At 47.2% G+C, this 288358-nt stretch overlaps 2 protein-coding genes across 6 annotated transcripts in view; one reads left to right on the top strand and one right to left on the bottom strand.

Annotated features, from left to right (window-relative positions):
• Nucleotides 1-48010, bottom strand: part of ZBTB7C (zinc finger and BTB domain containing 7C) — a 248341-nt gene extending 200331 nt beyond the window's left edge. The window contains exon 1 of the mRNA XM_028748782.2: nt 47708-48010. The gene's annotated coding sequence lies outside the window, so the exon portion shown is untranslated. The remainder of the gene's footprint in view (nt 1-47707) is intronic.
• A 32129-nt stretch (nt 48011-80139) lies between these two features.
• CTIF (cap binding complex dependent translation initiation factor) lies at nt 80140-278267 on the top strand. 5 transcript variants are annotated; one of them, XM_028748038.2, is made up of 13 exons: nt 80140-80390; nt 138676-138888; nt 143654-143737; nt 149691-149813; nt 152158-152231; nt 153297-153401; nt 159189-159264; nt 191888-191964; nt 218588-219026; nt 222266-222565; nt 257836-257991; nt 266725-266778; nt 268992-278267. In XM_028748038.2, exons 2-13 carry the CDS (start codon nt 138709-138711, stop codon nt 269205-269207), a joined length of 1884 nt encoding a protein of 627 aa, XP_028603871.2. In that variant the 5' UTR covers nt 80140-80390; nt 138676-138708; the 3' UTR covers nt 269208-278267. The 5 variants fall into 5 exon arrangements, with proteins under 5 accessions (XP_028603871.2, XP_028603873.2, XP_028603872.2 ...); XM_028748040.2 differs by having other exon boundaries at nt 80141-80390; nt 222236-222565; XM_077936501.1 differs by lacking the exon at nt 80140-80390 and adding an exon at nt 80417-80831 and having other exon boundaries at nt 222236-222565.
• Nucleotides 278268-288358: the final 10091 nt, after the last annotated feature.

Below are 288358 nucleotides of genomic sequence, written 5' to 3'. Positions count from 1 at the left end.
CTTCTTAAAAGTGTGGGCTACGCAAATGGCATTGGGAACATTGGGGGGGGGGGGAGTTGAGTGAAACTGAAAGCAAGCCAGTCAAGTGCACCAAGAAGGTGCAAATTGGTTTTTCAGGAAACTGTGCAGCAAAATCTCCACAGACGTTCCTTGCAACCGCTAGGGCTGCTAAAATGAAGTCTGCTTGTTTGGTTCCTAAATATACCGTATTTTTTGCTCTATAAGACTCACTTTTCCCCTCCTAAAAAGTAAGGGGAAATGTGTGTGCGTCTTATGGAGCGAATGCAGGCTGTGCAGCTATCCCAGAAGTCAGAACAGCAAGAGGGATTGCTGCTTTCACTGCGCAGTGATCCCTCTTGCGGTTCTGGCTTCTGAGATTCAGAATATTCTTTTTCTTGTTTTCCTCCTCCAAAAACTAGGTGCGTCTTGTGGTCTGGTGCGTCTTATAGAGCGAAAAATACAGTAATTATTTCACTCTGGGGGTGGGGATCTGTGTTTCCTGATATCATCCACAGAAAGGTAAAGTAAAAAGGTAAAGGACCCCTGGACGGTTAAGTCCAGTGAAAGGCGATTATGGGGTTGCGGCGCTCATCTCGCTTTCAGGCTGAGGGAGCCGGCGTTTATCCACAGACAGCTTTCCAGGTCATGTGGCCAGCAGGACTAAACTGCTTCTGGTGCAACGGGACATTCTGACAGAAGCCAGAGCGCACAGAAACACCGTTTATCTCCCCGCCGGAGTGGTACCTATTTATCTACCTGCACTGGCATGCTTTCGAATGGCTAGGTTGGCAGGAGCTGGAACCGAGCAATGGGAGCTCACCCCGTCGCGGGGATTCAAACCGCCGACGTTCTGAATGGCAAGCCCAAGGGGCTCAGTGGTTTAGACCACAGCGCCATCTGCTCCCTCCAGCAGGGATACTACCTCTCCCCTAACACCCCAATACACACAGAGAGAGAGAAGCATTATGGAGGAGCACTAAGCTTCAGCCCCATCTCGGTTATGGGATGGCAACACTGACTAACCTTTATTTTGTTATTTAAATAAGGAGACACGTATGGGAAGCCCTTTTGAGTACATATGTACGATTTGCTTTCTGTTTTCCCTGTGACCAATAAAGAAAAGCCAAATTGCAGCCAATTTCTCCCTTCTTTCTTATTTCACCCTCACGTCATTAATTGGTTTGACCAAATACCGCCTAATCCAACAACTTTTCCTCTGGTCTATTTTACTGACAGGTTTCTCATTTTTTGACAGTGTTGTGCTTTGAGAACCCTTGCACCAGTGATCATCTAGGAAACTGATTCACAGCCTTACTTTTTCAAACTTTGCCTATACACAAACAAAAATAATAAATGTATAGCTTCTTATACCACAAAGGAACAATTCTATTTAATAATAATAAAAATAAAAATAAAGCATCTCCAAATTATGCCCAGTATATTTTTGCTTTGGGTTCTATCTACCACCCAAGGAATTTATTTATTTATTTATTTATTTATTTATTTATTTATTATATAATGATTTTATTGCATTAGCCATGCGGCCATAGCATAATATACATAGAAATAACAACATAAAATGGGGGTGGGGAGATAAAAGTGTATGCCGTTCTGGGCGAATACTTTGAGAAAATGGGGATAACAAAGGTAACGGGAGATTACCCGTTGATTCCATTCCTAGACAGAGATTATGGTCCAAACTTGCCCATTTGGGAATTGATCCACACCTCCTTTCCCTAATTATTTCCCTTTATTCAAACACCACAGCTCGCGTTCGAATTGGTCCCAACGGCTACCTTACCACCCCATTCCCAACGGCCAGGGGCGTCCGACAAGGTTGTCTCTTGGCCCCTTTACTGTTTAATCTTTATCTTCATGACGCCCTTTCCCCTTTGAAGCTAGCAACTAAGTACCCTCCTCACTTAGCAGGCCACCCCGTTGCTTCCCTTTTCTATGCGGATGATGCCGTCATCTTATCCAGAACAGCTGCGGACCTAGCAAATGCAGTTAATGCATTTATTGCCTATTGTAAGGCGGAAGCTCTTAATATTAATTATAAAAAATCGAAAGTTCTCCACTTCACTCGTTCCCGCAAACTCAAGCTGGAGCCGCTTAAGATCACAGGTGGCTACTTAGAAAAGGTAAAAGCCTTTAAATATCTAGGCTTAATATTTATTTATTTATTTATTTTATTGCATTTATATACTGTCCTATACCCGGAGGTATATGGAGCTAACCTACAATTCTACGTTTCCAACACCAGAATTTATGTATTACTTATTTTATGAAACTTAGTAGGAGTTCTGCAGCAGCTGGTTATCACTTGGATGCAGATTACCCTCAAATTGTTATGCAGAGAGAAATTATTAATCATTCAAATATGATAAAAGCTGAAAGAAGTCTATCTACAGTGAGTTCTGATTTCCTAGGATTGCACTGATAGCAGGCCATCCTACCTTGCATAGGGGACGCGGATGGCGCTGTGGGTTAAACCACAGAGCCTAGGGCTTGCTGATCAGAAGGTCGGCGGTTCGAATCCCCACGACGGGGTGAGCTCCCGTTGCTCGGTCCCAGCTCCTGCCAACCTAGCAGTTTGAAAGCCCAACTCTTAAGTCTCCTTAGCAGCTACACACAATGTAGTCAATAAATTTAAGCAACAGGTAATGTTGTTCGTCATGTTCTCACCTTGCATTTGCCTCCAATTCTCAACAGTTCAGCTACCAAATAATTATTTGACACCAGCTCACAAAAACAGATTGTTTGCTATTTCCACACAGTGAATCTCCTACTTCTATATAATGGCCTGGTTCACTCATGACAGTATGCCAAACTATGGCTTACTAGGACTGAGCTAATGTGCTGGTTTGCAAGAGAGAAACTTCAGTGCGTCATCTGAATCTGGGGCTGCGGTTAAGCTCTCACCTCCTTGACCATGAGCTGTGAGCCAAGGTCAAACCTCCTGCTGTAGAAAGCCAAATAAAAATAAATGCTGGACTTTCTAAATTTGTTTTGCATCAAATTTGCATTTGTTTTGTATTGCATATCTAGATTGTGTTACACTCCCCATGCAACTTGATGCAACTCCTACCACAAATTTGGTACCCTCTGTTATATGCTGATTAGAATTACCTGGAACAGAAAATTTAATTGAGGCCAATAATGGGATTTTAGCTGCTGGCATCTGCCTTGCAAATGACAAATTCCCTTGGAACTGTCTTTCCATCTTAACTTCCTGTAAAAAGTCCCAGTGTTCTCTTTTTCCTCTTGTCCCGTTGTTATTTATACATTTCCATTTCGTGCTGGGAAAAGGGCCAGGCACAGTGCAGGATGAGGGGTGCAGAGAGGAAAATGGTGGGTGGGTGGGAGGCTTAATTAGCACGTCCCTCCTTCCTGTCATCTCTCCTCTGAAATTGTCCCATTCCCTTCCTTTGCAAGTTACTGGCAAACAGAATGGGGACTACCAAACACCCAGTCTTGGCCTCCATGTGCTGGGCCCGGGGGTAACCCAGGAAACGCGGTCCAGGACCGGACCAGAATCCGAAGGTTCCACTGGCAGTCAGTCCGACAGGGCCAAGACAAGGCAGGGAACCAGGCAAGGACAGGTACAGGATCTCAGGCAGGATCTAGCATACAGCAATGTTGCTCCCGCAACCTGGGGCAGGGTCTGACAGCTTTTTATCTTTGCCGGGGTAGCGGCGGGTCCTGATCCCCCGGCCACTCACCTCCCTGTTTCGCCCTCCTCCTGTGTGCTGCTCTGGTTCGCCAGAAGCAGCCCCAAATGACACGCCACCTTATTTCATCAAAGCAATCTCACAACCAGTTTGGTACTGTATGTGACAGGGAGGCGAGGCAGTATCCTTTGGGAACTGGGTAACAGGCTGGGGGGTCTTCTCAGTTCCTCCCCCCCTCGCCCTCCCCAGGATCTCACAGAGCAGGGGACCTCTTGCGCAGACCCAGGCATCAGCCTTGCTTGACTGGAATGTCACAAAAATAAAAATATATTGGGGTAGGTGGGCAGCATGTATACCTTAAAGTGCTTTGCTGTATTTGATAGGTTTTGCCTTCACGGCAACCCTGTGATGCTGGTAACTATTATCAGTGGTGCAGCCAGGTAATTTCATTCCCTGTAGTAGTAGTAGTAGTAGTAATAATGATAATAATTAATAATTTTTATTATTTATACCCCTCCCATCTGGCTGGGTTTCCCCTGCCACTCTGGGCGGCTCCCAACAGAATATTATAAACACAATAAAACATCAAACATAAAAAATGTCCCTAAAGGCATGTATAAAGGGAAGGGAAGGAAGAGAGGCTTCGTCTCATCTTCTTTCTCCTCCTCCTCCTCCTGGTGGGCCGTATCTAATTTAGTTGCCTATATTTATTTCAAGGGTTTTGCTGAACTTAAGGTAAAGGGGATCACCCCGACCATTAGGTCCAGTCGCGGACGACTCTGTGGTTGCGGCACTCATCTCGCTTTATTGGCCAAGGGAGCCAGCGTACAGCTTCCGGGTCATGTGGCCAGCATGACTAAGCCGCTTCTGGCGAACCAGAGCAGCACACGGAAACGCCGTTTACCTTCCCGCCAGAGCGATACCTATTTATCTACTTGCACTTTGATGTGCTTTTGAACTGCTAGGTTGGCAGGAGCAGGGACCGAACAATGGGAGCTTACCTGATTGTGGGGATTCGAACCGCCAACCTTCTGATTGGTTAAACCACAAAGCCACCCGCGTCCCTGATTAGTATTCTATAGCCTATTAAATGTGGGGAGGGGGGTCCCCCTAAAAAAAGCTCACCAACTTTGGGTGCAGTTCCCCCTAAACAAAGGTCAACAAGTTCTGGCACCTCTTTTTCTAGAAAAAAGCCCTGCCGACACTTCTTTTTATGCTGTTAAAAACTCTGGTACTTACTGTAATCATTTCATGGTGAGTTCTCTCCTTTGAGACTTGAGACTTTTAAATGTGTGGTATTGCTTTGCTGTTTCATTTCAATTATTTACTCGTTTTTATCCTGTATTTTATTCTGCAAGCCGCCCCAAGATCTTACCATAAATAATAATAATAATAATAACCTCAAAATGATGGTTTGCACCCGAGGTCCCATACTAAGCAGTGTAGGATTTTGCCGGTCTCTCCAGATGAGGAATGCAAATCTGCTTCAGGATCTAGTTGCAGGTGGGTACTTCTGGGTACATGTTAGAATGGTTCCCCCATACAAAAATAAAAATAATTCTAAAAATCCCTGCACGCAGAATGCTAGCCTGTCAAGAAGAATGGTGTTCCCTGCCATGCTAGCTTTTTGCATGCAGGAATTTATTTATTTTGCAGTGAAGCACATTCAAACATACACAGTCTGAGAAACAGGTTTACTGCTCATAAGCTGTTTGCAAAACCCGCCCATATTTCCATTATTAGACGATTTTGCTGAGTGAAAACACAGAAGACAATTTAGAAGAAGAAAACAACAACTCCCTTCCTGCCCAGTGAGTAGTTTGACACAACGTGAAACATAATGTGGCACTTTGAGCAGAACAACTTGATTTTTTAATAAAGATTTTTTGGGGGGATAGGGGACGACGACAATATCGCCTTCTCAGTTCTCCACCCTTCCATCTAAAGGACACGATCTAGTCCTCCAGTGATTTAAAAACAAACACACACACACACCAAGAAAAGAAAGACTGTGAAGCTAAAGATGATTAGATGCCATGAGAATTCAGGCAGCAACTCCCCAAACTCTGCTGCAGACCGAGACAGCTGCAGAGGCAAGCTGTGAAGAAGATTCTTCCAAGGGTTCCTGACCCCGTCTCACATGCCAGGATACCGAAAGAGAGGAAGTTGCCGGCGGCCATGGGAGATCTCTGGTGGTTGCACTGCGGCAAAGGGGAAAGGCCAGGCAAGTCAGAAACAGCCGCGTCCTGCTGTTCTTGGTATTGACAATTAGAACGAAGAACGGAAGCAGGGAAACAACGGTAATAGGATTTGTGCGGTGCTCTCCCCGAGAACTCAGAGGGCTTCCTATATTCATATCCTCATTTAAATAATAAAATACAGTGGTACCTCAGGTTAAGAACTTAATTCGTTCTGGAGGTCTGTTCTTAATCTGAAACTGTTCTTAACCTGAAGCAACACTTTAGTTAATGGGGCCTCCCGCTGCCACTGCGCCGCTGCTGCACAATCTCTGTTCTCATCCTGAAGCAAATTTCTTAACCTGAGGTACTATTTCTGGGTTAGCGGAGTCTGTAACCTGAAGCGTCTGTAACCTGAAGCGTCTGTAACCTGAAGCGTATGTAACCTGAAGCGTATGTAATTTGAGGTGCCACTGTAAAGGTTTGTCAGTGTTGCCATCCCCATAACTGAGATGGGGCTAATAACAAGAAGAAGAAGAAGAAGAAGAAGAAGAAGAAGAAGAAGAAGAAGAAGAAGAAGAAGAAGAAGAAGAAGAAAGAAAACAACAACAACAACAACAACAACAACAACAACAACAACAACAACAACAACAATTTAATTTATACCCCGCCCTCCCCAGCCAAGACCGGGCTCAGGGCAGCTAACACCAGGTATAAGAACAAGATTAAAATACAACATTAAAATGCAGCCTGATTTCAGTAGAAACTCAAAATCAAAAACTTTTTGGGGGGATGAAAACGTCAAATCTTCACCAAGGCCAACTATCCAGACTGGTCCTACGTGGGCCAGAAAAAAGCCAGGGAAGTCCCCAAATAGGAGTTCCATCACAGGAGGAGAAAGGAAAAAGGAAAGAGGGCTGAGGCTTAGTGCCCTTCCAAAATGGTTCTGTGAGTGTGTGTGTGTGTGTGTGTGTGTGTGTGTATTTCTGCAGGTGTATTCAAGATATGGGTGTTAGGAGGGAGGTAGCACCTCTGATGGAGGAAGCAGGTGGCGCTGTGGTCAAAGTCACAGAATGTTCGAGTCCGCATGATGGGGTGAGGTCCCATTGCTCTGTCCCAGTTTCTGCCTACCTAGCAGTTCGAAAGCGCACCAGTGCAAGTAGATGAATAGGTACCACTACGGCAGGAAGATAAACGGCGTTTCCGTGCGCTCTGACTTCTGTCACGGTGTCCCGTTGTGCCAGAAACAGTTTAGTCCTTGCTAGCCACATGACCCGGCAAGCTCTCTGTGGACAAATGCTGGGTCCCTCGGGCTGAAAGCGAGATGAGCGCCGCGAGCCCATAGTCGCCTTTCACTGGACTTAACCGTCCAGAGGTCCTTTACCTTTTTACTTTACCTTTCTGTGGATGATATCAGGAAAGACAGGAGGGAAACAGAATCAAGGAATCAGATGGGACTCATTGTGCAAATAATGTATATAAAGCCTGAGGTTTGGGGGGAGGGAATTCATTCACTGTTTTAGAGCTGCAATAAGGAGCATGAAATCATTACGCGACTCCGAGTATCTTTCACAAATCCTTCTCCCATCAGTCTTGCGGGATAATGCAACAGATGAACCTATTACGGTGGCAGATGCAAAGCTCTCTGCGCTGAGCGGGAAATTGGCTGCAAAGACCCTTTTCCTCCCTCCCAGTCCCCAGCCCACTGCTGACCTGCGCTCATTTGCTCCCAAACCAGCAGGTTAGATGGATATGTGGACCAAAGGGGGCTTGAGGGGGTCTTTTAAAGTGCGGAGCTTGGCAGGCGAACGAGGTGCGGAGCGCTGAGATCACCTGCCTGACCTCCCTCCGACTCCTCAGCAGGAGTAAGCTGGCAGCAGCTGATCTCATTAATAAAACAGGCCTTGTCTCCCTTGGGTTCACCGCGGTGCTCATCAAGATTTCACCTTATACTCAAGCAGCCAGTGCCGCTCCATACCCTGCGCTGAAGAGAATCGGGCCTGTCAGTTCATCTCCGCCTGACATACCGGAAAGCGCGGAAAGGCAGGGGGTGGGAAAAAATACCCACACAAAATGTGAAATGGAGACAGGTTCCTCCTGTGACCTAAAGGATAAGAAGGCAGTGCCTATATTTAAAAGTGGCTCGAGGGGATAGCTAATGAGAACTGGCCCATTTAAGCTTTACACCCAGGCCCGGTTTCTCGAATCATCGTCGTAAACACAGGCCCAGGAGAAAACTAAAACTTTCACGGCCGGTATTTAGGTTGCTACACTTTGCCATTTCAGGTTGGGCAGAATTCCACACTCCAGCGCTGTGGTCTAAACCACTGAGCCTCTTGGTCTTGCTGTTCAGAAGGTCGCGGTTCGAATCCCTGTGACGGGGTGAGCTCCTGTTACTCTGTCCCAGCTCCTGCCAACCTAGCAGTTTGAAAGCACACCAGTGCAAGTAGATAAATAGGTACCGCTGCGGTGGGAAGGTAAATGGCATTTCCATGCGCTCTGGTTTCCATCACGGTGTTCTGTTGCACTAGAAGCGGTTTAGTCATGCTGGCACCAGTGCAAGTAGATGAATAGGTACCACTACAGCGGGAAGATAAACGGTGTTTCCGTATGCTCTGACTTCTGTCACAGTGTCCCGTTGTGCCAGAAGCAGTTTAGTCCTTGCAAGCCACATGACCCGGAAAGCTGTCTGTGGACAAATGCAGGCTCCCTCAGCCTGAAAGCGAGATGAGCGCTGCAACCCCATAGTCGCCTTTGACTGGACTTAACCTTCCAGGGGTCCTTTACCTTTACCTTTTAGTAAGAGAAATGGAAAAGTACTCACAGGGGTACAGATTTGTGTTTTTATCTGTGCTCTCTGGTGAATGGAATTACTAAACCCAAAAAATACCCTTCAGAGGCATATAAAAGCTTTCTATTTTTAAAGACGCTTATTGTCAGAAGATTCAGCCAGATGGGCGGGGTATAAATAACAACAACAACAACTATTATTATTATTATTATTATTATTATTATTATTATTATTATTATTATTATGGCTGTTTTGCTGCTTCAGACAGCAGGACCCAAACCAATGGATTCAAAGGACAAAAAGAAAGATTCCAGCAAAAACCAGGAAGAACTTTCTGGAAGCAAGAGCTGTTTGACAGTGGGACGGGCTTCCTCAGAAGGTGATGGGCTCTCCTTCATGGGAGAGGTTAGATGGCCATCTGTCAGGGGTTCTTCAGCTGCGATTCCAACTCTGCAGAGGGTTGGACTAGATGACCCTTAGGATCCCTTCCAACTCCAGGCTGCAATCTTGGCATGAGGCACTACTGAAAAAAGAGCTTCCCTTTCTCCAAGTGGCCAAAAAAAATACACCAAAAATCAACGCCACTGCATATTTCTAAAGCACCCAAGTTACGTAGCACTGATTCATAATCCAATTTGGTGGTGGGAACAAGGGAAAAATTGAGCAGCTTCAGGCATGCATCAGGTGGTAACTTTTCCAAACACTCAGCACTGGGCATCTGTTGTGTCTTGCTGCAGTCACTGCCAGTCCTCCCTCTGACCTCAACAGGAAGAAATCAGGGCAGACTCAAGAGCCTTGGAAAAAACCATTCAAATGGATGGGTGATATATTTTTCCCCTGCTGTTTGCAAGCAAATATAACTCATTAAGGAGAGTGGGGCGTTTCAGAAGAAAGCTAAAAAATAATAATAATGGAGAAATGAAACATCTAGCATTTCATGCAAGGCTCCAAATTTCCTGCACCCAAAAACCATAAAAACCTAATTTGGCGTCAAAGAACCCAACCTTTTCTTCTTAAGCATTTATTTCATTATTATTTTTTAAACCACCATCCCATTGCCTTTACCAAGCGCTCATGGTGGTTCACCACAACCACCATAAAAACACTAAAGCAAATAAGGGAGCAGAGGACGTTTCCATACTTCTTTTGGCAAAGCTGACTCCTGTCTTTCAAGGAGTCAGGCTTCCCAAGGAATTGGAAACTTGCTGGGGAGGGATATGAAAAAACATGCAGAAAGGAGAAGCATTAATGTTCCACGGCCACCTCAGGATCAGCGATCGCCTCTTTGGTCACTGCTCTACAAGGAGGGAAAGACCCTTTGGAACATTGGAGTCATTTATTTTATGTACCTGTTTAAATAGTTTTACCCCATTCACTCGCTGAGATTCGAAGATTCGCATAGCTGCCTTTTGTCCTAGCTTGGCGACATCACTTCTCTTCTGATGGGCTCCTCCTGATCTTGCTCACCACCCTCAAAAGGTAAAGGGACCCCTGACCGTTAGGTCCAGTCGCGAACGACTCTGGGGTTGCGGCGCTCATCTCGCTTTACTGGCCAAGGGAGCCAACGTTTGTCCGCAGACAGCTTCCGGGTCATGTGGCCAATGTGACGAAGCCACTTCTGGCGAAACCAGAGCAGCACACGGAAATGCCGTTTACCTTCCCGCCAGAGTGGTACCTATTTATCTACTTGCACTTTGACGTGCTTTCGAACTGCTAGGTTGGCAGGAGCTGGGACCAAACAACGGGAGCTCACCCTGTCGCAGGGATTCGAACCACCGACCTTCTGATCGGCAAGCCCTAGGCTCTGTGGTCCCTTACTGTTTATTAAATTTATATAGTATACATTTATACTAAATACTTTCAGGCCAGCTGCTAACCTGAGCAACAAGCTAAATTGTAGCTGCTGTCATTCAAGGTGTCAGCACAAGTGTACAAAGCCCTAAATGGCTTGTGACCCCATTACCTAAAACAGCTCCTTCTGCAATCTCCACCGTTTTGGCCCTGACAATCAGCAAGAGGGGCTACAGGTGTCTGCCCATTTGACAACACTGACCCACGACAGGACCTTGTCATTTGAAGTTACCCATTTGTGGAATCCCCTCCCTGGTGATTTCTCTCTTTATTCAATTTAAGGAGGGGTTTCAAAACATTCCTGTCCACCCAGGCATTTGGTGGCTCAGATTCCGTTCCTGGCAACTTTGACATTATGACCTGTGAGAGTACATGGTCCTCTTGAGACATTTTTACATGGCTTTTAGATGTTTTAAAGTGTTTTTGTTTTATTTTTAATTGCATTGTTTTATCACTGAGGTATTTGCTGCCCTGGGCTCCTTTACAAAGAAGGGTAGGGTATAAATTTAATAAATATCACCATGTTGCTCCTCTACCTGGATGGCTGTTTTATTCTGTCCTGTTATTCTCCTGGGATATCTTCAGGATAATAATAATAATAATAATAATAATAATAATAATAATAATAATAATAAATTTTATTTATATCCCGCCCTCCCCAGCCGAAGCCGGGCTCAGGGCGGCTAACAACAATAAAACAGTACAAAAGTACAGCATAAACAACATTCTAAAATCATTCATTATAAAAATTAATTAATTCAAGCCACTGGCAACCATTGGGCCAGAGCTCCGCGAAGGTTGCCGAGGGAGGGAGTCAGGCTGTGCCCTGGCCAAAGGCCTGGTGGAACAGCTCTGTCTTGCAGGCCCTGCGGAAAGATGTCAAGTCCCGCAGGGCCCTGGTCTCTTGTGACAGAGTGTTCCACCAGATCGGAGCCACAGCCGAAAAAGCCCTGGCTCTAGTTGAGGCCAGCCTAACTTCTCTGTGGCCTGGGACCTTCAAGATGTTTTTATTTGAAGACCGTAAGTTTCTCTGTGGGGCATACCAGGAGAGGCGGTCCCGTAGGTACGAGGGTCCTAGGCCGTATAGGGCTTTAAAGGTTAAAACCAGCACCTTAAACCTGATCCTGTACTCCACCGGGAGCCAGTGCAGCTGGTATAGCACCGGGTGAATGTGATATCGCAGCGAAGACCTCGTAAGGAGTCTCGCTGCAGCATTCTGCACCCGCTGGAGTTTCTGGGTCAGTCTCAAGGGCAGCCCCACGTAGAGCGAGTTACAATAATCCAGTCTGGAGGTGACCGTCGCGTGGATCACAGTGGCTAGGTCAGGGCGAGAGAGGTAAGGAGCCAACTGCTTAGCTTGGCGCAGATGGAAAAATGCCGCCTTTGTTATAGCTGCAATCTGCGCCTCCATGGAAAGGGAGGTGTCGAAGATTACACCCAAACTCTTAACGGACGGTGCTGGCACTAATTGCGCCCCTGCAAGAGATGAAGAAAAGAGAAGGAGAAGAAAAGGCTAAAGAAAATTCAGAGTGGAGTGTGGAGTCCCTAAGACGGTTGGATAGCGCCTTGTTGGCCTCCTTCCGGCAACTTCTGCAGCCAAGCTGGTGCCAAATGTTTTGCTCTGCTTTCCCTTTCAGCACATCAGCAAGGCTGTCATCTTGTCATCTGGGCAGCCCAGGACCTCCAGACACACTGCCCAGGCTTGAACCCCGGGGATAAGGTCACATTGCTGCTGCTAACACAATGGTTTGGCTTCATCCAGACTTGATTATTGTAACTCGCTCTACGTGGGGCTGCCCTTGAGACTGACCCAGAAACTCCAGTGGGTGCAGAATGCCGCAGCGAGACTCCTTACGGGGTCCTCGCCACTGGATCGCATTCACCCGGTGCTATACCAGCTGCACTGGCTCCCGGTGGAGTACAGGATCAGGTTTAATGTCTGGTTTTAACCTTTAAAGCCCTATATGGCCTAGGACCCTATGGGACCACCTCTCCTGGTATGTCCCACAGGGGACCTTACAGTCTTCAATCAAAAACATATTGGAGATCCCAGGCCACAGGGAGGTTAGGCTGGCCTCAAGCAGAGCCAGGGCTTTTTCGGCCGTGGCCCCGATCTGGTGGAACGCTCTGTCACAAGAGACTAGGGCCCTGCGGGACTTGACATCCTTCTGCAGGGCCTGCAAGACAGAGCTGTTCCACCAGGCCTTTGGCCAAGGCGCAGTCTGACCCCCTCCTTTGGTAAACCTCATAGAACTCTAGCCCAGTGGTTGCCATTAATTTGATTCTGAATTGATTTTAGAATGAATTGATTTTAGAATGTTGTGTTACTTTTATTGTTGTTAGCCACTCTGAGCCTGGCTTTGGCTGGGGAGGGCGGAATATAAATAAATTATTATTATTATTATTATTATTATTATTATTATTATTATTATTATCATGAATAATAATACTATCCCTGGAGGCGCACTCCGTTGTCTCTTGAGGCAGATAGATGTCAACATTCTGTCTGCCAGGCTATAAACTCATGCCCACCCCACAGTTTACTGAGATGGAGATGGGGCAAGGCAGGTCAGTGGTGGTGAGTTCCAGGGCACAGGAACCAACCAATCTGGCACTACCACCAAGTGTGCTGGTCCTGGGGGGAGGTTACCGTGGGGCGAGGTCCAGGACATGAGTCGAGCGTCGGCAGACAGTCCTCCACAGGCGAAGCGGAGTCCAAAGCGAGGAGCCGGGCAAGGACAGGAACTCTGGAAGAACAGGACTGGGTGCTGGCCGAAACAGCTCTTCAACGACGTTACTCCCGCAACCTGGGACCGGGCTGACTGGCCTTTATCTTCTCTGAGGCCAGGGGCGGTCCCGTCCCCCAGGAGACCCGCCTCTCCTGGCCTTAAGGCGAGCACTCCTCCTGGGAGAAACCAGCTCCCTCCGCCTCTCTGCCCTGAGCCTCTGCATCTCAGGAGAGGCTGGAGGGTTACTGGACCCAGGGGGAGACTCACCTTCCCCTGACAGGGCTGGGAGAGGCGCACCTGTAGGCAATGGGTCCTCAATCACCCCCGGAGGCAGAGTGGATTCATCTGGTGTCTGCTCCTGAGGATCCGGCACAGGTGCAGGCGCTTCAGAATCAAGGCCCTGCCCCAGTTCAGCCGGCCCTGGAGGCGAGGACTCCTGTGCAGGCTGGGATTCCTCCGGTTCAGCCTCTGAATCGGATTCCCAGGCCATCACACCAAGGCACCCGTGCAGCCCCAACCACACTGCTAGCCTGCCCAAGCCCAGTTCCAGCAATGCCAGTGTTGACGCGTCACTACTGCGGCAGACTTGGAAGACTCCAGCGCCCAGCTAGAATCTGACCCTAAGCAAATCAGTCTCTTAAGCTTAAGCCAAGAAAGCGTATTCTCTATAAGATTAAATATCAATATACATATCAAGACTTTGAGATTAGACCACTGAAGAAGCCCGGAAAACTGTCTTGGAAGTGTGCTACCTGCAAGACCCAGTTAAAGGGCCCCATCAAGGGCAAACAGCGGCCTTTTGATTACTTGGACTGCCGGGGCGAGGCGGGTGCGGAACGCCAGCACCCTGTCGTCGGCAGATTGTCTGAAATTTGTTAACATCTATCTGCAGCTCTGCTGGCATCTCTCAGTATTGCGAGTGTCACCGACCTTGCCTTTTGTTGGTATCTTCATGACTTTATCTAGTAGACTGAGTTGAGCATTAGAAGACTCTATTGAAGCTGGACATAGAATCATAGAATCATAGAGTTGGAAGAGACCACAAGGGCCATCGAGTCCAACCCCCTGCCAAGCAGGAAACACTATCAGAGCACTCCTGACATATGGTTGTCAAGCCTCTGCTTAAAGACCTCCAAAGACGGAGACTCCACCACACTCCTTGGCAGCAAATTCCACTGTTGAACAGCTCTTACTAATGTTTAGGTGGAATCTTCTTTCTTGGAGTTTGGATCCATTGCTCCGTGTCCGCTTCTCTGGAGCAGCAGAAAACAACCTTTCTCCCTCCTCTATGTGACATCCTTTTATATATTTGAACATGGCTATCATATCACCCCTTAACCTCCTCTTCTCCAGGCTAAACATGCCCAGCTCCCTTGCTAATGAACATTATAGGTTCATTTTCGGCTGGGTAGTTCGCAAGTCTTTGTGACTTTGTTTAATGTTTTGTAGAGACGTCACCTTGCCAACAAAGGTCCGTATAGTTAAAGCCATGGTTTTCCCAGTAGTGATGTATGGAAGTGAGAGCTGGACCATAAAGACGGCTGATCGCCGAAGAATTGATGCTTTTGAATTGTGGTGCCGGAGAAGACTCTTGAGAGTCCCATGGACTGCAAGAAGATCAAATGCATCCATTCTTAAGGAAATCAGCCCTGAGTGCTCACTGGAAGGACAGATCGTGAAGCTGAGGCTCCAGTACTTTGGCCACCTCATGAGAAGAGAAGACTCCCTGGAGAAGACACTGATGCTGGGAAAGATGGAAGGCACAAGGAGAAGGGGGCGACAGAGGACGAGATGGTTGGATAGTGTTTTTGAGGTTACCAGCATGAGTTTGACCAAGCTGCGGGAGGTAGTGGAGGACAGAGGTGCCTGGCGTGCTCTGGTCCATGGGGTCACGAAGAGTCGGACATGACTAAACGACTAAACAACAACAATTTTTTCTCAGAAGGTTGATAAAGTATGTATAATTATTGTTCTGTGTACAGTGGTACCTCCAGTTACATACGCTTCAGGTTACTGACTCCGCTAACCCAGAAATAGTACCTCGAGTTAAGTACTTTGTTTCAGGATGAGAACAGAAATCGTGCTCCGGCAGCACGGCAGCAACAGGAGGCCCCGTTAGCTAAAGTGGTGCTTCAGGTTAAGAACAGACTTCCAGAACGAATTAAGTACTTAACCCGAGGTACCACTGTATATTCATCGCCAATGTGTTGCATGAGTCGCACAGAATCTGACCCTCAGCAGTGAGCAACTTGGCTACAGACCTTCAGGTGTGGACCCTGAGCCTCGATGGTCCAATCTAGTCCAACCCCCTGCTATGCAGGAATCTCCACTAAAGCAGCCATGACAGATGGCCATCCAATTCCTGTTCCTAAACCCGGGGGCTCCCTCTTCCTCCCTCTTCAAAAATTCCTGGAAATCTTCATTTGGTAAAGATTCTAAGATTTATTCTTACTTATTTATTACAGAGAGAAAGAGAGAGCTCTAGCCTCCTCATAGAACCATAATTCGCAGGGTTCCCTGTGGAGAGGGATTGAAGATTAACCCAGGGTTTCTAAATCTGGGTCTCCACCAGTTTTTGAACTACAATTCCCATCATCCCTGGCTAGCAAAACCAGTGGTCAGGAAAGATGGAAACTGGTGCAAAAACAGCTGGAGACCCAAGTTTGGGGAATTATTGATTACTTAAACTACGTTAAGAGTGCACATTTACCCAGTAGTAAGCCTCCATGTGCATCACAGGATTTACTTCTGAGTAAACATATCAAGGGTCATGCTGCACACCTTTAACAGCTCTCCCTTACTGGATCAGGGCAATTGCTTTTTTAATTCAAAATTTCTATTCACACTTTAAAAAAAACAACTTGCATAACTTAACTGGGTTTGGAAGCTGGTTGTGCCATGTAATTCTGTTACTCACTCCCAGTTCATGCTTCCCACCCAAAAGTATAATCATGTTTCCTAGCTAGAAAAGTGAAGCGGGAGGGAAACTATAAAAACACTTACGCAAAGGTCATAATAACAATCTGCAGAGATTTTTACAGCTGCCTCTCTCTTATTTGAGGGATCCGCTTCTAACCATCTCCTACGCGTTTGTTATTTTTGACCTTTGCACATGCTTTTTTTTTTAAGGGGTGGGGAAGGCGGAGGAGGGGAGAACCCACGCAGATTTGGAAGTGGTTTTAAAATCCTGGGCCCAAATATTGAGACTAAAATTTATAAATATGGGAGAGTGCCTGGCCATGCTGATTAAGCGGAATCATGGGTGTAGCGAAGCGAGACACATGTTTTGTTTTGTTTTATTTCTTGCTCAGTGCCCTTTTATTTGGGGGGGGGGAGAGAGAGGGAGAGAGACAGAGAGAGAGAGAGAATATTTCTGGACTATAACACCTCCAATCCTAGGCGCATTTCTGGGAGTATAGGTACCACCAAAGTCAAATTTCCAAGACGAAAACCTAAATATGCTAAGGGCTAGAGGAGCAGAGGATTTCCCCCACCCACACATTCCAAATAAAAGCACATACCTTCCAACATTTCTCCGATAAAAATAGGGGTGTCCTATTCTATTATTAGGGACGCAGGTGGCGCTGTGGGTTAAACCACGGAGCCTAGGACTTGCCGATCAGAAGGTCGGCAGTTCAAATCCCCGCGACGGGTTGAGCTCCCGTTGCTCGGTCTCTGCTCCTGCCAACCTAGCAGTTCGAAAGCATGTCAAAGTGCAAGTAGATAAATAGGTACTGCTCTGGCGGGAAGGTAAACGGCATTTCCGTGCGCTGCTCTGGTTCACCAGAAGTGGCTTAGTCATGCTTGCCACATGACCCGGAAGCTGTACGCCAGCTCCCTCGGCCAATAATGCGAGATGAGCACCGCAACCCCAGAGTCGGCCACGACTGGACCTAATGGTCAGGGGTCCCTTTACCTTTATTCTATTATGGGAAGTGAGAGCTGGACCATAAAGAAGGCTGATCGCCGAAGAATTGATGCTTTTGAATTCTGGTGCTGGAGGAGACTTGAGAGTCCCATGGACTGCAAGATCATCAAACCTATCCATTCTGAAGGAAATCAGCCCTGAGTGCTCACTGGAAGGACAGATCCTGAAGCTGAGGCTCCAATACTTTGGCCACCTCATGAGAAGAGAAGACTCCCTGGAAAAGACCCTGATGTTGGGAAAGATTGAGGGCACAAAGAGAAGGGGACAACGGAGGATAGTGTTCTTGAAGCTACCAGCATGAGTTTGACCAAACTATGGGAGGCAGTGGAAGACAGGAGGGCCTGGCGTGCTCTGGTCCATGGGGTCACGAAGAGTCGGACATGACTAAACAACAACAACAAATGCTGTTGTTGTTGTTGTTATACACCATCCATCTGACTAGGTTGCCCCAGCCACTCTGGGTGGCTTCGAACATATATAAAAACATAACAAAACATCAAATATTAAAAAGCTTCCCTATACAGGGCTGCCTTCTGATGTCTTGTAAATCTTATAGAGTTACTTATCTCCTTTGCTCAGGGGAATCACATAACTCAGTACCCTCCAACATTTCTCCAATGAAATTAGGGACGTCCTACCATAACCTCCAGGGACGCGGGTGGCGCTGTGGGTTAAAGCCTCAGCGCCTAGGACTTGCCGATCGAAAGGTCGGCGGTTCGAATCCCCGTGGTGGGGTGCGCTCCCGTTGCTCGGTCCGAGCGCCTGCCAACCTAGCAGTTCGAAAGCACCCCTGGGTGCAAGTAGATAAATAGGGACCGCTTACTAGCGGGAAGGTAAACGGCGTTTCCGTGTGCGGCTCTGGCTCGCCAGATGCAGCTTCGTCACGCTGGCCACGTGACCCGGAAGTGTCTGCGGACAGCGCTGGCTCCCGGCCTATAGAGTGAGATGAGTGCACAACCCTAGAATCTGTCAAGACTGGCCCGTACAGGCAGGGGTACCTTTACCTTTACCTTTACCATAACCTCCAACATTTCTCTGGTGAGATGAGGGGCGTCTTAACAAAAAGTGGGACATTCCAGGATCACATCAGAACCAGAATGGCTTCTGTAAATCCAGGACTGCCATTGGAAAATAGGGATACTTGGAAGGGGTTGGACCAGATGACATTGAGGTCCCTTCCAACTCTACAATTCCTATGAAGTGTTACGGAAATTAGGGGGGGGGGCACATCTTTAAAGTTAAATGTTACAAATATTACGCCTGAATGTATCCTTTCAACTTGACAGCTCAGGGAAGTTACCTAGCTTTAAAAAATACCGTATTTTTCGCCCTATAAGACGCACTTTTTCCCCTCCAAAAATGAAGGGGAAATGTGTGTGCGTCCTATGGGGCGAATGCAGGCTTTCGCTGAAGCCTGGAGAGCGAGGGGGGTCGGTGCGCACCGACCCCTCTCGCTCTCCAGGCTTCAGGAAGCTATTCGCTAGCCGTGGGAGACCCAGCTCTCCCAGGGCTAGCGGAGAGCTTGCCTGCACCCAGAAGCTTGGGGCGCGCTGAGCTCCGCACGCCCCAAGCTTCAGGATTAGCGCAGCGGTCCGCTAGCTGTGGGAGAGCCGCGCGAAGTCGCGCAGCTCTCCCATGGCTAGCGGAGACCTTGCCAGCACCCAGAAGCTGGGGCGCGCTGAGCTCCGCATGCCCCAAGCTTCGGGATTAGCGCAGTGGTCCGCTAGCCGTGGGAGAGCCGTGGGAAGTCGCGCGGCTCTCCCAGGGCTAGCGGAGACTTTGCCAGTACCCAGAAGCTTGGGGCGCGCTGAGCTCCGCAAGCCCCAAGTTTCAGGATTAGCGCAGCGCTCCGCTAGCCGTGGGAGAGCAGCACAAAGTCGCGCTACTCTCCCACGGCTAGCGGAGACCTTGCCAGCCCCCAGAAGCTTGGGGCGCGCTGAGCTCCACATGCCCCAAGCTTTGGGCTTAGCACAGCGCACCTGGGGGGGGGAATAAAAAAAATTTTCCTTTATTTCCCCCCAAAAAAACTAGGTGCGTCCTATGAGCCGGTGTGTCCTATGGGGCGAAAAATACGGTAATATAAAATCAACTCCTTTGCCAGTTTCCTTCATTCCAAAGCTATTTTCTCGTTGAAAAAGGACTCCAGGAAGTTCCCAGAGGTGACAATTGTTGAGCTGATTGTTGGCCAAGGAAAGCCTAATCCCATCACCAAACTTGCCAAGGGGCCAGACATGCAAAGGAAGTTCTATTGTACTTTGGGTTGTGGGACTTCAGAGGTGTTTGCCTATGCTAATCTTATACCTGAGTCTTGCCCTGCCATGTCTGCTTATGCTAATCTTGTACCAAGGACTTGTCTGGACATGTTTGCCAAGGTTAAACTAGTGTAACCCCTGTCTACCCCTCCCCTTTTGTGACATGTCAGTGATGTAGCAATGATGCTGTACGAACTGTATTCTGGGATATGGTGGGAAAGTTTTAAAAGTCTTTGTCGCCCCATCCTCGGGGTTCAAAATTCCTCTTTGAACCTGTTGCACAATAAACTTTGATCTACAGCTATTTGCTCCAGTTGGTGGCTGAACTCCTTCCTTTATTCCACAGGGACCCACGGGCTCTGCCCAATGAGCTGGGTGACTGAGCAGCCTCACACCTAGATTTTTCCGTAACAGAAGGCATGCAAAATTTTGCATCCACATTCAAAAGACGTGCTTGTAAAGGGAGAATCACAGAACGTGCCACAGCTCTGATTGTTGACACTGCTGGAAGCTACGTTATAAGCATACAGACAAGCGATTGTGCCCCCTATTTGTAGGGAATATTTCAATGAGGTTTATCTTTCTTTCTTTCTGGAGTCCAGTGGCTATAAAGCCCCAGCCTGCTTCCTCAAACGTTCCATGTTCTTCCGATGGCAGAAAAGTTTGTTGTGACAGCTGCGGTGCAAAGGCAGCAATGGAAGCCATCTGTATTCATGGGGCAAAAGAGAAGGTCGCTGGGAAAAAAACCTCTGTAGAACGGAGAATATTGCATGTGATTTCCGCCCCCCTCCTGTCAACCCCACCACCGCAATAAACTCCTCTGGGTCCCTGCTTAATCAGTTCTTTAAAAGACATAATCACCGGCTTCGGAATGGGAGAAGGGCAATCACAGAAATATCAACCCTAATTGAAGTTCAGGGGCATGAGATTTGCCTGGAAAACTTAACCTTTAAGGGATCGTTGTTACACTTGTGGTTACGGTTTAAAAGACACGATGCACCTTCCTCTACCCCCCCCCCGCCCCCACACTTGCTGAATGTGATTAAATTATGGCAACACCAGTGACATACAGTTTTCGTTCATTTTTATCATTTTTAAAAAACAAAACAAAACCAGAACTTTAGAGAATCATATGCAACATAATCAAATGTTTCTGGGAAACCTGTTTTAATAAAGGAAATGGCAAAATTAAGTCATTGACAAATGTAGACATATCTATATATCTATAGATGATGATAGATGATAGGCAGATAGATACAGTGGTACCTCGGGTTAAGTAGGTATTGTTCTTGAAACTGTTCTTAACCTGAAGCACCACTTTAGCTAACGGGGCCTCCTGCTGCTGCCACACTGCCAGAGCCCAATTTCTGTTCTCATCCTGAAGCAAAATTCTTAACCCGAGGTACGATTTCTGGGTTAGCGGAGTCTGTAACCTGAAGCGTATGTAACCTGAGGTACCACTGTAGATAGATATAGATGATAGATAGATAGAGAGATAGATGATAGATAGATGATAGATAGATAGATAGATAGATAGATGATAGATAGATAGATAGATAGATAGATAGATAGATAGATAGATGATAGATGATGATATAGATAGATAGATAGATAGATAGATGATAGATAGATAGATAGATAGATGATAGATAGATGATAGATAGATGATAGATAGATGATAGATAGATATATAGATAGATAGATGATGATGATGATAGATAGATGATAGATAGATAGATAGATAGATAGATAGATAGATAGATAGATAGATGATAGATAGATAGATATGACAGAGACAGAGAGAGAGATAGGCCATTTTAAATTCATCAATTAGTTGTCTTCTCACGCTTTAATTAGAATGAGTCTCTACACCCTGAAGTCTCTACCCATGTCTGGCTGAACATTGTTCTGAAACAGGCATGTAAAGGTTTGTACTGTTACACAATTCAAGCTAGTAATCCAGCACACGAAATCTGTTTTAAAAGAAAACGCATAATTAATGGTTTCGAATCTTTTTGATCCAACAGTTTATAAGTGTTCTAAATATGGGAAAGAAATAAGTTGAGTGGCCCATTTTTAAGCTGAGGGGAAGAGAGCTGAAGGGCACACTTTAATTCCGGCTCTGATATGTCAGTGTACTGGAGAATGGGAAAGAATAATAACAACATTTCATTTTCATCGTCTGACAATGAGCACTAATGTCTGTGCCAGCTGTGCACGCCTGCCCCCAGCCCAAGCCAACAAGACTCTTGCCCCTTACAGTTCTCCTTAAGAGTTAAAACAAAGGCAGCTGATTATTAGGTTTTTAATTAAAAGGCATTAGCAATAACCTCATGCTGATTTACAAGGCAATAACCTTGTCTCCAAACTGAAGTGCTTCCATTGGCAAAGTGCCATCAATAAGCAAACATCCACACACACACTCTATAAAAAGGCAAGATAGCATGGCAATTTTTGAGACGTAAAGCAGAATTAATATAATGTTCTGCTGAGAAAGACAAGATTCTTTCCTAACACTACCCAGTTGCAATGCGGGTCCTGTGAGATGGAGGTCTCAAGAGAGCCACCTGGAAATTACTACTATTGTTAGAGGGTTGGACTAAAGCTGGGAAGTCCTGGGTTCGAATCCCTACTTGGCCACGAAGCTTTTGGGAATTATAGGGACAGAACTACCTAAATTGTATAGAAATTTATTTATGTAGCAGCAAGAATGCTACTTGCCCAGAAATGGAAAGAAGCAGAAGTCCCAGCAAAGGAAGAATGGATACAGGAACTTGGGGAATATGCAGAAATGGCGGAACTCACCGGAAGAATAAGAAATCAAGATAACAAACTTTTTATAAAAGAATGGAAACGGTTTATTGAATATTTACAGATAAATTGCAAACAGATAAAAACACTGGCAGGATTATTGTAATAACATGCAGTTTCTTAACAGTATATATTTAAAGTAGTATATATTTAAACAGTATATATTTAAAGTAGATAATTAAATGAGCAAATTAAATGACTTTGGATATGCAGTAGATATTTAAAAATAAATGTAAGGAACCACAGAAAGAGGGGGAAGGAAGTCAAACTTTGCAGACAATTCCATGTCAAAAGGGCTTTAGGTATAGGAAATTTCGGGGAGTGGGGTGGATGGAGGAACTTTAAAAAAATAAAAATAAACTAGGCAGGCTTTAGAAGGGACGCGGGTGGCGCTGTGGTCTAAACCACAGAGCCTAGGGCTCACCGATCAGAAGGTCAGCGGTTCGAATCCCTGCAACAGGGTGAGCTCCCATTGTTCGGTCCCAGCTCCTGCCAACCTAGCAGTTTAAAAGCACCTCAAAGTGCAAGTAGATAAATAGGTGCCGCTCCATCAGGAAGGTAAACTGCGTTTCCGTGCGCTGCTCTGGTTCGCCAGAAGCGGCTTAGTCATGCTGGCCACATGACCCAGAAGCTGTATGCTGGCTCCCTCAGCCAGTAAAGCGAGATGAGTGCCGCAACCCCAGAGTCGGTCATGACTGGACCTAATGGTCAGGGGTCCCTTTACCTTTTATGCTTAATAAAGAAGAAGAAGAGTAGTTTGGATTTGATATTCCGCCTTTCACTCCCCTTCAGGAGTCTCAAAGCGGCTAACATTCTCCTTTCCCTTCCTCCCCCACAACAAACACTCTGTGAGGTGAGTGGGGCTGAGAGACTTCAAAGAAGTGTGACTGGCCCAAGGTCACCCAGCAGCTGCAAGTGGAGGAGCGGGGAAGTGAACCCGGTTCCCCAGATTACAAGACTACGGCTCTTAACCACTACACCACACTGGCTCTCTAGTGCTTGTACATACGCTCACACAACCTCTCCTTGCCACTTCTGTTTGCACGTTATCTCTGCTGAGTCGTGTGCCCCAGCTTCTGAAGCTGTGGGTTGCAGATGCTGCAACAAGGGGTGGAGATCGCCCGGCACACCGTCCATGGGCTGGAGGCAGTTGGGGGCCTGCCAGTTGCCCCCGTTTCCTTGGTTGTATCCCAAAAACAGGGACATAAGAGGTGTCTGCTGGATTAGGCCAATGGTCCGTCTACTCCAGCATCTTGTTCTCACAGTGGCCGACAAGATGCCTGTGGGAAACCAGAGCACTGAATTCAGAGCACCAGAGCACTGAATTCTAGCAACTGGTATTCAGATGCATTGCAGCCTCCAACACACCTTATAACTAGAGGAGCGTTCTTCAGATTTTTCCATAAGCAACAAGGGGTACATACTATTTCCCCACGTGTATAAATGGGGAAAGCTAAAGGTAAAGGGACCCCTGACCATTAGGTCCAGTCCATTAGGTCCAGCTGGGGTTAGGTCTATCAAGGGGTAGTAACCATAATAGGTAAAAATGGAACTTCCATATATGGTGGCAGTCTATCTCTCAATACCAGATAGGTAAAGGTAAAGGGACCCCTGTAGGTCCAGTCGCAGATGACTCTGGGGTTGCGGCACTCATCTCGCTTTATTGGCCGAGGGAGCCGGCGTACAGCTTCTGGGTCATGTGACCAGCATGACTAAGCTGCTTCTGGCGAGCCAGAGCAGCGCACAGAAACGCCATTTACCTTCCCGCCGGAGCAATATCTATTTATCTACTTGCACTTAGACGTACTTTGGCAGGAGCAGGGACCGAGCAACAGGACCTCACCCTGTCGCAGGGATTCGAACCGCTAACCTTCTGATCGGCAAGTCCTAGGCTCTGTGGTTTAACCCACAGCGCCACCCACATCCCTGTATAAATGGATAGTGTAACACGATCAGGAAGCAAACGGCACCCGATTTCTGTCTCCTTTGAGATGAACAACAACTGGTGTGTGTGACCTTCCCCTTTCTCCTCTTCCTGTATCAGCACAGAAGCCACTTACCTTCTTCGGTTTTTAATTGACAGAGAACACGGTCAGCGGCACACCGCTGAGAACTGATGCGGAAAGATGCGCAGCGAGTTCCCAAATGTCACACTCAACTGCCCGGAAGGCATGGGGAAATCGGCAGCTGCAGGAGGAAATAATCTGCAAAAACAGCCTCAAACACACAGCTTCCAAGGGAGGAGGCCTTTTCCGAGTTGCACGCTGTGATGGGAGGGACGCGGGCTGCCAGCTCGCCTTCTGGAGGGACACAGAGCACAGGGAGCTGCCTTGTGCTGAGCTGGACCACTGCTCCATGTAGCTCAGTGTTGCCTACACTGACTAGAAGCAATATTTGAGGCCAGGATCTTTCCCTGTCCTACCTGGAGACGCCGGGGATTGAACCTGTGATCTCCTGCATGCAAAGCAGAGGCTGCACCACTGAGCTACCTCCCTTCCTAGTGGACAGTTCTTAGACAGATGGACTATGTCAGGAGTGCGTGCAGGAGCCAGGCCCTGTGACCAACAGGACTTTGCAGGGCTGGGACCTTCCTAAGTTTGTTCTGAAGAGGCAAGGCGCGGCCACACAGGTGAGGCTAATTGGTAACTCGCAGCACCTGGTGGCAAGAGCCGATATAAGGGATATAAGGTCAGCATTTTCCTTTCGCTCTTTGCCACAGCAACATGTTCTCTGCCTTTCTGCGTTTAGCTCCTTGACTCCTTGCTTCTTGATCCTCAGACCCCTGACTTTGTGACTCCTTGCTTCTTGAACCTTGGACCCTTGACTTTGTAACTCCTTGCTTCCTGATCCTCAGACCCTTGACCTCCTGACTCCTTGCTTCTTGATCCTCGGACCCCTGACTTCATGGCTCCTTGCTTCCTGATCCTCGGACCCCTGACTTCGCGACTCCTTGCTTCTTGATCCTCAGACCCCTGACTTCGTCACTCCTCGCTTCTTGATCCTCGGACCCTTGACTTCGTGACTCCTTGCTTCCTGACCCTGGGACCCTTGGCTTCCTGACTCCTGGCTTCTGGACTCCTGTTCCTGCTCCCACCCCGCCATCTTGCCGCCAGTCCCGACTTCCCCAGCCGGGACTTTGATCGCCCATGAACCGGACCGTGACAGACTAAAAGTCTGACCTATGAGGAACGGTTGAAGGAGCTGTGTATGTTTAGCCTGGAAAAGAGGAGATATGATAGCCATCTTCAAATATCTCAAGGGCTGTCCCATGGAAGATGGAGCAAGCCTGTTTTCTCCTGCTCTGGAGGGTAGGACCAGAACCAATGGAGTCAAGTTGCAAGAAAGGAGATTCCGACCAGTGGCGTAGTGTGGGTTGTCAGCACCCGGGGCAAGGCAAGTAATTTGCGCCCCCTAACCCGTGGATTTGCGCCCCCTAACCCGTGGATTTGCGCCCCCTAACCGGTGGATTTGCCCTAACCCCAGATGTTGCGCCTGGTGCGGCCGGCCCCCCCTGCACCCCCCATGCTACACCACTGATTCCGACTCAACATTCAGAGAAACTTTCTGACAGCAAGAGCTGTTTGACAGTAGAATCGTCTCCCACGAGTAGCGGTGGACTCTCCTTCCTTGGAGTTTTTTAACCAAAGGTTGGATGGCCATCTGTCATGGACGCTTTAGCTGAGATTCCTGCAATGCGGGGGGTTGGACTTGATGACCTTTGGAGTCCCTTCCAACTCTATGATTCTGTGACCTGATATAAGCATCTTACATCCTATGCTCGCATCTCCGGCAAATGATGTACACATGTGCATAGAGAAGCCATGTTATATGAGTAAACTAGGACAGGCAGGCTGGAGGAGCATCAAACATCTCTTCCTCCTGGAGGAAAGGCTTTGTTTTCTCAAGATTGGGGGGGGGAGAGAAAAGGAAAAGGACCCCTGGACAGTTAAGTCCAGTCAAAGGCAACTATGGGGCTGCGGTCCTCATCTCGCTTTCAGGCCGAGGGAGCCAGCGTTTGTCCACAGAGAGCTTTCTGGGTCATGTGGCCAGCAGGACTATACCACTTCTGGTGCAATGGAACACCGTGATGGAAACCAGAGCACACAGAAACCCTTTTTACCTTCCCGCCACAGTGGTATCTATTTATCTACTTGCACTGGTGTGCTTTCGAACTGCTAGGTCGGCAGGAGCTGGGACAGAGCAATGAGAATTCACCCCGTCGTGAGGATTCAAACCACTGACCTTCTGATCAGCAAGCCCAAGAGGCTCAGTGGTTTAGACCACTGTGCCAGCCCAGTCTAGCAGCCTCCAACTCCTCTCAATTCTTAGTAGGAAGGTGCCTCAGACCATCGGCTCAGTGTTGTCTGCACAGTTTCTCCCTAGGAATTCACCCAGTGCTACCTGCAGATGCTGGGGATGGAACCTGGGACCTTCTGCATGCAAAGCAGGTGTCCTACTACTAAGCTGTGGCCTTTCCTCTGGCAGATATAGAGGGCGACACCACAGCAGCAACCTCTGCCCTCATCATACCCACATCCACTGTAAGGAATGGCACCTACTGGCCATCCTTTTACACCTATGAATACCCAAATATCAGGTCAGATATTGCCCCATAAACATGTGTGTGCAATGGGCATGCTGTCCATGTCCGGAAATTCCACTTTTTTAGGAATTCCACTTGCCCAGATACTGTTTTAAAGAATAGCCATGTGTGCTTGTTTAGAAAGAGCTTTCGTTTCCCCTATTCCCCTCACAATACTCAAAGTTCCCTGGGAAGAGAATTGCAAGAGGATTAGGGTGTCTACAAACAACTCTCGGAGCCCTTAAACTACATTTCCCAGGATTCTTTGGGGGAACCATGACTGCTTAAGGTGACATGATACTTAAATGCATAGTGCAGATGGGACCATAGTGAGATACGCTGGGTTAGTAGAAGAGCAAAGGGCCTTTGCAGTAGTGCCTCCCCCTCCCCAGTTATGGAAAACCATCCCCAGGGAGACCCATAAGATACCTACTCCAATATCTTTTCAGCCCCTGAGAAAGTCATTTTTATTTCCCCAGGCCTTTCGAACTACGTTGCTGTTCTAATATTGTTCAGCTCTATGGATTCTTATCCCTCTGCTCTCCATTTTTAAATCCGTACGTCTGTATGTTTATATTTTGATGCCCTTCCTTTTGAATTAACCATTTCAGTTTTATTACTGATGTGTTCTTCCACTTGTTGCTTTTAACAGAATGATTATTGCTCAAAGAGATTGTCTATATGTCGCACAAGCCATTCACTGGACCAGTGTTTTAAGGTGACATGAAAAATAATGTAAATAAATTAATAGTTCTAATTTGTGGGATAAGGACAGAATCCCCTTGATGCCCAGAGAAAGGAGCTGCTATCGAAGCAAGCTGGCAATTACTATTAAAGAGAACATGACACACAAACACCGCAATAAGAGCTCCAGTTATAAACAGCTGGCTCATAAGCGCACACATCGATTCTTGATTTCATCACAGAGGCAGTTTAAAAGGGCTGCAGTTTTCTTTTCTTTTTTAAGGAGATGAACTGCACAGATCTAAACATAAACTGCTCAGGTCCAGCCTTGTCTCTCATAAAACTTCATCAAGGCTGCAGACTTAAGCATTTTTACAAGGAAATTGTCCTCATTTGATTCCATGGGACTTACTTCTGAGGAAACTCCACCAGATTGGGCTTATGCCCAATTATTTTTACATTTGGCACTTTACAAGCCAAAGAGACAGGAAGTTTCCAGAAGATGAGGAAGTGAGAGGTATAAATAACACTCCCTTAGTTAGAGGGCAACACCCCAAAGTCAGCAAAAAAGAAAGAAAGAAAGAATTATAATGGTGTATGTCCATTTTTAAAGAAATTAAACCTGCATACATTTCAGATACATTTCTAACACATGGGGAAAGACGATTTTTCAAAAATAATCTAACCTCTTGAACAACATAGGTAACCCACCCATTGTACTATTTCAAACCCTACTCCAACTTGAAGTGTTTCAACCCAGTTATCAATATATTTCTAGTAAACCAGCAGTTTGCAAACTGAGTTTCTGGGGATTACAACCAGAAGATGCAAAGAACCTTGAAAGACGTACTAAATGCTTAGACCAGAGGTGGGGAAACTTTGGTCTTCCAGATGTTGCCAAACTACAACTCCATTCAGCAAACAAAGTCAACGGCCAGGGGTTGTGGAAGTTTTCGTTCCGCCAGAGGCGTAGGAAGGGGGGAAGGAGGGGCGGTCTGCCACGGGTGCCACTCTAGGAGGGGTGACAAGATGGCCCCTGCCTCCCCCCAGCTGTAGAGCGGCCAAGGGCGTGCACAGTCCGTATAGGTGCCGCTCGCGCACCGTCCATACGGCCGTCCGTACAGGATGGCACTCGCACAGCAGCCTGTACGGTCGCAGTGCAAGAGGCAACTCATACAGCTGCACGTGAGCAGCAGCCCGTACGGAGTGCACATGTGCAGCATTCCATACGGAGTGCGCATGATGCCTCACATGCAGTCCGTACGGGCTGCGCCACCCCGGGTGCCGGAAACGGTTCCTCTGCCACTGAGTTCCACAACATCTGGAGGGCCAAAGGTTCCCCCACACCTTTTTTGGACATTTTTTGGGGGCATCATCAACAGTCAACAATGTCATTTCCAGGGCGTATATCATTCACTGCTCTCTGGCAAAAGAGAAAGCAAATGCTGTCTTTCCTGAGAGCATAGTTCTTAGATCTGGACAGCCTTCCGCAAGCTTATGTTTTGTTTTTGATTTCCCAAAAATTTTATTGGTTTTCACAATATTATAAAAAACAAACAAACAAACAAGCTCATGTTTTGGAGTACAACTTCCAACAGCCTCGGCCAGCACAGTAGGGCATCTGGTTAGGGAAGGAAAGCCAACGGCTGTAGAGAAACAGCAAAGCCAATGGTCAGGGAGGATGGAAGTTGGAAGGTATCGCTTTTGCTACCTCTGCATTCAAAGAATCAGTTGCCTTGCTTGGGAACTGCAGTCATCAGGCCCTTCTTGGAGACAGAAGGCTTGATGGAGCTGTGGAGCTTGTTGGGTCAACATCAGCCTTCCCTGGGAGCTCTCCCTGGTCCTGAAGGCCCTTTCCATAGGTTTGCTACTCACCACAGGATGATTTCCTCCAAAGGTCTGTCCCTCCAAGTTTCGCTTGGCATCCCATGAGCAAAACAGGAGCTAGCCATGGTTTATTGGTGAAGCTTGGTCAAACACAGAACCCAGGCTCAACGAGGCCCAGGCATGACCCACAGCAACCCTTTAACATGGAAGGGTTACTTGCACTCAGACAAACCACTGACCCATCTAGCTACAGCAATTGACAGTGAGTCTCCAGGGCTTGATAAGATGTGTCTCCCAGCACTAGCTGGATATAGCAGGGGTGGAACACAAAGCAAATTCTCTAACACTGAGATACCACCCCTAACCCTTCATTGAAACTACTACACAATCTCCAAGGATAAGAAGGAGCAGATACATTTTGTCTTCCTAAGGCAGACATCTTCCTTACAGATGTTGCTGGTCTACAGTCCCACCATCTCTGATCACTGGGCACACCAGCTGCCGCTGATGGGAGTTTGTATCCAACAGTGTCCATGAGCAAGCAGAACAGACCTCTGCTAGCCAACCATTGAAAAGAGCATTGCAGCTATTGGGGAGGGTGGAGATTTTAACAGAGTGGAAAGCAGTGAACAAGACAGGGTGCGAAACTTGCAATTTGCCTGTGTCTGCAGCCAAGAGGAAAGGGTGTGGATTGGTGGCAATGACTTTTAGTCGTTGGAGAGGGAGACTTGGGTGACCAGGATGTTTAAGCTGGCAGCAATGGGGATGGGTGGAGAGTTGTTCTGGCCTGCTAGAGTTTTTTTTGAAAAACCAGCAGCATCAGGGAGGAAGGAGGGTTCAATTCTGGGGAGACGGTGATCAGGGCTGGCTGATTTGAGCTCTGTGACTTTACTTAGACTACTAAGAAAGACCAACGCTAGTCAAAAACACAAATTGCTGTAGGACATACAATAATGATTGTTTTCTTGCTCAAGAGTTACAATGAAGCCGTTTGCTTTTCCTTTTTGTGGTTACAAAGTAGGCTGCATGGATTTGTGTAAGAGCTCATAACCCACCTACTCTCAGCAGCCGGAAGCATAATAATGATAAGAGTAAATTTTATTTATAGCCCGCCCTCCCCAGCCAAGACTGGGCTCAGGGCGGCTAACACCAGATATAAAAACAATTGATTAAAATACAACTTAAAAACAAGATTAAAATACAACATTAAAATGCAGCCTCGGTTCAGTAGAAACTAAAAAACTTTTTGGGGATGAAAACGTCAAATCTTCATCAAGGCCAACTATCCAGACTGGTCCTACGTGGGCCAGAAAAAAGCCAGGGAAGTCCCCAAATAGGAGTTCCATCACAGAAGGAGAAAGGGAAAGGGAAAGAGGGGGAGGGGATCAAGTTGATTCCAAGCCAAAGGCCAGGCAGAACAACTCTGTCTTACAGGCCCTGCAGAAAGAAATCAGATCCTGCAGGGCCCTGGTCTCATGAGACAGAGCGTTCCACCAGGCTGGAGCCAATGTTGAAAAGGCCCTGGCTCTGGTTGAGGCTAATCTGACTTCCTTAGGGCCCGGGACTTCTAGGGTATTGCTATTTATGGACCTTAAGGTCCTCCACGGGGCATACCAGGAGAGGCGGTCCCATAGCCAGACACTGGAGAGACCTGTCAGGAGTAAGCATAGGCCAATGGTATCAAATAGTATGGGAAACAGCCTTATTAGAAAAACCAACCAACAAACTGAAACTGACATGGGACAAACAGAAGAAGGCGCCTTCACCCTGGTATGGTTACCCTTTATCACATACACAGCCCAACAAGACAACAACAACAAAACCCAACAGCATTCGAATCAATCTGGTTAACCTGATCCAAACACACACTCCACTCACACACAAAAACAATTTTCACTACAGCCAAAGACAACCAACCACACCCTAGGCCAGCCCCAACCTCTCTCACCACCAAAGAAATACAAGCAAATAGTAAAGAGAACATACACAAGTGACGATGACACAAAACCCCACAAATACACTAAGTAGAACAGAAGCGTTGCCACCAGACTCAGACTCCTCTTTCCACCTTTTCTTCCTAACCTAGCATTGTATGTCTCACAACAAATGAAACTGATCTGTAATAATAATAATAATAATAATTTATTATTTATACCCCGCCCATCTGGCTGGGTTTCCCCAGCCACTCTGGGCAGCTTCCAACTGAATATTAAAAACAATACAGCGTCAGACATTAAAAACTTCCCTAAACAGGGCCTCCTTCAGTTGTCTTTTAAAAGTAAAATAGTTTGTTTATTGCCTTGACATCTGCTGGGAGGGCGTTTCCCAGTGCAGGCGCCACTACCGAGAAGGCCCTCTGCCTGGTTCCCTGTTACTTGGCTTCTCGCAGTGAGGGAACCGCCAGAAGGCCCTCGGCGCTGGACCTCAGTGTCCAGGCAGAATGATGGGGGTGGAGACGCTCCTTCAGGTATACAGGTCAGAGGCCATTTAGGGCTTTCAAGGTCTGCACCAACACTTTGAATTGTGCTTGGAAACGTACTGGGAGCCAATGTAGGTCTTTCGGTACTGGTGTTATATGGTCTCAGCAGCCACTTCCAGTCTCCAGTCTAGCTGCTGCATTCTGGGTTAATTGCAATTTCCGAGTCACCTCCAAAGGTAGCCCCATGTAGAACGCATTGCAGTAGTCCAAGCGAGAGATAACTAGAACATGCACCACTCTGGCGAGACAGTCCGCTGGTAAGTAGGGTCTCAGCCTGTGTACCAGATGGAGCTGGTAAACAGCTGCCCTGGACACAGAATTAACCTGCGCCAAAATGACTCCCAGGCTGCGCACCTGGTCCTTCAGGGGCACAGTTACCCCATTCAGGACCAGGGAGTCCTCCACACCAGCCCACCCCCAGTAAAAAACACAACTTCAAAAAAGAGACAATGCACGTATTTTTTGTAAATTAAGAAATCTTTAATAAAAATATATTTTTAAAAAACCAACAAAGTAGGCGGCATGGATTTGTGTTTGTGAATATAATCACTTTTTTATAACTAAGTGGCGCAGAGTGCCTTCCATCACCTTTGGTAGGTGACATAGTTGCAACCCTATCTGGATGGGGAGAGCCTAGCTTCTGTTGCATATACCCTGGTGACTTCTCTGTTAGATTACCAAAATGCATTATACATGGGGCTGCCTTTAAAGATGGTTCAGAAACTCCAGGATTAAGCAGGCAGATTGTTGACTGGGACCAGGTGGTCTGAGCATGGGCTGAGTGCATTAGCTACCCCTGGCTTCTGGGCTCAATTTGAAGGAATGGTTTGGACCTGTATTGGGGCTCGGGACGCCCCAATATCTCAAGAACCACCTCTTTCTATACGAACCTACCCAGATTCTACAGTTCTCATCAGAGGGCCCTTGCCATGTGTCTCTTTCAAGGGAGATGCCATAGGTACCAACGAGAGAGTGGGCCTTTTCAGTGGTGGCTCCCTGGCTATGGAATGCTCTCCCTAGGGAAATTAGCCTGGTGCCAACCTTGTCAGTGTTTTCTCAGCCAGGCAAAAACACTCCTGTTCACCCTGGCTTTGGGGTCTTAAGATTGTGGCCTGTAGGATTGGTTCTTTTTGTGCTTGTTTGTGGGTGAACATTTACAGTCATACCTTGGATCTCAAACGCCTTGGCTCCCAAACAATCGAAACCTGGAAGTTAGTGCTCCGGTTTTTGAACGATTTTCGGAAGCCGAACGTCCGGTGCGGCTTCCGATTGGCTGTAGGAGCTTCCTGCAGCTAATCAGAAGCCGCGCTTTGGTTTCCAAATGTTTTGGAAGTTGAACTGACTTCCGCAACGGATTCTGTTAAACTTCTGAAGTACGGCTGTCCTCCGTTTGTTTTTTTATTTGTGGGGTTTCAAATAACATTTGTTCTGTATTTTAATATTTTGTAAGTTGCTTTCAGATGATTTGTAGAAAGCAATGAAGATAAATAAAGAAACGCACACAGGCAGACTTGATACTTGATTCTCTTGCTACCTCCTCCATAAATATATATATATGGTTTTGCAATGACAACTTTGAGGTTCCTGTGCAGCTTTGCAGGGGTGGGGGACTGGATCTTCAGACCCACGTGAGCAGGATGCCCTGTTGCAAAGAGACTCACAGACATTCCTGCAGCCAGTCGAGGTGCCAACTTGAATAAAATATTGGGGGGGGGGGCAGGTAAGCCCTGCCCCACATAATCGATCACAAGACACAGCATGCACACACTGTCTGAATGGCAATGCCCATCAACTTTGTGGGGGCCCAGCCCCTCAAATATTTTATGGGGTGGGCCAAAGGTCCCTCATCCCCTAGGAGTTGGATCCTAGGGTTTAGGATCCAAGGGTTTAGGATTCAAGGATTAAGGACATACGGTCACTGGGCGTGACTTCTTCAAGGACACAAGGCATGGATAGTTCATTTGACTAGTGGTTAAGGTGACTATGGAACTGGAAGACAGTATTACCTATTTATCAATTCAAAAGCATTTCTAAACCACTTTCTATTTCCAATTCTCTAAGCGGCATGCAAAAATAACAGCATAAAAGCAATAAGACATTTAAAAAAACAAGGCAGTATCATAAACATAGGAAGAAACAGGAATTCAGTAATAACAGGATCTAATTTTACAGGTCAAGGGAAGTCTGTGCAAAATGATACGTCTGAATCGACCGATGGATGACGTGTCACGTTATCTAATAATCTAAAGACAAACAGTGTTGCGTCTTTGTTTTTAAATGTGACCTGCCAGAGCTCCAGGGACAAAGAAATCAAAAAACCCCAAATATCTATTTCTGTAGCAAAGCATTAGTGCAGAAACAGTTTCTTCCCCTCATTTGGACAAAAACTTTAAAAAACAAAAATACAGGGACCAAATGCCCTTTGACCTCACCAAGGGCAGCACAAGCCTCTCTGTTAATGAGCACATTTTTAACTTTTTCTCCTTCTTCTTTTTTTACAACAATAAAAAGAGAGGGAGCGTGCGATATAAAAGTAGTGTGTAAGAACGAAGTCCTGTCAACAGTGATGGGTGTTGCCAGGCAACCAGGAGGCAGAGATGAGAGATAATAAGGAAGAGGGCCAAAGTCACAGAGGTGTCAGTGACAGCTGGAGAAGGGTGAGAAGAGGTTCCTGCGGCTGGACAGAATTAACCCCGTGTGCTCCTAAAGCACAGGGAAACAGAAGGAGAAAGCAAAACAGGCAAAAGCAACAGTCCAAGAGGCTCTCTATTCTCTCTGCCCAGAGACGATGTTCTGGTACTGCCAGAACCCAAACAGACTGGGAAATTTGATCAGGGCAATGAATTTCCTCCTGGCAGTTTCAAAGAAAAGACACTTAGGGTGTGTGTTGTTGTTGCTGTTTTGCAAGAGGTCGTTGACTGATTAATAGCGCATTCATGCTGAACCATCCACACACAACATTGGGCTTTATGCGTTTCTCTGCAATGCTTCCCCAATGTTAGAGCACCAATGGTGTCTGGAAGGGCACTCTTGCATTATACGACAACAAAAGCAGGACACACACCCCAGAACCTTCGTGGTAAAGAAACGTACAGGATTTCGTGAGGGTGTTATGTGAAATGCACTATTGGAAATGAAGCTATTTCAATACTACAGTGGTACCTCGGGTTACAGACGCTTCAGGTTACAGACTCTACTAACCCAGAAATAGTACCTCGGGTCAGTGGCGTAGCGTGGGGGGTGCAGGGGGGCCCGGCCGCACCGGGCGCAACATCTGGGGTTAGGGCAAATCCATGGGTTAGGGGGCGCAAATCCACAGGTTAGGGGGCGCAAATCCACGGGTTAGGGGGCGCAAATTACTTGCCTTGCCCCGGGTGCTGACAACCCACGCTACGCCACTGCCTCGGGTTAAAAACTTTGCTTCAGGATGAGAACAGAAATCGTGCAGCGGCAGCAGGAGGCGCCATTAGCTAAAGTGGTACCTCAGGTTAAGAACAGTTTCAGGTTAAGAACAGACCTCCAGAACGAATTAAGTTCTTAACCCGAGGTACCACTGTATTGGTATTGAAAGTGGAATCATGTACGACTGCCCTGATACCATCATGAGCACAAAACGTCACAAACCATGCACAATAAAAAAGGGCGTCGGGAATTATACGCCTTGTGCGGAAGATGAGGAATCAAACTGTAGCAAATATGTGAAGCAGGCAAGTGGGGAAAATAGGAGTCCCCAACCCCCATTAGTCTGCTTCACACCTTTGGTACAAATGCAGGCAAACAGCGTCCAACCTGCCAGGGAAAAACAACCTGAACTAGCTGAGAGGAGGTCACAGTATTCCCCTCCCCATCCGCAAAGATTACAGAAGGCTCCCAGGCTATTGCAGCTTGGGCTGGGAGCCAGAGTGTAAGGAACAACTGATCGGATAAAGAGGCAGGGAGAAAAGGTTTTATCACTCTCCGCCAAGCCTCCAAAGATGGCTGCATAAGGGCACCCACTCAAAAATCACTTTGCGGGCCCATGTACTAACCCTGTCCTTGGGGCCCCTCCCCCCCCTTACAAAGGAAGAGACCAGATAACAAGGTATGGGTTCGAATTAGCCACAACTTTATTGAATTCAGATTTCAGATGTAGGCAACCTGGCCTTGGCCTTGGAAGGTATCCTTCTCAACCCCACAGTGGGCTGAAGAAGTAGAAGAAGAGTTTGGATTTGATATCCAGCTTTATCACTACCCGAAGGAGTCTCAAAGCGGCTAACATTCTCTTTTCCCTTCCTCCCCCACAACAAACACTCTGTGAGGTGAGTGGGGCTGAGAGACTTCAGAGAAGTATGACTAGCCCAAGGTCACCCAGCAGCTGCATGTGGAGGAGCGGGGAAGCGAACCCAGTTCACCAGATTACGAGTCTACCACTCTTACACTGGGGATGTGCAGGGAGACAGCTGCAGTGTGAGGGGACTGCAAAGCGTGAACTTACACAGCGTGCCCACGCACAGCACCAAATTGGGAGTTTGACCTTCATGCCGCCGCTCTAGGGTCAGGGACTCCACAAACACCCTCTAACGAGCCCTGCAAAAAGGCCGCCACACGGGGGTACATGAGATGCCACCCCCTTTCACTCAAAGACAGACTAAAGGATACCTAACAAGGCCCAAAACCGCCACCCGAGGCCCAGGGGCCTCGCCGCCAAGGAGCCTACAACTTATTTATTAAATCAGTATACCGCTCTTCATCCAAAGATCACAGGGTGTGTCACGATGCAAAATTTCATGCAAATTTGCCTGGCAGGGAAGCAGGAGCTATGCCTGTTGAACATCTGCCTGCCCTTCAGCTCAAGCCACTGCAGCTGCACAAGAAACAAAAGCACGGTAACCCTTAGGGAGGCAGTACCACAGAGCCTAGGACTTGCTGATCAGAATGTCGGCAGTTCAAATCCATGTGACAGGGTGAGCTCCCGTTGCTCGGTCCCTGCTCCTGCCAACCTAGCAGCTTGAAAGCACGTCAGAGTGCAAGTAGATAAGTAGGTACCGCTCCGGTGGGAAGGTAAACAGTGTTTCCGTGCGCTGCTCTGGTTCGTCAGAAGCGGCTTAGTCATGCTGGCCACATGACCCGGAAGCTGTATGCTGGCTCCCTTGGCCGATAAAGCGAGATGAGAGCCGCAACCCCAAAGTCGGTCATGACTAGACCTAATGGTCAGGGGGCCCTTTACCTTTACCTAATGGTCAGGCAGCATTGCAGCATGGCATGAGAGATCTGGCACAGACTGGGCAGGATTGCAGCGTGCCCACAGATTGACCAATCTTGGGCAGTCTTAGGTGCAGGAGTTTGCCAGGGGGCAGCCCCAACTGGCCAATAGGCATCTCTTTGGTCCATTCCCAGGTGGGATAAATTGAAACCTGACCATGCTTCTTCCCCAGTTCCTATTCGGGTGGAGGGCTTCACTGTCTATGCGAGTGTCGTCACCTCTGCAGACCCCCCCAAAGGCTGGCACCTGTTCAATTACCTTAAGAATATCGTGTGTGCTAGATCCCTGGCTGGTGAGGCCACAGTCCTGGCTCTCTGAGATTGCAAAGCAAAGCAAAGCAAAAGCTCCACTGTGTCTTGTACACAAAGATGAGCAGGGAAAGTCCTTTGGAGATGAGCTTTCCCTCTTTAGAAAGTGTTATGCCATCCTAAGGTATGGTTGCCACATTTTTTTCAATGAAACCGGGGGCACTTTGTTTTTTTGTTTTTTGGGTTTTTTTGAAGCTGAGTAGCAACAGAGAGCCAGTAGTGGTGTGATGGCCTGGGAATCCGATTCAGAGGATGAACCGGAGGAATCCCAGCCTGCACAGGAGTCCCCGCCTCCAGGGCCGGCTGAACTGGGGCAGGGCCTTGATTCTGAGGCGCCTGCACCTGTGCCGGATCCTCAGGAGCAGGCACCAGGTGAATCCATTCTGGCTCCAGAGGTAGTTGAGGACTCAGTGCCTACAGGTGAGTCTCCCCCTGGGCCCAGTAACCCTTCAGCCTCTCCTGAACTGCAGAGGTTCAGGGCAGAGAGGCGAAGGGAACTGGTTTCTCCCAGGAGGAGTGCTCGCCTTAAGGCCAGGAGAGGCGGGGCTCCTGGGGGCCGGGACCGCCCCTGGCCTCAGAGAAGATAAAGGCCCGTCAGCCCGGTCCCAGGTTGCGGGAGCAACGTCGTCGTTGAGTACCTGCTCCTGTCCGGACCCAGACCTGACCCTCCAGTGTTCCTGTCCCCGCTCGGCTTCCTGCTTCGGGCCCCGCCCCGCTCCTTGCGAACTGTTTCCAGGCTAGTGACCCAGGACCGGACTTCGACTACGTCAACGGTAACCTTCCCCCCAGGACCAGCACAAGTGGGGATGGTGAGGCAAAAGACCCTGGGCTCAAGTACACATGCATATTGTATAAAGGTGCAAAGCCCTTCTTTCGCACCCTGTGAAACATAAATGCACAATGTTTTTTTAAAAACTGGGCAATGGCATAACTCCCGAGCCTCCCCCGATCTCCTGCCCCCTTCCTCCTTTGTTCTGACTGATCGGGGAGGCTTGGGAGCAACAGGCGGGCGGCTGTTGCCCAGTTTTTTAAAAAAAACTCTGCACATTTATGTTTCATAGGGTGCAGAAGAAGGGCTTTGCACCTTGCCTGGCAGAGAAACCACACGCCTTGCGCCCCTCCTGGGCAGCGCCCGCCTGCCCATGACTCCTGAGCCTCCCCCGATCTGTCAAAGCAAGGAGGGAAGGGGGCAGGAGTTATGCACCGCCAGACATCCCTGGTTCTCCTTCAGCAGTGGTGGTGGCAGCGAGCAGCTCCTGAAGCCAGCCAGAGCCAACTGCGCTACCATGCTGGCTCTGAGCTGCTGAGGCTGCCGCTGCCACATTTCCCGGGGACAGATTTGCAAATCTGGGGACATTCCGGAGACGGAATTTGTCCAGGGACAGATTTGCAAATCCGGGGACTGTCCCCAGGAACCGGGGAAGTCTGGTAACCCTATTCTAAGGATCACCTGACCCTGTCTTCACGGATAAGACCAGTTAGAGAATCAGGTGCATCTGCAGTACAACCTCAGGGCTGTATATATTTCAGTGTAATAAAAATAATATTTGAAATAATTTGTGCGCCGAGAATAGCTCCGTCCCTGAAAGCAGGACTGATTTCTCTTCCACCAAACATTGGCAGCTGGTGTATGTTTCAAATTCTCTTTACCACTTGGCAGGGCGAGGTGGATAACCTCGCTGTTTTGGTCAGTCTGTCTTGTGTGATGCATATTGATAATTTGGGGAAACCAAAGGAACCCAAAGGTGCTCAACTTTGGCCACACTGAGTCCGGGACTATTGGGTACCCTGGATAATTATGTCCCAGAAATGCCACAAGCTCCTGAAAAACTGGTTTGTTTGCACAGCTTAAGCCCCCCTTCGCAGAAAATCTGGTTCAGCTCTTATTATTCATTTCACATATTTATATACTGAAAAATAGTCTTGATAATAATAATAATAATTTTATTATTATTACCCCGCCCATCTGAATGGGTCTCTGAGCCGTTTACAAAACAGGAAATGCAAGATGCAACACGACGCACTGCAGTGTCGAACAAAACTTCCGATGCCGTGCAAGGAAACGACAAAAGCCCCCCAAAAAACAAAACAACACAGCAGCACATTTTTGAAACTTCTTTCGAATCACGGATCCCTTCGCCAGTTGTTGTGGTTGTGATTTTTTTGAAGTGCAGACCAGGTAGCTGCTTTCTTAACATCACATTACTCAAAGAGGGAGTATCGCATCCCTGTTTGCACCAGTGGGCTGTAAAATTAGCAGCACTCACAAGTGCTGAGTTTAAAATACAAAATGGGGCACACCCTGCTCCCTGGGAACACCTGCCTCCCCTTCCCTTTCCCCCCACCCCTGCTTTCCGCATCCTCCTTCTCTCAGCTTGCCAAGCGCCATTTGTTACAGCTGAAGTGTTTCCTTTTCTCTCTCAATATTTCCTGTCTGTCCGGCATCTCTTTCGTAGCTCATAAGGGATAGAGATTTAAAGTTACATCATTCCCACCCTCATACACACATCCTAACAGAAGGGGGTCACGTAAAGAAGGGGGCAGGTTGCGTTTCTGGGTGCTCGTGTGTTTCCCCACTAAGATTTCATCAGGTATTACTATCATTAGGGACGCGGGTGGCGCTGTGGGTTAAACCACAGAGCCTAGGACTTGCCGATCAGAAGGTTGGCGGTTCGAATCCCCGCAACGGGGTGAGCTCCCGTTGCTCAGTCCCTGCTCCTGCTAACCTAGCAGTTCGAAAGCACGCCAGTGCAAGTAGATAAATAGGTACCGCTCCGGCGGGAAGGTAAACGGCCGTGCACTGCTCTGGTTCGCCAGAAGTGGCTTAGTCATGCTGGCCACATGACCCGGAAGTTGTACGCAGGCTCCCTTGGCCAATAAAGTGAGATGAGCGCCGCAACCCCAGAGTCGGCCACGACTGGACCTAATGGTCAGGGGTCCCTTTACCTTTATTACTATCATCATTATTATTTCCATCTGTTTGTCATTTTATACAAAAGAGGTCTCAAGCTGCACACACCATACATTTAAAGCACATTCGTTCCCCCTGAGAATCCTGGGAACTGTAGTTTGTCCCTTGCAGAGCTACAATTCCCAACACCACCACAAACTACAGTTCCCAGGATTCTCGGGAGGGAATAATGTGCCTTAAATATATGGTGTATGCAGCCTCAAAGCAACTTTACAAGATAAAATACAAACACATAAATTAAAAGCTATAATTCTTTTTTTTAATGTACAATACAGTACTGTACAGATTTCCTAAAATGCTCATCCAACACCACAATGAGGACAAGTCCTACCCCACACTAATAAAAGAGGGGCGTTACATTACAGGTTAGCTTAACTAACAAAGACCTGAGTAAACAGAAACGTCTTAGCTTGTCGAATAAAAACTGACCATGGTGGAGCTAGGTGAGTTTCCCTGGAGAGAGACTCCCCAAACCATTTTTGGAGACCCCCACCTACAAAGCCTTTTGTGGTGACATCCCAGCAGCATAGGATCCATGGGGCACCAATTGCATCCAAAACCAACCTACTCTTGGTTTGGGAGCGAGAAAATATAAAATAGCAGGCGAATAAACCACTGAAGGCACACTGGCAAAACTATCCATTTTGGAAATACCAATAGCCTGTGAACTCTCCAGGTTGAACAGCAACCAAAAACAGCAACAACCCTGCGTTAGAACACCTCCCACAAAATAGTGTAATGTGAAGTTTGGGGTTCTAGCCAGCCAGCCATACCCTTTTCCAGGCAACTCCAATCTGCACACACCCAGGTTTTCCATTCCCACCTCCCTCCAAAAACACCCAACGTTCTGGGGACATTGAGCATGTGCAGACCTCACTGGGCTGTTTTGCGGGGGGATAAATACTTCTGCAAACTTTGGGTCTCCCCAAGCCTGCTGATATCTCATTTTTGTGCATGGATGGTGTTGTCTTGGCAATTGAGGGATCCACAGTGGGGAAATATTTGTCTCTCTGATTAATATCTCCAGGTTCTCCGAGCCGGGCTACTCCTTTTCCATTCCAAGAGCGGCCGGGAAATGTATAGGCAGGGGAATAAAGGTGATGCAATTCAACTCCAGCATCTGGTATTGAGGGACGGGGGTGGTGCTGTGGACTTGCCGATTAGAAGGTCGGCGGTTTGAATCCCCACAACGGGGTGAGCTCCTGTTGCTTAGTCCCTGCTCCTGCCAACCTAGTAGTTCGAAAGCACACCAGTGCAAGTAGATAAATAGGTACTGCTCCGGCGGAAAGGTAAACAGCGTTTCTGTGTGTTGCTCTAGTACACCAGAAGCGGCTTAGTCATGCTGGCCACATGACCCGGAAGCTGTACACCGGCTCCCTCAGCCTATAAAGCGAGATGAGTGCCACAACCCTAGAGTCAGCCACAACTGGACCTGATGGTCAGGGGTCCCTTTACCTATCTGGTATTGAGAGATAGACTGCCACTGTATATGGAAGTTCCATTTTTACCTATTATGATGACTACCCCTTGATAGACCTAACCACAACGAATTGATCCAATCTTTTTCCTCCACATTGGCAAATGCGATGAGAGCTCCCCCTCCTGTTCTTGATGGGTCGTAATCATGGCTAATTGGGAAATTTGCAAGAAAACTCTTCAGCTTAGGAAATGGATTGTGCCAAACTCTCCCCTCTCTCCCCTCCTTCCTCTAACTTTTCCACAGTTCCAGCCACAGCTCCGAGTCTAACATGGCTCAGAGGAATTGGTCTACAGAGGTGTTGCAATTATGTCCGTAATAAGCTAAAAAAGTCTGCCTCTCGTTCACACAGCAGTGCCCTGAACCTTTCCCCCTATTAACGTCTACGGAAGCTTTGCAATCAATTTCAAGCAGTCCTGCGTCTTAAAGAGAGACACTGTGAAATTTAGCATGGAGGAGCGAGGGGAAGAGCAGTGATCAGTCCTAACAGCAGTTCTCTGGAAAGCGACACCTGTTCTTAATGCACAATGTTGAGCAAACGGGGTTGTTGCTTTTTTAAAAAATTACGTTGCAATTTCCACAATGCACCCTAGGAGGCTATCTTAACTGAGAAAGGAGTTCTCATTCAACTATTGTTTCTCGCTCTGTGCAAAAGCTATTAAGCAGAGATGGTGTTGCTATCTTCCAGGAGAATAAGAGAGCAAGCTGGCCAAAACCCTCCAGGAAAGAAGATCTGAAGTCTTTGACTGGCAGGAGAAAGCACTCAAGAGCACCGCAGGGGAGAATCTCCTCTCTGGCTAGGAGGGAAGACAGGCTGGCTGACCTAATAGGGCCATTCCCGTCTTTATTTTCTATAATTTAGGGACCTGCAGCGCACAGGAAGGAAGGGGAGAGAGAGAGGCTGTAAATGTGATAAGGAACATCGAGGGAAGGATATTGCTACGGAACAGCATCATGGCTTATTGCTCATTTCGAAAAGAAAAAGAAAGAAGCACCAACTTTTCCAAACCCAAGACTGAACATGAAGTCTGAATGGCCTACCCTGGCTATTTGGCCCACAACTAGGATAGAGGTATATTTTTTTGCAATGGAGAGCAAGTTAAGAAGCACTGTAAATAAACTCCAATGACAGGTTTGCAACCTGAAGTCGTGCTAGGCTTCTGCTGTCCTCTAGGGGGCATCTGTAGACTGGAAAGTTCAAAAGGCAGAGAGCCATCAGTATGTCTCTGTGCAGAAGGAGGCAGGGCCTTCAGCATCCCTGCCAGATGCAATACTGCTGCTGCAACATCCCTTACTGTAGCAGCAGCAGCAGCAACATCTTGGTAGCTCAATCGGTAGAGCATGAGACTCTTAATCTCAAGGTCATGGATTCAAATCCCACGTTGGGCAAAAGATTCCCACATTGCCGGTGGTCACAGAAGATGACCCTTCAAACTCTACCATGCTATGATCCTAGGATCTGACGGAGGAGGCCATTGCCTCCACCTCCTCAGCTATCCATCCCTGCCAATGCCCACGGAGGAACGAGCTGAGCGATAGGGAGCCCCCACCCCACGCCGAGTGCAACCCATTAAACTGGGGGGGGGGGGGTTAGATGCATTCAGGTCAATCCCAATGGCCAGGGACGCGGACTTATAAAAAATATTGGGGGGGGCCGGGAAAGCTCATGAATAATAAATAAGCTCATGAATATGCAAATAAAGTGGCGCCGCCTCCTCGTGAGCGAATAGGGGAGAGCGTGCTGCGCCTATTAATCAGCTCCAAAGGAAATTGGGTGGAGCTTTTGCTCGGGAGGGAGGGCAGGAGGCATGCAGCCCGCCCCTCCCTGTGCATTTTGGGCTGGGGGAGGGGCAGCGATGGCGCTCTGCTGGAGGGGCGCCGGAGATTATTGGGGGGGCGGAGCCCCCCCAAACGAATTTTTTAGGGGGCTCGGGCCCCCTCAAGCCCCATGGAGTCGGCGCCTATGCCAATGGCAAAGGAGGCTTCGTAAGGCTAGGCTTTGGGGCTAGACAGCAAGGCGATCCAGGTTGAGACAAGTTGATGTTAAGCACCTGAGGTCTTGCAAGGGCATCTCCCACAATATGCTACCAAGTTAAGAGAAATATGGCTGGCAAAGGCTGTGGCAGAAGATCAAGGGAGTACCAGCACATCATCTTAGCTAGGGATAAGCAACCTTGGTATTCAGTTAAATTTGGGGGCTACTCCCATTCACACACACTGCTTTCATTCATCCCATGCACAGTGGTACCTTGGGTTACAGACACTTCAGGTTACAGACTCCGCTAAGCCAGAAATAGTACCTCAGGTTAAGAACTTTGCTTCAGGATGAGAACAGAAATCGCACAGCAGCAGCAGGAGGTCACATTAGCTAAAGTGGTGCCTCGGGTCAAGAACAGTTTCAGGTTAAGAACGGACCTTCAGAACGAATTAAGTTCTTAACCCGAGGTACCACTGTACTGCTTACTCACGTTACCTTCCAGCCTCAACCACTGTATTTCTTGTTGGTGCTGTTTATGAGCCTTCCCTTAAGGATCCTTATAGCAAGTCAGAGCTCAGTACTGTCTAAACTAACTGGCAGTAGCTCTAGCCAGTGTGGTGTAGTGGTTCAGAGCGGTGGACTCGTAATCTGGTGAACTGGGTTTGCTTCCCTGCTCCTCCACATGCAGCTGCTGGGTGACCTTGGGCTAGTCACACTTCTCTGAAGTCTCTCTGCCTCACTCACCTCACAGAGTGTTTGTTGTGGGGGAGGAAGGGAAAAGGAGATTGTTAGCCGCTTTGGGACTCCTTAGGTTAGTGATAAAGCAGGATATCAAATCCAAACTCCTCCTCCTCCTCCTCTTCTTCTTCTTCTTCTTCTTCTTCTTCTTCTCCTCCAGGTCATTCCTACCAGGAAGCTTTCTCTGCCACTGAGCTACGGCTATTCCCTTTGGCCAAAGGAGTCAAGAGGGCTGTGAGGCCAGCAGCCATTAAATGAGAAGCAGCAAGGGGCTGGGGAAATGCTGGGACTTACCTGGACCCCGCCCCGCCCCAGTGCCAGCACTCAAACCAGCTTCTGTTCCAGAATCTACACCGTGCTCTTGGTAGGCAAGGGGTTAAGGATGTAAGAGCAGCCGTGATGGATCAGATCAAAAGCCCACTTGGTCCAGCACCCTGTTCCCTCAATGGCCAATCATAATCTCATGCCAGTCACCCCTAGGCTATCAGTATTATGTGGGAATTCAAAAGCAGGCCAGGAATGTAGGTTTGTGCTATTAAAGTGCTCTGGCACTCAGGTGAAACAAATCCAAAGGTTAAAAAAAAAACACCCCAAAAACCCGCTCCATCTTTTGCAGTTAGGAAAGTGGTGAGAAAATGCACATTGAGTGTGGGATAAATGATCCATGGACCAGAAGATATATAAGCTCCACACAAGCAAATCCAGGTGGATGCTCAACAAACAGGTCATGCAGAGAAGCCAGCTGTGTCACCCTAAAAACTAGATTTCAGCCTTTGAGCAACAGGATTCTGTGCAACCATGATGACCAGTAGTCACTGAATATGTCCTTGTGGGTTACTGCCAGATAAATGAATAATGTTCTTAAATGGCATGACATGTAGCGAAATCCTGTGTCCCATTAAATGTAAGGGAGCTCACTACTGAATAAGCATGCACAGGATTGCAGCCTAAATATGTTAAAAGCCAGTTTGAGCCCAATCCAACATAAAAGGTAAAGGTAAAGGGACCTCTGACCATAAGGTCCAGTTATGACCGACTCTGGGGTTGCGGCGCTCATCTCGCTTTATTGGCCGAGGGAGCCTGCGTACAGCTTCCGGGTCATGTGGCCAGCATGACTAAGCCGCTTCTGGCGAACCAGAGCAGCACGCGGAAACGCCGTTTACCTTCCCGCCGGAGTGGTACCTATTTATCTACTTGCACTTTGACGTGCTTTCGAATGGCTAGGTTGGCAGGAGCAGGGACCAAACAACAGGAGCTCACCCTGTCACGGGGATTCGAACCGCCGACCTTCTGATCAGCAAGTCCTAGGCTCTGTGGTTTAACCCACAATGCCACCCGTGTCCTTCCAATCCAACCTTCTTCCTAGCAATTGTCCTTTTCAGATTGCAGCCCTGCACCCCCCCCAAAAAAAAATCAAACGTTCTCAGTAATAATTCACTTGTAATAACATTTGACCTTATTTGCAAAGGGACTTTTTCATAGATGAGAGTGACTGAAAATAAGCAATTGTTCCAATTGTTTCTCTTCGTTCCTCTGGGGGTGAAATTAAGGGAAGGCACGCTGAGGTTGCAATCCTTTGCTCACAGACCTGAACTCAGTGGGTCTTACTTCTGAATAGACATGCACAGGATGGCATTGTTAGGAGCAATGAGAGACTTCCAGAATTACCTGTTATCCGGTTCTCCCTACACTACAATTAGATTCCATAAAATATCCCTAAGGGGCATTGATACAAAGCCTCCAGATAGCAAGGTCACAGGACTTCCTAGACAACCTGTTTCATAGGCAAAATCCACTTAGACTTCAGTGCAATCCTACACCATGTTTACTCAGAAGTAAGCCCATTGGAGATAAATGGGACTTTTGTCTGAAGGAAGAATGTGTGGGATTGCAGCCTTGGCCATAAAGTTGCCACCTATTAAACAACAAACAAAAAGCTTGTTTGCAGCTAAAAATAATAATAATCCTGTTATTCTGGCAATCTGACAATTTACAACGTTCAAGAACGGAAAATAAGAGGGTCCCAGTATAATTACAACTTGATGCACCCCATGTTTACACGGAAGTAAGCCCACCTGCGTCTCATACGGCTTACTCCAAAGTGTGCACAGAACTCCCACCTTTACAGTGATACCCTGTAGCAGCTTACCAGAAATAAAGTCTCATTGGGATCAGTAGCACTTACTCCTAAGTAAGTGTGCACGGAACTGCATCCCTGAAGTGATGTTATGACCACAGAAGTCCCACGTTCAACTCCCTTCTCAGCCCTCGAACACATGACGCAACCTCTCTCTTGTTCCAGCCAGCCTACCTTACAGGGCTGTCGTCCCTTTCAAGGAAACAGGCACCGATGTCAGAAAAACCCCTCCTGGTCAGCCATCGCTCTCCAAATGAAGGGAGGAAAAAATCTAGTCGGAAAGCCAACTCGTTTTTTCAATATCCGGTACCGGCTGAGATGTTTTGCTACTGCGGGTACCGAGAACAATCAGCCACCTGCCTCCCCTCACTCATTTTGGAGGGTCGTTTTTCCTGAAAGGCCATAAATTCCCTTGGTTTTCCCTGCTGCATATGGCGATACATCTACCGACCTCTCATTACTGGGCAGTATGTTTTAAGTAATGACCCTGGGTTTTATTTTATTTGGGAAATGTCAATTTGGTGGGGGTGTTTTTATTAAAAGGGTAAGCTGGAAAAGTCTGATCGAAACGAGAAGCGCCGCACATCGAAAAGCGCTGCAAACGAAACGGCTTTCCCATTTGCCAGCTCCCCACACCACGAGACAGCTTCCTTGCAAATTCAAACAAAAACGGAGAATGAAGGTTTGTGGGAAAACGCTCCACGCGGGCGCATTTCAAATCCACTCGGATTCTCTCGGAAAAACTACTGCACCCAAAAACTTCCTTCTTAGGAAGGAAAGAAAAGGAGAATAGGAGAGGGGGAAACCCACCAACCACCTGTGCGCTCACGCCACCGTTGCGCGCAACAGCTCCGTGCGCAAACCCTGATCCGGCTGGCACAGAGCCAGTGGCCGCTGTCCGCTCGCCCGGCGCCCGGCTCGCCTTGCCTCCCTCCCTCCCGGACCTGCGACGAAACCCTCCCTCGCCAGCGGGGGAAAACCGGCGGCAGTTGCTACCACCGCCGACCAAAGGAGGGCGGAGAGAGAGAGGAGACTCGATGGATGGATGGAAAAGAAGGAAGGAGCGGCACCAACCTGGCGGCGAGGCTGCCTGCAGGTGGGAGAATCCTCTCGGCCCGGCTCCTCCTGGGCAGCCGCGGCGGAGGCGCGCCTTCTCCTCGTCGCCGCGGCCGCTGTCCGCTTCCCCGGGCTGTGACAGCGACCGCTGGGCACCCAGGGCGGCTCGGCGCGCCTTGGCGCAGGCGGACGCGGCAGCACCTGCCGCCGAACTTGGGCAGCCTCGAAGGACTGGCTGGCTAGCGGCTGGCTGGCTGGCTGGCGTCCTCCACCTTCCCTCTCTCTTTCTCTCTCTCCAGGCTGTGGAGGTGGCGGCTGCAGGAAAGGAGGGGTGGTGGGAGAGATCAGGAATGTGCAAAGGGCCCGGATGTCTGGTGTCTCCAGCCTGCTCCCTCCTTCCTCCGCCGCCCCCTTTACGCGCAGCCACTTGGCGTGGCGGGGAATCTCCAGCGCTCCTTGGGGAGTCAAACTGTTGCTGGAGGCGAAGGAGGAGGAGGAGGAGGAGCTTTAGTCGTCTCTGTCCTTTCCTACGGGGAGGGAGCTTTTCCTTTTTTAATTAAAAAGAAATAAGCACACACACAAAGATTGAAGCGCTCCCCGCGCCTTTCCAAAGCGCCTCTTTGCAAACCATTGTCCTTTTTGCTCAGACTCCCCTGGCACCTGTTTCTAGCGTGCGAAGCTTGCTAAAAAGCCTGGCACAGGTCGCTAGGAGCAAAGGCAAGGCGGGTATATTGTCAGAATATTCGGACGGTGGCAGCGGGTGAGGTATCAGAGCAGAAGGGAAGAAGGGAGCGCTTCTTCTAGGGACGCGCGCCGGCAGTAGCGCAGCAGCTTGCGGCTTCCACAGCCAGGCAAGATCACGGGAGACAAGATAGCCCGGTCAATGGCTGTAAGACATGGTAAGCTAGATGGAACCTCCATGGCCAAAGGCAGTGTACCTCGGAGTTCCAGCAGGTGGAGAGAAAGGGCAGAAGTGGCGTGAGCTTCTGTGAGCTCCCCTTGGAGCATTTGACTGGTGAGTGTTAAGAAGGCAGAAGCCGGATAGGTTAGTGAACGCTCCGTCTGGTCCAGCAAAGTCTCTGATTTATGTAAAAGGTAAAGGTACCCCTGACCGTTAGGTCCAGTCGCGGACATGCTGTGCAAAACACACACAGAAAGACAGACAGACAGACAGACAGACAACCCTGCCGCATAACCCTCAATTAACTCCAAATAATTTTTAAACCCCTGCGAGATTTCGCACCCTTGAGCGAACACCAGAACTATGCAGAACTGTTAAAAAAAAAACATTTTAACAGTCGTTTAGGTCGGGCGGGGCCTGATTTCTCGTCTATAGGGAGCTATATGTACAGGGACGGCATTAAACATATACCTGTTTACACACACATAAAATCCCATCTATTCTTAATTCAGCAAGCGCACCTCCCTAAATTTATCCTCACAACAACAACCCTGTGAGGTAGGCTAGACTGAGAGATTGGCCGCATCCCTTGGGAAAGAAAGAAAGCTCTCAGCGCACGGGCATTGGCGTCGCTAGGGAGGCGTTTCGTTAAGACGCAGCGCGCTGGGTTTCCTTAATGAAATGCGTTCCGGAGAGAGAGAGAGAGATCCCGTAATTCATTGCCAAAAAAGAAAAAGAAAAGAGCGGAGAGAACCGCCTGCCAGGGATGGGCTCTTTATGATTATTTGCACTGGGGGAGTTCCTGCTTGCATTGCTGGCGTGTTCGCGCTTAGCTGAAAGGAGGCGTGACGCCTTCGTCTGGACTTTCCGGGCTTTTCTTGCACGCACAAAAGAGACGCCTTTTCGCCTCCTGCCGAAGGAAACCGGGGAGAGCCCTGCGCAAGCGGGCGCGGTAATGAACGCGCGGAGGAAGGTGGCGCAGGACGGCGTGTGCGCAGTAGCCTTCCGTCACAGCCCCGGGCCTGAACTCCAAGGCAAGGGACAGTAAAGTAAAATGGAACCTTTGTGAGCGTAAGGGACACATTCCCATTTGGACAGCTTTCCAGAGGGTACATGCCAGGGGTGGCCGAGGCCAGGGGCAGAAGTGGGGAAGAGCAGCGAATGTAAACTTTCCCACTGCACAGTAGGCTTGGGGTGTTAGGAGAGGGGTGGCACATTGGGTGAGGGAATTGTTATGCCCCTTTTCGGGTAGTTTGGCCACCTCTGGTTCCCAACTTGCACTCAGCTCTTACCTGTGGCTTCCTAAATAAGCTGTCAGCATGCAACAGCAGCCACAATCCCAGGAATGGCTTTGATTCGCCAGCTAAACCAGGTGGAGGTAGTCGATGGGTCTCAAACCCTTAGTGAGTTAGGGACTTCCCCTAAAAACAACTCCGGTGAATTGATCAGATGAGACCAATAGTGGGTACAGCGGTCAAGAAGGCATTTTCTTCACATGCTGCAGAGGGAAGTGAGAGGCAGACGGAGCTCACATACTCTCCAACATTTCTCCCATGAAAATAAGGATGGCCTATTCCATAATAATAATTTTAATATTTATACCCTGCCCATCTGACTGGGTTGCCCCAGCCACTCTGGGCGGTTTCCAACGTATATAAAAGGATAATAAAACATTAAGCATTTTAAAACTTCCCTAGACAGTGGTATCTCTGGTTGCGAACAGGATCCATTCCAGAGGCTCGTTCACAACATGAAAAGCCCGCAACCTGAAGCGCCATATCTGCGCAGGTGCGCGGCGTGATTCGGTGATTGTGCGCATGTACGAAGCGCGATTGAGCACTATTGCGCATGTGCGAGCAGCAAAACCCGGAAGTAACCCTTTCCAGTACTTCTGGGTCGCCACGGGACGCAACCTGAAAAAACATAGCATGAAGCAAACTTAACATGAGGTATGACTGTACAGGGCTGCCGTCAGATGGCTCAGGGGCTGGATAACGCCATACCCTTGAACATATCTCCGATGAAAATAGGGACATCCTAAAGAAAAGCGGAAGGGACGCGGGTGGTGCTGTGAGTAAAAGCCTCAGCGCCTAGGGCTTGCCGATCGAAAGGTCGGCGGTTCGAATCCCTGCGGCGGGGTGCGCTCCCGCTGCTCGGTCCCAGCGCCTGCCAACCTAGCAGTTCGAAAGTACCCCTGGGTGCAAGTAGATAAATAGGGACCGCTTACCAGCGGGAAGGTAAACGGCGTTCCGTGTGCTGCGCTGGCTCGCCAGATGCAGCTTTGTCACGCTGGCCATGAGACCCGGAAGTGTCTCCGGACAGCGCTGGCCCCCGGCCTCTTGAGTGAGATGGGCGCACAACCCCAGAGTCTGTCAAGACTGGCCCGTACGGGCAGGGGTACCTTTACCTTTACCTTTACCTTTAAAGAAAAGCGGGAGATTCAGGGGTCAAAGCAGAAACCAGGACGGCTTCTGTAAATCTGGGACAGTCCCTGGAAAATAGGGACACTGAGAGGATCTGGGCTCACCCACCTGGGAAAATAGCTTATCTAGGAGAAGGAATACTCTGATCCTAAACCTCCGCTGCCTTGTGGGATATCTTTAGTAGGAGGAAAGGCTAAGGAATAAACCCTTCACAAATCCAGAGTCCCTAAGACAGTTGGATGGAGCCTTGTACGCCTCCTTCTGGCAACTCCTGCAGCCAAGCTGGTCTGTTGGAACACATCAGTGAGCCCAAGACGGGGGTCTTCTCAACAGAGCAGCTCCTGGGAGGTCACTTTGGTGCTGCTAACACAGCAGTTTGACTTTGCCGGAGGAGATGCACTCCATTGTCTTTAGAGACAGACGGATGCCAACGACAACAGTAGGCTCGGTTCTACTTACACCAACACTTCCTCTGTCCTCTATTCAGGCAATTAAGTGGCAACATCAGAGTTCAAGGACACGTTCCCACCAGACAAAGATGTGGGAGCCAGCGAGTGGTGTGGCCTGGGAGAGAGTTCCAGGGGGCGAATATAAACACCTTGAGGGCCATCAGGGGGTGCTCCCTACAGTTTAGTCTCAATCTGTTTTGGTCTCTTTCAGTTTAGTCTAAACCAGTGTTTCCCAGCCTTGGATCTTCAGCTGTTTGCGGACTAGAATTCCCATCATCTGAAGTATAGCAAGCTGTAGTGCGGTCTGAGTTTCTGTGCATTGTTAGAACCAAGCTAAGGTACTGTTTTCTCCAACGCTGGTGTGCTCCCACTGCTGGTGTTGATGGAAAGATTCCATCAATGGTGTCTCCGAAAAAAATTACACATTGGAAGGCAGGGGAACAAATGCTAGCGTACTGGAAGAAGCAAAGATCACCAGTGTCAAAGCGATGAGTCTTCAACATCAACTTCTTTGGGACTGGACATGCTGTGCAAATGCCTGGTTATCGTCTTCCAAAGCAACTGCTCTATTCCAAATTTAAGAATGGAAAGCTTAATGCTGGCAGTCAACTAAAGAGGTTCCAAGACTCTCTCAAGGCAAATCTTAAAAAATGTAGTGTTGTTGTTTAGTCGTTTAGTCATGTCCGACTCTTTGTGACCCCATGGATCAGAGCACACCAGGCACTCCTGTCTTCCACTGCCTCCTGCAGTTTGGTCAAACTCATGCTGGGAGCTTTGAGAACACTGTCCAACCATCTCATCCTCTGTTGTCCCCTTCTCCTTGTGCCCTCCATCTTTCCCAACATCAGGGTATTTTCCAGGGAGTCTTCTCTTCTCATGAGTAGTATAAATGTAGTGACAAATGTAGTATAAACACCGACAATTGAGAAACACTGGCCTGTGCGCGCTCCAATTGAAGAACAGCCTTTACCAAAGGCGTCATGGGCTTTGAAGATGCTTGAACTCAGGACAAAAGGGAGAAGTGCGCTAAGAGGGAGGCACGCTTGGCAAATCCACACCGTGATCAACTCCCGCCCAGAAACCTAGGCCCCCACTGTGGAAGGATGTGTGGGTCCAGAATTGGCCTCCACAGTCACCTACAGACTCACTGTTAAAACTGTGTTTATGGAAGACAATCTTACTTGGCTGTGAGTTATCTCCAAAGAAGAAGGTGGTGTTTGAAGCGGGTGGTGCTGTGGGTTAAACCACAGAGCCTAGGACTTGCCAATCAGAAGGTCGGCGGTTTGAATCCCTGTGATGGGGTGAGCTCCCGTTGCTCGGTCCCTGCTCCTGCCAACCTAGCAGTTCAAAAGCACGTCAAAATGCAAGTAGATAAATAGGTACCACTCCGGCGGGAAACGCCGTTTCTGTGCACTGCTCTGGTTCGCCAGAAGTGGCTTAGTCATGCTGGCCACATGATCCGGAAGCTGTACGCTGGCTCCCTCGGCCAGTAAAGCGAGATGAGCGCCACAACCCCAGAGTCGGTCACGACTGGACCTAATGGTCAGGGGTCCCTTTACCTTTACCTTACACGGACAATAGCCATATAGGTTTCCCGTAGCTGCTTGAGAAATACTCCAGTCTGATGCCCTTTCCCTCCATCCAGCTTCCATCTGAAGCTGCTGTCAAGCTGAGATGGCTGCATTTCAGGCAGCTGTTGCACATGTGCAACAACAGAAGAGACTTACCGGTCGTCTGGTCACACCCACTATAAAAGATTCCAGTAGATCCACACCATACCTTTAAAGCCCATCCGACGAGATTCATTCGAATGAAAGGCGGCACAGAAATATAATAAATCAAATAAAATTGATGCACATTTAAGGCGCATGGCTTTCCCATCCTAGAATCCTGGGAACTGTAGTTTCCCCCTCGCAGAGCAACAATTCACAGCACCCTTAACAAACTACAGTTCCCAGGATGCGGTGGGGGAGCAGCGCCGGATTTAGGGCTATGCAGGCGGTTCCTCTGTACAGGGCAGCAAGCCAAGGGAGCGCAAAATAAGAAGAAGAAGAAGAAGAAGAAGAAGAAGAAGAAGAAGAAGAAGAAGAAGAAGAAGAAGAAATTATTGTGGAAAATAGGATGTTTAGGTGGGTTCCAAATTGCTCAGGGTGACATAATACCAAAGTCCACCCCTGGTGGCTGGGGGAGTCATAAAATCATAGAATTGTAGAATTGGGAGGGACCCTGAGGGAATATGCAGCTGTTCCTTATGGGGTGTGCTGGTCCCGGGGGCTAACCAAGAGGCAAGGTACGAGCCCAGTCCGAGGTCAATGGTGCGGTATGGAGGCTGTCCGTCAAAGCTGTAGCTGGGTCCAAGGCGGGGAGTCAGGTGAGGTCAGGAACTCTGGCAGAAGAGCAGGACAGGGTGAAGACAGGAACAGGCGAGCAACAACATTGCTCCTGCAACCTGGGACTGGGGCTAGCTGGCTTTTATCTGCCCCAAGGCATAGGGCAGCCCCGATCCTCTGGTGACTCGCCTCTCCTGGCCTGGAGGCGAACACCACTCCTGCAGGAACTTAGTTCCCTCCGCCTCTCTGCCCTGAGCTTATGCAGCTCAGGAGAGGCTGGAGGGTTACCAGACCCAGAGGCAACCTCCTCTTCCCCTGACGGGGCTAAGAGTGGAGCACCTGCAGGCAATGGGTCCTCCATCACCTCCGGAGCCAGAGCAGACTCAGCTGGTGCCTGCACCTGAGGATCCAGCACAGGTGAGGACCCTTCAGGCTCCAGCCCCAGCCCCGGCTCAGCTGGTTCTGGAGGCAGGGACTCCTGTGCAGGCTGGGATTCCTCAGGTTCAGCCTCTGAGTCCAAATCCCAGGCCATCACATGGGGATTGAACCTTCAACCTTGGTGTTATCAGCACCACGCCCTAACCAACTGAGCTATCCACGATCTGTGCTTTAAATGTTCAGTGGATATGCTTTGCATGTATAGTGTGGGTCTGCTAGGCTAGCATCCCAGATAGGTGCCCCTCCAGCCTCTGTCTAAAGCTCTAATGAAGGAAAGTCTGCTGTTTTCCAATTCTGTCTATTCCACTGCTGAATGCCTCAGGGGGTGCTGCCTACAATTTAGTCTCAATCTGTTTTGGTCTCTTTCAGTTTAGTCGAAACCAGTGTTTTCCCAACCTTGGATCTTTGACTGTTTTCGGACTACAATTCCCATCACCCCTGACAACTGGTCTTGCTAGCTAGGGATGATGGGAGTTGTAGTCCAAAACCAGCTGGAGAACCAAGGTTGGGAAACACTGGACTCTAAACCGTTTCCAATGCAATTTGGGGAGGCGCTGCAACCGCCAGAGATCCCTGGAGTCTACCTAGCCCCGAATTGTCTCAGTCAATGGAAACAATATTGGACAAGGCGGACCAGTGGTTTGACATCCCCAAAGCAGTTTTGTGCCTTCATTTCCAGGAACGCCCCATGCAATCACTGACGAGACATTGCAGTCCTGTCTGGAGGGATTCCTAGGTCAAATATGTCTTCCTGACTCTGAATTATTTCCCACCCTTGCCAAGCGAATCTCTGTTGCAAAGGGTAAATTTAGCAGAATTCCAATTTTAGGTGACCATATGCTTAAGTTAGAGAGCACAGCTGGCTGGTGAGGAACATCTGCCGAAGTGTTTCTAATGAGGGTGAAACAGCGGTAACTGGTTGTCATGGAATCATAGGATTCTGAGAGATCTTGAAGGGTCAGCGAGTTTACCCGGCTGCCATTGACAAGTACCAAGGAAATTATTTCCCCCTTAGAGCAGTAGCCAAGCCTAATCAGTCAGTCAGATAATGAGACCGGAACGAATCGTGAATTGCATAAATAAGTGCATACGCAAAAACAGAAACAGATTGTTCAGTAACGTGTGTGAATGAGCCGCTGCAGATCCGACAGCAAAATTGCAACTCTCATGACGTCTCAAAGCATCCAGTGAACATTCAGCTGTGAGTCGTCTAGCACTGAACATTCATGTGAGGCACTTAGGCATGTGTGAACTGGACCATTCTTGCCGTGTTCTTTTTTCCCCCCAGATGAATTCCTGGGTCGAATACTTTATTGACAGCCAAACAGTCTCAGATCTTTAGCCTCTGTCCCAAGATGATGATGATTTAGGCTGCAATCCTTTGCACGTTTTCTTGGGAGGAAGTTCTGCTAAGAGGTGTGTGGAGGAGGAGTACCTCTGGTGGGGAAAATGTTGTGCTCCTTCTGAGGTCGTTTGTCCACCCTGCACTCAGAGCTCACCTGTGGCTCCTAGAAACTGTCAGCATGACAACATTGCAACACTGACAGCAGCCACACCACAGGAAAAGGCTTTGACTGGCTGACTAAGGCAGCTGACTGAGGGCAGCTGATGGGTCTCAAACGCTTGGTGAGTTAGGGACTTCACCAGACCCTGGTGGATTGAGCAGACAAGACCAATAGTGGGTCCAATGGTCAAGAAGAAGGTTTCTGCATGTGCTGTAGAGTGAAGTGAGGGGCAGATGAGACATGTCAACCTGGGAACGGACCCTTTTTCGATTACCTGAGAAAATATTATAGTCAAATGAAATCACAGGCAGGACTTGAGGAATGATAAAGAAATGTAATGTAGGATATATGTTTTGGAGAAATATTACTTGTATGGCAGTACTGTAGATGAATGATCTGAACTGAAACATCACAGAATAAAGGGTGGGAAGCCAAAATTATAAGAGAATATTGTGCTGAAATTGAACTGAATTTGTTAAATTGTTTGAAAACTCATTAAAAAAGTTTAAGCAAAAAAAGGATCTTGCCACAAAGTAGAATTTCATATTCAGCAACCTGCTTTTCACCCTCTGCTTGCAACTTTCCCCCTCCTTGTTGGTCCTATTTCTAAGGGCTGCAGGATCCCGTTTTTCAGTAAGACTTCCATCCGGAAGGTTTCACTTCTGCCCAAGAGGGTTAAAACACAAAAACACGCAACGCTGCATTTAAAAGCACATAAACTGAAGCGGAAATTCCTGACACCAAGGGATGGGACGTTATGAACAACCCGAAAATGTGATGATGATGCTTGCAATAAAACCCAAGGAACTAGGGATGTGGACAGTTTTCCACGCATCATTTGCCATCTGGGAATATTGCAAGCTGTTTTGCCCAGATGGCCCCACCCACTTTGCAGCCTCTGTCCCTCCCAGAAGGAGCCGTCCCATCAGGCTACACTGATATTCATGTGGGGAAAAACAACATTGCATGTGCTCCTGCTCTGCACGTTCCCAGACTTGCATGCAAAATCAAATACTTTGCATGCAAAATCAGACATATACGAGGCAGGACATTGTGACTACTTTGGGCTCTCCAGGTACATCACGTTGCAGGTAAATTTGACTCACGCATCAGACCTGCCAACTTTACCCCTTGGGGATAATATCACAATATCCGATCATATCATGATGTTACGTAGCATTGAGCACCCAAAGCATTTCCCATACATCACATTGTTGCCATCCTTTTAAGAGGAATTGTTGTTGTTGTTGTTTAGTCGTGTCCGACTCTTCATGACCCCATGGACCAGAGCACGCCAGGCACTCCTGTCTTCCACTGCCTCCCGCATTTTGGTCAAACTCATGTTGGTAGCTTCGAGAACACTGTCCAACCACCTCGTCCTCTGTTGTCCCCTTTTCCTTGTGCCCTCCAACTTTCCCAACATCAGGGTCTTTTCCAGGGAGTCTTCTCTTCTCATGAGGTGGCCAAAGTATGTATTGGAGCCTCAGCTTCACGATCTGTCCTTCCAGTGAGCACTCAGGGCTGATTTTCTTCTTGCAGTCCATGGGGCTCTGAAGAGTCTCCTACAGCACCATAATTCAAAAGCATTGATTCTTCTGCGATCAGGCTTCTTGATGGCCCAGCTCTCACTTCTATACATCACTACTGGGAAAACCATAGCTTTAACTATACGGACCTTTGTTGGCAAAGTGATATCTCTGCTTTTTAAGATGCTGTCTAGGTTTCTCATTGCTTTTCTCCCAAGAAGCAGGCGTCTTTTAATTTTAATTCCGTGACTGCTGTCACCATCTGCAGTGCAAAAGATTCCATCAACGGTGTCTCCAAAAATTTTTACACATCCCTTGGGAAGACAGGCGAACTAATGCCAGTGTACTGGAAGAAGCAAAGATCACCAGTGTCAAAGCAATGATTCTTCAACATCAACTTCGTTGGACTGGTCATGTTGTGCAGATGCCTGATTATTGTCTTCCAAAGCAACTACTCTATTACAAACTTAAAAATGGAAAGTGTGGTGCTGGTGGTCAACAAAAAAGGTTTAAAGACTCCTTCAAGGCAAATCTTTAAAAATATAGTATAAACACCAGTAATTGGGAAACACTGGCCTGTGAGCGCTCCGATTGGAGAACAGCCTTCACTAAAGGTGTCACTCAAACTCTGGAGGAAAGGGAGAAACACGCTAAGAAACATGCACGTTTGGCAAACCCTCACCTTGATCAACTCCTGCCCGGTAACCAATGTCCCCACTGTGGAAGGACGTGTGGATCCAGAATTGGCCTCCACAGTCACACACCGTTCAGACCATGTTCATGGAAGACAATCTTACTCAGCTACAAACGATCACCAGAGAGAGAGAAGAAGAAAGAGAGAAAAACCCTCTTAAAGGTGGTCAGTATTATTATACCCATATTACAGATGAGGTTGCTGAGAGTGAAAGGGAGACTTGCTTGAGATGAGATCTGAACCCAAGGTTTTCCATTTTGTGGCTGTCTCTTAGCCACAATGCAACATTCTCTAAGGAAGGAAGAAATATGCAGTGGTACCTCAGGTTACATACACTTCAGGTTACAGGCTCCGCTAACCCAGAAATAGTGCTTCAGGTTAAGAACCTTGCTTCAGGATGAGAACAGAAATCGTGCTCCGGCGACACGGCAGCAGCAGGAGGCCCCATTAGCTAAAGTGGTGCTTCAGGTTAAGAACAGTTTCAGGTTAAGTACGGACCTCTGGAACGAATTAAGTACTTAACCTGAGGTACCACTGTATGCTCAACTCTTCTGCCCTCGGAGCCTTCTGGGCAGCTTCACATGTAGGAACTACAAAACAGAAAACATATTTCAGAAAGTGAAAGTATGAATTAAAAACTATCACAAATAAACTGAAAAGAGCAGGCCACAGCACAGTAAAAACAATACAAAACATAGCTTCTAAGGCCAGCAGCAGTGTAACTTTGAACATGAAAAATCTGTCAAAAGAAAAGCCTTTGCAGCTTAGAGTGAAAACAAGGCCAGAGAGGCGATCTGGTGGCTCTCCTCAGGGGTGATATTTGAGAGTCTCTGGGGCCACCACTGAAAAGGCTCTGTCTCTTAAGAAAAGGAAGAATAAGCTCCGAAACCCTCAAAATGGAGCCTAGAGACAAACAGGCAGGCAGTTACTTCGATGCAAAATTGGAATGACATAGTCCAGTCAATGGAACCAGAAAACTATCTAGCAGCCATATTTTGGACCAATTCCCAAGTTGTTTTTAAAGGCAGATACATGTAAAAAGCACTGAAGCAGCCCAGGCTGCTTTGTCTCCTCAAACATTTATCCTAAAGGCTGCTTTGCCTCATTAAGCAACACAGTTTGCATTGATCCCTGCCTGTTCCTAGTGTAATCCTCTACTAAATTGTATTCATTCCTTCATTCGTAATATTTATATTCTGCTTTATAGCCTCAAGGGGCTCTCAAAGTGGTCTCCAAAAGATGCTCAAACCTAGTGCTTCAACAGGAATGACATAGGGTGTCCATAAGGAATCGGGATTATTCAGGCAGGATTTGCTACCCTCGTCCTTGTAGTTCCCAGGGATCGATCCAGGCAGTTGCCAGTGTGGTGTAGTGGTTAGAGTGGTGGACTCGTAATCTGGTGAACTGGGTTCGATTCCCCGCTCCTCCACATGCAGCTGCTGGGTGACCTTGGGCTAGTCACACTTCTTTGAAGTCTCTCAGCCTCACTCACCTCACAGAGTGTTTGTTGAGGGGGAGGAAGGGAAAGGAGATTGTTAGCCGCTTTGAGACTCCTTAGGGTAGTGATAAAGCAGGATATCAAATCCAACCTCCTCCTCTCCTCCTCCTCCTCCCTCTGAGACACAGGAACATAGGAAGCTGCCTTCTGCTGATCTGGACTAATGTCCTTATTAGCCTTACCTGGAGATGCCAGCGACTGAACATGCAAAAGGAGATTTCTACCACTGAGCTGTGGTCCTTCCCCAGGGAGGCTCCACAACTACTCAGGGGCCTCCCTGGGCCCTCTTTTCCACACACACCCCATTCATAGCTGCCAACCTTCCCTTATTTGGCGGGAAACTCCCTTATTCCAGCACCGTTTCCCGCTGCCATCCCGGATTGTTGATATCCCATAAATTTCCCAGGTTTCAAAGGAAGCAGCTCCTCTCCCTCCCTCCCTGCCGGCCAGGGAGGCTCCTCAACTGCGTTGCTCGGCTGCGTTGTTCACCAATAAGGAGTCTGAGAACGACTGGGGGGTGGAGCTTGCATGCCTTGTGCCGATCAAATTGGCCGCGTTGCGTGGGGACTCGCCTTTGCTTCAGCGCTTCCCAGCGGAGAGGTGACGGTGTGGTTTTCCTTGCTGCATCCCCTTTGCCGGGTTGCTGCGCTGTGGGAACCACCGCTTGAGGCTTCGTTTGGCTGCTGGCTGGGCTCTCTGCCTTTGGACCTTTGGCTCGGAGGGGCTCTACTCTGTGTGTGTGTGTGTGTGTGTGTGTGTGTGTGAGAGAGAGAGAGAGAGAGAGAGAGAGAGAGAGAGAGAGAATGTGTCACTTAAGCTGATAGTAGGAATGCTGTAGCTTCACACACTTACCTTCACACAATGTGTAATTAACTTGGGGTATTTTTTCCCCGCAGGATGTGGTGAGGTGGTCAGTACTTTAGATTTACAAGGGGATCTGAGAGATGAATGGGAGATACGGTTTGTCAGTATTAATGGACAGCTAGATAGAAACTTAAACCCAAAAGTTAGGAACAAGATTCAAATCCTGACTGGGTAACTTTGTTCACTAGTAACATTGAACCATGAGGACTAGATGGTTGGACAGTGTTCTCGAAGCTACCAGCATGAGTTTGACCAAACTGCGGGAGGCAGTGGAAGACAGGAGTGCCTGGGACAGGTGAGGCTGCTGATCCCTTATTTTCGAGGCTGCTGATCTTTTATTTTCAAATCTTAAAGTTGACAGCTATGACCCCATTTTGATAAGACTCCTATCTGAAAAGTAGAGGAGGAGGGGGTCCCTCTGCCTCACCCCGCCCCTCCAGCACCTCCTCCAGGCAGACCCCGTTCCGCACTTTGCCATAGCAGGTTTGGACCAGAGGGCAGGAGTGAGAATTGTGCCACCTGAAGGCTCTCCACCCTCTTCCTCTTTCTTCCTTTCGGCATACAACTTGGTTGGATCCGAACTGTTACTGGCTGCCTTTAGCTGAGCCTAGAGAGAGGTGTGCCAGAGATCTGAAAAGTTGACAGGCCAACAGAGTGACATAGAATGGCCTTGGATTGGCGGGCTGGGGGGAAATCAACAGAGGAACAAGGAGGAGAGAAGCTCAATAGCCTTCAGAGGCCTTCGGAAAGGCCATGTCAAGGACACTTCCCAGCCAAAGGAATTCACACGGCGGAGAGTTAACTATTGTCAAAGATAACATTTACAAGTCACTTCTTCAGCTCTGGGTACCAAAACAAATCAGTCTAGCATCTAGTTTCTTCCAGATCCCTGTTACACTACAGTGGTACCCTGGTACTCAAACTTAATGCGTTCTGAAAGTCCGTTCCAAAACCAAAGCGTTCCAAAACCAAGGCACGCTTTCCCATAAGAAGCAATGCAGAACGGATTAATCCATTCCAGACTTTTAAAAACAACCCCTAAAACAGCAATTTAACATGAATTTTACTATCTTATGAGACCATTGATCCATAGAATGAAAGCAATAATCAATGTAAAGTTAAAGGTAAAGGGACCCCTGACCATTAGGACCAGTTGTGACCGACTCTGGGGTTGCGGCGCTAATCTCGCTTTATTGGCCAAGGGAGCCGGCGTACAGCTTCTGGGTCATGTGGCCAGCATGACTAAGCCACTTCTGGTGAACCAGAGCAGCGCACGGAAACGCCGTTTACCTTCCCGCCGGAGCGGTACCTATTTATCTACTTGCACTTTGACGTGCTTTCAAACTGCTAGGTTGACAGGAGCAGGGACCGAGCAACAGGAGCTCACCCCGTCGCAGAGATTTGAACCGCCAACCTTCTGATCAGCAAGTCCTAGGCTCTGTGGTTTAACCCACAGCACCACCCGTGTCCCTAATAATCAATGTACTGTAAATAAATAAGACAGCATTGTAGATGAGAAAAATAAAAATAATTATTTTTTCTTAGCTGCACTGATTATAGTCATTGTACGGATGGGGTTTTTTATCCATTTCCAGTGTCACACAATCAATCGATCGATAGCTGAACTGGGTGCCACACAGTCACAAAAACAAACCGAAAAACCCTCAAAAACAAAAATGCAAAATAAATAGCAAAAACAAAAGCGCCAAACTTAATCCGCTCCAGAAGTCCATTTGACTTCCGAAATGTTCAAAAACCAAGGCGCGGCTTCTGACTGGTGCAGGCGCCCCGGAAACAATACCCAACAGCAGCATCGAATGTTCAGCTTCTGAAAAATGTTCAAAAACCAGAACACTTAACTTCCGGGTTTTTGGCATTTGGGAACCATGGTGTTTGAGAACTAAGGTACCACTGTATTACCAATAGTTGAATGGCAGTGGTGGAGAAGTCCTCTTTGAAAAATAACTGTATTATGGATTTTTTTTTTAACATTTAAACAAAGCATAACCAAGACAGCAACAAACACAAGTCTATACCCTACACTGAGAGGTGGATCAGTATGACAAAAAATACAACAGATACACATTATTGGACTTGAGATAGCTTCACATTTAATCCAGAACCATTATGCCAAAGACGGTGGTGTAAAATTGTTTTCTTTTTTAGTGGCGTATTCAATGAAGTGATACACTTCTACACATTTTTCTTATTTGGTTCCTTTCCTCATCTCTTTCAGGCTACAGGTTAATTTTTCCATCTGTGCATCTCTCCATATGTCTTGCTGCCATCGTTCTAATAAGTTCACATACAGGGTTTTTATTTTTTATATATTTTTTTGCAATTGTCAACTTAGCTGCTGCTAATAGCACAGTAAATAGATCTTCAGACCTCACTCTGCCTACTGAATCATCATAATCATCATAAATGTCCAATAAGGCCATCTGTGGAAAAGGGTGGAATGTTTATCTTGTGATTTTTACCCATTTTAATAAAAGCATGTATTTAGTGGTACAAGAGCTCATCATGACAACCCCATAGCTATACATCTGAGGAGAGACCGATGCTGGTTTAAATTTGGACATAATTGGAATTATTTTGAAATTAATTGGAACCTGTATAATTGGTGAAACTCTGGTAATACAGTATTGGGTAAATATTGGAAAATTAATAAATAATAATAATATTAAAAACCAAACAAGGCCCAGGCATGGAAGAATGTGATCTCTGCATTCAGTTTTTTGTGATAAAAGAATTCTTTCTACATATGAAGTGTTTGTTAGTGTGTGTGCGTGCACAAGCAGGCAATTAAAAATTGTGTGCTGGCCTTTTTTTCCAGCTGGAACTAGGGCATTTTTTCCCAGGGGGAACTCACAGGAACTCAGTTCCACCACCTCTCAAGTGGGCACCATTGCTATTCTAAGAGAACAAGGGTTTGTGGTGAGTTCCGGCATCTCCTTTTCTAGAGTAGTAGCACAGGTGAGGAGGAGGAGGGCCTTTTCAGTGGTGGTGCCTCTCTGTATGGAATTCCTTGTCTACAGGGATGTATGTGATAGGATAGCCGCTTTGGTTAGGAGGGAGGTTCAGCATCTTCCTATTTAGAAAGGTATTTGGTGGACATATCATATGGCTTCCTGTGAGTCTTGTATTTTCCTTTTCCTCTGCTGTTTAAGTTTTTCTCCTGCATTTTATTTTGCATTTTACAGTTAATTAAGGCACCCAGAAACAATGCCAATAGCTTGGTGGTCCACTGGGGGAAACAGCAGCAGCAACAACAACAACAACAAGAAGAAGACCAGCTAAAATATGTTGCAAAGTCATTAATACCCAAACTGGACTCAGATCTTTTACAAGTTAAAAATTTTATTTGCACAGAAGTGTAAACAAGAGGAATTACCGACAAGGGAAGAATGGCAATTGAAGCTAATGGAGTATGCGGAACTGGCCAAAATGACAGGAAGAATCCGAGAACAGCGGGACCAAAAGTTCATCAAGGACTGAACCAAATTTGTAAATTATTTGAAAGACAATTATATTCAATCAAATACGTTGGTAGGATTGCAAGAAGCTGTGTAAGGAAAGGTACAAAAACCACTGCAGATAAGAATAAGAATAAGAATAAGAATAAGAATAAGAATAAGAATGTATGATGTTTTTGATTTTAAAGCAATGGTTAAATAGTCAAAATGCAGAAATTTGAAATGAAAGCTAGAAAATCATAAGGAAGGTTTGAAGGAAGTCAGGGCCCTAAAAGCCAAAATGTGTAATATAAGAGGAGAGATTGCAATGGAAAGTATTATTGTAAAACTGATAAAATTGATATGGGGGGGGGATATGTTGCAAAGTACCTAGAAAGCTTTTCAGGTCCCCATAAACTTTTTGTTGGGTTGCGTTAAACAAACAGGGGAGGGGGAGGATGTCAAGGGGGGGTGGACAACGACAACGACGACAAAAACTCAAATGGACAGAAAGAGCCCCCCAGGAGGGGAGATGGAAAAGAAATAAATCTATGAGACGTATTAAACGGATCAATGAACATTCCTCAGGCATTAGGAATGGGGAGTGAGGACAGCACAGGCAGGCAGGGCTGCCAAATGTCCCTTAATACAGGACATCGCGATCCTGTTATCTGGTTCTGGAAGTCAAAGCCCAAGAACAGAGAGGGGATGAGATCAGTGGGAGCAGATCCAAGTCTCCCCACCACCCCAGAAAGCAAGACTAAATGGATCCAATTTACTGGATTTCTATCCCGCCCATTCTCCCAAAGGAGCTCAGGGCGGCATAACATCAAATCGAAAACAAGAGCAAAATGTCTAATAACAATTAAAAACAGGCGAACTATAAAGGGTTTGTGTTTCAGCTGAACATTAAGGGAAACTACTGGGCAGTAAGAGTGACTCAACCATGGAATCAGCCGCCCAGAAGAGGGGTCACCATACTCTTTTCTTAGCCTCTGGGCTCATCTACATGCCAGAGAAGCTGTTGTGACTGCTGCTGCTGTTGTTGTTGTTGTTTAGTCGTTTAGTCGTGTCTGACTCTTTGTGACCCCATGGACCAGAGCACGCCAGGCACACCTGTCTTCCACTGCCTCCCGCAGCTTGATCAAACTCATGTTAGTAGCATCGAGAACACTGTCCAACCATCTCGTCCTCTGCCGTCCCCTTCTCCTTGTGCCCTCCATCTTTCCCAACATCAGGGTCTTATCCAGGGAGTCTTCTCTTCTCATGAGGTGGCCAAAATATTGGAGCCTCAGCTTCAGGATCTGTCCTTCCAGTGAGCACTCAGGGCTGATTTCCTTCAGAATGGATAGGTTTGATCTTCTTGCAGTCCATGGGACTCTCAAGAGTTTCCTCCAGCACCATAATTCAAAAGCATCAATTCTTCGGCGATCAGCCTTCTTTATGGTCCAGCTCTCACTTTCATACATCACTACTGGTGTGACTGTACAATGCCCCAACTATGTGCACACCACAACTATGTGCACACCACAACCTGCTCTGCTCGGCTCTAGAAAAATGCTTACTTCAACAGCCCTGTGAGGTTGGCTCAGCTGAAGAGATGTTGGCTGGCCCAAGATCCCACTGGCTCTCATTCTCGCGAAGGTGAGATGTTTTTAATCCTTTTTACTTCTGAATTTTAACTTGTCCTTACCCACCCTTGGACCTGCTGGTGAAGGGTAGGTAATAAATGGCATCATCATCATCGTCACCAAAGTCAGGTCAATTGCAAATGAAGACAGGTAAAACAGATGGTCTATCAAAATATTTTGTGAGCAGATGCGGGTATTTCCCCCTTCTCCTACTGACCTGAAAGGCTGGATTAAGGTAGAATGAAAGTGAGCCCATGGGAATAACAAGAACTTGCCGCAAACCAGCCCCTGAGAGCAATGAGGATGAATTGCTAGCATTTTATAGCAGCCATAATATATTTGCCAAGTTCTTGCATCCCCTTGCGGCCAATTTCAGAACAACAGGGAGGCCTAGAGAATTCTGATAGAAGTCACTAGACTGGAATACGAATGCATGACAAATTGACATCTATCATCTATCTATCATCTATCTATCATCTATCTATCTATATCTATCATCTTCTGGAAAACTAAACTGTAGCTTGCATTATATCCACGGACCCCTTATTAAGAGAGGCCTGCTATTGGCAAAAATGGCGGCCCTGGCAATGCCCCTGTGACTCTGGGCAAATAGATAAAACAGAGCATGTGCTTCTCTGGTGCCTATACTATAGAGACATTTGTATTAGCCTCATCTCCCCACTACTCCATAAGTACCCAGGGCGCATAGAACAATTCTATACCTCCCTGCTGCTTTCAGATACCAAGCCTGCTACAACATACAATGATGCCAGATTCTGCACAGCAGTGCTCAAAATTCGTCGGATGATGACCTGTGCCACAAACTAGATTTAATGAACATTCACATCAGAGTGCTCTCTAAATTGGTAGTTAGTAGTCTTTTATACGGGGGACGCGGGTGGCGCTGTGGGTTAAACCACAGAGCCTAGGGCTTGCCGATCAGAAGGTTGGCAGTTCGAATCCCCACGACGGGGTGAGCTCCCGTTGCTCGGTCCCTGCTCCTGCCCACCTAGCAGTTTGAAAGCACGTTAAAGTGCAAGTAGATAAATGGGTACCGCTCTGGCGGGAAGGTAAACGGCGTTTCCGTGCACTGCTCTGGTTCGCCAGAAGCGGTTTAGTCATGCTGGCCACATGACCCGGAAGCTGTACGCCGGCTCCCTCGGCCAGTAAAGCAAGATGACTGCCGCAACCCCAGAATCATCTGCGAATGGACCTAACGGTCAGGGGTACCTTTACCTGTAATAGATGGGAAAGTATGGTATTTGCCCTGTCATGTTGAAAAACTGTGGAGAATGTTCGAACGTTGAGAGATTTTCTGTGGGGGGGGAAGGTACACTATTTTTTATTACTTTTTTCTTTTGAAATTTTGTACCCCTAAGAATTTTGTGTCCAGGACAACTGCCCCTGTGGCACTGCCTACGCTACGCCTATTCTACCCTCATAGGATGTGAAGGCTTTGCAATCTCTCCATCCAGGTGCCGGATAGATAGATAGATAGATAGATAGATAGATAGATAGATATAGATAGATGATAGATAGATAGATAGATAGATAGATAGATAGATAGATAGATAGATAGATAGAACCATATATAATAAAGACACCACAGTCTCTGCTGTGCCTCATTGTCTCAAAAGGGAACACAAACCCTGGTAAGCACACCTGGAATAACACACTGCTTGTGGAGATTGGGGTGGCATGTGACAGTAATAACACTTTGAACTTGGCCAGGTAGCATATAGGCAACCAGTGCCGATCTCAATGCGCAGGCCACGTCTTCTATGCTGGCAAGGCCTCACTCCTGTCAGCAACCGTGCGGCAGCATTCTGCACTAACTGTAGCCTCTGGATCAAGCACAAGGGACACCCCACTTAGAGCGCATTGCAGTAATCCAGCCTTGACGTAACCAACACATGAACTGCTATGGCCAGACTTCCCTGGTCCAAGAAGGTCCCCAACTAACTTTTACTGCTGAACTGAAGAAAATTTGTAACAGGTTTGGGTGTAACCAGGAATGGTTTTTTTGTGGGGGAAGACTGTGAGCTCTGTTCATTTTCGGTACTTGGAACAAATTTGTGGATGCAAAAAGTCTTTTGTTTTCAGTGTATGTCTTTTGCACCAAGCTCTGATTGGATACTCACGTTCAGGATTTCAGTGGGTTATGCCCCATTCTATCTCCCAGTTTTGTTTTGATTTATAATATTTCTATGCCACTTTTCATTCACATTTTTTCTGTCTCCACAACCCGTCCCCGACTGACACACGCAATAGTCAGTAGGCACCAGACATGCTTCTGCAATTAGGGGAATATCCAATATTGAAGGATCGGCCTAAATAGCATCTTTTCCAGATTAGGGAAGGGTTCATGAAACACAAATGTAGAAGAATTTTATTGCATACTACAAAATGAAGGCAGGGAACCGATGCAAGATGTGTAGAGCAGGGAGGTGGTTAGGTGTGAACTTCCATTGCACAGGCTTACTTTTAAAATTATTGATGCAGATTTTACGTTAAGGCCACTCATTCTAAATATGAGGTCTTTACGTTGAGCTGCATTTAACTATCCACTAGAGGGCAGTTAAGCATTGGCTTAACCAAAAGCATCTCACTTCAAGCAACACACAGGTCCACAGGGAAACTGGAACTATTGCCTAAGCCAGGTTGCTGTGATGGATGATATTAATAATTCTTAGCACTTACAGAGACATTTTTGAGTGTCCAGAGCATTGCACATACATTGTCTCAATCATCCGTGCAGCAATCTTGTGAGGAAAGTCGGTGTTACGATCATCATGAGGAACTGTCGCCTGTCTTTATTGCCTTTCCACAGTGACGTTATGCAGCCAAACGCTCAGAGAATTTGCAAACCACCCCATAGCTTTTCCTGGGAGTGAGTTATTTCGCATGCCCACTTGACCACGGCTAAGTCCCATCGGCCACGGTGGGTCTTACTTCTGAGTAAACATGTATAGGATTGGACTGCACATTGCCAACAACAACCCCAAAAGCACAAACCAGGGGCATTTTGAGAGTGTTCATTGTGATTGCTTTCCTTTTATTATTTATCACAATAACTATGACAATGCTAAGAATTGTTTCAGGGGGAGAAGGCAGGGTTGTATCCTTCAAGTTTCATAGGAGCTCATCCTGCTTCTTGTGTGACGATTGAATATAACATTATTCAACTCCTCGGACGATTCCATCAATGGTGTCTCCAAAAAATTTTACGCATCACTTGGGAAGACAGGCAAACTAATACCAGTGTACTGGAAGAAGCAAAGATCACCAGTGTTGAAGCAATGATTCTTCAACATCAACTTTGTTGGACTGGTCATGTTGTGCGGATGCCTGATTATCGTCTTCCAAAACAACTACTCTATTCCAAACTTAAAAATGGAAAGTGTAATGCTGGTGGTCAACAAAAGAGGTTTAAAGACTGTCTCAAGGCGTTTTTAACACACCGACAATTGGGAAACACTGGCCTGCAAGTGCTCCAATTGGAGAACAGCCTTTACCAAAGCTGTCATGGGCCTTGAAGACACTCGAACTCAGGACACCAGGGAGAAATGTGCTAAGAGGGAGACACGCTTGGCAAATCCACACTGTGATCAACTCCCGCCCAGAAACCAATGTCCTCACTGTGGAAGGACGTGTGGATCCAGAATTAGCCTCCACAGTCACTTACAGACTCATTGTTAAAACCGTGTTTATGGAAGACAATCTTACTCGGTCAAAGAAGAATATTCTGCATCCATGCTGCCAAATGTCCAGCTCTGAGGATTTCATCCCTCTAAAAGCTGTGGCACCAACAAACAAAAGATGCTCTTTCACACACACACACACACAGAGAGAGAGAGAGTCAGGAAAATGGGTTGTAATGCCATATCGTACGCACAAAATTACAACGTGTGTTGTAGCAGTGCACACCATCCACACGAATTGCAACAGGCCCCAACATTTGGGGATATTATTGTGCAATAATCAACTAGATTTGCAATATTATTTGCAGTGGATACATCTCCAGCGTTGGCAAGTTTTTCATTTCATTTTGGTATTTTGCTGTAAATACCAGAACTATGAAATGCTGCAGTTAAAGTAGAAGGGGGGCAGCTCTTTTGGCTTTGTGCACTTTATCTTTCTTCATTACATATTTGTATCTTGCCTTTCTTCACAGGACTTCAGGGTTGTGTAAGTTACACTCCCCACCCCCTTTAATATTTGTAACAGCCCTGAGAGGAAGGCAAGGCTAAGTTAATACATGCACATAAAGCAGCAGTTCTTGCCAACGGATAACCCGTCTACATACTGTGTACCAGACCCAGGAAATCCTGTTGGCATCCCTGTGTAATTTCGCGCACCCCCCCTTAATTAGGTAAAGGTACCCCTGCCCGTACGGGCCAGTCTTGACAGACTCTAGGGTTGTGCGCTCATCTCACTCTATAGGTCGGGAGCCAGCGCTGTCCGCAGACACTTCCGGGTCACGTGGCCAGCGTGACAAGCTGCATCTGGTGAGCCAGCGCAGCACACGGAACGCCGTTTACCTTCCCGCTGGTAAGCGGTCCCTATTTATCTACTTGCACCTGGGGGTGCTTTCGAACTGCTAGGTTGGCAGGCGCTGGGACCAAGCAACGGGAGCGCACCCCGCCGCGGGGATTCGAACCGCCGACCTTTCGATCGGCAAGTCCTAGGCACTGAGGCTTTAACCCACAGTGCCACCCGCGTCCCTCCCCCTTAATTATGGGTCTTTTAAGACAAGGGTCTTCCAGGTACGTTCCTTAGCGGACTCTTATAAAGCACAGCACAGGTAAAGCTAAGTTTTGAGTAAGGCACAGGAAACGCCACATCAGCACAGTGGCCGTGAATCTAATTGTTCGGAGGATATTCTTGGTAAGATCAAATCAAAATTATTAAAGGCTTGCTGAGCTTCACAGATCTCGGGTATCATTTCCTTCCCCTTCAGACAAAAAAATAGTATGTGCAAGATACTTTATATTGTCGAACCTCTGTATAAACATTAATCAGTCCCAGCCAAATGGAACATATACCTAGATAATTCTGATCTATGCTCTATGGTGTGTGTGTGTGTGTGTGTGTGTGTGTGTGTGTGTGTGTGTGTGTTTGTACGTATGTGTGCATGTTTAAAGAAAGCTGTCTAGCTTTGAAATATTATATTAATAAATGCAATAAAACTGTAAACGGTGCACTGCACCCAGAAAGAGAACCTCCATTCATCTGATATGGAATGTGTTATGAATGATTTACTGAGCTTCAGCTGACATCTGAACAAAGGAGGATGAGAGCGGTAATATCTTTCAAATTATGAAGACACAGGACCTTATAAAGATGCCTCTGCTGTAGATTATGTCTAGACAAGTTATTGCCAAAAATTAAATGGGAGCTTCTCCAAATGACGGGATTTCACAATAGGGTTATAATAATCTGTATACTGTAGAACAGTGTTCCCTGTACTCCTGATAACTGTAGTTGCTCATTTCCCCCCTGAATTAAAATCCAGAGATATGCAGAAAAGTAAGAGCAAGAATTACACTATCTCCAAGGAACCCCTCTCTGTGTTTCTGCATGTGTCCCTGTTCGTTATGTTTATATCCAGCACCTTGGGTCTGGTGCTGGAGCCCATAGGTACAGTGGTACCTCTGGATGCGAACGGGATCTGTTCCAGAGCCCCATTCGCATCCTGAGTAGAACGTAACATGCATCTGCGCATCTGCGCGTGCACGGGTTGTGTTTCCCCACTTCCGCGCATGCGCGTCACGTCATTTTGAGCGTCTGCACATGCGTGAGCTGCAAAACGTGCTCCATTACTTCCGGGTCGCCGCGGGACGTAACCTGAAAACACTCAACCTGAAGCATATTTAACCTGAGGTATGGCTGTAAGGTTAAATATGCTTCACCAGAAGCAGCTTAGTCATGCTGACCACATGACCTGGAAGCTGTACGCTGGCTCCCTCGCCCAATAAAGTGAGATGAGTGCCGCAACCCCAGAGTCAGAGTTAGCCAACCTAATGGTCAGGGGTCCCATTTGTTGTTGTTGTTTAGTCGTTTAGTCGTGTCTGACTCTTCGTGACCCCATGGACCAGAGCACACCAGGCACTCTTGTCTTCCACTGCCTCCCGCAGTTTGGTCAAACTCATGCTGGTAGCTTCAAGAACACTATCCAACCATCTCGTCTTCTGTCGTCCCCTTCTCCTTGTGCCCTCCATCTTTCCCAACATCAGGGTCTTTCCCAGGGAGTCTTCTCTGCTCATGAGGTGACCAAAGTATTGGCGCCTCAGCTTCACGATCTGTCCTTCCAGTGAGCACTCAGGGCTGATTTCCTTCAGAATGGAGAGGTTTACCTTTACCTTTATGACTGTAAGGCATTTCAGGACCACGGATAGCTCAACGTGAGCAACCTGATCCCACAGAGGTTGAGAGCAGACTGGGGGCTTTTAAGCTTCAGGCCACCTCTTCTAGGCTCCACCCCCTTGTGGAACTTCAGATTCTTAAAGGGCCAGCTTTCAGGCCTGAAGACAGAGTGACACTCCCTTCTTGATTTCATAGCCTTTGGTCGGCTGGAGGTCCTGTACTACTAGGGCAACAAGCAGTGGGAAGGCATTTGGTTCCTCAGGTTCAGGGGAAGGTGCGTCAGCACCCTTAGCAAACTACAGCTCTCAGGATTCCTGGTTGTGAGGGGAACCATGACTGTTTAAAGTGGTATGATACAGCTTTAAATGTATAATGCAGAGGGGATCCCATAAACTAATTATGTGTTGTGGTTTACGCCTGGGATGAGGTGCAGACTGCCCTGTGTTCAGTTGGAAAACATATGGAGACAACCGTTCATATGCAAGTACAGTGGTACCTCGGGTTACATACGCTTCAGGTTACAGACTCCGCTAACCCAGAAATAGTGCTTCAGGTTAAGAACTTTGCTTTAGGATGAGAACAGAAATCGTGCTCCGGCAGCACGGTGGCAGCAAGAGGCCCCATTAGCTAAAGTGGTGCTTCAGGTTAAGAACAGTTTCAGGTTAAGTACGGACCTCCGGAACGAATTAAGTACTTAACCCGAGGTACCACTGTACAAGAAATAGCAAAGAGTGAGATTTGTTTATTTTTACCATATTATTGTGTTTTATACAAACAAGATATATTGCAGCTTTGGACTTCCTTTAGCGTATGACGGCCAAATCCAATTTTAAGTTCATAAAATATGCACTCATTTAAACAAACGATGTGCTTGCGAAGCCAGACACTTTAGGGAGCAAGACAGTTTGCAGACATGCACAAAAGCTGCATGTTTCTGTTTCCAACACAAAAAGCACTTAAGCAGTAAGTGCCATATTTAGCATTTTTCCCAGGGACCAATAAACTCCAGAGGCATGAATAAGCAGCAGCAGGATGGCTCTCGCAGTCTACAAAGAGTGTCTTAAATAATAAAATCTGGTTATCCTCATGTCAGGGCAATTAAACGAAAAACACTCTCCCTTTTTTGCAGCTAACATGGAGCTAAAATGTGTGGGGCTGCCACAAAACAGATTACATAATTTGTCAAGTTCCGCAGGGGGAAGAGCTTCTCTACTTGGTGCGCTCAGAAACTCTGAATGTCTGCTATTATGTGTTATCATTGTCTTGTACTGCAAGGCAGTGTCCTTCAAACTGCAATTTATAAGATTGTGTACACATTACTGTTTACTCTGGCTCCAATGTGCTTCCATTGCTGGACTTTGAAGTCAAGTACCCCTGACTTTAGGGACGCAGGTGGCGCTGTGGGTTAAACCACGGAGCCTAGGACTTGCCGATCAGAAGGTCGGCAGTTCGAATCCCTGCGATGGGGTGAGCTCCCGTTCCTCGGTCCCAGCTCCTGCCCACCTAGCAGTTTGAAAGCACGTCAAAGTGCAAGTAGATAAATAGGTACCGCTCCGGCGGCGTTTCCGTGTGCTGCTCTGGTTCGCCAGAAGCGGCTTAGTTATGCTGACCACATAACCCGGAAGCTGTACGCCGGCTCCCTCGGCCAATAAAGCGAGATGAGCACCACAACCCCAGAGTTGGCCACGACTGGAACTAATGGTCAGGGGTCCCTTTACCTTTACCTTTTACCCCTGACATTAGCCACAATCCATATTTACCCTGTAGTTTCTTGAGAAATACTGTTGATTGATGAGCTTTCCGGCAAACCAGCTTCCATCTGATTTGAAAAAGTAAGCTGTGGTTCAGCTGGTGTGTCTATTTGAGACAGCCGTTGGGCATGTGCAGACGATAGCTTCCTTGAATAAGAGTTGGGAGGGCAAGCATGCCACCTTGCTCCATGCGATGTGCTGACATCATGCACACAACATGCGCTGTGTTGAGGTGTGACGACATGCCAGAGTGTGCATGCCATGTGGGCTGTGTGATTAAGGTGAGCATGTCACACAGAGCGCATGGGCAGCCGCTGCGAATTTCCCCTTCTTGAAAATTTTGGGGGGCCCTTCTGCCCCCGGCCTTCCCTAGATGGCATCTATGCAGGGGGGCAGGTGTGTGAAAGCAAATCAGGTAACATGTATCAGGTGAAGACATCCTTGTCCCCTCTGCTGTTTACATCTATATATAAATGTGAACTGAAACACAGTGGCAGGAAGGGAGGGGGAAAACCTTGCTGTGTTTGTAGTCACTAATATGTACATATACAGTGGTACCTTGGGTTACATACGCTTCAGGTTACAGACTCCACTAACCTGGAAGTAGTGCCTCTGGTTATGAACTTTGCTTCAGGATGAGAACAGAAATCGTGCTCCAGCGGTGCAGCAGCGCAGCAGCAGCAGCAGGAGGAGGAGGCCCCATTAGCTAAAGTGGTCTTCACTTTAAGAACAGTTTCAGGTGCTTCAAGTTAAGTGGTGCTTCCAGGTTAAGAACAGTTTCAGGTTAAGAACGGACCTCCGGAATGAATTAAATACTAAACCCAAGGTACCACTGTAGTAGCCTATATGTACGCGGGTGGTGCTGCGGTCTAAAACCACAGAGCCAAGGACTTGCCGATCAGAAGGTCGGTGGTTCAAATCCCCATGACGGGGTGAGCTCCCATTGCTCGGTCCCAGCTCCTGCCAATCTAGCAGTTCAAAAGCACGTCAAAGTATCAGTAGATAAATAGGTACCACTCCAGCGGGAAGGTAAACAGTGTTTCCGTGCACTGCTCTGGTTCGCCAGAAGCGGCTTAGTCATGCTGGCCACATGACCCGGAAGCTGGACGCCGGCTCCCTCTGCCAGTAAAGCGAGATGAGCGCCGCAACCCCAGAGTCGTCTGCAACTGGACCTAATGGTCAGGGGTCCCTTTACCTTTACTAGTAGCCTAAACCTGTCATTTGCTCTGGCTGTCCTGTTGCTTCTTTGCAATTGCCTCCAAGCATCTCTGAAGCACCCAACACCTTCACCTGACTGCAAAGTTTGCAAGCAAGAGAACTGCCTCATTTCCCCCCCTCCTTGGACTCAGAGGGGCTATTAATTGCATTATTCACGTTTTAAACAAACAATGTGTGCACTTAGCTCTCTGTGGGCAATTGCTGTTATGATTCTGTATGATTACGGTTGCAAGTAGAGAAAAAACAGTTCCCTATTGATATTTGCCATTTTTATTGCAACTAAGAGCTGCAGAACACAGAGATTACCCAGCTCTACCATTAAGTAAAAACACACAATTGTTCCTGTGTGCTCAGTCCCTGTTCCAGGCTTCCTCAAACTCGGCCCTCCAGATGTTTTTTGCCTACAACTCCCATGATCCCTAGCTAGCAGGACCAGTGGTCAGGGATTATGGGAATTGTAGTCTCAAAACTACAGTTCTGCAGTGACATGGAAACACATTGTCTATGGCAAACACAGGTTTATTAAAACTCAGGCTATGTGAGTTCTAAGTGGAACTCTGGCTAGTAACCTGACAGCTTCTGGGACCTATTGACGTTTTTAAGTTGTCTTCAAGGAACAGCTCCACATACAAAGCTTGTCAGAGTTAACCTTTTACCTATGAACTGTTACCATTTTGTAATCTGCCAGCATGGCCAGATGTTTGCTCGCCCGCAACTCCCCTGGTTTATTCCTATCTTGAGAAAAGCAAAGGGGATTAAGAGACAAGGAACTTGGTTAAGCAGGTATTGTTAATGTTGCTTGCTAACATAGCACAATGCACAGGTAGTGGAAATGTTTTTGGAGCTGCAAAGTGGTTATACTGGAAAACACAGGCAGGGGACTCACAGCTAACCGAAAGTCAAGTATTTTGTTTTGAAAGTTAGTGGAAACTTTGGTGGGAAGATGCAAGGACAATCAAAGAAAGATTTAAACATTTCAGTATAGCTCACACCCCTCTCATTGAGTTTAAGGTACATATGCAAGAGGCTCGTTTATAATAATATTTTGGGAATTATTCATGTCTATATGTAGCTGCATTGTTTTATAGTTTCTGGATGTTTCGGGATCATATTATAAAGTACTTGTGTTCTGTGTTAAAAATCAAGCACTGCTAGGAGCTGTTCCTTTTTGTTTTCCAGTGTATTTCTTATCAATTAAAAAATTGGTGTGGAGCAAGCTAGTTTTCATCCCAAAATTGTGGCCCAGAGGGGGGGAAACTGAGAACCACTGTTCTATAGTCAGTCATTTGGAAGCACTTACAATGCCATCTGTCATTCACTAAAGGTGTCCAGAGATGGAGACTGCTAACAGATCCCTGTCTATTTCCTTGCAAGAGCTTCACCTTGGCTCTGACAAGAACATTAATAAAAGAGTGTGTCGGGGTAGCGATGCTGAGCGACGGAAGCTACAAGTCAGTGCAAATCTGGAGAACACAGACAGCCTGTAGCCTAATAAATGGTACCCTTTCTACAGCCTGAGTCATCCCTTGATGTGCTGGTCTTTAATGAAAATCGATGCTGCCCTGCCTAGGACCAAGTTACATGTTTGAAATGCTGCGGATAACAAATGGCAGTAGCTCTTGTCTTGCCTCCCACCTCACATAGATTTCTCTGGAGCAAGCTTAGTCTCAAGGCGAGATCAAATTTCCTTTAGATGCAAAAGGGGTGCAGTTATACTTGTGCCGGAGCTGGATGGGGCAGAGACCGTCTCATACCCTCTAATACTTGGAAACCAAAATGTGGCACACCACATTCCCAGACACCATCTTCCCATTTTTTTTTTATTGTGGGACTAGGCGGCTGTTATGTACTGAGCAATAGTATCCAGAATGCAGCAGTCTGATTGGTCCGCAGGAGCCACCCAATCCCGCTCCAAGTGGAAGTGAATCAGCGACCTGATTGGCCTGCAGGAGCAGCCAATCAGGCTTCTGAAGGAGGTAAATCCGCAACCTGATTGGCCTACAGGAGCAGCCCGGAATTAGCCAATAACGCGGGGCCCATTGTATAAATAATGTATGTATAGCTAGACATTTTGGGAAAAGATTCATTCATTGCTACTATGAGCTGAATAAAGAGCATGAAATTCACACTCGACTCCGAGTATATTTCAGCAGCCATTTCAGTTGCTGTCTTCTTGAGCAATTTCACGCCATGGTTTTCTCCCCTAAAAAGTGGGGGGGGGGGAACACAGTGCCTCCAAACACAGAGATCACAGCTTCAAGAAAAGTGCTTTTTCCAGGGAGGGGGGAATTGCCACATGAAATTGCACAAGATCATGGCAGCCATAACAGGATACTTGCGGGTTATGCAGTCTCTACAGCTTGCTCAAATGTGGCAAAGATGGTGTTATGTTATAAAGGTTTGCTTTTTCTATGCTTGGCTCGATGGGTCGGCTGGCACCAGTTTAGAATAGGGGTAACTTGTTGTGGTTTCCTATTCCTAAGATTGTCCTGCCATCAGTTTTCACGCAGCTATAGGGGCCTGTTAAAAAGCTGGCAACCCCATGGTGAGCGAAGTAACTGTTTTGTGTGGGTGGGTCTGGAGTGCTAGAATTTGGGCAAAAGGTCTGAAAGGGAAAAACCCAGAACAAAAGGGCATTTTCCCCAAGTACTGATACCCACCAGAGGTGTGAGGTTGCTATGGCAACATGCTGACAAAATGCTGTGTATGAGGAGGCCTGAAATAAAGAACAGCAAGATCCAACAGTTTCAGAAGTTTCTTTCTTTTTAAATTTAAAGACCAGCAAAGTCACTTCGAATCAAATTTGTTAGATTTCCAGTACACTTGGGTCTCCAACTATTGTTGGACTACAACTCCCATCATCCCTAGCTAGCAGGATCAGTGGTCAGGAACAATGGGAGTTGTAGTCCAACAACAGCTGGGTACCAAAGTTTGATAAATACTATGTTGGGCTGAAATCTTGAACCCACTCATTTGGGAATAAACTCTGTTGAATTCAATAGGACTTATTTCTGAGTAGATGTGTTATGTACTGAGCTTGGATCCTAGAACAATAGGCAGGTAGGATCATAGAAGGCAACAAAGCCTGCAGGAGCAGCCCAATCAGGCCCCAGGAGGAAGTTAATCAGCCTATTAGGTTGGTAGGATCCTAGAATGCAACAACTGATTGGCCTGCAGGAGCAGCCCAATCAGGCTCCAGGAGGGAAGCAGAGTCAGCCAATCACAGGGGACACATTGTGTAAATAATGTATATAAAGACTGAGGTTTTGGGGAAAATTCATTCACTGTTTACAAATGCCAGCATCTTTTCTGTGCTTTGATAAATACTTCCAGTTTCTTTCATCTTTGAGCTGACTCTGGTCTCTTTCTGATCGCCCTGGAGGAAGCTCAGTGGAGTGAAATGTCGAACCTGTTTCCAATATACAGCTTAGGACAAATCTCTTTACCTCGGTCAGCCTCTGGCTATTTTGGACTACAACCCCCATCAGCCTCAGCCAGGCTGAGCTGGCTGAGGCTGATGGGAGTTGTAGTCCAAAACATCCTAATGGCCTTAGATTGAGAGAGGCTGGTCTAGGCCTTTGGATGACTGGATGTTTTCTCTTCCCGTTTGCTGCTGTTTTGTTGCTTTGTCATGCTTTGCTTTTTGTGGTTTTCGTTTATTATAGGAATGTAAATTGTACTTACCTTATTTGTGGTATTTTTGCAACTTGCTGCGGGACCATGATTAGGGGGAAAGTGGGGTGGGGTATGGGAAAGAGATGTAAAAATAACAAACAAAAGTATTACCAGCCGGGAAAATGGAATAATGCCTTCAGGCTGCACTCCTGTATGTTTTTTACTGAGAAGTAAGCCTCACTGAGGGGACACGGGTGGCGCTGTGGGTTAAACCACAGAGCCTAGGACTTGCCGATCAAAAGATCAGCGGTTCGAATCCCCGCAATGCGGTTGCTCGGTCCCTGCTCCTGCCAACCTAGCAGTTCGAAAGCACGTCAAAGTGCAAGTAGATAAATAGGTACCACTCTGGCGGGAAGATAAACAGCTTTTCCGTGCACTGCTCTGGTTCGCCAGAAGCGGCTTAGTCATGCTGGCCACATGACCCGGAAGCTGTACGCCGGCTCCCTCGGCCAATAAAGCGAGATGAGCGCCGCAACCCGAGTCGGTCACAACTGGACCTAATGGTCAGGGGTCCCTTTACCTCTACCTTTACGCCTCATTGAACCCAGTGGGACCGACTTCTGAGTGCATTGGGTTAAACTGTTTGATGTCGCATATTAATCTTGGTCCCACAACAGGCTAGGCCAACAAGAAGCAAACAGAGACAGGGCTCCTGCACCTTTAATAGCCGCATAGATGGAGAAATTTCAGCAGGTATGTCCTACACAACTATAACAGGGGGCACATCGTTGTCCTCTTTTCTTTTGCATCTGGTCCTTTACGAACAAATCGGCAGTTCCACAGCCTATGCCGGTCTGCTGCCTCGTCTGCAAAATTACTTCAGAAAAACTAAATGTGTTCTCATTTCTGGCCTGCCTTCTGAGGGTGGTGCTCTGAGTGAACATTCTAGATGCACCTCTGTTGGCAAAGAAACTCCCCTCCCTGCTATCTTATACAGTGTTTTAGACTTCCATCAACCACATCTTGCAATACTACTAGTGTAATCTGTTTATTACAATTGCTTTTCAAATAATCCAAATATTTACTCCAGTCCTCCAAGAATCTCTGGTGCCTCAGGTTTTGAATCCTTCCTGTCATCTTATCTTATGTAATTCTGCATTCTCCATTAATATCACGTATAAGCTAAAGCTATAGCTTAGGGTGCCACTCTCTTGGGGGCCCCCAAAAATTTAAGGGGGAAAAACGGAATGTACATTTCCAGAATATAAGATAAAAAACAAATAAAATAAAACCTACATACAGCAACAGTGTTTTGTGTTGTGTAGGCTCCTATGGTGTAAGTATTGGGCCCCGCCTGCTAGCCTGCTCCCTAAAATATCACTGGTTTGCTCCTTTCTATATATATATATATATAGGGTGCCTACATTCTGCATATTTTGTTATGTGCAAATGCCTTTAGATACCTATTAGGTCCACAAATTACCATCTAGCATATATTCAACACAAAAAACACAGCGACAATTTGTTGTTGACAAAGGTCAGCTGGACATATAAAGGGCCCCATTTAAATCCGGCCCTGCGCAATCGCAGCGCCTGGAGGGGAAAAAGACTCTCCCAGGTGCGTCCGATCGCGCACGTCCAAAATACAACCCCTCCATCTCTCTCTCTCTCTTTCTCTCTCTCTCTCTCTCTCTCTCCTCCCCTCGAAGAGGAACTACATTTCCCAGGAAGCTTAGCGCGTCCCTTTCTTTTTTAAAGTCTATGCACGTGGCTCGTTGGGAGGAGTTGGGAACGTCACATTCCTGCATTCTCTTAGCCTGTGTCACAGGAGCCCGGTTTCTGTGTCGTTGGACAGCTTGGAAAAATAAGAGCGAAAATAAGCCCTCCTCCTGCCTCCACCTTCCCAAGCTCTTCCCAGTCGGGACTCATGCACCTCCAAGAAGGAATCTGACCCCCTTCCCCTTTCCTCCCTCCCTCGGAATCCAACCAGAGGCTCCCTCTTCCTCCTCTCCAGCCCAGCCTTGGCTCTCCAGAAAGGTAATCATCATCATCCGGCGCTGTTGTGGGTTTGGGCTGCTATGGGGTTATCTGTAGGGCTGTGTCAATGCGCGCGCGAGGGTCCTTTTGTGGGGATCCGTGCTGCGCCTCGATTGCCAGCAAATGACTGGGGGTGATCTATATCCATGCGTACGCGCCCGACACACCACAATACCTCCCCAGCCTGGAGGCGTTGCAATCAAAGGGACCAGGAGGGAATCCTCCTTTTTACGCATTGGATCCAACCGCGTTTTTACGCATTGGATCGCGCGCAGGTGGTGGCGGTGGAGCCCTGTTGTGGCTTTCTCCCGGCGAGAGGAGGCGAAGGGCGCTCGTGGTCTCTCCCCTGTTGTTGTGGCGGCTGCGTGACACCCTCGTAACTCAGTCGGGGGGCGAGGCGGGGCTCCCCTTTGTTTTGCAACCCGGGGACCAAGTTGCAAGGTGCGTTATTGTTGCCGGAGGGGGGGGGAGCGGGAATCTCTGCTTCAGATCAAAATAGGAAGAGCCGGCTGCTCTCTTCCCCCAGCTTCCTCTTCTCCTGCGTCTGCATAGGCCAAAACTGGAACGGAGTTTATTTTGCTTTCTTTTCTCCCCCCCTCCCCTCCCCTCCCCACAAATCGGTCCCATGTGATTCTCTCCCCACCCCCCCCTTCTGCGTGGATATGTGCGTGTCGATTGCATGTTGTCTAGACTTCAACTCCCCCTCCCTCTTTTCTCCTCCCTCCCCCTTCATGTCGGCTCCCCCCACCCCCACCCCCACCCGCTTTCTCTCCCCCCCACCTCTCCGTTTCCAACCAATGCAGTTTATGTCAGGGAAATTCTTTTTCTGACTTGCAGCCCGGGCCTGGTGGCATTTATCTCAGCCCTTTTATGAAACGCATCATTCCGGCATGATCTCTCCCGAGACGCGCAGATAGGCTCCCTTGCCAGAATTGGGGCGGGGAGAGATAGAGAATGGATGTTACTCGTAGTTGTAATTTTTCACAAGCTGCGCTGTGTGTAGTAAAAGGATTCAGACTCGCCACCCCCCTCTATTTAATACCCCCTCGCCTATAAATCCTTGAAAGCATGTGTGTAATTTGATTTGAGCGTATATTATGCAACTGCGTATGTCTTTTTGGAGGGGTATTTTTTGGGTGGGGAGGAGAGGTGGAATGGAAGATTTGTGATCTCGTCCAGGATTTCCTGTGTTAAAAAGTCTTCCAGAATCATAACCCTCCTCCATTGATGATGTATCTTGAGGTCATCTTCCTCCGTCCCTCCCTCCCTCCCTCCTCCGTAATACAGGATTAATTGTTCAGAGGCTATTGTAATCCTTTTCAGCTGCCCAATGGCCCTTGCTGCTTTACACAGATTTTTCTGAGCGATTCCACATCCCCACACACCGGGCAAGGGCTTGGATTGTTTTCGCTCTGTCCGAGAGGTGGTGGGGTTCATGCAATTTCGGTTAAATCTGGAATCTTTCAAGATTGCATTATAGAAAGGAAGAGCCGTGGCCAGCACGGTCCAAGCACCCGTGGGTTTTTAAAAATGTCATGCGTTGATAGATACTCAGGTTTGCCGTGTTATTAAAATGCAGATCTTAGATTATCCGGATTTTCAATGTTCTGGGGTTTTAAGTGAGCCAAAGAGTATCCTTTGTGTGTGTGTGTGTGTGTGTGTGTGTGTGTGTGTGTGCGTGCAGGCAGGCAGCACATTATGTTGAGGCAATGTGCAGTTCTACACAACGCTCTGTTGGGTGACAGTGTGATTTGGGGCATATCCTAGCTGGATTCGTTTTCCATATATCAAAAAAAAAATCTAGCAGATTTCCATTAAAATAATTAGATTTAGTTTGCATGGAAGTCGGTGGCCTCATTTTGAGTGTTAATTCTTGATGTGGCAAGAACATTTCCATTCCGAAATCCCTGATATCGTTTTTAATCTCACGCTGCCTTGTTACCAAGGGGGAAGGAAAGGGGTTTGAGCGATAGATAAGAACAGAACATCCCAGAGCATCGTCTCCTAGTACTGTCATAGAGCAGAGGCTAAGGTGCTTTGCCATTGGTGACATTTCCTGCATTGTCCCATTGAATCCAGCTGTGGTTACCCCAGGCATGTGAGCATAGGAATTGTAGCCTTAAGATCCATCCTCCTCATGGATAATGGGGAGCGATCCTAGGCTGGATCAGCTTTCAGGCACGTTATGGGTGTGGTCCATTTTTAAAATATATATAATATATTTTTCCTGCAGTGGTTTTTATTCTGGTGCTTCGGGGTGATTTTTGTAGCTGCTGCCCTTAACTCATCAATCTTGTAACAAGGTGCGACTCCTAGGTGATCATTCCTGCCATTCTTAGTTATGGGGAAGGATAAATGCTCCCAAAGGCCAGAAAGCGGAAGGTGAGTGGGGTGGGCGCTCTTGCTCCTAGCCTGTGCCACGTAAGAGCTTTCTGTACATGACTTTATGCTGCAGTATTGAGGGGAAGAACAGATTGCGGGGGGAGCCGCTAGATCAGAGAGCAAGGTGCTCTCTTTCTGCCACAGTCCTTCCCTTCCTCCAGTTTCCTTCAGGGGAAACACATCTTTGCATTTAGCAAAATCACCACCAGCTCTGCAAAGAGCTGTCTCTGCTTTTTATCTGCTGTATTTAAGAGGATGCTCACCTCAATGTGGTGTCAGGTTTGTGAAGTCAGGCGCCAAAATGTCCGATATCTTGACGGCTGGATACTGCTGCTTCTCAGAGGTCTGGTGGGCAGCCGGATTTGAATGGTGGGCTTCTAATCGGAAACACAAACTGCTGTTCTTTTAATCCAAGTTCTTGTAGGTGGGTAAATTGGAAAATGAATGGCTCTCAGATACACTAGCGTGTACTGTATTTTAGGAGCAAACCGTTTCCCCTTTTCTCGTTCAAAGTGCATTTTCTCTCAATGAGAGCTAGAAACTTGTAAGGTAAAGGTAAAGGTACCCCTGCCCATACGGGCCAGTCTTGCCAGACTCTGGGGTTGTGCGCCCATCTCACTCAAGAGGCCGGGGGCCAGCGCTGTCCGGAGACACTTCTGGGGGTCACGTGGCCAGCGTGACATCGCTGCTCTGGCGAGCCAGAGCCGCACACGGAAACGCCGTTTACCTTCCCGCTAGAAAGCGGTCCCTATTTATCTACTTGCACCCGGGGGTGCTTTCGAACTGCTAGGTTGGCAGGCGCTGGGACCGAGCAACGGGAGCGCACCCCGCCGCGGGGATTCGAACCGCCGACCTTTCGATCGGCAAGCCCTAGGCGCTGAGGCTTTTACCCACAGCGCCACCCGCGTCCCATAGAAACTTGTACAGAAAAGTAATTTTGTCCTATGTGAAATGAAATGGTTTATCTAGTGTGCCTTTGCAGTACACGAGGAAGAATTTGCTTTATGAATCCTTGTGCAGTGGGATTGTGTGTCATTAGCAAATCTTTGAGGCGGCACAGAGCACAGTGTGTTTGCAATTTCTGCATTTTGGCAATAGGATATAATCATAATATGGTGCGTAGCCAAGGCTTGTCCTCTGATTACAGCCATGGTAAAGGAAGTGAGACCTCGGCCACAATCCCAGGTTTGGATGACACACCAAGCCAAACAAGTATATCACACTGACCTAAGAAAACCGGGGAAGAGCAAAACACCTGTGACTTTTCTCCTCGGAAACCAGCATGTTTGTGAAGTCATGGTAGGCCATACTGGGGCTTGCTCTTCAAAGCAGACCTTTGAGTTCAAAGTAGACCCTTTAGCTTGCAAATCCCCCCCAAAAAAACTCTCCCACATGGGTTTAAAGATGGTTAATCACTGCATTGGCATCACCAACCATGGTTAGGCCTAACCCTGGTTTGGAGCTACATTTTGGTGCCGGTTAGCAAATTCTGGCTAAGGGAGCCTGGCAAACTTTTAACAGTAAGTGAGGTCAGTACTTAAGGTGACACTTATTGGTGATTAGGAAGGATAGAGGGGAATTTGCATCTGTCATCAGGTCCCTGCGGAGGAGTGATCATAAGATATTCGGCATCTTACACCTAATCTATACAGTACCATGGTTGTTGTTGTTGTTTAGTCGGGTCCAATTCTTCGTGACCCCATGGACCAGAGCACGCCAGGCACTCCTGTCTTCCACTGCCTCCCGCAGTTTGGTCAAACTCATGCTGGTAGCTTCGAGAACACTGTCCAACCATCTCGTCCTTCTCAGCCTTCTTTATGGTCCAGCTTTCACTTCCATACATCACTACTGGGAAAACCATAGCTTTAACTATACGGACCTTTGTTGGCAAAGTGATGTGTCTGCTTTTTAAGATGCTGTCTAGGTTTGAGTACCGTGGTTAAGTGATGGCAAAGATAGCTATGCACATTGCTCTCAGCGTGAATCCAAAACTGGGAGCTCTAGTTCTGTGAGGGGTAAACTACAGTTCCCATGATGCTTGTGTGTGTTTTAAATGTATAGTGTGCATGCAGTCTTACAGTTGTAGCCCCAGACACTTATGTCACTGAGAAAGCTAATGTAGACCTTGCTGTTTTCTTTATCTATTTAAAACGTTTCTGTACCATTCTTCCTCTAAACCTGGTGCCTTTGAACTACAATTCCCATCAGCTGCAGTCAGCACTGTCATGATGGCTTTTGTAGTCCAAAACATCTAGAATTTACCACGTTGGGAAGGGCTGAGCGTGAACCTATCTGGAAAGGGAATAAGAATCAGATCTTAAAATATTTAAAAACAAAATAAAAGTTCAGCAACTCTTGCTAATAAATATACTGCAACCAAGCTAGGAATGACCAGCCCAGGAATGCCTTAGGAATTAGAGGAATTCTAAGCAGTAGGTCCTCAGAACTCATTGGAGGAGAGGGGATTTCACATATCTGGTGCCCCCCCCCCCCAGGATGAAAGCATAATGTCCCTTGGCAGGTCATAGTTCAGCCAATGGAACTACTTCTTTCCAAAATACCTTGTCTGAAATGGAAACAACCTTATTTGTCGCAGGGAGAGGAATGGGCCACTTTGAGTGGCAGTAAATGACTCTACCTTTTGCAAAGTCAGACCATTTGTCCATCTAGCCCAGAGATGCCTGTTCTGACTGGCAGCGGTTCTCCAGTTTCTCAAGGCGAGGAGGGCTCTCCCCCCGGTGCACCAGATATGTTGTTGTTTAGTCGTGTCTGACTCTTCGTGACCCCATGGACCAGAGCACACCAGGCACTCCTGTCTTCTACTGCCTCCCGCAGTTTGGTCAAACTCATGCTGGTATCTTCAAGAACACTGTCCAACCATCTCGTCCTCTGTCGTCCCCTTCTCCTTTCCCAGCATCAGGGTCTTTTCCAGGGAGTCTTCTCTCCTCATGAGGTGTCCAAAGTATTGGAGCCTCAGCATCACGATCTGTCCTTCCAGTGAGCACTCGGGGCTGATTTCCTTCAGAATGGATAGGTTTGATCTTCTTGCAGTCCATGGGACTCTCAAGAGTCTCCTCTAGCACCAGAATTCAAAAGCATCCATTCTTCGACGATCAGCCTTCTTTATGGTCCAGCTCTCACTTCCATACATCACTACTGGGAAAACCATGGCTTTAACCAGATATACCTGGCCCCTTTTAACTGGTGATGCACCAGGGACCTCCTGCAGAAGAATCATATGTTTGACCACTGAAATCCTGTCTATTATTTTTATTTTTATTTTATTTTTAATCCTACTTTTACTCCCAAAGGAGCCCAGGGTAGCAAACAAGTGCTAAAACAAAAACATCCCTAAAACTATTGCAATGCAGATGCAGACCTGGAATGCCCTGCCCTGGAAAGGCTCCTAGGAAGAGGGAAGTTTTTAAGTAGGCACCAAAAAGACAACAGAGCTGGCCCCCACCTTTCAATAGGAGGGAATTGGGCCTGGATCCTATACTGTGTGTGGGACAGACCTCCTGATAATATGGTATCAGAAGTGGCCGTCTGCAGAGGTATCTGCAGGAGACCCATCGACTGGGTATATAGTGAAAGTGTGTGGAATATGCATGCCTAGTTTGTTTATTTCATGGGTAGGCAAACAAAGGCCCAGGGGCCGGATCTGGCCCAATCACCTAAATCTGGCCCGTGGCCGCTCCGGGAATCAGCCTGTTTTTACATGAGTAGGATGTGTCCTTTTATTTAAAATGCATCTCTGGGTTATTTGTGGGGCCTGCCTGGTGTTTTTACAGGAGTAGAATGTGTGCTTTTATTTAAAATGCATCTCTGGGTTTTTTTGTGGGGCATAGGAATTCGTTCATTTTCCACCCCCAAAATATAGTCCAGCCCCCCACAAGGTCTGAGGGACAGTGGACTGGCCCCCTGCTGAAAAAGTTTGCTGACCCCTGGTTTATTTAATGAATTTATTACATTTCTATATTGGATTTGGATTTGATATCCCGCTTTATCACTACCTGAAGGGGTCTTAAAGCAGCTAACAATCTCCTTTCCCTTCCTCCTCCCCAACAAACACTCTGTGAGGTGAGTGGGGCTGAGAGACTTCAAAGAAGTGTGACTAGCCCAAGGTCACCCAGCATCTGCATGTGGAGGAGTGGGGAATCAAACCTGGTTCACCAGATTACGAGCCCACCGCTCTTAACCACTACACCATGCTCTTTCATCCGAGAATCACAGGGTGGTTTGTGGTGATGCAGTGCTGGGAGCATCGGCCAAAAACTCCTCTCTCTCTCTCTCTCTCTCTCTCTCTCTCTCTCTGGAATGGGGGAAGTGTCCTGTGCCGTTCCCCTCTACCCGTTTTCATATCACACACTTGTTCCATGCGCATTCTAGAGATCTCACAGCTTGTTGACTGCACCACCGGGCCGGGAGCGGGGTTGCAACTTTGATATGTGAAATATAGGCATTGCAGAGCTAACAGATGTCTCCTCCAAGCCGGCACTTTTCAGTGGAGTCGGGTCACACATTCCACTTGCTAGGCCTCACATCTTGCAGTGGCATTCTCACAATCGCAGAAATTTCAGCCAACTGTGCCAATAAGCCTTGGCTGAATCAAAGGATAAATCAGTGCAGATTTGCATATGGGAAAAACCAGTGAGTGGTATCTACTGTAGTGCCAAGTGAACATTCCATCGAGCGACGAATTCCTGCTTGCAGAATGGAACCTTCTTTCTCTATTCCCCCCAGTAGGGCTGGGCGAAATATAATCCAAAACCGGTTAGAAGTCCATATCAGTTTCATAATTGTTGACCTGGCAATATATCATGAATTGTGGTGTGTGGGGGTCTGTGCTATGTAAAAAAAAATATAATGTGGGGAAAACTGTGAAGCTAATCAGTTCTTCTCCATAGCTCCATCCTTGTTTCAGACATCGTGATATATCAGTCTGGTAATGTCTAGCTGGTGATATAACATGTTGAAAATCCGATATTTCCTTTTCCCCCAAACATTTTTATTCATTTTATAACACAACTAAACAACACAAACAGAAAAACAAACAATATAAACAAATTCTTGTCTTATCCTTATTTTTTTCTAAACATTTTTAGGTGAGCTTCCCCAAGTCCCCCCATCTGATTTTCATTTTACCTCATCTTTAGCAGTTCACATATATCATAATTTCTAGCCATTTTTTGATCGCGCTTACTTTTACCATAAAAATCTTCACATTTTATCAATTACAAATAATAGTGTTTTAAAATACACTATCCTCTACTTCTAACCCTACAGCCTATATCCACTTCCAGAGCTATTCTAAGATTTAAATATTAACATATTTTTTTCAAATATTCTTTAAACTTCTTCCAATCTTCTTCCACCGTCTCTTCTCTCTGTTCTGAGTCTCCCAGTCAGTACGGCAAGTTCCATATAGTCGGAAACCAGAAATTTCCTACCCCACAGCTGTGTTCCAGGGGTTCCCCAACAACAACCACCTTCTGGAGCAAATTTGGGGAGAGTGTCGGTAGGGTGGGGAGTCCTGTTGCGTAAGTGGAAATAGGTGATGCTGATGGGATGCACTGTTCCAATACCAATATTTCTGAAGAAAAGACGTTTTCCTTCTTCCACCTGATGCGTTTCCAGGCATTGTCAGACTCCCTCCTGTCATCATCTGAAGGGCTGAAGGTTGGGAAACTCTGGCGAACATTCTTCCTATTCTTCATGGGTCCTTAAAGGTAAAGGGACCCCTGACCATTAGGTCCAGTCATGGCCGACTCTGGGGTTGCAGAGCTCATCTCGCTTTACTGGCCGAGGGAGCCGGCGTACAGCTTCTGGGTCATGTGGCCAGCATGACTAAGCCGCTTCTGGCAAACCAGAGCAGCGCACGGAAACGCCGTTTACCTTCCCGCCGGAGTGGTACCTATTTATCTACTTGCACTTTGACGTTCTTTCGAACTGCTAGGTTGGCAGGAGCAGGGACCGAGCAACGGGAGCTCACCCTGTCACAGGGATTCGAACCGCCGACCTTCTGATCGGCAAGTCCTAGGCTCTGTGGTTTAACCCACAGCGCCACCCGCGTGGCGTCACGGATCCTTGTGTGAACGCAATTAGATATTTAAACTTGGGATGAAAGAAAAGCCTTATATATTGAAATGAACACTGCCCGTGTTCCCAACCATCCTTTTGTGCCTCTTGTGCCCGTTCCATCTCTGAGAAGACCTGAAAGGTTTGCAAGTCAGATTAATACCTTAACGAGGCAGTATCCATTACTATATGTAATGGTTTCCCTTTGTCCCAGGTTGAAATATCTGTTGTGTTTTCTGTAAGTGCCCCTTAAGCAGTGTGTTGCTTGAAACATCCCAATTGGATTTTTAAAGGATTTAACAGGTTCAGTTAATTTATGTCGCCTTGGGTTGGTACGTTGCAGCAAACTCTGGCCTACGTGTGCAAGAGACACCATTGCTGTGTAGAATGCAAAATTGAATCTTGCCATTTTTGTAAGATCAGGCAAAGGATAGCAGGTAAGTTCAGTATCCTTTTGTTTGGGTGTTGCTGAATCCGTGGTCTGGCTCACTTGGCATCAAACGGCTCTCCAGTTGCCATAGTAGCCCCTTGAGGATTCCCCCAGAGGAAGGGATTTCTGATCCTGGTTATGATGGTGCAATCAACACTAAATCCGCAGCTACTCCGATGACGTCAGCATGGTTACGTCAGCCTGTCAGGATCTTTCCCTGCTAAACAAAGCCTTCCTGGGTTACATGGCTGCTCTTTGTCTTTGGTCTGTGTGCATTTAGGGCTCATTTCTCCCCCCTCAAAGAATCATGGGAACTGTAGTTTATTCTTTACAGTCTCCAGCATCCTTAGCAAACTATAGTTGGATACTTTGGGTGAAGTCGGGTGCTTTAAATTATTATTATTATTATTATTATTATTATTATTATTATTATTATTAATAATTTATTATTTATATCCCACCCATCTGGCTGAGTTTGCTTGCCTCTTCTTCCCTTTGGCAAATGACTGTACAGTGGACGCTCAGGTTGCAATTCGGTGCTTCTGCGCATGCGCAACTGCCGAAACCCAAAAGTAACCCGTTCCAGTACTTTCAGGTTTTGGCAGTCCACAACCCTAAAAAATGCAACACGGGGTATGACTGTACTGTTGAAATGGCGACGAGATCGCATTGGCCTATTTATTCTGAATGTTTATAAGTGATGTCAATAAAGGTTTGATGATGATGATCTGGCTGAGTTTCCCCAGCCACTCTGGGCGACTCCCAATCAAGTGTTAAAAAGAATGGCATGTATGCTTCCTTTCTGTAGCGAGGTCAGCTTCTCTCACACTTTTGTGCGCACATGTTGTCCTGCTGACTCCTTTGTTCTTTACCTAGTGTTGCACACCTCCTCAGTCTCCCGAGATTCCAGGGGTTCCAGGCGCATACCCAGGATTCGTGTTTCCTTTTGGCAATGAGGCAGAGCGGAGACTGTGGTGTCTTTATGATATATGGTTTACACATATATACAACCTGAGCCTACGATGGAGGGGTTCACATCATTAACACTCCAAGAGGGTCTTGCTTCCCCCATAGTTGCAGCCTTTTCAAAAAGAGCAATGCGCCTTTTTTCAAGGTTGGAACTGAGCTATTTGGTTGAGCATTGAATTGCCGTTGCATAGTTCCTTTTCGGGCTGATCAGAAGAAGATTCACAAAACAGATTGAAATCTGGTTATCATGTTGTTGGAGTTCTGTTGGAATTGCACCAGCAACAAGTATACATATACTTATTGTCTTGGACTTGCTGCAAGAATATTTGGACGGGGTTTTTTTACAATGCCAAAATAATAATGACATACTCAATACAGTGATACCTCGGTTTTCGAAAGTCTCTGTTGATGAACGTTTTGGAACTCGAATGCCGTAAACCTGGAAGTAAATGCTTTAGTTTTCAAACGCACCTCAGAAGACAAACTGGAAACACGGCTTCCATATTGAGATTTCCGTTTTGAGTTTTCGGTTTTCAAACGTTTCGGAAAGAATTACGTTCGAAAACTGAGGTATCACTGTATTGAGTTGTGTATGTCATTATTATTTTGGCATTGTAAATAGCATTTGAGACTTTAAGTATTAGAAGGCATTGAATTTTTGTACGTTACTGTTATTGAATTTTTGTAAACCACATACAGAAGTATATAGTTTGTGATTTACTTCTCTGTATTCCTTGGAAGGTTGTATTGATCTCTGGCTTTCCAGTCTGCAGCCCTCTAGGTCACATCCCAGCAAATTCTGACCCTCTCAAACTCCAGCTTTGATCTTTTAAGAGTTGGGGAAGGAGCCCCACCCATTTCCTTTTATCTCCTAATGGCCCATCACCCAGGTGATTACCCGAATCCGGGAAGCTTGCCTGGTTTGTTCCTCCCTCTGTAATGTATCGCCAGATCGTGATGTTTGGCTGGTGATACATCGCAATGTTGAAAACCTGACATCACCCAGCCCTAGAGTAAATGCTACTCAAGTCCAGAGTGGAGTCCCTAAGACAGTTGGATGGTGCCTTGTACGCCTCCTTCCGGCAACTCCCGCAGCCAGGCTGGTGCCAAACGCATTGCTCTGCTTTCCTTTGGACCATATCAGTGACGCCGTGTGTGTGTGTTCTTGTCTGCGCAGCCCAGGACCTCCAGGCACACTGCCCAGGTCTGCGCCCCAGAGAGGTCAGAGTGCTAATAATAATAATAATTTATTATTTGTACCCCGCCCATCTGGCTGGGCCTCCCCAGCCACTCTGGGCGGCTTCCATAGAAACCAAAAAACACTAAAATATCATACATTAAAAACTTCCCTGAACAGGGCTGCCTTAAGATGTCTTCTGAATGTCAGGTAGTTGTTTATCATTTTGACATCTGATGGGAGGGCGTTCCACAGGGCGGGTGCTACTACCGAGAAGGCCCTCTGCCTGGTTCCCTGTAGCTTTGCTTCTCGCAATGAGGGAACCGCCAGAAGGCGCTCGACGCTGGACCTCAGAGTCCGGGCAGAACGATGGGGGTGGAGACGCTCCTTCAGGTATACTGGGCCGAGGCCGTTTAGGGCTTTAAAGGTCAACACCCGCACTTTGAATTGTGCTCGGAAACGTACTGGGAGCCAATGTAGGTCTTTCAAGACGGGTGTTATGTGGTCTCGGCGGCCGCCCCCAGTCACCAGTCTAGCTGCCGCATTCTGGATTAGCTGTAGTTTCCAAGTCGCCTTCAAAGGTAGCCCCATGTAGAGCGCATTGCAGTAGTCCAAGCGGGAGATAACTAGAGCATGCACCACTCTGGCGAGACAGTCCGCGGGCAGGTAGGGTCTCAGCCTGTGTACCAGGTGGAGTTGGTAGACAGCTGCCCTGGATACAGAATTGACCTGCGCCTCCATGGACAGCTGTGAGTCCAAAATGACTCCCAGGCTACGCACCTGGTCCTTCAGGGGCACAGTTACCCTATTCAGGACCAGGGAGTCCTCCATACCAGCCCGCCCCCTGTCCCCCAAAAACAGTACTTCTGTCTTGTCAGGATTCAACTTCAATCCATTAGCCGCCATCCATCCCCCAACCGCCTCCAGGCACTAATGTGGTGGTTTGACTTCACCCCTGGGGGAACACTGCTTTGTGTCTCAAGACCGACGGATGCCAACAGCCACCCACCAGGGAAGTTAGTGCATGTCCTTATCATGGGGGTAATTCAGTATTCAGAGCTGCCTTTCAGTGGTTCAGACAGTAGTGTGTTGTTGATTTCTTGCACAGGGAGAGGGGTAGAAAACGAAAACCAGCACCCGCAGTTTGAAGGGATACAGTCCAGGAAAGTCCTGTCCCACTATGTTTTTCTGATTCCCAACCACCTTTCTTTTTTTAAAGTTCTCTGTAAGTTGCAGCAGTTCCTGCCATCTGGATATGCAAATGCTCATGCAGGATTTTGTACTTTGGGTCCAAGGGTAAAGCTTGCATCATGCAATCTGATCAGGTTAGTTACGTTGCCCTTGGCTGAACAGCAAACACGCACTCATGCTGTCTGCTGTGCAGAGAGTGCTGTCTGGTAGTTATACTGCTTGAAAGGTAGCTAAAAGTTTTCCTGACTTTGCATCAAACATGCCTTCCAGGTGTAAGCCACAGTCTCTTTCTTAGAGGATGCTGGGAAGCTTGGACAATTGGTGGGCTCCACTTATTATTATTATTATTATTATTATTATTATTATTATTATTATTATACCCCGCCCATCTGGCTGGGTTTCCCCAGCCACTCTCCATCAAATATCAGATGGAGATTCTTACCTTGTCTGGGGATCACCCTTCTGGGCCCGATGGGAGTTGCAGTCCCCAAGATCTGGAGGGCACCAGGTTGGGGAAAGCTGGAGTAGATCATTACACAGATTAGAACCGAGGTACTTCCTTTTGAACAAATTGCTCTTGCTGCAGGCATGTTCTTAGAAACATAGCTGTCTTCCTGTGACTTTTCCATGGGGAAAGGTTCAGTGGGGCAGTGGTAGAACAAATACTTTGCATGCAAGAGGTTCCAGGTTCGATCCCTGACGCCTCCACGTAGGGCTGAGAATGTCACCTGACTAAAACCCAGGAGAGCTGCTGGCGGTCAGTGTAGACAGTCCTGAGCTATAGATAGACCAGTGGCCTGACTTGGTGTAACGCAAAGTGCGTCCATCTTGCTCTCCGTGGCAGCATCTCTCCTGGGTGTTTTCCATATACCTGCTTCTTGTTGGGGGTCAAACCTGAACCCGTTTGCAAGCAAAGCAGACAGTCCAGCCACTGAACTGTGGTTCGCCCTTTCTTGCGTGTACAGTCGTACCTCGGAAGTCGAACGGAATCCGTTCTGGAATCCGTTTGGAACAGAATCCGTTCCAAAACATTCAGAAACCAAGGTGCGGCTTCTGATTGGCTGCAGGAAGCTCCTGCAGCCAATCGGAAGCCACATCGGATGTTTGGGTTCCAAAGAATGTTCGCAAACCGGAACACTCACTTCCGGGTTTCAAGCTACAACTGTACAGTGGTACCTCGGGTTACAAACACTTCAGGTTACAAACGCTTCAGGTTACAGACTCCGCTAACCTGGCAGTAGCACCTCAGGTTAAGAACAGGATGAGAACAGAAATTGCACTGCGGTGGCAGCGGGAGGCCCCATTAGCTAAAGTGGTACCTTAGGTTAAGAACAGTTTCAGGTTAAGAACAGACCTCTGGAACGAATTAAGTTCTTAACCAGAGGTACCATTGTATTGTAAGCTGCTCCGACTACAAGACTTTGTGTGGGAAATGACGCAGCCTGTAGTAGGATTGGGCATCAGTTGGAGACACCTATACGTTGCACAAAACAAACGGCGAAAAATCTCAATGCTCAGGATAAACGGCACATAAATAAAAGGCAAATGTGCTGACATTGTATATATACCTTTCCTCGAAAATGTGTGCGCTCACACAAACACACTTCCCTGGGGAGATGTGCATTCCTCAAAACTCTGGAAGCCAGCCAGAATAGACCTCTGGCAATACAAGGGCACTTCATGCATTAACAATATCATATGTGCTGAGATTATTAAGGTTGTTGTTGTTGATCAGTCAGTGTTCATTTCACAGCAGGCTTCCCCAAGCTGGTGCCCTCTAGACATTTTGGATTTACATTTCATGTGTTGGCACTGTCTGGAGCGTTAGTCGTGATGCTCTCTTCGGAGAGCTGCTGCAGAGTTAATCATCCCCCAACGAGAGGCTTCTCCTAAAATAATTTTTAGTTACACATGCTCTTTTTTTGTTGTTGTTAAAGGCTCCAATTTGTAGTTAAAATGGCATCCTTCCAGTTTTGGTTTAGAAAAAATGTGAGTTGGCTACTTAAAAATCTGGGGATGTCTGGATGTCGTTTAGTCGTGTCCGACTCTTCGTGACCCCCTGGACCAGAGCACGCCAGGCACTCCTGTCTTCCACTGCCTCCCGCAGTTTGGTCAAACTCATGCTGGTAGCTTCACAAACACTGTCCAGCCATCTTGTCCTCTGTCGTCCCCTTCTCCTTGTGCCCTCCATCTTTCCCAACATCAGGGTCTTTTCCAGGGACTCTTCTCTTCTCATGAGGTGGCCAAAGTACTGGAGCCTCAGCTTCAGGATCTGTCCTTCCAGTGAGCGCTCAGGGCTGATTTCCTTCAGAATGGAGAGGTTTGATCTTCTTGCAGTCCATGGGACTCTGGATGTCTGGATAAAAGGGATCAAATCTTGGAGAGCGTGCAGTTATGCATTCTCGACTCTGCAACCTCAGCCCTGCAGATCGAAAGTAAATTCTGTCGGCCTGAATGGAGCTGACTCCTGAGTAAGCGCAACCAGGTTCAGGTTGCAAGTTGTGCATTATTACACTCACATCCTCTTGCGATTAGCCGCTTGGCAAGAGACGTTGTAAGCTGACTCCTAGGGAGCAGTAGCCAAACTTGTTTTGCTGCACACACAAGTCCTTTGGACACAGTCTGGGACAATGGGGGGGTTGCACACTATGACCTCCTTCTAGCAATTCAATATCAGATGCGTGAAGACCCTCTCGACTTCAAGCACGGCTGACTCAGCTCTTAGATTCTGCTGCAGGTTTCTGTTGGTGCACAGCCAGGCTTTATTTAAAAAGGTAAAGGTAAAGGTACCCCTGCCAGTACGGGCCAGTCTTGACAGACTCTAGGGTTGTGCGCTCATCTCACTCTAGAGGCCGGGAGCCAGCGCTGTCCGCAGACACTTCCGGGTCACGTGGCCAGCGTGACGAAGCTACTCTGGCGAGCCAGAGCCGCACACGGAAACGCCGTTTACCTTCCCGCTAGTAAGCGGTCCCTATTTATCTCTTTGCACCCGAGGGTGCTTTCGAACTGCTAGGTTGGCAGGCGCTGGGACCGAGCAACGGGAGCGCACCCCGCTGCGGGGACTCGAACCGCCGACCATACGATCGGCAAGTCCTAGGCGCTGAGGTTTTACCCACAGCGCCACCTGTGTCCCTAGGCTTTATTTAGTTATTTATATTTTTGGGATTTGTGGGCTACCCCGTAACACAACATTATCTGTGCAGTTCTCAATTATATATATATTATTAAAAAAACACAGTTTCCATTGCCTGGGGTTCCCATTGCCTTGGAAGGAGATCTATCTGTGTGTAGATCCATGGGCACACCAACCCCAAAGAAACAAACATTATAAGGAACTTGTAGAAGTGTAAGTTAAAAATAAAATAAAAAATTATTATTTCTACCCTGACCATCTGGCTGGGTTTCCCCAGGCACTCCGGGCAGCTTCCAACAGAATATTAAAATACAGTAGTCCATCAAACATTATAAGCTTCCCTAAACAGGGCTGCCTTCAGATGTCTTCTAAAAGTCTGGTAGTTGTTGTTGTTCTCTTTGACATCTGGTGGGAGGGCATTCCACAGGGCGGGCGCCACTACCGAGAAGGCCTTCTGCCTGGTTCCCTGTAACTTGGCTTCTCGCATCGAGGGAACCGCCAGAAGGCCCTCGGCGCTGGACCTCAGTGTCCGGGCAGAATGATGAGGGTGGAGACGCTCCTTCAGGTATACTGGACCGAGGCTGTTTAGGGCTTTAAAGGTCAGCACCAACACTTTGAACTGTGCTCGGAAATGTACTGGGAGCCAGTGTAGGTCTTTCAAGACCGGTGTTATGTGGTCTCGGTGGCCGCTCCCAGTTCTGCAGATCAAAGCGGTCAAGGTCATGTGGCTTTGCCAATGAGTGTGTTCAGAGTGCTGCCTGGTCCTGGCTTATTAGAGCATCTCTCTGCCCCCCCCCCCCGCCCCTCGTTATTTTGGTCTGTTGATGTGGACAAGTCTGAGTGACCACCACCAGTATGTTCAACCCTTGCCCTTCTTAACTTGGCACATCTTATTCGTGTTCGAAATTAGCCAGGCGCCAGGTGCTTTTTGCGACTGGCAACTGGTCCAGCTGCGACCTAGCCTTAAGAACAGCTAAAGCCTATTTAAAAACAGCACCGGGGTCTAGGTTTAAAAACAACACAGAATGAACACACATGGCAGAGTCCTTTTTACATTGGCTTATGCTAATAATAATAATAATAATAATAATAATAATAATAATAATAATTTTTTATTTATACCCCGCCCATCTGGCTGGGCCTCCCCAGCCACTCTGGGCGGCTTCCATAAAAACCAAAAATACAGTAAAATATCACACGTTAAAAACTTCCCTAAACAGGGCTGCCTTAAGATGTCTTCTGAATGTCAGGTAGTTGTTTATCGCTTTGACATCTGCTGGGAGGGCATTCCACAGGGCAGGTGCCACTACCGAGAAGGCCCTCTGCCTGGTTCCCTGTAACCTTACTTCTCGCAATGAGGGAACCGCCAGAAGGCCCTCGGCGCTGGACCTCAGCGTCCGGGCAGAATGATGGGGGTGGAGACGCTCCTTCAGGTATACTGGGCCGAGGCCGTTTAGGGCTTTAAAGGTCAGCACCAACACTTTGAATTGTGCTCGGAAACGTACTGGGAGCCAATGTAGGTCCTTCAAGTTATATGGTCTCGGCAGCCGAGATGGAAAATACTTAGGTCCCTGTCTAGTTGACAGCGTTGGATCCAGAAACATTCCTAAACTGTAATCCTGATCCTGAGCGCAGCACCTTCCATCATAGGCTGAACACACTGCAACACGCTGTAAATCCGACTGCCTATGGAAATGATCAGGGCAGCTTCGAATAAGCCAAAACAGGGTGTTACAATAGCTAACGGGGACCGGATATTTTGATTGCACGTGAAACAGTGGTAGGGGATGTCTTTTGGTCTGAGGGACGCATTTGGTTCTGTTTTTTGTTTTTCCCCCAATTTTTTTTATTGATTTTCCAAAATTTTAAACAAACAAACATAAATCATAACTGAACTTGGTCCAATCTTAGTAACATTGTTAAATGACTTCCTCAAATTCCCTTGACTGAATTTCATTATATATCATTGTAACGGTTTTCCAAAATAAAATCTCATAACATTTACTTAGTCCTCTTAACATCTCTGTTTCTTTTCATCTTAACTTTAAGCATGTTGTTCTATAACTTCACCTATTTAAATCCTTAGCCTAGCTATTTTTTTGCAAGTGTTTCTATTTAATTTATCTTAGCATATTTGAGTAAATAGTCTTTGAAATTCTTCCATTCTTCCTGGTGCTCCTCCTCCTTCTGGTCATGGACTCTTCCGGTCAGGTCGGCTAGCTCCGAAAAATCCATCATCTTCATCTGCCATTCCTCCACTGTTGGTACTTCTTGTGTTTTCCAATTCTTGGAAAATTCGAGCTGCAGTTGTGGCATACAAAAACAGTCTAACATCGTTTTTGGGCAATTCCAAACCTATTATTCCAAGAAGAAAGGCCTCTGGTTTCTTAACAAATGTGTATTTCAACATTTTTTTTCAATTCATTATAAATCTTCTCCCAGAAGTCTTTCACCTTGGGACAGGTCCAGCACATTTGATAAAAGGTACCTCCTTTTCTTTACATTTCCAGCATAGATTATCATTATTGTGATAAATCTTTGCTAATTTTACAGGGGTTAAGTACCATCTATACATCATTTTCATAATGTTTTCCTTTAACACTGTACATGCAGTGAACTTGAGGGGGCCGCATTTGCTTCTGGGCAGTCTTCAGGGGCCGCATGCCAGTGGTTTTGCGAGGCCAGGGACAAAAGTGAGTGGAACAATGAATGTAGTTTTTACCTTTGTGCACTAGCTACCTTTGTGCATACCCCTCCTAATTCTCCACCCCAGGAAACAAGAGCCATTATCGGAATTCAAGGACACATCCCAGTCAGGTAAAAACTTTCAAGCAGGGTGCGGAGCAGGGCCAGTAATGTCTGTAGGCTGAGGAGGGTGTGTGGCCTTGGGGGACTCCTGAGGGCCAGGTTGAGGGGCTTTGAGGGCTGCATTTGGCCTCCAGCCCGGAGGGTCACTTCTTTTGCTCTGGACATTGTCATTCCTTCTTAATAACACGAAGAATGGGATTTATAGTTCTGACTTTGCATGCTGAAAACATTGCGGGAATTGTGAATGACAACTCCATTTCAGTTTAGGGTTGGTTGCAGCAAAAAACAGCTCATTTAAAGACTAAAACTTAACATAGCACAAGCTTTTATAGAGTCTGCTGCATCAGATTATCTATATGCAGTTAAGAAAAACAGATTTTTTTGGGTGGGGGGGATACTGGAAGAAGCCTGAAATTGGTTTCCTGGTAGCTGAAATTCTTGTAATGCAGGATTTTGAGCCTAGTTGGTCTGCCAGATTAATTAAAAGCCACACTCCCGCTGTTACGGGTTTTCATTAAGCACTTATCTCCGTGTGTTTTTTGCTTTCGTTGAGGGTGGTTTAAAAATGTGGCTGATGAGCTCGCTGAACTTTGACCCTCTTCTTCTTCATCTGGATAGTTCAGCTTGACCCATCAGAGCTCCACAAAGAATCCCTGATGAAGATTTGGATCTATGGCCTCCCTGTCCTGTAATATAATTTCACATAAAGGTTAAGAAGAGCCTTGGAAGAAAGAAAATTGTGTGTTAACTGCAGATGGTGGAGAATCCCCTGAGCGCAGGTTTCGCTAGAGAAACTGCAACCCTGTGATCAGTTGACTGACCGATATTTAAAGAATTAGTTCAGTGACATGTAACGAAGAGAATTGGCTAATCTAAAGCAGAACAAAACAAAAAACCTTGTCTACTCATATAGAGGAATTCAATGCCTATTATCTCCTGTTATTCTAATTCGTAGTTGTTGTTTTAATTGAGTTTCCACAAACAAACAAACACAGTTAAGCAATATGAAGTGAATCATAAATTGAGAGGAAAGATGGGACCACGGCTGGTGGTCCAGACCAGCCACGTAGAACAAGGCTATCAATGGCTACCAGCCGTGATGGCTGTCCTCTGCCTCGATGGTCAGAGGTAGGAATGCTTTTGAATACCAGTTGCTGGAAACCACAGGAAGGGAGAGGGTGGCTGTACCCAGGTCCTGTTTTCAGGCTTCGGACAGGAGCAGATAATACAGCTTGCATCCCTTGCGGCTCAGGTGGCCTTGGTGGCCCAGAATGCCTTCCATCAGTTTTGGCTGTTGGCCCAGATGTGCCCCGTAGGATAGCCTAACTGCTGATGTCTATGCCCTGGTAACCTCTAGGTGGGATTACTGCAACATGTTATACATGGGGCTGCCTCCGAGGACTGTTCGGAAACTTCAGGTGGTGCAGAATTCAGCGGCCAGGTTGTTCACCGGGGCAAGACACTTTTAGTAATACAGTGGTACCTCAGGTTAAGAACTTAATTCGTTCTGGAGGTCCGTTCTTAACCTGAAACTGTTCTTAACCTGAGGTACCATTTTAGCTAATGGGGCCTCTCGCTGCCGCCGCGCAATTTCTGTTCTCATCCTGAAGCAAAGTTCTTAACCTGAGGTAATATTTATGGGTTAGCGGAGTCTGTAACCTGAAGCGTCTGTAACCTGAGGTACCACTGTAATAATAATAATAATAATAAATTTTATTTATACCCCACCCTCCCCGGCTCAGGGCGGCCAACACCAAATATAAAATACAGTTTTTAACCAATTGATTAAAATACAGCTTAAAATGCAGCCTCGTTTTACTGGCGGCCCATAAATCAAGACCATAAGGGGAGGAAACATCAAATATTCACCAGGGCCAGCTATCCATGCTGGTTGTACATGGGCCAGCGAAAGGGCTGAGGGAAAATTTATATGCAGGATCCCATATAAGGGGTTCCATCAAAAGAAGAAGAAGGGGGTGTGTCAGACTGAGTCCAGACCAAAGGACCAAAGGAAAGATGTCAAATCCCGCAGGGCCCTGGTCTCCTGTGACAGAGCGTTCCACCAGGTCGGGGCCAGTGCTGAAAAGGCCTTGGCCCTGGTTGAAACCAGTCTAACCTCCTTGAGGCTCGGGACCTCCAAAGTGTTGTTATTTATGGACCGTAAGGTCCTCCACAGGGCATACCAGGAGAGGCGTTCCATTAAGCATATAACGCGAGTCCTGGCCCGATTGCACTGGCTGCCAATTAGTTTTCAGGCCCAATTCCAAAGTGCTGTTTTTGACCTATAACACCTTACATGGCTCAGGACCGCAATACCTTAAGGACTGCCCCTCACCATGTGAACTAACCCGGACCCTGCAATCATCATCTGAGGCCCTTCTTTGTGTGCTGCCTCCACAAGAGGTTTGGGGAGTAGCAACAGGAGAACCGGCCTTTTCTGCAGTGGCTCCCCATCTGTGGAATGCTCTCCCAAGGGAGGCTCGCCTGGTGCTATCAATATATCTTCAGGCGCAAGGCAAAAACTTTTCTCTGTAACCAGGCCTTTGACGAAACAAAATAAGACAATTCCTTCCCGTAGCACCTTAGAGACCAACTAAGTTTGTTCTTGGTATGAGCTTTCGTGTGCATGCACACTTCTTCAGATACCTACATGGCTACCTACCTGTAACCAGGCCTTTGAGCTTTAACTATCTGTGGCCTTTCAGAGGTGGGTGGGATGTTTTGAATGCATTTCTTTTTCCTCTTAATTTTAATGTGGGGCTTTTGTCTGTTTGTTGGGTTCTAAGTCACTTTGGTTTGCCCTGGGCAAGATAAAACTGGTTGGCCGCTCTAAGAACAGGATCGTAGGCTAGATGGGACATTCGCTCCATCTGGCAGGCTTTTATGCTTTGTTTTGTTTTTAAATGTTTTTAAATGTTTTTATTAGCAATTTCAACATAACAAAACATAGAATGTTCATTATTTTTCCCCCTTGCCAACCTCAAACCCTCTCCCCGAGACTTCCCTCAGCTCCTTTCTCTGATTTCACAACCCATATTATTCTTTGCTTGTTATAAAATTATACAAATCCTCACATTATCTATCTACCATGTTATCAATCAATAAATTTGTGTATGTTTATTCAAAACCTGCCAAGGAGTCCAAATAATTTTGTTGCCTTTTTAAGTAATTTGTGAAAAGTTCCCATTCTTCTTTAAAGTCTCAGTTGTCCTTAACTCGCAGTTTGTATGTCAGTTTGGCCAATTCTGCATAGTTCATCAATTTCTCTTGCCACTGTTCTTTTGTTGGGGTTTCCTCATTCTTCCACCCTTGTGCTATCAAGACTATTGGCAGGTTCTTATGTCCCAATGCTCAGCCATCTAAGCAAATAGATCTTCAAGCAGTCCACGTATCGGAGAACTTCCCTATCTGTCTCCTTTTTGACATCCCAGGGACTCTCCTCCTCTCTGTCGCAGTAAAACAAACAGATTTGCTGATGGGCCTGATTCCAGGGCATTTCTGACCTTTGCTAGTGTCATAAATGGTTTCTGTGTATTTGCTTCCTGTGGTAGGTCTGGCGTGGTGAGTCTGGCTGCAATTCTGTACACACTTACCTGGGAGGAAGTCCTACTGAAATCAAGCGGAGCTTCTTAAAGAGACGCGTATAGTATCGTACTCGAAGAGTGTAAGCTACCAATTGAGAAACCCCTGGTTCAAATCTCTCTCCAGCCATAAACTCGCTAGTTGGCGAAATGCAGTGGTGCTTCAGAGGCGCGCGGGAGTTTTGCAAGCACCGACAACCGGCTGGTTTCAAACCGCAGGGCCACGGGAAAATAGGTCACAGGATAATTGTGGCTAACAGGCAGGTTGGTTCTGTCCACCTGCCAAATTTGGCTCACTGGGCAGATTGGAAAGGTAAGGATCTAGTAAGAAAAGCCTCAGTCTCCACCCTTGCAATATGCAGGATAATATGTTTTGTAACGTGTTTGCAACCAACCCTGGGATTGAGAATTAGAAAAGGGTTCTCTCTCTCTTCTAAATACAGTCACACCTCGGGTTACAGACGCTTCAGGTTGTGCATTTTCGGGTTGCGCACTGTGCCGAACTTGGAAGTACTGGAACGGGTTATTTCCGGGGTTCGGTGCTCGCGCATGCGCATGCGCAAAGCCACCAAGTTGCGCTTTGCGCATGCACAGAAGCGCCAAATCGCAATCTGCGCATGGGCAGACGCGGTGCTGCGGGTTGCAAACTTGCCTCCCGCACGGATCACGATCGCAACCCGAGCATCCACTGTACATAAATGAGACTGGGGTGGGGACTTTCAAATGATGTCAAATGTTACCCCCAGACTTTCTATATCCCAACTGCCAGGACTCTTGAGGGCCTCATCTAAACTTTGGGGGAAGCCACGATGGTTAAAGGTGGCATCACAGTCCTTTAAATGTGTAAGGACAGATGGGGCCTTAAAGCACATGACTGACCCCCCCCCAAAAGCAATGGTTCCCAAGTGGTGGTCTGTGGACCCCAGGGGGTTGTGGCACCATTCACATAACCAAAAACTGCCATAGAGATAGCGCAGTTTTCAAAAGTAGGAGGTCCATGGCTTGGCTTTTGATCAACGGGGTCTGCAGTACTTAGCTAATTTGGGACCACTGTCCCAAAGAATCCCATCTAAATTGGTGGAACAGAAGCGCAGGTGTAAGGGAGGCCAGCAGAGAGTGAAAAAGAATGGGACTAGGTAGGTTTACAAGTGTAGGATTGAGAAAGGGAGACACGGAAGGCTGTTGCCCAGGTAAAGTTTGAGGCCTGATCTGGAAGCCCTTGCAAATATCGAAATAATAGCATTGGAAGGAGCATCTTGGCCAACTCCCCGCAATGCCGGAGCCTCACAAAAATAAAATCTATATGCAGATATGTCACAGTCCCATAGGGCTCTGTGCTTGCGATAAGGCCGTTATAAAATACTACAGTGAACACTTTTCCTTTCCCCCCCCCTATCATCAGGGCATTCGGCTGTCACCAAAGTAAGCTTAAAACCTGCCAAACCGGAAAACTTTATTGATGCTACAACAGCTTGCTTTTCTCGGTGTCGACTTTGGGTTACTTTGGGTCATGGCATGTGCTTTTTCTTGACAAGGCAGTGTACATAACCCTGGTTATCGCCTGGCATTGCTGATGTCCAACTTCAGAAAAGTCAAGGGTGACAGCAAGGACACCTCTGACACATCACAGATCCTTCACTTTGTGTTCTTCTGCTGTGCTCATGATCTGGGGTGGGAGATAGGCGTTTTGGGAGCGTTTTGTCTCCTGTGTGAGCTCTGGAGGGGAGGAAACAATTTTTTTTAAAAATGCATTTAATGCACTATCTAACCGTCGGGTGAATTGAGCTGTGCGAGCCACTGTTTTTCATTGCGGAGAACGATCAGGAAATCTGTTGTATCAGATTTCTAAATGGAACTCTGAGGGCCATATGTCCTCCTGAATCTCAATACTGCACATTCTGGATTGTGATGGTTTGCACTTTTTTTTAGTGCATGGAATTTAATGCATCATGGAAGAAGAAAGCTCTGCACACACAAACACATAAACACACTCCAGCTGTTTGCAACCAGCTTGAATTTGGGGAGCAGTATACTGACATAGGGGACGCGGGTGGCGCTATGGGTTAAACCACAGAGCCTAGGACTTGCCGATCAGAAGGTCGGCAGTTCGAATCCCCATGACAGGGTGAGCTCCTGTTGCTCAGTCCCTGCTCCTGCCAACCTAGCAGTTCGAAAGCACATCAAAATGCAAGTAGATAAATAGGTACCGCTCTGGCGGGAAGGTAAACGGCGTTTCCGTGCGCTGCTCTGGTTCGCCAGAAGTGGCTTAGTCATGCTGGCTACATGACCCGGAAGCTGTACATCGGCTCCCTCGGCCTATAGAGCGAGATGAGCACCGCAACCCCAGAGTCGGCCACGACTGGACCTTTACCTTTATATTGACATAGTACATCATTGGTCCATCTAGCTCACTTCTATTTGCAATGCAGCATCTCTCTGGGGGGTTCAGATCAGGAATCTTCTCTAGCCATACCTGGAGATACTGGGGACCTTCTACCACTGAGCCATAACTGTTGCCGTAATTGTAAGTTGGGTATGTAAGGTAAAGGTAAAGGGACCCCTGACCATTAGGTCCAGTCGTGGACGACTCTGGGGTTGCGGCGCTCATCTTGCTTTACTGGCCGAGGGAGCCGGCGTACAGCTTCCAGGTCATGTGGCCAGCATGACTAAGCCGCTTCTGGCGAACCGGAGCAGCGCACGGAAACGCCGTTTACCTTCCCGCCGGAGTGGTACCTATTTATCTACTTGCACTTTTACGTGCTTTCAAACTGCTAGGTTGGCAGGAGCAGGGACCGAGCAACGGGAGCTCACCCCATCACGGGGATTCAAACCACCGACCTTCTGATCGGCAAGTCCTAGTTTCTGTGGTTTAACCCACAGCTGCCCATAACCTAGGTCTAATATCCCATTTAGCTCCTAGCTCTCATCTCAGTTTCCAACACTGCGTGAGACAGTTAAATGTCCTGCCTTAGTCCAGCCCCGAGTCCTGACTACAGACAATCACATTAGCTTGTGAGGGTGGGAGCTCACAAGGGAGCATAAAAAGACGCTCTGCCTAAGCTTCGGTTCAGGTGTTGAGGGATCATCCTGCACTGGTGATAATAGCAGTCGACGTTCTGCACCGGCTTCCATTGCATCACCTCCAAGGCAGGCAGACGCAGAACAGCCTGAAAAGCACAAAGAGATTCTGCTCCAGCCAGCAATTTCCAGTCCATCAATCATCATCTCCCCACAGACACATGTGAACAAAGCACACACAGACGCCCCCCGCCCAACGCGCACACCCCAAACTGAAACGTAACGGCGACTCCTCCTGCTTTGAAGAAAGAAATTAATTCCTAGAAGGAGGGCATGCATTGGCTCAAGGAATCTCAAGGTGGAAAGCCGGATTTTGGTAGGGGTGGGAGGACCAGGAGGAAGAGACTGACACTTGGCAATCTTCGTAGAAGCAATATGAACGAAGGTTGGCTATTCTTAACACATAAAACTGCCTTACACCAAGTTGGGCTTATTGATTATTGATTGGTTATTTATTCCATTTATATACCACCATTCAGCCGAAGATCTCAGGGCGGTTCACAATATAGAAAAGTACAGGGTAAAAGCACAAAATAGATAAAACAAAAACAAACCAGGGCCGAGAAACCTTTCTTAAGCCTCAGGGCCACATGGCCTGGTGGGCAACCTTTTGGGGGCCGCATGATAGAGATGGGTGTGGCCAGACACACAGGAGGGTGCAGAGCTGGGCCAGTGAGAACTGCAGCCTGTTGTTTGTGTGTACGGCCTGCGTAGAGTCTCAGGGGCCAGACAGGGAGCCCTGAAGGGCCACATTACCTTTCCCAGACCCTGATTCCCTTCCACTGGTGACAGGAACAAGAGTTCATTTCCAGTACTGAAGACAAATTCTAGGCCTAAGAGTCCTTTTATTCTGTGTCTGCCCACATTTCTAAGCCCCTATTCTGCACTTGGCTCCATCTGGTGGACCTTGAAGCTTTACGAAAGAGCAAAGTAAACCCCATAAATTCAAAGGCCGCCCCCTGCTGAGCCAAGATATCAGAAAGCCAGACTGGGGGTAAAATACTATCAAGGGTTTCTCTCCTAATGTTCAAAACAGATGCTACAGAATACACATGGCAGCAAAGATTTCTACCCGTATTTTCTGCCTTATTTCCTTATATGAAAGGGGGAAGGCCTTGTATTGACCTCCCTTACATACCCAACTTAGGGACGCGGGTGGCACTGTGGGTTAAACCACAGAGCCTAGGGCTTGCTAATCAGAAGGTTGGTGGTTTCCGTGCGCTGCTCTGGTTTGCCAGAAGCGGCTTAGTCATGCTGGCCGCATGACCCAGAAGCTGTACGCCAGATTCCTCGGCCAATAAAGCGAGATGAGCGCCGCAACCCCAGAGTCGGCCACGACTGGACCTAATGGTCAGGGGTCCCTTTACCTTTATCTATGGGTGCTGCAATGGAGTTTCTAGGTGCACTTTTTTAAAACAAAGAATACAGTGGTACCTCTGGTTGCGAACGGGATCCGTTCTGGAGGCCTGTTCACAACCTGAAAGGAACGCAACCTGCGTCTGCGCGTGCGTGGGTTGCGATTTGCTGCTTCTGCGCATGCACATGATGTCATTATGCGCGTCTGCGCATGCGTAAGCGGCAAAACCCGGAAGCAACCCTTTCCGGTACTTCCAGGTCGCTGCGGGGCGCAACCTGAAAACGCTCAACCTGAAGCAAACGTAACATGAGATATGACTGTACAAAGCTGAAAATGAATGAACCGCAGCTAAATTCTTATGTTCATTTTTCACATGGTCTAGTCCTCACCTGAAGACTGCAAAAAACAAAGCTATGCTTCTCCTGCCTGCCCCCCCTTAATATTCTTATGATAGCTTTGCCAGTCTTCAGAGAGTGGCTGGAAGTGGGGAGGCAGGAAAAGGTATTCTTTTCTGTCTACTGCAGTTTTAATCTGAAATCTTAGGTGCAGTACTGTGCCCAGAGCTCAGAAACTGCTCACATTGATGAAATTCCCTGTTTCGCCTAGAACAGCCTTTCTCAACCTGTGGGTCCCCAGATGATGTTGAACTACAACTCCCATCACCCCTAGCTAGCAAGGCCAGAGCTCAGGGATGATGGGAGTTGTAGTCCAGCAACATCTGGGGACCCACAGGTTGAGAACCACTGGCCTAGAACAATGGGAGTTTTGAGCGCTAGTCTCACAGGCTAGGAGAGGACTTAACAACTATGCAGTGGACCCAAGCTCACTTAGGTGGAGGGTTTCCTTGAGCTAAAGCATTCAAGCTAGGGGATGCAGTTCACTCTTTCACAGTATAAAATTCAGCTCATGGAAATTCAGCTCATGTCTAGATACAGCCGTTGGTCCACTGGTTTCAGAATTGGCTCTTTGCTGCTTCTTTTTCAAAATCCTGTTATTTTGTGTTGTTTCACAAATTCAGCCCATTATAAATGGAGGATAATACGATGTGCCGTGAAAATGATTATTAGCAGACCCCACGAAAGGAAGGGTGGAAGTCTGAGAATTTGAAGAATTCTATATTTTTGGGTTGTATTTTTCTTTTTTTATGAATGTAAATCTAAATTGTAAAACCAATAAAAAATTACTATACACACGAATTCAGTCCAGTATTACCCACACCAGAAAATCGTAATAGGAAGAACGCAGGTGGTAATTGTTACTCACAGGTGTTTAATTGTTGCTAGAATTCTAGGATATGGATGGGAGAAGGTAGCAGAGGTTTTAGAAAGGTGCTAGAATTGTGGTGCCAGATGTAAGGCTAAACCATGGTTTGGCATTGAGAACGAGCTTTGTGCTCATCTTCTCCCCTTCACACCAGTTTCTCTTTATGATTCTAATATTGTTATATCTGATTTGGGCATACTTCGATCTTTGCAAACCATAGTTTGCCTGGGTCAGATGCCACTGCAAACCATGATTTGCTAAATCAGAGGGAAAGTGTGAGCCAGTAAGGTGGGGTAGAAATTTTTCTAGCGCTTAATTTTTTTCTGCAGAAAATTTTCTGTTTTATAAGTGCATTAGTCTCTGAGAGATGTCAGCTGCAAATACAATATTAAGCAAGTGTTGCAGTTTTTCGCTGCGTTTACAAGTAAAATAAACATGTTAGTGCATCAGAATATTTTGTTACGCTAACTGAAATTTTTTTGATGCAAATTTCCCAATGCAAATCATTCTAAATTTTCTGGAAACCCCCGACCACTAGTTATTAGTACAAGGCATGTTCCCAAAGTGTCATGTCTGGTATCATGTCTGAACAGACTTTTTGATATTCGGAGAGATTTCCATTTCGCCCCAGAATAACCTGTTTTCCTAAACACAACATGTTATGTCCCTGGGGAGTTGGTCGACCGGACCGACTGAATACAGTGAAGCTATTCTCTGCCAGATAGCATCAAACAAGTTTAGCGGGGGGCAGGTACAGTCCACAGATAGCTTTCCGAAAGAGTTTGTGTTTGATTTAGATACCAGATTTTCAGAATGGTTGATGGCTGCCAGCTGAATATTCATGTCATCCGCAGGTGAATTTTAAGAAAAGCTCAGCTGGCTAAAATGTAGGGGGAGGGGTGTTGAATCACCTTAAGCAATTCATCCAGGCAATTCATCATAATGAGTCAGGAGCTCTGGAATCCATATTCAGAATTCCCGGCATTGTTAAACATGCCTTTAAAAGGCTTCCTGGCTTTGTCAGCTTGTCAGTCCCTCATCCAGTACACAAAGCCTAGCTGCAGAGGCCGCAGAGTTTCCCCCCTATGTTAACTGTTGACTTGCCCCCCACAAGGGAAGTAAGACACGAGCTGTGCAGGATTGCCCGTCTGAACCCTTTGAGACTGCAGTGTGGGGACCTTGCATGCTTGAATGCGCCGCACCCCACATAAAATGCTTGTTGCACATAGAAGGCAACACCTAAACTAGAGTCCGTTCTCCATCACAAAATTCACACAGCAATAGGAAGTGGTACCTGTAAGATGCACTCTCTTGCATGAAGGATGGTGCCCAAAACAATTTTATTTAGGAGAAACTTAAACATTAGGTGGGGGCGCGGGGGGCGCTGTGGGTTAAACCACAGAGCCTAGAACAATAATAATAATATAATAATAATTTATTATTTGTACCCCGCCCATCTGGCTGGGTTTCCCCAGCCACTCTGGGCGGCTTCCAACAAAGATGAAAAATACACAAAAATGTCACATATTAAAAACTTCCCTGAACAGGGCTGCCTTCAGATGTCTTCATCGCTTTGACATCTGATGGGAGGGCGTTCCACAGGGCGGGCACCACTACAGAGAAGGCCCTCTGCCTGGTTCCCTGTAACTTAGCCTCTCACAGTGAGGGAACCACCAGAAGGCCCTCGGTGCTGGACCTCAGTGTCCGGGCAGAACAATGGGGGGAGGAGACGCTCCTTCAGATATACTGGACCGAGGCCGTTTAGGGCTTTAAAGGTCAGCACCAACACTTTGAATTGTGTTCGGAAACGTACTGGGAGCCAATGTAGGTCTTTCAAGACCAGTGTTATATGGTCTCGGCGGCCGCTCCCAGTCACCAGTCTAGCTGCCGCATTCTGGATTAGTTGTAGTTTCCAGGTCACCTTCAAAGGTAGCCCCACGTAGAGCGCATTGCAGTAGTCCAAGCGGGAGATAACCAGAGCATGCACCACTCTGGCGAGACAGTCTGCAGGCAGATAGGGTCTCAGCCTATGTACCAGATGGAGCTGGTAAACAGCTGCCCTGGATACAGATTTGACCTGTGCCTCCATGGACAGCTGTGAGTCCAAAATGACTCTCAGGCTGCGCACCTGGTCCTTCAGGGGCACAGTTACCCCATTCAGGACCAGGGAATCCTCCACACCTGCCCGCCTCCTGTCCCCCCAAAACAGTACTTCTGTCTTGTCAGGATTCAACCTCAATCTGTTAGCCGCCATCCATCCTCCAACCGCCTCCAGACACTCTCACAGGACCTTCACCGCCTTCACTGGTTCTGATTTGAAAGAGAGGTAGAGCTGGGTATCATCCGCATATGATATGAACACCCAGCCCAAACCTCCTGATGATCTCTCCCAGTGGCTGCATGTAAATGTTGAAAAGCATGGGGGAGAGGACAGAACCCTGAGGCACCCCACAAGTGAGAGCCCAGGGGTCTGAACACTCATCCCCCCCCACCACTTTCTGAACACGGCCCAGGAGGAAGGAGCGGAACCACTATATGACAGTGCCCCCAGCTCCCAGCCCCTCAAGACGGTCCAGAAGGATGTTATGGTCGATGGTATCAAACGCCGCTGAGAGATCCAGCAGAACTAGGAAACAGCTCTCACCTTGCCGATCAGAAGATCGGTGGTTCGAATCCCCGCGATGGGGTGAGCTCCCGTTGCTCGGTCCCTGCTCCTGCCCACCTAGCAGTTCGAAAGCACCTCAAAGTGCAAGTAGATAAATAGGTACCACTCCAGTGGGAAGGTAAACGGCGTTTCCGTGCGCTGCTCTGGTTCGCCAGAAGCGGCTTAGTCATGCTGGCCACATGACCCAGAAACTGTACGCCGGATCCCTCGGCCAGTAAAGCGAGATGAGCGCCGCAACCCCAGAGTCATCCGTGACGACCTAATGGTCAGGGGTCCCTTTACCTTTACTAAACATTATGCATCTCCTCAGCTGCCTCAGCGACTGGTCTCTAGGGCTTTCTGTAAGACCTGGACTGGAACTGCTGCAGACTCTGGTGAATAGGGGCACACACAAAGCATGGACTGGACTCCCTCACATTACAGTACAGTGGTACCTTGTGTTACGGGCAGGGTCCTTTCCAGAGGCCTGCCCGTAATGTGAAAAGCCCGCAACTCGAAGCGCCGTGTCTGCGCAGGCACGATTTAGTGCTTCTGCGCATGCATGAGCAGTGAAACCCAGAAGTAACCTGTTCCGGTACTTCTGGGTTGCCGCGGGACGCAGGACGAAAACTCGCAACCTGAAGCGGACGTAACATGAGGTATGACTGTACCATCTAGCGAAAGGAGCTCACCACATTGTTCTGCTGATCATGTATCCTGGCTGTGTGGAATGAACTGAGCCTTAGGAGTATCTTTGACGATAATTCCTCTGTTCCGTGTGTGTGGTGGTACACTTTGGGGTTGTTGTTGCTGCTGTTGTTTGCATAATTTATTATTGGTTTGAATAAGTCAGTCTTTCATATACTACCTGGGTTGCCGCGTCTTGGTCACTCCTGCTCTCTGCTCTTAATGTCTGAGTCTGTATGAGGCGGTTTAATATGTTGGTAATGTGGCGCTGTGTGTTAAACCACAGAGCCTAGGGCTTGCTGATCAGAAGGTCGGCGGTTCGAATCCCCGCGACGGGTTGAGCTCCCGTTGCTCGGTCCCTGCTCCTGCCAACCTAGCAGTTCGAAAGCACGTCAAAGTGCAAGTAGATGAATAGGTACTGCTCCGGCGGGAAGGTAAACGGCGTTTCCGTGCGCTGCTCTGGTTCGCCAGAAGCGGCTTAGTCATGCTGGCCACATGACCCGGAAGCTGTACGCCAGCTCCCTCGGCCAATAAAGCGAGATGAGTGCCGCAACCCCAGAGTCGGTCACGACTGGACCTAATGGTCAGGGGTCCCTTTACCTTTACCTTAATGTTTAAAGTCCCACCTAAAGGACGCAAGTGATTACTTAAACTGCTACAGAACCTAGCAACTGTGGGCTGGGATGCAGGCCACCCATTTGGGGTTGCTTATTCTGGAGAGCTGGAATCATGCCGATGGGTATGAGATGAGTGATGTGACTGGTGTGTTGGCTGACAACATCGGGATCCTGCCTGCTCAGCCAATATTCTGTAGCTTTCACCTCCTTGATTCCTAGAGGACATAGACATTTGGGTTAGTTTTCTGCGAGATGGTAGGCTGCAGGGGTATCAGATGTGCCCTGCTGTTTCCCGTTCTCACCCTCTGGGCTCACTGAGGCCCTCGGTCAGCAGAAATGGTCAACGGTTCATGAGTAGGCAAGTGAGCTAAATCACAAGCCTGCAAGCATGTGTGGGGAATATAAGTGAGTGTTGTACCACTACACAGTTGTATGCTCCTCTGGGTCAGGGGTCAGCAAACTTTTTCAGCAGGGGGCAGTCCACTGTCCCTCAGACCTTGTGGAGGGCCAGACTATATTTTGGAGAAAAGAAACGAACGAATTCCTATGTCCCACAAATAACCCAGAGATGCATTTTAAATAAAAGCACACATTCTACTCGTGTAAAAACATGCTGGTTCCCGGACCATCTGCGGGCCGGATTTAGAAGGCGATTGGGCTGGATCTGGCCCCTGGGCCTTAGTTTGCCTACCCATGCTCTGGGTGAATATTACCCAGTGCGAGATCATCTGTGCTTGGCAATCTTCTGTGTTTTCATGTCATTCGTTTCTCTGCATTCTGAATTTTGCATGCGCGCGTGCACACACACACACACACACACACACACTGGGCCTTTCTAGAATCAAGGAAAGGCTCGGGAATGCCTAATCACCGCATTATTTAAAGTGAAAGATTAGGTGGGTGCAATGTCAAATGAGACTAAATGTTTGATTAGCCAGTTGAAATAAGGCAGTGCAGCAAAACACCAACTCTGAGAAGCTGAGAGCCGACTGTTCCTCCAGGCTGGTGGGGAACGGATAATGAGTGTAGAGAACAGTGGTTAATTAGAGGTTTGGAAAGGAAGCCGGCTTTGGCGTTAAGAGAGCTAAATAGGCTGCCATCCAATGAAAGAATATTTAGGTGATTAATCATTAGTCATTTAACTAGCTAATCAGTTAAGTTTAGGTAAATTTTTGTATTGCCAAAACTTCAGCATTTTTGAGATATTAAAGCTTGTGCTTTAATGATCCAAAGTTGCTGCTTATTTGGGGGGGGGGGGCTGTATTTCCTGCTGCTGGTAATGTATCAAGAGCAGAGTTTCATTTATAGCTCTTCTGGGGTTTTTAAAAAAATAATATTTCCAGTTAATGTTGGCCTGCTAATTTAAGCAAATAAAGCTATAGTAGATTAGACTATATAATCTGTGGAGCGGAAATTGCAGGCCTACAAAAGATTATAGCTACGGAGGTGGTAAAGGTAAAGGGACCCCTGACCATTAGGTCCAGTCGTGACTGACTCTGGGGTTGCGGCGCTCGTCTCGCTTTATTGGCCGAGGGAACCAGCGTACAACTTCCGGGTCATGTGGCCAGCTCGACTAAGCCGCTTCTGGCGAACCAGAGCAGCACATGGAAACACCGTTTACCTTCCCGCCGGAGCGGTACCTATTTATCTACTTGCACTTGGACGTGCTTTCGAACTGCTAGGTTGGCAGGAGCAGGGACTGAGCAACGGGAGCTCACCCCATCGTGGGGATTCGAACCTCCGACCTTCTGATTGGCAAGTCCTAGGCTCTGTGGTTTAACCCACAGCGCCACCCGCGTCCCGAGCAAAAAAGGATACTGGAGCATTAAAAACAAGCAAGTGTTCTTAGGTGTTGGACTCTGCATTGTGTCCTCTTTAAAAAATGTTAGTCCTTTCCTCTTTGGGTCAGGATGAGTTGACAATTCAGAGCTGAACATGGTATTTTTCTCGGTTCAGCTGTGACTTGGACAATGGCCCGGTGATCTCTTTAGTACTGAAGGGGGATGCCAGGACTGGCTGAAGAAGATATGGATCTTGGCAAGGTCGCCTTTCTACGTAGGTGCTCCCTTTGGTAAGATGGTAATGATGTCATTTCATGGGAAGTGGGAAAACTCTGAGCTCAGCCCATGCCTGGCTCTGTAGTATTATAGAAGCTTAGAATTGGAATGAGTCATAAGGGTCATCTCGTCTGACCTTGTGACCAATGCAGGATCTGCAATGGGGTGTTGTTAGTTACAATATTATCAGTAGTTAACGTGTGCAGTTTCTGCTGAAGTGATGGAGACATCTTGGCTTATTTCTTATTTTTTTAAAAGTGAATCAAACTGATTGACCCGCATAATTCTGTCGTACAAAATTAATTAAGCAAGCATATTTTCCCCAGGAAAGCAGATTTTCATCACAGATCTCCAGAAAACCCATTTTCAACCCTACTTGAACATGCATGGCGAAAATCATTTATTTGAAGTTGCAGCGGACCAGGAGATTGAGAAAAATAAGCCCCCCCCCCCTTTTGCAAGTGTGAAATTCTGCAAGGATCTGCGCATTGCAGGAAATTTGTGTAATGGGAAATGCACCAGACCTGACTTGTTGACTTAATCGCCTTTTGTACTTTTGCTCTTCCGCTTACGGTGCTCCATGAGGTGGAGATGGCTTAGGGTTATTCCCTCTTTATTCCCACAACTTCCATGTCAGGTGGATTAGGTTGAACAATGGCAGTTTGCCCGAGGGCTACTGGTTGTGGGGCATTTGCTGAGCTGGACTACTAGGTGTCCCAAGGTAGAAACTTTAATTTTAGGTGGATTATTCACAATGGTGTGCAAGTATTACGGCTCTCAATGATAATCGTGACTGGCATTTTCTTCATTGCAGTCATTACTTGGTTCCTCTCCCCCTAGGACCTCTGGAGATTGAGAAGACTTGTAATCTGAAACTGGAAATTCTTAGCAACTACCATTGCTGGTCTTCGGGGGTGGTGGGTATGGGGAGTCCTAGCAGCCTAAAATGATACAAAGACATTATCAGTTGGGGATGCACATATATTGCCTAGAGAGTCTGTAATGCCCAAAGATGCCATTGATCTAGATGGGCTTATATCCAATGAAGTCCTGCTTGCTCAATGGCTTCCAACTGCACAATGGGGCCACCCAATCTCCATTTGCTCTGGAAGGTTGGGGGACGACGACTCAGAAATGATTTTAGGGTGGTATGAGAGGAGGAGGAGAGGAATTCCCCATTGTGCACGGAGTTGCGCTTATGGGACATAAGGTTGCTGGATCAGACCAATGGCCCATCTAGTCCAGCATCCTGTTCTCACAGTGGCCAAACAGATGGGATACCAACAAGCAGGATCCGAGCGCAAGATCGCTCGACCCTCCGGCAGTTTCCAGCAACTGACATTCAGAAGCAACTAATCCAGAACGCGGCAGCTAGACTGGTGACTAGGAGCGGCCGCCGAGACCACATAACACCAGTCTCGAAAGACTTACATTGGCTCCCAGTATGTTTCCAAGCACAATTCAAAGTGTTGGTACTGACCTTTAAAGCCCTAAAAGGTAAAGGTAAAGGTACCCCTGCCCGTACAGGCCAGTCTTGACAGACTCTAGGGTTGTGCGCCCATCTCACTCAAGAGGCCGGGGGCCAGCGCTGTCCGGAGACACTTCCGGGTCACGTGGCCAGCGTGACAAAGCTGCATCTGGTGAGCCAGCGCAGCACACGGAACGCCGTTTACCTTCCCGCCAGTAAGCGGTCCCTATTTATCTACTTGCACCCGAAGGTGCTTTCGAACTGCTAGGTTGGCAGGCGCTGGGACCGAGCAGCGGGAGCGCACCCCGCCGTGGGGATTCGAACCGCCGACCTTTCGATCGGCAAGCCCTAGGCTCTGAGGCTTTTACCCACAGCGCCACCCGCGTCCCATGATCAAAGTAGGCCTAAATATTAAGAAAATGAACATTCTGAATTGCGTTGTCTTGGGTACCAGGACAGGGATAGAAACTCATCAATACAGTGGTACCTCAGGTTAAGTACTTAATTCATTCCGGAGGTCTGTACTTAACCTGAAACTGTTCTTAACCTGAAGCACCACTTTAGCTAATGGGGCCTCCTGCTGCTGCTGCGCTGCCGGAGCCCGATTTCTGTTCTCATCCTGAAGCAAAGTTCTTAACCTGAAGCACTATTTCTGGGTTAGACTTCTGCGGAGTCTTTAACCTGAAGCGTATGTAACCTGAAGCGTATGTAACCTGAGGTACCACTGTACAAATGTGTGTTGTTGTGCATAGAAGGCCCTTGGCATCTCTTCCCCTCCAGCTTTTATTTTAAAAGGAGGAACTCTGGCACAAGTGCCATATCTCACAACGAGCCTAATTGGGAAGTGCTTCTTTTTTCTAATGTACAACAACTGCACCTAATTTCTTTCTGGCAGATAGTGGAGCCGGATGCCTTGGGGCGCTTGGAATTAAGGCTCAAAAGAGTTTTGCTTTTATGGATGCCTTCCAAACTTTCACCACGCTCCTAGGTAGCATCAAACAGCTGTCGGGAACACCTGGCAACAGGTGAGCCTGTGTTTCCCTGCTCTGTGCGGACAGAGAGAAGGAGGCGCAAGGGTGATTTCACCAGGTCTCTGCGGCAGAGTGGTAAATGCGATTGCCGGCAAAGTCAGAAAGCAAAGCGGGGGTCACCCTGCGGAAGCCTTGGGACGAGTGCCCAGTTTGGAGGCGCGCATGGGGAGCGTGTGGCAGGAGCGGGGCTGTTTTGACAACATGCCTGGAACGACAGCTTTGTTCCGATTGCTAATGCCGCTCTCCTCCCTGAACTCTGCTGATAAGAGCTGGCGGGGGAACGGTGGGAAGTTTCCAAATGGCTTGGATTCAAAAGCCGGGGCTTGGAAAGCGTGGCTTGGAGGCTTTCAGGCCTTTCAGAGAGCTGTTTCCACAAAGCTGCACTGCCACGGAACGCCAGCGGGTTAATCTGTGGAACTCACTCCCACAGTCAGTGGTGATAGCTACTAACTAACTTCGTTGTTTAGTTGTTTAGTCTAAGGATTGGGCAGCCAGTAGCCTTCCTGACGCCACTTAACTACACATCCCATCATTGCAGTTCATGAGCCATTCTGGCTGGGGCCAATAGAAGTGGGAGTCCAATAACAACATTATTGTTGTTTAGTCATGTCCGACTCTTCGTGACCCCATGGGCCAGAGCACGCCAGGCACTCCTGTCTTCCACTGCCTCTCGCAGTTTGGTCAAACTCATGCTGGTAGCTTCGAGAACACTGTCCAACCATCTCATCCTCTGCCGTCCCCTTCTCCTTATGCCCTCCATCTTTCCCAACATCAGGGTCTTTTCCAGGGAGTCTTCTCTTCTCCTGAGGTGGCCAAGTATTGGAGCCTCAGCTTCAGGATCTGTCCTTCCAGTGAGCACTCAGGGCTGATTTCCTTAAGAATGGAGAGGTTTGATCTTCTTGCAGTCCATGGGACTCTCAAGAGTCTCCTCCAGCACCATAATTCAAAAGCATCAATTCTTCGGCAATCAGCCTTCTTTGTGGTCCAGCTCTCACTTCTAACTAATTTGGGTGGCTTTAAAAGAGGGATTAGGCAAATTCATAGGAGGAGAGTTCTGTTGACGGCTACTAGCTGTGATGGCTCTGCCTTGCCACCGCAGTTCTTTGAATATTCTTCTTGGGTTAACTGAATCATAAGGATTTTAGAGTTTAAAGGGGCCACGAAGACCAGTCTCCTGCTCAGTTCAGGAATCTCCAGTGGCCCTGATAGGTGGCTATCAAACTCCTCATTAAATGCCTCCAGGTGTTGAAGCAACTCAAAGTTGTCTTTGCTCCAGTGCTGTTTTTTTCAGCCGGAGAGCAATTCTGTCACCTCTCAGTTTGGTGTCATTGTGGGCCGGCGCTCCCCCCCCCCAACTTCTTGCCTTTACATAATTCTGAGAAAGCCCCAAATGAACATTTCAAGTCAAAACAGAAGCTGGCCAGTGTGTGCAGGTCTACACTGTTTTTTTAGATCTATGATTCCACCTAGCTCCTCGCCGCGATTGGTCAAGCTACGGGGGGGAGGGGCTGGATGGACAAATGAGTCTGATCCTGGTACAGGCGCCCCCCGCCCTTCTTGTGCTCCGATCCTGCCATCCTCCTGCAAGGAAGCATCACTTAGATTTCTTTTTCCTTCTTAAGTTGGAGCTAAGCACCTCCTTTGGAAAGTAAACACAGTTTTGGCCCTGATTCGTTACACAGTAGAGGACAAGCAGCCACCTGTTCTTCATTCGCTTGATTTTCAAGGCAGCTGATGGAAGCAGGGCAGGAATGGCGGTAGGAATCCGGGAGCAAGGGCCCATGTCGAATGCAAAAGGCAAAAGCAAAGTTCTGCAGAGAGGTAGTCATTTATTTGCTTGAATGATACGGCTGGCCTGTAAAAACACGAATTCTCCTGGTGGCTTGCAAATAAAGCGCAACCATTTTAGACGCCGTGTGAAACGATGACAACCGAAATGTAGTTAAAACGCAGCTGTTTTTGACTTATTGAGAAGAGGAAGAAGAAGACGAGGAAGAAGAGTTTGGATTTGATATCCCGCTTTATCACTACCCTAAGGAGTCTCAAAGCGGCTCACAATCTCCTTTCCCTTCCTCCTGAGGGGCTAGAGTGAAAAGAAAAGTCTTCTCCTGGAGCCAGAAAGAAAACGAAGATGGTTGCAAGGTGAAGCAGGGGCCCAAATTTGAACCCGGGGTCGTTTGCATGCAAAGCAGACACCCTGCCACTGAGTTGGGCACCTTCCCTTTCTAATTAGGCCAAGTACCCCCAAACTTGGCCCTCCAGATGTTTTGGGACTACATCTCCCATCACCCCTAGCTAACAGGACAAGTGGTCAGGGATGATGGGAACTGTAGTCCCAAAACGTCTGGAGGGCCGAGTTTGGGGATGGCTGGATTAGGCATTGGAACATGCACCCATTGATAAATCTGCCCTCCGCGAATTTGCTTTAATAGTCATCTATAACAAGGCTGCCAAAGTCCTTGGCCTTAGCCAACTCCATATCAAAATCCCTGTGTGCCAAGAACCAGTTTGGCGTTAATAAGTTTTGCTTAAGGGTTCCTCACCCGCTGTAGGCCGAAGGGCTTTTTGCGTTGTGCTTTGAGGATCCTGTGACTTTGCTTCTGCCGCTGGCATCCGCGTGTCTCGGGAGACAATTTAGGAGGGCGCCTTTGGGGTTGAAGTCAAACCTTTGGAAGGTTTTGTAGCCCCATGTTGTTGTTTTTTTAAAAAGGTGCAAAGGATAGCAGAGTTATTTTCCTAGTTTTTTTCCACCTAGCTATATCTACTTCTGTGATTCCTAAGAAATGATATCAGCAATATTTGACAGGCATCAACCAGAATTTCCAGGTGAATAAAAACAGTACAGTGGTGCCTCGCAAGACGAAATTAATTCGTTCCGCGAGTTTTTTCGTCTTGCGATTTTTTCGTCTTGCGAAGCACGGTTTCGGGAAAGTTTTGGAAAAGCTTCAAAAATCACCAAAGTCTTTAAAAACCTCAAAAAAGGCTACCACACCGCGTTCTATGAGTTGCTCCTCGAAGTCAAGTCGCAACTGTATTAACGGTGTTAAGAAAAAGGAAACAAACTTGCAAGACGTTTCCGTCTTGCGAAGCAAGCCCATAGGGAAAATCGTCTTGCGAAGCAGCTCAAAAAACCAAAAACCCTTTCGTCTAGCGAGTTTTTTGACTTGTGAGGCATTTGTCTTGCAAGGTACCACTGTATCTGGCTTGGTCATCTATTCTGGGGGACTTCAAAGGAAAAAGACACCACTTTTAATTAAAGGAGGTTTTTTTAAAAAATGGATGATTTTATATGCCCCACACCATATATTGAAACAGACACCGTTTGGGCTTCTTCTCTGTCCCACCGTGTGTGTCGGTGTGCATGTTCAAAGGGAAAACCTCCAAACCAAAGATGCAGAGAGGGAAATGGGTGTACCCGGTTATTTAAACGGGGGAACACGGCTGCATGCAAGAAATGCAACTTGAAACCTTGCAGAGCGTTACTGGGATCTTTGGCACGGCTGTCGCGGCCTATTTTTGTCTCCCTGGTATGCCTATTGTGAGGCGTGCGCAAGCACACACACATATACAGAGAGACTTGCACTCAGTGTTGCTGTTTTGCTTGGCTGTCGGCTCTGGAATGTGTTCTGAATCCCAGCCGCGGGTCTGTGTGCAGGGACAACAGCAAAAGAGAAAGAAAGCACAAAAACCCAGTTGCTATTGGGGCTGTAGGCTTGGCTTTATAAAGGGGGGGATTAGCTTAGGTTGCAAAAGGTCTCCCTGGTGGTCACATGACCCGGGGCTTCTTGCCCGCCCCACCCCCCTGGCCTCATGCAGAATTATTTCCGTGTATGAAATACCCCTGCTCATTCCCCGAACTCTCTGCATTTCTGAGAGATGGGGCTGGTGCCAAGCGGTCCTTGCGTTGCTTGCTCGGAGATGATAATTTCATCTCTCATCGTTGCTTTCTTTAGAAAGAAGGAAAAGGTGTTGGCCGGAGGGCTTTGAAGGTAACCCTGAGATGCCTGGCTGCGCATCGTATAAGAAGCTGATTTGCTACGGTCTCTGAATACGCCACATCTCTGAACAGATAACACCTGGTTTCTAGAAGACAGGATGTGTTAAGAGAGGTCTGATCTGCCGATGTAGAAGGAAGTGAAGTTGCAGGACTAAACTATTAATTTGTTGTTTAGTCATTTAGTCGTGTCCGACTCTTCGTGACCCCATGGACCAGAGCACGCCAGGCACTCCTGTCTTCGACTCCCTCCCGCAGTTTGGTCAGACTCATGTTTGTAGCTTCGAGAATACTGTCCAACCATCTCGTCCTCTGTCGTCCCCTTCTCCTTGTGCCCTCCATCTTTCCCAACATCAGGGCTGATTTCCTTCAGAATGGAGAGGTTTGATCTTCTTGCAGTCAATGGGACTCTCAAGAGTCTCCTCCAGCACCAGAATTCAAAAGCATCAATTCTTCGGCGATCAGCCTTCTTTATGGTCCAGCTCTCACTTCCATACATCTCTACTGGGAAAGCCATGGCTTTAACTATACAGACCTTTGTTCTATTAAACTATTAATGCAAGGAGCCAACTCTTTTTCCAGCTCTGGCACATGCATGCTTCCAGTCTTTGTTGTAGTATCGGCCACTGACACTGCTGTTCCAGGGCTGGCGAAATGTTCCTACATGTATAGGTAAAAAAAGGTAAAGGACCCCTGGGCTGTTAAGTCCAGTCAAAGGTGACTATGGGGTTGGGGCGCTCATCTCACTTTCAGGCCAAGGGAGCCGGCGTTCGTCCACAGACAGCTTTCCGGGTAATGTGGCCAGCATGACTAAGCCGCTTCTGGTGCAATGGGACACCGTGATAGAAACCAGAGCGCACGGAAACGCCGTTTACCTTCCCACCACAGTGGTACCTATTTATCTACTTGCACTGGCACACTTTCGAACTGCTAGGTTGGCAGGAGCAGGGACAGAGCAACAGGAGCTCACCTCGTCGCGGGGATTCGAACTGCCAACCTTCCAAACGGCAAGTCCAAGCGACTCAGTGGTTTAAGCCACAGCGCCACCCGCGTACCTTTCGAGATGCAAATTAATTAAGGGTTTTGAGATGCAAATTAATTGTCGTCATTTTGCTTGGGGAGCTAGAGTTACCTTTGTATGGTAGTCAAAGGTCTCAGAGTGCTGCTCTGTGGCCAAATGGAGTCCCTTGCAATGCAGAGATCAGGGATTTTTGAGACAGTCTGGCATGGATGCAGCAGCATGCAGCAGTTTTCCACTTTAGGGACCGTTAATGGCTGAGACAAGATTGACTCATCCCTGTGTCTGAGGCGACGTTGCCTGTTCTTCCCAGCCTCATCTCTCTGGAGGACCTAACTCAAGAGAAGCTTGTAAAATGAATGATGGGGTATGTGGAAGCTCCTTTGCTACTTCAAGGTTCTGCCACTAAGATCCAATTCCCGTATACCAAATGGGGTTTTTCTCCCTTGAGGAGGGCTTGACTCTTACAAAGGTTTGTCTAGGCTGGACAGGCACAAGTTGCAGAAACACTTCTAGGTTTGCCTACTCTCAACCTCTAGGGCAGCGGTTCTCAACCTGTGGGTCCCCAGATGTTGTTGGACTACAACTCCCATCATCCCTGACCTCTGGCCTTGCTAGCTAGGGGCGATGGGAGTTGTACAGTGGTACCTCGGGTTACAGATGCTTCAGGTTACAGACTCCGCTAACCCAGAAATAGTACCTCAGGTTAAGAACTTTGCTTCAGGATGAGAACAGAAATTGTTTGGCGGCGGCAGCGGGAGGCTCCATTAGCTAAAGTGGTACCTCAGATTAAGAACAGTTTCAGGTTAAGAACGGACCTCTGGGATGAATTAAGTTCTTAACCCGAGGTACCACTGTAGTCCACGTCTGGGGACCCACAGGTTGAGAACCGCTGCTCTAGGGGAATGAGCTCGGCGAACCTTGAGAGAAGTCCAAAGGCCCATTTAGTCCAGCGCTCGGCTCTCTTAAGGGATGCAGGTGGCGCTGTGGGTTAAACCACAGAGCCTAGGACTTGCCGATCAGAAGGTTGGCGATTCGAATCCCCGCAACGGGGTGAGCTCCCGTTGTTCGGTCCCTGCTCCTGCCAACCTAGCAGTTCGAAAGCATGTCAAAGTGCAAGTAGATAAATAGGTACCGCTCCGACGGGAAGGTAAACGGCCTTTCCGTGTGCTGCTTTGGTTTGCCAGAAGTGGCTTAGTCATGCTGGCCACATGACCCGGAAGTTGTCTGCGGACAAACACCGGCTCCCTCGGCCTATAGAGTGAGATGAGCGCGCAACCCCAGAGTCGGTCACGACTGGACCTAATGGTCGGGGTCCCTTTACCTTTACCTCGGCTCTCACAGAGGGCAGGAAGATGCCAGGGGGAAGACCACCTGCAAGGCCTGGACGTAACAACGCTCTCCCCATCTGCAGTTCTTAGCAACTTGCATTGATCATTTGGTTCACCCTTTTGTGTATTGGACAAACTGTTGATCAAGCCTGGCACCACCATCGGTAGCTGGCAGTATTTCTGAAAGACCTTTGATAGAAATCTTTCCTATCATCTCAAGTCCTTTCTACTGGAGATAGCAGGGGTTTAATTTGGGTCCTCCTGTACGCAGAGTGGGCACTCTTCTCCTGAAGCATTGAATTGTAGAGTTGGACACGGGGCTAAAACCCTTGGGGCTACAGCTTGGGAGAAAAAGGTCTATGGTCTCTGAGCGGGGTTGTGGGTTGTGGGAAAGAGTTCAAGGACTAAGTAGAACCATACCTATAATGAGGGACTGCGTTGCAGTTGAACCAGTTTGCAGCACTAAGCATTTTGCCAGCTGGATTTGGAAAGACATCCCCCATCCCACCCCAGTCTGTTTTTCCCCTCCCTCCCTCTCCATTTTCTTTTGCTCAGTCAGCTAGATGACACTGTCAAGAGCAGTCGCTTTCATCTCATTACTTTTACTGGCAAAATGCTGATATTAGCTGAGGCAAACACTATCACTTGGGGCCAAAACAGACGTCACACTGGAGATCCATGATCAATTCTTCCCTACTCTTGTTTTGTTTTGTTTTTACCTTAAGAGCAGTGAAAGGCTCTGATATTTTTTTAAAAAATCAAAACCACTGTATGCGGGGGGGGGGGGGACTTAACCGTCACCCCCACCAAACACACACATTTCCCCTTATTTTTGTCATCTTTCCTCCAAGGAGCAGCTCTTAACTGCACAGGGGGAAAAGGCAGGCGTGTGTATTATGTTTGCTCTCCCAAGCAGGTCTAATAGTAGGTTTGGAAGGGGTTAAATTCCCTACCCATGGGCATTGACAGAGGGGAGGCTAAAAGGGCAGGTGCCCCCTCCATGAACCATAATCCCCATTCGGAATCCATTCTGGAAGTCCATTCAACTTCCAAAATGTTTGGAAACCAAAGCATGGCTTCTGATTGGCTGCAGGAAGGTCCTGCAGCCAATTAGAAGCCCCGTCAGACCTTCAGGTTCCAAAGAATGTTTGAAAACCGAAACACTTCTGGGTTTGCGGCGTTTGGGAGCCAAAATTCCGAATACCAAAGCGTTCGAGATCCAAGGTATGACTGTATTCCTTAAAAAAAAAAAAGAGTAAATTTATTGTAGCTAAATTTATTGAGATATGAGGCAAAATCTACAGGCACTATATTTTTCCCTTTTTTGTGAGATACTAGCCTGATCCAACACTTCTATTGTTTTTACTTTGAACCCACCCTGGAAAAATTCTTATCGATGCCATGGCCCCAACTTCCACCCTTCTCTATGCCACTGCTGTAATCAGAATTGAAGCTCATTACCTCTCATCATTTTTCATTTAAAAAATAAAAATACTGGAAGAACAGGTCTGGAAATTCCCATCACTTTCTTTATATGGAATATTTTTTGCATAGTACAGTGGTACCTCTGGTTGCGAACGGGATCCGTTCCGGAGGCCCATTCACAACATGAAAGGAACACAACGCAGTGACGCGTCTGCGCATGCGCGGGTTGCAATTTGCCACTTCTGCGCATGCGCGTGATGTCATTTTGTGCTTCTGTGCATGCACGAGCGGCGAAACCCGGAAATAACCCTTTCCGGTACTTCCGGGTTGCCGTGGGACGTAACCTAAAAGCGTAACATGAAGCGGACGTAACACGAGGTATGACTGTAAAAGCAAAGGCAAACACAGGCTGTTCGATGTGAGCAAATTCGTGCAATAGTGCTAAAATACAAACAAGCACCTATAAAATATACAGAGGCGTTACACAACAAAGGCAGTGTTTTCAGTGCAAAAGATACCTCTTGCTTCGTCAGTTTTCTGCCAACTAATACCAAAATGACAATATTATTAAGAAACTATTCTCTACATTAAAAAAAAGCAACAACACACATTGCCAGTCTCTTCGGTTTGGTGACGTGCCATATTTTAATTAACTATTCCATCTTAGAATGTGTGTGTGTGTTTGTTCCTGTTAATAGTCTGTTGTTATCGTATGTAACATATTCATGAATTCATTCAGGTTGCCTAATAAAGTTCCTCCTAGTTTTGTCCTGTCTTGCATCTGTTTTGGCAGCCAGCATTTTGGATATATGAACAAGTACTAGGGTGACATGATAATAGGAATATCAATATTACACCGGTGTGTAGGGTGCTTTGGAAAATTGTTAAGGATGCCTAGGTGATTTAAGAGGCTAAGAACAAGGAGTTTAAATAAGACTAACATTAAAGAATAGAAAAACAAGGGAATTTGAGAAGAATTTGGTACAAATGAAAATATGTGAATCATGTTTTTGGTTGTATTCTGGTTTATTTTGGATGTAAAGTCTTCTGTTGAAAGGACTGTACATAAAATAAAATAAAAAAGAGCAGACTTTGCTTCAAAGATGCTTAGAATCTGAATTCTGATAAGGGGATAGAGAAAAGTATTTCATCAAATCCTTTATATCCCCCCCCATCCCCACTTTCATTGGCTGTATTTTGCCATGACCCTACAGATTTTCTAAATTCCCATATGTTGTCCTCTCCCCTTCTCCTAATAGGGATTATCTCATGGTCTCGGCCAGCCCTTGACCTCTTGTGCCCTTCACATTCTCGGTTTTTCTTTATTATAAAATTATTTATTTTTCCTGCCTCCTTCCAGTTGGGGGACATGTCAAAATGGCTCCCCTGCCTGATGGAGGTAGATGCCATTTTCCAATATGGCCGACAGGAGGCCATTCACTTTCCGAGTCCCACACACACAAACCTCAGGGCCTGCCTGAGAGCCAGCCCAGGTCTTGTGCTGCTTCTGTGCTGGAATACTAGCAAAATCCTCATCTTTGGCAATCACTCGTAGCCGAGTAAGATTGTCTTCCATAAACACGGTTTTAACAATGAGTCTGTAATTGACTGTGTAGGTCAATTCTGGATCCACACGTCCTTCCACAGTGGGGACATTGGTTTCTGGGCAGGAGTTGATCACGGTGTGGATTTGCCCAGCATGCCTTCCTCTTAGCACGTTTCTCCCCTGCGTCCTGAGTTCGAGTGTCTTCAAAGCCCATGACACCTTTGGTAAAGGCTGTTCTCCAATTGGAGCGCTCGCAGGCCAGTGTTTCCCAATTGTTGGTGTGTGGGTTAAACCACAGAGCCTAAGAGTTGCCAATCAGAAGGTCGGCGGTTCGAATCCCCGTGACGGGGTGAGCTCCCGTTGCTCGGTCCCTGCTCCTGCCAACCTAGCAGTTCGAAAGCATGTCCAAGTGCAAGTAGATAAATAGGTACTGCTCCGGCGGGAAGGTAAACGGCGTTTCCGTGCACTGCTCTGGTTCGCCAGAAGCGGCTTAGTCATGCTGGCCACATGACCCGGAAGCTGTACGCCGGCTCCCTCGGCCAGGGGTCCCTTTAAAAGGTAAAGGTACCCCTGCCCGTACGGGCCAGTCTTGCCAGACTCTAGGGTTGTGCGCTCATCTCACTCTATAGGCTGGGAGCCAGCGCTGTCCGCAGACACTTCCGGGTCACGTGGCCAGCGTGACAAGCTGCATCTCGCGAGCCAGTGCAGCACACGGAACGCCGTTTACCTTCCCGCTGGTAAGCGGTCCCTATTTATCTACTTGCACCCGGGGGTGCTTTCGAACTGCTAGGTTGGCAGGCGCTGGGACCGAACAACGGGAGCGCACCCTGCCGCGGGGATTCGAACCGCCGACCTTTCGATTGGCAAGTCCTAGGCGCTGAGGCTTTAACCCACAGCGCCACCCGCGTCCCGGGGGGGGGGTCCCTTTACCTTTACCTTTATACTATATTTTTAAAGATTTGACTTGAGACAGTCTTTAAACCTCTTTTGTTGACCACCAGCATTACGCTTTCCATTTTCAAAATATACCAACCTTCATTCCAACATTCAGCCATGCTTTTGGTCACTTCTACTGGGAAATCGCCTTCTGATCTCTTTGCAACGTGGGAGAAGCATGGTTCGTGTTGCATGCTGCCACTCTCTCCCCTTTTTTGCCAAAATCTTGTACCTCATTAAAATAGTGTCCACACACTTATTTACTCGGGGGTTTTGTAGGAAGTCAGTTGTCCAGGACAGGTGAGAACAGATGTGGGGAACCTGGGGTTCTCCTGTTGTCGGTGAGCCACAACTCCCAGCCCCCTGAGGCTGATGGGAGTTGTAGTTCAGCAACACTTGGCGTGCCAATAGCTCCCCACATCTGGGCTAGAAGGACGTAGTTCTGAAATTGTGGTTTATTTACTTTTCTTGTTGCCTTGATGCAAATCGACTAGTTTATAGTTTTAATTGGATTTTATCGTACCCTGTCCTACAATTGACTATGGCGATGGGCAGATTAGAAATGTTAAATTAAATGAAAGAGCCACTGGCCTTTCAGTGATTGATTGGTACTATTACACCGTTAATGCCTCTCTTCTTGGCATTGCTGTCTGAGCATATGAAGAATCTGCCTTTTACAGCAGGGGTGGTGAACATTTTTGGCTCTGCGAATAGTCAGCCGCCTGACATCACGATGACATCAGGTGCAAGGTGCTGTGAACATTGTTAGAAATTTAGATACATAAGCTAATCACCAAATGGCACCTTAAACCTGGGTTACGGTCGCCACAAGGGAATGTATCTGTGCCTTTTTTCTTTTCTTTTTTTGCAACGAAGTCTATTATCATTATTCATTTCATTTCTGCACCGTTTTAAATTTTAAAGAAAAAATCTCAAAGCGGTTTGCAACACATTAAAACATCAAATAAAAGAATGCTGAATAAAACGGAAGTCAAGCTTCAAGGAAAATGCTTTCAGATCCTTCTCTCCTTTTTGCTTTCCCCATATTTATTTACCCGCCTAATTTATAGAGCTGCCCCATAGGAAGAAGAACTCTCGGAAGCCAGGGTGGTGTAGTGGTTAGAGTGCCGGACCAGGACCTGGAAGATCAGGGTTCAAATCCCCACTCAGTCATGGAGCTCACTGACCTTGGAGTCAGTCACAGCCCCCTTAACCTACCTCACAGGATCGTCGTAGGGATTAACTGAGGAGGGGGGTGAACCATGCAGTCCCTGGAGAAAAAGATGGGATAGAAATGCAATAAACCCAGCCAGATGGGCAGGGTATAAATAAATAAAAAATATAATTAATATAGTGGTACCTCTGGTTGCGAACGGGATCCGTTCTGGAGGCCCGTTTGCAACCTGAAAAGAACTTATCCCGTGTCTGCGCACATGTGGGTCGCGATTCGCCGCTTATGTGCATGCGCATGATGTCATTTTGTGCATGCGTGAGCGGCGAATCCTGGAAGTAACTGTTTCCGGTACTTCCGGGTCACTGCGGGACGCAACCTGAAAACGTGCAAACGTAATATGAGGTATGACTGTAATAATAAACAAGCTTACCTGCTTAAGGTCAGCCAAGTGGAGATGTCTGAGGCCAACCTGGTGTCCAGAGATCTCCGTGTGGCTGAAGTTGCACCTGGCTAATTTTGAACATTGCTTCAAAACGCCTTGCCAAGGTATTTTTAAACACTGGCCCAGTATTTAATAATGTTGGTTGGCATCTGTGCTTAGAAGACTCTCAGCAGCAGAGACCAGGAGAATCGCAGGCCAGGCCTGAACCTGGAACTCTCCTGGGTGCAAAGCACATCCTCAGACCCCCCCAAGCTACTCCTCCTCTCAGACCTTCCTCCTTCATGATCAAAGCCTTACAAAAATGTCTGATTTTAATTTTACTTTTTTAAGGATAATCTTCGCCTCCATATTTCCATCCCCATTCAGCTTGGCAGTGTGTTAATTTCCACCGGCTCATTTCCTTCTAATCATCATCATTAATTCAGCTTAGGAGTCGCCTAACAAACATGTTCTCTGGGCGACATACAGAGCAGAGTAGTCAAATTTAAAACATAACCCATAACATGACACTGAGAACACTTTTTGGTGCCGCCACCACCTGATGTAAGAGTTGGGGGAAGAGCTTCAGGCAGAGGCAACGATTGCTTTTAAGCTCAACATTATTTGACGGAAATTTAATAGAGAAATTAAAAAAAATATATATCCCTGCCTTCTCCTCTCCCAGAGTGGTGCGTTTAAATTAGTAGCCCAGTTTTAAAAAGCTGAATTGGTTCAGGATAAACTGCAAATCACATTTGTTCATTGCATACCGTATTTTTCGCTCTATAACACGCACCAGAAAAAAAATATCCTAAACGAAATAGTGGATATATGATTTTTGTGGTTCATGCTGTGGCCACAGACATGTGATCTGACAGTGAATTTGGAGTAGCCCAATGCAAAAATCCTGAGGATCCATGTGGATCCATGCTTTGTAACCACGGAGGAGGGAAGGAAGGGGAACCATGGATCCTCTGCTCACGACTGCAGCAGATCCCCCCCGCCACCCGCAGGCATTCACTCCATAACACGCACAGACATTTCCCCTTACTTTCTAGGAGGAAAAAAGTGAGTGTTATGATGCAAAAAATACGGTAATTGGAAACCTTTCCTGGTTATAGAATTCAGCTTTCTTCTTGACACAGAGCTTGGGGTTGTTGTTTTTTTCTTTCTTTTGGCACCGAACATGTACAAACCCTGATTATATCTTGGCATTCCGCTTTCTTAAGCATATCTGACACCTCACAGCAAGCCCAGGTGTGCAAAGGCCAAATCCCATCACATTACCTTGGCAGGAGAGCTTACAGCCTAACGATACAAGCCAGGAGCAGGAGGCTAAAGCATAGCAAGGCGGCTGCTCGGGATATTGCTGGAAGTTCTTCTCGTGGACTGAAGTGTGGTGGGAGAGCTTAAGGGGGAAGTGACTCCAGAGGTATTGTTGTGGAGCAACAAGGGCAATGCTTCTCACACAGACCACTAAATGTGAAAGATAACTTCTTGGCTTGTATGCCCCCCACCATAGCTCCTGCCTCCAAACTTCTAGAGCAGGTGTGGAGAACCTCCAGATGTTGATGATCACCCACCATTCTTGGCCATGCTTGGTGGAGCTGATGGGAGCTGTAGGTCAGGAACATCTGGAAGGCCAAAGGTCCCTCAGTCCTGTTCCAGAGAGCTCCAGAATGAAGGATAAGACCGTAGCTCGTGGGTACAGCACTTGTTTTCAGAACGTCGCATAGGAAAGTGTCTTGAATTCAGCGTTGGGTATATCAGCTAGGGGACGCAGGTGGCGCTGTGGGTTAAACCACAGAGCCTAGGACTTGCTGATCAGAAGGTCGGTGGTTCGAATCCCCGTGATGGAGTGAGCTCCCGTTGCTCGGTCCCTGCTCCTGCCAACCTAGCAGTTCGAAAGCACGTCCAAGTGCAAGTAGATAAGTAGGTACCACTCCAGCGGGAAGGTAAATGGTGTTTCTGTGCGCTGCTCTGGTTCGCCAGAAGCAGCTTAATCATGCTGGCCACATGACCCAGAAGCTGTACGCCGACTCCCTCGGCCAATGAAGCGAGATGAGCGTGCAACCCCAGAGTCGGCCACGACTGGACCTAATGGTCAGGGGTTCCTTTACCTTTATATCAGCTAGACGCCAATTGGCTCCTTAAACCAAAGGTTACAGTCGCCAAAACAGAATGTCTAGTTGACATTCTGGGACAAGGTGGCTCTAAATTTTCATTTTTCAAATGATGGCCTGACTGTGGTTGATTCTCAGTTAAAACATCTGGCTAGCTCAGATGACAATCTTGAGCTAGGTTAAGAGCTTTGAAAACTTTAAAGAAGAATAGTCACTTGATCCAGGGACAGTTCCCATATATATTGGCCTATTCCTACCTCTTTTTCTTAATGGCGACATGGACACAGGAATATTCTTCACAGCTGTGAGCAGGGCGGGGGGGGGGGGAGTAAGTGAAGACAAGCTACAATAATTAACTACAGTGGTACCTCGGTTTAGGAACTTAACCAGTTCTGGAAGTCCGTTCTTAAACCGAAGTGTGCTTTCCCTAATGAGGCCTCCCACCACCGGTGCCCTTTCACCGTTCAGATTCCATTCTTAGACCAAGGTAAAGTTTGCAAACGGGTACACTACCTCTGGTTTTGTGGAGTTCATAAACTGAATAGTTCGTAAACAGGGCTGTTCTTAAACCGAGGTACCACTGCACAAGGTTGTTCACTGTTCCTGCCCAGTATACACGGAAGAAGCATTTTGGTTCTTGAAATTCATTCTGATGGTGCAGCTAAAATATAACTGATAGAATTCTACATGATGTGATAGTAGTGTGTGAAAACAGTCAAGATCCAATGATCTCATGGCATGTACCTCCAGATGGTGAAGACTTCCTGGCAGCCAGGCCTGGCTAATTTCAAACATTGGTCTTGATACTGAGTCAGACCATTGGTCTCTGTAGCTCAGTGTCATCCAAATTAACTGGCAGCATTTCAGGCAGGGGTAACTTCCAGCCCTACCTGGTTCAGTTAGCACTGTTTCCTCAAACATTGTGGGACTACAACTCCCATCATCCCTAGCTAGCAGGACCAGTGGTCAGGGGTGATGGGAGTTGTAGTCCAACAATGGTTGGAGACTGAATTACTGGCAGCTTTAATAAATAATGGGGGGCAGGCCTCCTTGCATTGTCTTCTTACAAGAACGCTGGGATATACATTTGAAACTGAAATCATTTGCATGGGCTGTCAGGAAGCGGCACTACATGTTTTCCTCACTTCCTGGATTAAAGATGGACTCTGAGCTTCTGTTCTTCTACTCTGTTCCACACCAGAGGCAGGCGAATGGCATTCGCTCACACAAAAGCATCTCACTGCGTAGTTTGTCCCTGGCTGCCGCATTAAATCTGCAGTGTGTTTTGGGGAACAAATAGAGCTGATGCAAGACTGAGATACATTTTAGTAATTAGAATGGTTCCTGCTCGTCACAGTACAGTCATAGTTCTTGTTACGTTTGCTTCAGGTTGAGCGTTTCACGGAACGTTTGCGTCCCGTGGAGACCTGGAAGTACCGGAAAGGGTTACTTCTGGATTTCGCCGCATGCACAGACTCGCAAAATGATGTCATGCGCAGAAGCGGCGACCCGCGCACGCACAGACGTGGGTTGCATTCTACTCATGTTGCAAATAGGCCTCCGGAATGGATCCCGTTCGCAACCAGAGGTACCACTGTATATTTTAAAGGCCTGCCAGCTTTTCCCTTTAAAAACCTGTGTTTTTCAGGGGATTAAAAGTTAACCGGGAAACTCCTTTCCACGCAGTTCAGTTATTCAAAGGTTAGCGCCAGCTGTTATTAATGCCCCTGAGCGGAAGCGCTTGAGAGAGAGAGATATGCTCTTCTCATTTTCTGCTTTGATTGCATCTTGTCTGTGTATGCCTCCACCCGATCTCCTATGCGCGGGGAGGCTGCAGCAAGATCTTCCATGGCCAGATCTGGTCCTCCCAATTTCTAACTGTGGTCAAGAGAGAATTCTGAAAAATGGGCAGCTCTGTGTGTCGGCAGAGAAGCCTTCAATCAGCCTTTCCCGAATTCAGATTTCATAAACGGAAGACAACCTACTTAAAAATGTTTTCTTCGAGTCTCTGTAGAGCATGGGTAAGCAAACTAAGGCCCGGGGGCCAAATCCGGCCCAATCGCCTTCTAAATCCGGCCCGCGGACAGTCCAGGAACCAGCGTGTTTTTACATGAGTAGAATGTGTCCTTTTATTTAAAATGCATCTCTGAGTTATTTGTGGGGCATAGGAATTTATTCATTATTATTTTTTCAAAATATAGTCTGGCCCCCCACAAGGTCTGAGGGACAGTGAACCGGCCCCATGCTGAAAAAGTTTGCTGACCCTTCCGTAGAGGGATAGAGGGACTTAGGAAATTGCCTTAGACAGAGTCAGACCACTGGTCCATCTACCTCCATGTTGTCAACTCAGACTGGCAGCAGCATTCCAGGGTTTCAGGCAGGAGTCTCTCCTCAAGCATGCAAGTCAACTTTCAGGCTACATTCAGGAGCTTGCAGAAAACACAAGATCAGTTTAAAGAGCAGTAGTTGACAGGTGACAAGCTGGTTATTGAGCAGGGACCCAAACTCTGCTTTCTTTCAACCAACGTGTTTACGTTATAAATCAAGGATGCCTTGGAAGGGCCATAGCTCTTTTAACAGCTCACCTTTGGTCAAAGGACCTCAAGGTGTGGTGTCCATACATCTCTCCATCTCTCCACTTTCTCACAATAATATCCCTGTGAGGTAGGGCAGGCCAAGAAGCAGTGTCTGGCCCAAGGTCGCCCAGTGAGTTTCCTGGCTGAGCAGGGATTTGTATGGAAGTGAGAGCTGGACCATAAAGAAGGCTGATCGCCGAAGAATTGATGCTTTTGAATTATGGTGCTGGAGGAGACTCTTGAGAGTCCCATGGACTGCAAGAAGATCAAACCTCTCCATTCTTAAGGAAATCAGCCCTGAGTGCTCACTGGAAGGGCAGATCCTGAAGCTGAGATTCCAATGCTTTGGCCACCTCATGAGAAGAGAAGACTCCCTGGAAAAAACCCTGATGTTGGGAAAGATTGAGGGCACAAGGAGAAGGGGATGATAGAGGACGAGATGGTTGGACAGTGTTCTCAAGGCTACTAACATGAGTTTGGCCAAACTGCGGGAGGCTGTGGAAGACAGGAGTGCCTGGTGTGCTCTGATCCATGTGGTCACAAAGAGTCGGACACAACTAAACAACAACAACAACAATTACCTCGACTCCCAACTCCATCCCAGCCAGCATGGCCAATGATCTGGGGCGATGGGAGGCCTACAGCAGTGTTAGGAACTAGGATAGAAAAGCTATTGGCCACATGGCTCCCGGAACCTAGGTTATGGGCGCAAAAACAAAGTCTTGTTGCGATTTTATTCTTTTACTGTATACTCTCAGTTCCCACACACAGCAACAAGACTTCTCGAAGAGCTTGCATTCTGACAGTCCCCAGTTGCAAAATGCGCCTAGCGCCTGGCTAATTCCAAACGCTGGTCCATAGGTTCCCTATCCCAGGATTATCAGATGCTGGAGACAAAGCACAGTGGTTCTGTTGCCATTTATTCTGTGCTTGCGGACTCCAGATTGGTCCCTGGACTCAGAGTGCCAGCTGGGCTAGGAGGACCATTTTGCCATGTAGAATGATTTTGACCGCCTTTATGTTCAGAACATAAGGGACACAGGTGGTGCTCTGGGTTAAACCACAGAGCCTAGGACTTGCCGATCAGAAGGTCAGCGGTTCGAATCCCTGCAACAGGGTGAGCTCCCGTTGCTCGGTCCCTGCTCCTGCCAACCTAGCAGTTCGAAAGCATGTCAAAGTGCAAGTAGATAAATAGGTACCACTCCGGCGGGAAGGTAAACGGCATTTCCGTGCGCTGCTCTGATTCGCCAGAAGCGGCTTAGTCATGCTGGCCACATGACCCGGAAGTTGTACGCCGGCTCCCTCGGCCAATAAAGTGAGATGAGCACCACAACCCCAGAGTCGGTCACGACTGGACCTAATGGTCAGGGGTCCCTTTACCTTTATCTTTACCTTTATGTTCAGAACATACATTTACAATGGTACCTCGGGTTACAGACGCTTCAGGTTACAGACTCCGCTAACCGAGAAATAGTACCTCAGGTTAAGAACTTTGCTTCAGGATGAGAACAGAAATGGTGCAGTGGCGGCACAGCGACAGCGGGAGGTCCCATTAACTAAAGTGGTACCTCAGGTTAAGTACTTAATTCGTTCCGGAGGGCCGTACTTAACCTGAAACTGTTCTTAACCTGAAGCACCACTTTAGCTAATGGGGCCTCCTGCTGCTGCCGTGCCGCCAGAGCACGATTTCTGTTCTCATCCTGAAGCAAAATTCTTAACCTGAAGCAATATTTCTGGGTTAGCGGAGTCTGTAACCTGAAGCGTATGTAACCTGAAGCGTATGTAACCTGAGGTACCACTGTACTTACATTTAGCATGATTTGTATACCACTTCATCATTTTAACAAAATCAGCGCTTTTCATGAAATGGTGTAAAATGCTTAAAGTAGCCATTAGAAGTGGCAGACCTAATAAACAGATAACAAACTAGCAGATTAAAATCAACAACAACCCCTCACAATGAAACATAATAAATTTACATGTCTGGGTAGGCTTGTCTTAAGGGGAAAGTTTTAGCGGGCATTGAAAGCAGTACAATGAAGGCACCTGCCTAAACAGTGAGTTCAAGAGAATTAATGCTGTCCCACGAAGAGATGGATAGCTTGCATGTAATTGCAGCAGGTATGCTGAGTTATCCCCCAGTTATTAGCATTTTTAATATTTTGTTTAAGGGGGCCATTGAGCCAAAACCTGAATCCGGACCATTTGCAGTTCCGACTCCGGAGTCAGCAGTTCATTCTGTCCCGCTATCCTCTAAGAACCAGTTAATTATTTACTCTTCCGTCACCCCCTGTGCCGTGTTTATTCATGTTCCCATATGTCACGCCTGGCTTGGCATTGTCCATCTGTCAGTTCTGCAATAAGAGCCCTGGTGAGTGGCGGCCTTTAACGGCTTCTCTCCATTGTCGTGTTGCAGGAGGGACTACAATGGGCTGCGCTTTCATGTGGAGGTTGAAGCAAAACCTTTTGTCGCAGCTTCGCTTCTTTCGGGGGTCCGCCTGCAACGCTGCAGAGCGGAGCTCGGAAGAATCTCTTGGCTTCCTGCGCTCGAAGAGCTAAATGTGACCCCCGCCGTCGCCTCTTTTCTCTGCCTCGCCCAGTGCTGAGCCTTTTGATTTCCCATTGTTAGCTGACCTTGGTAATTGGGTCTCTTGTTCGGCCATCTTTGGCTTGCCACGGGGCTCAAAGCACATGCTCACACAGATTGGAAGGAGCTAATAATGGCTTGCTTTTTGGAACCCCCCCCCTCAAGGGTGGTGAAGGTGTGCGAAAGAGGAACTCCTGTGCTATTTTAATTCTTTCACGTGCGTCTGGCGCGGGGCTGGGCGATTTTAGGTTTTCAACATTGCAGCGCATCACCAGCCAGAGATGGTTTGAAGAATATACCGTGATATACCGCTTCTGAGCACAATTCAAAGTGTTGCTGTTGACCTTTAAAGCCCTAAACGGCCTCGGCCCAGTGTACCCAAAGAAGCATCTCCACCCCCATCGTTCTGCCCGGACACTGAGGTCCAGCTCCAAGGGCCTTCTGGCGGTTCCCTCCCTGCGAGAAGTAAGGTTACAGGGAAGCAGGCAGAAGGCCTTCTCGGTAGTGGCACCCGCCCTGTGGAACGCCCTCCCTTCAGAAGTCAAGGAAATAAACAACTATCTGACTTTTAGACATCTGAAGTTTAGGGAAGTTTTTAATGTTTGACATTTTATTGCGCTTTTAATTTTCCGTTGGGAGCTGCCCAGAGTGGCTGGGGGAAACCCAGCCGGATGGGCAGGGTATAAATAAATAAATAAATAAATAAAAACTATTATTGTTATTATTACAGTGACACCTCTGGATGCGAACGGGATCCGTTCCGGAGCCCCGTTCGCATCCTAAGTAGAGCATAACCCGCGACAGTGCATGCGTGTGACGTCATTTTTGAGCGTCTGCGCATGCGCGAGTGGTGAAACCCAGAAGTAACGCGCTCCGTTACTTCCGGGTCACCGCGGAGCGTAACCTGAAAACGCTCAACCTGAAGCACATTTATCCCGAGGTATAAATTATTATTATTATTCATTGAAACAAGCTGCATTGGCTTTAGCTGGTTAGACGCAGGGTGAAGCCGTCGTGCAGAGCTCACCACCAGAGCTGGGGCCCTTTCCCTCCAGTGCCTCGCAGGCTAGGTCCAATGCTGCTGGCCTAGGCCACTGCTCACCTTGGGGGTGGGAGGGCTCCCCCCACCCCAGCTGAGCGACCCCAATTCCTCAGCAGCATCAGGCTTCACTCAACTGTGGTGTAGAAGAAGCCTACCCCATCTGTAGCTTCTTTCTCCCTCTGCGCTGTATGAGGGCAGACTGTGATGTTGGTTTCACTCAGCATCACATTGCTGGTGAAACCGCCGTGTTTCCGAGCCCCTCTGCCAGCAGCACCCCTGGATGAAGTTGCGCCGCTGGCAGAGGGACTCAGGAGCGCAGCGGCTTCATCACTGGTATACCGCTGAGTGAAACCAACATCGTGGTCTGCTCCTCATACCAGTCCTGGATGATATAGAGATATATGTGAGTGCCTGGAGGCGGTTGGAGGATGGATGGCGGCTAGCAGATTGAGGTTGAATCCTGACAAGACAGAAGTACTGTTTTTGGGGGACAGGAGGCGGGCGGGTGTGGAGGACTCCCTGGTCCTGAATGGGGTAACTGTGCCCCTGAAAGACCAGGTGCGCAGCCTGGGAGTCATTCTGGAGTCACAGCTGTCCATGGAGGCGCAGGTCAACTCTGTGTCCAGGGCAGCTGTTTACCAGCTCCATCTGGTATGCAGGCTGAGACCCTATCTGCCTGCAGACTGTCTCGCCAGAGTGGTGCATGCTCTGGTTATCTCCCGCTTGGACTACTGCAATGCGCTCTACGTGGGGCTACCTTTGAAGGTCACCCGGAAACTACAACTAATCCAGAATGCGGCAGCCAGACTGGTGACTGGGAGTGGCCGCCAAGACCATATAACACCGGTCTTGAAAGACCTATACTGGCTCCCAGTATGTTTCCGAGCACAATTCAAAGTGTTAGTGCTGACCTTTAAAGCCCTAAACGGCCTCAGTCCAGTATACCTGAAGGAGCATCTCCACCTCCATCGTTCTGCCTGGACGCTGAGGTCCAGCGCCAAGGGCCTTCTGGCAGTTCCCTCCCTACGAAAAGCCAAGTTACAGGGAACCAGGCAGAGGGCCTTCTCAGTAGTGGCACCCGCCCTGTGGAACGCCCTCCCACCAATTGTCAAAGAGAAAAATAACTACCAGACTTTTAGAAGACATCTGAAGGCAGCCCTGTTTAGGGAAGCTTTTAATGTTTAGTAGGTTATTGTATTTTAGTGTTTTGTTGGAAGTTACCCAGAGTGGCTGGGCATAATTAATATATAATAATAATAATAATAATAATAATAATAATAATAATAATAATAATAATAATAATATCATCATCTCCCAGGCCTAGTCTGGCGTGCCCCCACAAGATTTATGTTTCTGGTTGCCGCTGAAAATCCCTCCACCCCCAATCTAAGCCTGCGGGGCACATCCGCACCACAGACTTAAACTGGTTTAACCATCAGTCCTTCTTCCCAGAGGACGCTGGGAATCTTGGTTATGTGCCGCTCCTTAAACCGCCATTTTACAATCGCCAAAATGGAATGCCTCGTTGCCATGTTGGGGTCGGGCGGCTCAAACGTCGTATTTTCCCAATATGGGTTTTTTCGTTCCTGAAATTCGTTCTGCTTCTGCAAACGAAATATCACAGGTAAAATTCTAAAGGATGCGTTGTTGGTGTGTGGAAACAGCGCAGGTCCAAAGATCCCCAGGCAGATGGTGGAGACATCGGGCGCCATCCCAGCACCCAGGCATCTTCACTTGATTGCAAGTGGCCAATAGGTGCAAAAATGCACCTGGCGAATTTCAAACGCTGGTTATTGGGGGGGGGGGGGTAGGAGCGTCTTATTGATCCGCCCTGAACAAACTGCAGTTCCTAGTTCTCAGCTGTTGAACCGTGAGGATATTTGACTGGTCATTTTTAAATGTTACCCTTCCTAAACTTTGTGTTGTATTTGCTGCTTTGTATTGTAGGCTCCTTTGGGGGTGGAGGAAAGTTGGATAAAAGTCTAATAAGTGCCCTGTAATATTTGTAGGCAGGGGAGCGGGGAGGTCCTTTAAAATTCTGACAGGCCTTGAGGAGTGCGAGTGAGCAGTTCCTCAGACTTCTCTGTTTTTAAATGTGAATATTGGCACATAGGTAAAAACCATGTCTTCTCTCTCCTTCTCCTACTCCTCCTGCCCTTAGGCCCCTTCCGCTCTTGGCTCCCTATCCAGAGTGATGGAAAATTCCTCTGCAGCGTCTGCCTCGTCTGAGGCAGGGAGCAACCGTTCGCAGGAAATCGAAGAGCTGGAGCGTTTCATCGACAGCTACGTTTTGGAGTATCAGGTCCAAGGCTTGCTAACGGACAAGACGGAAGGGGACGGGGAGAGCGAGAAAACGCAGTCTAATGTCTCGCAGGTGCGTACAGGTGGGCGACTTGGACAAGGGGCTGTAAGGTGCAGTGGGGGAGAGTACAACGAATCGGCTGCCATTTGCGATGATGATGATGAATGGCATTTACTGTATTTTTTGCTCCATAAGTCACACCTAGTTTTTAGAGGGGGAATGTCAGAAAAAAAATATTCTTTAAAGGGAGTGCTGAGCAGAGCATGTATGCATCCCAGGCTCTGCTCAGCGCTCCCTTTCACGAGCCGCGTGAAGCGTGTGTGTGGCTCTGGGGGGCTTTTCCCTGAGGAGAAAAATACCCCAAGAGCCGCACACATGCTCCGCACGGCTCTTTAAAGGGAGCGCTGAGCAGAGCCTCCCGCCTGCATTCGCTCCATAAGATGCACACACATTTCCCCTTACTTTTTATTTTTTTTTTTTTTATAAATTTTTTATTGCGTTTCTTTCCATAATTTTATAGATTACAAACAAATAACATAATTGCAAGAAACAAATTTTCCCTTTTTTTAACAACAAAAACAAACAAAAACAACTTGGACTTCCCCACCCCTTCCGATTCTGCGTTATTTAAATTAACAATGTCAGCATTTTGTTACCTTATTTCATGTCTTATTGTAACTTTCAAATGTTATGTACCCAAATTCGATATATTGTATCTCATTTTCAATGCCTTTAAAATAAACATAACATGTTCGATTCAAATTGTCTCCTTTTCTCTTTTATCACTTATTTTACAATTTACTTAATCATAATTGCAAAAGCATAACTTTTCCTAATCATGCACTATCTTAAGATTCATACAGCTTATAGTATTTTTGCAAATAATCTTTAAATTTTTTCCAGTCCTCCTCAATTGTTTCTTTATCCAGATCTCGGATTCTGCCGGTCAGTTCAGCTATCTCCATGTAGTCCATCAACTGCTTCTGCCATTCCTCCAGCGTAGGCAAATCTTGTGTCTTCCAGCTCTTAGCAATGAGTATTCTTGCTGCTGTACTAGCGTACATAAACAAGGTTCTGTCTTTCTTTGGCAATTTCTGGTCCACCATGCCCAGCAGGAAGGCCTCTGGTTTCTTGGGAAAGGTATACCTAAATACCTTTTTCAATTCATTATAAATCATTTCCCAGAAGGTCTTCACTTTTGGACAGGTCCACCAGAGATGGAAGAAAGTCCCCTCTGTTTCCTTACACTTCCAACATTTATTGTCAGACAGGTGATGTATCTTAGCTAACTTGACTGGGGTCATGTACCACCGGTATATCATTTTCATAATGTTTTCCTTCAAGGCACTGCATGCCGTGAATTTCATTCCGGTGTTCCATAACCTCTCCCAGTCTTCAAACATAATATTGTGTCCAACATCCTGTGCCCATTTTATCATGGCAGATTTAACCAACTCGTCCTGTGTGTTCCACATAAGCAGCAAGTTATACATTCTAGATAAAATCTTGGTCTTTGGTTCTAACAATTCTGTCTCTAGTTTCGATTTCTCCTCCTGGAAACCAACTTTTTTATCCATTTTAAAAACCTCTTGCATTTGAGCATAATGTAACCAATCTCGCACCTTGTTTTTTAGTTTATCCTGGCTCTGCAACTTCCAACTGTCTCCAATTTTTTCAATTAATTCCCAATATTTCGGCCAGTAGGCCTCCATATTGGGTCTTTTTCCAGCCTTGGCCTCCACCGGTGACAGCCACCTCGGTGTTTTCCTCTCTAATAAGTCTTTGTATTTCGTCCAGACTGCAAAAATTGCTTTTCTGACAATATGGCTTTTAAACAATTTGTGAACTTTAACCTTGTCATACCATAGGTATGCGTGCCAACCAAAAGCATTATCAAAACCTTCCAGATCTAGGACATCAGTGTTTTCTAGCAAAAACCAATCTTTCAGCCAGCAGAAGGCTGCAGCTTCATAATACAACCTCATGTCCGGCAGGGCAAACCCCCCTCTTTCTTTTGAGTCTGTTAATATTTTATACTTTATTCGGGGCTTTTTGCCCTGCCAGACAAACCTAGATATATCCTTCTGCCATTTTCCAAAACATTCCACTCTGTCCACGATCTGTAGGGTTTGAAACAAAAATAACATTTTCGGCAACACATTCATTTTTATTGCTGCAATCCTTCCCAACAAGGAAAGTTTCAATCTTGACCAAATTTCTAAATCCTTCTTAACTTCCGACCAACATTTTTCATAGTTGTCCTTAAATAAATTCAAATTTTTGGAAGACAAATGGATCCCTAGGTATTTCACTTTTTTTACCACATTCAGTTCTGTTTCTCTCTGAAACCCCTCTGTTTCTGTAAGAGTCAAATTCTTGGTCAAAACCTTGGTTTTTTGCTTGTTCAACTTAAATCCCGCCACCCGACCAAACTCAGATATAAGTTCAAGAGCTCTTTTTGTACTGGGTTCTGGCTCCTGCAGTGTCAAAACTAGATCATCTGCAAAAGCTTTCAATTTGTATTGTTTCACTCCGACCTCTATCCCTTGTACTAACCGGTCCTTCCTTATCATATTCAATAGCACCTCCAGGACTGAAATAAATAAAAGAGGGGATAGAGGGCACCCTTGTCGTGTCCCTTTTTCAATTTTAAACTCCTCCGTCACCACATTGTTCACTATTAATTTGGCCTTTTGCTCTGAGTAAATTGCTCGTAACCCATTTTCAAACCCCCGCCCCACTCCCATCCCTTCCAAGTTTTTCTTCATGAACCTCCAAGATATATTGTCAAATGCTTTCTCCGCATCAATAAAAATTAACACCGCCCTTGTGTTCATGTTGGTTTGTAAAAGTTCCAAAATATCAATGATGTTTCTGGTATTCTCATATAAATGTCTACCAGGGAGAAAGCCTGCTTGGTCTTTGTGAATTACTTCATTTAAGACTTTTTTAAGTCTACTTGCCAAAATGTCTGCAAATATTTTGTAATCCACATTCAGGAGTGAGATGGGGCGGTAGTTCTTGAGCTGAGTCTTTTCAGATTCTGTCTTAGGTATCAATGTGATGAAGGCTTCTTTCCACGTTTCTGGTGCCCTCTTCCCATCCAAAATCTGATTGCATACCTCCAACAAAGGTTGTATCAAATAATCCTTCAAAGTCTTGTAGTATTTGGAGGTAAGCCCGTCCGGGCCTGGAGATTTGCCTAGTTGCATGTTCTGAATGGCACCTTCAATTTCCTGAGTAGTTATTGTAGAGTTCAAGATTGATCTTTTATCTTGAGTTATTTTTGATAGTCCATTTATCTTTAAAAATTGATCTATCTCAGATTCTTTCTGAGGCCCCTGTGTATAAAGTTCTTTGAAATATCTGTGGAAGCACTTCCTAATTTCTTCTGGTTTCTGTACCATCCTTCCTTCAATCTCTAGATTTGTTATCGTATTTAGCTTTTGTCTTTTTTTCAGCTGCCAGGCTAGCAGCTTTCCACATTTGTTTGCTGATTCAAAAGATCTTTGCTTCATCTGTTTTATTTTCCATTCAATCTCCTGGTTAATCAATTTTGAATATTCTGCTTGATGGAATTTAATTTCTCTCAGCAGCTCCTTTGACTTTGGTTTGGTTCTCAATTTTTCCTCTCCCTGACGTATTTTCTCCAATATTTTATCTTTCTTTCCATTCCAGTGCTTCTTCTTAATTGTATTCTGTTGTATCAGAAACCCTCTCATAACAGCTTTGCTTGCGTCCCACACATTTCCCCTTACTTTTTAGGAGGGAAAAAGTGCGTCTTATGGAGCGAGAAATATGGTATATGCTCTCCCCTTACGAACTGACCCAGACCCTGCGATCATCGTCTGAGGCCCCTTTTTGTGTGTTACTTCAGCCAGAGCTCCAGAGTGGCAGCAACACGAGGACGGGGCCTTTTCTGCAGGGGCTCCCCATTTGTGAAATGCTCTCCCCAGGGAGGTTTGCCTGGCGCCTTCATTATACACCTTTAGGCGCCAGGCAAAAACGTTCCTCTTTAAATGCCTTTTATAAATGTATTTGTAGGAAGAAGGTTATTGGCTTGTTTGGGGTTTTCTTTTCGTTTGTATTTGTATTTTATGTTGTCTTGTGAATGGCCCTGTTACCTTCAGATGAAGGATGGTATACACATTTAATAAATAACAACAGCAACAATAATATCCCACCTTTTTCTCAAGCTAGTTTACAGCTCATTCTCTCCCCCCCTCCCCCTTCTCTCTCTCTCTTTCTCTCTCTCTGTGAAGCTCCTCTTCCAGTTATATTATTTATTTCATTTATATCCCAACTTTTTCTCCCAAGGAGCTCAAGGTAGTGAGCATGGTTCTCCCCCTCAGCATTTAATCCCCAAAACGACAACCCTGTGAGGTAGGTTAGACTGGGAGGCAGTGACTGGCCCAAGTTCACCCAGTGAGCTTCATGGCTGAGTGGGGATTTGAACCCTGGTCCTGTTCCAACACGAACCACCGCTGCCTCTAGAGCAGGGAAACCAGCTTTTTGGGGGAGGTTGCTCCAATCCCCCCCCCCTTGTTTAATTTTATCCATTCCCTGCAGCTCCATCAATTTTAGGCTGTCGATATTCCACTGGTGGCTGACCTGTGGACAGGCAGGCTAAAAAATAAATTTGTGGGGCAGTAACTTTCTGCATAGACTCACAGCAGGGCTGGTTTAAAATGATTCCCCTTCAACCTCCAGTTTCAAGCTCAAACAAAGTTCTTTGTAAAGCTGTTCTCCTCCCGGTTTTACAGCACTGACTTTCCAGGGCTCCCTCAAAGCAGTTGTTTCACATGGCGCCTTTGTGTCCCGTTCTCTTTCGTTTCAGTGGACAGCTGACTGCAATGAACAGGTAGAAGGCAACCGTTCCTCCTCGCGAGGCAAGAACGTAGCACCTCATAATCAAAACCAGGTAAGGGAAACAGGAGCCTTCTGCTGGAAATGTCTGTCTGTCTGTCTGTCTGTCTGTCTGTCTGTCTGTCTGTGCGTTTTGTGGCTTTCTTCCTTGCCTCAAGGTTTCACTTCCTAAGACTTGAGATGTCTTGGCAGCATAAAATAATGTTCCCCAGAAGGATTTTGAAGCATGACTTTGGGTTCTTGCTGATAACTGCTCACAAACCTTCCCTCTTAAATGCACCTGAATTTTCACTTGCAATGTACGACTTTGGGAAATTTTATTTCTGGGTGATCCTTCTGAAAAAGTCTCGTTTTCAACTACACTGCTCTGCTATTTGAACTGGGTGGGAGGCAGGATGTTTTCCCCCAGCCACAACTCACCAGAACTCAGTTCCGGCACCTCTCAGGTGGGCACCATAGCCATTATAAGAGAATCATTCCTGGTGAGTTCTGGCACCTTTTTTCCCTAGAAAAATAGCACTGGTGGGAGCCAGTTTTGAAAGCTGCTTGTTCCTCTGTGTTGTGATCGTCAAGCGTTGCCTATGTTATCCTTCGTTTGCTTTCAAAGCTGTTTGCTAGATCATGAAAAGTTGTTGGGAACAGCTTGGACTCTGATACCCGTACTTACTATGCTACAGAAGCCAAGCTAACTAAATCAAAACAAAAGACCTTGCAGCGGTGCAAAACAGCCTTTTCTTAACAGTATTTCATAAACCTTAGCTTGTTTGCAAGCTAACTCTCTGTAAGCCGCTTTCAGGGTTTTTGCAATCAAGGGGTATATAAAACTTATCAACGAAATCAGGCACCCCCAAACTGGCCCTCCAGATGTTTTGGGACTACAATTCCCATCATCCCTGACCGCTGGTCCTGTTAGCTAGGGATGGTGGGAGTTGTAGTCCAAAAACCTCTGGAGGGCCGAGTTTGGGGGTTCCTGAACTAAATGAACAAACTTGAGCTGCTTAGTTTTGCTGAGGTTTAGCAAAGTTCTCCAACTTCATTAGCTCTTTTGCCAAGCACCCTAACCAGAGGTGTTTCCAGATGTGGAAGATTTAGCAGTGCCCAAATCACTGCTGTGTTGCTTTTAAGCTGGAAGTGGAAAACCAGCTCTTTCCAGACATCTGAAAACCTGCATCCGAATCATCACTCCTCCTTTATCCAGCCGCAGTTATTGGGAGAAAGGCAAGTTGCACTGGGACCACCGTCCGTGGGGAAAGGGTTAAGCGCTCCCACTCCTCACCTGCTGCAATTTGGGAAAGTTGGGGGTGGGGGGAGCTGGATATAAAGGCAATGCTATTGGGAAGGGCAGAGCTACAGTAATAGATATGATTACTTCAGGGGAGAAACAGATCGTTGGAAAGGACGCAATCTAGGGACCCGTCTGCCCTATGCATTTAAAGCGATATCACGCCACTTTAAACAGTCACACCTTCCCAGAAAAGAATTGCAGCAAGTACACTTTGTTATGGGTGCTGTTAGGAGGCCCCTGTTCTCCGCACGGGGCTGCAGTTCCCAGAGTTTCCTGGGAAGTGGGTTTGACTGTTAAACAACACGGAGAGTTGTAGCTCCGTGCAGAGAATAGGCGGTACATGGAGGTACTGTTTGTTGTGGGACTCAGACTCACTTTGGCCCCTGCAGCATAGCCAATGAACAGGGATGATGTGAATTGTAGTCCATCACCATCTTGAGATGAGAGACAGGGCTCCTTGCTCTAGGCTTATCTGTGATTGTGCATCACCTCTGAGAGATCTATCCTCCATCAGTTTGTCTATTACTGTTATTATTTTTTCTAGGCCATCTAAGCCTTTGGAGAAAATTCTGTATATTGCGTTCCACAAATATATGCAGTGGTACCTTGGTTCTCAAACTTAATCCGTTCAGGACGTCCGTTCCAAAACCAAAGCGTTCCAAAACCAAGGCACGCTTCCCATAGAAAGCAATGCAAAACGGATTAATCTGTTCCAGACTTTTAAAAGCAACCCCTAAAATAGCAATTTAACATGAATTTTACTATCTAATGAGACCATTGATCCATAAAATGAAAGCAATAATCAATGTACTGTACTATAAAGACAGTATTGTAGATGATAAAAACTATTTTTTTTTTCTTACCTGCACTGATGATAGTCATTGTTTGGATGGGGGGCTTTTATCCATTTCCAGTGTCACAAAATCAATCAATCAGTAGCTGAACTGGGTTCCACACAATCACAAAAACAAATTAACCGAAAAAGCCTCAAAAACAACAATGCAAAATAAATAGCAAAAACAATAGCGCCAAACTTAATCCATTCCAGAACTCCATTTGACTTCTGAAATATTCAAAAACCAAGGCGCAGCTTCTGATTGGTGCAGGCGCCCCGGAAACAATAGCCGACAGCTGGGTTTTCAGCATTTCGGAACCAAGGTGTTTGATAACCAAGATGTTTGAGAACCAGGGTATCACTGTATTTCATTTTGTCTGTCCTGAATCTCCTGCCAGCCATTTTCATTGGGTCACCTAAGTTCTAGTATTGTAGCAGAGAGAGACAGAGAACCTTTCTAATCCTCTTGACTTTTTTCATACCATTCCTAACTTCTAAAACTGGCACCATACCCCACCTGGGTCACATTCCCCCCCCCCCCAAACCAAGGATTGGGCAGCCAGTAGCCCTCCCAACGTCACTTTAACTACACATCCCATCATTACAGTTCATGAGCCATTCTGGCTGGGGCCAATAGAAGCAGGAGTCCAATAACAACATTATTGTTGTTTAGTCGTGTCCGACTCTTCGTGACCCCATGGACCAGAGCACGCCAGGCACTCCTGTCTTCCACTGCCTCCCGCAGTTTGCTCAAACTCATGCTGGTAGCTTCGAGAACACTGTCCAACCATCTCATCCTCTGTCGTCCCCTTCTTCTTGTGCCATCCATCTTTCCCAACATCAGGGTCTTTCCCAGGGAGTCTTCTCTTCTCATGAGGTGGCCAAAGTATTATTGGAGCCTCAGCTTCAGGATCTGTCCTTCCAATGAGCACTCAAGGCTGATTTCCTTAAGAATGGATAGGTTTGATCTTCTTGCAGTCCATGGGACTCTCAAGAGTCTCCTCCAGCACCATAATTCAAAAGCATCAATTCTTCGGCGATCAGCCTTCTTGATGGTCCAGCTCTCACTTCCATACATCACTACTGGGAAAACCATAGCTTTAACTATACGGACCTTTGTTGGCAAGGTGATATCTCTGCATTTTAAGATGCTGTCTAGGTTTATCATTGCTTTTCTCCCAAGAAGCAGTTGTCTTTTAATTTCGTGACTGCTGTTACCATCTGCAGTGACCATGAAACCCAAGAAAGTAAAATCTCTCACTGCCTCCATTTCTTCCCCTTCTGTTTGCCAGTAGGTGATGGGACCAGTGGCCATGATCTTAGTTTTTTTTATGTTGAGCTTCAGACCATATTTTGCGCTCTCCTCTTTCACCTTCATTCCTTCTCACTTTCTGCCATCAAAGTTGTGTCATCTGCATATCTGAGGTTGTTGATATTTCTTCCGGCAATATTAAGTCTGGCTTAGGATTCATCCAGCCCAGCCTTTCGCATGATGAATTCTGCATATAAGTTAAATAAGCAGGGAGACAATATACAGCCTTGTCGTACTCCTTTCCCAATTTTGAACCAATCAGTTGTTCCATATCCAGTTCTAACTGTAGCTTCTTGTCCCACATAGAGATTTCTCAGGAGACAGATGAGGTGATCAGGCACTCCCATTTCTTTAAGAACTTGCCATAGTTTGCTGTGGTTGACACAGTCAAATGCTTTTGTATAGTCAATAAAGCAGAAGTAGATGTCTTTCTGGAACTCTCTAGCTTTCTCCATAATCCAGCGCATGTTTGCAATTTGGTCTCTGGTTCCTCTGCCTCTTCTAAATCCAGCTTGCACTTCTGGGAGTTCTCGGTCCACATACTGCTTAAGCCTTCCTTGTAGAATTTTAAGCATAACCTTGCTAGCGTGTGAAATGAGTGCAATTGTGCGGTAGTTGGAGCATTCTTTGGCACTTCCCTTCTTTGGGATTGGGATGTAGACTGATCTTCTCCAATCCTCTGGCCACTGCTGAGTTTTCCTAACTTGCTGACATATTGAGTGTAGCACCTTAACAGCATCATCTTTTAAAATTTTTAATAGTTCAGCTGGAATATTATCACTTCAACTGGCCTTGTTATTTGCAATGCTTTCTAAGGCCCATTTGACTTCACCCTCCAGGATGTCCGGCTCAAGGTCAGCAACCACACTACTTTGTTATTGACAAAGACAATAACAACATGCATGTTCTAAACTCAAATGTCTCCATGTTTTAGAAATGTCTCATTTCTAACTCAAAAACGTATGTGCTGAGTTCTGTCTGTACACCAGAGTTCTGCTATGTCTTTATGATTTTAAATGGTCTCAGCTTTATGAATGCAAAGGTGTTGTTTAAAGGCACACTGCGTTATCATTTTGCCTATCGGAACAAGCAGAGCTTTGAAAAGTGGAATAATTTTTACTGCTGTTATAGATTAATGTGCGTTGGGAGGTCTTGCAGTATTTGCAATTCTGCTTGTGGGCAGGATTCCTTCTTGATGTGTGTTTCCCCGTGGCATCGAGGCTGTTTTTATGGAACCTCCAGGCATGTTCACACATGAAAGGGTTTATGATCTCTCCAAAGCAGCGTTTGCCAACCTGGTGCCCTCCAGATATTTGGGGCTGCAACGCCCGGCATTCTCAGCCAGCACAGCTGTGGGCACCAGGTTGGCAAAAGCTACAGCACAGGCAGAGAACCAGTGGACTCCCATCAGTCCTGACCAGCATAGCTAATGGGTAGGGATCATGGGATTTGTAGTCCACCAACAGGTCCCCCATCCTTGGGGCCTACTCTAAATTTATTAGTGTAAATTTAGAATTTCATACATCACAGAAATCACTTAGAAGGGTACCTGCACCTTTTACTTCATAATTCCATTTTTTAAGGAGACTTAACTCTTTTTTAAATGGAAGGCACATCTTGGCAGTCCTTCTGGATAGCTTTAAGTGTGGGCGACCCTTCCAGCTAAGTGTGCGCATGTGTCTGTCTCTGTTTGTGTGCTTCTCCTGAGTGTGCATTGCATTTAAGTGCTGTTGAACCCTGCTTATCCTGTTCCTTCCCAAGCTGGGCTCACCTGAGATCAGCTTTGTTTTAACTTGCAAAGATTTTAGCGTCCCTGATGGACGAGGAACAGTGTACTTGGTCTCTCAAGATAGCATCACCTCAATCTGTTGCTTGGTCAGACAAGATCTGAAATATATACCGTATTTTTCGCTCTATAGGGCGCACCGGACCATAGGGCGCACCTAGTTGTCATTTTTTTGGGGGGGGGAAATAAATCAGAAGCCAATCAGAAGCCGCGCCAGACGTTCGGGTTCCAAAGAACGTTCGCAAACCAGAACACTCGCTTCTGGGTTTGCGGCGTTCGGAAGCCAAAAGGTTTGACTCTCAAGGCGTTCAGGATCCAAGGTGCAACTGTACTTTGGTTCCTGAATCCAGGTCACAGGCTCACCCTATTCATACACAAATATGCCCTTAGGATAAGATTTGTAAGCGAAAAGACAATGGGAAGGCTTTCCCTATTTGCCTCGCTTACTGCAGAGGAATATTTGAGGTCCTTGGAAGAGTCAAAATGGCTTCAGGATTGCTCTCCTGTACCATTTCAGACACACGGTTTATATATTTAGATATGTGTGCATTTATGAATATTCTATATTTGAGACCTTAGAATTCTCAGGACAGAATGCGGTGCAAAATAGTCAGGATTCCTAGTTCAGGATAACAGAAGGGTTTCAGATATTGAAGGCGAGCAGTTGTCTCTAGGCACCCCAGACTTAACTCTCTCCCACCTGCTTCCTGCCCTACAAAAAAAAAAGGCGTATATTAGCTTTGATAAGTTGCCCTTAACTAAAGTGAGTTGTTGTTTTTGATGTTTCCAGGAAGAGTGGGATCACAGCAGCAGTGGCAGCTCAGGATCCCAGCCTGGTTCAGGCTCCAGGCATGGGTCTGTGTCAAAGTCTGGCGGCCGAGGGAGAAGCAGCCAGTTCAGTCATTCAACCAAGGTATCCTCTAGTGGTTTTGCTGGTGGTGGAAGACAAGACTAGGAAAGCTGGAAGAGATGTCTGGTGGTGGCTGTTCACTGGAGGCCTCATCCTGTAAGGACATGAGTCTTCAGTGTGTGTGTGGCCACATCCACACATTCGAAGCACCACCACACCGCTTTATAAACATTTACCCCCGGAGAATCCTGGGAACTGTAGTTTAAGGGTGCTGAGCGTTGCTAGGAGACCCTCCACCCATTCCTCTCGCAGAGCTACGGTTCCTAGAGCGATACAACAAATCGTCTATTCCCAGGAGACTCTGGGAACTGTAGTTCTGTGAGAAGAGAACAGGCATCTCCTAGCGACACTCGCCGCCCTTAACAAACTACAGCTCCCAGGATTCTTTGGGGGGAAGCAATGACTGTTTAAAGTGGTATGATAGTGCTTTAAATGTGTGGTGTGGATGTAATCTGTGTGGCATAGAAACTATGGTTGAATGAGCTAGGCCTCACTCCTCAAAAAGGGCCCACGTCCTGTGACCATAAGACCCCACGTTCCTACAACTTGGTAATAAATTACACATCTGCAAACGTTTATATGAAAAGCTATAATTTGTTGGGTTGGCCCAAAATTTAGCTCCTTTTTTTAAAAAAAAGAATTAGTTTTGCATCATGCAAACAAGAGAAGGAACTTATTGATTTTGGGGGTGCTGACTGATGGATGGCAGTTAGGAGAGGAAAAGGGCAGCTCCTAAATGCCTGAAAAATGAAACTCCAACTGAACCACCTTCCTTTTAGGCAGAAAAACAAAATTAGTCCTACAATTCCAGGCTGTGTCTCTCTCTCTCTTTTACTGATTTTGTTTTTTAAAAAATGGATATGAAAAGAAAACATACGGCATCACATGGTGTAAGTTGCAAAGTAAAGTTATCTGTACAGAAGAACAAGAACTTGACCAACAAAAATGAATGCGTTTCTTCTCAATAAAATTAACAAAGATCTGGAATGGTTGCTAGCGAGTGACCCCCAACTCTTTTGAGTGGATAGCAAAAGTTTACAGATTTGGATCTTTTTAAAAAAATAAAAATCCAGAAGTCTACTTTTACGTTAAGTCCAGTTTCAAAATTTCCAAACCATTAACAAGCCAAGCGATAATGAAGGGTGCACTTCTTAAGCCCAGTATTTTGCTATATGGGGATTTTGCTCTTGCAAACAGGTGGCGTCCCACGGTTTGATACTCTCCAGGGCATCACGAGAGTTTGACTATGTCCACATGCGCTCAGCGTCCTGAGGAAATGTGGCTGCCACAACTGCAATGCGGACGGCTCCTGTGACCAAAATGTAGGGGAAGGTGTGGGTATCATTTGAGTAACACTTGAGTACAGCATTTGCACAGCCCTAAGTGACACTCCCATGTCATGAAGCCTGTCAGCACCTGATAAATCACACACACAAGAGGAGTTGTCCTTTGCCTGTGGGCTGTGTTTAGTTTGTTGAGGGTCACAAGTTGTTGTGCAGTCCAGCTTTTAGTGTTTCGACAAGCTAGATGTTGTGTTAGCCTCCAAACTGTGAGCCCATCAAAAGGATGATTGTCTGAATGAGAAACTTCCAGCTACAACTGTTGTTTCAGCCAGAACTTATTGCTGATTATCTGTTTTGAGCGTCGCCTGCCGGAGAATAACAGGCCTGCAGTTATATGGTTTGGGCGGAGGGGGAATGAGGGAAATATCCCTGATCTCGCTGGGGTGATCTGCTGCTTTAACTCTCTTCATCTTCCAACTCACTGCATGAACGACAAGGGCTGATTAAATCTGTGCTGAGCCATGTTGTCTATGTACTCTGGGGTAGGTTTTGGTTACAACCCATTTATCAGTTTTATTCCTGATTCACTGTCCAAAGTCATCTCAGTTTCATTGGCTCACACTGTTCTCTGGAACTGAGATTCGGCAATGGCAGAATTGCCTCCAGACCATCCGTATTTTACAAAAGGGATTCAAGTTTGCACAGCTAAACTGGATCAGCGCGCCCTGGCGCCCTAACCCAGCAAAGGAAAGGAATAAGACTGTTTTTATTTTATTTTTTGCCATTTGGAAAGTGATGGGGGCGAAGAGAAGAGTGGGGCGAAGAAATGACTAGCGTGAAGACGTGTAAAACATCTCACAAGAAGACCATGGTGAATGCTCAGCAATACAGATTATTGTTTTCATGTCTTAGATTTGTATATAAGCAAACTTTGTGCAAGCAAATATTGCTGAATGCTCAGTAAATGGGGAATCTGAAAGCGCCCTCCGTTATTTAAGGCAAAGTTGCATGATAGACGTGTCGTTCTGCTTGAAAGTAATGAAGATTTTACACCTTCTTTTTAGAACGGCAACAAAGACAATTCCCTTGACATGCTGGGAACAGATATCTGGGCAGCCAATACGCTCGAGTCCTTCAGGTCAGTTCACCTCTTAAAATGTCACCATACCACCTCGCATTTCCGTTCGGTTACCTGCTAATTTTTTCTGCTTGCTTCTAAACCTCTTAATCTCACTGCTGTACAGTGCTCTACCATTACAGATGCAATATCTATTCTGGTTTATGATGATTGCTGGGAGGAAGGAAACGTAAAATTCTCAGCTCCAGGCCATCTGCCTTGACGAGCATCCTAGTGCTGTTTAGTTCTGCAAGCTGGATTTTTGCCTTTATATAACATTTCAGTTGATTATTAAAATCAGTCAGATTGGCTCAAAAGCTTTATTTTTCCCTGCAGAGAGGCAGGCACTAAAATAAGATGCCCTAATAAATTAGGTAAGATACCTTTTTGGAAAATCTTCACTATTTTTGTTAATAGAAATTATTCTAAGATGCCACCTGGTGGTTTTTAGAAGAAGCAATCTCCACTTCTCACACCAAAGCAAATGCTACTTGTAAAGTGGTAAAGGTTAAGGGACCCCTGACCATTAGGTCCAGTCGTGGCCGACTCTGGAGTTGCAGTGCTCATCTCGCTTTATTGGCCGAGGGAGCCGGCATACAGCTTCCGGTTCATGTGGCCAGCATGACTAAGCCACTTCTGGCGAACCAGAGCAGCGCAAGGAAACGCCATTTACCTTCCTGCCAGAGCAGTACCTATTTATCTACTTGCACTTGCATGCTTTCAAACTGCTAGGTGGGCAGGAGCAGGGACCGAGCAACGGGAGCTCACCCTGTCGCGGGGATTCGAACCGCCGACCTTCTGATCGGCAAGCCCTAGGCTCTGTGGTTTAACCCACAGCGCCACCTGCGTCCCTGTAAGGTGGTACCTACTGCAAAATAAATAGGCACCAAGGAACGAGTGCCTATGCTCATCTAGTCCTCATTCGCCCACAGCAGTCTAATAAAAGCACACGAGGTTGGTGTTTCATTCAGCTCCCAAGTGCCCTGTTCAGTCGATCCATGCACAATTTTAAAAATCATTTTGTGGTGTGTGCGATTCAACTGCTCTGTGTCTCATCACCTCTTTTGCTCTCTCTCTCCTTCCTAGCGGTGCCACCTGGGACTTGCAACCTGAAAAACTTGACTTCACGCAATTCCACAGAAAGCTCCGCAACACCCCCAAGCATCCCCTCCCACACATAGACAGAGAAGGGTGAGTAGGTCGCCGGGCTTTGTTTACTTTCTGGTTGGGAGGCAGGAAACCCAAAGACCATTGGAAGAGAAGCCCTGCTGGGTCGTCCCAAAGGCCCGTCTCCTCCAGCATCACACAGTGACCAGCCAGGTGCCCCCCAAATGAGAAGGACATAAAAATAGCCTGCTAGATCAGGGCCAATGGCTCACCTGGCCCAGCATCCCGTTCTCACTGTGACCAACCACACGCCTATGGGGTTGCAAGGAGAACATGCGCACAATGACAGCTCCCCCTCCTATGGTTTCCAGCAATTCAGAAGCATTTCTGCCTCGAGCGACCGTATTTTTCGCTCCATAAGACGCACTTTTTTCCTCCTAAAAAGTATTGGAAATGTGAGAGCGTCTTATGGAGCGAATGGCGCTGCACAGAGAGGTAGAGCTGCGCAGCGCCCCTTCAGCGAAGCGGGAGGAGGAACGGAGACCCTTCTGTTCCTCCTCCCGCTTCGCTGAAGGGGCGCTGCGCAGCTCTCCCTCTCTGCACAGCGCCTGTTATGCGAAGCCGGAGGAGGAACAGAAGGGTCTCCTTCTGTTCCTTCTCCAGCTTCGCTGAAGGGGCGCTGCGCAGTTCTCCCTCTCTGCCAAGCGCCTCTCCTGTGAAGGAGAGGCGCTGCGCAGAGAGAGAGAACTGTGCAGTGCCCCTTCAGCGACGCGCCTGTCATGCGAAGCCGGAGGAGGAACAGAAGGGACTTCTGTTCCTTCTCCAGCTTCACTGAAGGGGCGCCGCGCAGTTCTCCCTCTCTGAGAGGGAGAACTGCGCAGCGCCCCTTCAGTGACGTGCCTGTCCTGGCTTCTGCCTTAGCCGTGCGCAGCCTCTTCGGGCAGGGGGAGCCTTCATCCCGCTGCCCTGAAGAGGCTTGGCGCGGTTATCCCAGATGCCAGAAAAGCCACACGGTATCCCAGAAGCCAGATCCCTCTTGCTGTTCTGGCTTCTGGGATTCAAAATAATTTTTTTCTCGTTTTCCTCCTCCCAAAACTAGGTGCGCCTTATGGTCTGGTGTGTCATATGGAGCGAAAAATACGGTAGTAGCCATCGATAGCCCTCTTCTCCTTCAATGACAGGACACAAGTCCACCATCACTCTTCCCTCTTGAACTATCCAGCAGCTGTTATGGTCAGCTGCTTCAAGGATTCCTATAGTGGTAACAAGCCACATTTGTGGTGTGTCAGCAGCCTCTAAGAGGACTGCTCCTGCGCGAGGTGTCCGCAGTTTGAGGCAGGAGTTTAGAGCTCATAGAGGAAGAGGAGAGGTTTCAGGAGAAAGACAATTCACTATTTCCCCCCACCCATCCAGTCCTCTCTAGCTGTGCTTCCAGGCTTGAACATAACCATATAATTTAAGGTGCTGGTTTTGACCTTTAAAGCCCTATGCTGTCTAGGACCCACATACCTATGGGACCGTCTATCTTGGTATGCCCCGCGGAGGACCTTAAAGTCCACAAATAACAACACCTTGGAGGTCCCAAGTCACAAGGTGGTTAGATTGGTCTCAACTAGGGCCAGGGCCTTTTCAGTACTGGCCCCGACTTGGTGGAACGCTCTGTCACAAGAGACTAGGGCCCTGGAGACCTTGACATCTTTCCGCAGGGTCTGCAAGACAGAGCTGTTCCGCCTGGACTCAGTCTGACCCTTATGTTTCCCGCCCCTTATGGTTTTGATCTGTGGGCTACTTTTAAAATGAGGCTGCATTTTAAATTGCATTTTAACCTTTATTTTAAATTGGGTTTTTTTGTCCTATTACATTTTTACTGTAATTTTACTGGTGTTAGCCACCCTGAGCCCGGCTCTGGCTGGGGAGGGTGGGGTATAAACAAAAATTATTATTATTATTATTATTATTATTATTATTATTATTATTGATGGAGGGTGGTTTCTGGAGATGCAGAAAGGGAAGAAGTATCCTTTTTTACTTTCCACTGCTCCTGAAACCCCCTTTTTATCATGGGCAGAGAAGGGCTCAAGGCACACATGTCTCTGACCCTAATCCTCTGACCCAATACACATGAGACTGTGCATTGTTTGGGGTTCAAACAATACCACCTCCCCTCTATTTTCCCACCCCACATCCACAGGTGCTACAAACTTGTTTTGCGTAGATCCTTATTGGGCCGTTTGAGAAGTTTTCATTTCGTGGGATTTCTTTTAATTGTCTTCTAACTTGCTAGCCAATATAATTCTGCATTCCTGGGAAGTAGCCCTTGACTATAGAAACCACTGCCTTAATTTTGTTTTTGCACCCAGACTGGTAGTAGGGTGCCAGACCACCCGAGTTCAGTATTAGGGGATGATGATAACATTAGCAGAGGTAAATTATTATGTGCCTTTTGTTTTAAGAAGAAAGAAGCAGCATGAACGACATTTGCTCTCTTGGGTTGTCGCAACAGCCTTCTAAGACAAGTAAACATCCCACTTCATAGAGGGAAAAGCGAATGTTGAACTGCCCTAGGCCGCCCTGTGCAATTGGTTCCAACACGTTTCCAAGCAGCTAGGAAGCCTGTTTAGAAAATCCTATTGAAATGGAAGGTGTGAGCTTTTCAAGCACCTAAATTCCGCACCCGGTACGACAACCTTGTGCTTTGTCCTGTCGTTCTGCAGAATTGTGGCGCACACGCAGCCTTTCGTATAGAATATAGAATCCTTTTGTGCTACTGAAACTTTAAGGTACAACATCTTAAGCAGGCGGTTGCTTCAGAGTCTCATCCTGGGGGTGGGTTTTTAGAATCCTTTCACATCAAAGACATTGGGTCAACAAGTGTTAATCCTGCGAGGAAACGCCATTGAATCCAGTTTTTGCTTTTGTTCCAAAGGAAACGTAAGCATGCAACCAGGGGGAAAGGTTTAGGTTTTTCTGGTTTGTGTTATATCATCACCATGAGTTCCGTAGAAATCCACATTGCCCATTGTTTAATGATGAATAACAGTGGAGCTTACTTTTCTGCAAATAGGCGGTCCATGTGGCATTGAAACTCCTGGCAGTCGTATTTTTGTTGGACTCTTGCTGTTTAAAGAGATTGCAGTAAGCCTTCCTGACCTTTTGTACAGGCTACAAATAGGTACACATGTTTCCACGGGCACCTCTACATTCTAGATTTAAAGGGACTTGCTAAAAAGTCTCTCCCCTCCCCACTTCCACAATGACCCCTGGGAAATGTAGTTTGGTTGGGAGGGGAGTATCTTTAATAGAGAAACTGCATCACCAAATAGTTCCCAGGATAATTTCAGGGGAAGTTGTGTAAGCTTGCAGTGTAGATCTTATTTATTTGCTTGCTTACAAGGCTCTAATGTACTGTGATACCTTGGTTTACGAACTTAATCCGTTACAGCAGTCCGTTCTTAAACCGAAACTGTTCTTAAACCGAGGCGTGCTTTCCCTAATGAGGCTTCCTGCCACTAGTGCCCTTTCACCATTCAGCTTCCGTTCTTAGACTGAGGTAAAGTTCGCAAACTGGGACACTACTTCCGGTTCTGTGGAGTTCGTAAACCAAATACAGTGGTACCTCAGGTTACACAGTGCTTCAGGTTACATATGCTTCAGGTTACAGACTCCACTAACCCAAAAATAGTACCTCAGGTTAAGAACTGTGCTTCAGGATGAGGACAGAAATCGCGCGGCTGTGGCAGCAGGAGGCCCCATTAGCGAAAGTGGTGCTTCAGGTTAAGAACAGTTTCAGGTTAAGAACGGGCCTCGGAACGAATTAAGTTCTTAACCTGAGGTACCACTGTAGTTCCTAAACAGGGCTGTTCTTAAACCGAGGTACCAGTGTACATCAATGCAAATAGTAATAAGCAGGTTGAGTACAATCCTGTAACTCCTTAAGTTACAAAAGGAGAAAGGCAGCATTAAGTTATTTGTCACTTCCATACAAAATCCAACCGCAGGAATTCATTTAACAGTTCTTTTACTCCACTTCTCCTCCCAAAACTTGCTGAAAGAGATTTTTTTTCTTATTAAAAAAAATGTAATGAAGTGGTCAGATGAACCTTTAAATGTGCCCAAAGTGTACGTGCTTCTCAATGCTGGTACTTCTGCACTTCTACTTTACCTGGAATATTTTTGTCAGGCACAGACAGGCCTCCCCCTGCGTGCGATAAGCTCCCCTTCCTGCTATGTTATTTATTTCACTCATACCCCAACCTTTTTCACCTGGGAGCTCAGGAATCATATAAATGGTTCTCCCTCTCCTACCTTTGTGAGGCTGAGAGGCAGTAAACTGGCCCAAGGTCACCCCAGTCAGCTTTGTGGCTGCCTTGGGGATTCGAACCGCTGTCTCCCGGGTCCTAGTCCAGCACTCTTAACTCAAACTGCAGCTGCCTCTGTGTCCAACCACAGACCTGCAATGAGCTTATTACTATTCTCTGGAGCTGCCGTGATTTCTTTTGGGAATGTGTTATCGTGTCACAGTGGTACGCATCTCAGCAGCTGAAAGCCAAGTTGGTTTATTTATTTAATTTATTAAATCTGTATACTGCCCTTTGTCCGTAGATCTCAGGGGTGCAGTTCGCAGCACAGATTTACGTATCAGCTAAACAAGCTATAGCTTAGGGCCCCACTCTCTTGGGGGCCCCCAAAAAAATTAAAGGAAAAAAGCCTGGATGTACACTTCCAAAATATAAGATAAAAAACAAATAAAATAAAAACTACATACAGCAAGAGTGTTTTGTGTTGTGTAGGCTCCTATGACGTAAGTAATGGGCCTTGCCTGATAGGCTGCTCCCTAAAATACAGTGGTACCTCGGGTTACATATGCTTACAGGTTATCAGAAATAGTACCTCGGGTTAAGAACTTTGCTTCAGAATGAGAACAGAAATCGTGCTCCGGCGGTGCAGCGGCATGGAGAGGCCCCATTAGCTGAAGTGGTGCTTCAGGTTAAGAACAGTTTCAGGTTAAGAACGGATCTCCGAGGTACCACTGTATCACTGGTTTGCTCATTTCTATATATAGGGTGCCTACATTCTGCATGTGCAAATGGCTTTAGATACCTATTAGGTCCATAAATTACCATATAGCATATATTCAACACAAAAAAACAGCGACAAGTTTGTTGTTGAAAAAGGACAGCTGGACATATAAAAAGCCCCATTACCTTCAGTAGCTTGGGGCCTCATTAAACCTAAATCCGGCCCTGCATAGAATGACAATATAAAAACCACAAAGCACATACAGTGGTGCCTCACAAGACAAAATTAATCCGTTCCGCGAGTCTCTTCGCCTTGCGGTTTTTTCGTCTTGCGAAGCATGGCTATTAGCGGCTTAGCGGCTATTAACGGCTTAGCGGCTTTAAGAAAAAGGAAACAAACTCAAAAGAACTCGAAAGACGTTTCGTCTTGCAAAGCAAGCCCATAGGGAAATTCGTCTTGCGAAGCACCTCAAAAAACGGAAAACTCTTCCGTCTAGCGAGTTTTTCGTCTTGCGAGGCATTCGTCTTGCGGGGCACCACTGTAATAAAAATAAGAACACAAATGAACTATCCCCCACCTCACATTTAAAAGGGTATCGGATGTTGGTCAGCCAGAGGCCTGGCGGAAGAGGAACATTTTCGTGTAAGGTGGATCGTTAAGACATGGAAATGAAAATTGGAACCGGGGAGAAGAAGAAAGATCTTTCGGCATTTGCCATGTCTGGAGAAACACCTGCCAGAGTTTTGTTTTGTGGTGTTTGTCACTCCTTTGTAAGCCATGAGCCGCCAGCCTGTGCATGAACACATTTTCGCGCACAGTGTTCATTCTCCCCTTTGTCTGTCCCTGACTCAGGATCGGAAAAGGGAAGAGCGAGGACGGAGATGGAATCAACCTCAACGACATCGGGAAGGTTCTGCCAGCCTGGCAGGTGAGTCTTTTTCCAGCCCAGCTTTGAACAACTTGTTCTGTCTGTTTGACACCCAAACAGGAGCACTGTTCACCCCCCAAGCTCCCAACTGTGTCTGAAATATGCTCAGTCTCTGGTCATTCAGGCCAAGAACCATTCCTTGCTGTCCTTGGAGCATTATGCTCTATAAAGGGCTCCCCCCCCCCTTGTCTAAATTGCATTTATGGATTTTTGAGTTTGATTTAAGAATACCCACATCACATTTGGTATTTGCAGAATGAAGCCCATGTACATCGGTGTAAAGGGTTGCATCAAACACATCACTGGGATAACGTTTTAGGCCAGGGGTGAAATCAGTTATAAGGGGTATAAATATTTTTACTACCCTTGAGTTCTGGACTCAGAGGAGCACAGGGTCATTTTTCACACAGAAGTGAGGACTGAGAGTCATTAGTGAGTTAAAATCAAATTATAAGGAGGTAAATGCTTTTTGGGGATGCGGGTGGCGCTGTGGGTAAAAGCCTCAGCGCCTAGGGCTTGCCGATCGAAAGGTCGGCGGTTCGAATCCCTGCGGCGGGGTGCGCTCCCGTTGCTCGGTCCCAGCGCCTGCCAACCTAGCAGTTTGAAAGCACCCCCAGGTGCAAGTAGATAAATAGGGACCGCTTACTGGCGGGAAGGTAAACGGAGTTTCCGTGTGCTGCGCTGGCTCGCCAGATGCAGCTTTGTCACGCTGGCCACGTGACCTGGAAGTGTCTCCGGACAGCGCTGGCCCCTGGCCTCTTAAGTGAGATGGGCGCACAACCCTAGAGTCTGTCAAGACTGGCCCGTATGGGCAGGGGTACCTTTACCTTTTTTAAATGCTTTTTAATAAAAGTTGGTGTGTGTTTTTTTTTTTAAAGGTGATTTGTATAATTATATTCTGTCAGCAATATTTTCCACAGGGTTGTGGGCATGATATATTATTAAAAGCAGTGCTTTTTTATTTATAAAAATGTTTAGAGGTACTCTCATTTTCCTACTCATATTGAAATACTGCCCCTCAATGAGGTCAAACTTAGATTCACAAAATGTTTAGGGGTAGAAAAAAAGCACTGATTAAAAGTATTCTTATTTACATATATTTTTAAGAATTTGCCCTCTGAGCCCATGCAGAAGGAGATGCCCCTTTCCTGTGTTACGTGACTGAAAGGCTCCTGGCATGTTTTCTTAAGCGCATCTGTTAGGAACAGTCTCCACAATATCAAGGTTTCGGGGCAACTGTTATCTTTGTACTTGCTTGCTGTGGTGCAGTCAGAACTTGGCAGGTACAGCCGGCCAGCACAGCTGGATATTCTGAATACATGGATGTCAGATTATGTACAGTATCTGCTTCTCAGCGCTGTGGAGCCTCAAAAGATTGTCGGTTGTTAATGAAGCGTGTTGAGGCCGCAGTTTATTTGCAAAGTTTTCAGTACTTTTTTGTTTTTTGTTTTTTTATTTTATTAAAATAATTCAACATTAATTCAACATTAAATATTACGAATATACAGACAAACATACATTTCATACAACTCTTAAAAATATTCATACATACCCACACTCAATCCCACACACACCTCCTTTTACCACCACCATCCCTCACCCCTCATCCCACCCTTGTGTTAGGCTTCCAATCTACTCAATTGCAATTTCTTTCCACTTCTATTACTTTCTTTCGCACACTTTTAAACCAACTTTCTACTTCTTTTCCTGTTACACATTGTTATCCATCTTATTTAGTATTTCAGTATTTGTAACGGAACTTATTTATTCTAATAGGAGTTCTGATTTTTGTATTTTCATTATAAGTACAAATCGCATAAAGTGGGGAGCGCTCTTTAAACGCACCCCCTCTGCCGCTCTCTCTTCACTCCATACCAAAACTACCGTGTCCAAAAATATTCACAACAAGAATTGAAGCACTGGGGCTGGCAGGAGACTGGAGGATGTGCAGGAAAACCGTGGCTGCTGCTGTGCTACCCCGCAAATCGGCTGCTAGCTGGGGAGGCTGAGCAGTGTAAACAAAGCCCCCTGTGCCTATGGTCTCTTTGGGGGCTTCCTCTGCCCTCACTGACTTCTTCAGGCTCCGGGGAGAGTCCCCTTGTGAGCCACAAGGACTTTCCAGCTCCCTCCCGCCATTTCCAGGTACGAATTGAATTGCTTGATTATTTCCCGCGGATCCACACGGTTGTGGGTGAGTTAGAACGTGCGTCAGTGGGGGTGATGCTTGTACCCAATGTTCATTTAGCACCTTGAATTCATTCCTTGGTATCCGTCACCCCGCAGAGATCAAAAGCTTTGAATCGGATGGGTAAATGGGAGGCAAGCACACCTTCGAACGAAAGCACGATGCCTGCAGCTCCACTCGCGCCCTCGGAGACATCTGGTGCCAAGAACAGCCCACCCCTAAAAAATATTGACATTCAGAAAAAAAGTATTCAGTTGCAGAGAATAGGCCAGATTGTGGTGTGGGCTGGATTGGAGGGTGTGTGTGGTGTCAAGCACAGTTTTTTTTCCCCAGTTTGCAAATGCTCACAGCACCCCAGAAATGTTGGCAACCCCTGTTGTCATGGGACAAAGGTGGCACTGTGGTCTAAACCACTGAGCCTCTTGGGCTTGCCGATCAGAAGGTCGGCGGTTCGAATCCCCGCGACAGGGTGAGCTCCCGTTGCTCTGTCCCAGCTCCTGCCAACCTAGCAGTTTGAAAGCACACCAGTGCAAGTAGATAAATAGGTACCGCTGGGACAGGAAGGTAAACAGCGTTTTCGTGTGCTCTGGTTTCCATCACGGTGTTCCGTTGTGGCAGAAGAGGTTTAGACCCATGACCCAGAAAGCTGTCTGTGGACAAACGCTGGCTCCCTTGGCCTGAAAAGTGAGATCAGCACCGCAACCACATAGTCACCTTTGACTGGACTTAACCGTCCAGGGGTCCTTTACACACACACACACACACACACACACATGTGTGTGTGTGTGTGTGTGTGTGTGTGTATTCCAAGATCATATTTTCACTCCAACCTTAACATTTCCTTTACACCAGTTTTCCTGCCATGACGCCCCTCAAAGGATCCTGGGAATTGTAGTTGGGAACCGCTGTGACTTCTCGGTTCAGAGACCTCTGTCCTCTTTGATGGAAGTACAGTTTTCAAAGTTCCCTGAGGAGCAGGAGTGACGGTTGAACATACTTGAGGCCTATACTCAGAATGTGTTTTGCACTGCCGGTCTCTTAAGTTGAACGGTCAGTTTTGGAGCGGATGTTGTGCCATCTGGCGGCCACCGGTGTAAGGACACCCTCCTGTAGCAGAGTCGTCCAACTGAAGTGCTGAAGCGGTGCCAGACTCCCTTTTGTTTCATTGCATTTTATTATTATCTATTCAACTTATATCCCTCCTTCCTTCCAAAGGAGCTAGTGAAAGACATCATAGCTGAGCTGGATAGCTCTGTTGCTTAGTGCGTGGTGCTGATGACACCAAGGTTGCAGGTTTGCTCCCCGTTTGGGACAGTTGCATATTCCTGCATTGCAGGGGGCTTGGGCTAGATCAGGGGTCAGCAAACGTTTTCAGCAGGGGGCCGGTCCACTGTCCCTCACACCATGGGGGGAGGGAATGAATGAATTCCTATGCCCCACAAATAACCCAGAGATGCATTTTAAATAAAAGGACACATTCTACTCATGTAAAAACACGCTGATTCCTGGACCGTCCGTGAGCCGGATTGAGAAGGCGTTTGGGCAGCATTTGGCCCCCGGGCCTTAGGTTGCCTATCCATGATCTAGACCAGTGGTTCTCAACCTGTGGGTCCCCAGATGTTGTTGGACTACAACTCCCAACATCCCTGAGCTCTGACCTTGCTAGCTAGGGGTGGTGGAAGATAGAGCGGGCTTCCTCAACCTCGGCCCTCCAGATGTTTTGGGACTACAATTCCCATCATCCCTGACCACTGGCCCTGCTAGCTAGGGATCATGGGAGTTGTAGGCCAAAAACATCTGGAGGGCCGAGGTTGAGGAAGCCTGAGATAGAGGAAACATAATAGATCACTTTGCAACCACTCTTCACACACACACACGGGGGGGGGGGTGGCTTTTACCAGCTTGGTCCATCTTGCTCAGTTTTGTCTCCACGTGCCTTTTCCAACCTGCTGTTCCTCCAGATGTTGTTGGGCTATCCTGTATATATCCCACTCTGATAAATTCAGCGTACAGTACTCTCTTATTTTATTTTGCCAGTCTGACTGTCAGGGAACTGCCATCAGAGCCAGAGGGAGAGGGAGGGCTCCAGAGGGATTCCGAAGAGCGTCCCGGGAGGGAGAGAAGCAGCACATCTTCTGGGGAAGGAAATCAGCGTAACACCAGTGGAGAAGGGGGGCAGATGGGGGAATCGGCGAGGTGGCTCCAAGACTCCTCGCCGGGGACCAGCGGGGAGAGCACGGGTCCTCCAATGCCCACACCCTCCCTGCGCAGAAGGCTTCCGCGCAGAGAAGCTAGGCGGAGACTAGGCGTCAAAGAGTTTCTTTGCTGGAAGAAGTTCAAGAAACGCCCACTAACGGATTCTGCCAGCGATTGAGACAGCAACGGGCGCGTGGCTGTCCAGACAGAAAGGGTTCATTCAGGCAACCAGCCAAGGGAGGCGTTGATTTACACACAAGCAACCTCTAGAACCATTACACTGACTTAGATGGGATATCCTCTCCCTTCCAGCCTTTTGCGATTATCAGAGAGTGGGATATATACAGAGTCTATGTAAAAGACTATGTATGGGATGTGGGTGGTGCTCTGGGTTAACCACAGAGCCTAGGGCTTGCCAATCGGAAGGTCGGCGGTTCGAATCCCCACGATGGGATGAGCTCCCGTTGCTCGGTCCCTGTTCCTGCCAACCTAGCAGTTTGAAAGCATGTCAAAGTGCAAGTAGATAAATAGGTACCACTCCGGCGGGAAGGTAAACGGCGTCCCTTTGCCTTTACTTTTACCTTTATGTAAAAGAATATTTTCAAAAGATCAATCCATTGGCAGGTATTGATTAAGCTTTGGCATGTAAATAGGATCATTTTATAAAATAAAATTTATAGTAAGTTAAATTATATGGAGAAAGTAAAGTTTAAGCGCATATTTAAGGAATTTAATTCGGGAATGCAAGGGGAAGATCGGAGGTCTTGTCAATCACGAATGGATGTACGAAGCAAGTATTAGTTAAAGAATGAGTAATGGTTTTTTGTTTATTTCTTATTTTGCCTACAACATCTATTGTACATTTCTGTTGCAAAGTTTTCAACCAAGAAAGCATTCGAAAGAATGGGGGGGGGGGCGGAGAGATGTTGTTGGACTACAACTCCCATCAGCCTTGGCAATGCTGGCCGGGGAGCTGGAGGTAGACTGGTTGGAAAAGGCTGGTCTGCACAGTGTGACAGTTAAACACACTTCATTCAGTGGCGCTGAGGTCTAAAGCACTGAGCCTCTTGGGCTTGCTGATCAGAAGGTCAGCGGTTCGAATCCCCGTGACGGGGTGAGCTCCCGTTGCTCGGTCCCTGCTCCTGCCTACCTAGCAGTTTGAAAGCACGTAGAAGTGCAAGTAGATAAATAGGTACCGCTCTGGCGGGAAGGTAAATGGCGTTTCCGTGCGCTGCTCTGGTTTCAGTGTTCCGTTGCTCCAGAAGCGGCTTAGTCATGCTGGCCACATGACCCAGAAAAACTGTCTGCAGACAAATGCCGGCTCCCTTGGCCTGTGAAGCGAGATGCGCGCTGCAACCCCAGAGTCGTTCGCGACTGGACTTAACCGTCAGGGGTCCTTTACCTTTTTTACTTCAAAGCATGTGCACTTAGGTGCAGCCCTTGCCCCCATTATTTTGAGGTTCAGTGCACATTTCCAGATCTTAGGGGGTATCTTTCAAGGGAAAAGGTTCCACCAGATGGGTTAAGCGTATGTTCTCTAGTCCCTCTTTGTTTCAGGCACCCCTGCGGTTATTTTGATAAATACACAGTTCCATCCAACACTGTTAGAGTAAGGCAACATTCCCAGAACAGTCAAATACTGGGGTCAGTAGAAGGGGGGGGGCCTTTAAAAGGAGGTTCAAAATGGCCTGTGGAGGAAAAGAAGTTTAGGAGGTGCAAAATATGTATTTAGGAACTCTGAGCCTCAGAAATAAAGGGCAGCGTATTTTATAAAACGATTCCACAACACAATATTCTCAGACAGACAGACTACAAAATTCTTTTCTTGCCTTTTATGGCGTCTAATAACGACGAATGAGTAATCCGTGTTGATTTTATATTGATATTTCTTGAAATTGCTTTCTTTACATTCCTAACAACCTGAGCTGGAGTTGATGATAATTTTATAAGCTTGTCAAAGGAGTCAATGTATGCCCAGAATTTGTGAAACCCTGACTGCATTTCTCCTGGGAACCAGGAGGCGGCAGCAGATACCCACCCTCTGACTTATCCTGCCACTATAATGTCCTGGATGCATTCCGTTCTACAGAATGTGCGGTGTGACAAAAAAAAAGAGTGTGCTTGGAATCGTACGCAAAGATTACAAGACTGCATTTATTTATTTCTTTTCAAATGGGGAGGGTGCAACAGGTCATCTCTTCAGAATCCTTTCAAGTAAATAATAAATGCAGTTTTTAGGTTGTGCCATTTGCAGAATACTTCATTAAGCAGCACTTTCAAGATGGACTTCAAAGCAGCATCACTTCATGGGCCTTTTAAAAAAAAGGTGTTTAAAGGATAATGTGTGGAATGGCCCTGATGAGTGTGTGTGTGTGTGTGTGTGTGTGTGAGAGAGAGAGAGAGAGAGAGAGAGAGAGAGAGAGAGAGAGAGAGAGAGAAACAAAACCTGGTGAACTGATTTGACAGGGCTTGGTCAAGTTTCAGTGTGTTTCCAATTATTATTATTATTATTATTATTATTATTATTATTACCCACCTATCTGACTGAGTTATTATTCCCAAGGCCAGATTTAGGTTTGATGAGGCCCTCCTAAGCTACTGAAGGCAATGGGTCCCTTTATATGTCCAGCTGTCCTTCGCCAACAACAAATTGTCGCTGGTTTTTTGAGTTGAATATAGGCTAGATGGTAATTTATGGACCTGATAGGTATCTAAAACCATTTGAACGTAACAAAATATGTATTTTATCAAAATAATTGTTGAACTGAAATGCAATTAAGAAGAAGTATATTAATAGTAAAATTGGGGGGGCCTCCCAAGAGAGTGGGGCCCTAAGCTATAACTTCTTTAGCTTATACGTAAAACCCTATGCGGCCTAGGACCCACATACATACAGGACCGCCTCTTCTGGTATGCCCCGCGGAGGACCTTAAGGTCCACAAATGACAACATTTTGGAGGTCCCAAGTCGCAAGGTGGTTAGGTTGGTCTCAACTAGGGCCAGGGCCTTTTCAGTACTGGCCCCGACTTGGTGGAACGCTCTGTCTCATGAGACCAGGGCCCTGCGGGACTTGACATCTTTCCGCAGGGCCTGCAAGACAGGGCTGTTCCGCCTGGCCTTTGGTTTGGACTCAGTCTGACCCTTATGTTTCCCTCCCCTTATGGTTTTGTTCCATGGGCTACTTTTAAAATGAGTCTGCATATTAAATTGCCTTTATCCTGTATTTTAAATTGGGTTGTTTTTTCCTATTATGTTTTTACTGTAATTTTACTGGTGTTAGCCGCCCTGAGCCCGGCTCTGGCCAGGGAGGGTGGGTTACAAATAATAATAATAATAATAATAATAATAATAATAATAATAAAAATCCGGCACTGATTATTCCCTTCCCACAAAAGCATAGATTCACCTTGCAATTTATCCTCTGGGAAAGGTTTTTTTTTTGAAGGGTGCAGCTCCCACAGGCTGCAGCAGAGGGTGATGTGGTTTTTCCAATGCAAGGTGAGCTGGCAGCCGGACGCTGGCAGAGAGATTCTCCCCCCGCAAAGCTAAACAGAGCTCTCTGGAGAGGAAGCTGCCGGTGTCGCTTTTCCCAAATAGTGAAATATAGCATGTGTTAGTAGCAGCCTTTCAATACAACATCCTGAACAAGGGTCAGGGCGCACGTTCTTCCCGCCGAAGTCGTGGCGGCTGACCTCAGGCTTACCCAAGCGAAAGGAGCCTTGCTCTGCGGAGGCAGGGCCCAGCCTGGCATGAGTGCCCTGCCGTGACCCTGGCTCTCGGGAAAGGGGGTGGGTGGGGGGAAGCGAGAGCTGCTGCGGGTTTCCCTGCATGCATTCACGCCGTTTGTCATCCGTGTGTATGTGTGAGAGGGAGATCTTTGCAGCTGGCTGCCCCTCCTCCCATTGCCTGTCCTGCCTTCTGGGAAGCTTTCTAGAGAAATGGCTGGCCACTATGCTTGGACCATATTTCTTCCAGCTAGGAGTGGGTGAATTGCTTATACAGTGGACGCCCGGGTTGCGAATGTGATCCGTGCAGGAGGCACGTTCGCAACACGCAGCACTGTGTCTGTGCATGCGCGGGTTGCAATTCGGCACTTCTGCACATGCGCAAAGCGCGATTTAGTGCTTCTGCACATGTGCAAAGTGCCGAAAACCAGAAGTAACCCGTTCCGGTACTTCTGGGTTTCTGCGCGTCTGTAAACTGAAAACACACAACCTGAAGCGTCTGTAACCCGAGGTGTGACTGTATCAGGAAAGTTAGATTCCAGAGAGAGAGAGACAGACAGACTGACTCTAGGCTGCAGAGACAGTGAATCTTTAGGGCTGCAGGGCTGTGATCTGATCTGATATTATTCCATCACTCAAAAGCATCACCTAGCATAGCCAGTGGTCAAGAATGATGAACATTGCAATTCAGCAATAACTGGAGGGCTACAGATTATTATTATTATTATTATTATTATTATTATTATTATTATACAACAAAATAATTATTTATACCCTGCCCATCTAGCTGGGTTTCCCCAGCCACTCTGGGCGGCTCTCAACAGAATATATAAAAAAGCGACGAAACATCCAACATTAAAAACTTCCCTAAACAGGGCCACCTTCAGATGTCTTCTAAAAGTCAGATAGTTGTTTATTTCCTTGACATCTGCTGGGAGGGTGTTCCACAGGGCAGGTGCCACTACTGAGAAGGCCCTCTGCCTGGTTCCCTGTAACCTCACTTCTCGCAGGGAGGGAACCGCCAGAAGGCCCTTGGAGCTGGACCTTTGCTTGCACCACTCCAAATTTCTTATTGAATAGAAATATGCTGGAAAACGAAAAAGAAACAACTCCTAGTGGTGCTTGTTTAATTGTTCCACAGAACGCAATTACTTTATTGTATGATCACAGGGCATTCAGAAACTATACAACAATCCAGCTACATGAGAACATGAATCATTCCCAAAATAAAATTATAAACGAACCTCTTACATATGTAGTTTAAGTACACATTCAATGAGAGGGGTGAGCTAGCTTTTGCCAGATAATCTCATTTATATTGGATCTGAGACCAAAAAACAAAGAAACCCGCTTATCTCGTCAAGACAAATAAGCCTTTTTTTTTCTTCTCTGATCTTGCATATTTGTCAAAGTTGAAAATCCACAATGGTAAGTTGTGGAGAACTGTAGAAGAACGGCCAATGCTCTTGAAGACAGACATGAATACTCTTTCTGGTTGTATAGCCATGCTACACTGAAATGTTTAAATGTTTCTTTGATTGCCCTTGAATCTTCCTGCCTCTCCTGCCACACGCTTTGAGATCCACTGACTTAGCTGCTCTCTGCACACAAACACAGAGAGAAAGTTTTTTCTCTCCTGTGACACTAAAACTTGGTAATATCCAATAAAGCCAAATGTTGGAAGATCCAGGAAAGGGGGAGAGAGAGAGAGAGACTTCGTTACTTCATTAAGAGTGTGGAATTTCCTCTCTGAAGAGATAGTGATGGTCGCCAACACGGATGGTCTTAAAATGGAAGTAGACAAATTTGTGGAAGTCAAAGCCATTGGTGGCTCTCAGGGCTTTCTTAGGCTCTTAACATTGGGAAATAGCTGCTGAGGTGCCTCAAACAAATCTTCTGACAGAGTTTGGCTCTCCGTACAGTGGATCGCAAATGTGATCCGTGCGGGATGCACGTCTGCGCACATGCACGTTGCGATTCGGCGCTTATGCGCAAAGCACGATTTGGCGCTTCTGCGCATGTGCGACCGCTGAAACCTGGAAGTAACCCATTCCGGTACTTCTGGGTTTCGGTGGTCCGTAACCTAAAAAAACCGCAACCTGAAGCATCTGTAACCCGAGGTATGACTGTACTTGTCTTCATAAAGCATTTGCCTCATGTGAATGTAGCTTAGGCAGGGGCGAAACAAGGCTTTATTTTACCTGGGTCAAAGACTCAGTTTGGCAGGTGCGCACACGCGCGCCCGCACACACACGCAGAGAGACAGAAACCATATGCATTTGTGTACAGTACACACACACACAGGCTGGAAACCTCAATGGCCCCCCTCTGGAGACTTCACCCAGGGGTAAAAAAAAACCTGGCTAGCCCTATCCCCCAGCTCTGACTTAGGAAAGGGATTTAAATTAGCCTGGATTGATTTTGCAACCAAAAACACTGTAATAAAGGTAGTAAGTACATGCATAAATGCACACATGTTTTTGTGTCGCCTGTGCTGCCACCAGCACAAAACTGAACGGTTTTGCAAATTATATCAAAATTATTTTTAACTTCCTTACATTTCTACACAGTCGTTATATGCCTGATCAGGACCCTCTAAATTTGCTTTAGATCTAACTTTAGTAGAAAAAGTTTGGGGAAACTTCTTTTGTTTTGTTTTTTTAAAGCTACGATCAAAGTCATTCTCCCTCTTTGGCAGTGCCTAATATTAGCGTATTAAACTTTGGGCGGCTTGCTAAGTCTACGCTAATGTTTCATCCTTTGTTTGGTACTTAACCAGTTAATGTTTCCTGTTGAGACTAAAAATGGGTTCGTAACTCACTGAATCCTCTCTGTTGTTGTTTTTTTCCCCCAGCGCCCCCCCTTCCCATCCCCCCTTTAAGCATTTCCTCTGATGTTATGAAAATAGCAACCAATACAATATAGGAGACCAGAAGTTCTTAAAATGCTGGCTTCCTGTCTGCAGCAGGCAGGTAATCACTTAGGAGCCATTGTCAAACGCTCCCTTCCAGTCTGGGATCTTGTGTTCTCTCTCAAGTGTGTGGAACTAAAGCCCAATTTTAACAAATGCCAGACATCTAAGAAAAAACGTGGCGTGTGGGGCTCCACGTGCCTCGTTCAAAGCAGGAGACGCAAGACGTTTGTTGGTAGCGAGCCAGAGATGTGGGGCAGGGCCCATGTAAACGTGCTAATTCTGTATTCTTGCAAGTAAGCTGGTTTGAGCAAGTTGCTCTCCTGTGTGTGTAGTTTAACACGGCCTGCATTTTATAATGGGCCTTATTCGCCGCAGATGGGGGAAAGGAGCCTTTTGCTGTCTAATTATTATCATTATTACTACTGTATTATTGTTAAATATTTATTATTTATACCCCGCCCATCTGGCTGGGTTTCCCCAGCCACTCTGGGTGGCTACCAACAGAATATTAAAATACAACAACCTATTAAACATTAAAAGCTTCCCTAAACAGGGCTGCCTTCAGATGTCTTCTAAAAGTCTGGTAGTTGTTTTTCTCTTTGACTTCTGGTGGGAGGGTGTTCCACAGGGCGGGTGCCACTACCAAGAAGGCCCTCTGCCTGGTTCCCTGTAACTTGGCTTCTCGCAGCGAGGGAACCACCAGAATGCCCTCGGAGCTGGACCTCAGTGTCTGGGTAGAACTATGGGGGTGGAGACGATCCTTCAGGTATACTGGACTGAGGCCATTGAGGTTAGCACCAACATTTTGAACTGTGCTCGGAAACGTATAAGAAACGTAATAAGAAATGACCACTTCAGAAACTTACTTGGTTGCTAAGGTCGCCTCCAGATTGACAGCATTCTTCAGGCATGGCAAGGGCATACGAGGAATTTAGGTTTGTGCCATTGGGAAGGATGAAACCTAATGCCGCAGGAGACAGAATTTGGATTCATAATGACCTTAACATATTGGAAGACGGGGCCCAAACTAACAAAATGAATGTCAGTAGGTAAAGGTAAAGGACCCCTGGACGGTTAAGTCCAGTCAAAGGCAACTATGGGGTGCGGCGCTCATCTCGTTTCAGGCCAGGGAGAACAAATGTCAGGTTCTGCACTTAGTCAGGAAGAACCAGCTGCACAAATATAAGATGGGGGGGGGGGGCACCTGGATTGCCAGTAATGTGCTGGCTGACCACTATGAGAACAGAGAACTGGACTAGAGGTGTCCTTTGGCCAAATCTAGCAGGACTCTCCTGGTGTTTGTATCTAGGCTGATGGACAGAGAGTTCGCTGGCTTTCCTTGGGCTGGCTGGTGAGTAGATGGTGGAGGCAAGTTTTGGGTTTGGGGGCAGTCTACCTTTCTGCTAACTCTACGGCGGCTACTATTAATGTTATGACTCTCCATATTATTAAGTTGCAGCAGCTGTCTCCCATGTGTCCAGCTAGAGGGCAAGGGGGGGTCAGAACTGACCTCAGTCGAGTCTAGACTAAATAGATCGCTGACCAAGTTGAACGTGCGCCCAAGGGCCTCTTAGCTGGAAAGAACAAACGAGCGCAAAAATAAGCCCATCAGTGTGTGAAGAACAGCCTTCCTTGCAATCACATTATCGTTTTTCTGTGCTCTTTTTTTTTTTAATGCTTGGTTTAGCAATTAAAAGGTGACACGGCACTTTGGGTTTTTCCAGTCGGCCGCTCAAGGCGACCCTCGTGACACTCGGTTTAAAAACATCGTTATACAATTCTGCCCTGTGTTTTTGGGAAAAATACCTCTCACTATTCCTTTACCAGCAAATACGAAACTTATTTGATTTCATTTTCGTGTTTGGTGGGGGTTTTTGATGGTTTTTTTGTAGACCTGTGTCTCCTTCTGCACACTCGTTCCTTCCCCCCCCCCCCCCAGATTCAAACCTTGACACTCCAGTCTGGGAGTCTGCCGCTTCCGCCCCCCACAATTTCTCTCCACTAACTCATTCAAAACTTCTTTTCGTTTGCTTAGATTTCTGCTCCTTTCCTGGCTGTGTCTGCCTGCGTGTGTTTGGGGCTGCGGGCGGGAAAGTACGTGATATCTGGCAGGTATTTGTGAATGGGCCTCAACCCTGTGACTCCCTGTGGCTCGGCCAAACCGGGTTGGGAGGCGACGGCGAGGGGAGGAATCAGAAAGTGACTCTGTGCGGCTCGACTTGGCTGGAAAATATTCTCAGTGTGGCAGTTCAGAAGCCAGGAGGAAGCTATCTTCTGGCCTAAAAACAATAAAGGGGTCAACGGCTTGATCCTTTCTCCTACACCCTTTTCCTTCCATTGTGAGATTTATCCAGGCTGCCTTAGAGACCTAAGAGAATAGAGCAAAGGCACATGACATAACGGGGGGTGGATGTCTGGACTGGCCCAGTGAGATTTTTTTAAGTTATTATTCTTGGTTACACCAAACAAAGCAGTCGGTCTCTTGGGCCTCCTGCATCTCCTCTACGTGTGGTGTTGGTGTGTGACTTAGCAGAGATATTAGAAGCTGCAGGAGCTTCTAGTCTCCCAAGGCCTTCAAAGGTAGTGGATGTCCAGGATCCCAAGACAATCAAGGCAAGGACTGTCTCGCCAGAGTGGTGCATGCTCTGGTTATCTCCCGCTTGGACTACTGCAATGCGCACTACTTGGGGCTACCTTTGAAGGTGACCTGGAAACTACAATTAATCCAGAATGCAGCAGCTAGACTGGTGACTGGGAGCGGCCGCCAAGGCCATATAACACCGGTTCTGAAAGACCTACATTGGCTCCCAGTACGTTTCCAAGCACAATTCAAAGTGTCGGTGCTGACCTTTAGAGCCCTAAACAGCCTCGGCCCAGTATACCTGAAGGAGCGTCTCCACCCCCATTGTTCAGCCCGGACACTGAGGTCCAGCGCCGAGGGCCTTCTGGCGGTTCCATCCCTGAGAGAAGTGAGGTTACAGGGAACCAGGCAGAGGGCCTTCTCGGTAGTGGCGCCCGCCCTGTGGAACACCCTCCCATCAGATGTCAAGGAAATAAACAACTGTCTGACTTTTAGAAGACATCTGAAGGTGGCCCTCTTTAGGGAAGTTTTTAATGTTTGACATTTTATTGTGCTTTTAATATTCCGTTGGGAGCCGCCCAGAGTGGCTGGGGAACCCCAGCCAGATGGGTGGGGTAATTATTTTTATTATTATTATTATTATTATTATTATTATTATTATTATTATTATTATTATTATTATTTATTTGTGGGCAAGGTGCTTGGATCAGTCAGGGCAACCACTTGCTCTCTGGTCCCTAATTCTTCTCTGCTCATAATAACTAGCAGAGAGGCTCCACCCGCCTGTCAAATTTTGTGGCATGCGTGGAGAAGAAAAAGATCTGATCCGCCATACAGATCCAATTCCTCGCTCCTTCTTGTGTGGCCTCAGACTGCAAATAAGGCATGGCAAGTTTTGACTGCTATCCTAGCAGGACAGGGGTGTCCAAAGTCATGTCCCTGTCAACTTGGTCAGTTGTTAGGCATGGTGAATTCCAATACCGTTACCACATTGGCTCCACATGCTGAAGGAGACCGGAGAAGTGAAATTCATTGCACTTAGAAAGCTAGCAGCTCAGGGAGAAGGCTAGCGGCTAGCCTCTCCCTGAGAAGCTAGCTCTCTGTTCTTTTATCGAGCAGAGCATTCAAAACACGAGTCTACCCTGCGTCGTGGAAAAGGTTGTGTGTCCTTTCACCCATTTGGGCACCACAGTTTAAGAAGGGTGTTGACAAGCTGGAACGTGTGCAGAGGAGGGCGACCAAGATGATCCGTGGTCTGGAAACCAAGCCTTGTGAGGAACGGTTGAAGGAGCTGGGTATGTTTAGCCAGGAAAAGAGGAGACTGAGAGGAGAGATGATAGCCATCTTCAAATATCTCAAGGGATGTCCCATGGAAGAGGGAGCAAGCTTGTTTTCTCCTGCTTTGGTGGGTAGGATTCGAACCCGTGGCTTCAAGTTATAAGAAAGGAGATTCCAACTAAATATCAGAAGGAACTTTCTGACAGTAATTTTTTTTAATAATATTTTATTAAATTTTAACAATAGAGACATTCCAAAACAACAAACAAAGAACGATAAAAACACAAGAAAAATATAAAACACAACAATACAAAATTACACAATACAAAAATTCAAACATTTAACCTAACACGGAAAAAAGAAAAAGAAAACAGAAAAACCAAATAAGCGCACAAAAAAGAAAAACACAAATCCCTCTTTTTTAATTTCTCATCTTTGATTAACTTATTTTCCTGACTTCCTCACGCCTCCCTTTTTTGTATCCCTTTTTGAAAATTGGTTCAGCAAATTCATATCCTATTACTTTATCCTTAATTGCTTTTCCTCTCAAATTATAATTTCAAATTTTTATCTGTTATCAATCCAGTCTTACATTATATCTTGTTGCTAGAACCCTTTCATTTCATTTCAATGTCGTCAACATTCATACATTTTACAATGTTTCTGTAAATAAATTTTAAATTTCTTCCAATCTTCTTCCACCGACTCTTCTCCCTGATCTCGGATTCTGCCAGTCATTTCTGCTATTTCCATGTAGGAACTTTCTGACAGTAAGAGCTGTTTGGCAGAGGAACAGACTCCCTCGGGAGGTGGTGGACTCTCCTTCCTTGAAGGTTTTTAAGCCGAAGTTCAATGGCCATCTGTCATGGATTCTTTAGCTGAGATTCCTGCATTGCACGGGGTTGGACTAGATGACCCTTGGTGTCCCTTATTCCACAATCTATACATTGACCCGGCCAAAGGCATCGCTCTACCTATTTCGTACGGCAAGCGTCCCTCCATAAAACAGAAGGGTTTTTATTCCACCACCCCCTTCTCCCCGTCGTGCTTTGCACGTAAACCCATCCCCGTAAACGGGTTTACTTGAACTGACAAAAAGGTGGCCCTGAGCCAACGTCAACCTTTGGGAAGTGTATCCATGTAAATGGACACCAATAACACGTTGCTGCAACCTTTTTAGGTTGCTGGAGCCAAGGATTTCCTCAGAGGTTGAGCGGCTTTCCTGGAGACAGGCTTTCTCGCAGGAGAGGAAGTTGCCGCGAAAAGGGCAAGTTCCCTCTTTTCACAGAGCTATACGGCCAGGCCTTAAGTACGTGCTGCCTGACACAATCTGTAGGGAACCAGAGGTTGGGGGCGCGCACGAGAGGGAAATGCCACCCCTCCCTCTGCTCTCCTGTGGGGAGTGCATGTGGGCCTCTGGGAAATCCTGTAAATGCAGAAGGGGGGGGGCGTCTATTGTATATCGCAGGATATGCAAGGTAAACTCCACCTTGGGCTGCTCCACACATCCCTTGTAACGCACACTCACACAAGTTCCCTCAGACCTGCGTTTAATGAGTAACCTGGGAGCGCGTCGCCTCACACCCTAGTGCAAACATAGGCGGTGCCGATCCGCCACGACAGGGTTTGCTCTGCAGCCAGGCAAGAGAAAAGATTTTACGTTCCCGAGTTTGGCTGAGCCATTTTGCGCTCGCGTCGTGGCCGCCCGCTTTTGTGTCAAGTTCTGGGCTCCGAATCGCCTTCTGCACCCTGAGGAGTTTCCCCCGCCTACCCAAGTGAAAACCATGCATGTTACAATAATAATAATAATAATAATAATAATAATAATAATAATAATAATAATAATTTTATTTATACCCCAGCCAAGACCGGGCTCAGGGCGGTATAAAAACAATTGATTAAAATACAACATAAAAACAAGATAAAAATACCACATTAAAATGCAGCCTCATTTCAGTAGAAACTCAAATCAAAAACTTTTTGGGGATGAAAACGTCAAATCTTCACCAAGGCCAACTATCCAGACTGGTCCTACATGGGCCAGAAAAAAGCCAGGGAAGTCCCCAAATAGGGGTTGCATCACAGAAAGAGAAAGGAAAAAAGAAAGAGGGGAAGGGGATCAAGTTGATTCCAAGCCAAAGGCCAGGTGGAACAACTCTGTCTTACAGGCCCTGCGGAAAGAAATCCGATCCTGCAGGGCCCTGGTCTCATGAGACAAAGCGTTCCACCAGGCCGGAGCCAGTGCTAAAAAGGCCCTGGCTCTGGTTGAGGCTAATCTGACTTCTTTAGGATGATTATCTCTCTCTGGGCAAAAAGATTCCTGGGTTGCAGGGAGTTGGACTGGATGGTGACCATCGCGGCGCCTTCCAACTCTACAATTCTGTGATTTTGTGTAGTTGGAAGTGAGAAAACCGGAAGTAGTTTTATGGGCTCCACACACACAGCCCAAAAAAGGGGGAGAGCCTGCTCCAGATCCCTCCCAGGTGAGAGATGGTAGAGGAGTATCAGGTGGTCCTGTAAATGAAGCCCATCAGTGCTTCAGAGATGGGGAGCGATTCTTTGTGAGCAGGTTGTAAGGAGTAGGAGAGGTTTTGTGTCGGAGGGATTGGTTAATAGAGACAACGTGTGAGGAAGTGGACGGGTAGAATGGATGGAAAGAGTGAGATGGGGTTTAAGCAACAAGACTCTTTTTGTTGGTTGGGGTTTTGCAATATTCTTCCTTGTAAAGGTAAAAAGGTACAGGACCCCTGGACGGTTATGTCCGGTCGAAGGTGACTATGGGTTGCGGCACTCATCTCGCTTTCAGGCCGAGGGAGCCGGCGTTTGTCCACAGACAGCTTTCCGAGTTCATCTGGCCAGCATGACTAAACTGCTTCTGGCGCAACGGGAGGCCGTGATGGAAACCAGAGTGCACGGAAACGTTGTTTACCTTCCTGCCACAGCAGTGCCTATTTATCTACTTGCACTGGTGTGCTTTCGAACTGCTAGGTTGGCAGGAGCTGGGACAGAGCAATGGGAATTCACCCCGTGGCGGGGATTCGAACTGCCGACCTCATCGGCAAGCCCAAGAGGCTCAGTGGTTTAGACCACAGCGCCACCTGAGTCTTCCTTGTAACACTCTCTGGCAGTGCTATTTTTCTAGAAAAAGAGGTGCCAGAACTCATCACGAATGCCCTCACTCTTTCTCCTGGAAAGGCAATCGCACCCGCCTGAGAGGTGCTGGAACTGAGTTCTGGGGAGTTCCCCTTGGGGGGGGGGGAGCCCTGCTCTCTGACTTTCTTCATATTGCTGTTGTGGATATCAGAAATGTGAAGGCTCTTATACTAAAACGAAGAATAAAACCGCTAGCGTTTTTACGATGCTAAGCAGGGTCCGGTATGGTTTCACGTTGGAGGGGCACTGCGTCTTGAAATTCCTGCATTGAAAGGGGTTGGGCTTGATGCCATTCTACTCCACAATTCTACGACTGGTAAAAACTGCCACGCAGTTGCTTCCCGACATCATAAGGGCGCCTGCTATATTCAGGTTCCGATAATAAAGTCTACTTATTTTAACAAAATTATCGTTTTTGATTACTGTTGTTAATTTTTCTTAGTGATAGTTTTATTGTTTTATCTTTTTTGTAAACGGCTTTCAGGGTGTGTGATTTTTTTAAAAAACAACAACAACAACTATCAAGCAGTCTATAAATTGGGTGAAATAAATAAAATAAAAAACACCTTGGTCGCCTCGTGTTAGCCTAGGAGCAAGACTCCTGGGACTGAGTGTGCCATGCTTCCGAGTAAATATACACAGGATAGGACAATTCAGATAAATGTGTGTACTATCACGTAATTCCAATTGGTGTTATGTTGTTTTGTTGCTATGGCCTTCAGCTCCAGCCTCTGAGTAACTTCTCCATTCGCGATGAATATTGAGGACGTTTCCATCTTAGGAAATTAGGTGTTTCTACGAGAACTCCTTCCTTAATCACCACAGACAGGAGACCATGTTCGGTAAGAGGAGAGAGAGCTTGGAGTCATTTGCCTAGCGCAATATTGTTCTTTTGAAAAGCGTGTTAGAATAGTTTTTCCTCTAGGAAGCCTCAGGCGTTTCCTTCGCTTCCTCTCTTCAGGGTTTGTTTGGGTGGGGATTTCAGGAAGGCTTGTTCACTCGCGCAGGGCTGGCTGAGCAGCGAAAGCCACCTAAGCTCCCGCTTGGGGGCGCCAGTGTGTTCGGAGGTGCCAGCAAAGCAGTGTGTGATTTGAGAGGGTTAGATTACTGCAATGCACTCTGTGTGTGGCTGCCGTTGAAGACTGTTCGGAGACAGCCGCCAAGGCAAGGAAGTCAGAGGGAAGGAAGTCACCAATCCTGGCCCGATTGCACTGGCTGCCCATTAGTTTCTGGGCCCAATTCATAGTGTAGGTTTTGGCCTGTACAGTCATACCTCAGGTTACAGACACTTCTTTTTTTCTTTTTTTAAAATAATATTTATTGAGTTTCCAAAATTTTAAACACTACAAACAAAAAAGAAAAAAGAAAAAAAAAACGAAAAACAACACAGTGCAATACAAAAACACTACAAAACACTAACACATAAGACAAATAAAACAAAACAAAAACCATTTACAACACATTAAACAATTTCAATGTCATATCTTTTTGTTCGCTTATTTCCACGACTTCCTCACACCTCCCTTTTTGTATTCCACATCAATTAATTATTTCAGCAATTCCTTTCCATCTTCCTCTGTTTTCTATTCTATAATTATCTTAACACATTCTAACCTTATTTTGTTCCCTTTAATGCTCTATTAATCTATTTATACTTAATTCCTTATAACATTTCTGCTAAAGCCGTATAACTTCATTCCAACTTTGTTCTAACATTCATTTATTTTGCAATATTTCTATAAATAGTCTTTAAACTTCCAGTCTTTTTCCACCAGCTCTTCTCCCTGGTCTCGGATTCTGCCAGGTTACAGACACTTCGGGCTGCACGATTTCGGGTTGCGCACTGCGCTGAACCTGGAAGTACCAGAACGGGTTACTTTCATGTTTCGGCGCATGCGCAGAAGCACTAAATCACACTTTGCGCATGCGCTGAATCGCGACGTGTGCATGCGCAGGCGCAGCGCTGCGGATTGCGAACGTGCTTCCCTCACGGATCTCGTTTGCAACCTGAGTGTCCACTGTAAAGCCATATTCGGCTCAGGATCCCAGTACCTCAAGGGCCGCCTCTCCCCACATGAACCAACACAAAACCTCTTCTTCTGTGGCCCTTCTCCATGTCCAAGGGAGGTGCAGAGAATGGAGACATGAGAACGGGCCTTTTCGGTGGTGGCTCCTCATGCAATGCTCTCCCCATCATTTTTGTAGGTGCCGGACAAGAACGTTCTTACTCACCTCAGGCCTTTGGATCTTATTTTTCTGCGTATCTCTTAGTGGCATGGGGTCGAGTTGGACCTGTTTTTCATTTAGATACTGCTTGTGCAATTTAGGTGGTTTTCTCTTCCTTTTTACCCTTCTTTTTACGGTTAATAATAATAATAATATAGGGACGCGGGTGGCGCTGTGGATAAAACCTCAGTGCCTAGGACTTGCTGATCGTAAGGTCGGCGGTTCGAATCCCTGCGACGGGGTGAGCTCCCGTCGTTCGGTCCCAGCTCCTGCCAACCTAGCAGTTCGAAAGCACCCCTAAGTGCAAGTAGATAAATAGGTACCGCTTTATAGCGGGAAGGTAAACGGCGTTTCCGTGTGCTGCGCTGGTGCAGGCTCGCCAGAGCAGTTTGGTCACGCTGGCCACGTGACCCGGAAGTGTCTTCAGACAGCGCCGGCTCCCGGCCTCTTAAGCAAGATGAGCGCGCAACCCTAGAGTCGGTCACGACTAGCCCTGTCGGGTAGGGGTACCTTTAATAATAATATAATTTATTACTTGTACTCTGCCCATCTGACTGGGTTGCCCCAGCCCCAGTCTGGGCAGCTTCCAACAGAATACAAAAACACACGCAATACCTCAGACAAAAGGAAGACAGAAGGTTGATTGCAAATGCTGTGTGTGTGTGTGTTCTTATCCATCATTTCTTCCCCCCTGCCTTTTGCCTCAACGCTTTTCTTTTTTGCGACGTCTTCTCTTCTATTTCTGGTTTTTGCATCTGGGTGCATACGTGGTGGTTTTTTTATCTCTTCACCCTCCAACCCCACCCCAACCCCTCTACTTCTCCCAGCAAGAGCAAGATTAAAGTTATTTGTTCCGGCATTGTGTAAATGAAAATGAAAAGCAAAGGCATGAAGAACGAACTACTCTCTGGGAAGCGCCACTTCAAGAGGTTAAGGGAAACGTGCATCTGGAACAAATATAACCCTCGCCGAACTTCCTCAATAACTCAGCCCCACGAAGCTCGCTGCTGCCAGACAAAGAGAATGTGGTTTGCTGCCGAGTCTTTGACTCCGTTTCCCCCGCCAAGCCCACGGAATTTATATTAACCTCCAGCCTTCTTTTGCTAGTGGGAGATCTCCCTTTGCTTTATCAGTTGGTGGTGATGCATGGACCCATCACAGTATCAAGGTTTGTCCCCAACCTTGCGGACAACTAATATAGTTCACGCACCGGTGAGAAAAAAACAGTAACGTCACTCTTCTGGGGCATGGGAGAAGCGTTGATGTCGCCACCAAAGCAAACCGACACATTTGTTTTAAATGTTCATTTTTATTTTATTTTAAGTGTTTTCCTACATGCCCACAAAGCAGAGTTCCTCATTCAAGCCAGGGCAATTAAGCTGTCAAGTTGGGGAAACGTGTGTAGTCTAGAGAGAAGAGAACAAGTTGATGGGAACCCAGACGTGCTTTGGAGGGGAGGCAAAGAGAAAATGTAAAATCCCAAAACACCAGAGTTGCAAATATAGAAGGCCTCTTAGTGGAGTGGGAGTCTTCTGCTATAATTATAATTTATTGTTTTATGTGGTTATAGGATGTCTTTCAAGACGGCTCCTCGCAACATCTTAGAAGCAGTAAATAACATCCTTCCCTATATTGTTGGATTTCCACCAGTCCCAGCAAGACGTTGTGAGGAGGGCGCCAGGTTGGGGAATGTTGATCTATAACGTTACAGATCATAAAATAAATTTTGAAAGCTGCCTGAAATGCAACAGCCTGTCTAAAATTCAACACAGGTGTAGATCGTCTTTGATTGTTTTATTTATTGGATTTATATAGCGGTCTTCATCAAAAGATCTCAGGGTGGTTCAAATGATGATGATGATGATGATGATAATTTATTTCTACCCCACCCATCTGGGCGGCTTTCAACAGGGCTACCTTCAGAAAAAGTCTGCCTTCTAAAAGTTGGAATAGTTGTTTATTTCCTTGATATCTTGTGGGAGCGTGTTCCACAGGTTGGGCGCCACTACCGAGAAGGCCCTCTGCCTGGTTCCTTGCAACCTCACTTCTCGCAGGGAGGGAACCAGCAGAAGACCCTTAGAGCTGGACCTCAGTGTCCGGGCTGAACAATGGGGGTGGAGACGCTCCTTCAGGTATACTGGGCCGAGGCCATTTTAAAGGTCAGCACCAACACTTTGAATAAAAATGATTCCAGCTGACAAAATAATAACAGACGGCAACAGATATCAGCACTTGACTGGCATTGTAATGAGCAACGCAGTGTGAAATCCAGAATTCACCCTGCCTTGGGCTCACGATAAACTGGCATTTAATGCACTTCTGAGTCCTGCAGTTTTCGTATCTGCATGTATATAGTTGCGCATGCGCAGTCGGCACTGTGGTAGCCCTGTGTGACCCGCACACAGTTTAGTGTCAATTGTCTGCTGAAAACCAAGTGCAACTGGTTCCCATTGCCTGGCCTTGGACGTCTCCAGGACACTTGGGGTTTTTCCTTGGTATAGGAGAACGTGTTTGTGATGCAATTGACCATGAGCTGAAAACACTTGACATTGACAGCGCAGGCTTTGCAGCGACGAACTACCCACTGTCTGCAATAGATCTGCCAACCGAGGGTTCAGAATGCTTGCGTTCCCTCTGCCTCTCAACCACCTCTGGTCTGGTTAGCATCTTGAGCGTCTACGCTCCCACTGTGTGTTCTGACGTGCAAACCAAGAAGCAGTTTTTCAAGGAACTAGACCAGGCTGTCACGAGATTTCCAGACTTCAAAAACACCTATTTCTGCTGGGAGATTTCAACGCCAGAGTTGAGAACGATCGTCGCACGTGGGACGACCGCATTTGGTCCTGGCAGCATGAACGAGAACAGACAAAGGCAACTTGAGCTGTGTTCTTATCACAGCGCAGCAGCACATCCGGATGACTTTATCTGCCCCAGCTGCAACAAAACATGTCTCTCCAGTATCGGTTTCTGCAGCCACTGCAACCTTTCAACAGTTTGACTTCTCCCGCAAAGGCGCACGTCTCCCAAGGGTGTCAACCAACACAACTTGCTCGCACACACTCTTGTTTCCTCCAGAACATCCCAAGTTTCACAAAGCATTGCCCAAACTCCCTTTCTGTTTATCTTTGTAGTCTTGAGGACTGGAAACTTGCTTCTTAAGAAACTATCAAGAGTCTACACATGCTGAATTCTGTACCCATTGCCAGTTTCTTTATGCAACTTGACCTGTACGAGTCTGACCTTTTTCAAATCTGCAAGACTCTGCTCACTTTACTTGGGAATAAATCTCATTGGACTCACTTGGGCTTCCTTTGCAGTACAGTGGTACCTTGGGTTAAGTACTTAATTCGTTCCGGAGGTCTGTTCTTAACCTGAAATGGTTCTTAACCTGAAGCACCACTTAAGCTAATGGGGCCTCCTGCTGCTGCTGTGCCGCTGCTGCACGATTTCTGTCCTCATCCTGAAGCAAAGTTCTTAACCCGAGGTACTACTTCTGGGTTAGCAGAGTCTGTAACCTGAAGCGTATGTAACCCGAGGTACCACTGTAGAGGGTTTGTTCTCTTTGAGAGCCTTCCTGGGCACTTCTAAAGTTTCTGGTGCAGACTCAGTAAAGATTATCTGCCTCAGGGATGTGCTTTTATGCTTTTTGTAACGCTCTTTCCTAAATTTTTGCCTTTTCTTGACTTTCCCAATCATTTGACTTGCGGGCTGCACGTTATTTTGATTTGCCCAATATTTCGCCAACCGTGGTTTCTTTCCTGTTTTGCGGAGAGTGCGCAGGTACCCTGATACTAGAGTCTGTTTTTAAATGTGACCCCTGGTACAGGAAATGCACACAAATAAGCAATAAACCCAAACAAAACTAAAATAACATCAGTTAAAACAATTACAGTCACATCCACTCACAAGGTATTGTTCCATTCCCAGCCGTAACATGGGAAAAGAACTCTGGGTTTCCTAGATCAGATTGTAACTGATTTTTTTTGTATTGACTGGCTGATTCTTCTAACAAAAGGGATTTTCTTTTGTGAGTTATTTTTATACTCCTTCCTAAAGTAGGTTATGCAACCTTTGCCGTTTTGAGTACACCAAAGCAAGCAATGGTGACCTAGAGAGGCTGAAGGCTTGAATCCAGGCCCCTGTATTTGGTATGAAAAAACCTGTGGTTTCATTCACTTTCTTAAAAAAAGGTAAAGGGACCCCTGACCATTAGGTCCAGTCGTGACCGACTCTGGGGTTGCGCCGTCATCTCGCTCTATAGGCCGAGGGAGCCGGCGTCTGTCCGCAGACAGCTTCCGGGTCATGTGGCCAGCATGACTAAGCCGCTTCTGGCAAACCAGAGCAGCACACGGAAATGCTGTTTACCCTCCCGCTGGAGTGGTACCTATTTATCTACTTGCACTTTGACGTGCTTTCAAACTGCTAGGTTGGCAGGAGCAGGGACCGAGCAACGGGAGCTCACCCCGTCGCAGGGATTCGAACCACCGACCTTCTGATCGGCAAGTCCTAGACTCCGTGGTTTAACCCACAGCGCCACCCGCGTCCCTATCATTCACTTTCTAGCCAGTATCTAAAGGCCACATGTAGTGATCATGGAGCCCAAGAAAGTAAAATCTCTCACTGCCTCCATTTCTTCCCCTTCTATTTGCCAGGAAGTGATGGGACCAGTGGCCATGATCTTCGTTTTTTTGATGTTGAGCTTCAGACCATATTTTGAAATCTTAGTTGATGGCTATACAGTGGAACCTCGGTTTTTGAACATAATCCATTCCGGAAGACCGTTCGACAACCGAGGATCAATGGGCGGTTGGCAAAATCCATTGAAAAAAATGGAGAAACGCACCTCAGAAGCCATTTGACTTCCGAGGCGCGTTCAAAAACGGAAGCAATTACTACTGGGTTTTTGGCATTCAGGTTCCGAATCGTTTGGCTTCCAAGGCGCTCCAAAACCGAGGTTCCACTGTATAAGGGAGAAAATTGCAATGTGGGTCTTGAATACGAAATTAATGGACTATGCAGAATTGGACAAAATGACAGGAAGGATTCAAAACCTGCCGGACCAGAGATCTGCAGTAGATTGGAAGAAGTATATGAATTATTTGAAGAGCAACTGTAATCAACAAATTACGCTAGTAGGACTACAAGAAGTTTTGTAAGGAGAAATATACAAAGTGTTACAACGTAGAAAAAGATAGAGATATTGATTATGAGATTGAAATGTAATAGGGAAAATAAAAAATGGAACGTTTTCAGACAGGACTGATGGAAGTCAAAAAAATTTAATAAGATGTAAAAGTATGTTTAATTACTGTTGAAAATGATATGTTAAAAAACTAATAAAAATTATATATATAATGTGGGACTTGAATAAAAATCACAGTTGGTGATCATTAGAGCTTAAATGTCGTTGAGATTCCTGCATTGCATTGGGTTGGACTAGATGACTCTCGGGGTCCCAACTCTTATGATTCTATCACAGCTGCATTCTCATGCAAGAATGATAGCAAAAAATAGCTTTGTTCCCGGCTCCTGCAGCCCACTTCACTGTGTTTCTCTCAGCCTAGTATCCAGGGAAACCTGGGTGCTGAGGTGCCCTTTAGATATTTTCTCCCACGCAACCAACACCCGCCCGTGTGTGGGTAAGGCAAGTCATTTAAACGCTTCTGCTCACGTACAAAGCAGCTCCCTCGTACCTGAGATCATGTTTGAAAGGGCAGCTGAGTTCAGGGTGCCGGTGAGTCTGACAGTGGGGAAGGTGGCAGCTTCCTGCAAGCAACACTGGTTCCTGAAAGTTTCTCATTTGTTGTAGCCACTGGCATATTCTCCATCCCCCCCCCCCCCGCCTCCTTCTCTCCTGCAAAGCAATGTCCTGGAGTATTCTAAATCCGTAAGATATTTCAGCATCGCAGCATGTTAAATGCCTTTACACAGAGCTGTTCGGGATGGTTGAAATAGCCTGTTATTATGATAGAAGAAGAAGAAGAAGAAGAAGAAGAAGGGGAGGAGGAGGAGGAGTTTGGATTTGATATCCCGCTTTATCACTACCCTAAGGAGTCCCAAAGCGGCTAACATTCTCCTTTCCCTTCCTCCCCCACAACAAACACTCTGTGAGGTGAGTGAGGCTGAGAGACTTCAGAGAAGTGTGACTAGGCTAAGGTCACCCAGCAGCTGCATGTGGAGGAGCGGGGAATCGAACCCGGTTCACCAGATTACAAATCTACCGCTCTTAACCACCACACCACACTGGCTCATGGAGCAATGGCAGGAAAGGTTTGCAAGGACCCTCTCAGGAGTCCATTGCGTCTGACTCTGTTCACTCCTGTTAGGGGCACAGGAGGCTGCCATATAGCAGGTCAAACCATTGGTCTACCGACAGGGGTGAGCAACCTAAGGCCCATGGCCCACAGAGGTCGTTTAACTGGCCCACAAACCACCCACAAACCGAGCCACCCACTTGGTGAGTCCCTGCGCACTGCGCTAAAGCAGCACGGTGTGGGGACTCGCTTCCGTGGCGCCGGAAACCATGTCTGTGCATGTGCAGATGCCGGAAATTGCTCATGTGCAGATGCAGAGGCCAGAAATCGTGCATGCACATGCGATCTGGCCCACAAAGGATCTCTGCTGGAGTTAACCAGCCCAGGTGAGGTAAACCTTGCCCACCCCTGGTCTACTGAGCTCAGTACAGTTATACCTCGGGATAAATATGCTTCAGGATAAGTATTTTCGGGTTGCGCTCTGCAGCGACCCGGAAATAACGGAGCGCGTTACTTCCGGGTTTCGCTGCTCGTGCATGCGCAGACAGTCAAAATAACGCCACGATCAAAATGACGTCACGTGCATGCGCGGAAGTGGTGACACGCACAGACGCGCAGTCGCGTCTTACATTCTGTTCAGGATGCGAACGGGGCTCCGGAATGGATCCCATTCACATCCCGAGGTACCACTGTACAGTCGTGCTTTGCCCAGAAGTGAGTGTTCTGGTTTTCGAATGATTTTTGGAAGCCGAACATCCGGTGCAGCTTCTGATTGGCTGCCGGAGCTTCCTGGTTTCCAAATGTTTTGGAAGTCGAACGGACTTCCGGAACAGATTCCATTCGACTTCCAAGGTACGACTGTATTCTCTAGCCCAGTGGTTCCCTGCTGTAAGAGGCAGGGAGCTTTGGAGGTGTAAATCACAGACTGTGAAGTGCTGGCAGCAAGTTCAGCCTTTTCTGTGGTGGCTCCCCGTTTGCGGAACGCTCTCCCCAGGGAGACTCACCTGGCACCTTCATTACATAACTTTTAGGTGCCAGGCGAAAACGTTTCTCTTCAACCAGGCGTCTGGCTGATACTGTTTTGCCTTGCTTTTGTTTCATTGTGTGTTTTGTGTTGTCGTTTTGTATTTCTGTGCTGCGAACCGCCTCATGATCTTCCGATGCAGGGCGGTATACAAATAAATAACCAGTCTTAATGCACTAATCAGACTAGTTTTAATTGGGTTTTGAACGAACACGCAGTCATTTGTTACTGCTCCAAATTTAATGTTGTTATTATCTTCCTTAGTGGGTTGCACAGGGCTCTGTTCTGAAGAATAATGTTTTAGAAGGTAGATTAGGAGGCACGGGGGAGGAGTTTATGGAACCAAGGGGACAGTGGCCCAAAAACATTTGGAAGCGACTGTTCTGCACAGACTGGCAGCAGTTAGCAGGGTTCCAGACAGTCTGTCAGTCATTCCCAGCCCAACTTAGAGATGTTGGGGGTTGAGTCTGGGACCTGGTGCATGGAAAGCAGATGCTCTCCCACAAAAGCCATGGCTTTCCCCCAACAGACAATAATGCACCACAGAGACCAGAGTGCATTTTATTCAGCTGAGTGCTTAGAGGGCAGAAAAGGAATGCCAGCCCACAACTGGGGCTTTATGCTCTGAAGCTCTGACGATCACTGCCTGTAATTTTTGTACCTCATTGCCATTCATCTCCCACCTGACAACTCCCTCCCTCTGTATACCTGCCAAATAAGATTTCGCTTCGCGCATCTGACCGGCTGGGCTTGAGCCCACGAAAAGTGCGTGCCATAATAAATTTGTTAGTCTTTAAAGCTCCACGAAACTCTTGGTTGCTTTTGGTGCAGGAGATGAACATGCTTCCCCTCTAGAAATTTTTGCAGGAGGAGTGGCTGAAACTCTCTGTTTTGCATATAGGGACACTGTTCAAGATAGGCAACCCAGATGATTGAGAGGTTTAGAGGCTCCCCTATAAAGAAAGTTTGCAGCGTGACGTTGGGAAAGATGGAGGGCACAAGGAGAAGGGGACGACAGAGGACGAGATGGTTGGATAGTGTTCTTGAAGCTACCAGCATGAGTTTGACCAAGCTGCGGGAGGCAGTGGAAGACAGGAGTGCCTGGCGTGCTCTGGTCCATGGGGTCACAAAGAGTCGGACACGACTAAACGACTAAACAACAACAGTCCCACATATGATAATAGATGGGCCATTGACCCTGATCCAGCAGGCCCTTCTTTCATTATGAGGTCATATTCACTTCCTCCTGGATCAGACCATAAACAGAGTGGGCCAAGAGGACAGGACAGCTCTCTTACCACACAGTTCTTCCCTCAGACTTGATGGCAGCCGGACCCCTCACAAGAGAAGGGGGCTTGATGGAGTTCCCACCTTGTACTCTCTTTCCTTTCGCCCTTTAGGCTCATGGGCTCCTTTCTCTCCTCGCTTCTGTGGTCTGTGATCACCATGGTTTGCTGTGACGTCTGAGTCGGGCAAACTATGGTTGGCAGTAGGCAGGAACTGCCCCCAAACCAGGATGTTTCAAGCCCGTTTCAAATCATGGTTTGTAGTGGAGTGAAATACTCTCTCCCTCCTCAGTTGTGATTCACTGGCTTCGTGTCAGAGGAGGCTCCCGAAGGAATCCTGGTAATGGATCATTACGGGTATCCTAAGAGTGGCTTTTACAAAGCTTCTTTTACAGCCGCTCTGCAAAGCACCGCGTTTCATAAGTAAGAGGACGTTTAATGCCTATAGTGGTTGCGACAGCTTTGTAGTTCTGAGAAAATAAATAATACTTTGCAATTTTTAGAGAGCGGCGTCTCCTCTTCCAAGAACCACAGAGCTCTTTATACAAACTAATGAGGCCCCAAAACATCTCTAAGACCGGGCCAGACATACCATAATACTCGTTCCCTGAGGCTCAGACAGAGTCATATACACACACACACACACACACACACACTCACTCACTCAGAGAGAGAAATTCCAGCACAGGCTACAGGGCAACGTGCAAACTGAATCCATATTCAAGGGGTCTGGCAATCCAACTAGACCCTCTAAATTCTGTGACTGGAATAAATGTCTGCCTGTTCAGCAGATTAGCATATATTTCATTTGAATCCTTTATATATATGTATTTAAGGGGGGGGCGTGTAGAATGTCACTTCTGGGCAGAAAGATGGATGTAGAAAGTTGAAACTCAACGGCAGGTTATACAGGAGAGGTGCAAAGGTCTGGAAACCATAAGGAGGGGCTTAGACACTTGGAGATGCAGAGAACCCTCCCATAAAACTGCAAAGCACACAGCATCTTAAAAAGCAGAGTTTGAAATGGACACAGGGGAAAACCCATGACCACAGATAATTGGGTCTGCGATTGCAGGCGTTGGGGCAGAGGATCCAATCCACGCACACTGTACTGTGACCAGAAAATCCTTTGAGTTTATTTACAACACATACACACACACACTTGTCAAACTAAACATGAAAATAATAGTACAGAATCAAAAGAAAAACAAACAACAACAAAACACACACACACAAATACGAATAAGACATGATAACGTACAAAAACTTACACAAAACAAATAATCAAGAATATATATGTACCATATTTCAGTTCTTCTTTTCTTCTAATTGACTTCCTTCATCCTCAACACGGTTCTTTTTTCGTTTTTGGTAAACTCTCTCCTTTTTAGTTTATTATTACCCCTTTTTCTTTCTGTTTTTAACTTAAGTACCATAAATTATTCTGTGGAAGTTCATCGAAACAGGTCCAAGTATTAATTTGAGGGCACCGCTTTTTAAGATGTTCTCTATATTTTGCCCATTCTTTTTTGAATTTTTGCTTGTTTTGACCCCTAATTGCCGCTGTCAATCTAGCCAATTCAATATTGTGACCAGAAAATCCTACTGGGATGTAGATGGCTAGAAGTAAGCCCCAGCATCAGGAACGAGAGTGCCCCCGCGCCCCAAAAGTTGGCCTAAATTTGCATCTGCGCCTTTTTGCATCTGGAAATCTGTGCCGTGCCTCAAGTCTCTTAAGTACCTTGCAACACCCTGGTACTGGATAAACTAGTAGTGCCAGTCTCTGCATTTTGGGATTGCCATGAAGTAGGTTGTGGTTTGTTTATGTAACATTTTTTGGCCCAAAGGCCAAGGCAGTGAGCGGCATGTTAATGCAGCAAAACACATCATAGAACTTGCCATGGTGTGTGTGCTTCTTTCCCAACTCAGTCCAAAGTGCTGGTTTGGTGTACATAAAACCCTGTACATCTTGTGACCTGGGATACCTTAAATACTGTCTCACCCTGTATAAACCCATATTATATTAATGAGCTGAATACACCGAAAGATTTACAAGTCATGGAGGTGTGAAGAGTAGGTGTATGAACACCTAGTTTTTGTTTTGGTTGCTATTTTGTTAATGTTGATACTGTTTTATATATTGTAAATGCTGTATTGATTTCTTAACAATATAATCTGACTTTTGCTTTAATTGGGTTATTTATTTTAGTTGCTCCTTTGTTAACAGTTTCTTGATAGATCGTAATTGTTTCACTGATGGCTTGTTAATTATCCCATATGACCTATGCTGTATTTGTGATGTTTGTATCATGTTGTTGTTGTTTATCATTTGCAAGCCGCTTTGGGATTAATTTTGAATGAAAAGCGGCGGCGAAGTACCGTATTTTTCGCCCCATAGGGCGCACCTAGTTTTTTTGGGGGGAAATAAAGAAAAAAACTTTTATTTCCCCCCCAGGCGCGGGGCTGGGGCGGGGGAAGCCCGAGCTTCCCCCGACCCCAGCCCCCAGAACAGGCTGCTCTCCACAAGCCATGGGAGCCTGGTGGGAACTCCCACGGGCTCCCAAGGCTTGCGGATAGCTTCCTGAAGCCTGGAGAGCGAGAGGGGTCGGTGCGCACCAACCCCTCTCGCTCTCCAGGCTTCAGCGAAAGCCTGCATTCGCCCCATAGGACGCACACACATGTTCCCTTCATTTTTGGAGGGGAAAAGGTGCGTCCTATAGGGTGAAAAATATGGTATATAAATCAAATCAACTAATCCCTGTTCTGTTCAGCAGTGGGGCTCCGGCAGATGCAGCCTTAACTTTCAACAAGCCTTTAAAAGTACATATCCTTCCCAATCTACATCTGTATGGGAACTGAGGGGTTCCTTCTTAGGTGTTTTGATATGTTTTATTGCTTGCGTGTTTGCTGTCCATTGGGAAGAAGGATGGGATCACAGAATCATAGATTGTAGAGTTGGGAGGGACGACAGGGGTCATTTAGTTCAATTCTCTGCAATGTGGGAATCTTTTGTGCAACATGCTGCTTGAACCCACAACTCTGAGATTATGAGTCTCATGCTCTAGTGCAGGCATAGGCAAACTCGACCCCCCAGATGTTTTGGGACTACAACTCCCATGATCCCTAGCTAACAGGACCAGTGGTCAGGGATGATGGGAATTGTAGTCCCAAAACATCTGGAGGGCCGAGTTTGCCTGCTCTAGTGACTGAGCTATTTATAAAATTAATAAATGATGAACTAAAGGTCACATGACAATGAACACTTGACTGATGGAGCATCTAAAATTATTAGTTTGCTAGGGCTGCATTTTCCTCTTTCTTGGTGCTGAAACTCTAGCACAGAGGTCCAGTTCTCCCCATTCGGTGAGCTGTGAGAGGACTAGCTGAAAGATCCAAAAGGCATGGTCCTCTTTGGTTTTAGCGAAGTACCATGATGGTGCTGTGTAAATAATATTCTTGGGTGAATTCCAAAAGAGTAGCCTTTTTGGATGCATAGAAGGCGATGATATTAAACCTTTATGGTGCAACGCCTTTTTCATGTGCTGATAGTTGCATAACAACGAGGCTGATTGTGTTGAGCAGTGTGAGATTCCTCCCCAAGTCACAGTAAGTTTATTTTGTTCCAGCAGCTCAAAGGAAGTTGAAATGGATGATTCATTCAAGCCAGCGTTTGAGTCTGTTACAAGGACATCGTAAGAGCCTGGGAGCGCCAGCATCCTGCCTCTTATGAGCTTTAAGTGTCCCTGGCTCCTCTTTCTGAATTAATGACTGTCTTGTTTCTCCCCTTCCTTTTTCTGCCAGGGTTATCACCCGTTGCCACACGAAGCTGAAATCGCACACACCAAAAAATTGTTCAGGAGGAGGAGGAATGACCGGAGGTAGGGAGAATGCTTTTTGAACGGGCGATGCTTTTTGTGTGTTTATTATCTACCTAAAGAAGGAAAATCCTGCACACATTAAAATCACAGGTGTTCGCTGAGATTTCAATCTGCAGGGAGCAACCCAAAGATGGATGTCCTGGAGGGTTGTGAGTGGCATGTATTCAACATGTTTTCTTGTGCCCAATGTCTTGTGCCCAAAGGAAAGATGAGTTATTGGCCTGGTTTTCACATTGTGAAAGTACTGTTTTGGAGGGACAGGGGTGAGCTGGTGTGGAGGACTCCCTGGTCCTGAATGGGGTAACTGTGCCCCTGAAGGACCGGGTGCGCAGCCTGGGAGTCATTTTGGACTCACAGCTGTCCATGGAGGCGCAGGTCAATTCTGTATCCAGGGCAGCTGTCTACCAGCTCCACCTGGTACGCAGGCTGAGACCTTACCTGCCCACGGACTGTCTCGCCAGAGTGGTGCATGCTCTAGTTATCTCCCGCTTGGACTACTGCAACGCGCTCTACGTGGGTCTACCTTTGAAGGTGACCCGGAAACTACAACTAATCCAGAATGCGGCAGCTAGACTGGTGACTGGGGGCGGCCGCCGAGACCACATAACACCGGTCTTGAAAGACCTACATTGGCTCCCAGTACGTTTCTGAGCACAATTCAAAGTGTTGGTGTTGACCTTTAAAGCCCTAAACGGCCTCGGTCCAGTATACCTGAAGGAGCGTCTCTGCCCCCATCATTCTGCCCGGACGCTGAGGTCCAGCACCGAGGGCCTTCTGGTGGTTTCCTCATTGCGAGAAGCAAAACTACAGGGAACCATCCAGAGGGCCTTCTCGGTAGTGGTGCCCACCCTGTGGAACGCCCTCCCATCAGATGTCAAAGAGAAAAACAACTACCTGACATTCAGAAGACATCTTAAGGCAGCCCTGTTCAGGGAAGTTTTTAATGTGCGATGTCTTAGTGTATTTTTGGTCTTTGTGGAAGCTGCCCAGAGTGGCTAGAGAAACCCAGCCAGATGGGTGGGGTACAAATAATAAATTATTATTATTATTATTATTATTATTATTATTATTATTATTATTAGCCAGACCATGGCTTTGGTACAAATGCATGAGCAGCTGGTGATTTGCCTGGAGCAAGACAAACTGTGAGCCTGGGCCTGGGTTCAAATGGTACAGAAGAATTGTAGAGTTGGAAAGGGCGGCAAGGGTCATCCATTCCAACCCCCTTTTTGCCCAGCGTGAGGCTCGAACCCACGACCCTGAGATTAACAGTCTTATGTTCTACCAACTGAGCTTTTCCAGGTGTTCATTCCAAGCCATGGTTTAGCAAAGTGCAGCAAAACAAGTGGAGTCTGGCAGAGTATTATTATTATTAATAATAATAATAATAATTTCATTTCTATACCACTTTATATTTTTAAGAAAAATTTTAAAGTGGTTTACAGAATATTTAAACATCAATAAACCAATCTGAAGAAAGTCAAATATAGCGTATACAGTCAAAGCAACATAATTAACAGAAAACTAAAATATTATCTTAAAGGTTTCAAAATAAAACATTACAAAGGAGGTCAACTACAGAATACATTTTTAAAAAAAAAATCTTAAAACATTTCAAAAGAAAACATTGCTAAAGTGAAGTCAAATATAAAATGCACATTTAAAACAGCATAATTAGCACGAGAATAAAATATCATAAGCATGACATGGCTGTTTGGCAGGCACAAAAAGATGGGGCAAAAGAATCCAATAATTCGGATTTGTTGTCAGGCATAGTAGCCACAGTCTCCTCTTCCCAGAGCTCACAGGCTTGTGTGTTCATGGTTTGGCTTAACATGACATGCGAAGCAAGCCATTAAGTAGGACAGGACTGGATAAAGGAGTAAGGTAAAAGGTAAAGAGACCCCTGACCATTAGGTCCAGTCGTGACCGACTCTGGGGTTGCGGCGCTCATCTCGCTTTATTGGCCAAAGGAGCCAGCATACAGCTTCTGGGTCATGTGGCCAGCATGACTAAGCCGCTTCTGGCGAACCAGCGCAGCGCACAGAAACGCTGTTTACCTTCCCGCCAGAGCGGTACCTATTTATCTACTTGCACTTTGACGTGCTTTCGAACTGCTAGGTTGGCAGGAGCAGGGACCGAGCAATGGGAGCTCACCCCGTCGCCTGGGATTCGAACCGCCGACCTTCTGATCGGCAAGTCCTAGGCTCTGTGGTTTAACCCACAACGCCACCCGCGTCCCATTGGATTAAGGAGAGCAAGAGCTAAAGGATGAAGAGGAAAGTTGAAGGAGGGAAGCTCTGGCTTGAGGGCCAAAGGCGGTGAACAGAATGTCTGGAACAGCATTGTTATAAGCCCCCCAAATAATATCAGGGTTGAAAGACCAGGCAACAGTAAAGAAAATTTGGGAAATTTCAACTCCTTGTGTCTCTTGAAATAGCTTTTATGGGCCAGTAGACCTGCAAGGAGTGTTGGAGACCATGTAGGAAAAGGAGGGGAGCATTTTGTCTTAATCGGGGAACCTTTGACCCTCCCGTTGTTGCTGGAGTCCCATCATCCTTGACCATTGGCCATGCGGGCTCATGAGAATCTCAGGTGACCCAATTATCAACAGAGGAAATGAACCAAGTGAGTCACCAGCAGCGTACAAAACGCTTCTGTTTAAAAAACAACAGCAGCAGCAAAACAACACAAAAGCACACACTTTTGCTACTCCAAGGGTTTCAGTGGAAAGTAGGGCGCCATTTTCTCAGGATGTGAAGTTAATTAAACATCTTTAAAAACCAAACCAAAATCCCGCTAGCTCCACTTGATCATTTAAGTGTAAAGCCAAGCTAACAGTAGGAAGCCCACCTGAGCAAGACTGTAGCTGGAAAGTTAGGGACATGTTTGTAATCCTGTTATTTAACAAAGGAACGTCGCTCAGGGCTGTTTTGAACTCAGTAAGATCCGCGATGGGGAACCTGTGGCCCTCCAGATGTTGTTTTTCTCCCATTTTTGTTCTGTTTTGTTTCTAAAGTTTGGAGGGCTTGTTTTCTAATTCATTGATGTAAGCTGCAAAGTGTACACACTTACATAACTCCATGGGGCTTCTGAGGAAACATGCGCAGGATTGCACCACATGGAATTCAAGGTTCAGAAGCTCCAGCTGGTGCAGATTAGACTGCTCACTGGGTGAGATTGCTGGCAGCATGCGACACTTCGCCTGTAACATTTGTGCCGGCTGCCTATATGCTACTAGTGGGTCAGGCTCAAGGTTCTTGTGTTGATATGCAAAGCCCTGGACAAACACTTGAACACAACCAGTTCAGGACATTTCATCTTCCTGCTCTTAGTAAGCAAATGAGACAGGATAGTGGCCCAGTATCACCTCAAATCACACGAGTGTCAAACTAAAGTTTATACAGGCTGCTCTGAAGCCTTTTGTAGCTGCAAGACTCTTGACTGCCTTCAGTACTCCTTTAGCTAGTGATCTATCACAAGGATGAAAACCAGATATCGGCCAGTCTTAATAGTGACCAGTGGCGTAGCGTGGGTTGTCAGCACCCGGGGCAAGGCAAGTAATTTGCGCCCCCTAACCCGTGGATTTGCGCCCCCTAACCTGTGGATTTGCCCTAACCCCAGATGTTGCGCCCGTTGCGGCCGGCCCCCCCTGCACCCCCCACGCTACACCACTGATAGTGACTTTAAGAGACACAACACAAAAGGAAAAAAGGAATAGGGTAAGAAGGAGGAAAATAAGTGTATTCAGGTACTTTATTATAGGTATGGGGGCGGTTATTGGCTTGTTTTTATTCTTGTTCTTATTATATATTTTGTGGTTTATTTATCTTGTATTTTTATGCTGTGAACCGCCCTGAGATCTATAGATGGAGGGTGGTGTGTAATAACAACAGCAACAATACGTGTTTTCATACCTCCTGTCGGTATATCCAGAGTTTCATTTATTTCATATTGTTAAACAGCAAACTATATAATGACCAAAGACAGTTCTGGGAGCCAATGAGCTAAATGGCGCTTTCCCCTGGTCAGGCCAGTGGAGGGTGCCTCACCATCTCATTCTTCCCTCAAATGCAGCTGGGAGGAATTGCAGCTTGAGGGCGCAGTTGTTGTGGCTAAGAGGGTGAACTGTGAGCAGAGAAACACCCCCCACCCCCCAAAAAAGCTCACCTTTGCCCCAAACTCACTGTGTGGCCTTAGACGAGACACTCTCTCAATCTCAGCTTTTTCACCTGCCGCGTGGGTACGTTTACAAGGTTGTACCTGGGAAAGAGGGTAGTGAGAAAATGTCCATTTTGCTTTGCAGCACCCGCAGTACATAGGGTAGTGTAGTGAGCTTGTGAGGTGTTTGTAGTTATGAGATTCTGTCTGGCCTGGTAAGGTGTAGAAAAATCACTTCGACATCTTTCCCTGGGATGTCGTGGGTGGAGTGGCAATCTGCCCAGGTTTCATTCCTCCCTTTCATTGCTAGAAGAAGAGGAGCCTCGAGTGGAAGAGAAGGAGATGACAGATTGTGGCAACGTGTTTAGTGGCTGTTCCTTTCTGAAAGTAGCTGCTTGCCTTGCACAAATTTTCTTGACTCTCATTTTCCCCTCGCCAGCCCATTCCATCGTGACATGGCTGCCTTTCTACCAGAAGGTTCATTGTTTTAGTGATGCCCCCTAATTCCATAGCATCCCAGTTTTATGTTCCACTTCATGCAGAACCACGTACCCGCTAAACACTTACATGGTTGAATAATAAATAATAATAATTCTATTATTTGTACCCCGCCCGTCTTGACTGGGTTGCCCCAGCCAGCCTGGGTGGCTTCCAGCATACACAAAAACATAATAAAAGATTAAACATTAACTACTCCCCTATAAAGGGCTGCCTTCAGATGCCTTGTAAAGGTTGTATAGTTACTTATCTCCTTAATATCTGATGGGCGGCTGTTCCACAGGGCAGGCGTCACTACTGAGAAGGTCCTCTGCCTGGTTCTCTGTAACCTCAATTCTCGCAGTGAGGGAACCACCAGAAGGCCCTTGGAGCTGGACCTCAGTGTCTGGGCTGGACGATGGGGGTGGAAACGCTCCTTCGGGTATACTGGGCCAAGGCCATTTAGGGCTTTAAAGGTCAACACCATGGGTAGGCAAACTAAGGCCTGGGGCCCGGATCTGGCTCAATTGCCTTCTAAATCCAGCTCACAGACGGTCCCGTAATCAGCATGTTTTTACATGAGTAGAATGTGTCCTTAAAATCTGTCTCTGGGTTATTTGTGGGGCAAAGGAGTTCATTCATTTCCCCCCAAAAAATATAGTCCAGGCCCCCCCACAAGGTCTGAGGGACAGTGGACCGGCCCCCTGCTGAAGAAGTTTGCTGACCCCTGCTCAACACTAACACTTTGAATTGTGCTCAGAAATGTACTGAGAGCCAATGTAGGTCTTTCAAGACCGGTGTTATATGGTTCCGGCAGCCACTCCCAGTCACCAATCTGGATGCCGCATTCTGGATTAGTTGTAGTTTCCGGGTCACCTTCAAAGGTAGCCCCACGTAGAGCGCATTGCAGTAGTCCAAGCGGGAGATAACCAGAGCATGTACCACTCTGGCGAGACAGTGCACAGGCAAGTAGGGTCTCAGCTGGCACACCAGATGCCAGCTGCCCTGGACACAGAATTAACCTGCTCCTCCATGGACAGTTGTGAGTCCAAATTGAAAACTGCTGTAAGCCCCTCCTCTCACCCACTGGCTGAGCTGCTGTGATGTCATAGAATGTTCATGAGTATGTTCATTCAGTCATAAAATTCTGTGAATCATTAGTCCAATGGTTGTAAGGGAAGCAGAAGGCAGATTGTCTGAAGGGAAATTTTCAAAAGGCAAGTGAAGAAATGTGCTCTCCTGGGGAAAGGGGCAATGAAAGATGGGTTTGACTCTGATTTGTAGCAACCAGGCGAATCTTCGACTGCACATCTCTTGCGATGGATCCACGTGGGGGAACGAGTTACGATGATCTCACACTGGAAGGGCTTGGTGCATGCTTCTGAGCTTGACGTGCATTTTTGCAAAAACCGCATGTAGGAAGTAACCAAATGCCATGGAAAATTGGGATTAGTTCATCCTTCCTGAGAGCCCCTGAAGGAGCTTACTGTGGCTGATGCTGGAACAGCCATTGTTTGTTGACTGCAAGTCCTACTCCAAAATATTTTATGGGGAATAAAGAGACTACAGAGGAATGGCTCATTGCCCTGGGTCAAAGATTCATGGAGATGTAAATAAAAACAGCTGTAACAAAAAAGGAGGAGGGGCAGGGAAATAGTTTAAATGCGTAGACTATTTAGAACTGTGAAGGGTGAAAGGGGACCAGGTTGTGACTCTGTGGGGCTCCAGCTGGGATTATGTGAGTAAGTGGGAGGCAGGGGCATGTGGGAGGAGTGGAATAATTTTAAAGTAAACTTAGCCGGTGCCTGGTCATTTGATCTCGGAAGAAGTTGACAGGTCTCTTTGTGAACTCGTCAGGAGTGCAAGAACTTTTAGCCGCCCAATGACACAGAATAATAATGTAAAAATTCTGTACGGAACGGACGTCAACAGAGCAAGGAAGTGACGGAACAAATTATTCTATGCTTATCTAGTCTCCAGTTTTTTAATATGCTATTTTGCCCCATGTTTTACACGATTTCAGAGCAAATTTCACATGCTCTGTGTAGACTCTGCGTGTCTACTCAGAAATATAGCCCTTGGAAAAAAGAATTTGTGCCAACAAAAAAGGAATGGCAGGATAAATTATTAGATTATACGGAATTGGCCAGATTAACGGAAACAATTAGGGGACAACCTAGACAAGAATTTCACAAAGAATGGGGGAAATGCAGAGAATACTTTACCAAGCAGTGCCCCCAAATATACACCTGGACTTGTTTGGATTAATTTCTACAGGAGACTTTGTTGTTTTTTAAAGTCATAATTAGGAAGAATTGTAATAATCACAGCTAAAAGAAACAGTATACAAGAAGTAAATAAGGAGGCCATTTACAGGACAAAGGAAGTCTTTTATTTTTGTTATGTTTTCTTTGTGTAAGGGGATAGGAGTTTAATTTTGATAATTGTCAGTGGTGGTGGGTTTGTTTGTGTGTATGAGTTGTTGTGGACTGTGTTGAAAATAAAGTAAAAAAAGGTTGTTGTTTATTAAAAAAGAAATATAGTCCTGCTTGTAAGATTGCAGCCTTAAATTAGGCTCCCACAACGGCACTCTCAGAAGCCACATCGCATAGGAACAGTAGCCCGTGGGTGCTAAGCCATAGCAAACGCCATCATCTTCAATGTGCATTTTAAAGCATTGCTGGCCATAGTTGCCATAGTGATGCTGTGAGTGGAGGGAGGATTTCAGAGATGTGTTCTGCGTGTGTTTCTTTGTTTTTAAATAGTTACCAAAAATGTATACATTAAATACAATAAACAACCAGCGCAAAAAAACAACAACACCCTGTAAACACAAGGACAGAAACGATAATACAGTGGATGCTTGGGTTGCGAACGTGATCCATGTGGGATGCAAATTTGCAACCCACAGTGTTCACAACCCGCAGTGGCATGTCTGTGCATGCGCGGTTGCGTTTTGGTGCATGCACAAAGCGCGATTTAGCGCTTCGGTGCATGCGCGACCGCCGAAACCCGGAAGTAACCCATTCCAGTATCTCTGGGTTTTGGCGGTTCGTAACCCGAAAAAACGAACCTGAAACATCTGTAACCCGAGGTATGACTGTACCATTAAAATTAGTCACCTTCGGTTAATTAACAGTGATGCGGTAGTGATGTTCTGATCTACGAGCTCAGACATGTTGCTCCTGCAAATGCAGACTTGAGGATGGTACCTGCACTCATTCTGCTCCACTGTAACACGGAGGCACTCCTGCTAGGCTGTCAGAGAGGAATGCTCCATCACCTGATTTTCCAACCAGCTTTCTGGTAAAAGACGGTCCAGTGTCTCATAAACTCAGCCAACCATTTTTTTTTAAAAAAACCTTAAGCACGAATTCCTTCCATTACCACAGAAAACAGGTCAGCTCTTCCTCTGTTTAGCCAAACACAAGGGCTCAGTCTTGACAGTTAAGAGCCAGTTGGCCACAGACAGGAGGTCTGACCTCCTACGGGAGCCAAGGAATACAATTTTGATGGACAAGGTTGGTTTGGCAAACAAGCCCGGGGGACAGTTTTAGCCACTGACCAGCAAAGGCTAATGGCCACTTCCTCCAGCGAAGCACATTTTAAGCAGGTCAGCGCAAATTTGTTTCTTTGCAAAGTAAAACAAATCTCTGTGCCTTTAAAAAAAAATGTTTAAAATAACATTTCTCCAGAGGGGAATTATTCCTGAGATCGTCGAGTGGGGATCGTCGAAGCAGAGCTTCAGAAAGATGATTGCTTGTTCTTATGGCGGGTATAAGTTAAATATTTCGCTGAACTAAGATTTGTGAATCGCAGTAGTATTCACAAATTGCCTGCTCCTGTGCTGACGTGATTGTTTTATTTGTTTGCACGGCACTTTACAGAGATTGAGAAGACACATCCTAAACCCCAATGGCTAACTATCTAAAAATAAAGAGTTTTTGGTTTTTTAAGTGGAGGGAAATGGAGACAGGGATAAACAGAAGAACACAGGAAGCTGCTGTATTCAGTGGTACCTCGGGTTAAGTACTTAATTCGTTCTGGAGGTCCTTTCTTAACCTGAAACTGTTCTTCACCTGAAGCACCACTTTAGCTAATGGGGCCTCCCGCTGCCGTTGCGCCGCTGGAGCACGATTTCTGTTCTCATCCTGAAGCAAAGTTCTTGACCTGAGGTATTATTTCTGGGTTAGCGGAGTCTGTAACCTGAAGCGTATGTAACCCAAGGTACCACTGTACTGAGTCAAACCACTGGCCTACCTAGCTAGTACTGTCTGCACTGACTGGCAGTAGTTCCCCATAGTTTCAGGTAGGGGGGCATTCCTGACCCTATCTGCAGATGCCAGGGATTGAACCTGCAACCTTCTGCATGCAAAGCAGATGTTCTGTGCCTGAGTTCTGCTCCTTCCCCTATCATTGCTCCTGCTTCCAGTTACAGATCTTCTTGTTGAGCTATGGCCTTGAGGCACAGCTTAATGAACTTCTGGTTTTGCTGCCTGCCTGACAAGAAACATCTTCATAATGACTGCTTTTGTTGTTGTTGTGCAAACAAAGGGATTCTCCGGCCTCCGTACACAGATGATGGGTTGTGTCTGGCCTGGCGTGTAACAAGTGCTATAGGCCTGCACTATGTCCGTTAATGATAATTATTACAGAGAATGTTCTGTGCTCATAAGCCTGTCTGCCTTCTCCTCCTGCTGTTCTCCATGGTGAGAGAGGCACTGGCAAGAATTTCAGGGAGAGACAGCAGTTGACTGCCTGCGTTTAGTCTATTTGTGAGCTTCCGCTGGTGACAAAGCCTCCCAAACAGGGGTCCACACATTTTGGCTGCGTTTGGCAGACAAATGTTGTTTCCAGTGGTCAGTGAGGTTCAGCTTTCTTGCCCCCTGCCCCACAGAGACAACGCACCGTATTTTTCGCTCTATAAGACGCACCCAACCATAAGACGCACCTAGTTTTTAGAGGAGGAAAACAAGAAACAAGAAAGCACCACAAAGCCTCTTGAGCGAAGAGGCAGGATTGCGTTACTATCCCTGGCTTCTGGGATAGCTGCGCAGCCTGCATTCGCTCCATAAGATGCACACACATTTCCCCTTACTTTTTAGGAGGGAAAAAGTGTGCCTTATTGATCGAAAAATACGGTACGTGTTTCTCGTAGTGCATGCAGTCTAGTTATTGGCAACCGTCTGTCTCAGGAGACGATTCAAGAGTGTGCCTTTGTGAAGTCAAACTGTTGGACTTAGCACCTGCTATGACATGTTTTGTCGCATCTGGCGCAGATGTCATTTTTGAAAAGCTTCATGTCATTTTTGAAAGCATCTTTGTAACGCAGAGTTGGTCTGCCAGTTGATCTGGGGCTGGAAGCCAGCTCCTGTAGAGCACACCCTTAGGGATCCTGACATCTTCAATCTGCAGACATGACCATGCCAGCATAGACGTCTAAACCACCGAGCTTGCCGATCGGAAGGTCGGTGGTTCGAATCCCCGCGACGGGGTGAGCTCCCATTGCTCTGTCCCAGCTCCTGCCAACCTAGCAGTTCAAAAGCACGCCAGCGCAAGTAGATAAATAGGTACCACTGTGGTGGGAAGGTAAACAGCGTTTCCATGTGCTTTGGCTTCCATCATGGTGTCCCATTGCACCAGAAGTGGTTTAGTCCTGCTAGCCACATGACCTGGAAAGCTGTCTGTGGACAAATGGCGGCTCCCTCAGCCTGAAAGCGAGATGAGCGGCGCAACCCCATAGTCGCCTTTGACTGGACTTAACCGTCCAGGGGTTCTTTACCTTTACCTTTTAGACATCACTGAGACAGCAGTGTGAACTTGTTGGGAATGTGGGCTTGGGAGAGCCCATCTTTGTTTGAAACTCTTGGAACTTATTTATGTATGCAACCACAGCGGCCCGGATGGTTATATGCCCAGATATGGAAGGAAGATACAGCACCTACAAGGGAGACTGGCAGACTAAATTAATGGAATATGCCAACATGGCTAACTTAACAGAGTTTGAGATCAGGAAGAATTTTTTAAGAAAGAATGGGGGGAAGTTGTGGATTCTTTGAAAGCTTATTGCAAACAACTAAAAACGTTAGCAGGATTAGAATAATTGCAGGCAGAAATGGTAAATGAGTTATAAATTGGTTAAGATTAAATAAGGAGTAACTAGAGTATGCAGCAGCAAAAGATAAAACAACAATGAACCATGGAAGGGGAGGGACATTGAAGTTATGATTATGGTTTGGTTATATTGTTTTGTGAATTTGTTGTAAAATTGAAAATGAGAAATTATTTTTTTTAAATGAAACTGTTTAGAACAAAAGAATGGACTCCCTCACCCACCTCACTCCCTCACCCATGCATACGAAGGGGTACACATACCCCTAAACATTTTGTGAATCTAAGTTTGGCCTCATTGAGGGGCAGTATTTCAATATGATTAGGAAAATGAGAGTACCCCTAAACATTTTTTTTTCCTGAAAAAAAAGCACTGTGGGCCTCACCCCTTACCTCCAGGTTCTGGAGATTGTCTGACTCTGCCTTGGCAATCAACAACCTGTCAGGGAGAATTACTGCCACCTCTACCACCAAGCCAGATTCTGGAGCACATCAGGTGTTCCTGATCAGGAGGTCTGGGCTTCTACTTCCAAACACAGCTCCTTCCTCAGGCAGCTGGCTTGATAGACAGAAAAGCAAACCTATGCCTTCTAAAAGACGAATAAATAAACCCACAAATTAATTTTGTTCTGTAGAAATGAATGACAGTTAGGTGCCACTAGAGGTCACTGTTGCCGCAAGGGCAAAACCTCCCTTCTAGGAACATGGGAAGCTGCCTTATATTGAGTCAAGCCATTGATGCATCCAGCTCAGTATTACTTATATTAACCTTCCTGCATGCCACGCACTGAACTATCACCCTTCCCCAGTGTGTAACCTGCCTCTTAATGATGATCCTGTGCAGAAGAGGAGGGTGCCGTGTGTTGCTGCGTCTTCTCAGCCCCCTTGAAATATTCCAGTGCTCCTTGCTCCCAAACTTTGCATTTCACGGCAATGGGTGCTTGGCTAGTCAACACAGAGAGAGGAGCCCCCTGGTTTTACAAGGACCTGAAGAAATTAGAACTTCTCTTGCTCACCTGCAACTCCATTTCCTGTTGACATTTCCTTCGGCAATTTCTGCATCATGGTAATCGCTCAGGCCTTGGGAATCATTGGCTTTCAAGAGTCTGGAGAGTTAAATGAGAAATGAGATCAGCAAGCCTTACTATATACAGTAGTCCGTGGTTAAAATTCCTATTCCTGTACATGGAATTCCAGCGAAAGAGGCCAAAACAGAATCAGCTCATGTTGTGATCAGCTCATTAGCTGCAGGTGAAAAATGTTTAATCGGATTTTAATTGGGATTTCCCCTTGCAAAATGGCGTGAGCGCTTAAGAAAGCACTGGAGCTTTGAAATACTATTTTAATTAGAGCTGAGCTGAAATTTCACAGGAGACATTTTCCCCCACTCAGAACTACTGAGAATTTCCTTTTTTCACCCCTGGAAAAAGGAGGTCACGATGCCATGAAATTGTCAGCAATGTGATGGGCACCACCTCTCTCTGCATCTTACTTACATCCTGTCTAGGAGGTGGCATGGGTTGTCAGCTTCCTCCTCCCTGGTCTCACTTCTGCCTTTGTAGAATTCAGCAGGGAGGAAAATGGGGACAAAACCAGAGTTAGTGGGTGGCGCTGTGGGTAAAAGCCTCAGCGCCTAGGGCTTGCTGATCGAAAGGTCGGCAGTTCGAATCCCCGCGGCGGAGTGCGCTCCCATTGCTCGGTCCCAGCGCCTGCCAACCTAGCAGTTCGAAAGCACCCCTGGGTGCAAGTAGATAAATAGGGACCGCTTACCAGCGGGAAGGTAAACGGCGTTTCCGTGTGCTGCGCTGGCTCGCCAGATGCAGCTTGTCACGCTGGCCACGTGACCCGGAAGTGTCTCCGGACAGCGCTGGCCCCCGGCCTCTTGAGTGAGATGGGCGCACAACCCTAGAGTCTGTCAAGACTGGCCCGTACGGGCAGGGGTACCTTTACCTTTACCTTACCTATCATTGGCTCTAGCGCCACCTACTGTTGGCCTCCCAGCTTTCCACCCTACCCGTTCCTATGGGCAACAACCTCCACCATTATAGGGGGGAAGGGAAATAAGTTGTGCTAGTCCCAAGATACTTTTTTTTAAAAAAAAATCTTCCTGAAGAAGTTTGTTGAGAAGGGCTTCCCGGTTTCTCTGTTTGCAAATAGGATGGAGACTTTTGAGAAGCCATTTGCTCACAGCTCTAATCTAATGCAATTTGAAACAGACGATGTAACATGGAAGCTCTGGAAAAGACGACACTTCAAAGATGCACCAAATCTTGGCTCCTCTGTAACTTAAATGGCCTTCAATTTCCTTAATTTTATTATTATTATTATTTTAAATCTTCTGCGTTACAACCGACAATAATGTGCCCTTTTTGGAAATCTGTGGTGTCTGAAGATCAGTGAGAGGATGCAAGGCACCCTTTTGGGCTGCATTTGCAGGCAGAAATCCACCCCCCCCCCCCTTTGCAAGGGACAAGAGAAAAATGCCCTTCACTTTTCAGATCTCAGTGATGCAAAATGAGTAGTAAAGGTAAAGGGACCCCTGACCATTAGGTCCAGTCGTGGCCGACTCGGGTTGCGGTGCTTATCTTGCTTTATTCTCCGAGGGAGCCGGCGTACAGCTTCCGGGTCACGTGGCCAGCATGACTAAGCCGCTTCTGGCGAACCAGAGCAGCGCATGGAAACGCCGTTTACCTTCCCGCTGGAGAGGTACCTATTTATCTACTTGGACTTTGACGTGCTTTCGAACTGCTAGGTTGGCAGGAGCTGGGACCGAGCAATGGGAGCTCACCCCATCGCGGGGATTCGAACCGCTGACATTCTGGTCGGCAAGTCCTAGGCTCTGTGGTTTAACCCACAGCGCCACCCGTGTCCTGGAAACCAAATAGACCCCCCCCAAAAAAAACCAATTCTAATGAATAGGAAGTCTGCCTTCTGCAATTCAACTAACCTCTCAGAATCATGCATTTCTCACCTGTGTGTGCAGAAGGTTCAAGTTTCAATCCCAGCAACTTCAGTTAAGATGCTTAGGCAAGAGGAAATGGAGAAGACCTCTGCCTAAGACCCCAGACGGTCACTGTCCGTGGGAACAGACAGGACTGAGCTAAGATGTCGCAGTTCTCTGACCTCTGATAGGAAAGCTTCCTGTGTGCGTTGGGAAACCACGCATCAGCAACAAAATCTATACCGTACTGTGTGTGGGGATTTGTTGCTGTTTGTTGAGGACAATTCAGGCTCTGTAATTTATTGGCCGAGCTGTTTTCATGTCACATAGGCCAGAGCTACATCTTACCTGCCTCTGGCTGGACTTGAGATGGTGCTTTGATCTTAAGAGAGCAGGACAAGACGTTGATCCTCTTGGGAAGAAGAAAGCAAAGCCCCAACAGAGTAGCAAGACAAAAGAGGGGAAGACTCAAGGAAAGAAGCTTTGGGGAATTGATGACCCTCCAAATGTTGTGGAGGTTAGGATATTTCCGTTCCACCTTAAAAGGGAGCAGGCTTTGTGAGTCACAGAGTCTGCGTATTTCCTGTTGACAGGAAGTTTATGTTTTCTGTTGCTTTCGTTTCTCACTCGGTGCCTCAACACTGAAGAAGGCAGTCATGTTTTTTCTTTGTTCTGACCGACGCTGAATAAACTTAAATAATGCTCTCCTGCGTGCATCTTTCGCTGTGCATTATCTGCTGATAAGAGCGTGCATCAGCACTGGAATGTGGCAAGCTATTTCTGGAGCTCGTGTCGCTAACTGCTGATACTGCGTGTCTACGGGAGATCGATGGACGTCCGGAGGCGACGTGGGGCCATGATGGACTTTGTCTCCCTGGCAGTATCCCAACAGTGGACTCTACAGCACACCTTCCTCAGATGAAAACAGGGGCATCTATTCTACAGCAGTGTGTTGTCCCCTGTGCCCCCTATATACATGCACTGCCAGTGGAATATGGGGGAAAGGTGGGGCTGGCTAGTCTGCCCCAATGGCTGTTACCAAGAGGAGTACAGTGGTACCTCGGGTTACAGGCGCTTCAGGTTACAGACGCTTCAGGTTATAGACTCCGCTAACCCAGAAATAGTACCTCGGGTTAAGAACTTTGCTTCAGGATGAGAACAGAAATTGCGCGGCAGCGGGAGGCCCCATTAGCTAAAGTGGTACCTCAGGTTAAGAACAGTTTCAGGTTAAGAACAGACCTCCAGAACGATTAAGTTCTTAACCCAAGGTACCACTGTATGTAACAGTATCATACTGGCAAATGTCTTGGTTAAATGTCTTTGGTAAAACCCAGAGGCTTCCATCATCATCGTTATTATCATCATCATCATCTAATAATAATTTATTATTTATACCCCGCCCATCTGGCTGGGTTTCACCAGCCACTCTGGGTGGCTCTCAACAGAATATTAAAAACAAGATAAAACATCAAACATCAAAAACTTCCCTAAACAGGGCAGCCTTCAGATGTCTTCTTAAAGTCAGATAGTTATTTATTTCCTTGACATCTGATGGGAAGGTGTTCCACAGAGCGGGCGCCACTGCCGAGAAGGCCCTCTGTCTGCTTCCCTGTAACCTCACTTCTAGCAGGGAGGGAACTGCCAGAAGGCCCTCGGAGCTGGACCTTGGTGTCTGGGCTGAACGATGGAGGTAGAGACACTCCTTCAGGTATACTGGGCCGAGCACCGTGGGTGTCAGAGTAGGCATCCATGCTGGATTTTTACAAGGCGGTACTTCTGCTCCACCAACATAGAATCATAGAATCATAGAGTTGGAATAGACCACAAGGGCCATCGAGTCCAACCCCCTGCCAAGCAGGAAACACCATGAGAGACTCCTGACATATGGTTGTCAAGCCTCTGCTTAAAGACCTCCAAAGACGGAGACTCCACCACACTCCTTGGCAGCAAATTCCACTGTCGAACAGCTCTTACTGTCAGGAAGTTCTTCCTAATGTTTAGGTGGAATCTTCTTTTTTGTAGTTTGGATCCATTGCTCCGTGTTCGCTTCTCTGGAGCAGCAGAAAACTCATGGAACTTTGGAGTGTCAGGCATAGCCCTACTGGCTTTAGCCCAAACGTAGCAGAGTTTTCCTGCACAGCGAAGAAGCTAGTTGCGGCAGTAATGACAAGTCAGCTAGACTCAGAATAACTATTTACAGGATTTATTAAAAGGAGAAAATAAAACCAGCAGAGTTTCTGCATACAAAACAAAGCAAAATAAATCCTCTCTTTCTCTCTCTCAAAACCATACACAGCACTTCTACTCCTAACAACACCTCACCTCAAACTGAGCTAGCAATCCCTTGATAACAGAGTTGAGTGCTGGTCGTTAACCAATCAGAGTAAGTAGTTTCTAGGTCAAGCAGACCTGGGCTTTCTGCCAAGAGTAAATTGACACCACCTTGAGTTAATTGTGTGAAGCTAGAATCTGCAAGTTTCCCACGAGAACCAATTAACAGAAACTGAAACAGAAACTGAACACCCCCTCACAGATTCTGCTGAACAATTAACACCAAATACACCTATGTAGGAGATCATTTTTCCAGCAAACCTAAACCCTTGCACATTCGCTTGTTCTTTATCTTTGCCAATGGTTTAGTTAATACATCTGCTACATTTTCTTCACTTGATACATAAGTACAGGTGATTACATTGTCTTGTACACAGCAACGTACATTTTGGTATTTTACAGAGATATGTTTGGAACGCGATTTGAATCCCTCTGTTTTACTTAAGGTTATACAAGCTTGATTATCAATGTAAACTTGTACTGGTTCTCCACAATTTACATTTAAATCTGCCAACAAATGCTTGAAATAAATCACCTCGTTGCACAATTCACTCAATGCGGCGTACTCTGATTCCGTTGATGACACACTTACAACGTCCTGCTTGCGTGACCGCCAGCTGATTAAAGCTCCACCGACCATTATGACTAGTCCTGTGACAGATTTTCTATCCGGCAAATTTCCCCAGTCACTATCACAGTAGCAACTCAACATTTCATCCTCTGAAGAATTTAATTGTAACATATAGCCAATTGTCTGTTTGAGATACCTCAGAACTTGTTTTACCCCTTTCCAGGCATTTAGTGTGGGTTTTGAGACCAATCTACTTAATATGCCTACTGCATAGCTAATATCAGGTCTGGACCACTGTGCTATATACAATAAACTTCCAATTACAGAGTGATATACATCAGGATGTTCAAATTCAGGACTCTCATCTATATGAAGTGTTTTTATGAAACCTGGATCCATAGGCACCACTGCCCCTTTGCAATCCTGCATCCTGTATGTAGTCAGTAGTTGTTTAACTTTGTTCTGCTGACTAATTAGACAGCTGCCATCTTGGGCCCAGCACACTTCCAACCCTAGATATGTCCTAACCGGGCCTAAGTCTTTCACTTTGAACTTACTGGACAATTGCTTGGCAAATCTTTTAGTTTGTTTATCTGTTTTGCATGCATACAAAACATCATCTACATAAATCAGACAAAACTCTTGATCACTGCCTGTACCACGTACATAAACACAATTGTCAGCTGTACTCTGCTTGAAACCAAATGACACTAAGGCCTCATGGAAACATTTGTTCCAAGATCTTGCAGCCTGTTTGAGACCGTATAGAGCTTTGTTTAATTTCAACACTCTATTGGAACCTGTCTCATAACCAGGCGGTTCGGCAAGATACAGGTCTTCTGATATTGACGCATGTAAATATGCAGTCTGAATGTCAAAATGGTTTAACAGGAGTTTTCTCTTTGCTCCAAGCGTTAAAATCAGCCTTACACTGTCCCCCTTAGCAGTAGGGGAAAAAGTCTCGTCATAATCTTTTCCAGGCCTCTGAGAATATCCTTGAGCCACTAAACGAGCTTTGTACTTGTACTCTCCTGTCACCAGAGGTTTAAGTTTGTACACCCACCTGCAGCCTACAATCTTTGCCCCCTCAGGCGCTGCTACTGGTGTAAAAACCTTGTGCTCATTCAGAGAGGACATCTCTTCCTCCATTGCCTGTTTCCAGCGCTCTGCCTCCTCTTTTGGTAACTTTAACACCTCCTGAAAACTCTTGGGTTCTGCAATTACACTAAACACATTTGCAGTATCTGGAGAAAAACGCACCGGAGGCACTCCTTTGTTTTGTCTTTTAGATCTTCTGGGAGAAAATTTTTCTTCTGACCCACTTTCCTCCTCAGAACTACGACCTCTCTTTTGTTGCATAGCAACTGGTCTTTGGCTAACTCCACTTTCTTGAGAGCTCTTATCTGAACTTTCCTCCCCCTCAGACTCTGATTCTCTATGTTTACCTTCAGAGTCATGAAGCTCCTGGGAAGGTTCAAACCAAACCTCAGTATTGGCATGTAGTCTCTCCCAGCCACTATGTTCACAGAAACTGGCATTCCTGGAGATCACAATGCCATTTGTCCCTTCAGCAAAGCGGAAACCTTTTCCCAGCTCCTGGTAACCCACAAACACTAACTGTTTGGTCTTAGGATCTCCCTTCTTCCTCATTTGTTTCGGAATTAATACCCAGGCTTTTGATCCAAACACATGCAAATGGTCAATTTTGGGTTTTTTCTGAAACAATTTAAAGTACGGGGTTGTACCTATTGTTTGATGAAAGAGCCTGTTTTGGAGATAACACGCGGTGAGCATGCTCTCCCCCCAATAAGACATGGGCAAATCAGCATCGTCAAGCATGGCAAACATCATATCTTGTAAAGATCTGTTTTTCCGCTCTGCAACGCCATTCTCCTCTGGGGAAAAAACGTTCGTTTTTCTATGCCCAATGCCACGCTTTTGTAACCAATCTTTAAAGGCATTTGACATAAATTCGCCACCTCTGTCCGTCTGAATCCTTTTAAGTTTAATGGACAGAAATCTTTCCACAGATGCCACCCAGCCTTTAAACTTGGTGAACACGTCACCCTTATTTTTCATGGGAAAAACCCAAGAATAACGTGTGGCGTCATCCACGATTGTTAGTGAAAAGCGCGATCCACCCCTGCTTACAGCAAATGGACCAATTACGTCCATGTGAACCAGCTGTAGCGGTGACTCACTAACTCTGTCACTTCTGGGGTAAGAGACTCTGTGGGTTTTAACCTTTTTACACACATTACAATCAAGGTACTTGTTACAACTCTTTAAATTACCCCCATCAGCCAATTCAGACATTTTTAGTACACTTTTCCAGCAAGCATGCCCCATTTTCCTATGCAATAAGTGCACACAGTTGTCATGTATAGCTTTGTTATTCACTGCAGGCTGAGATTTACTGACTACTGCTGCAACTTGAGATCCTGCTTTAAGCCAAAACAAGCCTCCCTCTGACTTAGCAGTGCCTAAAATCTCACCAGCCTTCTTAATAACGCAACTGTCTCCTTCAAAATACACTTTAAACCCAGCTTTTAGCAAACAATCTACAGACATCAGATTGCTCCTTAATGACGGCACACAAAGTACATTTTGCAGGCATTCACGAAGACAAGGAACAAAAACTGCACCCCCCGAAATCACTTCGGAAGTACTTCCGTCTGCTAGAGCCACCTGGCTGCGCTGTGCTGAGTTCTTGGAAACAAACAATTCATCTGTATTTACGATGTGGCGAGATGCTCCCGAATCGACCACCCAGACCGCTTGTTTCTCATCAGCAATCTTGACCTCGCCGGTCACCAGCTGAGCCGACTGTTTTCGTTTGAAGAATTTCTTTTTTCGCTGCTGCTGCTGCTGATCTCGTCTCTGCTCCTGCACCGGCAACTGAGACTTGACCAACTCCGGACATTGTCGTTTTAGATGCGCTGAAGACCCACATCGGAAACAACGCCTAACAGCAAACGCTGACTCCTCACCGGTACGCTGCTTTCGCTCCACCTCTGGCACGGCATGAGAACTCCTTCCAAACCGCCCACCTGTAGAAGCCTCTGCAGCCAACGACCTTTCTTGCCTCTTCTGCCATTCTTCAATCAAACGCCCAGTAACGTAACTGACTGATAAATCATGCTCCTGCATGCCTTCTAGAGACAAAACTAAATTATCCCAGCTTTCCGGGAGAGAACTCAAAATAATAGCCACCTTCTCCTGCTGGTCTAACGCACAGTCTCTTTCCTGTAGCGCAGCAAACTTTAACTGTAAACTGTGTAGGTGTTCCTGCATTGTAACCCCAGGCTGTAACATTGCCTTGTACAATGCCTTGCGAATGAACAGCTTGGAAACCGCTGTCTCACGCACATGGAGTTCTTTAAGTGCTTGCCACACACCTCTAGCTGTCTTGATTCCCCTCACATACGGCAACTGGGAATCTTCCAGCCCCAAGACAATTGTGGCCCTTGCTCTTTGGTCTTTATCGAGGTCTTCATCATCAGGCTTCGCAGGAAACTTACTCACCACTTGCCAGAGACGATCCCTCTGCAGCACTGCCTGCATGCGTTCTGACCACAGCAAGTAATTGGAGTCATTCAGACGCTCAAAAGCCATCTGAACTGGTTGTGAGGCCATCTTGAGAGCGATGTCCCTGGAACCCGGAACCAGCTACTCACGACCACCGAGAGAGAAAACAGGAACCACAGCACCCAGCACTCACACGCTGCAGCTGTTGTCCTTGTGTCCGCTGAGTCACCAGCTCACCACGGTCAGGAACCAGCCAGAGTCCATCTGCTGCACCAGCAGGAACAACAACTTCTGGAACTACTGGAACCAACGCCGTTGATGCTGACACCACCGCAACTCAGGCTGGCAGCACAATGCCCATAACCTCATGGAACTTTGGAGTGTCAGGCATAGCCCTACTGGCTTTAGCCCAAACGTAGCAGAGTTTTCCTGCACAGCGAAGAAGCTAGTTGCGGCAGTAATGACAAGTCAGCTAGACTCAGAATAACTATTTACAGGATTTATTAAAAAGGAGAAAATAAAACCAGCAGAGTTTCTGCATACAAAACAAAGCAAAATAAATCCTCTCTTTCTCTCTCTCAAAACCATACACAGCACTTCTACTCCTAACAACACCTCACCTCAAACTGAGCTAGCAATCCCTTGATAACAGAGTTGAGTGCTGGTCGTTAACCAATCAGAGTAAGTAGTTTCTAGGTCAAGCAGACCTGGGCTTTCTGCCAAGAGTAAATTGACACCACCTTGAGTTAATTGTGTGAAGCTAGAATCTGCAAGTTTCCCACGAGAACCAATTAACAGAAACTGAACAAAAACAACCTTTCTCCCTCCTCTATGTGACATCCTTTTATATATTTGAACATGGCTATCATATCACCCCTTAACCTCCTCTTCTCCAGGCTAAACATGCCCAGCTCCCTTAGCCGTTCCTCATAAGGCATCGTTTCCAGGCCTTTGACCATTTTGGTTGCCCTCCTCTGGACATAGTCTCTGTGGTCAGTGGGCTATGACCATAAATGGCCTCCTGTTTGCCTACACAAGCCAGGCCCCCTTAGGCAGCTTCTAGTAAGGGGAATTAAGGCAGGGGTTGTGATGTGAGACAGCCAACAGGGAAGCATTAGATGGAGAGGCAGGGAAAGTGGGAGCGCAGGCAAGAGATAAGGGGTACACACGCAGAAGCGATGAGGGGATGAATTTTTGCAAACCCATTTGAAATGGCCGCATGGTCCTTGGGCATTCTCAGGCCTCGAATAAATGTGTACAGTGGTACCTCGGGTTAAATACTTAATTCGTTCTGGAGGTCTGTTCTTAACCTGAAACTGTTCTTAACCTGAAGCACCACTTTAGCTAATGGGGCCTCCTGCTGCCACCGCGCCGCCACCGGAGCACGATTTCTGTTCTCATTCTAAAGCAAAGTTCTTAACCTGAAGCACTATTTTTGGGTTAGCGGAGTCTGTAACCTGAAGCGTATGTAACCCGAGGTACCACTGTACTGCTAGAGAGCAAGAACTCCACATCTTTGCAGATTTACTGCATCATCAATCGGCCTCTTCCTCTAACCAAAATATCTTAGATTTTACCGGAAGCCCCTTCCACTGACGTCAGTGGCACTTGCTTCCGAGTAAGCAGGCTTGGATCACAGCCCTAAAGCCAACGACCACTTTAGGGTTATAACTTGCTTGTAGGTTTCCCCCAGATTTAAATAAATATAAGAGATGCAATCTTTGTGGTGAGGGGTATGCCATTACGGTGGCCTGACCCCAGGGCTGTTCTGCTTGTAAAAGGAAGTGTAGTGCTTGGAGGTAGTTACTGTGCTATGACAACACGAGACAGAGATCTGCCTCGTTCGCAGGGTTTGGCAAAACTGGATTGTTGACTTCTGTACCTGATTTTATCTAGGAGACAACAAAAGGCTCTAGGGGTCGGCTGCGACTTCAAGCTTTTGCAGAAAGGGAAGGGAAGGGCTGTAGCTGTCTCATTGAGGGTGCGTGCTTTGCATGCCAAAGGTCCCGGGTTCAAATCCCCAGCATCTCCGGATAGGGCTGAGTAAAGGTAAAGGGACCCCTGACCATTAGGGCCAGTCATTTAGGACCATTAGGACCATTAACCCCAGACTCTGGGGTTGCGGCACTCATCTCGCTTTATTGGCTGAGGGAGCCGGCGTACAGCTTCCGGGTCATGTGGCCGGCATGACTAAGCCGCTTCTGGCGAACCAGAGCAGCCCATGGAAACACCGTTTTTCCTTCCCGCCAGAGTGGTACCTATGTATCTACTTGTACTTTGACGTGCTTTTGAACTGCTAGGTTGGCAGGAGCAGGGACCAGGCAACAGGAGCTCACCCCGTTGCGGGGATTCGAACCGCCAACCTTCTGATCGGCAAGTCCTAGGCTCTGTGGTTTAAGCCACAGCACCACCCGCATCCCTAGGGCTGAGTAGAACTGGGCAATATATTGATAAATGGTCGGAAACCAATATGGCTTTCAGATTGTAATACCGGTTTCGGACATTTTGAGCTCTGGTAATACATTGCTGGGGACGCGGGTGGCGCTGTGGGTAAAAGCCTCAGTGCCTAGGGCTTGCCGATCGAAAGGTTGGCGGTTCGAATCCCCGCAGCGGGGTGCGCTCCCGTTGCTCAGTCCCAGCACCTGCCAACCTAGCAGTTTGAAAGCACCCCCGGGTGCAAGTAGATAAATAGGGACCGCTTACTGGCGGGAAGGTAAACGGCGTTTCCGTGTGCTGCGCTGGCTCATCAGATGCAGCTTTGTCACGCTGGCCACGTGACCCGGAAGTGTCTCCGGACAGCACTGGCCCCCGGCCTCTTGAGTGAGATGGGCGCACAACCCTAGAGTCTGTCAAGACTGGCCCATACGGGCAGGGGTACCTTTACCTTTTTAATACATTGCGCTGGCTCCAAGTGCCTGCAGGCGCAGGCAGGCAAAGCCCGAGAAGGTTTCGGGTGAGCACGCTAGACTGGTGTCTGTGGGTACAGTGGTACCTCGGGTTAAGGACTTAATTCATTCCAGAGGCCTGTTCAAACCTGAAACTGTTCTTAACCTGAAGCACCACTTTAGCTAATGGGGTCTCCTGTTGCTGCCGCGCCGCCGGAGCACGATTTCTGTTCTCATCCTGAAGCAAAGTTCTTAACCTGAGGTACTATTTCTGGGTTAGCGGAGTCTGTAACCTGAAGCGTATGTAACCTGAGGTACCACTGTATTTGGAGTCGTAGGAACAACTGTTAAGTGTCCGCTTTTGACAATGCAGAGTTAACTATCTGCCGTGTGCGTTTCTTTAGCTAGGGGGCCCTTGTGGAATCTGGACGCTCTCCTTGCCAAGGGGGCAGGAGGGGCGCCGATAGAGTTCCTTGCCCAGGGTGCTCCTGATAAGGAGTATATGGAGACTCCCTGTACAAGTAGCCGCTGCATGTATCACCCCATATCAGACAGGCTCTGTCTCTGTTATCCTCTTGGCGTCTACGAAAGCCTTTTCTTTTTCCAACAAGCCACTTGAGTGGAGAGTTTTGTCCCAGGCTGTGGACGCGCCGTACATTTAAAGCACATCCTCCTCCTCTACCCCACACTCCAAAAGAAAGAGAGAACAGGATACAATCTGTATATGTGTTGAGCTCGAAATCGTTTTTAGGTACGTTTTATTGTTAAATCGCTTCGGGATTTTTTGGCGGAAGCGATTCACAAATGCAACCAATGATATCTGGCAGAGTGGGGCCGCTGCCGCCACATTAAGACCTGTTGCTGCAATAACTTATTTTCTGGGGTGCCAATTGGTTTGTTCGTCTTTTTGTTTGTCCGTTGGGTGTTTTTTCTGCCCCATCCTTCCTCTGATCCGGAGTACAGGACGCCTCCACAAAATTAATTGTTTTTAAAACAACAAGGACGGCAACGACACCTAACAGCATAGGCACAACAAACAGATCTCTATAGGGAGGCAGTGTTACCCAGGATAGAATAAATCACAGGCCGGATGCCCAAATGAACAAGAACGTTTTCAATTGGCGTTTTGAGATTACATTTGGGGGGACAGTGCTCCATAGACTAGGCTGCACCACCGAAAACTGCCCTGCCGCCCTCCTAGCTTCTGTGCCTTCCAACCTCCTATGTCAGTGTTTCTCAAATTTGGGTCCCCAGCTGTTATTGGACTACAACACACATCATCCCTAGCTACCGGACCAGTGGTCAGAGAAGATGGGAGTTGTAGTCCAATAACAGCTGAAGACCGAAGTTTGAGAAGCACTGTCCTGATGATGATGATGATGATGATGATGATGATGATGATGATTTTATTAGTGAAATTGCAGTAGATGGTATTTTATTAAAAAATAAATGAGTAAAACCCATACACTGCTTGTCAGTATAATGTCAGATACCGTTGGTGAGTTCTGTCATTAATGTCAGGGAGGCAGAAGATCCTCTAAAGCCCTTAAAAGTAAAGGGACCCCTGACCATTAGGTCCAGTCATGGCCGACTCTGGGGTTGTGGCGCTCATCTCGCTTTATTGGCCGAGGGAGCCGGCATACAGCTTCCGGGTCATGTGGCCAGCATGACTAAGCCGCTTCTGCCGAACCAGAGCAGCACACGGAAACGCCGTTTACCTTCCCACCGGAGCAGTACCTATTTATCTACTTGTACTTTGACTTGCTTTTGAACTGCTAGGTTGGCAGGAGCAGGGACCGAGCAACGGGAGCTCACCCCGTCACGGGGATTCGAACCGCCGACCTTCTGATCAGCAAGTCCTAGGCTCTGTGGTTTAACCCACAGCGCCACCCGCATCCCTAAAGCCCTTGGGTGTTCCCAAATGCAGGTGCAGGTACAAAAAGGACCAAAAGAAAACAGATCACATGCATATCTTCCGGAATTATCATCCATTGGAAATATTCTGGAAATCCATTCAGGCTGATACCGCTGATATATTAGGATACCATATCCCCTTGGAACCTAAAACATTTCTGCTTGGTTATCTAAAAGATGATATAATGGGAAATGATCATGAAATAATGGTTCACTTTATAATTGCAGCTAAGATTATAATCTCTAAAAATTGATACGGGGGAAGAATATATATTCCTACTATATCTGAATGAATCAAGAAGATTTGGTCCATTGAACTATGATTAAGCTACCTATTATAAAAGAATACATATGAACAGGTTTATGGGGGAACAGGTGTTTTTTATAATGTTTGGAGCAAGAAATTCGATTTTAATGTCTAAGCTTGTGCTGCTTTCAACCTGCTGTAATAGTTATTTCTTTACGCTCTTTATCTTCAGTTTATAGAATCATAAAAACGTAGGATTGGGAAGGACCCCAGGTTCTATCTAGTCCAGGCATAGGCAAACTCGGCCCTCCAGATGTTTTGGGACTACAACTCCCATCATCCCTAGCTAACAGGGACAGCAGTCAGGGATAATGGGAGTTGTAGTCCCAAAACATCTGGAGGACCGAGTTTGCCTATGCCTGACCTAGTCCAACCCCCTGCAGTGCAGGAATCTCAACATGTGCTTCCCCATCCCATTTGAAACCATACCGGAGCCTGCTTAGCTTTACAACTGTTCTGGGAGTTTTACTATTGCTCCGGGGGGGGGGGGGATATGTTTGTTTGATATTTTTTAAGGTATCTATACAGTGAAGAAATTTAAAGACTATCTGCAGAAATACTGTAAAATTAATGAATGCTAAAATGATGTTGGATTGAAAATAAGTGGTGTTGGCAAATAAGAGTAATAAGAATATGTAAATATGGACTGATAATGGATGAAAATATATTGTTATAATAGGTTAAGATCAAAAGTTAAGGTAAATGAAAGAAGGAAAGGATTTGCTGAATCAATTATATAAATGGGAATACAAAATGGGGAGGTGTGAGGAAGTCAAGAAAATAAGAAATGAGACTATAAGTTGTGAAAATTGGATTTGTTTTTAAACTTTTTTTTCTTCTTAGCTACTTTGTCTTTTTTGGTTTTTGTATGTATTTTCGATCTGTACTTTTTCTTAGTTTTTCTACATTTTCTGTGTTTTTCCTTTAAAATTGTAATTTTTTGTTTGTAATTTCCTTTTTCGCAAATTTATGTGTTTTTTGAAAAAAGCTTAATAGATATCTTATAAAAAATAATAATAGTAAGGTATCTATACAGTGGTACCTCGGGTTAAGTACTTAATTCGTTCCGGAGGTCTGTACTTAACCTGAAACTGTTCTTAACCTGAAGCACCACTTCAGCTAATGGGGCCTCCTGCTGCCGCCACGTCGCCGGAGCACAATTCCTGTTCTTATCCTGAAGCAAAGTTCTTAACCTGAAGCACTATTTCTGGGTTAGCGGAGTGTGTAACCTGAAGCATATGTAACCCGAGGTACCACTGTACTGAGGTTCTGGTAATGTGAAAATATATTTATGTAATTACAAATGGGGGGAAAATGTGCTAACAGATTCAGCATTTTTTTAAATAAAAAAAGGAGGAAGAGGACCAAATCAATAAACCCTCTGCTTGTCTTTGCAGGAGGCAAAGGGCTCCTGGTGGAAACAAGTCTCAGCAACACACGGAGCACCAACAGGGCACCGCCAAACACAACAGGGAACACCAGAAGCCCTCGCAGGGAGGCCAAGCGCCGCACTCGGCAGGCCGGCCCGGCCACCACGGCTACAGCCAAAACCGGCGGTGGCACCACAACCAGAAACACTCGCCTAACGAGAAGGAGGCGCACAGAAATGCCAAAGAGACTGAGAACCTGAAAATCGAGGATGCCTCTGTCTGCACGGTGCACATCCCGCTGGAGGTCCACCGCGGCAGCGAAGGCACGGACAGGCAGTCGCCGCAGTACATCCAGGACCCGGAGAGCCGGCGGAAAGACAGCCTCCACGAGCGGATAAGCGAGAGGCCCAAAATCAACTTGCTCCAGTCCTCCAAAGACAGACTACGCAGGAGGCTAAAAGAGAAGGTGACTCCCTTCCCTCTTGAAGCAAGCTGAAATGCAGGCACCCCCAGCCCAGACGTTAGGTAGGGGGAAGCCACTGCCTCGGGCGGCGGAAGCCCCGGAAGTGGCGCTCCTGCAGGTGCCGCAGCTGCCCTGCTGCCTCCATCACTGGCGGAAAAGCAGCGCCGGCATCAGTGCCGATTTTGGGCAGGGTCTCATCCAAAATTGGCTCCCGATTCTCGGCCTGCAGTGGCGGCAGCAGGGCAGGGAAGCACTTTCTGTTTGGGCTCAAGCAGCAAAGTGGGACGAAGCTGCCCCTGCTGTTATGTAGGTGTGCACTTAATATGCCCAGCAGTTTTCACAGGGGAGGGCTGAGCTGTTTGGAGAAAGGGGCAGGGCAAAACCCCTTCTGATCTCTGGAGCTCTCAGAGAGGCCTTTGCCGGTTCCTGACCCCTTCTTAGAACTGGCTTAGCACGCACATTTTGCTCTGCACCATGAGGACCAGAAACATTGCAGGTATATCCTGTGCTCTTTCCCCCCAAAGGCAAAGTGAGCCACTTCTTGTGCAGAAGGGTGGAAGCAGCTAGAGCAGCGGTTCTCAACCTGTGGGTCCCCAGATGTTGTTGGACTACGACTCCCATCATCCCTGAGCTCTGGCCTTGCTAGCTAGGGCTGATGGGAGTTGTAGTCCAACAACATCTGGGGACCCACAGGTTGAGAAAGGCTGAGCTAGAGAGAGCCGTGCTGCTCCTGCCAGTTCAAAGTGAGAGTCGCGTTTGTGGATTCTTAGCTGCACAAATGCTATGTGTTCATTGACATTATCATCGTCGCTTGTAGTGCAGTGGGAATGCAGCAACTTCCTGTTTCTCCAAGAAGATTAAAAATAAGCTAGGAGGTTAGCAGACAAACAAATCCTGTCCGAGCCCTTCCCTAGGCGGCTTACCTTGGCATAACCCACAGACAATGGGCCCCTTTATGTGGGTGGTGGGGCTGCTGCTTTGCCAGCCTAATGTGATGCTGGCATGGGCACGAGTCAGAGATTGGGGTCTTTCTATCCCAAGCGGCAGGGGAAGGAATTCCATGCTGCAATTGCTAAGTAAGAAGGAAGCCATGGGCAGGGGGGAGAAGGAGGAGAGGGAAAGTGTGGATTGGAATTGAGAAACCACAAACCCCAGGGAGCCAACCTTCCCCCCCCCCCCCCGAGTTGCAATAAGCATCCCGCATCACAGACATCTCTGAATATTGTGGCTCCGAGCCACAATCTGGGGTGTCCATTTTAGTAGTTCTCCTTACTGGGAACATAATGTATTGTTTTCATCACGCAGGTATATTTTTTCATCTTCACAAAGGTCTGTGATGGATTGTGTTCAAACCCACCCATATAGATATATGCACAGATATGTGTATATATATTTATATAGGACACCGCTGATATGTTTTAGTTGGCTTTTTCCAGGGTATGTGCTTTATGTTCAGAGTTGAGTCCTATGGAACTCGGGGAAGGTTGATCCTATAGAAAAAAGTTGTGGAATTTCCTTTTGCCCTCTGTCTTCTCTTTGCATTAGAAAGGTTGTTGCCACTAGGTGTCGCTATATGTCATTGGTTTTCTGCCTTAATGGGTCCAGCGCCGTGTCATCTAATTCTGCGTCTTACCACTAGGTGTCACTCTGTGCTGTTTGTTGCTTTTGCCTACAAGGACTAATACCCCCAAAACAATATACATTCACCCCTATCTATCACCTCTTGTTTAAAAACGTTGCCACAGACATGTGCCCAGTAACCAACTATGGAAAGATAGTATTTATTGTGCTAATTTCCCTCAACCAAAGCACCCATGAGAGATCCAACTTCTGCTTAAAAACCTCCAAGGACAATCAGTCCATACCACCACCTAAAGGAGTCTGTTCCACTGCCGAACACCTCTTTCCGTCAGAAAGCTTTTCTTAGCCTGCAACGTGCGGCAGAAATTCAGCATGTATGGCTTTTCAACAGCATCTCACTGTGATCAGGAGACAGCTGTGTTCCTTCAATTCTTTCTGTCAGGTGGCTGTTAAAAGCACAGAGCTTCCATCCTTAAAAAGTGGCCCATTAGGCTGCAGAGTTTTGGACTTGGAGGCCTATCCAGATGTTTGCTTGGAATAGGTTTGTCTTTTGATTGCTGTGGTTTCCTTAAGATTCGTTCCCAGAAGAGGAGCCTATAGGCACTTCATGCAGTTCCATTTCTGAAGCTCAGCATATCTGAGCCGAGCTGTTCTAGTTAGTTGCCTGGTGAGCATAGGAACAAAGGGTTTATATTGAGTCAGGCCATTGGTCCATCGAACTCCAAATTGTCTGCTCTGAGTGGCAGTCGCTCTCCCGGGTTTCAGGCAAGGTTGTCTCCTAATCAGAGGTGGAGCAAGCCGATCGGGCGCCTGGGATGGCGCGCATGCCCTGTGCCCAGATATGGGGCCAGTCAGGGCAAGACGCTCCGCTGGGCCTCCAAGGAGTCTGCCTGCCCCCTCCCACTAAGCCACGCTACAGCTGAGGGGAAGGCAGTGGGCAGACCGTTTGGGCAGCGCGGAGTCTGCGCGCTCCCAAGCCACCGTGTCTCTCCCAGGAGAGACGCGTGGCTCGGGCAAACTGCAGGCCCCGCAGTGAGTGCCGCCCTCCATTTTGTCACCCCACCTCAGTGGTGATACCCAGGGCGGACCACCCCCACCGCACTCCCCTTCCTCTGCCCCTGCTCCCAGTCCTACCTGAAGATGACAGAGACTGTTTAGGGAAGCTTTTAATGTTTAATAGGTTATTGTATTTTAGTGTTCTGTTGGAAGCCGCCCAGAGTGGCTGGGGAAACCCAGCCAGATGGGTGGGGTATAAATAAATTATTATTATTATTAGTAGTAGTAGTAGTAGTAGTAGTAAACCCGGGACCATCTGCATCTAGCCCCTGAGCTATGCCCCTGCCCCAACTGAGTTGAGACAGTTACATGGGATTCAGTGTGCAGTGTAGACACGCCCTCGGATGTTGTGTCCAAGCACCAGTTAAAACTTAATCTGCTCCTCACTGCAGGTTCAGATTTTTCGCAGCATGCTTAATGTATACTTTAATTGCATAGGCCTCCTTCCACGCTTCCAAACTTGTCGTTTGCTTGGTGCAACTGTGCTGATCTGTCTTTTTTCTTTTTCTTTCCTTCCTTTTTCTTCTCTCCACCACCACCCCCCCGCCCCGCTCCACGTTTCCCTTGCATAACAGATGCCTTGTCTTTCCCTTTTCACGGATCAGGACGAAGTGGCCGTGGAGTCCACCAACCCTCAAAAGAACAAAATGGACAAACTAATTGAAATTCTCAACAGCATGCGGAACAACAGCAGCGGGGTGGACTCCAAGCTCACCAACTTCATGGAGGAGGCCCAGAACTCCACCAACTCCGAGGAGATGCTTGGGGAGATAGTTAGGACCATTTACCAGAAGGCCGTGACGGACCGCAGCTTTGCCTCCATGGCTGCCAAGCTCTGCGACAAGATGGCGCTCTTCATGGTGGAAGGCACCAAGTTCCGGAGCCTCCTTCTCAACATGCTACAGGTAACCAGACAAATCGCAGCCGCGGCTTTTGCTGCCGCTGCTGCTGCTGGCATGCCGTCGCTTACGGAGAGAGAAGTCCGTAAGTTCTGACCGTGCTTGAGCTGCCTCCTTCGTTCCATTCTCACCCAATTAATTTTAGAAAAATGAAAGCATAAAGGGGGAGAGAGAGAGAGGGAACCCAGGGCAGCATTTCTGTGTTTGTTTACATGAGCGTTTCATGGTTACGACGGACTGATATAATTTTATAGGCGCTGCCCGCCTCCCGTTCTATTTTGAATGCCCGCTTTGGCAATTGTGTGGTCTCTCCAAAGCACATGTTCATCTCACTGTAAGACCAGGTGGATCTGTACTACGGATTCTGTGGTTTTGGACTTTGTTTTTGTTTTGAACTCATGGGTGGCCTCCATAGATTTGGGGAAAGCAGGACAGGATAGGTAGCCTTGGATTCCTGTCCTGAGGATGAAGGGCCCAGCAGATGGGCAGCTTCTGAAGGTGGTTTGCATAGAATTTCGAAATCGTGTGTGAATCTGGTGGCCTGAAGAGGCTAAAAGAGGCAGGTGGAGGGAGGGAGGGGGTCAAACCTCTCACAGGACCATGAAGGCTTTTCCCACAAGACATTGCAAGGCAGACCTTCGTCGCATGTATGGAAGCACCACAGAGTAAGCCCTGCACCAGAATCGGGCCTCCCCAGTGGAACTCAGTTGGTGTGTCTGTGGCATCATAGAGGAACAGACTTGGACCCAGGAGGACATCTGCCTGCAGAGGTCATGTGCCCCAGCCCTCTCTCCAGGCTGAAATTAGGCCTGGAACAAGACAACAAAAGGTTTTTCCAAGCCTGGAAGAGAGCAGGGTTAACCTCAGGAAGCTGCATCATATGTTGTTTATGTCTTAAGACCCGTAAGACCGTTTCTTCCTATCCCAGAAAGTGAGGGTGTTCTGTGGCTACACAGTAAGGTGTGTCCACTCTACAAATTTAAACCAGTTTAAAATACCTTTAAACTGCCCTGGTTCCCAGCCACAGACCTCTGCGGGGTTGTTGCTCTGTGTCGTAACTGGGTTTGTCTTAATGCCAGATTCTCAACACTCTCCTGCAACTACTTTTCCCACAATTCTTTGGAGGAAGCCATGAATGGTCAGCCTAGTTTCTTCAATACAGTGAATATATGTCCTGTCCATGCTCAGGATCAAGCAACAATGAGTTCACCTAAAAAATATTGGTGTTGGTTCTTCTTCTTCTTTGGCGATCACTCGTAGCCAAGTAAGATTGTCTTCCATAAACACGGTTTTAACATGAGTCCATAAGTGACTGTGAGGCCAATTCTGGATCCACACGTCCTTCCACAGTGGGGACATTGGTTTCCAGGCAGGAGTTGATCACGGTGTGGATTTGCCAAGCATGCCTTCCTCTTAGCACGTTTCTCCCCTGCGTCCTGAGTTTGAGTGTCTTCAAAGCCCATGACACCTTTGGTAAAGGCTATTCTCCAATTGGAGCACTCGCAGGCAAGTGTTTCCCAATTGTTGGTGTTTATACTACATTTTTTAAGATTTGCCTTGAGACAGTCTTTAAACCTCTTTTGTTGACCACCAGCATTACGCTTTCCATTTTTAAGTTTGGAATAGAGTAGTTGCTTTGGCATACAATAATCAGGCATCTGCACAACATGACCAACGAAGTTGATGTTGAAGAATCCATGCTTCAACACTGGTGATCTTTGCTTCTTCTAGTACACTAGCATTAGTTCGCCTATCTTCCCAAGTGATGTGTAAAATTTTTTGGAGACACCGTTGGTGGAATATTTCGAGGAGGTGGAGATGGCGTTTATAAGTGGTCCATGTTTCCTTCTTTCCCTTATCACAAAGCCGAATGTGCCTCAAGACAAGGCAACTAAAAAATTTCCAGGAATCTGGGTTTTGGGGGTGGAACCTCAAATCACCAGTGTTTCCAAGTTGAATATAAAACTGTCATCAATGTGAGTTGTTGCCAACTTCCTGATAAAACATGAAACAGGCTTTGGCTAGGAGGAGCCAGAAGCAGGGGTTAAGTTCACACCACCTCCTCACCAGGGATTAAGTCAGAATTGAATTCAGGATAAAGCCTCTGCATTATCCCCAAAGGGTGAAGGACCTTTTTTAGCCTGATGTTGCCAGGCTGTGCAAGGGTGTGATAAATAGGGGATAAGCATCTTTCCTCATTACCGCTAAAGCCTCTGAATTCTCAGTCCAGCCACTGAGCAGGAACGGTGGACCTGAACCCCTCGCATATGGGTCTAACAGATGCTCCTGTTTTTAAAGAAGGCCCTGTGGACTCAGAAGCAAATGGCTGCAAAGGCTTAGGCAGGCTGGCAAGAACCAGTCTCGCAGCACGCTTCAGCAGAGGGCCTAACACACTCAAGCACTGGCAGGGCTGGGGGCCACGTGCGGGTCCCCCCCAGACCTGTCTGCCTGGCCCTCTAAATCCTACGCAGGCTGCACCCTTCTGCCGCGGTCTGGTTGGATGCAGAGGAATGGTGGGAGGAACTACCTGGGGAGCCCCCAAGGGAAGAAGGCTCAGAGCCCAGGAATTGGTGGTGGGATGTTAATGAGTGGTCAGTGGGAGAAGACAGGGAGAAGGAGGTGGCAGAAGCTGAAGAGGTAACAGGGTTTAGTGAGCTGGGAGAGTTGGTGGCAGAGAAGGGAGGAGGGAGGCCAAGATAAGCCAGTTTGGGGAAGAAGCCAGGATGTCTCCCCCTCCTGCTGCAACAAGCTCCCCTCTCCCCTGGTCTCCCAGAACCAGGAGAGGCATGAAGAGGGCGGAGGAGAAGTTAGCTTCATGGAGGTGCAGTCTCAGATTGCTTGGGAAAGACCCTGGAGAGGAGAGGATTGCAGCAGCAGTGGGAAGGCAGGGACCTTCAGACTCTCCGCAACTGCTTCATTGGGCAAAGGCCTGGCAGAGATGAGATGCTGTGCTCATTAGATGCTGCTTTTGCTCATAAAGAGTTAACTCCAGCTTGCCCAGTGTGCTTTATGGCTGGCTGGCTCCTGTCACCTTCACTGCCCTGCTATGCTCTTGTAACTCCTTTTATGTTTACTCCTTAAACTGTGAAAATGCCTCTTCCTTGCCTGGTTGGAGAAGAGTAGCATCTGTCCGTCACCTATGATATGTGGCCCTCAGAAAGGTTGGCCATGATGGAAAGCGGCCCTTGGGTTGGAAAAGGGTGTATGTGTCCCCTCACTCACATGACAGTGGACCATCATACATGGTGTGCTATGCTCAGAATTGGGCCCAGAATTCTGAGATCTGGTGCACTCAGGCCAGGATGGGTGTCATATTACAGTGGTACCTTGGGTTACATATGCTTCAGGTTACAGACTCCGCTAACCCAGAAATAGTGCTTCAGGTTAAGAACTTTGCTTCAGGATGAGAACAGAAATCGTGCTCCGGCGGCGCGGCAGCAACAGGAGACCCCATTAGCTAAAGTGGTGCTTCAGGTTAAGAACAGTTTCAGGTTAAGAATGGACCTCCGGAACGAATTAAGTACTTAACCCAAGGTACCACTGTATATCTGAGCAACCTGGCCACTGAATTCTGCACCGGCTGAAGTTTCCAAACAGTCTTCAGAGGTGGCTCCATGTGTTGCAGTAGTCTAACCTAGAGGTTGCCAGAGCTTAGGTGACAGAAGCCAGGCTATGTGCGGACAGGGGTGCAGCTAGGGCACCAGCCGAAGCTGATGGAAGGCGTTCTGCGCCACTGAGGCCACCTCCAGCTGCAGCAATGGATGTGGAACTACCTCATCGAGGTAACCCCATCGAGAAGAGGCAATCCATTCCGTTTTCTAAGAACGTGAGGGAGGGAGACCTGTGATTGTGGAGTTTGGAAAGATACTCCCCCTGGGAGTCTTCTGGCGACCATTGTTATAAATTCCAGCAGTTGCATTGGCCGGAGTGGGAGTTTGTGGGTGGGGAGGGACGGACGTTAATTGGCTTGCCTGCAAGCTCTGGGTATGTAACCTAAGTTAAAGTATTCCTCTGTTGAAATCTGCGTGCTCTTTATAACCGAGAGGTGTCTGCTTCTGAAGTATGCATAGCAAAGTGTATTAATAGAGAGGGCATCACTGGGATTGTAATAGAACCCTTCTCTCCTTAGCAACCGTTCCTAACAACACATCAAACAGAAGGATGTGATACCTTTCGGGAGAGGAGGTGGGGTCAGGGGAGAAGCACTAAAACTGCCAGATCCGTATGCAGTTATTGACACGACCGGGATGTTGCAAGACAAGAGGGCGTGAAAAAGGAGATTGAGACACATCCCAAGATAAGGCCTGAAGCTGGAGAGGGGAAGCCTTCCTTAGCCCAAGGGACATTCTCTTCTGAGCAACTTCCTGGGGGCCACCATTGCTAGGGGTGGGAGGGCCAGGAGCGAACGAGGGCGGAGCAACATACCATATTTTTTGCTCTATAGGGCGCACCGGCCCATAGGTCGCACCTATTTTTTGGGGGGGGGAATAAAGAAAAAAAAAATTCCCCCCCCCCGGCGCGGGGCTAGGGCAGGGGAAGCCCGAGCTTCCCCTGACCCCAGCCCCCAGAACAGGCTGCTATCCGCAAGCCTTCGGAGCCCAGCGGGAACTCCCTGAAGCCTGGAGAGCGAGAGGGGCCGGTGCGCACCGACCCCTCTCACTCTCCAGGCTTCAGCGAAAGCCTGCATTCGCTCCATAGGACGCACACACATTTCCCCTTCATTTTTGGAGGGGAAAAGGTGCGTCCTATAGAGCGAAAAATACGGTATATAAATTTTAGCTTTGTGCTGTTGTCTTCATCCGTCCCTCTTGAGAGACAATGGAGTGTGCTGTGTTAGCAGCACCAAAGAGACCTCCCCGGGGTGCAGGCCTGGACGGTGTGTTTGGGGGTTCTGGGCTACCCAGATGGCAAACCCCACTCTCACTGATGTGATCTAGAGGAAAGCAGAGCAAGATGCTTGGCACCAGCTTGGTGCCAGGAGCTGCCAGAAGGAGGCGCCATCCAACCGTAGGGTTCGCTCATTAGCCTTTTCTTGTCCCACAAGGCAGCGGCGATTTAGGGCTAGAGTTTCTCCTAGATGGGCTATCTTCCCAGATTGACGAGCCCCATCTACCCCTCATTTCCCTCTACAGCAGTTGCAGAAATCACCTTCTTGACCAGGGGTCGGCAAACTAAGACCCACGGGCTGGATCAGGCTCAGCTGCCTTCAGGATCTGTCCATGGATCAGCGTGGGGATTCTGTTTGTTTGAGCTGCGCCATTTCCCCCCCTGCGCCATTGCATTTCCCCCCCCTCTCCCTCCCACACACCGCAGCGCCTCCTTCTCCCTCCCTCCTGGCTTCTCCCTGCCCTGCCTAGAGGAGGAAGGGGGTGGGCTAAGCTGGCTGAGCCAGTGGCGTCGCAAAGGGGGGGTGGGGGGCGGTACACCCCGGGTTCCATGCTTGCGGGGGTGACAAGAAGTCACTCCGCGGGGGTTCGCGGCGGCACAAGCAACCATTGCACTGCCGCAGCTGCCTTTGGAGGATCCTCCGTTCGCAGCTGCAGCGGCAAACTACTATACAGCGCGTGTGCAGCGTCGCTACATACAGCGGATGCGTGTGACACCACACATGCACTGTACTTAGTGGTTTGCCGCCTGCGCCCCTCCAGCACCGTACAGACAGTGCTGGGATCCTCTGCTCACAACGGAGGGATCCGGCACTGTCCGTACGGCGCTGGAGAGGTGCCGGCGGCAAACTGCTATACAGCGCATGTGCGGCATTGCTATGTACGGCGCATGCGTCATATGTAGTGGTGCTGCACATGCGCCCTACGTCGTGACACCCACCCCGGGTGTCACGACACCTTCCTTCGCCCCTGGGCTGAGCGCCATTTGAAGCAGCTCCTCTCTGGAGCCAGCCCTTTTGCGCCACTCATCTTCCCTCCAACACCACCACCCTGGTGCTCCTGTGGGCCAGACATCGCAGTGGACAAACTTGCTCTACCTACCCATGAGAAGAAGTAGTAGTGGTGGTGGCGGCGGCGGCAACCCCTGGGAAGGTAAGCGCAGTGGCGGGGGCTGGGGAGGAGGATTACTTGCCCCCCTCGCCTCTTCTTCCAGCTCCCCCTGACGCCACCACCACTTCTCCAGCCCACCACAAGGTCTGAGGGACAATGGACCTGCCCACGGCTAAAAAACTTTGCCGACCCCTGTTTTTGACCATTGGACTCACGATTGGTCTCATCTGCTCGATCCACCGTAGCCTGTCTTTGCATGCAAGGGAAGTCCCTAACTCAACAAGGGTTTGAGAGACCTATTGGCTACCCTCACCTGGTCTAGCCAGCCAGTCGAAGGCGTTCCCAGGGTGTAGCATGCTGACAGCTTTTAGGAGCCACAGGTGAGAGTGGAGCTTCTGTGGGCATCTCACAGATCCGTCTCCATCCACCCAGAGTTCAAAGACATTCAGGGTGTAAATCAGGGCCGCTGAGGGGCGTGGCTTTGAAAAAGTGGGTGTGGTCTGGAGGGAGGCCTGGGAAGTTGCATCTGAATGATAGGAGGCCCCCTCAAAATCATGTGTATGCCTGCCTTGGGTTCCGTACTGAAGGAATGGTGGGATTTAAGCGTAATAACATCAATATTGCCAGTCAGCATCTGATATCCAAGCCCTCTTCACTTAGTACTGAACAGCTCACGGAATCTGGTTTTCTAACATCTGTTCCATTCTCCAGACTTTCATATCCTCGGAGAGACGAACTAAATGTTAAATGAGGAAAGACAGGGTCGTCATCACCAAATATGACAGCCGAGGGTTGAGTTATTTCCCTCCACAGTAGCGCGTGATATAATTTATGCCATACCCTATCGGTCTGTTTCTGGACCATGTCAAGTTCACATGTGTTCATTCATTAAGTCCGTTCCTTCCCGTTTCTACTTCAAACTGTGATTGAGTGATTGATTTAAAATCCACACAGAAATTCATAAAATATTTTTATCGTAAAATGCATTAAAATGCACATTTTACCTCAATGTACGTGTTTCTAAATCTCATCTTAAAGTAGACAGACGTGATTTTGAGGCTTGATGTTTTTAAAGCCTGAGGCAATTAAAAACTGAATTATTTCCTTCTCCTGTGAATCGACATAGGGGCACCAGAGGTGTTCCCGAACACGCCTTTCCAAAATGAGAATTGGGAGGTTGTAGAACCTTTTAATGAGGGTGAAAGAGGAGAGCGCAAAATATGGTCTGAAGCTCAACATCAAAAAAACGAAGATCATGGCCACTGGTCCCATCACCACTGGTCCCATCACCTCCTGGCAAATAGAAGGGGAAGAAATGGAGGCAGTGAGAGATTTTATTTTCTTGGGCTCCATGATCACTGCAGATGGTGACAGCAGTCACGAAATTAAAAGACGCCTGCTCCTTGGGAGAAAGGCGATGGCAAATCTAGACAACATCTTAAAAAGTAGAGACATCACCTTACCAACAAAGGTCCGTATAGTTAAAGCCATGGTTTTCCCAGTAGTGATGTATGGAAGTGAGAGCTGGACCATAAAGAAGGCTGATCGCCGAAGAATTGATGCTTTTGAATTATGGTGCTGGAGGAGACTCTTGAGAGTCCCATGGACTGCAAGAAGATCAAACGAATCCATTCTTAAGGAAATCAGACCTGAGCGCTCACTGGAAGGACAGGTCGTGAAGTTGAGGCTCCAATACTTTGGCCACCTCATGAGAAGAGAAGACTCCCTGGAAAAGACCCTGATGTTGGGAAAGATGGAGGGCACAAGGAGAAGGGGACGACAGAGGATGAGATGGTTGGATAGTGTTCTCGAAGCTACAAACATGAGCCTGACCAAACTGCGGGAGGCGGTGGAAGACAGGAGTGCCTGGCGTGCTCTGGTCCATGGGGTCACGAAGAGTCGGACACGACTAAACGACTAAACAACAACAAGAACATTTGTGTCTCCTGCCTCGGGCATTTAAAAAAACCTCTCTTTGGATCGGGCCTTGAACCAAAACGTATGCCAGGAACTTGGATACCGTGGATATGAATACAGTATTTACAAAGGCAAAGCTATAAAACAGAAATGGAACGGCTTCATTAAAGGACCCAGACAAGCAAACGCATTTAACTTTGTAGCGTAGGGTTTACAACTTCCTTCTCCCTCAGTGTCGAGGTCTTTATGGTTTATGATTTGTGCTCCGCAAGGGGGGGGGGTGGAATCGCGGAAGTCTCCCTCATTTATCAAGGTCTGATGAGTTATTTTGGTGAGTGAACAGTTATCTGCTGTAACAGATTGAGAATCACTCCCCTGAGGATTGTGTGCAGGTGATTGGCTTGTAGTAGCGTTATTAATAATAATGAAAACCTGACAATCGCAGAATGCTTTTCATCTCTGGATCTCCCGGGAGTTTACGAAGGAAGGTGCGCCGTCAAATGCACCACGTGCCAGACAGAATCCAGCAAAGGAAGTCAAAATGGCTTCCGCGCAGCTGTCCTTGATGCTATTCTGCAAGCTGTGAACCCGTAGCAAGGGAGCCAGGATACTTTTCTACCTGAATGGAAGGCTTTGTTCTTCAAAGGCAGGATGTCCAACCGAGGGGGCGGGTTCAAAGTGTGTTGTTTTCCGCCTGGTTTTGCTAGATTTTCCCATCGGGAAATTCTCACAGAGAGGAACCTCAAGATTTTCAGAGTTTTGGTCAAAGCTTCTTTTACAGGCTGTGCAAAAGCAATAGGTAGTTGTCTTGGCCCACTTGAGAAGATCACAGTTGATTGGCACATTTGTCTCAAGCAACTAAAATGCCACCAATAGGAACAAGCTTTCCAGTTCTCCAGGACTCTCCTTCAGATGAAGCATACAGAATTACATTTTCTTGTAACGCAATAAAACGATTACCTTAAAAGAAACTCAACAGACCAAAGATGGGTTTGACTCTAACTCAGGCTTCCTCAACCTCGGCCCTCCAGATGTTTTTTGGCCTACAACTCCCATGATCCCTAGCTAGCAGGACCAGTGGTCAGGGATGATGGGAATTGTAGTCTCAAAAAATCTGGAGGGTCGAGGTTGAGGAAGCCTGAACTAACTGAAAGCCTATATTTCGTGTAGGATGGAGTAACAATGAAATCATTGATTATTATCACCTCATTACGTCCATGAGATTTTAGCAGCTTTGCTGTGATGGTCCTGCAGGTCAGGTGTCCTAAACTGAAGAGGATAGTTCTTGATAGCATCGTCAGCCCAAACTATCATTTAGTTGTTGATTTCTATTGTAAACCACCCCGTGACCATTGGGCAGTATAGAAATTCAATAAATATAATAATAAACATATCTTGCCTCAGCCACAAATCTATTATTCTTCCTTCCTCAGCTTCTTCCCCATTTGTAAAATGGGGACACCACCAGTCCACTTTGCAGAGCTGTTGTTGAGATTACCAGTTCACATAGGTTGTGTAAAGGCACATATAGCCCTTGTTCACACTTCTCAACTTGGCTTGCTGGTCTAGTTTATCTGGGCGTAGTTCTCTATGGTCAGGCTGATGGGAATTGCATTCCAAAATATCTGGAGGGCACAAGGTTGGGGACTACTGCTGTCAGCACATGAGAAAGGCACAGCAAGCCCCAGGGTTAACCCAAAGACCCTTGACCGGTATTAAGACAACCACGTGCGCTTTGCACAAATGTGCACGGCCTAGCCAGGCATCCCATAATGCCTTATAGTGCTTTAGCTTCAGTGTGCAGCCGCATTACCTGAGTGGCAGGCAGCAAATTCCTGTAGGGAGTGCAGCCTTGTAATCAGAGCTGGCCCCAGTCACACTGGAATTCCAGGCATGCGAGGAGCAGGTTACAGAACAATCCAGAATGTTCTCTTCGGCCATATCTTCCTCCATGCTAAAACCCACCAGCGCTTGGTGAAAGTATCGCATGTCGCAAACCGTTGCTCAATGGCCCGTGCTCTTTTCCTTTTTTTAGAGTTTCAGTTTCCCTGCAAGGTACCAAGAGTACAATTTAAAGAGTTCTTTCCTTTTGTGAACTTGAAAGCTTCGTTCATCGTTAAATATCATCGGCCTTGCCCACATTTGCACCATGCATTTAAAATGTGGTAGTAGCATGGTAAACAAGGAGCCGGTACATAGCTTGGGGGTACTTTTGGGTCCTTTGCTGTCGCTTGAGGCTCAGGTGAGCCAGTGTGGTGTAGTGGTTAAGAGCAGTAGACTCATAATCTGGTGAACTGGGTTCGCTTCCCCGCTTCTCCACATGCAGCTGCTGGGTGACCTTGGGCCAGTCACACTTCTCTGAAGTCTCTCAGCCCCACTCACCTCACAGAGTGTTTGTTGAGGGGGAGGAAGGGAAAGAAGATTGTTAGCCACTTTGAGACTCCTTCAGGTAGTGATAAAACTGGATATCAAATCCAAACTCTTCTTCTCTTCTTCAGGTGGCCTTGGTAGCCCAGAATGCCTTCCATCAGCTTGGGCTATTGGCCCAGCTGTGCCCCAATCTGGACAGGGAGAGCCTAGCTTCTGGCATCTATGCTCTGGTAACCTCTATGTTAGATTACTGCAATGTGTTATGCATAGGGCTGCCCCTGAAGATGGTTCGGAAACCTCAGCTGGTGCAGAATTCAGCAGCCAGGCTGCTCACCAGGGCAAGACAGTTTGAGCATATGACACAGATCTTGAGCCAACTGCACTGGCTACCAGTTAGTTTATGGGCCCAATTTGAAGGGCTGGTTTTGACCTATAGAGACTTAAATGGCTCAGGACCACCTCTCCCATATTGGAAGCCGCCCAGAGTGGCTGGGGAAGCCCAGCCAGATGGGTGGGGTATAAATATATTATTATTATTATTATTATTATTGATTTATTATTTGTTATATTTGTGTGCCTCCTCCGCAAGAGGCCCGGAAGGTGGCAACATGAGAAAGGGTCTTTTCTACAGTGGCTCCCTCTATGTGGAACAGTCTTCCCAAAGAGATTTGGCTGGTGCCTTCATAATATACCATTAGCTGCTAGGTAAAAACGTTTATAAACAGGCTGATTAACCCCTTTTAAATGTGTTTGGGACGCGGGTGGCGCTGTGGGTAAAAGCCTCAGCGCCTAGGGCTTGCCGATCGAAAGGTCGGCAGTTCGAATCCCCGCGGCGGGGTGCGCTCCCGCTGCTCAGTCCCAGCGCCTGCCAACCTAGCAGTTCGAAAGCACCCCCGGGTGCAAGTAGATAAATAGGGACCGCTTACCAGCGGGAAGGTAAACGGCGTTCCGTGTGCGGCTCTGGCTCACCAGATGCAGCTTGTCACGCTGGCCACGTGACCCGGAAGTGTCTTCGGACAGCGCTGGCCCCTGGCCTCTTGAGTGAGATGGGCGCACAACCCCAGAGTATGTCAAGACTGGCCCGTACGGGCAGGGGTACCTTTACCTTTACCTTTAAATGTGTTTGGAGTTTGGAGGAGGGGGAATTTCGGGTTTGTGTCTTTTGTTCCTGTTTTTTGTGTTTTTATAACGTACTTTATGTTGTGAACCACCTTGAGATCAGTGGATAAAGGGTGATATACTACTACTACTGCTACTACTACTAATAATAATCAGCCAATAATAATAATCAGAGCCAGTGTATTCCTCCAGGTATGTCATACCTCGCAGACCACCACTGGACATTGATAATATCCCAGTCTCTGCCATTCACCCCATTGAATCACCTTGGCCACTTGCCTCTTAGCCTCAGGAAAGAAAGAATGCATTTGCAGTGGTACCTCTGGATGCGAAGAGGATCCGTTCCGGAGCCCCGTTCGCATCCTGAGTAGAACGTAACACGTGTCTGCGCATGTGCAGGTCGCATTTCGCCGCTTCCGCGAATGCGTGTGACATCATTTTGAGCGTCTGCGCATGCGCGAGCGGCAAAACCCGGAAGTAACGCGTTCCGTTACTTCTGGGTCGCCGCGGAGCGTAACCTGAAAACGCTCAACCTGAAGCATATTTAACCCGAGGTATGACTGTACTTATTTCTTATGGTCTGCATCCTCTTCATCCTCCAGGAAGTTCCAGGTGCTGTGTGTGGGCCTTTCTCGCTTTATTCTCACAACAACCCTGTTGAGTAGCTTGTCCCCAGTGATTTGAACCCAAGTCTCCCCGATTGCAATTAGATCAGTCTTTCCCAGGCCATCTTTCTACACTCCAAGTGGATCATTGGAGCTTGCACAGAAGAACTTCCCAATGGACTGTGCCCTAATTTTTTGGGGAGGCCACAAAGAAGCCATAGAAGTAGGAGGGTCCCCCAGGGGGCATCTAGTCCATCCTGGTGGCCTGGACAGAGCATTAGGGCCAGGTTCAGCTTCCTGCTTAGCCCTGAATTCTGTGGATGGCGTTAGGAAAGTCACAACCCCTTGGTTTTTCATTTCCCAGCCGTGGAACAGAAACACTTCCCATTTGCCCTCTCTCACAGGGGTGTTGTGCGACTGAGCAAAATCAGAATCATCAGGTGCCCAGCATATTAAAGTGTTATAGATATAATTGACAGTTTAAAAGGGGGGAAAACTGAGATGAAATCCTGCAGCTTACTGCGTTCCTGGGCTCAGCCTGATACCAGGGATTTGTTCCTTTACCCTTGAACGTCTCCGGGTAATTCTGTAGCGACGTGTTTATCTCGTACACTCCTTGGTAGCCAGGGTGTGCAAGCGTCTGCAATCACCCAAATTCCACCTTGAGACATGAGATATGGGGGCAGAGGAGAGGGGGGGGGGTTGCCAAGAGAGGAGAAGAGAAGGGGGTTCTGGACGGCTGCCCAAAGAGGCAGGTGAAAATGAAAGCTTGGAATCAATTAGGGCTATAGGCACCTCCGGCTGCGCCACGACTTCGCTCGGAGCTGGGAATGTTCCGCCACGGCCCACTGAGTCTGGCCAAGCCGCCCGCCTTTGCATATTTTTCTTCCCTAATCTCCTGATAGGCTTTCCTCGCTGTGTTTTGTTAATGTTACGGGAGCCGCTCTCGGCCGGGTCCCATGCAGATAAAGCGAGCTATTGGAGAAGCCCGTATTAAGTGTCCGGCCACATGGCTCCACAAAGTTTCCCCGGTGTGTAAGCGGAGCAGCGGCACCTCTCGGGCTGGGCCCGTCTGAGCGGCTAATGTGAATATCCTTTCCGTCACCCCGAGCCAGCGTGGGAGGAGGGGGGAGCCTGGGTGGCTGGGCGGATTCCTGCCTAGTCAGGCAGGCAGACGAGAGAATCCCAGCCATGCTAACTAGCAATGTGCTGAATCTCAGCCTAAGGCAAGAACGCCCGGCAGCCGCTCTCAGGAACAGGCTACTTATACCTGCTGGCTTGGGCAGAGAGGGGGGTTTAAAGGGAGGGCGGATCCTGGCAACGTCCAGCCACGGAAAGTTTCCTTGCCGTGTTATGTAATGCTCTCCCTTGGGTGCCTTTGGGGATAAGGCAGCAAAGAGGGAGTCCGGAGCAGGCTGTGATAAGCAAGGCCCATTGCGCTCAGAACAGGGAAAGGGAACCAGATCCCAGCAAGGGGAGGCATGGCCAGATTAGCATGGCTGGGATGTTGTCCTGCTGTGTGGTAGGATAACCAGGTGAGGGCAGCTGATGGGTCTTAAACCCTCGGTGAGTTAGGTCTTCCTCTGCATGTGAAAACAGGCTATGGCATATCAAGCAGACAAGACAAGAGCGGGTCCAACAGTCAAGAAGGCGGCTTCTTCATGTGCTGTAGAAGTAATAATAATAATTTATTATTTATACCCCGCCCATCTGGCTGGGCTTCCCCAGCCACTCTGGGCAGCTTTCAACAAAATATTAAAATACAGTAATGCATCAAACGGGACGCGGGTGGCGCTGTGGGTTAAACCACAGAGCCTAGGACTTGCCGTTCAGAAGGTCGGCAGTTCGAATCCCCGCGACGGGGTGAGCTCCCGTTGCTCAGTCCCTGCTCCTGCCAACCTAGCAGTATGAAAGCACGTCAAAGTGCAAGTAGATAAATAGGTACTGCTCCGGCAGGAAGGTAAACGGTGTTTCTGTGCACTGCTCTGGTTCGCCAGAAGCGGCTTAGTCATGCTGGCCACATGACCCAGAAGCTGTACACTGGCTTCCCTGGCCAGTAAAGCAAGATGAGCGCCGCAACCCCAGAGTCGGCCACGACTGGACCTAATGGTCAGGGGTCCCTTTACCTTTTAATGCATCAAACATTAAAAGCTTCCCTAAACAGGAAGTGTGGGGCAGATGGAGTTCATCCACCTGGGAAGGGAGCCCATCTAGGAGAAGGAAAACTCTGATCCTGAACCTCCGCTGCCTTGTGGGACATCTTTGGGAGAAGAAAAGGCTAAGGAGTAAACCCTACACAAATCTGAACCCTGAGACGGTTGGATGGTGTCTTGTATGCCTGTTAACTCCTCCTTCCGGCAACTCCTGCAGCCAAGCTGGTGCCAAATGTGTTGCTCTGCTTTCCTTTGGACCGTATCAGTGAGGCTGACATGGGGGTCTTGTCATCTGGGTAGCCCAGGCCCTCCAGAAACGCTGCCCCGGCTTGTGCTTCAAGGAGCCTACTTGGGTTTGACTTCACTCCCAGAGGTGCACTCCATTGTCTCTTGGGACAGACGGAGGCCAACAACACGCTAGGAGGAAAGTGAGATACAAGCTGCCATTTGCCAGTTCAGCCATTCAGAAGAGGGTCAGAAGAGCCCTGCAGGATCAGGCCAAAGTCCAGCATCCTGTTCGCACAGCAGCCAACCAGCTGCTATGGGAAGCCTGGAAGAAGGATCGCACTGTGGCTAACCTTTGTGAAGCTCGCATGCAACCTCTGGTAGGTTGCAGGGCTATTGCCCCGTCGTTCCAGCCTATCGCCAGGGAGTGCCAAGGATACTTCCCTTTCCCCGGACGCTGGCAGCTCACGGCACAACGCTGCATGCAGTCGTTCTGAAGCTTCACATCGTGTCCTTTGGGTCCCCAGTTCTGGACATCATGCCCACCATCGCAGGCTGACCCCTGGCAAATGCACCGCAGGACTGCAAGCCTTCTGCGCAAGGAAGGATGCCTATTCGATGTGAAATAGTTGTAAGAGGTGCACAAAATTCAGGCTATTTCCCCCCTCCCATCGAAACCCGATCCTGGGTCACTGTCCAGTTGGCTTTTCCTATGCCTGGGGCAGATTGCATTGTCATTCAAAGGGTGGCATCCTGCCCCAAGTCAGGAAAAGAGCCCTGAATCTTGCCAGCTGAAGGACTCAGCCAGTCTAATTCATTAAGTCTGCAAGGCCATCTGCTCCCGAACAGGCCGTCTTAAATCCAGGTCAGTCTGCTAGAATCTCTTGAACTTGAACCTTTTAGTTTTATTGCAGGTGTTAACCGGCTGCAGCGTTGGGAAATCCCAGATCCTGGCACCAGACAACTAATGCCGGAAAGAGCCAGCTATCCTTAGATGGTCCCTTCACATTGCATAAATAAGATGCAAAATGATTTCCTCTCTGGTTTTTCCTGTTCAAAAAAAGTCTTATCTTAAGAGAGCAAGGGGTCTTTCTTGTGAGTGTACTACTGGCAGTGCACGGGTGGTGGGGGTGAAGTTGGCACCCAGCTGCTGTGTGGTGACCGAGGCAAAAAGGGGTCTCCTGCTTCTTCCAGAGGGCATCTGTTTGGTGGCTGCAGTGTTGAATTGATGGGAGGTTGGGTCAGCATGTGTTGCCTCTTGGTGCAACTCTGTTGGCTGCACAGTCAGTTGCCTGGGGCAGTCTTCTAAGGGTGACACATCCCTGTTGCAAACCCTTGAGACAACATGAGCCCGCTTTCCCTAGTAAAGGGACCCCTGACCATTAGGTCCAGTCGTGGCCGACTCTGGGGTTGCGGCGCTCATCTTGCTTTATTGGCCGAGGGAGCCGGTGTACAGTTTCCGGGTCATGTGGCCAGCATGATTAAGCCACTTCTGGCAAACCAGAGCAGCACACGGAAACGCTGTTTACCTTCCCGCCGGAGTGGTAACTATCTACTTGCACTTTGATGTGCTTTCGAACTGCTAGTTGGCAGGAGCAGGGACCGAGCAACAGGAGCTCACCCCGTCGTGGGGATTTCTCCAGAAGCGGCCTAGTCATGCTGGCCACATAAAGCGAGATGAGCACCGCAACCCCAGAGTCGGCCACGACTGGACCTAATGGTCAGGGGTCCCTTTACCTTTACCTTTTACACTTTGTGTATTACCAGTTCACAGTAGATTTGTTAGCAGCACCCAAGTACACCTAAAGCTCACCTTCCGCACCAAACAACATCTTCATTCTCATCTCCTATTAAGACACCAGAGCTCAATGCTGCAGGACCTTTGCCAGCTGCCTTCTGAGATCTTCTCCTGCAACACTTGGAGGTCAAAAGCTTAAGAGGGTGATTGAGGTGGTCGAGCAGGAATATTAGGTGGCTGCTTTTCATATGAGGGTGCTGTGATCTCACTATTGGTGGGGACATTTGTGTAAATCAGAGGAGGGCAAGCCATGAGCTTCAGTCCTTCCTCTGTGTCTCCCTGTACCTTTCCGACAACAATGGCAGAGAAAGCGAGAATGGTTAGATTGAGAAGGGGCGGAAGGTGGGAGAGAGAGAAGGAAAGGAGCGTGGCAGAGAAAGAGAAATTCCTATCCCCACCCACTTTGGGGCGTTGGTCCTGCCCATTGCCAGTTCCTTCTGTGGGTGGCCCCCAGCCCCTTCCCAGCAAGGTCCTCAGGCTTTTAAAAAGGCTACATTAGAAATGATAGCTTTATGGCAGGCCTACCCCTGTCCTGTGGGTCTGAAAACCACCCTAGAATGGGTCGTTATCCTTTGCAGAGACAACAGGGTTTGTTTTGTGCCTGAAAGTCTCAGAAGAGGGAAGACCTTTGACAGCCCACAGAGTTTGTTGGCCTGTTTTGCTCCACTTCCTTTGAGCCGGTTCCATCAACAAAAGCAGGGCTGAAGTTTCCCAGACCAATTTGCATCCAATCTATTTTCAGCGGCTTGCGGTATAAAGGAGAAGGCGGCGTCTCAAGCCACTTCTCCAGCTGCAAACCCCTCGTGTGGAGGACAAGCATAGATTCTCAGATAAGCGCGTCGGTTGCCACCTCCGGTCAAGAGGGGCTCCTGTCATCGCTTGCAGCTTTCCCAGGGGAAAGAGGAGCACTGCCCTTTTGAAAGCCATTAATAGGGCAGTGAGAATGTGTCTCCGTGGAGCTTAAAAGGACCCACGGATCCTCCAGGAATGGAAACATAGGTTGCTGGGCTCAGGTGCCAAGGTGCTCTCTTGAGTGCCACAATTTGGGGGTGCCTTAAGCTGTGACATTGGCAGTAGAGCACATAGGATCCCATGATCTTAACACACACATGCAGAAAATGTGTGGACCAATCTGCACACTGGGAAGGAGGAGGGGTGGCCAAGGCTGGCCAAAAGTCTCAGCTGATTCTGTTAATTGATGCTGTGCATAATAATAATAATAATAATAATAATAATAATAATAATAATAATAATAATAATTTATTTATACCCTGCCCATCTGGCTAGGTTTCCCCAGCCACTCTGGGCGGCTTGCAACAAAGTATTAAAATACAGTGGTCTGTTAAACATTAAAAGCTTCCCTAAACAGGGCTGCCTTCAGATTTCTATAAGTCTGGTAGTTGTTTTTCTCTTTGACATCTGGTGGGAGGGCGTTCCACAGGGTGGGTGCCACTACTGAGAAGGCCCTCTGCCTGGTTCCCTGTAACTTGGCTTCTCGCAGCGAGGGAACCGCCAGAAGGCCCTCGGTGCTGGACCTCAGTGTCCGGGCAGAACGATGGGGGTGGAGATGCTCCTTCAGGTATACTGGACCGAGGCCGTTTAGGGCTTTAAAGGTCAGCACCAACACTTTGATTTGTGCTCAGAAACGTACTGGGAGCCAATGAAGATCTTTCAAGACCGATGTTATGTGGTCTCAGCAGCCGCTCCCAGTCACCAGTCTTGCTGCAGCATTCTGGATTAGTTGTAGTTTCTGGGTCACCTTCAACGGTAGCCCCACATAAACATCAGGAAGTACTTTCTGACAGTAAGAGCTGTTCCACAGTGGAACAGACTCCCTCGGGAGTTTGTGGGGTCTCCTGTATTGGAGGTCCTTCAGCAGAGGTCAGATGGCTGTGTGTTGTGGATGCTTTAGTTGAGATTCCTGCATTGCAGGGGGTTGAATCCTTGGGGTCCTTTCCAGCTCTCATAAACAAGTCCCAATGAGTTCAGTGAGACTTGCTCCAGGGCAGGTATGTGTTGGGACTGCACTCTTAAGGGTTATACCCTCTTCATCCTCCCTGGTGTAATGTAATAAAAAAAGACCCGGGTGGCGTTGTGGTCTAAACCACGGAGCCTCTTGGGCTTGTTGATCAGAAGGTCAGCAGTTCAAATCCCCGCAACGGGGTGAGCTCCCGTTGCTCGGTCCCAGCTCCTGCCAACCTAGCAGTTCAAAAGCACACCAGTGCAAGTAGATAAATAGGTACCACTGCAGCGGGAAGGTAAATGGCATTTCCGTGCGCTCTGGTTTCCATCACGGTGTCCTGTTGTGCCAGAAGCGGTTTAGTCATGCTGGCCACGTGTCCCGGAAAGCTGTCTGTGGACAAACGCCGGCTCCCTCAGCCTGAAAGCGAGATGAGCGCCACAACCCCATAGTCGCTTTTGACTGGCCTTAACCATCCAGGGGTCCTTTACCTTTTTACTTTTCAATAAACTAGCATAGGGTTGTGTCCAATGCTACTCAGAGTAGACCCATTGATGTTCATGGGCGTGTCTGACTTGGCTCCATTAATTTCAGTGGGTCTGCTCTTGAGTTGGACTTGCGTTGGATACAACCCGGCATTATTTTATTACACCAAACCCGCAAAACTGGCGAGGCAGAGGGGAATGACTTTCCCAGCAGTTCTGAAGCCCGGTGGCCTTTCCTCCATCCAAACCCAATCCCACAAGTCACTTTGCTGTTTGTTGTCATCGTTTGGCATTGAGAAGGTCTGGGTGCATCCATCTGCAGTGGGATGTTTTTAAAGATATTGGTTGCTTCCATTAACTTTCCCCTTTTGCTCATCTACCTGCTAGCATTCCTTCTGCTTCAACCTTTAAAGCCGAGATTTGCCCGTCAAGTGCGCACTCTGATAACGTGGCATCTTTGAAGCTTTGTAGGGGCTTGAGCCACCTGTAGGTGGCGCCTATGTTGTTTAGGACCTGGCCAGACACAAATACAAGGTACTTAATACACACAAAACGCACTCAGTCCCTCTGCTACAGGCTTGAAGCAAGCACTTCAACGTGTGCTGTGTTTTGCAAGTGTCTTTCTCAATGAATTTTGTTCCATAAAGTGGAAATTAAAATGCACTGATCATAGATAAGCATTTTGGGGGAAGTGGATGCATTGCAGACTGTGGGTGTGTTTCCTGGCTTAGCTAAGAAGCATGACTGCTGTTAATGAACATCCAGCATATTTCTCTATTAACCTTGCTTTAAAAGGGGGGGGAGGGGGGGAGAGAAGCATGTATAATATCGGTGGAGGCAATAATTTGATCCAGCTTGACGTTTTGGCATGTAGACCAAGGTCTTCTTTTTTAACCCAAAGTAATGAAGAGGGCTTGCATAATTCAAAGCATTCTGCAGAATCGCCGGCTAATTAAGTTCCCCCCTGGAATCGCTTTGCAAACACAGGGCCCGCAAACATGCTGTGCCTGTTGCCACCCTGGCGGGCGAAAGCCGGACTGTGTCCCACGGAGCCGCCACAGAGATAATAAAACTCCTCACGATACTACCCAGTGGGACTAACCAACAGGTGACTTCCTACAGGGGAGGCAGCAAATGGCAAGGTGAGGATGCAGCTGTGCGCCCCTCCCCTTACCAGCAGTGCAGGGAGCCTACCAGCTCCTTGGAACACCCCACTGTCTTGAATTTTTGCATTTCCACGTGGCAGGAACTGTTTAGGGGAGCCTGGAAGGGGCAGCCTCCGCTACCCACCTGCCCAGGGTTCGAAGAAGAAGATACAGTGGTGCCTCGCAAGACGAAAAGAATCCGTTCCGCGATTCTCTTCGTCTTGCGGTTTTTTCGTCTTGCGAAGCAAGCCCATTAGCGGCTAAGCGGATTAGCGCTATTAGCGGTTTAGCGGCTATTAAAGGCTTAGCGGCTTAGCTGCTAAAAGGCTATTAGCGGCTTAGCGGCTTAGAAAAAGGGGGGGGAGCGGGGGGGGGAAATGGTGAGACTCACAAGACGTTTTCGTCTTGCGAAGCAAGCCCATAGGGAAATTCGTCTTGCGAAGCGCCTCCGAAACGGAAAACCCTTTCGTCTAGCGGGTTTTCCGTCTTGTGAGGCATTCGTCTTGCGGGGCACCACTGTACATATACTAGCCCACAAGAAAGCATGATGTTACTGTGGTGGGCACACTGCTGTATGTCAAGCATCTGTCAGGTATTCTTTAGCCACGATTCCTGCGCTTCAGGGGCTGGACTAGATGACCACTGGTGTACCTTCCAACTCTGAAATTATATGATTAAAAAAGAAATCGGGGGGGGGGGGTCAAGGGTCTGGAAACCAAGCCTTATGAGGAACAGTTGAGGGAATTTGGTATGTTTAGCCTGCTAAAGTGGAGACAGAGGAGATATGATAGCTATCTCAAACTACAGTGGCACCTCGGGTTAAGTACTTAATTCGTTCCGGAGGTCCGTCCTTAACCTGAAACTGTTCTTAACCTGAAGCACCACTTTAGCTAATGGGGCCTCCTGCTGCTGCAGGAGCACAATTACTGTTCTCATCCTGAAGCAAAGTTCTTAACCTGAAGCACTATTTCTGGGTTAGCAGAGCCTGTACCCTGAAGTGTATGTAACCTGAAGCGTATGTAACCTGAGGTACCACTGTATCTAAAGGGCTGTCGCATGGACTTGTTTTTTCCTGCTCCAGAGGCTAGGGCCCCAACCAATGGGTTCCAGTTACAAGAAAAGAGGTTCCAACTAAACATCAGACAGAACTTTCTGATGTTAAGAGCTACGGAGCAGTGGAACAGACTCCCTAGAGAGGTGGGGAACTTTCCTTCCTTGGTGGCTTATAAGCAGAGGTTGGATGGATATCTGTCATGGATGCCTTAGCTGAGATTCCCTGCAGAGGTTCTCAACCCTGCCCTGGGACAATGCTTTCCTGAGGGGGCTAATGGCAGGGCCAGGGCTTTGGCTTGCATCAGAGAGGCAGATAAGCGAAGGCAGGATGAAGCAAAGCGGAGCGGTAAGAATGGAAAGAGGTGTAACTGGCTGGTCTCAAGTCCTCAGCCAAACAGCAGCATATTCCCAGCTCCCGGGTCAGCCCCCCCCCTCGCAGACTAAACAGTTGCTGCGTTCTCTTCCCCTCTGTCATTTTGCGACCAAAAGAATTTAGAAAAGAGCCTGCAATTGCTCGCACTGCCCTGCCGCCTCAAATATCTACGGCTTCGGTCTTTCCGCCGACTCCCTTTGTTTTCTGCATCTGGGCTGAGCCACTTCGGGGTGCTGGCAGGAGGAGTGCAACGTGACGGAATGCCTCCTCCGTGTGAGACAGCTCCCCGCAGTTAGAAAGCTAGTGCGTCAGGGACAAACCTAGGCTAAGCCCCGTCTCCCTGATGCACTACTTTTCTAACGTACAGGGGATTTCTTGCATGGAAGCACAATCTGTCACGAAAGTGTGTGTATGTGCTGCAAGCCCAGGCGCAAGACTTACTACCTGTGCGGACATTAGGCTTTAATCGCAGGTCTCACCTCTCATATTTCTTAGCATTCCTCAGAACTACCTGCATAGGTCGCTGGATCATTGATTCTACACAAACAGTGACGGTAGCTACAACCAATTACCCAGGCCTCAGTACTAGGTATAAGTGCAAAGCACACAAATTATTTTGATTCAGTACAAACAGTGGGTCTCCTGCATCAATAAAACTGCAGTAGTTTTTGAAAAGGAGAATTGTGACAGGTGGCTTTGAGCTTTGCTTTCTTGCTTTTGAGAATGGAATGCTCCTAGGAGCATTGCTGACTCTCACCCAGAACCGTCTCGCTAAAATATCTTATCCCAAGCCTCTTAAAAAATGGTGCCTCGGAGAGGCCAGTTCTAGCTTGGTAAGCTTCTGCTTTAAAAGATTTCAGGGAGGAAGTTAAACCTCTTGCCCATGGGTAGGCAAACTAAGGCCCAGGGGCCGGATCCGACCCAATCGCCTTCTAAATCCGGCCCGTGGATGGTCTGGGAATCAGCCTGTTTTTACATGAGTAGAATGTGTGCTTTTATTTAAAATGCATCTCTGGGTTATTTGTGGGGCATAGGAATTCGTTCATATATTTTTTTACAAAATACAGTCTGACCCCCCACAAGGTCTGAGGGACAGTGGACTGGCCCCCTGCTTAAAAAGTTTGCTGACCCCTGCTCTTGAGTATGTGCATCTTGACTTTGGTGTGCACGCACTCAGGTATACACTTAAGTACAGCCTGAGTGCAATGCAGCTGTGCAGGCATGTTTTATTCGTTGGTCCCTTGCAACTGGTAGGGATGCGGGTGGCGCTGTGGGTAAAAGCCTCAGTGCCTAGGGCTTGCCGATCGTCAGGTCAGCGGTTCGAATCCCCGCAGCGGGGTGCGCTCCCGTTGCTTGGTCCCAGCGCCTGCCAACCTAGCAGTTTGAAAGCACCCCTGGGTGCAAGTAGATAAATAGGGACCGCTTACTAGCGGGAAGGTAAACGGCGTTTCCGTGTGCTCCGCTGGCTCGCCAGATGCAGCTTCGTCACACTGGCCATGTGACCCGGAAGTGTCTCCGGACAGCGCTGGCCCCCGGCCTCTTGAGTGAGATGGGCGCACAACCCTAGAGTCTGTCAAGACTGGCCCGTACGGGCAGGGGTACCTTTAGCAACTGGTATTGAGAGACATACTGCCTCTGATCCTGGGGGAAGCCATTGCTATCCTCCTATCCTCTGTGAATTTGTCTCATGCCCTTTTAGTGCTGCCTAAGTTGGCTGGCATCATAAGCGAGTTCCATAGTTTTAACTGGGTGTCGGATGGAGAAGTAATTCCTTTTGTCTGTCTTGAATTCCCCACCATTCAGCTTTATTGGATGGCAATGGGATCTAGTATTATACAAGAGGAGGAGAAAAACGCCTCTCCACTCTCCCCACACCAGGCAAAACTTGCCTTTTGTTCTCTAAGCTAGCCAGCCTCCAAATATTGATCCGGCCCCGCTCATCATTTTGGTGCAGCAGACACAGGCTGTTGAAAAGTAAACTAAGGCAACCAGTGTTCGAAATTAGCCAGGTGCCAGGCGCATTTTGCTACTGGCGCCGGTCCAGTTGTGACTACGTGAAGGTTCAGTACAGTGGTACCTTGGGTTACATATGCTTCAGCATACAGACACTTCAGGTTACAGACTCCGCTAACCCAGAAATAGGACCTCGGGTTAAGAACTTTGCTTCAGGATGAGAACAGAAATTGTGTTCTGGCGGCGCGGCAGCAGTGGAAGGCCCCATTAGCTAAAGTGGTGTCTCAGGTTAAGAACAGTTTCAGGTTATACGGACCTCCAGAACGAATTAAGTTCTTAATCTGAGGTACCACTGTATACCTGAAGGAGTGTCTCCACCCCCATCGTTCTACCCGGACACTGAGGTCCAGCGCCGAGGGCCTTCTGGCGGTTCCCTCGCTGCGAGAAGCGAAGTTACAGGGAACCAGGCAGAGGGCCTTCTCGGTAGTGGCACCTGCCCTGTGGAACATTCTCCCATCAGATGTCAAGGAAATAAACAACTACCTGACTTTTAGAAGACATCTGAAGGCAGCCCTGTTTAGGGAAGTTTTTAATGTCTGGTGTTTTATTATATTTCTATAATACCTCCAGGGTGACTGGAGAAACCCAGCCAGATGAGCGGGGTATGAATGAATGAATAATAGTATTAGTATTATATTCCTTTGTGGCGACTGCAACCTAGATTCGAGGTTCCATTTGGTGCCCAGCTTATATACTTGAGTTTCTCACACTGAATGCAGCAGATCCTTCAGCAACGCAGTGTTTCGGTGTATGTGTGTGAGCCAAATGCACTTTCTCCATCTGAGTATGTGTACGCCTTCATTGCAGGGGGGGTTGGTCTGGATGACCCCCCATGGTCCCTTCCAACTCTACATTTCTCTGATTCACATTGCAGTACATAGGAAGCCACTGTGTACCGAGTCAGACTATTGGTCCATCTAGGTCACCAGTGTCTACACTGCTTGGCTGTGCCTTTCTGGGGTTCTAGGCAGGTGTCACAAAATCTTAGAACTGTCGGAAGGGACCTCGAGGGCCATCTCTAGAGTCCAACCCCCTGCCAGCCCTACCTGGAGCTGCTGGGGATTGAACTGGGACCTTCTGCATGCCAAGCAGGTGTCCTGCCACTCAGCCATGGCTCTTCGAGTGCCCTTGAAGGGGGGGGGGAGCTCAGAACTCGCCAGGTGAGAAACGAAGTCACCTTATTCTGCAGTTTGCCTAAGCCGTCTGCTGAGTTCATGGCCAAGGTGAGATTTCAGGCCGGATGCTGCCTTCAGAAATAATAATAATTTTAGTTATTGGACTATCTGACTTTTAGAAGACAGCTGAAGGCAGTTATTAATGTTTGATGTTTTATTATATTTTTAATATTTTGTTGGAAGCCGCCCAGAGTGGCTGGGGGAACCCAGCCAGATGGGCAATGTATAAATTATTATTATTATTATTATTATTATTATTATTATTATTATTATTATTCCCCTGTGGTGACCGCAACCTAGATTCATTCTGTCTGTGACACCCAGGGCCGGATTTAGGTTTGATGAGGCCCTCAGCTACTGCAGGCAATGGGGCCCTTTCTATGTCCAGCTGTCCTTTGTCAACAACAAATTGTCACTGTTTTTTTGTGTTGAATATATGCTATATGGCAATTTATGGACCCAACAGGTATCTAAAGCCATTTGCACATAACAAAAATACGTATTCTATCAAAGTAATTGTTGAACTGAAATACAATTAAGAAGAAGTATTTTAATAGTGATATAATTATTAAGCTCGAACTTAAAATGATTGGGGGCCCATTACTTACATCATAGGAGCCTACACAGCACAAAACACTGTTGCTGTATGTAGGTTTTAGTTTATTTGTTTTTAATCGTATATTTTGGAAACGTACATCCAGTTGTTGTTTTTTCCTATAATATTTTGTGCGGCCCCCAAGAGAGTGGGGCCCTAAGCTATAGCTTGCTTAGCTTATACGTAAATCCGACACTGGCTGACATTGCTGGCATTTTGCGCTTACGATCGATCGTAAAAGTATCGAAAGAGGAAGAAGACCCCCGATAAGTGCACATGAATGGCACCTTCCCTTTGCATCCCCACCCCCTCGCTCCCTCCCTCCCCCTCCCCTCTACCCTTTTAGATTCTCTCGCATCTCTCTTTCCAAACTTGGCAGCTCCCCATAGACTCCTCGGCACCTCGGCCTTATAAAATGGACGCCCTGCGAGTGTGAAGCTTAAAGGAAGAATGCGGTCTGTTGGCAAACTCCAGCTCGTGGTGTCCACGGCCTACTTGCTTGCATGTGACAGGGGACACGGCCGCTTCTGGTTACATCCTCTCCTGCTTTTTCGGATTGCAAAACTTTCCGGCCTTCGGTGCAAGCATCAGTGTGTGAACAGACAAGACAAGAGCTTCTTAATGCTGTTGCATGCATGCGTCTTCCGTACCTGTCAAATGCGCTGGTGCAATATATATTTTACAGCCACCGCAGGTAGTTCAGCTGTGTTAGAAACAGAGACATGAAAGCTAGGAGCTAAATCTTAAAGCTAGGTTTATGGGCGCGACAACGGAATGTCTAGGCTCGCTTATTTATTCACAAGAATACAAAGCGCTGAAAATGAATGAACTCCAGCTAGAATGTTATGTTCATTTTTCGCATGGTCTAGTCCTTCCCCTGCCCACCCCCCTAATATTCTTAAGAGGGGTCTCTTCTCCAGTCTTCAGAGAGTGGCTGGAAGTGGGGAGGCAGAAAAAGCCCCTCCTTTCCTTCCAGTCTGCAGTTTTAATCTGAAATTTTGGTGCAGTCCTGCTCCCAGAGTTCAGAAACGGCTCGTGCTAATGAAATTCCCTGTCACAAAATGCGCCTGGAACAATGGGAGTTTCAGACACTGCAATTCAGAGGTGCAGTTGAATTGCAGAAATCTACAAATTATGGACCCTATCCTACCAAAGGGCTGCATCCAAGTTTCGTTCTCCCAGCTCCCCATTTCATCCTCAAAACAACCCTGTGAGGTAGGTTAGTCCAGGAGGGAGTGAACAGCCCATGTTCTCCTGGGGAGCTTCATACGTGAGTGGGGATTTGAACCTAGGCTGTGTAAACACCATACTTTTAAAGCACATTAACACACATACACCCCCCCCCCCATTCTGGGAACTGTAGTTTAAGAGTGCTAGGAATTGTAGTTCTATGAGGGGTTGGCTACAAGTGTTTTAAAGGCAGTGGCCCTATATTTCGCTCTAACCACTACACCACACTACCTGATGCTTCTCCAGTATACCTGAAGGAGCGTCTCCACCCCCATCGTTCTGCCCGGACACTGAGGTCCAGCACCGAGGGCCTTCTGGCGGTTCCCTCCCTGTGAGAAGTGAGGTTACAGGGAACCAGGCAGAGGGCCTTCTCGGTAGTGGCACCCGCCCTGTGGAACGCCCTCCCACCAGATGTCAAAGAGAAAAACAACTACCAGACTTTTTTAAGACATCTGAAGGCAGCCCTGTTTAGGGAAGCTTTTAATGTTTAATAGACGATTGTATTTTAATATTCTGTTGGAAACCGTCCAGAGTGGCTGGGGAAACCCAGTCAGGTGGGCAGGGTATAAATAAATTATTATTATTATTATTATTATTATTATTATTATTATTATTATTATTCTCTGGGCTCCACACTTGGAACTGGAAATGGGGTCCTTTCCACTCTGCCAGCATTCCCACCCGAAGCTGCCAGCTGATTTTGCACAACTAGCTGCCCTGCCAGTAACTGGAGCCAGGGGCTTTAAGACAGCATTAGATGAATTCACAGAGGATGTGACCTGCAGTAGCATTTTGTCACCGCAGCTAAACAGAGTCTGCCATTTAACACAGCACCTCAGATTTCATGACATGCTTAGTTATTACCACTCTGGCCATGTAGTCATTCCCACCTCTGGTAACAAAGGGTAAAGGTGGCTTATTTTTGTTTTTATTTATTTTTTGTTAAGGTGTCAACACTGACAGCTTGTTTTCTTTTTTATCCTTTATTTATTTGGTTTTTCAAATCAAAGTTGCACGATCACATATCCAGAATACACCATAAAAACAAAAGTCCAAAGAATCTCCTGGACTTCCCTCCTCTCCTTTGTGGGTTCCTATTATATAATAATTATAATAATAATTTATTCCATGCCCATCTGGCTGGGCTTCCCCTATTGTTAACCATTCCCTCCTGTGTCTTTTATTATAATCCAAATTTTTTACATCTCCATTATATCAAAAATTCACCATTAAACTACAAGTGTTACAACGATTTTAACCTTTTGCAGTGGTTTTTAAGATGAATTATAAATTTTCCCCATGGGTAAAGGTGGCTTAAACCACCCAGCCTCTTGGGCTTGCCAATCAGAAGGTCAGCAGTTCAAATCCCCACAACAGGATGAGCTCCTGTTGCTCTGTCCCAGCTCCTGCCAACCTAGCAAGTAGATAAATAGGTACTGCTGTGGTGGGAAGGTAAACAGCATTTCTGTGCTCTCTCGCTTCCATCACGGAATTATTATTATTATTATTATTATTATTATACCCCGCCCTCCCCAGCCAGGATGGCTAACACCCGATATAAAAACAAATTGATTGAAATACAACTTAAAAACAAGATTAAAATACAACATTAAAACATTAAAATACAACCTCATTTCAATGGAAACTCAAATCAAAAACTTTTGGGGGGATGAAAACGTCAAGTCTTCACCAAAGCTAACTTTCCAGACTGGTCCTACGTGGGCCAGAAAAAAGCCAGGGAAGTCCCCAAATAGAAGTTCCAGAAAGCTGTCTGTGGACAATCGCCGGCTCCGTTGGCCTGAAAAGCAAGATGAGCATCGCACCCCATAGTCGAATTCAACTGGGCTTAACCGTCCAGGGGTCCTTTAACTTTACCATAGCTCAGTAGAAGAGCAGGGAGTTGGATTAAGCACCCTTGTGGATTCCTTCCAACTCTATTATTCTTTGTTCTTTGCATGCAGAAGGTCCTATGTTCCAGTCTCTGGGTAGGGTTGGAAATGTCCCCTGTCTGAAACTCTGGAGAGGCACAGCTAGCCAGTATAGACCAAGGGTGGGCTTGTCATAATGTTGCTGGGCTGCATCTCCCACCATTTGTGACCATTTGCCATGCTGGCTGGAGCTTCCAGGAGGCCACAAGCAGCTCACCTCTGGTGCAGAAAGCACTGAGCTACTAACATGGATCTAGGGTCTGGGTCGTTATAGGACAGTTTCCTCGGCTGAGCTGAGGGCCAACGGGACGAAGAGATGCGAAATACGAAGTGGGTGCAAGCGGTGTGTGGTGGACGCACTCAACAGGAGCGTCCTTGTGCGCATTCCTCATCGGGTTACGTCTCTTCTGTGAAAGACCAGCGGCTGCCGAGAAGGCTGCGAGGGGAAATGCCGACACTCGCAGAGCCCCACTCTCTTACTTGCTCTCCGTTTTTGCTGACCCGAAGGCACCCACCAGACTCCTTGGCACCTCTGCCTTGAAATGAAGACGTAGCGAGCATGTTTGTGCGTGAGAGAGGAAGGAGCTTGGAAAGAGGGTGTTGGAGATGTTCAGCAGCCAGCTTGCTCCTTCGCAGATGTGCGTGTAAGTTTTCTCCGGGGCCCTTTGGAGAGAGAGAGATTATATGGGCTCTCCAATTGAGAAGGAACGGAAAACCCAGTGGTAATCTTCTTCCTCCATTATTGGTGACAGCAATGCTCCTGAACTGCTGGGAACTGCAGGAGGGGAGGGCTGTTGTGTTCAGGTCCTCTCATAGGTATCTGTCTGGCCACTATGAGAACAGCATGCTGGACTCGATGAATCACTGGCATGATCCAGCTGTTCCCATGTGCTTATATTTACAGTATTGGTAATAGTTGGGGCTTTCCCCCCTCCCCATTCCTCCTTTGTTGCTGAGTGTCTGAACGTCTTGGGAGCAAGTAGCTTGAGAGCCAGTGTGGTGTAGTGGTTAAGAGCAGTGGACTCGTAATCTGGTGAACCGGGTTCGCTTCCCCGCTCCTCCACATGCAGCTGCTGGGTGACCTTGGGCTAGTCACGCTTCTCTGAAGTCTCTCAGCCCCACTCACCTCACAGAGTGTTTGTTGTGGGGGAGGAAGGGAAAATGAGATTATTAGCCGCTTTGAGACTCCTTAGGGTAGTGAAAAAGCGGGATATCAAATCCAAACTCTTCTTCTTCTGGCATGGCCCACTCTTCATCCAAGGTGGATTCCCCAACTCTCAGGGCCTGCCTCAGGCATTTTAGTGCCTGCTGTGGAAAACGGTGTCCCTACACACACAAGTGAATCTACGCTCTGGGCGCTTCATCTACATGAGACCCGTGCAAATTCCTAGGAGCGGCACATGAGGGCAGTTTTATACTATACAAATTGGCATGGAGTTGTTCCCTCTGCTGCATCGCCGCCTTCCGCTTCTGTTGGAATGCCTTCCCACAAAACAACAGGGCAAATTACAAACCAGCATTGTGGAAGGGCACCTCGTCTCAAAATGGGGCTGAGTTCGAGTTTCGGGTTTGTGTGGAGATGGATGGATGGATAGATCAATCCCGATCGATAAATAAATAAAGACAGAAGGCAGACACACCTATATACAGTCATACCTCAGTTTTCAAACAGCTCAGTTCTCAAATGTTTTGGTTCCTGAACATCGCAAACCCGGAAGTGAGTGTTCCAGTTTGCGAACTATTTTTGGAAGTCAAACGTCCGACGGGGCTTCCAATTGGCTGCAGGAGCTTCCTGAATTCTATCAGAAGCCACGCTTTGGTTTTCAAACGTTTTGGAAGTCGAACGGACTGCCGGAACGGATTCCGTTCGACTTCTGAGGTATGACCGTATAGCGTTTGCTTCCCTGATTTCTTTGTCTGACAAATTGCTGTGAAGTCGCAGTTCCTTGCAAACCTGTTCGGACGGTGTCACGAGCACATTACCACATACATGTGAGACAGGCTGCTAAACTGTCGGGTCTCCATCCAGGAGCCCCCGCAGCTCTCTTGTAGGGCTGCCCCGAGACCACTTCCTCCTGCCCCCCCCCCCTTTCGAAGCATCCGAGCCCTGGCTCTGTTCACATCTGGCAGCAGGCTGACTTTTCACACCGCAACGCAAACTTGTCTGAGAGGCCTCCCAGGAGTTCCAGCTGCCTCCCTTGGGCTTCTAAGGGAGGGGGTGGAAATATGGGGGTGGCGGGGGAACTTAACAGCAAGGGGGATTTTGCACCATGAAGCGGAGGTTGCCTGGCTGAGCTATTTGTGACGTGGCCGGTAGGGCCTTGGAGAATCTGCTGCATAAAGCAACCGCAGTAATAAGAACCATGAGCGGATTTCTGCGCGCATGAATTCATGACATGCACAGATTTCTCTTGAATGGCATCTATATCTGCCTGTCTATATATACAATCCGGTTTCCAGCATTCTGTCACACTCTCCGCACGACTAAGAGACCATGCATGGGGCTGTGCAGGAAGACAGGCCGGCTAAATTCCCTGAGGCTTGGTTTTCAATGGATGGGGTCAGAGAGAGCGGGGTCACCCCCCACCCACCCCCATTTCTCCCAACGGCACCCTTTCCTTCCTCCTGTTTAAGTGAATGGGTGCTTACCCCTGTGATGGCCTGGGACTCGGGCTCAGACTCGGAACCAGAGGAGTCTCAGTTCGCACTGGATCTTTTGCCTCAGGCGGCATCTGAACCAAGTCTGGGGCCTGATCCTGAAGAGTCCCAGTCTGCACAGGTTCCCCTGCAACAAACACCAGCTGGGCTGAGTCAGGGGCCTGAGCCTGACCTGGCTCCAGATGCGGGGATTACCTCGTTGCCTTCAGCTGGGCCATCACTTACAGCTGCTCCACTACCGGTTGGGTCAGGGTAGGCTGAGGCGGCCTCTGGGTCTAGTAACCCACCGACGTCTCCTGAGCTGCAGAGACTGAGGTCTGAGAGAAGGAGAGACCTGAGTACTCGCAGGAGGAGTGCTTGCCTTCGGGCGAGACAGGGAGGTGAGTTGCTGGGGGATCAGGACCGGCCGCTACCCCGACAAAGATAAAAGGCTGTCGGACCCTGTCACAGGTTGTGGGAGCAGCATTGCTGTTTGCTAGAACTTGCCTGAGACCCTGTGCCTGGCCTGACCTAGCCTGCCCGGTTTCCTGCCTTGGCCCTGTCGGACTGACTCCTCGCGGAATCCTTGGATTCAGGACCGGTCCTGCACCGCGTTGCTTGGGTTAACCCCCGGGTCCAGCACAACCCCAACGGGGAGAAAAGTAAACTAGCCTTGTGTTTAAGCTCTAGCCCGGCAGCACGGAATTCCATTCAGGCAAGTGAGGAGGTTGGTAGAGTGCTTTGCCCCTCTCCCACCGGCTTCCAGCAAGCTAGCGGACAGTTATGCAGGCCAGTAAATTTGGTGGGCTTATTTACAAGGCTGGAGTAACCACTATAATCCACCATAATAATCGGTATTTTGTGGGTGCCCAGAAAACTTTTAGCTGCCCGTTTTTTGGAAACAGGATGTGGGACCTTTGCTCAGACCCTGCAGGGGTCTTCTGATGTCAGTGGTAATAGTACCGTCCTACCTTTTAAGGTTGTTGTATGGATTATTGAGACAACGTATGTAAAGTACCATATTTTTTGCTCTATAAGACTTACTTTTCCCCTCCTAAAAAGTAAGGGGAAATATGTGTGCGCGTCTTATGGAGCGAATGCAGGCTGCGCAGCTATCCCAGAAGCCAGAACAGCAAGGGGGATTGCTGCTTTCGCTGTGCAGCGATCCCTCTTGCTGTTCTGGCTTCTGAGATTCGGAATATTTTTTTTCTTGTTTTCCTCCTCCAAAAACTAGGTGCGTCTTGTGGTCTGGTGCGTCTTATAGAGAGAAAAATACGGTACTTTATACACTCTGAAAGTGCTATATAAACGTGAGGCGTTGCTACTGCTAATTAAACCAGGCTCCTACCTACCGTCTCTTTCTGTCCATTTATTTTAACCAAAACATCATCACAGGATTTTGAGAAGTACGTAGTCTGATTGATCATGGCATTCTGATCCACATAAAAGTCCCGGAAGTGAGAGCTGGGTTGGATTGCTTTAAAATGTGAACTCCTCGTTGCTAATATATGCACATACCAGCATCTAAACATGCAGTTTCTCAAAGTCCTATCTGGACCCTTCTTATAGCCGTTGAGGTAAATGGGAGTTTTATAACTGTATTATTAGGAACATTTTCTTTGAAGGGATTTATTGGCATCGAGGAGAGCTTAAAATAACGGAAAGCCAGCAAGGATCACTGGTGTGTTATAGTTCACATATTCTTAGTTATCTGGCCAGCTTCACAGCAGCTTTTAAAGCACCCAGCATGAACTACTTACAGCTAATGGCAGCCCATTGCCAGTGATAAATATGGAGAGGTGCATTTTCTATTTGAAGCCTTTGAGCTGGCAACAAACCCCATTGCTCTGGCCGTAGTCAAAACATAAAATCTCCTGGAATTTGTTAGTTAAGATGAAAAGCGTGCCTGCCTTGCACTTTCTCTCTCTCTCTCTCTCTCTCTATATATATATATATATATATATTTCTATAGGGACTTGCCTTCTGAAGCAGAGTTTAAAGAAATACCAAATCAAGGACACAATCCTGCCTATGTCCGGCGTTTCTGAGCCCTGCTGCTTTCAGCTGAAAAGTCAAAACACATGGATAGAGCGCAGCCCTAAAATATGCTTGTGCGTTGTCCGAGTTTGTAACGTTTCCACATTTTAGAGCAAACCCATATTGCCCAAGTGCCAGTTGTGTGCCCTAGCAAATGAATTGTTTTATGCAGCTCTGTAGTATATCTTTGCCTCACTGTTTCCCATGGGCTAAGGGGTGGCATTAGAGGAATCCCATCAAAATGTCGGAGCTGCCTCCCCATGCCCAAAGTGTTCACAATCAGAGGTGCGGTGCTACCAAGACTTGCTAGGAATCGGTTCCCAATTAACTCAATAGACTTTTGCTTTCTCTCTCTCTGCAACTTGTTGGTTCAGAACAGGGATAGGGAGCCCCCAACCTACAGAGATTTTCTTAAGCTTAATTACTATGTATGGGGCGGATCTTCATAGAGGGATTCATTTCTGTGGTGCATGTTGTATGTGTGTAAGGTACACATGTTTGTGGAATCATGTCCACTTTTATTTTCTTTCCTACTCGCCGTCAACATGCAGCCACAGATAGTTAGTACTTCGGCTGAAATAAGGGCCCCAGCCAACCACCTTAGAAGTGTAACACTCCCTTTGGCAATGATGATGATGAAGAAGAAGATATACAGTGGTACCTTGAGTTACAAACACCTCAGGTTACAAAAGCTTCAGGTTACAAACTCCGCTACCCTGGAAGAGTTACCTCGAGTTGAGAACTTTGCCCCAGGATGAGAACGGAAATGGTGTGCCGGCGGTGCAGCGGCAGCAAGAGGCCCCATTAGCAAAAGCATGACTCTAGTTAAGAACAGTAACCCACCTTTTTCCCTGACAAGGACTCATTGCAGCTTACAGGTAAAAATACACACACATTTGATGTTTCTGGATAGATAGATCGATCCAAGCCCTGCTGTTACCTGCCCAAGGTGGGTATGTCTTGGCTGAAACAGCCTCACAGGCCAGAGGCTTGACAGACCAGATGTGTCCTCTTCGCTGGTGGCTCCCCAACCCTGGATTAGTATTATCTTTCGCAGGGACGCTCTGCCGCTAATGATCATCTTTGAGTGACTGACGTGCTGTTTACGCCGTGCTGATTTTATTGCTGGGCGAGTTTTATTGGTGTGGAATTGTAATATTGCTTTAATTTCATTTGCATCAACTTGTCGCCTAGAGAAGTATTTTCATGAGGTGACAAATAAATAAATAATATATGATCAGAGTACGGTCAACTTTTTAGCAAGATTATATATATATATATATATATATACCAAAACCTGCATTCCTGTACCCGTGAAAATCTACGAAAGCATATATATATATATATATATATATATATAAATGCAATCGTGTATTTCCATGGGGGAGAAAATGAAGGCATCGGGAGCAACTCTCATGGAACGGGCTTTCATCCCCTGGGATTTGCCTGGGGTTCAAGGGTAGTTTTCCTTCTGTTTTTCTGCCTTAAAGCCCTGTTTTTCCCACTGGCGGCTCTTGAGACAGGGCGGGGTCAAAACCCGCACAAATGAATGCATGGCTCTTCGGGGGCCCCCCCCCCTTATTTTTGCTTTAGCACAGCTGTTTCGTTTTGCTGCCTGAACCATAATCCAGAATCCATGTGGTTATCCTAAGCAGCTCAGATCATGCATTGGAAATTGCAGCTTTCAAAACCTATTGATGTGGTCCATGGTTGCAGGAATCGAGAGTAACAATAAGCAGTTGACCCCAGAAGCTGGGGGTTTCAGTGGCAACCGTTGGATTTCTAAGGAAGAGGACTAGGGGCAGGTCAGGAGGCTTCCAGAGAGATGGAGTTGTTGTATCCACTGTTGGGCCTACTCACCTGTACATACAAGACACACCTGTCCTGTTTATAGGCTTCGGTTCCTGGGTTTCTTTGCAGAGATGATCTTGCTTCATTAAACAAGTAGTATACCTTACTGCTTCTCCCGTTTGCTCCCCCAGAAAACTTGGCGTAGATAACATGCCTTTTTATATAGCACCAAGATGCACAGACCATGGTTCAACTCAGGCATAGGCAAACTCAGGCTTTCAGATGTTTTTTGAGACTACAACTCCCATGATCCCTAGCTAACAGGACCAGTGGTCAGGGATGGTGGGAATTGTAGTCCCAAAACATCTGGAGGGGATGAGTTTGCCTATGCCTGGTTCAACTCTTTGCATTTTGCTTTGGTTCCCACACGTTGTGTGCTTCGCTAATCTTCCAAGGAGTTGTTGTTTTTCATTTTGTGTTTTTATGTTGTAACAGCCCTGAGACCTGCAGATATACAAATTTAATTTATTAATTGTGAATTGAATAATAATAATAATAAGAAGAAGAATTAATAATGCAACCTGCTCCTGGGACCTTGTAATGGAAGAGATTGCCTCTCCACATTCTGAATTCACATTCACATTTTCCTCCCCTTCTTCTTCTTTTTGCAGAAAGACTTCACCGTGCGGGAAGAGCTGCAGCAGAGCGACGTGGAGCGCTGGCTGGGCTTCATCACCTTCCTCTGCGAGGTCTTTGGCACCATGAGGAGCAGCACTGCGGAGCCCTTCCGAGTCCTCGTCTGCCCCATCTATACCTGCCTCAGGGAGGTAAGGTGTCTCCGGGGTTGGCCAGTGACGAGCCACACGACATGTTTGACAATGGGGCCACAGTTTTGCAGCTTACAGGCCGCCCCACCCCCTCACCTTTTCCTTATTAACGCTTGATAACCCTTTCTCCGCCAGTTTCCTTTGTTTTATTTTTAGAACAAAGGGCTTGTTCCAACCAGAAGGAAGGAGGAAGGAAGGAAGGAAGGGAGAGAGAGAGAGAGAGAGAGAGAGAGAGAGAGAGAGAGAAGGAAGGAAGGAAGGAAGGAAGGAAGGAAGGAAGGAAGGAAGGAAGGAAGGAAGGAAGGAAGGAAGGAAAGGAAGGAAAGGAAGGAAGGAAGGAAGGAAGGAAGGAAGGAAGGAAGGAAGGAAGGGAGGGAGGGAGGGAGGGAGGGAGGGGAAGAGAGAGAGAGAGAGAGGGAGGGAGGGAGGGAGGGAGGGAAGGGAGAGAGAGAGAGAGAAGGAAGGAAGGAAGGGAGAGGGGGGGGAGGAAGGGAGAGAGAGAGAGAGAGAAGGAAGGAAGGAAGGAAAGAAGGAGGGAGGGAGGGGGGGGGAGGGAAAACACCCAGCCCCGACTTCTCCCTTCTCGAGAGTTGTCTTGGAATGATTATCATGGAGGGATACACATGAGAAGCATTATGGGCAAATGGATTTAGTATTCCAACGTAATATTTCAGGAGCCCCAAGGGGAATAGGGGTGCTAGGCAGAGAGGCTGTACCATTTAAGAGTTGCACCGAACCGTAATTCTGCTGTTGCTTCAGCATTGCGGCGACCTGGGAGCCCATAGGAGGAGAGCAGGAGACGAGGGAACAGCAGCAGGGAAGGGGGAAGAGTCATCTAATTGGTCCAAGCAAAAGCCAGCCAGCTCTTTGCCCTGCAGGCTTACTGTTGCAAAAGCCATTTCGGCTCAGTCCAGTCTCCTGTCGCAGCAAGGAAAGGATCCTGAGACAGGGCTGAGGGCAGGATTCCACTCAATAATTACTCGGATAGAACGACTTCCACTCGCAAACAAAGGACTTCCTCCCCTTCTCCTCGTCGCCTTGGAGAAGAAGGGCCATAGCTCAGTGGTAGAACATCTGCCTTCCCTGGCATCTCTAGGTAGGATTGGGAGAGATTCCTGCCTGAAATCCAGCATGGTCCCCAAATTTGCTCCAGAGGATTGTTGGAAGCCATAGGACAGATTTACGGGGCAGGCTGGGAGACGGGAAGAAGATTCTGTCCCTCAAGGAGAAATAGTCGATGGAACTTTCACCTTAGCGCTAGGTTGAATTCCATTCTTACCGTTATTCACACACACATTTAGGAACGTTAAGATAGGGCTGGATCAGGCCAGAGAGCCATCTAGCCTAGCACCCTGCTTCTTGCAGATGCCAATGGGAAGCTGGACCTAAGTGCAGAAGCTCTCATAATAATAATAATAATAATAATAATAATAATAATAATAATAATAATAATAATTTATTTATATCCCGCCCTCCCCAGCCGAAGCCGGGCTCAGAGCGGCTAACAACAGTAAAATAATACAGCATTCTAAAATCAGTTCATTATAAAATCAGTTCAAATCAAATAAATGGCAATCATTGGGCTAGAGTTCTGTGAGGATTACCAAAGGAGGGGGTCAGACTGGGCCTGGTGGAACAGCTCTGTCTTGCAGGCCCTGCAGAAAGATGTCAAGTCCTGCAGGGCCCTAGTCTCTTGGGACAGAGCGTTCCACCAGATCGGGGCCACAGCCAAAAAAGCCCTGGCTCTGGTTGAGGCCAGCCTAACCTCCCTGTGGCCCGGGATCTCCAAGATGTTTTTGTTTGAAGACTGTAAGGTCCTCCGTGGTGATGTTCCCCAGCAGCTCATTTGAGGAGATCTACTGATCACTGCAGATGGTGACAGCAGTCACGAAATTAAAAGACACCTGCTTCTTGGGAGAAAAGCAATGACAAACCTAGACAGCATCTTAAAAAGTAAAGACATCACCTTGCCAACAAAGGTCTGTATAGTAAAAGCTATGGTTTTCCCAGTAGTGATGTATGGAAGTGAGAGCTGGACCATAAAGAAGGCTGATCGCCAAAGAATTGATGCTTTTGAATTATGGTGCTGGAGGAGACTCTTGAGAGTCCCATGGACTGCAAGAAAATCAAACCTATCCATTCTGAAGGAAATCAGCCCTGAGTGCTCCCTGGAAGGACAGATCCTGAAGCTGAGGCTCCAATACTTGGGCCACCTCATGAGAAGAGAAGACTCCCTGGAAAAGACCCTGATGTTGGGAAAGATGGAGGGCACAAGGAGAAGGGGATGACAGAGGACGAGATGGTTGGATAGTGTTCTCGAAGCTACCAACATGAGTTTGACCAAACTGCGGGAGGCAGTGGAAGACATGAGTGCCTGGCATGCTCTGGTCCAGGGGGTCAAGAAGAGTTGGACACGACTAAACAACAACAACAAAAACTGCTTCTGAACTAGGAAGGTTTCACTTAGCCAAGTGAAACAAGTAGCCACTGAGAGATCTTTCTGCGCTACGAATTTCTCGAATCCACTTTTGAAGCCCTCGAAGCTGACCTTCACCACATCCTGTGGCAAAGGGTTCCATAATTTAATTTGGGATGACTCCCAGGTTGCAGTATTGTGACGTCATACTGGACAGGGTAAACAGGCTGGAATTGGCAAGGTGGCTGAGGAGCGGTGAAGTGGGGCTGGATGTGGGGCTCAGGGAGTCCCTATGCTGGGAAGAGGACAGGCATTTTGCTAGTTAACCCTCAGGCCATCGCTGCCACCAGTTCACTGCAGAGTCTTCTTAAAGTTTGCAGGAGGCAGAAGAAGAAAAAAGAGCACTTTTTGGAATATTTGCACTAACCCTCTCAGCTCTCATGAGTTTTATATTATTAAAGGCAGACAGTTTAACTGCGACCTAGCCGCAGGAAGTGTTTCCCTGAGTCATTTCATTCTCATCTGTGTTTTGTTTAACTTTTTTTCCCCCATTCATGTTTGCTTCCATTCTTAGAAAGCTTTGGGAGTGTGCTTAATCCCAGCCATTGAGCACCGCAACAATGCGGTGTTTCAAATAAAGGAAAAGTAGCCTTAGCAGGACTTATCGCAAAGAGCACAGCTACCCAAGAGACTTCGGTTTGTTTGGTGGTTGTTGTTTTTGAAATCGCAGCCGAAATAGCAATACTGTAAAAGCTCGCTGCGGTTTAGAGGACTGCAAGAATGAGGTGTGGGGCATAGGAGAAATTAATTGTCTGCTTTCCCAAAAGCCCCCTGAAACTGCCTCGTGTGTCTGTGTGTATCTTAGGAAGCTGCCTTAGACCAATCAATCCATTTGCCTATCTAGCTCAGTATTGTTTGAGTGACTGACAGTGGCTTTCAGGCAGGAGTCGTTGCCAGTCCTAGCTGAAGATGCAATGGACTGAACCTGGGGTTTTCTGCATGCAAAGCAGAGGTTGCATCCCTGAGCTATGGCCCTTCCCCTCTGAAAATAAGATTTCCCAATCCCTGTATAGGCCACACACCCGTGGCCTAGTTGTTACCACCATTACTCCCTAAGGAGCTGAGCTTCCTATAACTTCCTATACATGATGGGGCCAGGCAAGTCTCCCTTGGGAAGAAGTTTCCGCCCATTTAGGTGCCACCACTGAAAAGGCCCTCTGTCACTTGAGGCATCCACCACGTGTGAGATTGGCTTGGGGGGTGGGGGTCATGCTCCTCTGGCACAGTAGCCCAGAGGCGGAGAACTTTATTTATTTCATTTATTTCATTTCACAAGATTTATACACCACTTGATTAAAAAAAACAACCCACCCTCAAAACCGTTTCAAAAACTCAAAAATGGTTCCTGCTCTGTTTGGCATTGTAGCATTACACCAGAAACGTCCCCTACATTCAGATCCCCCCCATTTCATACTAGAAAACTGAACGTCATCATTCTTAAAATGCTACGTTTTTCAAAGCACTTCATGTATATTATCTCAGGAATCCTTGCAACAGCCCTTTTTAGGAACCCAGTATTATTATCCCCAGGGGACACGGGTGGCGCTGTGGGTTAAACCACAGAGCCTAGGACTTGCCAATCAGAAGGTTGGCGGTTCGAATCCCCGCGACGGGGTGAGCTCCCGTTGCTCGGTCCCTGCTCCTGCCCACCTAGCAGTTCGAAAGCACCTCAAAGTGCAAGTAGATAAATAGGTACTGCTCCGGCGGGAAGGTAAACAGTGTTTCTGTGCACTGCTCTGGTTCGCCAGAAGCGGCTTAGTCATGCTGGCCACATGACCCGGAAGCTGTACGCCGGCTCCCTCGGCCAATAAAGCAAGATAAGCGCCGCAACCCCAGAATCGGCCATGACTGGACCTAATGGTAAGGGGGCCCTTTACCTTTACCTAATTATTATCCCCATAGTGCAGGTGGAAAAGCTGAGGATAAGAGAGAGAACAGCTTGACTAAAGCCACCTAGTGAGCTCATGGTCGAGGTAGGATTTGATCTGGAGACTTCACGGCGTGTGGTGCAGACTGCCGCCCCTCTTGCCTTCTGCACTGCGGATTGCTGTGTGACCAAAAATGCAGGGAAGAATCCCACACTGCCCAAATATATCCTTTTCTGATTCTGGAGCTTGGGGGGGGTGGTTAAGGCAAAAGTGTCTGGAATTAGGCACTCCTCGCCACTGAAATCGCCTGAGCCTCAAGCAACAAAGCTGGATCAAGGAGCAACCCCAAGCTGTGTACCTGCTCTTTCAAGGGGAGCGCAATCACATCTGGAAAATCTTCTCAAAATCATGGACCCAAGAACCTGCAGCCCATAGCACCTGTTTTCCCTGGATTCAGTTTTTTTGGGGGGGTTTCTTGGCCCACATCCAGCCGCTATCCTGCCTCACCTGCCTCAGGTGGAACAGAGGAACAGTGCATATTGGTTCCTCCTCGTTCCAGATCCCCTGAGGACACATCTCAGCAGCTTCACCTAGATATTGAAAAGCATGTGCTCTCCCTGTCTCTTTCCTGACAAAGGCCCTCAAGCAGAGCACCCAAGGCTGTCACAGGGCCAAAAGTGGGCCTGGAAACAGACTGAAATGGGTCCAGGTCATCGGCTTCCATTTGTGTTGAAGCACCATCGCCTTCTTGAGCACTTTGCCCCCAAAGCAGACATTTGCAACTAGCCGATAGTTGTCTAAAATTCTGGAGTCAGGAAGGACATCTTAAACAGGAGGTACATCACTGCCTCCTTAAGGTGTGGTGGAAGAAGAAGAAGAAGAATTGTTTGGACTTGATATCCCACCTTTCACTCCCCTTAAGGAGTCTCAAACCAGCTAACAATCTCCTTTCCCTTCCTCCCCCACAACAAACACTCTGTGAGGTGAGTGAGGCTGAGAGACTTCAGAGAAGTGTGACCAGCCCAAGGTCACCCAGCAGCTGTGGAGGAGTGGGGAAGCGAACCTGGTTCACCAGATTACGAGTCCACCGCTCTTAACCACTACACCACGCTGGCTCTCCAGCACCTTTATACAGTACTCTTCTCTGTAGTTTGCTCAGCGGCAGGATTTGACCCTCTTCTAGACATGGCAGCTTGGCCCTTCTGCAGTGCCAGAAGGCGTTGCAGATCAGCTGTAAGCGTTGCAGATCAGCTACTGTTTCAGCTCCACCGGTGAACCCACAGCGAGCTGCTCCTGGAAGAGGAATGCCGTGCCAGCTGGCAGAGGAAATGCCCTCCCTCTTCCCATTTCCAGGTCTAGTTAAAATGTGGGAGGGAAGCAATAAGAGTTGACGAGTGAGGCCGAATGCCGTCTCCTTGGAAGAGGCTTTGTCACTCACATGGTGTTGCTTTCATCACTTCCCTTTCCTTGTCCTTGCTCTGGGGTGACCTGCCTGAGAAATGTAAACACGGATGGCATAGCACTGCCCATAGGGGATGCGTGGAAACAGACTGGGCCCCCTATCACTTGATGGGCAAGGAGCTTTCAGAATGCCTTCTCTTGCACCCGGGTTGTGTGTGTGTGTGTGTGTGTGTGTGTGTGTGTGTGTCTTTCTCGTGCTTTGTGTTTCCCAGCGTTCTTCAGATGAAGTCACACATCCTCTTCTCACAAAGTTAGTGCAGCTTCAGGCAGCCAGGAAATGTAGTCTGTCTGCCGGTTGGGTGGTTCTCCCACTTGGGATGCCAAGGAATCATCTGCAGTGTGTTATTCTAGCTCCAAAAGCAAAGGCCGCTCCTCGTCTGACGAAGGAGATTAACTCGACTCCCACCATTTCCTTCCTTCAAAGGCAGAAGAGGCAAGCAGTGAGGGGTGGCTGTCTCCAGCCTGCCCTGCCTGGGGTCCTCCCAGAGACATTTGGGTGGCCCTGGTGGACCAAGAAGACAGCCATGGAGAAGGGAAGGTCTGGAGCAAACTTCCCCAACCCAGTGTCCTCAGCATGTTTTGCAGTACAATACCCACCATCCCAGGGATGTGGGTGGCGCTGTGGGTTAAATCACAGAGCCTAGGACTTGCTGATCAGAAGGTCAGCAGTTCGAATCCCCGCGACGGGGTGAGCTCCCGTTGCTCCGTCCCTGCTCCTGCCAACCTAGCAGTTCGAAAGCACGCCAAAGTGCAAGTAGATAAATAGGTACCGTTCTTGCGGGAAGGTAAACGGTGTTTCTGTGCGCTGCTCTGGTTCACCAGAAGCGGCTTAGTCATGCTGGCCACGTGACCCGGAAACTGTACACCGGCTCCCTCGGCCAATAAAGCGAGATGAGCGCCGCAACCCCAGAGTCGATCACGACTGGACCTAATGGCCAGGGGTCCCTTTACCTTTACCTTTGCCCACCATCCCTGACTGTCATGGCATGTCCAGAGAGTGGAATTAGCTCTTTATTGTCAAAAGTGCACTTATTAGGTTAGGGGAAGGCGTGTCCATCCGTCCTACGTCTCTCAGCTACTCCTTGGCATGCACCCTGAAAGTACTGCTCCTTAAAGTTCTTGCGTTTGACACATGTATTTGCTAAGACATACGTGGAACACAAAAAGCTTTTATCTGGACATTACATTTAAAAAAGCTGATTCATTTCTACATACATGGAACACAGAAGCTTCTATTTGGACATTACGTATATAAGAACTGATCTACAGTCATACCTCGGGTTACAGCTGCTTCAATGCCCAGGAGGAAGGCCTCTGCTTTCTTCAGGAAGGTATATTTAAATACCTTTTTCATTTCATTATATATCATCTCCCAGAAAGCCTTAATCCTTGGGCACGTCCACCAAAGGTGAAAGAATGTACCTTCAGTTTCTTTACATTTCCAACACTTATTATCGGGCAGATGATAGATTTTTGCAAGCTTGACTGGTGTCATGTACCACCTGTATATCATTTTCATAATATTCTCTCTTAAGGCATTACATGCCGTAAACTTCATACCTGTAGTCCATAACTGTTCCCAGTCAGCCATCATAATGTTATGTCCAACATCTTGTGCCCACTTAATCATAGCAGATTTCACCGTTTCATCCTGCGTATTCCATTTCAACAGCAAGTTATACATCCTTGACAAAGTCTTAGTTTTGGGATCTAACAGTTCTGTTTCCAATTTTGATTTTTCCATCTGGAATCCAATTTTTTTGTCCAAATTGTATGCCTCCATTATAATAATAATGAAGCCAATCTTGCACTTTGTTTTTTTAGTTTTTCATAACTCTGCAATTTCAGTTTGTCTCCCACTTGTTCCAAAATTTCCCAATATTTCGGCCATTTGGCCTCCATGTTGATTTTTTTCTCAGCCTTCGCTTCCATCGGTGACAACCACCTTGGGGTTTTATTTTCAAGCACAGGTTGTGTTTTTTCAGGTTGCGGACCGCCGAAACCCAGAAGTACCGGGACAGGTTACTTTCAGGTTTCAGCAGTCGCACATGTGCAGAATCGCTCTATGCGCAGAAGCGCCGAATCGCAACCCGCGCAGACGCAGGTTGCGAACGTGCATCCCGCACGGATCACGTTCGCAACCCAAGCGTCCACTGTATTTGTATTTCCTGTTCTAAATGTTGGTCCTTAATTGCTTCTGCTCAATTAGATAATGTGAAAAGAGTTATGTTTATATGATGCATAAAGAATTTATATAGCTAAACACAGCCAGTTATGTTGTGGGTATACATGCAAAGGAGACCTCAGCTTATGTATCTTGCCCACCCAAGCTGCGTGCAAGCAGGCCATGACTGCGCCTGTGTGCAACCTGGTCCCAGGAGACAGTGGAGGTGGAGATGTGGAAGACCTTGACTCTACAACAGCCTGATCTCTCTCTCTCTCCTCCTACACCCCTTCTTTACTCTCCAGTTCTGCAGCTTCTCCTGCCTCTGCCTCTGCCTCTCGCCTCCCGCCTGTTCCAGGCTCTCCCAGATCATTGACCCCCTTCTTCCAAGTCAGTCTCCAACACCCACTTCTCCCAGTGCCCCCCTCCTCAGTTTCCAGTCACCACTCCTCAGGGTTCCAGCCAGTCCCTGACAACTATTGTTCATACTGGAGGGTGCAAGGTTGCGGGAGGCTGGTCTAAGGTAAGGGCGGGGAACCTGCAGCCCTCCAGACATTGCTGGACTAAGCTCTCATCCTCCCTGACCATTCTAGGTGGTGCTCATGGGAGTTGAAGTCCAGCAGTCTCCGGATGGCCGCAGGTACTCCCCACCCCTCAGTCTAATGGATGGATTAATATGGAAGCTATGGAAAATCTCTAGTACATGAAAGGGTTTTCTAAGTGGCATCTCACTGTGTGATTTTGCTTTCTTGTATTTTTTACAGTTGTTGCAGTCTCAGGACATAAAGGAAGATGCTGTCCTTTGCTGTGCAATGGAGGTAGGATTACTGACATTTTCATCTTGAGACACAGGCCGGGAGATGGATCCCCTCGTTTTTTGGCTTCTTGTTGGTCTCTCTATGGTTGAAAATCAGTCAGTGGGTGAGAAAGAGGGTGGGAAGAGCCTGGCCAATAATTGTTTGCACCCCACCTCCCATGGTGTAGTGGATAGACTGGGACCTGGGAGACCTTGAGCTGCTTGGAGAAAAAGGTGGGGTATTACCAGGGCTGTCTTTACCCGGGGTGCAAGGGGTGCGGGGCATCTGGGTGCCGAATTCTGGGGGGCGCCAAATGTATAGCTACTGTATACTGGTCCCTCACTATTGGTGGCAGTGAAAAGCAATGGAGCGAAAGTCCCAATGAGTCAAGAAACAAAACAGTTTTTTCCGTTGTTACAGGCAAACGAGCCCTCCCCCCCAAAAAAGCTCAGTAACTTTGAGTTTGCCCCCCCCCCAAGAAAAGGTCAACAACTTTGGCTTCCCCCTCCCAAAAAAAAAGCTCAACGAAAGTTAATTTGGGGGTGGCTAAACTAAATTTGGGGGTGCTGGGCGGATCTTTGCACCCCGGTGGCGCAAAAGCTAAAGACGGCCCTGGGTATTACTGCCATAAATAAAATAAATTGTAACCCTGCAAGAGTAAATATCCAAATAGGGCCATAGGGTTTCTGTGTCCAGCCGCCCTGATGTTGCATTTGAAAGGCAGGATATGAATCAAAATAATGTCACTGTTTATTTATTTCCATTTACGAATTACTTCCTATAAAAGCACCAGCCATTAAAACTGCCTCACGTATAAGCACAATTAAAATGGTTTTGCGTACGAAAACAAATTCAAAGATGGAAGGAAGAAACAACCCCAACCAGAGAAGAATGGCAAACCAAGTCGATGAACTATGCTGAAATGGCAAAATTAACTGGGAAGCTCAGAAATCAAGAGGATAAGAACTTTAAAAAAGAATGGGGAAAGTTTATAATTTATTTACAAGACCACTGAAAGCAGGTTAAAACATTAGCAGGATTTTAAACACCACTTGTAAAGTAACAGAAAGTATAGATAATTTGGAAGGATAACATTTGGACAAGTATTGATATGCGGTTGTAAATATTATCATTTGGACCCATGGAAGTGATGCGGGGGGGGGGGGGGGGAGTCAGGAGATTCAGAGTAATCTCAATATTTGGATTTTGAACTGTGTTTGGGTGGGTTTTGTAAGTTTATACGTTTTAGAGTCAAAAATAAATTTAAAAAAATCTAAACCAATGCAGATACAGAATGGGATAAAACTGCTCATTTAAAAGGCTTGTTGAAAAAAGGCCTTTAGCAGATTCTCAATAGACAACAGAGAAAGCATCTGCCTCCAGCGAGGAGTTGCCACCATGCTAAAGGCCGGATTCTGGTATCATTTGAACTGGACCTCCTAATGAGGGAGGGAGGGGTGTTATCGGCTTGCTTTGTTCTTCTTTCATCATGTATTTTGTATTTTTATCTTGCATTTTTATGATGCGAAACCGCCCTGAGATCTACGGATGAAGGTTGTGGTATACAAATTAAATTAATAAACTGAATATCTGCAGGACGGCGTCTCTGGCAGAGCGCAGTGTATAAGGGATGAGACGATATTTTAGGTATCCTGGTCCCAAGCTGTACAGCCATACCTTGGGTTACAGCCTCTTCAGGTTGCGTCTTTTTGGGTTGCGGACCGCCGAAACCCAGAAGTACCGGAACGGGTTACTTCCGGGTTTCGGCGGTCGTGCATGCGCAGAAGCACTAAATCTCACTTTGCACATGCGCAGAAGCGCCGAATCGCAACCCGCCCATGCGCAGACACGGGTTGCGAACGCTGCGGGTTGCGAATGATCACATTCGCAACCCGAGCGTCCACTGTATAGGACTTTGTACACCAAAACCAGCCGTTTGAGCTTAGCCTGGCCGCTCACTGGCAGATGCTGCGATCCTTTTAAGCAGAGACGTAGCATGATGGCCGCAGTCTGATCCCACGAGCCTCTCTGGACTGCTGTGTTTTGCACCGGCTGCAGCCCCAGAGCGAAATGCGTACGCTTGCCCAAAGAAAAGCAAAACAAGATGAGACTTCCTTCTCCACCTCCTTTCTTCCCAGGTGGAGAGAGAAGGTGGACTTGGTGGCACCAGGGCAGGACAGGCCCTCTTGAATGCCCAGCGCTTGACCCCGTTCTCATTCTCTCTTTCTCGACAGCTGCAAAGCACCGGCCGGCTCCTGGAGGAGCAGCTGCCGGAGATGATGATGGAGCTCCTGGCGATTGCCCGCGACAAGATGCTGTGCCCCTCGGAGTCCATGCTGACCCGGTCCCTCCTCCTGGAGGTCATTGAGCTGCACGCCAACAACTGGAACCCCCTGACGCCCCCCATCACGCAGTACTACAACAAGACAATCCAGAAACTGACAGCCTGAGAGGGAGGCGGGGTTGGTGGTGGAGAGCCAGGAGGAGGAGGAAGACACGCACTTTAAAAACAAAACAAAAAGCAAAACACAACAGGAGAGAGAGAGAGAGAGGAGAAAGGATTTGGGCAAGGAACTGAGCTACAGCAACCAGGGAAAGGACCGAGCGACCTTTTGTGGTCCAGATACCTAAGAAGACAAACTCCCAGCATGCGTACGAATATGTTCCTGGGGGCGAAGCATGTTTCTTTTCAGCCGTGTCCTCAAGTGCCGTCGCCGCCCCCCACTCGCTCCGTGCCTGCTTTTTTTTGTTTCGAGGCTCCCCTTTCTCCATCCCGCCCCCGTCGCTCTCATTCAGCCCCACATCCCGCCGGGTCATTGTTTCGGTTCGAGAAAGAACACGGCGGACTTGAATAGGGAGCGCGGAGAGCCAGGCAGAGATGGCTTTCAGCAGCCGCCTCCTGGCTTGCAGTGACCAACTGGCGGGAGGCAGAACGCAGCAGATGTCTTTTGGGGGGACAAAGGCAGACACGTTCCACACCAGACTCTGGTAATTGACAGCTTTTGTCAGGCAAAGAGACTCCCCCCCTCCTCCCCCCCTCCTTTCTTCCACTCCTCTTGTCTTCATGGTTTTGTCTCCTTCGCTTTCCTCCTGTTCCACTCCCCTTGCACCCGACCCTGAAACCCCCATTCCAGATTAGACATTCAGAGGGGATAAAATTCTCTCTTTCACTCTTTTTTTCCCCCTCCCAAAAAAGAAAAATTGCACTGGGTATCTTTTATTTTCTTTTTTTCTCATTGGTGTATTATTTTATGCACATTATGTATAGAATATATCTTATATATACGAACGGACAAATTGCTATCTTGAGTTTTGGGAAGCAAAGATGATGTTACGACGCAAGCGGAGGGTTGCTTGTGGACCTCAAAGTACCGGGAGCACAACCCCAAAACCACTTTAGAAGTATTATAGCCACAAAATGTCTTGCCCGGTGGGTTCGCATTAACAGCCTGATTCCATGACGATTTCACCGGGACTTGTTTTCCAGATAAAAGGTCAAATCCGCACGTTGCAATTGCTGTCAGAATACACCAGCGTTGGTACCAGTTTCCTGAAGGGAACGTCTAACATAGCGATTTCATACAAAAGTGTTGAAATCTTTTAATTGCCGTGTACGCAAGTGTTTAAAGAAGCGTGTGCACAGGGACAGAGGATATCCACACGTTAAGAGTTCAGTACAAGAAACACTGGTGTTTCTCTCAGCAGTTGCAATGTGTGGCTGTTCCTTAATCATACGCTTAAATTATATTAAATTAAAGCATAGCTTAAATGAAATTCAGAGCAGTGCGCCAGATGATTTCAGAAACGGTCAGTCTGCAGCTAATCGGGTGAAGTTGAAGGTTGTGGGGGATGACATTTGTCAGCTAATCAAGAAGCAGCTCAGCCTTTGAGTTGGGGTTTGTGCGTTAACACTTTTCCTGCTTACGAACTGCTTTTTAATTCCAGTCTTATTCCTAATTACGCAGTTGAACAGTGGCCCCTTATAGTTAAGCCTAGAAACGAGAAAGAGAATCGGGGTGGGAAGAGGGGAGTGGAAGTTGTTCTTTAGAAGCCAGTAAATAGGAGGAGATATGTACGTATGTATGTGGTATTTGAAGTTTTGGACAGAGACAGAGAAAAAAGGAAGGAAGGAAGGAAGGCTTTTGTGTTGTGACAAGAAGAGTTTCATTTTTATGGGTTGTATCCAGTGTGAGTCATATTCAGAGTAAACCCATTGACACTGATCGACTTAAGTTAGCCATGTCCTTTAATTTTAGTGGGTCTAGATACAAACAACCCTATGTTTATTTTCCCAATACTTATTGTGTTGCAGAGCCATAGGGTTTTAGCTGAAACCTGCCATTTGGTTATTTCTCCCACTCTAGAAGGCCAGTTTTCTGAATGAATAAGCCACCCAAAGAGGATTATTTATCTGTGTGAGATGAAGTTTTTAGCTAAGAAGAATAATAATAATAAATTATTATTTATACCCCGCCCATCTGGCTGGGTTTCTTCCAACACTCTGGGTGGCTTCCAACAAAATATTAAAATACAATACTCCTTCAGATATTAAAAGCTTCCCTAAACAGGGCTGCCTTAAGATGTCTGTAGGGAGTTAGGGAGAAGGGAGTTATGGTGGAGAGGCCTCCGTCAACCTGGTGCCCTCAGTATGTTTTTGGACTACAGTTCCCATCAGCCCCTGCCAGCACTGAGTTGCCCAAAAGCATCAAAGCGATAAACAACTACCTGACATTCAGAAGACATCTGAAGGCAGCCCTGTTCAGGGAAGTTTTTAATATGTGAAATTTTAATGTATTTTTCATCTTTGTTGGAAGCCGCCCAGAGTGGCTGGGGAAACCCAGCCAGATGGGCGGGGTATAAATAAATTATTATTATTATTATTATTATTATTTTATTATTATTATTATTATTATTTTATTATCTTGGGAGCACCAAGGTTGAGGGAGGCTGGAGCAGAGGAAGGGTGGAACATCTACTAAGACAAGGTTCCTCGAGTACTTCACACCACAATTCCCGCTTCATTTTAAAAGCAGCTCTGTCCTTGCTGGGGGGCAGAAATGGCTGCAGGCCTTTCAATAACAATATTGAACTTAGTTGTGAGGCAGGATGAGGCCTGGTGCAAGTCACGGCACTTCGTGTTGTTAACCGTGTTTAAGGTTTACGTTTCGGTTTATCCCTTCCGGCAACAAGAAGCCCTGAAGCGATTCACAAGAAGAATAAAGCACAGTGGTGAAAACAATGCAAACATCCAGTCATTGGGGCTGTCCTGATACCCGAGAAAACCAAAAATGCCATTGCCTGGCACCGGAAGGTGGCAAAGTTGGTGTTAGGTGTGGGCCTCCCTGCAGAGAGCATTCCATCAATGGGAGTTTCTGCAGAAAAGGCCCATTCTCTCATTGTCACCTTCTAGGTCTCCCTCGGAGGTGGCACACAGAGAAGGGCCTCAGTCGACAATCTCAGGGTCTGGGCAGGTTCATATAAGGTTAAGGTGTCTCTTTAGATTTAGGAGTCCCCGGCCATATATAATGCTTTAAGGGTCCACACCAACACTTTTAAATGGACCCATGTAAAAATCAAGCATGCATTATTTGTCGGTAGCAGACAAAGTATGCCCATAGACCACCTTGGTTCCACTGCACAGGAGTTGTCTCAACAGCACAGACAGGATTGAGTATTCAGGATCTAGGTCAGGCATCCCTCCTGGACCGGCCCAAGGGCTTGACCCTCCTGAAGGCCCTTATATTGTGGGGTTGGTTGCCTTGGAATCGTCTGGACATCCAGTGCATTGGGCCCCCAATCCTTCCAGTTCCACCAAAAGCTCGGGGATTTTTCAAGCACCATCATAGGGAACAACCTAAAGCGAGGACGCCCCAACCTAGAAGTTAGCTATGAGCACATCTCCATTGCAGACTTTAATTAACCTGTTTTTAACTGTCGGGGCTTTAGTCTTAACATCCCAAGGGAAAAGTACCGGTAGTTCTGTAAAAGAATCTCGCAGGGCCCCCACCCCTTTGCTGCTAGACTGGGTGAGGAAGTGCACTTTAAGTTGGCACATTTTGGGGTACTGTTAAAGAAGCGGCAGATCTGGTTTTAAACCAGATTTTCTGAATCGTAAGGGCATGGAAAGAGCCCTGCTGGCTCACTCACACCCCCAAGGCCTATCTGGTCCAGGAGCCGATTTCACACATTGGCCACCCAGTAAATCTGAATGTGAAGCCCACAAGCAGAAGGCAAAGGGCAAAGGGCTTTCTCCAACAGAGGCATGCATACACCTGCCAGTCATTGGTGTAGCAACCATTGATAAAACATATCAGTGTTGTCATTTTCCTGTGAGACAGAAGTGGGTTAGTTGCACAAGGGAATCAAATCAGCATCATTTGAGCAACCTGAATTTGACAGTGAGAGACTGAATCCCACCCAAAAACAGTGATAGTCTGGGAGCTGCTGCTGCCAGAAAATGCCACAAGGGCCATTCGCTTTAGAAGGGAGGATAAGAGAAATTCATAGAGGAGGGGAGGAAACCAGCAACTGCTAACTGTTAGCAGGCAGTCTTCCTTGTAGCAACTCTTAACTGGGAGAAGAGAACAGGGGAAGTGTGTTGCCTATGTGTCCTGTTTCACTGCAAGTTACCCTAAAATTAAGATTTGCCACATGTAGGCTCCCAGTTTGAAACCTCGTGGTGAGACTTTCTGAGGAGGCCTGGGGCTTTTGCGAAGGGCATCAGCCTTCATCTCCCTTGCTGAGCTGCAATTTGGGGTCACTTTCCCAGTTGTTTGGCCACTTCCCTGCCCCCTGTCCCAAAACGCCTGCCAATCTGTGTGGCACCCAAGTTTTCAGAGGTAATTTCAGCCTCGGTGGCACTTGGTGTGTGTCCCTTGCAAATTTATTTTCCACCCGTCACTATTGCAAAACGACAACACCACAACCACAACCCTGTGCACTCTTTTTGGTTTAGGCAAATGGAAGAATCTCTTCTCCTGCATTAATTGGATGGGAGCAAAGAGGTAGAACACAACAAAGAATTAATACGGCCACAAACTGCCTGGTGTCATATATGAAAGTGCAGCGTTCCTCCTCTGTTCCATTCAGTGCTTTCAGTTTGACCTACGAAAAATATTAAATGGAGGGCAGAGAGAGGACCTACTCCAGTGCAGACCTATATTTTACTGCCTTTCGAAAGCCCTAAATTTTCACTTAATCACTTGCAATTTTCTTGGACTATGAAGAGGGAAAGCAAAAGCCGCATGACGGTAATTCTGTTAAAGTGCTTTGCTGCCGCCAGCCATGAAAGCTCCGGTCAGGGATGGCCTTTAATAGAGATTGCTTTTGAATAGCAGCCGTGGACCCAGCCTTAATGGAATCGGTCCCATTACTTCCTTCTGCAGTCCTGGGTTTCCTCCTCGGCCTCCAGTGGGCAACATCTGTGTTCATCTCCCGATAGCGGTGTGTCCCAGTGCCCTTCCATGACTAATTTATATGTAAGCATCCTCCAATTTAATTTCTTTCAGCCAGTGTCTTGATTATTTAACCTGATGTTCTGATTGTTCCACTCATCTGTGGAAATCTAAACGTTGGTAAAAATTATAAACAGCTTCTCCTGACATCAACAAATTGTTGGTGTGTTGTTGCTTTTAAAATATAACAACAACAAGCTAGTGGCTTCCGACTGGGGGTGCTTTTCCTCAAGTACTGTGTTTTTTGCTCTATAAGACTCACTTTCCCCCTCCTAAAAAGTAAGGGGAAATGTGTGTGTGTCTTATGGAGCAAATGCAGGCTGCGCGGTTATCCCAGAAGCCAGAACAGCAAGAGGGATTGCTGCTTTCATTGCACAGCGATCCCTCTTGCTGTTCTGGCTTCTGAGATTTTTTTTTCTTCTTGTTTTCCTCCTCCAAAAACTAGGTGCGTCTTATGGTCTGCTTGTGCGTCTTATAGAGCGCAAAATACGGTAAATGGAACCTGCAGTTGCAGCTGCAGTATACATCAGAAATTCCAGATGCTGTAGGCAAGTCAAAAAGGGAAAGCATTAGACCTCAATGCCCTCCTTCCCTGAGCTTCTCTGAGACAGAATCTTTGTTGTATCTGTTATAGACAGAACCCTGCAGTAGAACAACTCTGGGCTGATCCAGCAAGACAATCTCTTATTTAGTTGAGATGCCTCTGCCAAGCTCAATATGGAATAAATCAGCTACATCACCATCCAGTAAGGCTTTTGACAAAGCTCCCTGTGATATTCTTGCAGAGAAGCTGGTAACATGGGCTGGGCAAGGTAGCTGTTTGGTGGATTTGTGGCCAGTTGACTGACCGAACCCAAAGAGTACTCATCAATGGTTCCTCCTCATCCTGGAAAAAAGTGACCAGTGGGGTGCCACAGGGTTCTATCCTGGACCCGTTGTTGTTCAGCGTCTTTATAAATGACTTGGATGAAGGAATGGAGGGGGCACTCATCAAATTTGCAGATGACACCAAACTGGGAAGGGTCGCTAATGCCGCAGAAGACAGAATCAGAATTCAAATGACCTTAACAGATTGGAGAACTGGGCCCAAGCTAACAAAATGAATTTCAACAGGGACAAATGTAAGGTTCTGCACTGAGGCAGGAAGAACCAGCTGCAAAAATATAAGATGTGAGGGGTAGCTGCCTTGCCAGTAATTTGAAAGGGATCTAATGGTCTTGGTGGACTACAAGCTTAACATGAGTCAACAGTGTGATGCAGCAGCAGAAAAGCAAAGCTGGTGCTGTTCTAGGCTGCATCAACAGAAGTATAATCTCCAGGTCAAGGGAAGTCATTGTACTACTCTGTTATTCCACCTTGGCCAGACCACACCTGGAATACTGTGTCCGGTTCTGAACACCACAATTTAAGAAGGATAATGACCAAGCTGGAACATGTGCAGAGGAGGGCAACCAAGATGATCAGTGATATGGAAACCAAGCCTTATGAGGAATGGTTGAGGAAGTTGGGTATGTTTAGGCTAGATAAGGGAAGACTGAGAGGAAATATCTAAAGAGCTATCACATGGAAGAGGGAGCAAAAAAATTAGGAAGAACTTTCTGATGGTAAGAGCTGTTCGACAGTGGAACAGACTCCCAGAAGAGATGGTGATTTCTCCTTCCTTGGAGGTTTTTAAGCAGAGGTTGAGTGGCCATCTGTCATGGATGCTTTAGTTGAGATTCCTGCATCGCAAGGGGTTGGACTAGATGACCCTCGGGGTCCCTTCCAACTTTACAATTCTGTGAATATTAGCTTCATTTGGATCAAGGGCCAGATAGCATTGCATACACCTACACTAACATACTGTATTGGGGACACCATGACTGAACTCCACTAAACTGCAAATTTCTTAACACCTGCGCTTCTTACTCCAGAGGCTTCCCTTCTTCTGAGCTGAAGGTTTTGGGTCTTTTCATTGGCGATTGTGGTCCAAATGAACCTAGCAAAATGTGAGTATGTTCCAGGAGGGGCTGTTCACTGTAGAGCCCCAGGAAGGGGGTGCAGTGCTAAGATGCAGAAAGACGCAGTCCACTCCATAGTTAAGACTTAGCTGGTGGTATAGTAATTTCCATAGGGATGATGGGCAATCAATTCTATGACTTCTATGGGATCAAGGAAGAAGTGCACTTGGAGATATCACAAGGGGGATGGCTAAAGTCGGCCTCTGTCCCTGGGGACTCAGGACAGTGAGAATCAAACCTGCTTCACAGCTCTTTCCTGAACCTTGTTTCTTGGTCACACTTGAGTGTGACAGCATGGTGATTGGGGGGGGGGGGGGGGATAGATGTAAAAGTCTGGAGAAAATTAAGTGACTGGCCTTCCCCTTTCTGTACCAGGAATGAATTGATATTTCAGCATATTGTGGTAGCGCGGAACAGCTTGTTTCTTTGTAAACACTTTGTGGTGGTATCCAGCCCCCGTTTTTTGTTTTTTTGTTTTTCACCGAAGGATCTTAGACTTATGTAGCAACCCTCCCTTGGGAATCTCATACAGAGCAACTCTTAAGGGAACTGTCTTCTTTACTCTGAATGCTAATCTGGAATGAAAGGCCCACCCCCTTGTTCTGTTCTCGCAATTACCGCGACGTTTCAGAAGAACTCAAGGAGAGGACCAGCTAATTCACACCAGACAAACTTTGGAACGCTTTTAGCTACCCTTTCGTTTGACAAGTGGGTTTGCATGAACAGGGAGAAGGGGGTTTCCTCCACTCTTCCTAAAGATTTTAGGGAAGCGTGATCCACGGTCCTGAGCCGCTCGTGTGGATCATGCCAGTTCCGGGGTAAATTAATCTGGTTTAATATTGCTCTCTGCTCCAGGGTTTTGATGGGGGGGGGTTTAATAAAAAAGTGGATGGTGAGTCCCCTTTTTATTTCCTATGCTCTCACAACACTGGGTCCTGTATACCAGGACTTCCTAACTTTTGGGGGGCAGCCATTAGGCTATTTGCACCCTGATCCAAGGGCTGGAACAAGCCCAGCCTCTCACAAGAGTACAGGCGCCATAGTACAGTTGGCTCAAGCAATAAAATGTTTCCCATGCGCTTGTTTGGTATGAGGTCGTTGACTGGGGATGGAGTAGGAACAAATAGGTCTTCTCAAGAGGAGAGACGGGCAGTCGTAGCCCTTTGCCTTTCCAGAACGAGATAGCAACGCAGGAACGCTATTTGCGTGAAATCCAAATGCAGAACCTTTAGGGGCAGGAGGTTTCTTTTCCATTCAGCTGCAGTGCTGAGCAAAAGTTCTTACCGCGTCTTGATCAAAATCCAGGACACTCGGCAGAGACCAGATGACATTGCAGGTTCAAAGCCTTCCTGTTGGAGAAGGACAAAAAAAACAGTGGTAGCTTGTTAAGTGATCATGTGAGCATCCTTGAAGTTACTCCTTTCTGTTGCGATCCTTTGCACAATGGGGTCTACCTCCAGAAAACGTATGCCTTGGATTGCAGCCCTGGTTCTTATTCCCCACCCTGTGGATATGTCTGGTGTTGTTGTTTTTAATTTATTTAAAGCTAATTGTTTTCTTAAACTGGCTAATCATTATTACTCCTATCAACCTGGATGCACATCTAGGGTCTGCAGAATTAAGTTAACATTTAAGCTATCAAAATCCTGTGTCAAAAAAACCCAGTATGGAACAGTGGTTTTCTTTAGAACACAGAGCTACGTTAACGATTTTTTTTAATTGCAAAAATAAATAAATATGTATTTATTTTGTTTGAAAACCAACATTTAATTTAATCATTTATCATATTTTGGGTTTTTTTAAGTGCTTTTGTTTAAAAAATATTGTTAAAATGTTTTTTAAAAAACAACCATTCTGGAACTGGGGAGACTTAGATGTTTGTAATAAGAGGAAGGCGGCTGGGGGAAAAAGGCTCCCATCATTTCCAACATTTAATAGACTGTTAAGGGAAGGGAGAGGACAATTCTTCATGGCAATTCAGTTTTGTTTATGGAACATCCCGAACCGCTGTATGCTATAAAATACATCATCTGAGTAATAAAAGTTTCAAGCTCGACAGTTTGCCATCTCTGTTGATATGTGGTATCAGTTCTGGTGGTCTTAAAAGACTTGCTTATTTTGTTTGGCTTGGAAGGAAGAATGGGAGAAAGGAAGCCATTACAGCAAAAAAAAAGGACAAAACCTCTGGGTTTGGATGGAGCCATTTTTTCACTTTTAGAACAGCTGGAACGGACTGTATTGTTCATTTGTGTGCTTGATCCAGCAAGAAGCATCCATATGCTGTTCCCAGCAACTCCGGTCTTTAAATGCTCACCACACACCAAACACACACAGACATTTACAACCGTCCCTTTCAATTGCAGTGGAGAGGGCTGAGCATGCTACCGAAACCATCACACAATTAAACAACCTTCGACGGCAATCCTATCTCCATTTACCATAGAGTAAGCCCCATTAAGCTAGAAAACAAAACAGCGTTGGTGGCTTTGAAAGCTACATTTTCTTTTTTTTTTCTTTTTCTTTTTTCATATCATTTTTATTAGTTTTACAATAATACTTTCCATTGTCTCCTCTTATATTACACATTTTGCCTTTTTAGGGCCCTGACTTCCTTCAAACCTTCCTTATGATTTCCTATCTTTCATTTCAAATTTCTGCATTTTCACTATTTGACCATTGCTTTAAAATCAAAAACATGAAAACATCATACATTCTTATTCTTATCTGCAGTGGTTTTTGTACCTTTCCTTACACAGCTTCTTGCAATCCTACCAACGTATTTGATTGAATACAATTGTCTTTCAAATAATTTACAATTTGGTCCAGTCCAATTTGGTCCCGCTGTTCTCGGATTCTTCCCGTCATTTTGACCAGTTCCGCGTACTCCATTAGCTTCAATTGCCATTCTTCCTTGGTAATTCCAGAAAGCTACGTTTTCAAGGGCGTCCCAACATGTCCTTTCCTCGTCCATTCATCACTTCTGGTGGAAATCCACCATTATTACATTTATGACGGCTGAACTTTCCACAGGTGTACTGGGGGTGGGGGCTCCTCAGGGACCATATGTGCTATCCCAAATCCTTCTGGCTGTTCAGTTGGCTTCTGGGCAGTGGTAGGAATGCACCCTACCTTGGGTCTGAATGGAACCTTTTTTTTTCACTTTTAAGAGTGGCCAAAAGAAGTTGTGTTGTGCATTAGCAGCCACTATGCCGGGGACATGAGAATGCTCTTTTTATTTTTCTGGGGAAAGACCTTCAATGAACTACAACTCCCCAGTATGCCTTTGGTGGGGATGGTGCAAAATTTCACAGCTTAGATATTGAGTCACTCATAGCTTGGTGGGTTAGAGCGTGGCGCTGATAACGCCAAGGTTGCTGGTACGATCCCTGTATAGGACAGCTGTGTATTCATGCATTGTAAAGTGTTGGACTGGATCAGCTTTTCCCAACCTGTGGGTCCCCAGATGTTGTTGGACTACAACTCCCATCACCCCCAGCTAGCAAGGCCAGAGCTCAGGGATGATGGGAGTTGTAGTCCAACGACATCTGGGGACCCACAGGTTGAGAACCGCTGGACTAGATTATCCTTGGGGTCCCTTCCAGCTCTCCAATTCTATCACAGGTGTGTGTTCTGGCAGACAGAGAAGTGCCAACATTTAACAAGCGCAATCTCTGAATTTGATTTGATTTAGCAGTGGGCTTCCCTGAACCAACCCACTCCATTACTGTTACTGCTAGTATTATTACATATTAATCAATCCCACCATGACTCCAAGGAGCTCAATGGGTGGTGTATATAATTCTCCCACTCTCCAATTTATTCTCACAACAACACTGTGAAGTAGGTCCAGCTGAGTGATTGGCACAAGGTCACCTACTGAGCTTCACCATTGAGTGGGGATTTGAACCCTGGTCTCTCAAAACTCTTAACCACTAAATGCTGGATGTTATTGGCAGAAGAAGAAGAAGAGTTTGGATTTGATAACCCGCTTTATCACTAACCGAAGGAGTCTCAAAGCGGCTAACAATCTCCTTTCCCTTCCTCCCCCACAACAAACACTCTGTGAGGTGAGTGGGGCTGAGAGACTTCAGAGAAGTGTGACTAGCTCAAGGTCACCCAGCAGCTGCAAGTGGAGGAGCGGGGAAGCGAACCCGGTTCACCAGATTACGAGTCCACTGCTCTTAACCACTACACCATGAATCAAACTATGCCTCTTCCTGGACCGCATCACATCAAGCCACAGGAGGCCATTTGTACATTTGAATGCTCTCCCAACCTGCACACAGAAAACTTGAAGGAACTGGGCAGCACATAGCCTCCTGGTTATGGGATGTCTCCATTAACAGGACGGCTTTTTCTTCCTGCAGGACATCTTTCAAACATGCCTGAAGACAGAGCAGGTGCAGCCCAGGAAAAGTGTTGCCTTGTAATTCAGGGAACATCTAAACTGGGCCATAGAGAGGCGTACAATAGCAGGGATAATGTTCCCCTCCCACGCTTGAGCATCTCTGAACATGCGCCTAGGTGCATTTGAAAAAGGCACTTAGTGTTTCTGCGTGCAAAATAACCCAATCATTCTTACTCAAAAGTGTTTTCCTTTAATCTGTGTGATCTATTATATTCAACCTGGTGTTGGATGGAATTCAAGGAAAAGGCAGTCATTGTAGTGACTCTGAAAAAAAATGTACTCCTATTCATGGCCTATGCGTTTGTCCTTCAGTCTTGGCGTTGCTTTCCTTCTAAGCAACAAAGAAGGAACATTCAGCGCTCGCATTCTTTTTGTCTCTGTCATGTTTTGTCTCCTTTCTCTCTGCAACCATGCTAAAAAAATCTGTGCCCTTTCTACACACTCGCCCCAGTCAAGCCAGGGGCAGTACAGAAGCTCTCCGCGCAAGAGCCCAGCCAACTAGAATAAAATATTGGGAGGGAGGCAGGTAAGCCCCGCCCAGCTTAAATGATCACATGATGTTGTGCGCGCACACCATATGAATGGCAATGCCCAACAACTGGGGGGGGGACTCCACAAATATTTTATTGGGGGCCAAAAGGGTCCTATGAACCCAGCCAGCTTCAGCAGCCAACACTGAGTACACAAAGCTGGAATTCTCAGGATTTAGGGCTCATTCACACCCATGGGAGGGATGCGGGAGGGACTTGCCGATCAGAAGGTCAACGTTTTGAATCCCCATGATGGGGTGAGCTCCCGTTGCTCGGTCCCTGCTCCTGCCAACCTAGCAGTTCAAAAGCACGTCAAAGTGCAAGTAGATAAATAGGTACCACTCCGGTGTGAAGGTAAATGGCGTTTCCGTGCGCTGCTCTGGTTCGCCAGAAGCGGCTTAGTCATGCTGGTCACATGACCCGGAAGCTGTACGCCGGCTCCCTCAGCCAATAAAGCGAGATGAACGCCGCAACCTCAGAGTCAGTCATGACTGGACTTAATGGTCAGGGGTCCCTTTACCTTTTACACACCCATGGGCATAGCCAAGGGGGCCCCAATCAAGTAAATAATAAAAATACTTAACTAACGAACCAATCATATTGCAGATAGCTTGGTTGTGCCCCCCCAAAAAAAAACACATTTATCCTGGTTATGCCCATGTCCACACATCCATTTGCCCTTCCACTCTCCACCCCCAGAAAACCCGCAGTTTAGGGATGAATCGGAGCAAACAGCAATTGGGTTTTCTTTGTTCTGATTTCTCACTAAAGAGTGGGGTTTCCAGTGGAAATCAGGAAGGCAAAGGTTGGACCCCCGCTTTCTGGTCATGGGACAAAGTGTGGACAAGCACTTAATCTCACCCATCCAATATTCCTTCCAATCAGCTAATTGGTACAAATGTTTTCTGAAAGTGGCTCAGATATCTAGCTCAATCCCTTATTTCATTTTTTTTTAAAGGAGGGTGAACAGCAGCAGAGCTGCTCCCCTCACACCGCAAACTGCAAGACTGCCCCCCCCCCATCTGTTAGGCATGGAAGAAGGACCACACGTTACTGTCATGAAGAAGGGAGTTGCAGCAGCATGGTGAAAAGGTAGGTCTTGTCTTTTCAGGAGGAAGTCTATGGTCACTTGCCAGCAGCCTGTTTATTGACTCGTTTGCAGGGAGATTAGATGATGCATCAAGCCATGGGTAGGCAAACTAAGGCCCGTGGCCGGATCCGGCCCAATCGCCTTCTCAATCTGGCCCGCAGACGGTCCAGGAATCAGTGTGTTTTTACATGAGTAGAATGTGCCCTTTAGTTTAAAATGCACCTCTGGGTTATTTGTGGGGCACAGGAATTTATTCATATTTCTCCTCCCAGATATAGCCCACCCCATCCCAAGGTCTGAGGGACAGTGGACCAGCTCCCTGCTGAAAAAGTTTGCTGACTCCTGGATCAAGCAAGTGCATTTTCCCATCACTTTCCTTATCGGAAAATTTCCAGTCTTTTGGGGAAACAGGTTTGTTGCACACGAGTGCAAAACAAACTTTCATTGAGCACCCTGAAGTTGCCAGTATTATTAATTACATTTATTAGTCACTTTAAAAACAACTCAAAGTGACTTACAAACAATAAAAGCAGATATTTAAAAGAACAACCAAATATGCTTTGTTTTAAAGGGGAAGTTGTTGTTGTTGTTGTTATTTAAATTTGTATACAGTGGTACCTTGGGTTAAGTACTTAATTCGTTCCGGAGGTCCATTCTTAACCTGAAACTGTTCTTAACCTGAAGCACCACTTTAGCTAATGGGGCCTCCTGCTGCTGCTGCACGATTTCTGTTCTCATCCTGAAGCCAAGTTCTTAACCCGAGGTACTATTTCTGGGTTAGCGGAGTTTGCAACCTGAAGCGTTTGTAACCCGAGGTACCACTGTACTGCCTTTCACCCGAAAATCACAGGGTGGCTCAAAAGATAAAAATACAAAATGAGAACACAAAATACATAATAAAAACAAACCAATAACCCACCCAAACAAACTAGAAAGACTCGGGGATGTGATGGCGATTTTGCTGCGACATCTGTCACCCCATCGATCACCAGGGTTGATATGGCTAGTTGATATGGCCTCGCAACTCCATGTGCATCCCTCCAAAGTTGTGTGTTCAATGGGAGAGGATTTGCCATCTCGTATAGAAGGTGCATATTGGTCTTCATCAAGGGAAGACAACAGCTGCTTTGCTCTGCTAGAACCTCCTAGCTAGCTAAAGGACCATTTGTAGGAGAATGTAGCATCGCCAACCTTCCAAGACTGCAGTCCAAGGAAGGCACTGAAGGTAGCTGTCTGCCATCACCCTTTAACGGTGACAGACTCCTCCACAGAATCATTGTGTGTGACAACGCCAAGTTCCAGAAATAATTAGCACCGGGAATGTTCTCAGAATGACTTTCAGATGGAAAATGAAATCAGGGAGACATCCAAAGAAAGAAGTGTCTTTAGTAATAATAAATAATAAATAATTAAGTAGTAAAGTAATAAAGTAATAGTAAAAGGTGACTTCAGTTATCCTCGCCAGATAAATTCTGGTTACAATAAAGAAGGAAAAATTTCTAGATACTCTAAATGGCTGCAAGAGGGCAAGCGACCCTGCACTTAATTCCAGGTGGGACCCAAGAACAAGAGCAATATGTAAGCAGTACAGTGGTACCTCGGGTTACAGATGCTTCAGGTTACATACGCTTCAGGTTACAGACTCCACTAACCCAGAAATAGTACCTCAGGTTAAGAACTTTGCCTCAGGATGAGAACAGAAATCGTGCTCCGGCATGGCGGCAGCAGTGAGAGGCCCCATTAGCTAAAGTGGTGCTTCAGGTTAAGAACGGACCTCTGGAATGAATTAAGTACTTAACCTGAGGTACCACTGTATTAAATAGACTGGAAACAATGACCAAGTCAAATTTAATGTACAGGTAAGGGGGAAATTGCTGGAAATGTCCAATACACAGTCTCATTTCACTTCTGAAGAGCAAGTAAATGAGGGAAGTGGGGGAAAGAAAGTTGAAATGGAAACTCAAGAGGGTCAAAACTTTGTAGAGTGCATTGGGGTTACTCAAAACCACAATCTTAGAAGCTCACCTGTAATGTATATTGCAGGTCAGGAACTGTAACCACCAAGTCCAAGAGGTTAACAAGAAGAACCAAGAAAGCTATCTGAGAAATAAAGGCTTCTTTCAAAAAACGAATGTCTTGTCAAATGAGGAGAGGGGGAGCAGCTAAGTGGCAGGGACAGCCAATACTATGCTTCTCCCAGTAAAGGTAAAAAGGGAAAAGGACCCCTGAATGGTTAAGTCCAGTCAAAGGCGACTATGGGGTTGCGGCCTTCATCTCACTTTCAGGCCGAGGGAGACAGCGTTTGTCCACAGACAGCTTTCCAGGTCATGTGGCCAGCAGGACTAAACCGCGTCCGGTGCAACAGAACACCGTGACAGAAACCAGAGCGCATGGAAACACCGTTTCCCTTCCCACCACAGCGGTACCTATTTATCTACTTGCACTGGTGTGCTTTTGAACTGCTAGCTTGGCAGGAGCTGGGACAGAGCAATGGGAGCTCACTCCATCACAGGGATTCAAACTGCCGACCTTCTGATCCGCAAGCCCAAGAGGCTCAGTGGTTTAGACCACAGCGCCACCAGCTCCTCCCAGTGCATCTGCACAGCACAGTTTTTCCCACCACCAGGTCCTCCCACTGTCCCTCCCGGTAGGCATCAGTGAATTACCTGGAGTTCAGGTGAGCACTGCCAACCCACCACGCCATCTGCTCCTGACTGAGACCAGCAATAAAAAGAAAATCTTTAAATATATCCAAAGCTGATGATTAGCTAGGGAGGCAGTTGGGCCATGGGATATCAAGAGAGCGAAAGATGTGCTAACAGAGAATAAAAACACATAAGTTTGCAAAGAAACTGAATGTTGGTTGGTTTTTTGCATCTGACTTCACTGCAGAAGATGAATGGCAAATATATCTTCAGAAATGGAGTCTGAGGAACTGAAGCAAAAGGTACTGACAGAAGATGAAGGTCCAAACCTTATGGAGAAATTAAAGACAAGCAAATCACCAGGCCCAGATGACGTCCATCCAACAGGAACTCAAATATGGCAATGCTGATCTTGTAACAAAAGTAGTTAACAGATCAATATCTCTACCAAAGGACTGGGAAATGGATACCGTACAGCCTATTTTATAAAAGGGATCTGGGATTGATCCAGGAAAACTACAGGCCTAGTTAGATTAATGTCATTTTCAGGTAAATTGGCGAAAAGTATTAAAGGATAAAACTATCAAGCACACAGAAGGATAAATTTTGCTGAAGAAGAATCAGCATGGCTTCTGCAAATATACAGCCTTCCTCACTGACCTTTCAGAGTTCTCTGTGAGGGTCACCAGGCATGTGAATAGGGGTGGTCCAAGAGATGTTGTTTCCTTAGACTTTCAAAAAGGTGTTGACAAGAGAAATTGTGTTCAATCACAGAGACACTTTGCTTTTAGACATCTGTAGTCTTTGATGCAGAAAGAGCTGGTTTGTGTGGCCACAATTTCTGAAAACATCCTTTTACGAGCTAGAGATGTGTGCTGCTGCCTACAAACCGTTTCCGTTAGTAACCTTGTTTTCATATTGCCTCGATCGCTGTAACTCATCTATTCAGAGGGAAGGTTTATGAAAAAATGTAGGCCTTTTTCTTCTTCCTTCTTTTTTGATGCGATGCAAGGAAGTCGTTTTAACTAGGCTTCCGCAACAACTCAAAAAGACAAGTGGAGAAATTGTGGTTCGCTCAGGATCAGGTGTCACCTTTGCCAGTGACCAACTCAGACTCATCTCCACAGGCGTAAAGGGCACCTAACAGAACTAACCTCACAACGCATAGACCATAAAGCAACGTGCAAATTCAAACGTAAGTAGCAGCATTGGAAGATAAAACAGGATTCAACGGTTATTAACGGAGACAGAAAGAACCACTCTTATCTGCCTGTGTCAGTTCCAGCTCTATAGATTAGTTTTATTTATTCATTTACATTTTTCTATCATATCTTTCCCCCACCTCCCTTTTGGCCAGGGATATCACTTTAACATGTTCCAGGGATTGGAGCGTTTTAACCTTTCACCCTGGTCTAGACACGGTGGAGTATTCACTGTCCCTTTTTAATGAGAAAACAGAGCCTCCTGTGGTCTTTCTGGCTGGGCGGTGGAGCCAGCCAGATTTCCAGGAACAGATGGTGGGATTTTTCTGACGGCACCAAGACCACAACCTGGCGGCTCCCTCCAAACTGCCCAAGTTAAATTATTAAAGATGCAATTTCCTTTCATCTTTCCAGTAAAATCTATCTTTGCTCTGTAATCCTGTGCATTACTGTCACTGCGGAGCAACGCACAGCAAGGCAGGCTCCCTCCACTCCCTTTGGAAAGGGCTTGCTAGTGCTTTGCAGGCTTGCAGGGAAAGGTCTTCCTGAAGAAGGAAGATGCTGTGTGCCGTTGGTCGGTCCAGAGGTCACAGCTGATGAGCCAGGAGCTCAGCCTCCGACAGATCTCTCTTGCCCACCAAGGACAACGGAAATAGAGACGTTGTCTGTGGCCAAGCTTGCTTCTTGGTCACATTGGCCTTGGGCCACCATCTTCAAAAAATTGCCTCCAAGTTAAGGACTTGCTAGACACAGAGGGATGGTAAGAGGCTCCAGCTGGGGACATCCCCAAGGGAAGAAGGCTCAGAGCCCAGGGAGTGGTGGTGGGACTACTGTCAGAGGGAGAAGCCTAGGAGGAGGTGGTGTCGGAAGCTGCAGAGGGAACAGAACCCTGTGAGCAGGGAGAGTCTGTGGCAGAAAGGAGACCAGAAGCTGAAACGAGAGGAGCAGAGTCAAGAGGCAGACATGGATCAGGCTGGTGAAGAAGCCAGGGTGTCCCCCTCCTGCTGCGACAAGCTCCCCTCCCAGGACCAGAAGAGGTATGAAGAGGGAGGAGCAAAGAGGTATGAAGAGGTGCGTTGGCATAGTCTCAGATTGCTTGGGAAGCACCTGGGAGAGGAGGAGCTGTGGGAAGCCTCCACAACTGCCTCGCAGGAGCAAGACCTACTGAGAAGGCCCGGCTTCTTCTAATAAAGAGTAAACATTACATACACTGTGTGATTTATTGCTGGCTGGCTCCCTGACATCAGGAGTGAGGAAAGCTTTTTAGCCTGAGGTCCACATTCCCTTCTGGGCAATGTCCCAGGGGCCAAATACTAGTGATGGGCGAGGCTAGAGGCCAAAGTGGGCAGAGCAATGGCTATACATGTTACCTTTATACAGTAGGCTAGTTTCTAGAAACCCGCACCCTTCTCTGTATAGGCAAACAAGCGGCATGGTCAGAGTACAAGGACACATTCCAGTCAGGCAAAAAGACTGAAGGAGAGTGGGAAGCAGGGTGGGTGAGGGGTGTGGTCTAAAGAGGGCCAGAGAGCGAGGCCTGGGGGGCCACATTCAGCTCCCAGACCTCAGTTTCCCACTCCACTCTGTTTCTAAGTCAAGGAGATGTGGCAGCCTTGGAAGTGGTGGAGTTACTTCTCCTTGGGTACTCAGAGAGTAGTTCTAGGGAAGTAAGTTGTGCCTCCCCCCGCCAATCCTGCTCTGTGGGGCTCCCAGAATCATAGAAACATAAAACTGTCTCACCAGAGTGGTGCATGCTCTAGTTATCTCTCACTTGGACTACTGCAATGTGCTCTACGTGGAGCTAGCTTTGAAGGTGACCCGGAAACTACAACTAATCCAGAATGCAGCAGCTAGACTGGTGACTGGGAGCGGCCGCTGTGACCACATAACACAGGTCTTGAAAGACCTACACTGGCTCCCAGTATGTTTCCAAGCACAATTCAAAGTGTTGGTGTTGCCCTTTAAAGCCCTAAACAGCCTTGGTCCAGTATACCTGAAGGAGCGTCTCCACTCCCATCGTTCTGCCCGGACACTGAGGTCCAGCTCTGAGGGCCTTCTGGCAGTTCCCTCACTGCGAGAAGTCAAGTTACAGGGAACCAGGCAGAGGGCCTTCTCGGTAGTGGCGCCCGCCCTGTGGAACGCCCTCGCAGCAGATGTCAAAGAGAAAAATAACTACCAAACTTTTAGAAGACATTTGAAGGCAGCCCTGTTTAGGGAAGCTTTTAATGTTTAATAGATTATTGTATTTTAATATTCTGTTGAAAGACGCCCA

The sequence above is a fragment of the Podarcis muralis genome, chromosome 11 (genome assembly GCF_964188315.1).
Source record: "Podarcis muralis chromosome 11, rPodMur119.hap1.1, whole genome shotgun sequence".
Lineage (NCBI taxonomy): Eukaryota > Metazoa > Chordata > Lepidosauria > Squamata > Lacertidae > Podarcis > Podarcis muralis.
Note: the sequence above shows the minus strand (reverse complement) of the source record. Positions and strands in the feature narration are given on the sequence as shown.

What these genes read in the sequence shown, in the direction of transcription:
- CTIF (XM_028748040.2), top strand. Translation starts at nt 138,709, where the DNA reads ATGGAAAATTCCTCTGCAGCGTCTGCCTCGTCTGAGGCAGGGAGCAAC. An exon ending in CCACACATAGACAGAGAAGG is followed by an intron (nt 153,402 to 159,188) that starts GTGAGTAGGTCG and finishes TCCCTGACTCAG; the next exon opens with GATCGGAAAAGGGAAGAGCG. An exon ending in TCCTTCTCAACATGCTACAG is followed by an intron (nt 222,566 to 257,835) that starts GTAACCAGACAA and finishes TTCTTTTTGCAG; the next exon opens with AAAGACTTCACCGTGCGGGA.